We start from the raw sequence: 288,358 nt of genomic DNA, 5'->3' as shown, positions 1-288,358 counted from the left end.
TAACACCCTGCTGAAGGCCAGAAGGGAGGGAGCCATCCCCAAAAAACCTAACCCCAAAAATGAAAGGGATAGGGGCAAACAACTGAGAAAGGCCCCTCTGGCCTCTGCCCAAAACTTGTCTATAGTTATTGATCCCCCGGGTATCGCCCTTTAAACGAAGCAACCTCTAGTGTGAACACAGAAGGTTCGAACATCTTAGACAGGATCAGCGTTAGGGACGATGAGGTAAACATTTCACTCCTACCCAGGATTGCTGAACTTTTTAAACTTTACCTCACCCCCATCGAGATAAGATTAGCTCGTATTGAAAAACAGAAAGCTCACCTGTGCAATGCCCAAAAAAAAGTAAATCCAAGGGGGTCTAATAAAGTAGGGGGAACTAACTCAAGTACAAACCCAGTCAAACCGACTACCCCTGTTACCAAAAAATCATTAGCAACTGTGACTAACATAAAATCTAAGTCTGATTCCCTCACCACAAAGCTAACAGTACCTAAAACAAGAACCTGTGCCACCCCGTTGAAAGAGGGGCCCACTCTTCCTAGGGACCACACGTTGCAGCCAAATAAGATCAGTAATGGCAGCCGCCCACATAGAAGACGACCAGTGAACTTGCCTCCCGAGGCAAACCCCTATGTGGTGGTCATGACGGGGGTCCCTGAACTGAGTGAAGCTGAGGAGGAACCTAATTGGTCTCTGAAAAATAAAGTCCAGTATTGGCTAAATACAAACAGGCCCCTACCCCTGAACCTTACTAGTCAGATCCTGACAGTGCGTAGGATAGCATGGGTGGGATGTGAAAGAAAAACGGTACATGGTGATTGCATATTATTAATTTTGCGGACCCCCATACTGTTGACTATATATGCACCTGGAACATTTAGGATAGATATGAGAGGATCGCAACACAACGCCTCTCCTTCTTCTATCCCCCAGGATCGGATTAACACGCAACTGGAATAATGACAGTACCTGGCACACAGTAGGGCGTCCCTCTAGGAAGGAAAATTGGGGCACTCGGGGTGTACAGGGCTTCAGGGAACAAGTACACTGGGGCAATTGGGGCGGCCTCCTGACCGCCAATAGGTATAGTTGCCTGGAGATGGTGGAGATTCTAGTAATTCCTCAGTGGGGTGGGAGGTGGATCATGAAGCCATCAGGGAGGCAGCAGAGGGGCACTGTGAGCTCATCATTCCCAGGTTGAGCAAGAAATTTTGCCCCCATACTAATAAAACAAGTCCCACCCCACGCAACCAGAATATTCTGCAGCCTATGTCTTGCTTGGGTGATTCAGTTGTAAATGGGATGATTAACCGTCCTAATGCAGACTATTGCGATAGGGGCTTCATTTTCCTCCTTTCATGGAACTTGGCTGGTTTGGTTAATAAACTGGACTCCCCTGACTGGGGGGCATTTATAGATTTACAGGATGTATGCCTCTTTCAAGAGACATGGGCAAGAGAGGACAATCGGCGTGCAGGATTTGATACATTCGCAATTGGGGCGAATAGGAAGGGGAAGGGTCGCCCATCAGGTGGACTACTTATTTGGGTGGCTTCCCACCTGGGCTGTAAAGCAAGGGTTTTACTAACTAATTCCTTAGATGTTCAATGCGTACTCTTGGAATGGTCTGATCTACCTAAATTGGCATTGATAAATGTCTATTCAAGACCAGTGGGCATAACAAAAGCTTTTAGTACTATCGAGGAACTAGCGCTGTTCATGAGCACACTCCCCAAGGGCATTTCGTACGTGGTTGGGGGAGACTTTAATTGCCAATTTGAGCCCCTTCCATCATTCTTAGAAGGTACATCCAATGAGGAAGAAGAACAATGGGGAATCCCGAAACTGGCTGGCCCTTCTGTGAAGTCCTGGTCGCCATTAGCAATGCAAATTACTTGCCTAACCGTAGCGAATTCTTTAAGGGCTTGCAATGGTCGGATGAGCGGTGATATTCCACCTAAACCAACTTTCAACAAACTGGGGCATAATTCCAGATTGGATTACATATTCGTGGAAATCTCCGAATGGGACAGAATTGTGGACTTTAATGTAATACCTCGAGCCAACAGCGATCACAATGAGCTGATTTTAAAAATTCTAACCCCGGGCGTCACTACTCAAAAACAGGGTGGTGGTGACTGTGCAGACCCGAGATTGATTCTATCTACAAACCGGCGTAGAGTTCGCTGGTCCAAAATTGTATGAAATCCAGAGGCTATACGCAAAGGTTGTTCCTGTCCTGCAAAAAGTTGACAACCTTATGTTCCACCCTCTCTCGCCTGAGGAGACTTACAGAGAACTCGGTGTACTCCACCTAGAGATGTGCACCACTTTAGCTGATGTTCTGAACCCGGAGCAGAAGTAACGTAAAGGCAAAGGAAGGGGGACTTGTGCCCATGGTTTAATGCCGCCTGTAGAAAGGCTAAAACTGATCTACTAGCGGCGATGACGAGCAGCATAATATCTCCTTGGTAAGAACTAAGAGAAGGGAGTATAAATGCCTCATTGCCAATGCTAAGACTGAATGGGACTACGGTAATTGGGCAGACATGACTGATGCGCTCAAACTCCAAGATGCCAGGAAATTTTGGCAGATTGTTAAAAATGGTTCGGCTGACCCTACCCCGGCAGTGGAGGCCAATATCGCACCCAGTAAGTGGGAGGATCCTTTCAGATCTCTATACACTGAGGCTGACATGGACCCTAACCAGGCTCAAGTAGATCCGATGACGAGTTTGACCCCTACGCCACTTCTGGACATGGACAAAATTAGTCTAGAAGAAGTAGGCGCAGCTATTGCTAGACTTGCCACCGAAAAAGCTCCGGGTTGGACAAACTCCCTGGCGACCTATTTAAAAGTGAACCCACGATCTGGGCCCCCTATTTAATGCAATCCTGGAGGGGATGCCGGTGCCTGCTACTTGGCTGGGGGCAGAGATTGTACCCATCTTCAAGAAAGGCTCTTCTCTGCTCCTAGCCAACTACAGGCCTATTAGTTTAATAGACGTCCCACAAAAGATTTTTGCTAGGCTGATCTTGGACCGTTTATTAGAATGGACCGAAGATCACTCAGTCCTGAGCCCATACCAGGCGGGTTTCAGGAATAAAGTGTCCACTGTAGACCAAGTCTTTCGACTTTCCATGATATTTTGGAAAACGGTACAGATGGAGGGTGGCAGCATCTACATTGTATTCGTTGACCTAAGCGCGGCCTTCGATCTGGTACCACGCAGGAAACTCTGGTCCGTGCTCCCTGGCTTGGGGGTCCCACAACACCTATTAACTATGATTATCAGATTACACACTGATAATTACGCCCAGGTAAGATGTGGCCGGGAAGGGACATTGTCCAACAAATTCCCCGTTGACAGGGGGGTTAGGCAGGGCTATGTGCTTGCACCGACCCTGTTCTGCCTCTTTGTCAACGGGGTAATAGCGCATTTGAATGGGGTTGAGAATACTGATGCTACCAAACTTGGAGGCACCAAGGTGCCCGCAATTATGTTTGCGGATGACACCCTGCTGCTCTCCAAGTCCCCAATGGGGATTCAGCGAGTTCTCAATGGCTTCAAGGCATTTTGTAAAGATCATGGCCTAGAGATCAATGCTTTGAAGACCAAATATATGGTCTTCAACCCTCCATCTCGAGCTCGCTCCAATCATTCCATTGGATCTAATATGCTAGAGAGGGTCCGAACCTTTGACTACCTAGGGATCACCCTAAATGAAAAAATGCCATGGGTACACCAACGGGAGAAAGCGCAATTAAAGTTGGCCCAAATAGCAGGCGGAATTACTAAACTAATCGCCAAGAATAAATCCACTTTCAAGCCGGTGGGTCCCGCCCTAGAGATTTACAGAGCACAAGCCAGGGGAGCGGTTATGTATGGAAGTGAACTCTGGGGCCACACGTGCAACCGCGATCTGGTAGTAACCGAGAACAATTTTATCAGACAGCTCCTATCACTTCCTTCTAGCACACCCATGCTGCCTATTAGACTTGGCTTGGCCCTGAGACCTCTGGACGAAGACATGGGCCTGTGGCCCCTGTTATTTTGGCGCAGGATCTGGTCAGTTCCTGAGTTAGCTAATTATAGGTTAGAACTGCAAGAAATCCTTACTCTCCCAAACATTGGGAAAATTCCATGGCTAAATTTTATTAGGAAAGAATTAAGGAAATTAGGGATTCCCACCCTATGGTCTGACCCGCTTACATCTTGTCCCGGGGTTACACGGAGGCAGCTTATTATCCAATATCAGGAAAGTAAATTTGCTACCCATATGCAAGGACCTTTCCCCAGCACCCTAACGTCATCATTTTTAATAATCAAGGACAGCTATAGGTTCGAAATTGCCCTAGACATCATAGCCCCAACATTTATCAGGAAACTGTATCTCCAATGGAGGTATGGTAGTTTACCGTTACGCGCCCTTACTAGTAAATGGGCCGACCCATCCCCGTCTCATTGCCCCGGATGCAAATCCGAACAAGAAACTGATTTGTACATATTGTTTTTCTGTAATGCGTATGTGCAGGTGCGGAGAAAATGGATTATCCCACTATGTAAAAACGTGGGCTTCTCCCATTGCCTGCAAGCATACAGGGTTTTAAAGACGGATCTATCTGGTCATATTGTCTTTGCTTTAGCCAAATATCTGGGGTCTGTCTGGCACAAGAGGAGAAATCTTCTAAATGGGGATCTATGAAAAATTGTTATAATGGAAAACCCTGAGTCAGATAGTCTGAGAATGTCATAAGGCGGGTTCTTGTATTTGTATAACGTTTTTACATGTTTTTATGCTTGTATATATCTGAATATTTACTGTTTTACATTCAATCTTATCTGTACCATTTATGGCACATGATGCCGAAATAAAGAAGATAATGATGATTGGTGGCAGATTTGGTATTGTGCTTACAACTATGCCCCAATCTACCATGTGTCCTAATTCAAATATAGGTGATCATATCATTTTGGGAACTACTCAGCTCCTGCACAAGAGTATAAATGTAATTATGTAGGTATGCTATATCAACTTAGATCAGTTGGATGTATGTTATACACCAATCTTCATCTCTGACTTGTCCCTTAAAACTAAAAAAAATAAATAAACCCTTCCTTGTCTTAGAAGTGCTATTTGGACTCCTTTGAGGTGTAAGATATCTTGTGTTGTTTGGGAAAATATCTTGGATGGCATAACAAATATAAAAAACACATCAGCTTTATATTTTGTGTTGAAATTACGGAATGGTGATTGTCTAACGCTTGAATTTTTATCATTCGAATGTGGGCAGCAATTCCCGACGTTCATTTTTGATCGTTAGGTAGGCAGTTACCCTGCATTCCGTTAATACTACCCCAGGATGGCGGTGTGCACGGTAGTCCTCCATCTATGTCTACCCTTCCGATTCGGAAGAAGTCCCAGTTACGAGGAGGGACCGGCACGTCACTAACACAGGTGCGGCGTGTAAAGAGGTACTCCGCCTGATATTTAAAGAGGTGGTTGGTTACCGACCTTATATCTTGGAGTTAACTGCGGTCGGAGGCGGAGGCTACTTGTGACGGGGATTAGGAAACTTCCTTCTATCAAAAACGTAAGTAGAATGCAGTAAACTGTGAGTTATCAGACAGCTTATGTCCTTGGAGGCGCCTCATTTGCGCCTAGGGCGGCCACAATGATGTGATTTATGTAGAGGGACGAGAAGGAATGGGTGCGGTCAGGTTGAGGTACTTCTAGGCTTGAGTGTGCTGTTTTCCGTTATGGTAGGCTTGCTCGTACCGCTACACTAACGTTACATCCCCGCTTATATAAAACATTATACTTACCATTAGAATATATGTATCTATGTTGTAGGCATGTGGTACACGCGGGTTAACGCTATTTTCACTCAGATCAGGAGCCACTATTTCTGAACAGCTGCCCCCTTTTACATTGTGAGGATGTTCTCTAAAAGTTACATAGAACCAAGGTGGTGAACAGGACATACAAATTATATCGATAAAGATTATCAAAAAGTAAGTAGATCTATCTGTACTACCCGGAATAGTTTTTACATCTCTTTGGAGAAGTGATACATGATAGATTCCTGTTTATCTATAGATGTGGCGTCCCCTCCACATGACATATGAAGAGTAAGCCCAACTTAAAGATTTGGAATAAGTCGGCCTCTGCCCCGATCTGCTTTCTGTGCAATAGTTGCAGGTAAAGGGTTTTCTTTTGGGTCACTAGCTATCGCATGTATTAAATATCAATTAGGGCTAAACAGCATTTTGTCATTGTTGTACTTTTTTCAGCAAAACCCTGCTTTGCACTTTGATAAGAAGAGTTTGAATACGGTTTCCCTCGACATTTGGTACATTCAGTAAATTGTTCAGGTAATCCAAGCTGGCTTTGCATCCCCATTAAGTATTTTTTCTCTTTATGAGACATCTGTTAATTTTGATGGTCACTGGAATTCTGTGTATCCTTCCCACCACTAGATCATTGCTGTGATGGGTTTTAACCCAATAGAACTATGAATTTCTTTATGAGATATTTACAGCAGGGTGACAGATATTACGTTTACTAAAAAGGTACTTATTTTACAAGCCTTAGAGCTTGTGAGTTGGTGTGAGAAATATTATGTGAATAGAAATACTTTTTCCCTTTGAGACATTGGGATAATACACGCTGTTTTTGGATTATAAGGTAACACAATGTGGTGTTAGGTTGTGTGAATCTGAGTGTGTCTGGTGGTCTATTTTGCTGTTTCAAATGAAAACAAATAAATTATTACAGGGCATACCAATAAATTGCTTTTTTTATACATATCTTTTCAGATTCGAATTCCAGGTTTAGAGATCCTATACTGAATTGTTTCTGGCTGGTCCTGATGAAGGTGGTCCCTACTGCTGCTTTTCCACCGAAACGCGTCAACCAATTCTCTTAATCTTTAAATCTAATGACTTTGGTCGCATATTGGACAACAGATACAATGTGGTAGGATGTTTAATGTTTGTTTTTGATGGCATGTATGTTTAGGAAGTATGCATGAGTATGTGTGTGTGGCTCTCTACCTGGTTTAGTATAATTGATTTTGTTTTTAGAATATATTAATTTGTGTAACTAATGATATATATCGATGGCTCCAGTGTGTTGAAAGAATTTCTCCTGGAGTTTCTTTGAATAATGCACATCGTATAACCTTTGTATTAAGGAAAAAAATGATATAAAGAAATGAAAAGAAGTTTTTTACAGAAAAATGAAATAAAATGAGTAAAATACAAAAATAAGTGTAGATATGGTTTGTGTATGCCCTGTGGTTGAGAGGTAACTCCCATGATAAAAGTATCTATAGGTCAAGAGGGAGTTTTTCAGATGTTTTGGAGGTGGCCGCACTGGCCTTCTTTGTACAGTGCCACCTCCCGAAGACCGTCGCGGCTGGCGGCAGGCGGCAGGCCCAGTACCCGGTACGGGCTCCGGGAGCGTCGCCAGCTATTTGGGTAAGGTATGACGGTACACCAAGTGGGTTGCTGAACTGTTCCTTGGGAAAGGGGAATTAAGTATGTCTGGTGTGACCGGAGGTGTAGATGAAACACCTTTGGGCATCCATTTTGTTGGATGTATTTGCCTCACACACCCATATGGGTGTCATGCTTCATCATAGGCGTTGCTCCTCGTCGGGGAGGCGGTGCAATCCCCGACGGGCTCACCTCTGAGAGGGGCTCTTTGACAAAGATCTTTTGTATCCAACTGCCTTATTTTGAAGTGCGGGTGTGTGGGTGGAGTAGCAAGATGCCTAGGGGAGTGATTTAAAATGTAGTAGGGGGTACCGGAAACCACTTTATTCTGGGGGTCCCCCACTGCAATTAAAATGTGGATCTCACTCGCTAGGTGCCAATCAATTAGGTATAGTGGCCCTAGATGAGATTAGGGAAGGATTTGGTCGACATGTTTCTCGCGTGTGGCGGTTGGCCCGCGATTCATCAGGACCTATAAATGATAAAAACTACATTCAATCAACAACATGCTAGTGTCATGGGTGTGGTGTGGGTGTAGTTTACCTCTGTGGCTTTATCCTATGCCTAATGGTCAGGGATTAAATGCCGCATGAACGTTCGGCGGGTTGGTACATCGGGGTTGAACCTTCAAGCATGGCTCAAACTTCCCGTGTCCTCGCGGATTCACCTACCCATCGCCGCCAAGCTCGGATTGATAAGGTAAGGTATGACGGGCCATATATCGGGAGTCTGGGGTCTGGTGCACCTACAACCAGGCGACGCACTGGTGGTCCGACATCCTGTACCGGGAACAAGACCTGCTCGACCTGCTTGGTGTCGCGATCCCTGTGCTTGGTGAATACTAGTAGCTATTTAATCCCTACTTTGTTTTCTCCTGCTCTGTGTTATGATATTTCAACTATATGTGTTTTCCAGAGAGCAAGAATGCTGCCGATTACATTGCAGGTAAATTATGTTTCAATAGCTTCTGTGATTGCAGGTGCTCACCTGCTCACTAGCGGTGCTACTATGCTTACTGGTTTTCAATTTTGTGCTCATTTGGCCTGAGTGATTATGTATGAGTCTACTTTACAGAACTGCGTAATGCTAGACACTAAAGAATACATTGCGGGTAAATTATGTTTCAAAAGCTTCTGTGATTGCAGGTGCTCGCCTGCTCACTGGCGGTGCTACTATGCTTACTTGTTTTCAATTTTGTGCTCATTTCAAATCAAACTAGGCAGCAAAAACGCCTCCTGGTTCAACGATGACCTTAAGAAATCTAAGAAACTCTGTCGCTCCCTCGAGAAGGCCTGGAAAAAAGACCCAAACACCAGCACCAGGGACGCCTTCAAAAACGCCACTCGCATACATCACCAACTAATCCGGTCTGCCAAGAAAGCCGCATTCAAAGACGACTAGATAACAACGCCCACAACAGCAAGGAATTATTCAACATCGTCAAAGAATTTACCAACCCCTCAGCCAACTCCAACGACATCACCCCCTCTCAAGCCCTCTGCGACTCCCTAGCTTCATTCTTCCACAACAAAATCGCAGACATCCACAACAGCTTCGACAACCGACCCGGACACCAACCCACCCAACCTTCTGCAGGACCTTCACCCCCCTTGAACATCCTTAATGACTGGAAACCTATCTCCACTGAGGACACCATCCGCCTGATGAACTCCACCCACTCAGGATCCCCCACAGACCCATGCCCTCACCACATCTTCAACAAAGCAGACGCCATCATAGCACCACACCTCCGAGACGTCATCAACTGCTCCCTCAACTCCGCCACCTTCCCGGAAAGTTGGAAACACGCAGAACTCAGCGCCCTTCTGAAAAAACCCACAGCTGACCCCACCGAACTCAAAAACTACCGCCCCATCTCGCTCCTTCCATTCCCGGCCAAAGTCATTGAGAAAGCTGTCAACAACCAGCTCGCTGCCTTCCTCGAAACCAACAAATCCCTCGACTCCTCACAGTCCGGCTTCCGAGCCAAACACAGCACTGAGACCGCCCTCATCGCAGCAACAGACGACAATTCCAACTCTACTGGACAATGGAGACACAGTCGCCCTCATCCTCCTCGACCTCTCCGCAGCCTTCGACACAGTCTGTCACAGCACCCTGATACAACGCCTCAGAAACATCGGAATCCAAGGAAAAGCACTGGAATGGATCACGTCATTCCTTACCGGAAGAACCCAGAGAGTCCGCCTCCCGCCATTCAAGTCAGAAGCCACTTAAGTCATCTGCGGCGTACCACAAGGATCCTCACTCAGCCCCACCCTCTTCAACGTATACATGAGCCCCCTCGCGGCCATCGCACGCCAACACAACCTCAACATCATCTCCTACGCTGATGACACTCAACTGATCCTATCACTCACCAGAGACCCTAACACTGCCAAAACCAACCTACATGAAGGAATGAAAGAAGTAGCCGAGTGGATGAAGCATAGCCGTCTGAAACTGAACTCAGACAAAACAGAAGTCCTTATCTTAGGCACCTCCCCCTCCGCCTGGGATGACTCTTGGTGGCCAGAGGCCCTTGGAAAAGCACCCATCCCGACGGACCACGCACGGAACCTGGGCGTCATCCTGGACTCCACACTCTCTATGAACAGACAAGCCAACGCCGTTTCATCATCTTGCTTCAACATTCTTCGCATGCTCAAAAAAAACATTTCGCTGGATCCCCACCGAAACTAGAAAAACGGTCACCCACGCACTGGTCACGAGCCGCCTGGACTACGGAAACACCCTATACGCCGGTACCACCGCAAAACTCCAGAAAAAACTCCAACGCATCCAGAACGCTTCAGCCAGACTCATACTAGACATCCCGCGTAAAGACCACATCTCTGGTCACCTGAAAAACCTCCACTGGCTCCCCGTCAATAAGAGGATTACTTTCCGCCTCCTAACCCACGCACACAAAGCACTTTACGAACTCGGACCCGAATGCCTCAACACACGACTTTCCTTCTACACCCCCTCCCGCCAACTACGATCCTTCAACCAAGCCCTTGCTACTGAACCTCGCATCAACAAAACCACCATGGGAGGTAGATCCTTCTCCTACCTGGCAGCTAAAACCTAGAACTCACTTCCCACTCACCTTCGCCTCACTCAGAACCACCTAGCATTCAGAAAGCAACTTAAAACTTGGATATTCGACAAGTAATTCCCCACCCTTTTTTAAGCGCCTTGAGACCCTCTGGGTATGTAGCGCGCTATATAAATCATTTGACTTTGACTTAGACACTAGAGATTACATTGCAGGTAAATTATGTTTCAAAAGCTTCTGTGATTGCAGGTGCTCGCCTGCTCACTGGCGGTGCTACTATGCTTATTTATTTTCAATTTTGTGCTCATTTGGCCTGAGTGATTATGTATGAGTGTACTTTACAGAACTGTGTAATTCTAGACACTAGAGATTACATTGCAGGTAAATTATGTTTTAAAAGCTTCTGTGATTGCAGGTGCTCGCCTGCTCATTGGCGGTGCTACTATGCTTACTATTTTTCAATTTTGTGCTCATTTTGCCTGAGTGATTATGTGTGAGTGTACTTTACAGAACTGCGTAATGCTAGACACTAGATACTCAAGTCCAGTCCTTCCTTTGTACTCCTGCCACTAAGAAGAGATAGTGGTGGTGGATTGATAGTTTGAGTATTTTATGACTGCTTATTTCGTAGGAAACTTTTTAGTGGTCTGCAATCATGATGGACTGTGTCTGTCACTTCGCGTGCTGCGGAGTGCTGCCTGCCAGTGCTAGTAGAACCTTTTTGTAGTTGGTTTAGTGAGTTACATAACTTTCAAAGTAGACGGTCCGCGAATCCAGCAATACTAATATCCTAGTAGGACACATCAGACAGGTCAATAAATTTAGTGCAGTGGTTTTCTATTTCCCCGAAAAAATTTGTTATTGTTTTTTGAAATGTTTGATTTGGCTGACAACAATCATCCATGTTTGTGTCTTCCTTTCATGTACATCAGCTCCTCCCAGGGGCAAGAGGACAGAGGAGGAAATAGCGGCACCGGCGGAGCAGGAAGGCCTTGATCGGTCCGCGGAGGGCTCCTCTAATGTCTCCAGTAAGTTTTCCTGTAAATATTAATAATTATACTTTCTTATCTTTTACAGCACCTATTTATTCCAAACGTTCATCATAATTCTATTTTTTCCTAAATCGTCTTTGATCTTCTTGTAGACTGTTTCTAAATTCTTATCCTGCCTCTACTATGACTCTCCGTGCTACTACTAGATTATTATTAGTCTGTCTGTGTAGCTATCTAAGCTGGCACACACAAAAGGTGTTAAACAAAACTCCTATTCAGCAATAGCTCTAGGCACTAAGTGCAGTCATCTGGGTTGTCCATAATGTCTAGTGAAGTCTTCTTAATGTTTATGCTTTGACAATTCCCAACAATAAAATGTCAATGGCCACCAAGAATAAGATACTTGTTTACTTTTGTATTGTATAGGAGGACTATCCAATCATTTGCAGGGACTGTTCTGCACATACAGAACTATGGACAAGAAATAGGGCATTGGTGGCAATAGGCACAGTTAGACTTTCCACATACCTCAGTTTGAACCCCCATTCTCCTTACTTACTAGCGAGTGTGTCAGAGTCATTATTTAGCTCCCGAATGCAGCGATGATCCCCAATGATGAATAAACCCAGAACATAAGACTACAGAGTCAGAGTCCTGACCTCTCAGAGTCTTGGACTCATGCTTGCAAATTGCACACCCTTTCGCTCACTCACTCATGACCAAAAACCACAGAGTCTATGTACATTTTAAAAGCTTTCTTAAAAGTAAAACAACTAGCTCTGTGTGTACTCTGTATATTAAATTTCAATTGTTGCATTATATAAAAACATTTATTAAAATCAACTTCATATAATATAAATGGTGAACGCCTAAAAACTGAAAAGTTGCTGATTTCACACATTAATTGTAGGAGAGCCCTCACCTCGTTGGAACTTAAAGTCTTGGTGGTGATGATGACGACTCCGACTAACATCTTGATCTTTTTCGTAGAAGGGAAACTTCTGTCTGTTCTGAGAAAAATGATGTGTGTTAAAAAGCAAGCATTCATCAGTTGTGCCAAAAAGTGTAGCATATTATGGCTAAGCATCAATAAAGAACACCATTCTCTTACGAAAGGGGAATTTTTAGTTTAGACTGGAGAGTCACAAATAATTACATTTGTTTATGTAGTACTGGTAACATATTTTTGTATTCCTAGACAAAATAGGGAGTACTGTATATGGCAACAAAAAATATTACATTTATTTTCTAGGCGTAACACCATCGGCACAGCCCACCACCAGTGCCAGGGCCAGAGTGAAGGTGGTTACTCAAGGGGCGGATGCAGTGCCAGCAGGAACTGCTGTGGGGGATGCCACGGTAGTGGCGGGCAATGGTAAGATATTATATTCCTTACTTATTGAGATTGCAGAGTAGGCTGGCTACAGGGGTGTATATGTTGTACAGTACAAGTACACTTTACTGTTGAGAAGACTTACAAATTTAGAACTAAGTTTTTGTCAACCAGGTAGAAGACAGTCACCCTTGACTACGGATTAGCAATAGCATTAGAGGAGGGAGTTGACAAGTACCCAATGGCCTCCTCTAAATTTGACTTCAACTCAGCTGTGAAAGTTTTATCGAGAAGCCAAGTCAGATCAGAGATGAACTTGATGGATGGGATGAATGAAAAGGGAAAGAAGGGTGTAAGGAAGGATGAGCAAGTTAAATTAATGACTGCCAAAGAAAGATACGTGTTTTTGAATTTTGCCACAGGTGGCTGGGAATCTAATGCATGGCTGGTTGAAAGCTGAAGCAAGGATGGGTGGAAGGAGAAAGAAAAGAGGACTGCCTGTGGGGGTGAAACAGAAACTGTATGTGTGCGCCATATATCCTTTGGTTCAAATTCAAATGCAAGCACGGATGCATGGCTGGTGGTTTACAAAATAAAATAAAAAGGTTGTTTTTCTGTGAGTAAAAGTAAGGTTTGTCCAGTTGAGACATTAAGAAGAACGATTGACATTTACTTTGAATGGATGGATGCCTGGATGGTATCTTCCTCATAGATAGCATACGTGTTTGTAGACAGGGTAGACAGTCACTGGATGAAGAGTGTTACTTTGAAGAGCATGTAACACCGCACGTCCGTGCCAGAATAGCAAAGCCGAGGAAAGTAGAAGTTGTACTTTTTCAGAATACTACCTTGACTAACAGTAGTTTGCAAGCACAGCATATATTGTGTATCCGGGTAGGTCGCAACCCCATCGCTGCAGCTAGATCCACCTGTGCCTCCTGGTTCCTGCCGCATTGCCTTCTGTCGCTGCCCCCCGTTATTTTCCCGCCGCCACCCTCACCGCACTCAACACCGGTCGACCTGCCGCCTGCCACCGACCCACCCCGAGGTGCACCCACGGGACCCTTCACCTGCCAAGCCTGCAAATTCACCTGCCTCCTAACCTGCACCCCGCCCACGGAACACAGCAGTGACAACAACAACCACCACAAGTGCATCCTGCTCAACACCCTCTATGTCCACAAACACGCCGTCGAACTCTGGGAACTCCTTGATACCACAGCACCAGACGTCGCCTTCCTCACGGAAACCTGGTTAAACACCTCCTCTGCCCCGACATCACCATAGCCATCCCAGACGGCTACAAGATCACCCGGAAGGACCGCGTCAACCAAAACCGGAGGAAGAATCGCCCTCATCTACAGGAACACCATCAGCGTCACGATCAACGCAGAAGACACACTCACCACCGCCGAACACCTACACTTCCAGATCCACACTGACCCCCCTCCGAGGAACACTCATCTACAGACCCCCGGGCCCACGGACACAATTCAGTGAAACCATCGCCGACTTCATCAGCCCGCACGCCCTTGCCTCATCAGAGTACATCCTCCTAGGGGACCTGAACTTCCACCTGGAGAAAAACAACGACAACAACACCACCACCCTGCTCGACAACCTTGCCAACCTCGGACTCAAGCAACTGGCGGACACACCCACCCACCTCACCGGCCACACGCTCAACCCCATCTTCTCCGCCAGCAGCCACGTCTCCTTCAGCCACTCCACAGGACTACACTGGACCGACCACAGCTGCATCCACTTCACCTTCAAGAAGACCACCTCCCATCACCAGACGCTACAGATCCCCCACAGATGCTGGAGCAAAATCACTACAGACCAACTGACCACATCACTGAGCCAGAACCCACCTGTCGACACCCCCGATGCCAACGACGCAGCACACAATCCCGCACAGTGAATCACCAACTGCGCCGATGACCTCGCTCCTCTAAAGAAACCCCCAGGCAAGACTAGCAACAGAAAAACCGCATGGTTCACAGGCGCCCTCAAAATCGCAAAGAAATCATGCCGAACCCTCGAAAAAACCTGGTGCAACAAACAAACAGCAGAAAACATGACAGCCCTCAAGAGCGCCACCCGCGAATACCACCAGATGATCCGCACCACAAAAAGGACATAGTTCAAAGAGCGTCTGGACAACAATGCCCACAACAGCAAGGAACTCTTCAGCATCGTCAAAGAACTCTCCAACCCCAGTGCCATCAACAACGACGTAACACCGTCGCAAGACCTCTGCAACTCCCTCGCCACATTCTTCCATCGCAAGATCGCAGATATACACGAATGCTTCGGACCCAAAATCCACCTCCAGCCACCAAACCAACGACCCCCACCACCAGCCTCAGCGCATGGACCCCCATCAGCACTGAAGACACCACTGCGTCATGAACACCATCCACTCCGGCTCCCCCTCCGACCCATGCCCTCATCATATCTTCAACAAAACCGACACCATCATTGCGCCCTACCTCCGGAACATCATTAACAGCTCCTTCACATCAGCCACCTTCCCGGGAAGCTGAAAACACGCAGAAATCAACGCCCTGTTGAAGAAACCAACAGCCGTCCCCAAAGACCTCAAGAACTTCCGCCCCATCTCTCTTCTGCCCTTCCCGGCTAAAGTCATGGAGAAGACCGTCAATAAACAGCTGACTGCATTCCTCGAAGAAAACAACTCGCTCGGACCATCCCAGTCCGGATTTCGAGCCAACCACCGCACCAAGACCGCCCTCATCGCAGCCACCAATGACATCAGGACCTTGATGGACAACGGAGAGACAGCCGCTCTCATCCTCCTTGGCCTCTCGGCAGCCTTTGACACCGTCTGCCACCGTACCCTAATAGCCCGCCTCTACAACACTGGGATCGAAGGAAAGGCCCTGGACTGGATCATATCGTTCCTCTCCGACAGAACCCAGAGTGTCCGCTTCCCTCTCTTCCACTCCGAGGCCACCAAGATCATCTGCGGCGTACCCCAGGGCTCCTCACTCAGCCAAACTCTCTTCAATATCTACATGAGCCCCCTCACCACCATCACACGCAAACACAACATCAACATCATCTCCTACGCTGACGATACCCAACTGATACTCTCTCTCGCCAAAGACCCTCTCACCGCCAAAGCCAACTTACAGGACCGAATGAAAGATGTCGCAGAATGGATGATTTTGCAAACAAAACAGGTGATGGACAGAATGTGGATCAATGTCACACATTCACCCCAGTCCAAAGATCTGGGCCCAAATCCATCGTTTTTTTGCACTCCACACCACCCTGGGTTAGACAATGGCGATATGCAAATCAGCTCTGACCCTGTGCCCCATGGGAACAGTCCAGTCCGAACTACAAAAGCCATGTCCTTCCCAGAACGGAATCAAGCATCCGAGGACCAGACCGGTTTCGAGGTAACACCTCTCATCAGCCCGGCTAGCTTGACTCCAGTGGTGTGGAGTGCCTGGGACCCACGTCTGAGCATCCCCAGCACACTTAGGGCGGAATTTGCAAACAAAACAGGTGATGGACAGAATGTGGATCAATGTCACACATTCACCCCAGTCCAAAGATCTGGGCCCAAATCCATAGTTTTTTTGCACTCCACACCACCCTGGGTTAGACAATGGCGATATGCAAATCAGCTCTGACCCTGTGCCCCATGGGAACAGTCCAGTCCGAACTACAAAAGCCATGTCCTTCCCAGAACGGAATCAAGCATCCGAGGACCGGACCGGTTTCGAGGTAACACCTCTCATCAGCCCGGCTAGCTTGACTCCAGTGGTGTGGAGTGCCTGAGACCCACGTCTGAGCATCCCCAGCGCACTTGGGGCGGAATTTGCAAACAAAACAGGTGATGGACAGAATGTGGATCAATGTCACACATTCACCCCAGTCCAAAGATCTGGGCCCAAATCAATCGTTTTTTTGCACTCCACACCACCCTGGGTTAGACAATGGCGATGTGCAAATCAGCTCTGACCCTGTGCCCCATGGGAACAGTCCAGTCCGAACTACAAAAGCCATGTCCTTCCCAGAACGGAATCAAGCATCCGAGGACCGGACCGGTATCGAGGTAACACCTCTCATCAGCCCGGCTAGCTTGACTCCAGTGGTGTGGAGTGCCTGGGACCCACGTCTGAGCATCCCCAGCGCACTTAGGGCGGAATTTGCAAACAAAACAGGTGATGGACAGAATTTGGATCAATGTCACACATTCACCCCAGTCCAAAGATCTGGGCCCAAATCCATCGTTTTTTTGCACTCCTTACCACCCTGGGTTAGACAATGGCGATATGCAAATCAGCTCTGACCCTGTGCCCCATGGGAACAGTCCAGTCCGAACTACAAAAGCCACGTCCTTCCCAGAACGGAATCAAGCATCCGAGGACCGGACCGGTTTTGAGGTAACACCTCTCATCAGCCCGGCTAGCTTGACTCCAGTGGGGTGGAGTGCCTGGGACCCACGTCTGAGCATCCCCAGCGCTCTTAGGGCGGACTTTGCAAACAAAACAGGTGATGGACAGAATGTGGATCAATGTCACACATTCACCCCAGTCCAAAGATCTGGGCCCAAATCCATCGTTTTTTTGCACTCCACACCACCCTGGGTTAGACAATGGCGATATGCAAATCAGCTCTGACCCTGTGCCCCATGGGAACAGTCCAGTCCGAACTACAAAAGCCATGTCCTTCCCAGAACGGAATCAAGCATCCGAGGACCGGACCGGTTCGAGGTAACACCTCTCATCAGCCCGGCTAGCTTGACTCCAGTGGTGTGGAGTGCCTGGGACCCACGTCTGAGCATCCCCAGCGCACTTAGGGCGGAATTTGCAAACAAAACAGGTGATGGACAGAATGTGGATCAATGTCACACATTCAACCCAGTCCAAAGATCTGGGCCCAAATCCATCGTTTTTTTGCACTCCACACCACCCTGGGTTAGACAATGGCGATATGCAAATCAGCTCTGACCCTGTGCCCCATGGGAACAGTCCAGTCCGAACTACAAAAGCCATGTCCTTCCCAGAACGGAATCAAGCATCCGAGGACCAGACTGGTTTCGAGGTAACACCTCTCATCAGCCCGGCTAGCTTGACTCCAGTGGTGTGGAGTGCCTGGGACCCACGTCTGAGCATCCCCAGCGCTCTTAGGGCGGAATTTGCAAACAAAACAGGTGATGGACAGAATGTGGATCAATGTCGCACATTCAACCCAGTCCAAAGATATGGGCCCAAATCCATCGTTTTTTTGCACTCCACACCACCCTGGGTTAGACAATGGCGATATGCAAATCAGCTCTGACCCTGTGCCCCATGGGAACAGTCCAGTCCGAACTACAAAAGCCATGTCCTTCCCAGAACGGAATCAAGCATCCGAGGACCGGATCGGTTTCGAGGTAACACCTCTCATCAGCCCGGCTAGCTTGACTCCAGTGGTGTGGAGTGCCTGGGACCCACGTCTGAGCATCCCCAGCGCACTTAGGGCGGAATTTGCAAACAAAACAGGTGATGGACAGAATGTGGATCAATGTCACACATTCAACCCAGTCCAAAGATCTGGCCCCAAATCCATCGTTTTTTTGCACTCCACACCACCCTGGGTTAGACAATGGCGATATGCAAATCAGCTCAGACCCTGTGCCCCATGGGAACAGTCCAGTCCGAACTACAAAAGCCATGTCCTTCCCAGAACGGAATCAAGCATCCTAGGACCGGACCGGTTTCGAGGTAACACCTCTCATCAGCCCGGCTAGCTTGACTCCAGTGGTGTGGAGTGCCTGGGACTCACGTCTGAGCATCCCCAGCGCACTTAGGGCGGAAATTGCAAACAAAACAGGTGATGGACAGAATGTGGATCAATGTCACACATTCAACCCAGTCCAAAGATCTGGGCCCAAAACCATCGTTTTTTTGCACTCCACACCACCCTGGGTTAGACAATGGCGATATGCAAATCAGCTCTTACCCTGTGTCCCATGGAAACAGTCGAGTCCGAACTACAAAAGCCATGTCCTTCCCAGAATGGAATCAAGCATCCGAGGACCGGACCGGTTTCGAGGTAACACCTCTCATCAGCCCGGCTAGCTTGACTCCAGTGGTGTGGAGTGCCTGGGACCCACGTCTGAGCATCCCCAGCGCACTTAGGGCGGAATTTGCAAACAAAACAGGTGATGGACAAAATGTGGATCAATGTCACACATTCACCCCAGTCCAAAGATCTGGGCCCAAATCCATCGTTTTTTTGCACTCCACACCACCCTGGGTTAGACAATGGCGATATGCAAATCAGCTCTGACCCTCTGCCCCATGGGAACAGTCCAGTCCGAACTACAAAAGCCATGTCCTTCCCAGAACGGAATCAAGCATCCGAGGACCGGACCGGTTTCGAGGTAACACCTCTCATCAGCCCGGCTAGCTTGACTCCAGTGGTGTGGAGTGCTTGGGACCCACGTCTGAGCATCCCCAGCGCACTTAGGGCGGAATTTGCAAACAAAACAGGTGATGGACAGAATGTGGATCAATGTCACACATTCAACCCAGTCCAAAGATCTGGGCCCAAATCCATCAATTTTTTGCACTCCACACCACCCTGGGTTAGACAATGGCGATATGCAAATCAGCTCTGACCCTGTGCCCCATGGGAACAGTCCAGTCCTAACTACAAAAGCCATGTCCTTCCCAGAACGGAATCAAGCATCCGAGGACCGGACCGGTTTCGAGGTAACACCTCTCATCAGCCCGGCTAGCTTGACTCCAGTGGTGTGGAGTGCCTGGGACCCATGTCTGAGCATCCCCAGCGCACTTAGGGCGGAATTTGCAAACAAAACAGGTGATGGACAGAATGTGGATCAATGTCGCACATTCAACCCAGTCCAAAGATATGGGCCCAAATCCATCGTTTTTTTGCACTCCACACCACCCTGGGTTAGACAATGGCGATATGCAAATCAGCTCTGACCCTGTGCCCCATGGGAACAGTCCAGTCCGAACTACAAAAGCCATGTCCTTCCCAGAACGGAATCAAGCATCCGAGGACCGGATCGGTTTCGAGGTAACACCTCTCATCAGCCCGGCTAGCTTGACTCCAGTGGTGTGGAGTGCCTGGGACCCACGTCTGAGCATCCCCAGCGCACTTAGGGCGGAATTTGCAAACAAAACAGGTGATGGACAGAATGTGGATCAATGTCACACATTCAACCCAGTCCAAAGATCTGGGCCCAAATCCATCGTTTTTTTGCACTCCACACCACCCTGGGTTAGACAATGGCGATATGCAAATCAGCTCTGACCCTGTGCCCCATGGGAACAGTCCAGTCCGAACTACAAAAGCCATCTCCTTCCCAGAACGGAATCAAGCATCCGAGGACCGGACGGGTTTCGAGGTAACACCTCTCATCAGCCCGGCTAGCTTGACTCCAGTGGTGTGGAGTGCCTGGGACCCACGTCTGAGCATCCCCAGCGCACTTAGGGCGGAATTTGCAAACAAAACAGGTGATGGACAGAATGTGGATCAATGTCACACATTCAACCCAGTCCAAAGATCTGGGCCCAAATCCATCGTTTTTTTGCACTCCACACCACCCTGGGTTAGACAATGGCGATATGCAAATCAGCTCTTACCCTGTGTCCCATGGAAACAGTCGAGTCCGAACTACAAAAGCCATGTCCTTCCCAGAATGGAATCAAGCATCCGAGGACCGGACCGGTTTCGAGGTAACACCTCTCATCAGCCCGGCTAGCTTGACTCCAGTGGTGTGGAGTGCCTGGGACCCACGTCTGAGCATCCCCAGCGCACTTAGGGCGGAATTTGGAAACAAAACAGGTGATGGACAGAATGTGGATCAATGTCACACATTCACCCCAGTCCAAAGATCTGGGCCCAAATCCATCGTTTTTTTGCACTCCACACCACCCTGGGTTAGACAATGGCGATATGCAAATCAGCTCCGACCCTGTGCCCCATGGGAACAGTCCAGTCCGAACTACAAAAGCCATGTCCTTCTCAGAACGGAATCAAGCATCCGAGGACCGGACCGGTTTCGAGGTAACACCTCTCATCAGCCCGGCTAGCTTGACTCCAGTGGTGTGGAGTGCCTGGGACCCACGTCTGAGCATCACCAGTGCACTTAGGGCGGAATTTGCAAACAAAACAGGTGATGGACAGAATGTTGATCAATGTCACACATGCAACCCAGTCCAAAGATCTGGGCCCAAATCCATTGTTTTTTTGCACTCCACACCACCCTGGGTTAGACAATGGCGATATGCAAATCAGCTCTGACCCTGTGCCTCATGGGAACAGTCCAGTCCGAACTACAAAAGCCATGTCCTTCCCAGAACGGAATCAAGCATCCGAGGACCGGACCGGTTTCGAGGTAACACCTCTCATCAGCCCGGCCAGCTTGACTCCAGTGGTGTGGAGTGCCTGGGACCCACGTCTGAGCATCCCCAGCGCACTTAGGGCGGAATTTGCAAACAAAACAGGTGATGGACAGAATGTGGATCAATGTCACACATTCAACCCAGTCCAAAGATCTGGGCCCAAATCCATAGTTTTTTTGCACTCCACACCACCCTGGGTCAGACAATGGCGATATGCAAATCAGCTCTGACCATGTGCCCCATGGGAACAGTCCAGTCCGAACTACAAAAGCCATGTCCTTCCCAGAACGGAATCAAGCATCCGAGGACCGGACCGGTTTCGAGGTAACACCTCTCATCAGCCCGGCCAGCTTGACTCCAGTGGTGTGGAGTGCCTGGGACCCACGTCTGAGCATCCCCAGCGCACTTAGGGCGGAATTTGCAAACAAACAGGTGATGGACAGAATGTGGATCAATGTCACACATTCAACCCAGTCCAAAGATCTGGGCCCAAATCCATTGTTTTTTTGCACTCCACACCACCCTGGGTTAGACAATGGCGATATGCAAATCAGCTCTGACCCTGTGCCCCATGGGAACAGTCCAGTCCGAACTACAAAAGCCATGTCCTTCCCAGAACGGAATCAAGCATCAGAGGACCGGACCGGTTTCGAGGTAACACTTCTCATCAGCCCGGCTAGCTTGACTCCAGTGGTGTGGAGTGCCTGGGACCCACGTCTGAGCATCCCCAGCGCACTTAGGGCGGAATTTGCAAACAAAACAGGTGATGGACAGAATGTGGATCAATGTCACACATTCAACCCAGTCCAAAGATCTGGGCCCAAATCCATCGTTTTTTTGGACTCCACACCACCCTGGTTTAGACAATGGCGATATGCAAATCAGCTCTGACCCTGTGCCACATGGGAACAGTCCAGTCCGAACTACAAAAACCATGTCCTTCCCAGAACGGAATCAAGCATCCGAGGACCGGACCGGTTTCAAGGTAACACCTCTCATCAGCCCGGCTAGCTTGACTCCAGTGGTGTGGAGTGCTTGGGACCCACGTCTGAGCATCCCCAGCGCACTTAGGGCGGAATTTGCAAACAAAATAGGTGATGGACAGAATGTGGATCAATGTCACACATTCAACCCAGTCCAAAGATCTGGGCCCAAATCCATCGTTTTTTTGCACTCCACACCACCCTGGGTTAGACAATGTCGACATGCAAATCAGCTCTGACCCTGTGCCCCATGGGAACAGTCGAGTACAAACTACAAAAGCCATGTCCTTCCCAGAACGGAATCAAGCATCCGAGGACCGGACCGGTTTCGAGGTAACACCTCTCATCAGCCCGGCTAGCTTGACTCCAGTGGTGTGGAGTGCCTGGGACCCACGTCTAAGCATCCCCAGCGCACTTAGGGCGGAAATTGCAAACAAAACAGGTGATGGACAGAATGTGGATCAATGTCACACATTCACCCCTGTCCAAAGATCTGGGCCCAAATCCATTGTTTTTTTGCACTCCACTCCACCCTGGGTTAGACAATGGCGATATGCAAATCAGCTCTGACCCTGTGCCCCATGGGAACAGTCCAGTCCGAACTACAAAAGCCATGTCCTTCCCAGAACGGAATCAAGCATCCGAGGACCGGACCGGTTCGAGGTAACACCTCTCATCAGCCCGGCTAGCTTGACTCCAGTGGTGTGGAGTGCCTGGGACCCACGTCTGAGCATCCCCAGTGCACTTAGGGCGGTATTTGCAAACAAAACAGGTGATGGACAGAATGTGGATCAATGTCACACATTCAACCCAGTCCAAAGATCTGGGCCCAAATCCATCGTTTTTTTGCACTCCACACCACCCTGGGTTAGACAATGGCGATATGCAAATCATCTCTGACCCTGTGCCCCATGGGAACAGTCCAGTCCGAACTACAAAAGCCATGTCCTTCCCAGGACGGAATCAAGCATCCGAGGACCGGACCGGTTTCGAGGTAACACCTCTCATCAGCCCGGCTAGCTTGACTCCAGTGGTGTGGAGTGCCTGGGACCCACGTCTGAGCATCCCCAGCGCACTTAGGGCGGAATTTGCAAACAAAACAGGTGATGGACAGAATGTGGATCAATGTCACACATTCAACCCAGTCCAAAGATCTGGGCCCAAATCCATCGTTTTTTTGCACTCCACACCACCCTGGGTTAGACAATGGCGATATGCAAATCAGCTCTGACCCTGTGCCCCATGGGAACAGTCCAGTCCGAACTACAAAAGCCATGTCCTTCCCAGAACGGAATCAAGCATCCGAGGACCGGACCGGTTTCGAGGTAACACCTCTCATCAGCCCGGCTAGCTTGACTCCAGTGGTGTGGAGTGCCTGGGACCCACGTCTGAGCATCCCCAGCGCACTTAGGGCGGAATTTGCAAACAAAACAGGTGATGGACAGAATGTGGATCAATGTCACACATTCAACCCAGTCCAAAGATCTGGGCCCAAATCCATCGTTTTTTTGCACTCCACACCACCCTGGGTTAGACAATGGCGATATGCAAATCAGCTCTGACCCTGTGCCCCATGGGAACAGTCCAGTCCGAACTACAAAAGCCATGTCCTTCCCAGAATGGAATCAAGCATCCGAGGACCGGACCGGTTTCGAGGTAACACCTCTCATCAGCCCGGCTAGCTTGACTCCAGTGGTGTGGAGTGCCTGGGACCCACGTCTGAGCATCCCTAGCGCTCTTAGGGCGGAATTTGCAAACAAAACAGGTGATGGACAGAATGTGGATCAATGTCGCACATTCAACCCAGTCCAAAGATATGGGCCCAAATCCATCGTTTTTTTGCACTCCACACCACCCTGGGTTAGACAATGGCGATATGCAAATCAGCTCTGACCCTGTGCCCCATGGGAACAGTCCAGTCCGAACTACAAAAGCCATGTCCTTCCCAGAACGGAATCAAGCATCCGAGGACCGGATCGGTTTCGAGGTAACACCTCTCATCAGCCCGGCTAGCTTGACTCCAGTGGTGTGGAGTGCCTGGGACCCACGTCTGAGCATCCCCAGCGCACTTAGGGCGGAATTTGCAAACAAAACAGGTGATGGACAGAATGTGGATCAATGTCACACATTCAACCCAGTCCAAAGATCTGGGCCCAAATCCATCGTTTTTTTGCACTCCACACCACCCTGGGTTAGACAATGGCGATATGCAAATCAGCTCTGACCCTGTGCCCCATGGGAACAGTCCAGTCCGAACTACAAAAGCCATGTCCTTCCCAGAACGGAATCAAGCATCCGAGGACCAGACCGGTTTCGAGGTAACACCTCTCATCAGCCCGGCTAGCTTGACTCCAGTGGTGTGGAGTGCCTGGGACCCACGTCTGAGCATCCCCAGCGCACTTAGGGCGGAAATTGCAAACAAAACAGGTGATGGACAGAATGTGGATCAATGTCACACATTCAACCCAGTCCAAAGATCTGGGCCCAAATCCATCGTTTTTTTGCACTCCACACCACCCTGGGTTAGACAATGGCGATATGCAAATCAGCTCTTACCCTGTGTCCCATGGAAACAGTCGAGTCCGAACTACAAAAGCCATGTCCTTCCCAGAATGGAATCAAGCATCCGAGGACCGGACCGGTTTCGAGGTAACACCTCTCATCAGCCCGGCTAGCTTGACTCCAGTGGTGTGGAGTGCCTGGGACCCACGTCTGAGCATCCCCAGCGCACTTAGGGTGGAATTTGCAAACAAAACAGGTGATGGACAGAATGTGGATCAATGTCACACATTCACCCCAGTCCAAAGATCTGGGCCCAAATCCATCATTTTTTTGCACTCCACACCACCCTGGGTTAGACAATGGCGATATGCAAATCAGCTCTGACCCTCTGCCCCATGGGAACAGTCCAGTTCGAACTACAAAAGCCATGTCCTTCCCAGAACGGAATCAAGCATCCGAGGACCGGACCGGTTTCGAGGTAACACCTCTCATCAGCCCGGCTAGCTTGACTCCAGTGGTGTGGAGTGCTTGGGACCCACGTCTGAGCATCCCCAGCGCACTTAGGGCGGAATTTGCAAACAAAACAGGTGATGGACAGAATGTGGATCAATGTCACACATTCAACCCAGTCCAAAGATCTGGGCCCAAATCCATCAATTTTTTGCACTCCACACCACCCTGGGTTAGACAATGGCGATATGCAAATCAGCTCTGACCCTGTGCCCCATGGGAACAGTCCAGTTCTAACTACAAAAGCCATGTCCTTCCCAGAACGGAATCAAGCATCCGAGGACCGGACCGGTTTCGAGGTAACACCTCTCATCAGCCCGGCTAGCTTGACTCCAGTGGTGTGGAGTGCCTGGGACCCACGTCTGAGCATCCCCAGCGCACTTAGGGCGGAATTTGCAAACAAAACAGGTGATGGACAGAATGTGGATCAATGTCGCACATTCAACCCAGTCCAAAGATATGGGCTCAAATCCATCGTTTTTTTGCACTCCACACCACCCTGGGTTAGACAATGGCGATATGCAAATCAGCTCTGACCCTGTGCCCCATGGGAACAGTCCAGTCCGAACTACAAAAGCCATGTTCTTCCCAGAACGGAATCAAGCATCCGAGGACCGGATCGGTTTCGAGGTAACACCTCTCATCAGCCCGGCTAGCTTGACTCCAGTGGTGTGGAGTGCCTGGGACCCACATCTGAGCATCCCCAGCGCACTTAGGGCGGAATTTGCAAACAAAACAGGTGATGGACGGAATGTGGATCAATGTCACACATTCAACCCAGTCCAAAGATCTGGGCCCAAATCCATCGTTTTTTTGCACTCCACACCACCCTGGGTTAGACAATGGCGATATGCAAATCAGCTCTGACCCTGTGCCCCATGGGAACAGTCCAGTCCGAACTACAAAAGCCATCTCCTTCCCAGAACGGAATCAAGCATCCGAGGACCGGACCGGTTTGGAGGTAACACCTCTCATCAGCCCGGCTAGCTTGACTCCAGTGGTGTGGAGTGCCTGGGACCCACGTCTGAGCATCCCCAGGGCACTTAGGGCGGAATTTGCAAACAAAACAGGTGATGGACAGAATGTGGATCAATGTCACACATTCAACCCAGTCCAAAGATCTGGGCCCAAATCCATCGTTTTTTTGCACTCCACACCACCCTGGGTTAGACAATGGCGATATGCAAATCAGCTCTGACCCTGTGCCCCATGGGAACAGTCCAGTCCGAACTACAAAAGCCATGTCCTTCCCAGAATGGAATCAAGCATCCGAGGACCGGACCGGTTTCGAGGTAACACCTCTCATCAGCCCGGCTAGCTTGACTCCAGTGGTGTGGAGTGCCTGGGACCCACGTCTGAGCATCCCCAGCGCACTTAGGGCGGAATTTGCAAACAAAACAGGTGATGGACAGAATGTGGATCAATGTCACACATTCACCCCAGTCCAAAGATCTGGGCCCAAATCCATCGTTTTTTTGCACTCCACACCACCCTGGGTTAGATAATGGCGATATGCAAATCAGCTCTGACCCTCTGCCCCATGGGAACAGTCCAGTCCGAACTACAAAAGCCATGTCCTTCCCAGAACGGAATCAAGCATCCGAGGACCGGACCGGTTTCGAGGTAACACCTCTCATCAGCCCGGCTAGCTTGACTCCAGTGGTGTGGAGTGCCTGGGACCCACGTCTGAGCATCCCCAGCGCACTTAGGGCGGAATTTGCAAACAAAACAGGTGATGGACAGAATGTGGATCAATGTCACATATTCAACCCAGTCCAAAGATCTGGGCCCAAATCCATCAATTTTTTGCACTCCACACCACCCTGGGTTAGACAATGGCGATATGCAAATCAGCTCTGACCCTGTGCCCCATGGGAACAGTCCAGTCCGAACTACAAAAGCCATGTCCTTCTCAGAACGGAATCAAGCATCCGAGGACCGGACCGGTTTCGAGGTAACACCTCTCATCAGCCCGGCTAGCTTGACTCCAGTGGTGTGGAGTGCCTGGGACCCACGTCTGAGCATCCCCAGTGCACTTAGGGCGGAATTTGCAAACAAAACAGGTGATGGACAGAATGTTGATCAATGTCACACATGCAACCCAGTCCAAAGATCTGGGCCCAAATCCATTGTTTTTTTGCACTCCACACCACCCTGGGTTAGACAATGGTGATATGCAAATCAGCTCTGACCCTGTGCCTCATGGGAACAGTCCAGTCCGAACTACAAAAGCCATGTCCTTCCCAGAACGGAATCAAGCATCCGAGGACCGGACCGGTTTCGAGGTAACACCTCTCATCAGCCCGGCCAGCTTGACTCCAGTGGTGTGGAGTGCCTGGGACCCACGTCTGAGCATCCCCAGCGCACTTAGGGCGGAATTTGCAAACAAAACAGGTGATGGACAGAATGTGGATCAATGTCACACATTCAACCCAGTCTAAAGATCTGGGCCCAAATCCATTGTTTTTTTGCACTCCACACCACCCTGGGTTAGACAATGGCTATATGCAAATCAGCTCTGACCCTGTGCCCCATGGGAACAGTCCAGTCCGAACTACAAAAGCCATGTCCTTCCCAGAACGGAATCAAGCATCCGAGGACCGGACCGGTTTCGAGGTAACACCTCTCATCAGCCCGGCAAGCTTGACTCCAGTGGTGTGGAGTGCCTGGGACCCACGTCTGAGCATCCCCAGCGCACTTAGGGCCGAATTTGCAAACAAAACAGGTGATGGACAGAATGTGGATCAATGTCACACATTCAACCCAGTCCAAAGATCTGGGCCCAAATCCATCGTTTTTTTGCACTCCACACCACCCTAGTTTAGACAATGGCGATATGCAAATCAGCTCTGACCCTGTGCCCCATGGGAACAGTCCAGTCCGAACTACAAAAGCCATGTCCTTCCCAGAACGGAATCAAGCATCCGAGGACCGGACCGGTTTCGAGGTAACACCTCTCATCAGCCCGGCCAGCTTGACTCCAGTGGTGTGGAGTGCCTGGGACCCACGTCTGAGCATCCCCAGCGCACTTAGGGCGGAATTTGCAAACAAACAGGTGATGGACAGAATGTGGATCAATGTCACACATTCAACCCAGTCCAAAGATCTGGGCCCAAATCCATTGTTTTTTTGCACTCCACACCACCCTGGGTTAGACAATGGCGATATGCAAATCAGCTCTGACCCTGTGCCCCATGGGAACAGTCCAGTCCGAACTACAAAAGCCATGTCCTTCCCAGAACGGAATCAAGCATCAGAGGACCGGACCGGTTTCGAGGTAACACCTCTCATCAGCCCGGCTAGCTTGACTGCAGTGGTGTGGAGTGCCTGGCACCCACGTCTGAGCATCCCCAGCGCACTTAGGGCGGAATTTGCAAACAAAACAGGTGATGGACAGAATGTGGATCAATGTCACACATTCAACCCAGTCCAAAGATCTGGGCCCAAATCCATCGTTTTTTTGCATTCCACACCACCCTAGTTTAGACAATGGCGATATGCAAATCAGCTCTGACCCTGTGCCCCATGGGAACAGTCCAGTCCGAACTACAAAAGCCATGTCCTTCCCAGAACGGAATCAAGCATCCGAGGACCGGACCGGTTTCGAGGTAACACCTCTCATCAGCCCGGCTAGCTTGACTCCAGTGGTGTGGAGTGCCTGGGACCCACGTCTGAGCATCCCCAGCGCACTTAGGGTGGAATTTGCAAACATAACAGGTGATGGACAGAATGTGGATCAATGTCACACATTCAACCCAGTCCAAAGATCTGGGCCCAAATCCATCGTTTTTTTGGACTCCACACCACCCTTGTTTAGACAATGGCGATATGCAAATCAGCTCTGACCCTGTGCCACATGGGAACAGTCCAGTCCGAACTACAAAAGCCATGTCCTTCCCAGAACGGAATCAAGCATCCGAGGAACGGACCGGTTTCAAGGTAACACCTCTCATCAGCCCGGCTAGCTTGACTCCAGTGGTGTGGAGTGCCTGGGACCCACGTCTGAGCATCCCCAGCGCACTTAGGGCGGAATTTGCAAACAAAATAGGTGATGGACAGAATGTGGATCAATGTCACACATTCAACCCAGTCCAAAGATCTGGGCCCAAATCCATCGTTTTTTTGCACTCCACACCACCCTGGGTTAGACAATGTCGACATGCAAATCAGCTCTGACCCTGTGCCCCATGGGAACAGTCGAGTCCGAACTACAAAAGCCATGTCCTTCCCAGAACGGAATCAAGCATCCGAGGACCGGACCGGTTTCGAGGTAACACCTCTCATCAGCCCGGCTAGCTTGACTCCAGTGGTGTGGAGTGCCTGGGACCCACGTCTGAGCATCCCCAGCGCACTTAGGGCGGAATTTGCAAACAAAACAGGTGATGGACAGAATGTGGATCAATGTCACAGATTCAACCCAGTCCAAAGACCTGGGCCCAAATCCATCGTTTTTTTGGACTCCACACCACCCTGGTTTAGACAATGGCGATATGCAAATCAGCTCTGACCCTGTGCCCCATGGGAACAGTCCAGTCCGAACTACAAAAGCCATGTCCTTCCCAGAACGGAATCAAACATCCGAGGACCGGACCGGTTTCGAGGTAACACCTCTCATCAGCCCGGCTAGCTTGACTCCAGTGGTGTGGAGTGCCTGGGACCCACGTCTGAGCATCCCCAGCGCACTTAGGGCGGAATTTGCAAACAAAACAGGTGATGGACAGAATGTGGATCAATGTCACACATTCAACCCAGTCCAAAGATCTGGGCCCAAATGCATCGTTTTTTTGCACTCCACACCACCCTGGGTGTGACATTGATCCACATTCTGTCCATCACCTGTTTTGTTTGCAAATTCCGTCCTAAGTGCGCTGGGGATGCTCAGACGTGGGTCCCAGGCACTCCACACCACTGGAGTCAAGCTAGCCGGGCTGATGAGAGTTGTTACTTTGAAACCCGTCCGGTCCTCGGATGCTTGATTCCGTTCTGGGAAGGACATGGCTTTTGTAGTTCGGACTGGACTGTTCCCATGGGGCACAGGGTCAGAGCTGATTTGCATATCGCCATTGTCTAACCCAGGGTGGTGTGGAGTGCAAAAAAACGATGGATTTGGGCCCAGCTCTTTGGACTGGGTTGAATGTCTGACATTGATCCACATTCTGTCCATCACCTGTTTTGTTTGCAGAATGGATGAAGCACAGCCGTCTGAAGCTCAACTCGGACAAGATGGAGGTCCTCATCCTCCGACAATCCCCATCTGCCTGAGACGACTCCTGGTGGCCCACAATGCTGGGCACCGCACTGACATCCACAGGCCATGCACGAAACCGGGGATTCGTCCTGGACTCCTCTCTCACGATGACCAAGCAAGTCAACGCAGTCTCATCCTCATGTTTCAACACCCTGCACATGCCTTGAAAGATCTTCCGGTGGATCCCCACCGAAACCAGAAAGACGGTCACCTAGGCCCTCATCACCAGCCGACTGGACTACGGAAATGCTCTATAGCAGGAACCACAGCCAAACTTCAGGAACGCCATCAACACATACAGAGCGACTCCGCATGACTCATCCTCGACATCCCTCACCACAGTAACACATCTGCCCACCTGAGAAACCTGCACTGGCTCCCCATCAAGCAAGAGCAAGAGGATCACCTTCAGGCTGCTCACCCACGCACACAAAGCACTCCACAACATGGGCCCCGAATACCTCAACAGCCGCCTCTCGTTCTGCTTTCCCACCCGCGAGCTTGCTCCACCAGCCTCGCTCTCGCCAGCGTCCCACAGAATCGCAGAGCCACCACCGGAGGAAGATTGTTCTCCTACCTGGCAGCCAAGACATAGAACTCCCTCCCCGCACACCTATGAATGACCCAAGACCATCTCACCTCCAGGAAAAACCTCAAGACCTGGTTATTCGAACTATAGTAGGCACCCCTGCTTCAGCTCCTTAAGACCTTCACGGGTGAGTAGCGTGCTTTACAAATGTATTGATTGATTGATTGATTGATCGATTGATATTGTATAGTTCACATTATCAAGTCAAGTAAGTCACAACTCACAAGTGCCTTCCTCCGGCGATTACGGGGACCACTCACTACTACCTCTGTTAATCATTTTTTTACAACTCTGTCATTCAGGTGTGGCCTATCAGTGTTCACTCAATCAAAAAAAAAGCACCTAATGTCATCCATTATATAAGCAAATATCCTGTGAAGGGATAGATGATCATATTATTTATCTTCTTCATTTTCCTTTTGTAGTAGTCAGGGGCAGGGCAGGGTGAAAGTTAAGTTAATTAAGCAGTAGCCCTTGTAACTGAGTATGGCCAGTGCCACCCGTAATAGAAAAATAAGAGCTTCACCACCTGCATGTACTGGACTGATAACAGTAGCGCAAGTCTGCGTCATCATGGCTTGCATCTGTTTTTCTTGGGTGCAAGTTGACTGCGCTGGCATTATGCCGGCTTTCACAAGTTTACGTACTAATTTCGCTAAACAAGAGAGTAGAAGAAGACTGGTGTACTGTCTGAGTCTAATGTAGTGAGTCCATATAGTGCTAGTAGAATTCCTGAAACTCCCACTAATGTTAGAGCAGAGGCTGACGAAGTGGGAGGTTAGATAGATACATGCCTCAAATGTTATGTACTGTGCTTGCAAGTTGCTAGTGCTACTCTGACACAACTTTCTGCTGAATTATTTTGTGTTAATCTTAAAGAACATTGGTTACAGTATGTTTTTCTTTCTTCAAATATAGATACTCCTTCTGAACTAACAAGGAAGGATTTGGCTATCCGGGCCCGGCAAGCTGGAGGCACTTGTGGTGGCTCAGGAGGAGGAGGATGACACGCAGTCAACAATATCCACAAAAGCTGCATCATCCTCCGCTGCCCCTGGGTCATACAGCCTGCGCAATACCCCAGAGGTACAGCGCCGTGGTCCGGCAGCCACTCGCCACCGCCGAGCAGCGAAAACAACAGCTGCCCCCCACAGTACCTGCAAGTGCAAGGCTCGTGTGCACAGATTGACCCTCCGAGTGGCCTACCTTGAGTAGGAGGTGGCGAGGCATAAAGCCCTGCTCAAGGACCTCCGGAGAGAGCAGAGTGACTACCTGGCCAAAGGACACCGCTGACGGAAGTAGTGAGATACTGTCCCTTGCCCCTTTTTTAAAGACTTTTGGGGGGGGGGGAATTGGGCGTTAGGGTTTTTGGACTTTTGGGGAAATTATTTCATGAACATTGTTTGGGGCTAGGGAGGCTGTGGGGCGGGTCTTGTGGGATATTATTTTTTGTTAGGGTCTAAATAATAATTTATTTCAACTTAAACAAAGCATACGCTTTTTTACTGTTGTGTGGGGGAGGCAGGGGGGTTAACTGTACGTTTGTTTTCCTGAAACTTAACCGGCTGGTTGATTCAAATTGTCTAATTGCCCAAATTTGTACAAAAGTTCCACTGACAGAGTTAGTGAATTCAATTGTCCTACTACTTTACTATAACTACCGTCTGTCTATCCTCTCCTCCTACTCCATTATTCTTCCTCCCCCAAAATGCTTATCTTACCTGTGATTCATATTTGAGAATAGGGCTAGGCACAAGGCTGGCTGCATGGCAAATGGCGATTAAGGTTGGCTATGGAATCCTGGACGGATGAAATGTCATCGTTGAGGTGATAGTAGTAGTAGTACACACTGGCAGTAGCAGCATATGAAAAAAAACTAAATGAAACATTGACTGGCCTGCGAGGAGCATTAGAACAGTACGATAGATAGTGCAGTCACAAGAACAGTACCATAAATTGTAGCCTAAGCAATGCTAAAGTTATCAAAATATAACTGCTAGTTTCGTGGAGTATGGCTACTACAAGAAATAGTACTGAAGGACACAGCAGCGTAAGCATTCGTCACGTGTAGGAGGAGAATGCGCACCTGAAATTCTGATTTGATTTGCAAATACTCATGGGTTTGTGTCAAGCAGAATAAGAATATATCCTTGGATTCCTTAACCTGTCTTGAAATTGATTTTCTGTTGCTTTGACCTTATCCTCCCAGCAAGTGTGTGGAATTATTGTTGTCATTTATTCACACCTCAATGAAAACCACACAACCCGGGGGAAGAGGGTTAGAGTTTGAAAATTGGATGGGAATGGGGTTTTTTGGGAAGGTTTTGTGGAGAGAGGGAAATAAACACAGCATGTACAAACAACAAATGAAGAAAAACAAATCTTTGGATACGAAGATGTCCATAAATCTTTTAAGGGACATAAAGGAAGTGCATGCATGAAGTTATTTGCTAAATGGATGGTTAGGTTACTGAAAAGTAGTACTTACTACAACTTACTAACTATGAATAAACAATTTGACAGTACAGGGCTGCAGTAATTACACAATTACACAATTTCACTTGCCTATCTGTCCTGTTAATGTTAATGTTAATGTTAAAAATTTGTTAAAGCGCAAAACAGCTGCTCTGCAACGGAGCGTCCCGGCGCTGAACCTAAACAGTACCTGAGGGGAGGGGGAAGACCGCAGGAGAGTTAGATTACGGAGAACAGATGAGTTTTAAGTTCCTTTCGAAAGGTAGTCAGGTTGGTCAGGGTACGGATATGCAGAGGCAAGGAGTTCCAAAGTTTTGCCCCTAAAACTTTGAAAGAACGGCCGCCCATTCTGCAGAGCTTGGTTCGAGGAACCGCCACCAGATGCTGTCCTAGCGAGCGCAGGGTGCGCTGAGGAGTGTAGGGTGCTAGGAGCGGACGTAGGAGTTCAGGACCGTCTGACTTAAGAATTTTAAATGCAGTGGTGAGAGTTTTCAATTGAATTCGAGACTCAATTGGCAGCCAATGTAGTTTCCGGATGGTGGCTCTGGCAGAGCACCTGCGCGGAAGGCCCACCACAGCCCTGGCGGCCGAGTTCTGAACCCCTTGCAGCCGTGCTAATTCTGTTTTGTTAGCCCCTAAGAATAGAACATTGGCATAGTCCAGCCGAGCAAGGATAATAGATTGGATGATTAGTTGGCGAGTTCTGGAGTCGAAGAAGCCGAGTATCGGACTGAGACTCCTCAACAGACCCACACACGTAGCTGCCACTTTCTTTGTGTGGGACTGAAAGTTAAGCGTGGAGTCCAGCCAGACACCCAGATTCTTCACCACAGTTTTTGGCACGGGAGTGGGGCCAAGCAAAGAGGGCCACCAATGATCGCTCCAATGGCCGGGGTTTTTTCCGAGGAGAAGCACCTCAGTTTTCCCAGCATTCAGTTGAAGGCAGTTGCGCGTCATCCATTGCGCAACTGCGGCTAGGCTATCCCTGAATTTAGCAGCCGAAGTTGATGGGCGCTCAGAAAGAGTGATGACCAGCTCCGTGTCGTCGGCGTACGACACCAGCGTGAGGTCCCACTCTTTTGCCACTACTGAAAGAGGCTGAACGTAAAGGTTAAAAAGGGATGGACTTAGCGCCGAACCCTGGGGGACTCCCTGTCCGATGGAGTGGGGTTGGGAGACGTATGGTGGGGCTGAAACTCAGAAGGACCTGTCCTTCAGGAAGGACCGAAACCACTCGAGGGCAAGATCACAGATCCCTATGGCCTCGAGTCGTTTCAGCAGGATATTATGTGAGACCATATCAAAGGCTGCGCTGAGATCCAACAGGATCAGCGCAGCGCTTTGACCGGCATCCAGAATGCCCCGGAGGTGTTCGGTGGTAGTCAACAGGGCCGACTCAGTGCTGTGTCTTGGCCTGAAGCCATTTTGGGATGGGTCCAGGACGTGATTTTGCACCATGTGATGGGATAGTACTTTATTCACATGGGCTTCTGCCAGTTTGGACGCCCATGGGAGCAGCGAAATAGGTCTGAAGTTTTCTGGCTTTGTGGGGTCCAGTGTGGGCTTTTTAATGATAGGGGAGACCCATGCTAGTTTCCAGCAGGTGGGAACCACAGCCGAGGAGAAAGAAAGATTAAGTAGGGTGGCAAGGGGGGGGGGAGAAAGAAATCTAGGGAGTCCAGAAATTTGGCTGGTCTCATGGGATCTGTGGGGGAGCCGGACTTAACCTGTCTGCACAGTGTAGCTAGGTCGTCGAGGGATATATCAGGTATTATTGACAGTCTAGACATACCAACCACAGGGTTGAGAGGGTTTAATGAATCAGGATCATCTTGTGGAAAAGTGATGTAGATCTTCCTCACCTTTTCTATGAAGAAGGCGGCAAGGTCCTCACACTGTTTCGAGGAGGTAATACAGGAGACTGGGTTGGAGCTATTTTGGAGGTTTTGTACGAGTTTGAAGATCGTTTTGGTGGGGTTGGAGCTTAACTTGATTCCCTTTGCATAGAAGGAAGCGCGAGTGGTACGAATCGCTTTATGATACATTCGTAATTTTGACAAGTAAAGGGCTTTGTCACTGTCCAGATAGTTTTTTCTCCACCCGCGTTCAGCTTTTTTACACTCCTTTCGCACGGTTTCAAAAGTCTCATTGTACCATGGATTTGTAGGGGAACTGCGGGTTTTAGTCCATGTGGCCGGGATTATGGTGTCAAGCCCCGTAAAGATCCAGTCATGGAAGGCAGCATAGGCTGTATTAATGTGCTGTTCTTATCAGGGAGGTGGAACTCTCCCAGGTTTCTGATGAGGTCATCAGGTGAGAGTTTATGCCATGGCCTCTTATAGCAGGGATTAGAAGCAGTTTTAATGGGCGGTTTTTTCGCCGTTAGGATGAGTCTGATACGAAAATGGTCGGTCCAGACCATAGGTTTAGGGGGTTCAGCCGTAGCCGTATTCAGAGAGAATAAACACTTATAAGTACAGGGATGAATTTGAAGAAGAGAGCAAACGCACAGAGTCACACTCATAGAAGTTCACAACAATAACATTATTCAAAAGATAAGGAGAAGTGAAGAGGATACTGTAACTGTATGTTGTAGTTGTCCTGTTGAATTTGGGAAGTTGCATGCATCCAGCCATTCCTCTTTTTTGCGGTACTCCCCCATTCCATCTGATGCTCCTTCGATCAATCTTGGTGACCACACTGTCCACTGCCTGCCTGGCGGATGCGGAATTGTGGATTGCTATGGTAAGCCTGAGTTAATGTTTCTCCCATCGCACAGGGTAAAAGACGGCCTGTAATTGTCGATGGAAAAACAGGAAGGGATATTAAAACACCACGGAGAAAAAATATAAGGTATGGTGTGTAGTGCAAAAATAACACTTTCACTTTCAGAGGCGACAGTATTACATACAAGCATCATCTCTAAAGTGCGTACTCTGAGTCTCCTTTTCAAGGATAATAATTGGCACAGAGCAGGCCAGGGCAATGCAGACGGTCAAGGCAGGCACCACTGAGTGAACCAACCTCCATGTAGCATACCTCTTTGACACAGACAGACAAAGCAGATCTAATTTTATGTAGCAAGCCACATAGCCACAATTTTACATCAACTGCTGTCTGGACTCTGCCATAACAACACTGCACTGGCTCGACCACTCCATACCACGACTAGACAGACATGTAGTTCTGCTGTGGTTGTTGTTGACTTGTTTACCTGTTTGCCACTCGCGAAATGGCCATAGTTCTTCCGTAAACCGATGATGATGATCCATCCATCCCATTGAGTGACTGTAAAGATATTAATTATGTAACTTTGATCATCAAGACTCATCATCATGGTATTGGCAAACTCAATGTTGTTCATGCAGTCACAGTCTACACACAGTGAGTCCAAGGACATTTTCCATATTAAAAAATGCAACGTAGTGGCCCCTGCAGTAGAAGTACAATTTGCATAAAACAAGGTAAAACAGAGTAGACTTGAGTTACATTTAGTGTGTGAAAGATTAAATAATAACAGAACAGATTGGATTCATTTCATGCACAACAAACAAACAGCAATTGCTTTCATCAGAGCCAGACAGGCAGTGTTGTCCACTGCATGCCATCTCATCATTCATTACCTGTTCCACTTTTTGTCAGCATCTTATTCTTAAAGTGAAGAGCCACAGGGCAGCCTCTCGTGTCAATTTCAGAAGTAACCGTCAGCATATGGTTAGTAATTCCAGTCCCACTTCTTTTGAAGGGACTCGTCTACCAAGCAACAGTTTCTTGATTCTGCGTAATCCGGCCATCTGCCTTGAGGAAAATGGATAGGGGGAGTCTGGAGGAGGAGGATAGAGGAGCATGACTGAGTTGTAAACTTGTGAACTTCAGGATTGCAAACAGCGGCACCTTTAATAAGGAAATAAGATGAAGACAGTGCGGCTGATGGATCGGTTGTGATTAGAGTTTTGTTGTGCTAAAAGTTGCAAAACAAAGAAAGATACACAGGAATAAAAGTGAACAAGGAGCAAAAAAAAGAAAGTCAGTATTTCAGGCCTAGGTGTCAGGGAAGTAGAGCTCATCCTCAAACTGTGAGTTGAAACAGGAGTAGGTCAGCTAATATAGAAGAACGTCCGTCACCTAAGTCGATGTCCTCTTCTTCCTGCATGGATTCACGTATTTTGTAATCTGGTGGTATGAAGTGATGATTCATCTTGATCATTGTTAACCTCTCCACAATTTTGGGTAAGAGGCGGGTCCTTTTTGAAGTTACAATGGCACCAGCAGCACTGAAAACACGTTCAGAAGACACACTTGCGAGTGGGCAAGACAAATAATTTAGAGCCAGCTTGGTGATCAGTGGCCATTGAGCCCTTTTCCCATACCAATACAGCAATGAGCTCTGAACAAAGAAGACCTCTGTTGGGTCATCCAGATAGGTCTGCACCATCCACTCAAGGTCATCCAGGGGTGCTCCACTTTGCGTGCCATCTGTAGCATTTGCATCAACACTGGAACCAGCAAACCCTGGGTGAGTTATCCAATACGCTTCTGACTATATTATGGCTGGGCCTGGTGCAGGTGATGATGATGATACAGTTGCTGGTGTCGGTAATGGCTCTGAGGGAAAGTGACTGCCTTCGGCCACAGAAGAGGACCTTGACGCCGGATGGCCTGCTGATTCAGTAGTACTTGTGGCGGTTCCTTCAATTTCCTGCCGCTCTTTTTCGAACCGAGTGGCTGACAGAGCTAGCCAATGTTTGTACTTTGAAACATCTGCTTCAGTAAAAGGAATGAATTTTTGCTGGCCAGTGCCTTTTTGTACCGTGGATCCAGATTAGTGGCACAAATGTAATGGTGTTCACAATGTATTCCTTTAAGGACTGCATTGTCAAGTAGGCGGGTTAATAAGCTATCCGCCAACTGATATGCATCTTGCTTTTCAGCATCATCTTGGAACGTTGAAGACACCGCCTTCAGTTGGTGCTCTAGCAGGCACAACAATGGGATAGCTTTGCCCAAAGTACAGTCCTCCCTGCTGACTTCACGTGTGAAGACCTCAAAAGGACAAAGCATGTCTGTCAGGCTTTTAACTAGGTCCCATTCCTCCACCTCTAGCCTCATGTCTTTCATAGAAGCACCCCGTGCGTTAAAGAAATACTCATTGATTACCAAGTACTGCTCAAACAGACACTCAAGCACGTCGAAGGTTGAGTTCCAATGTGTTGCCACCTCCTGGATGAGTCCTCTGACCGGCACACTACGGACACGTTGAATGATCCTCAGCTGCTTCTGGGCCTTAAAGAATGGCTGAAATGTGTGCAGATTCTTCGGCAAGTGGTCCGTAACTTGCTGACTTTGGGTTTTTTTTCTTCAAGAAATATAGAACAACAATGTTAATACTGTGCGCCAAACACGGCACTCTGAAATAGCCACCATCAGACATGGCCCTATCTATATTACTGCCATTATCTTTGGAAACATAACCAATTAAGCGCTTTCTTGGATGCCGCCATTTAAAGAACTTACTGTTAAACTAAATGTGTACTAGAGTATGAGATTTCATCTTGGCGAACATGGCTGCTGTTGCATGTTTCTGAGTAGCTTGAAACATTGTGACACTGTTAACACCTGCAGCTATCTTGTCTCTAAACCCAGCAAAAGAGACCCAGTGGGCAGTGATGCACCTGTTCTCAACGGCTTGGCAACTGGTCCACATGTCTGTTGTCAGGTGGATAGTGTGAACAGCACTCTTCTGCAATGCTGCCCCAATCATGTCCAGCACATCTTGATGTAGTGCTGGAACCACAACTCGGCAAAATAGGACCGGCTAGGAACCTTCCATTTAGGGCAGACTGTTGCCACAAATTCTAGAAAACCCACCCATTTCACAAAAGAAAATGGAAGAAGGTCCAGCGCTAACATTTTAGCCAGCATTACATTATAAAGACGTGCCGTTGGGTGGTTGTGTTCAAATGGCGCCTCCGACCAAAACATGCTTTTAATGGTGGTCTTAACCGTTTTCATATGTGATGAGGATCCAGACTTCTTTAACCCAGTTAGGCTCATTGAGGTACTTTTTCGCATTGGTGTCTCTACCTCCTTGATGTTGCTGGGGTAGAGGAGGGTGTGGGCGCTACCACTGCAGTGCTTCTGCCAGGGGTTATGTGTGTACCAGAAAAAATGTCTCTGGGTTCTTCACCTCCCCCCTGCACAATCAGCTCCTCCTTGTCATCAGATGCAATATCAATGTCTACATTTGAATTTCTACTTTTGGCTTTACAGATGTTACTTAGGTGTGCCTCCCACTGTATAATGTGGTGTTTTTTGACATGACCTCTCTGGCCTTCGGTACCATAGTTGGTAACAAGCTTACCCCGACTAACTACTTGTTTACAAATCGAACAATTGACTAGGTTTTCCGCCTTTTTAATAATACTAAAGAAGTCCCAAACTGGGGAGTTCAAATTTCTGGTGTTGGTGGAGGTGCTACTTTCAATGCCAAATGAAGTGGAGGATGAGCGTGGCGGAATTCGACTCTGTTGTGCACTTACAGCACCATTATTTGAGGTAATGGAGGTCGAGCTGGATGGAGGTTTCTGCCGGCCTTTCTGGTGAGAAAATATGGAAGCTGTAGGTCGTGTTGGTGTAGTAGTTACCTGTGTTGGTGGTGGTACCACCAGTGGTGCCACGCCGCACACATCTTGCACAGCAGCATTTTTGGGTAGGGTAATAATGTCTGTCTGCTGCATGGGGGTGGAGTGACGACTGTGATGACTGGGTCGTCATCGTCAGACTGTTCTTCAGCAGCAGAATACACCACTTATATTTCTTGTTTGTCATCACCCATAACTAAAAGCCTTGCGGGAACCTTCTTTTTACCTAGCTTTGTCGGCTCATGGCGTGCCTCCCTCTCAGACTGCATTGGTGGGTGCCAATCAAGATCTAGATTATCAGAAGGAAGGGGGCTTGAAGAAGAACTTCTACTAGCCCTCCTTGTCCTTTTCCTTGCTGGGGATCTGGAAGACAATGGATCATCAGGAGGAGTGGCTTGCTCTGCTGATACCTCCGCTTGAATCTCGATTTCCTGATGTGCCCCTACTTCTGGAGGAACAAGCATTGTGGGCAGTTGTACCTCTCAATGCGCCTCTCCTTGCGCCACTCCTTGCTCCACTCCTTGCACCACTCCTTGTGCCACTCCTTGTGCCTCTCCTTGTGCCTCTCCTTGTGCCTCTCCTTGCGCCTCTCCTTGCGCCTCTCCTTGTTGCACCTGTGGTTGTCGTTTGCGGCTGTGGTTAAACACTTGTCAGATGAGTTACACCCTGCGTTGATTGGATGCTACTTTGCGATGAGTCAACACCAACATCACTGGTCGATGGTGAAAGAGCAATTAAAGTGGCTGCCTCTGCGGCCCTCATGGGCTTGGGCCTAACTTGTCATGGTGGCACTGAGACCAATGAAGCGGAGGTGCTACTCCCCGCTTGGTTTCCGATGGACACCGCTGCTGCAGGCGTAGTTTTTTTTCCCCAAAAAAGTGTCTGTTGGCACACCAGTCTCCTTGGTAAGTGGAGACACTTGCTTCTTCTGCTCCTTCTTACTGCCAGTGGCACTGTCAACTTTCTTGGTAGAGGAGCTACGGCCACTTTTCTTTGGGACCATCTTCTTCAGATGTCAGAACAGCAGGACACAGTTGCACGAGTTGCAGAGTTGTCTGTGGCCACACATGACTTCACGTGACATTGTGCACACACTGCAGCAGGACTTCTTCCTGGCACTACAACAAGTGATGATGATGAGGATGATTCCTGGTTGTCAGTCTTTGTGCACCGAAAAGCAAAGGAAGCCAGAGGAACATATAGTTAAATAAATGTTGCATATGTCGTGCTTCAATTAATATGTGCAACTAGGGATTTATTATTATTAACACAACACACCCAAAAACGGAAAGACCCAGAATAAAAATTGCAATTCTAATCCAAAATAGATGTTTAAATTAATAGAAGAGAGACCACACAGAGAGAGTTGTTTCATGCACCACTGAGTTTCCCTGGGTATAATGGATGAAAGCATGGCAGACTGGGTGCAGGCCTATGTCACAAAGCACACTGCCTGGCTTCAATATGGCCCCTAGACCCCAACCAACAGGGCCAGGCCCTGGACCAGGCCTCAAAATGGCCCCCACACACATGGCCAGCCCTGAACCAGGCCCCGACAATACCCAAAAAAATCAAAATACAAACAAAAATCACCCCGTTCCAATGGCATCCATGCCCTAAATTATGTGTAAATTCAAGAGACCCCACAGAAAGACTTGGCCCATGCACCACTGACTACCCCTGGGGCTACTGGCTAATGTGGCTTTAATACGCACCCCAAAATTACAAAAAACTTCCATATAGATATAACTGTGAGCTATTCATTTCCATGCCATTCATGCCGTAAATTATATTTAAGTTCAACCCTCGGCCTACTAGATACTGTGGCTACCCACAATATATTTCTTTTAAAGTTGGGAAAAGGTTTATGAATTGTAGATGCAGCAACTGCAATGCACCAAACAAACAACACCAACTTACTTGTAAAATCTCTGATCCAAAAGTGATCCAATCAAAAAGTCCTCAAATACAAATATCCAGCAGCAGCCACAAAGAGTAATCCTTCCAGCTCCAGATCCAAATGAAAAGTGACCAAGACATGAACAAAGCACTGGGAGGAGCATGCTGGACAGGAACAGGAAGTCATTCTGATCCAAATCATCATTTTCAGAAGGTTTATGCTGCCAGCAATAGATTTCTTGTGCAGAATTGCAATTTTTGGGATTTCGGGAAAGCGAGATGTTCAAATCTCCCGCCAGATGCCAGCTGCGCGGCGCATCTACGTGTTCGCAATTGTTTACTCTTGCAATGCGAGATCGCCGGCCCTTATAACGTATTTACGTTCTGAAAGTCTCGCAGTGCTAGATGGCGGGACGCTATGACGTACACGCGGTCGAAAAGCCTTGCGTGATCACGCAGCCAGATCCAAATTGGCGCAGTGGACGCAAACCGGGAGGAAAACAACTGGGCGAACTCAGGATCATGGTAAGTCAATGCCGTGCGTGCGAGATTGTATTTTTGAAGCATGACCAAGCAAAATAAATCCGCCAACTCGCGAATTGTGAATACTTTGACAATTTTGCGCGATTCGTGGACCGGGAAATTGCCAAAAATTCACAAATTCCGAGAGCAGAACGGATTTTCAGCCCATGCTTAGTTTTAATATAGAATCTGTTTTGCCACTTGAAGTAGGAGTGATAGAGGGTAAACTGTAAGAGTTCCTTTAGAAATATTTTAAGTGAATGATCCTTTTCACTGGTAATTAAGAATAATTCAACAGCTGTACTCCCACAGTTGTGCGGAATAGATGTATATAAAAATGTCACATCGATGGTGCAGAGAACTGTTTGGCCTGTAATCAATTCTTTAGAATTCGTCTGAAAGGAGGTAATGACGCATGTTTGTGTATCTTTGCAATCATGTACAGGTAGGGGACTGCAGGATTCTTTCTGTAAAGGTATTCTCTGAATGGTAGATAATGTACTCTGAAATTCCCGAGTTGGATCCCCGTCCACTGGTGAATATGTGTTCATATCACTCACGTGTTCGTTGACATTTTTGAGATAATAGTCAGGGTCCAAAATAACCTTGGCTCCTCCCTTATCGGCTTGACAAACTGTGATTTGATGATTGGCTGCTATTTGTTTTAAGGCTTGTCTTTCTATTGATGTCAAATTTGTTGTTTTTAATCTGGATTTTGTCGATTTGTAAATGGTCTGTATTTCTTTTTTTATTATGGTCTCAAAAGCGTTGATGACTTTATGGCTGATAGGTGCTAAATATGTGCTCTTGATTCTGAGACCCAACAGGGTATTGGCCTTGGGAGTATGAGGTTCTTGGACAACATTGTGGAAAAAATTGCGAAGTCGGATAATTCTCATGAATCTGAAGATGAGGAACAAGGCAACAGATTTGATCCCCTTATTGCAATCAACTCCCTTGCACCCCATGGGATATGTGTCTCCTACATGCAAACAATATTGGGGGCAAATGACCTAACAAACTCAGCAACCCTTGACCTTCTCATCCTTTCATTCAACCCGCCCACATTTACTGAGCATATGGTGATGTTGCCCATCTAATCTATACTTGAACAACCCCTTACTGTTTTTAATTGCAACTTTACCAAGTACATAACTATATAAATAAATTAATTGTGTTGATTTAATTCCAGCTCTAGGTAAGATTTTGTTTTGCTCACCCCACACCTACACTAACCCCCTGAGCACCTCCGCTGCCACAGTTTCACCCACCCAACCCCGCCTCCCAAGAACTCTCTGCCCCCTCCCAACTCTCCCCTCTTCACCTGACCTGAGAAGCTAACAGACCACAATGCAGTCTGAGAGGAGATGGATGCAGCACGTGTTACCTGGGGATGATACATACATTTCTTAATAGTGGTAAAATTGTAAAAGAGAAAAAAACACCAAATACACAAAAAATAATAAGAAAAATAGAGGGCCCTAATTCTGAACCTAGTTCTAACCGCAGAAACCTGATCACAGACATGAATTGCCTCTGCGCTTAGCCCTAGTCTTACACTTCAATCTAAGTTCTTACAGCTTAGATCCATCTAGAAACTCGTTTGCCTTATCCTCAGAATTAAAGAATCTACTTTGCCCCGACCACTTTTACATGTTCATGGTTAACTAGATAAGCCTGTTTATTTTTGCTTTGGAAAGGCTTAATCTGCTGCTACAACAGCCATTGTCTCTCAACCGTGGCATGGCAAAAGTCTGGTCAGACCAAGAACAGGACAGCTTCAAAAGAGGGCTTTGCTTCAGGACCTCCTTTCTTAAAAATAGCCTGTCTTAGGAGAAAGTTTACAAGGCAGATGAGAACCCTTCCTAGGTGGTTGCCTTAGCGCAAACGGTACTCAGTGAGCCCGTTCCACTTCTTGTGACCAGTTCCAGCCTGATAGCTCGGAGAGGGCTACACATAAGAGTTCCACCACATAGACCCAAGTATCCGAGCCAACTAACCCTTCTGGGAGCCATAACAAGCAGAGATTGTTGCGCCTCTGGTGATTTTATTGATCTTTCAGTTTCCATTGTCTATCCACCAATTTGGATGTATACACCTCAGTTTGTGCCAGAGTAGCAGCATGATTCTTTCCAGTCATGGAAGTTCTAGTTTAAAGGCCTGTAGGTGTTCCCAGATGGTATTGCGACCCTTAGTAAGTTTTCTGACCACCCCTTGGACTTTCCTTGGAGCAGTTTGAGGCTTATGGCTATCTTGGTGCGTTTCTTCACCATGCATTAAAATTGCCTAATAAACAGCGTCTAGTGTAGGAGAATCAGAGTAACCCATGCTCTGTAGGGTCTTAGGAGGGGAGCCGGTCAGGCATTCTGTGGGTGTATAGTCCCAGCCAAGATAGTTGCCCACTGAAGCCAGCTGGCCAGGCGCCTTGGCCATCCTGTGGGCTGTCATAGCACAGCCCCTTTTGCCGTCTTCTGGCTCGCTGTTATTCTTGCTAAAAATGGAGGAAGTGTCAGACCCATCAACCGACCACTTGGCCCCATCTGACAACGAGAAAAAGCAGTTGCTAGGCTCCTTTACTGGCTCACATTTGCCAGTCTCTACCCCCCTCCCACTGTAGCCCTAGCAGTAAGGAGCTTGAAGCCTGGTCATTAACCTGGTCGTTAGTTACATATATTGCCAAGTCGGGGAATTATGGTTTCATACGTCAGTTGGCGGTAAACTCTGTGGAGTGAGACTCAAAGCAGTTTGTGAATGCATCTTAACAACATGACCACCCAGACGTGAACTGACAGCAACCCTGCCTCGCCCCTCCTTTCTGGCTCCATATCCTAGGTAGATGGGACGGGTCATCCGCCTAGTCGCGGAGTCTGTCCTCCTAAATTGTTGTCCCCCTGCCACACAAGGCTCGATGCTGCCTGCGTTTGAGGGTAGGCAGTCTTCCCCTTCCGTACTCTGCTGATGTTCTTAGGTCCCATTGCTGTTATCAATACTGCAGCTTGGCAGAAATCATAGTCCGAGTGATTCAGCATGGCCACAGCTAGGCACCTGAAGGCTGAGAGACTTCCCAAAATCAACGCCACTCGTGAACAGTGCCTAGTGATGCCGGTGCAACTGGAAAGGGCCATTCAGCAACTTTTCAGGTTAGTCCATTTATTAGACTAAAACCACAGGTCAGCGTGCTGCTGCTATCAGCGACCTATGCAACTGCAATAGTTATCAAGATTACAAAACCTTGACATCATTCAGCCTATTAATTGCTCTGAGTGGGTCGCCTGGTTGTTATCGCTAAGAAGGCTCATGGGGAAGACATTAGGTTATGTATTGATCTTCGAGATCTTAATGACAATGTTCTCATTTAAAGACACCCATTGCCTCACATTCATTAAATCCTAACTACCATGGGTAAGGCAACTTACTTTCAACATCCTAGACCTTTAGATGGCATACCATCAGGTGGAATTACACTCAGACTCCAGGGTGACTACCTTCACTACACCCCTGGGGTTATTCATGTTCTATAGAATGCCTTTTGGGTTAGCTTCAGAGGCTGCTGTATTTAAAAAAAAATATACAGCATTTTTTGGAGGGCATGACATTATGCTTCCAAGATGATATTTTAATATACGATGCCACCACTGAGGAGCATGATGCCTCTCAAAAACTAGTTTTCTAGAAATTTCAAGAGGCGGCCTAAACTTAAAAAGGGAAAGATGCCAGATAGGGGAGGGGGCAGTGGTTTACCTTGGCCACACCATCTATAAGGACGGCTTCACACCCAAGATGAGCCTGCTTGAAGAGGTAGAGAAAACTCCTGCACTAACTTTCGAACACAAACTCCTGTTCTTCTTAGGCCTCACAGAAAACATGGCTAAATATGGGAAGAACTTTACTGACTTAACAAAAATTCTCAGGGAACGTACGAAAAACCATGCACCATGTAGATGGCAAAAGGAGCGCCAATTGTCTTTAAAGAAAATAAAGAGTGCCATTCTCTCTGTGCCGTACTTATGCAATTTCAACCCATGCAGAAAAACTATCTTTACCACCGATGCCAGCATCAAAGGTCTCAGAGCCACGCTTTCTCAAGTCATCGGTGGTAAAGAACACACTGCAGCCTGTGCCTCATTCACCCATAATTACTCAGTGGTGGAGAAAGAAGCACTAGCTTGCTTCTGAGTTCTCAAGCATTTTAAGTTCTAATTATGGGGGATCAAATTCACCATGCGTACTGGCCACACGCCACTAATTTGCATGTTCAGTCCCAAAGGTACTTTCAATAGCATCCCTAAGGAGACCAAACAAGTATTGGGGTTTGAAAGTTTCTGCTTTAAACTAGAGTTTGTGGCTGGTGATCTCAATTCAGCTGCTGGCTTCCTATCCAGAGCACCTTTAGGCATTTAGGAGCTTAATGAAACTCCTGAATACCCCATTTGGGAAATCTACTCTTCAACCATAATCCCTACAAATTGGGCTGAAAGCTTGAGTCAAGATGCCATCCTGACTCAACTCAAAACTTACACCTGATTGGATTGGCCTAAAGCAAGAAACAAAGTCAGCCAGGAAATAAGTAAATTTTGGGAAGTCCGGCATAAAATCAATCTACACCAGGACAGCATTTGGAGGAACAACAAATAATACCTCCAGTAGGTTGAAAGAAAAAGTTATAGGTCTTGTACATGAAGGTCACCTAGGAAGAAGTTTGACTAAATCTAGACTCAGGGAACATTATTGGTTTCCTGACATGGATTCATTGGTAGAATCTAAGGTGAAGAACCGCAATGTGTGTGCCAATAGCGACAAAACCAAACACACCCAGAAAGCTCCATAATCCCCGATTTCTATCCTGATAAACCACGGTAAAAACTAGCACTAGATATTATTGAGTCAATCAACAGAAAGGGTGTCATGAAAAGATTTAAGGGACACGTTTGTCTTGGAAGGCATTCCATAGAACATTGTTACTGACAATGGGGTACAGTTCACTTCTTCAGCATTAACAAACCTTCTTATCTAACCTATCCCTTACTCATCTCAAAACTGCTCTTTACTGTCCTCTGGCTAACAGCTTAGTCGAAAGATTGAACAGGATGATCAAAGAGAATATCCAACTTGCTTGCTTCAACCATTTGCCAGTAGAACTGGCACTACAAGATGTGTTTTGGGCCTACTATACTACTCCCAACCAAGGCACAGGTATCTGCCTGTTCTCATCTCTTAAAAGAAAGAAACCCAGGACCAAATTCTTCCCTAACTGGATTTGCGGGGGAGAAGAAGTGGAGCATGATTCTAGTCCGGCGAGAGACAAGATTACTTCTCATCAAGCCAAGCACAAACTTTACTATGATCGCAAGCATGGGACCAATTCTCAGAAATGGGCCGTAGGTGACTGAGTATCCATAGAAAGACCCACACATGGTGGGGAAAATGAATCCAAATTCTATGATCCCTAGAAGATTGTAGAATTTGGAGCATGGACAGGCCAGCGAGATGCCCAGGTTGGGTCGACACACTGTCTAGAAGCACCTCTCACACAAGTGATCTACGAGATTCCTCAGTCAACCGATGAGATACAACAAAGAGACTGATTACTACATCTAAATGACACAAAGACTTTGTAATGAAATTATACTATTGTAGTACTTTTCCTTCCTCAGGCTGTTTGGGAAGAAGATGTGTTATATTCTATTGGTGAATTCTGTTTCCTACCTGTTTTACTTCTTCCATATTATATTTTAGAATCAATCATTTTTAATATGCGGGTCGGATAACTTAGTACACAGCCCAGCTGCCTACATCAACTTGCCGGCAGGGCGGATTTGCACAATAAAGACACAGCGTCTTGGCCTATACCCCGGAGGGCTGACCCGCGTAAGTGAAGAGGCTCTGTCGCCCCACCTGAGCTGCAACCACTGCTTTTATAAGGAGATAACTAGAAAAAGAATGTGAGAAATCCCCCTCCCTACCCCAACACCCTCCTGATACACCCTCCCACTTCCACCCTGCTCCGCATCAGCTTCTACCAACACCGCTCGTCCCTAAGGATCCACCAACTCTGTCTGACTGCAATCAAATGACTTTCAAGCAACAGGCGTGGCACCTACAGGCTCCAAAGGGATAAGTTGTAAGATGTGTACGTATTTCGGGCATGTCACTTCTCGAAGATCTTTAGACAAGAGATGCAAAAACAGACCCCAGAGCTTAGCATACTCAGAGCCCTTTCCGTTTATACCAAATGAGAGGAGCTCCATAGCTAGGGTGTGCCACAATCGCTGGATCCAATCTCGGGGGTCAGGTATTGCCGGGGAAACCCACTGTGCCAAAAGAACATGCCTCACAGCCAACAAAGCCAATGCAATCTGTCTGCCCCTGAGCGAGCGCAAAGGAAAGAACGTAGGATGGGATAGCCCCCGCTGCATATGTTCAGGCAACCGTGGGAGTGTAATCTGAAATGCAGTATCTAGCTCGTCAAGGATTGTGGTCCAGTAATGTTCCAACTTTGGGCAGCGCCATATCAAGTGTATCAGGGCCCCTGAAAGCCCACATTCCAGCCAGCAGAGGCCAGACTTTGCAGTGTCCCAAGCCTTGACGCGCGCAGGGGTATAATACCAACATGTCGCTGCTTTGTTGGCTGATTCGGTCCCTGCAGTGTTAGAGGTCGTATGGTGCGCCCGATAGAAAACATGCTCCCATTCTTTGACCGTCAGGGGACACCCTAACTCTGTTTCCCAACGGACTTGCGCTTTCGTACACTGCTTCCGCGAGTGGCGCATGATCATCGTGTAAAGCTCCAGTATGAGTCTCCGGTCATCTTTTTTGCATACCAACCATCGTTCAAAGGTCGTTAACAGTCGCAACATGAGATCCATGCTGGCCGGTTGTGTCACCCAGGGTGCCACTTGCGCATGATGAACCATATTATATTTTAATTATAGTATATGGAATGCACATTTCCCTGGTGCCCCTTTCTTCTCCTCTTTCCCTCCTCCTCCGTTTCCCTGTTGGTACTGCCCTCTAGTTGGTCGAGAGGCTGCCTCAGAATGTTGGCTGTTGAGCCTCAGATGAGAAGCTAGAAACTCAACCTGGCTTCAGTAGAATGAGGTAGGTCAAGGCTGACGCTTCTAAGAGGAGCTGACATCGCATTTCAGATGTCTAGATTTTGCTGTTGTTGATGTAGTACGACCGACAAAATAGTTAGGTTGTACAAGAAGGGAGACGAGAATCAATCCCGCACCATCATATAGTGATAGGTAGGACCCACCATACCACTTGTGCAGATAGTAACCATCATAGGTCTTGATGAATCGCCACTAGATCACTTTGACTAATCAAGGCGTGAAACATGTTGACCCTCTGGGAGTAGAGCGCCTCTTGATTCTTCGATACTTGACAGTCGCCTACCACTATTTTTTATTTTAATCAGAATGGGGTCCCACCAGAATAAAAAATTTCCCTGGACTCCCTTATCTGTTTTTAACACTCTCACATACATCTACACTCACGAGGCCCCTTACCTCCACTACACCTTTATGCTCGAACAAAAGATCTCCGATAAAGAGCCCCTTTATGGGAGCCGTCGGCTATTGCAGCGCCGACCTGACAAGGAGCAGGCCCAAATGATGAAGCATCACACCTAGCTTGTTGGGTATATGAGGGCCCTAGTTCCACAAGGAGGAATTTTCCTTCCTCCTTAGAACACCATCTACACCCTTTTTTCCACTCAGAACACTAAACAGATCCCGGCTTTTCTGTTCGGTGGCACACTGAGGTACTTCGTATTCTTTTGTTTTTATCAAGCCAGAGACTCAGACATCGTAATGTTGGGGAACATTCTGTGGCGAAGGACACCATGGCTGGCATTAAACGACCCAGAACGTTTTTGAGTTAAGCAGGACCTAAAGATACAGAAGGGTTGGATAAATATCTGAACAAAAGAGGCAGCATCAAGCCAGGGGTTGGCTACCTAACACTAAATGACAGTCACAGTAAAAGATCATTGAGACTGTCGTCATGAAGAAGAAAGAGAACTCGAGATGAGAGGACCGCAGGGAAACGGACATCGAGAGAAGACGTCCCACAGAGCCGTCCCAGTGAGAAGGCTCAGCATCTCCTGCTTTAAAGGTGAAAAAGCTTCACTGCAGCTAAGGTGCAGGAAGATAGAGAAGCTATAGGAAACCAGTGACAACACAAGCTGTCCTGCCATGTTACTGGAGAAGTGTGGCTCTCCCAGGTATGTGGGCGTCTTAGGGGTATGCTGGGGAGGAAAAGGGCAGATGCAGACAAAGTCTGAAACCGGGGAGAGGGGATATCTTTTTTATTTTGACTGACTTGAGTGTGTCATTGTACAGCGTCACGGGTGGAGGATTTTATAACTGAGTGATAAATTCCCCCACCCCTGTATCCAGTAAAATAATGATAGAAAGAAAAGAATAAAAAACGTACCTGGGCATATATCTTCTCTCCGAGGGATGGCCACTGCATGGGATCTGACGAAGAAGAGTCTCTAAAGAACCTAGGAGAAAAAAGATGTATTTACTGCCATAAGAGCCCCTAGCACTCAGCACTTTACCGGGGATCCCTGCCAGGACCTGAGGGGTGGGGCCACTTTGCTTGTTAACCCAGGAGCCTTAAATACTGAATGGGCTTCCAGGAGCTAGGGACACGCACGGGGCCTGCCTGGGCAAAGAGGGTCTTAGCCCATCATAGCCAATCAGACCGGGCCCCATCTCTTAGTTTTTCGGCTCCCCGCACTGGCAGCCACAGTCAGTGTTTGAACAGGCCTTCAAACTGCAACCTAGAAATAAGGGCATAAACTTGACTAACTATACGCACATGGCTACTGTGTCTATTATGTAGAGGGGGGCATTATTTGAACTTTTACATAAGTACATATTAACATCATCATCATAAAATCAAACGCTCATCCCAACCTGTTGCTAATTGAGGAACTCTCTGCAGTAAAAACTGTCATAACGCTCCCTATAGTTTCATGTGACTTGTCAACAATCCTGAAATAACAGGCAGGGCTCCTTCAAGACACTTACTTGTTACACACTGAAACGTTATACACAATATCCGGATTCCCAGCCAGTATGAAACATGGGAAAAAGAAATGCAGCAAGCAACCAAACCGTCTGTGACAATGTCTAAAACTGCAGGATCCCATTTGACACTCATGAACTATCTCACAGGGCAAATGGGGCAATTGAACAGCAGATCAAATCAGTGGAAAAGACCCTGAACCCTGAAAAACCGGGAGCAGTTGGGATGTCGAGTAATGGGCACACAGCAGGCAAGGTTGTTCACGCATGCCCACCAGAGATTACAAAGGTCCAACCAACTCCAAATGGCTGCATCCAAACTCTGTCCGACCATATATTGGTTAGTGACCAGGAATGACACAACCTCCATCGAAGCGCCCCAGAAACCCAGGCACAGTTCCTAAAGCAATTGAGGTCACTGATGAAGAAACTAGACAGATACCCACAAAAATACATAAAAAATTGTTTAAATTTGGTAAATCACTAACTCTCCCTGAGGCCGGCCCTAGGGGAAGATCCGTTCCTAACATCCAGTCCTATAATTCGCAGGACAACATCAGAAAGTTAACCACAAAGATGGACAATCTATATTATCTGATAGAGTGGCCTTAATTGAGGAGATCCTTAATAATTATTATTATTATTTTTTTTTAATAAATGCATTGAAAACTTGAGGTATCACAACACTAACAGTACAGCAAGTACAATGCTGGTCCAACAGCAACCACAGGTAAGGGGACAACACATAGAAGGCCCATACCATCAGCACCTCTAGTAGATTTACAATGTGTAGGGACTTACCATAAGGAGTGCATAAAAAAGATAGGATTAAAGCCCTTAATAGACCCCACAAGGACCTCAATCGATCCTACTACAGTAGACACAAACAGAGCTAATCCTACAAAAGATACAAATTCTCTGGCAAATTTTTCCACCCAGTCAAGTCATATCCATTCCACCACGCCCCATCCCAAAATAAGCAACAGATAGAGTTGGCTCATTTGGACTTACCACCAGCAGCCACCCCATACACTTTAATTCTGGCAAACGTCTCTAGACTTTCTGTACTGGTGCCAGAATCCTGGCAAACTTTGAGGAATAAATCCCTATTCTGGCTGGGCACAAAAACAGAAATGAGGCACTTTTTGCTGGATTTAAGATGGCTAGAAGAGTTAGCTGGAGTGGTAGAGAATTGGGGGTGAGTGTTTGATTTACTCAAACGCTCCGTCCATCATCCCCTTTTGTGTCGCTTTGTTCGCCCTAAGTTGGCAGGGTATGCTCAGACGTGAGTCCCTTGCTCACTTTGCCACTGGATTCAAGATAGCCTGGCTGCTGAGGATTATGAATCCGAAACTGGTCCGGGGTTGCTTCTTTCTGGACCAGGAAAGACATTGCTTGGCAGTTCGGGCCGGACTGTTCCCATGAGGCACAGGGTCAGACTGATTTGCATATGGCCATGTCTGAACTGGGGTGGCAGAGTGAGCTAAAGAAAGGTGATGGATTAAACCCAGATCAGTTGACTGGGGGTGAGTGTTTAATTTGCTCAAACGCTCCATCCATCATCCCCTTTTGTATCACTTTGTTCGCCCTAAGTTGGCAGGGTATGCTTTGACGTGAGGCCCTTGCTCACTTTGCCAATGGATTCAAGATAGCCTGACTGATGAGGATTTTGATTCCAAAACCGGTCCCAGGATGCTTGTTTCCAGCCCAGGGAAGACATGGCTTGGCAGTTCTATCTGGACTGTTCCCATGAGGCACAGGGTCAGACTGATTTGCATATGGCCATGTCTGAACTGGAGTGGCAGCGTGAGCTAAAGAATGGTGATAGATTAAACCCAGATCAGTTGACTGGGGTGAGTGTTTGATTTGCTCAAATTCTCCGTCCATCATCCCCTTTTGTATCGATTTGTTCGCCCTAAGTTGGCAGGGTATGCTCAGACGTGAGTCCCTAGCTCACTTTGCCACTGGATTCAAGATAGCGTGGCTGATGAGGATTATGAATCCGAAACCAGTCTTACGATGCTTGTTTGCGGTCCAGGGAAGACATGGCTTGGCAGTACGGGCTGGACTATTCCCATGAGGCACAGGGTCAGACTGATTTGCATATGGCCATGTCTAAACTGGGGTGGCAGCGTGAGCTAAAGAATGGTGATAGATTAAACCCAGATCAGTTGACTGGTGGTGAGTGTTTGATTTGCTCAAACGCTCTGTCAATCATCCCCTTTTGTATCGCTTTGTTTGCCCTAAGTTGGCAGAGTATGCTCAGACGTGAGTGCCTTGCTCACTTTGCCACTGAATTCAAGATAGCCTGGCTGATAAGGATTATGAATCTGAAACTGGTCCCACGATGCTTGTTTCCGGTCCAGGGAAGAGATGGCTTGGGAGTTTGGGCTGGACTGTTCCTATGTGGCACAGGGTCAGACTGATTTGCATATGACCATGTCTGAACTGGGGTGTCAGAGTGAACTAAAGAATGGTGATGGATTAAACCCAGATCCGTTGATTGGGGGTGAGTGTTTGATTTACTCAAACGCTCCGTCCATCATCCCCTTTTGTGTCGCTTTGTTCGTCCTAAGTTGGCAGGGTATGCTCAGACGTGAGTCCCTTGCTCACTTTGCCACTGGATTCAAGATAGCCTGGCTGATGAGGATTATGAATCCGAAACTGGTCCGGGATTGCTTCTTTCTGGACCAGGAAAGACATTGCTTGGCAGTTCGGGCTGGACTGCTCCCATGAGGCACAGGGTCAGACTGATTTGCATATGGCCATGTCTGGCCTGGGGTGGCAGAGTGAGCTAAAGAATGGTGATGGATTAAACCCAGATCAGTTGACTGGGGGTGAGTGTTTGATTTGCTCAACTTTCCGTCCATCATCCCCTTTTGTATCGCTTTGTTCACCCTAAGTTGGCAGGGTATGCTCAGACGTGAGTCCCTTGCTCACTTTGCTACTGGATTCAAGATAGCCTGGCTGATGAGGATTGTGAATCCGAAACCGGTCCCAGGATGCTTGTTTATGGTCCGGGGAAGACATGGCTTGGCAGTTCGGGCTGGACTGTTCTCATGAGGCACAGGGTCAGACTGATTTGCATATGGCCATGTCTGAACTGGGGTGGCAGGGTGAGCTAAAGAATGGTGATAGAGTAAACCCAGATCAGTTGACTGGGGGTGATTGTTTGATTTGCTCAAATGCTCCATCCATCATCCCCTTTTGTATCGCTTTGTTCACCCTAAGTTTGCAGGGTATGCTCAGACGTTAGTCCCTTGCTCACTTTGCCACTGGATTCAAGATAGCCTGGCTGATGGGGATTATGAATCCGAAACCGGTCCCACGATGCTTGTTTGCGGTCCAGGGAAGACATGGCTTGGCAGTTCTATCTGGACTGTTCCCATGAGGCACAGGGTCAGACTGATTTGCATATGGCCATGTCTGAACTGGGGTGGCAGCGTGAGCTAAAGAATGGTGATAGATTAAACCCAGATCAGTTGACTGGTGGTGAGTGTTTGATTTGCTCAAATGCTCCATCCATCGTCCCCTTTTGTATCGCTTTGTTCACCCTAAGTTTGCAGGGTATGCTCAGACGTTAGTCCCTTGCTCACTTTGCCACTGGATTCAAGATAGCCTGGCTGATGCGGATTATGAATCCGAAACCGGTCCGACGATGCTTATTTGCGGTCCAGGGAAGACATGGCTTGGCAGTACGAGCTGGACTGTTCCCAAGAGGCACAGGGTCAGACTGATTTGCATATGGCCATGTCTGAACTGGGGTGGCAGTGTGAGCTAAAGAATGGTGATAGATTAAACCCAGATCAGTTGACTGGTGGTGAGTGTTTGATTTGCTCAAACGCTCCGTCAATCATCCCCTTTTGATTCGCTTAGTTCGCCCTAAGTTGGCAGGGTATGCTCAGACGTGAGTGCCTTGCTCACTTTGCCACTGAATTCAAGATAGCCTGGCTGATAAGGATTATGAATCTGAAACCGGTCCCAGGATGCGTGTTCCCGGTCCAGGGAAGAGATGGCTTGACAGTTTGGGCTGGACTGTTCCCATGAGGCACAGGGTCAGACTGATTTGCATATGACAATGTCTGAACTGGGGTGACAGAGTAAGCTAAAGAATGGTGATGGATTAATCCCAGATCCGTTGATTGGGGGTGAGTGTTTGATTTACTCAAGCGCTCCGTCCATCATCCCCTTTTGTGTCGCTTTGTTCGCCCTAAGTTGGCAGGGTATGCTCAGACGTGAGTCCCTTGCTCACTTTGCCACTGGATTCAAGATAGCCTGGCTGATGAGGATTATGAATCCGAAACTGGTCCGGAGTTGCTTCTTTCTGGACTAGGAAAGACATTGCTTGGCAGTTCGGGCCGAACTGGTCCCATGAGGCACAGGGTCAGACTGATTTGCATATGGCCATGTCTGAACGGGGGTGGCAGAGTGAGCTAAAGAAAGGTGATGGATTAAAACCAGATCAGTTGACTAGGGTGAGTGTTTGATTTGCTCAAACACTCCATCCATCATCCCCTTTTGTATCACTTTGTTCGCCCTAAGTTGGCAGGGTATGCTTTGACGTGAGTCCCTTCCTCACTTTGCCACTGGATTCAAGATAGCCTGGCTGATGAGGATTATGAATCCAAAGGTCAAATTTACAAAAAGATTTCCCTATTTAGGTATTCTTTTTGATCAGAAGGGGACATGGTCTCAGGCAGTCCAAGCTAGGGAATTAATGTTTATGAAAGTCACTGCTGCTCTAGCCAATTTTTCTAGAAAGCTGGATGGATGGCCTCCCATAGAGTTCTTACACATCTACCAAGCAAAATGTATCTCTCTTGCTATGTGCAGTTTAGGGGCTATGCAGATTCACAGCCACTACAACTTCTCAAGAATGTCGTCTTTAAATTTCTGTTGGCAGTCCCAAGCAGTACATCTTCCTACATATGCCATTCTGAGCTAGGGATGCAGCATACATCCGACCCTATAAATATAGAACCCATTTTACTAGGGCACAGGGTCTGGATGACAATGAAAACAACGCCTAATAGGGACATTTTAAATGACAGTCTTAAGCTAGAGCGGGCCTCTACCATACCATGGCTAAAATACGTTAAAAACATTATGAATGACCTGGGGCATCCTGAATATTATAATGACTCCAGTACCATGAATGCTGTTACAAGAAAAGATCTTAAAGGAAACTGTTTGACACTATTGGACTCAGTCAGTCAGTCAGTCAGGATTCTTTATTCGATGATTAAATTGGACTCAGTTAGACTTTCCGCAGAAATAGTAAAGCCAGCTGTATTGGTGAATCAAATGATTCTAACCACTTATAGTAGCCAGCCGTATCTCAAAAACCTGACCAGTGGATACCACAGAATCCTATTGAACAGATTTAGACTAGGGATCATTCACAGATTAACACGCTTCCCTATTATGAACAATTGTTCCACAGACATGAGAAGGTGTCCATGTGATGATGTCTACCAACAATCAACTCTGCATGTCGTTTTATTTTGTACATTTAATTCTGTACGAAGATTAAGGTGGATTTTACCGATCTTAAAGTTACTCGGCCTTAGAAGATGTCGCCCCGCATTTATAGCACTGCAATTTTTATAGAACAAACATTTTACAAGGTCATTATATTTTTTTTAAAAAAATTAAGCAAATGTAGAAAAGCCATTTTAGTATGTTTTATAATATGCAACTTCTCGTTCATGTACATAGGAAGCCAGCTCAAATTTGTGATTATATTTTTAAAAAATGTTCTTAAAGCTGTATTGATTATAATAATGCGTAATATCATGTGCTCTTAAGATTATCTTGAAAGAAATCGAATAAAGCTTTGTTGAATGAATTGAATTGAATGAGAAGCTAGAGAGAGAAAGTTAGGCCTGTGTGAACCTGTAGCAGCATAGGCTGGTGGAACTGTGGAGACAGGAAATAAACATCTGAACCTATCTTCGTCTGGCGTCCTTCTTTGTAACAGTATAGAAGTGAGATAGTGAGAAAGGTGTATTCACAGAAAGAGAGAGGTGATGTATAGATAGAGAGACAAGTTGAGAAGTGGTATTGATGACTGATTGAGTAAAGAAAGTAGTGAAGCAAGCAGAAAAGTCAATCGATAAGGCTGAAAAGTAGAGAGAGAAAGAAGTGCGGTGTAACAGAAGAAGCGATTGGGAGAGAGATGGAAATGTGGGATAGACAGAGGTTAAAACAGAGGAGGTAGAGAGATGGATAAACAGAGAGAGAGAAATGAGAGATGTGATGTAACTTGCAGAGAGAAATGAGAGAGAAGGTGAGGTAGTGAGAGAGTTGTGAGATAGATACAAAGATAGAAACAAAGGTGAGATAGATGTGAGATAGAGATATGTACAAAAAGATCGGTGAAGAGATCTGAGGTAGACAGTGTGGAGATTAAACACTGTGAGAGAGACTGATAGAGGTAAGATGGAGAGAGAGATGTGAATTTTAGAAAGATAAACTAGACAAGGGAGTTTCGCTGGAGAATAGCGGGAGTAGAAGAATCCCATTAAGAAGAACCATGGCTGAGTACTGCCTTAAACATAGTATTGATTAGAGGCACAATCAATAAACCAGTATCAAGGTTGACCATCATGTCTACGGGCAAGTAGATTTAAGATTTCTATTGTGCACTCAATGTCGGTGCTGACTAAGCAAGAGGAACTAGGTCTAAATGTCCATTACATGGTAGCTCAATCTTTGAGATTTTCAGGTAGCTGGAATTCATCCAGCACTGAATGAGGAACTTTAAATAATGCTAACCTATTGAACTTCATACATTTCTGTCGCTGGATTAGTACAACGCACCAGATATAACACGCTTTGGCAAAGACTATAGGTCATGCCTTCAAGCAAAATATAAACCAGCCCTATTGACTATTCTAATGTTTGGTTAAGCATGGCATTATAAGCAATGTGATTATGCTAGATGGGTTTTCTTTTCTTTATACGAATGTGTGTGGTGGGTTTGCCTGTTCCTGTTTACTAGAGCATATACAAAAACATAGAATGCAAGGATGTAGGAATTCCCATATTAATAAAGGTAGAACAGGTTCTAATCACAGTCCTAAAATCACTCACAAATGAAAAAATCTATTTTCTGTAAAAAGTTTTTAGACCAGTAGCAAAACTTCTCTGATGGAAAGGCCATATAGGAGTACCAAACGGAGTGTTATTAGATATATTCTGTACCACTCCTGGACTTCTCATCATCCCTAGACAAAGCACAAGTATACACTAGTCTAGATGTTGGGGAAATTGAAAATGTGGGGTGGTAACTATGATTTAGTCTCTCACACATACTGAAAACTGCCACAGTCTGTAATGGCTATAATGTACAGTGGTGTGCCACACAAAGGTAAGCCATGACGTTCCTTGAGAGTACATGAAGAATACATCAGGATGTATGTCTTAAAGAGGTGCAGATTAACTGCACTGAGAAGGATCAGAAAATTACATCAATATATCAAAACTACCACACACACTCACCTAGGCATCCAGAAATTACGTCAAGATCCATGAATACCGCACCAGAACCGTACTGAAAATAGCTGCTCCAAAATGAATACAGAACACCATTACCCAGAGTAGGGAACAGGGGATGAGAAGAAAACAGAGCAGGAGAGAGGGTCTCTGGTACTGAATGCCAAGTCCCACAGGGGCATATTTACAAGGGCTTTACCTCCGCTTTTTTTGTCTTAAAAAGCCAAACAAGTGGAGATAAAACTATCGCCCTATTTGCAATCGATGCAAAGTGGGTGTCACATGGCGTACTCCAGATGAACAACCTTGCAAATATCGCTGATAATCACATTGCGATATTTACAATGCTTCCCCAGCATTTTAGCACACGTTCGTTTTTGGAGAAAACCACTGTTTTCTCCAAAATCGAACGTTTGCTAAAATGCAGACTTACCTATCCCTAACATTGTGGTGAATTATGCTGATACGACCCTGTGGGTCGTATCCGCAAGGTTATCACCATTTTGCAGGGAACATTGCTGGAAAACCAGCGATGTTCCCTGCAAAACAGCAATAACCTCGCTATCTCAGGCATTTTTATCGACCTGGAGTAACGCGTTGTTAATAACGTGCTACGAGGGCGATAAGGTCCAGAGATAGCCTGCGATAATAAAATTATCGCTAAGCACGGCCAGTGATAATTATCGATGGCCGTTGATAATATGTCTCCATTGTTCTTCACGGTCAGCCCCATCATTTGCAGGTTCTTAACTTTACTTTAATCGGATAATAACGTCTCTTTCCGACTTAAATAATGTGAATGAGTTTGTTTTAGCGCACAGTTTCATGCAGCCATCTAGTCTTACTAATGTATCTCCTAGCAGTTACAGTGCCTGTGTTTATTCTGAGATTAATACAGCAAACTCTCCCGTAAACTGAAAGTCGAGCTCTTCTAATTATACTAATTATCCTGAAAATGTGAAACACAACTTAAGTTATAAATTGAACTTCTTTCTTTGACTTTCCACCTTATTTAGTTCCACCTTATTCAGTTCAATGGCATACTACAATATTATTTCTAACCCTGGGCGAAGGACTTCGCTACGCCCACGGAGTGGGCGTAGTGTTGCCTACTTCGCCCTTTGCAAAGTAGGCGTAGCAGGTAACACTACGCCCACCCCATGGCCGTAGCGAAGTTGCCCGCCACCCGCCTCCCTCCCGCCCTCCCCTACACAGCTACTTTTTGTAAATTTTGAAATAAAAGTAAAAAAAAAGGCACTTACCTTGTCCGCTGCGTCCCGGGGCTCCCTCTGCTCGTTCGGGCCACCGTCGCTGCCATCTTGGATACCAATGCACATGCGCGGCCGCCCGCGCATGCGCATTTCTCGAAATTAAGAACATTAAGAACTAAGGGGCATTTGTATCAAAAATGTGATTCGTAAAGAATTTGCGATTCCTTAACAACTGCAAAATCAAATAGCGATTTCCAAAAGAGAAATTCCTTATTAGCATAATCGCTATTAAGAAATCGGAAAATTCAAAAATCTGCAATTCAGGTGCCACTTGATGACATCACACCCAGGAAGTGTGATTGTCCATACCTTTCCTGATTGCCTGAGGCTGTCAGAGGCTCGGAGGAGAAGCATACCACTCTGAACTGCAACACCACCAATACACAATGGATACACAGGAAAAGTATAATGAGTCATCTGGGAGGAAATGAAAGCACAAATTCAGTGAGAAGGAGCAGGAGGTACTCAATGAATAGCCATGCGCTGCTATTTGGCAAGCAATCCCTGCATGTCCCTGAGTCTCAAAAGCGCAAAATCTGGCTGGACATACAGGTGAAAGTGAATGCCATAGATGTAACACAGCACTCCATTGGTGACCTACGCAAGCGCTGGTATGACCTACGCTCAAGGTCTAAGGACAAAGTTGGCACCAGGCATGTGGATGCGAAGGAACCTGGTGGGAGGATGTCCACAGAGCCTGGATCCACACCACTTGAGGAGTTGGTGGAGTCCAACTTACAGCCTGAAAGCATCAGCGGGGTGGCAGATATTGATAACTCTGACATGCCCAACACCAGACAAGGTAAGTCGCATGCTAAATCAGCCCTGACACATTACCGACTTAATGACACACTCAGGAATGCCCCCATTACGAAATAACAATGCAACTCCATTCCCCATTTTAAAGCCCACCTAGCAATGCATCATGGAAGATATAGTCACACACTTAACACAGTTGAGCAATGACACACAGCAATGTATCAGTAGTTGACACAAAATAGTAAAGCCAAAAATGACTGCACTTAGGCATCAAAATGCAAAAACAAATTATTCAGTGAACAATGGAAAGCAGAACACACAATACCTAGTGCTTATGTATTTACAGTTAAACCTGAAACAAATGGCCAGGCACAGGAAGAGGACACAGAGCAGACAACACTACCAATACCTGTCCTACGAAGACACTGTCACATTGTGCCTCCACTCCCGGTGTTGGAGGGACAACGCGAAGCCTTCGAGGATGAGGCACATCCAGAGCAAGAACAGCATGCATGGCAGGAACATGATCAGACCCCGATGCAAAGTAGGGAAGAGAGTTGCAAGAGACACATGCCAAGGGCACAAACCAGCACAGACGCAGGAGAGGATCCTTCTGTATTAACCAGCCTGGAAGGCACAATGGTGATAGTCCTTTGACAGCAAGCTAAAAGCTTGAGATCAATCCATAGGCAGCTAGTGTCTGTTAATCACAACCTTACAGACATGAAAGAGGGCATCAGAGAGCTCAATCACAAAGTCGATGAGGGACATAAGGCCTATGCAGAAAACATTAGGAAAATGACTGGAGCAATCAAAGTACTCTGTGCCACAATGAAAAGAGATCATGCATCCAGACTCAGTCAAAAACAATGTCTGTTCACCCATCTGGATCTAAATAGCAAGGCTTTCAACTATTTGTCAAATGCCACATCAGTACTGTCACAATGCACAGTGACCATGCAGGTAGAAATAGAACACTGCAGACAGGGTTTTGCCAAGGGTTTGGTAGCCACAATCTTGCAGTAGGTCTCTGGGCCATATTGTAGAGCTCCTCCACTTTTATGCAGCCAGCAGAACCTGCTCCTCAGTATTATTATTATTATTATTATTATTATTATTATTATTATTATTATTATTATTATTATTTAATTTTATAGAGCGCGTAGTCACCCGTAAGTATCCCAGCGCTAAAATCAGTACAACTAGGAGTCAGCAAGGGAAGGGGAGAGACAGTTTAAGGGAAGAGGTGGGTTTTCAATTGCTTCCTGAACCGTAGGTAGTTGGATTCAGTTCTCAGGTAGTGCGGTAAGGCGTTTCAGAGACGTGCGGTGTGAACCGAGAAACGTCTTCCTCCTGTTCGGGCCTTCTTAATTCTGGGGGTGACAATGAGGTGTTCCTGGTCGGAGCGGAGGGATCTAGGGGCTTTGTATGGTTTGATAAATTTTTTTAGGCTTGGGGGACCATTGTTTTGGAGCAGTCTGTGTGCTAGGCAGAGGGCCTTGAACATCACACGTTCTCTAACCGGAAGCCAATGGAGACACTTCAGCGCTGGTTTGGCTGAGGCTCTGGCCGGGGTGTTGGTAATGATCCGGGCAGCTGCATTTTGGACCCTTTGTAGTTTAGATGGAATTACTAAAGTCGAGCCTAGAAAGAATCAGTCCTTGGATCAGCAGTTTTTGAGAGTTGCGGGGGAGTAGGGGCAGGATCTTTCGAGTTGACCTGAGCAGTCCAAAACACGTACCGGCTACCTTTTTTGCCTGTGTTGCAAAAGATAATTCCTTATCGAGCCAGACACCCAGGCTTTTTACCTCTGGTTTCGGATCTGGGATCAGGCCTAAACAGGGTGGCCAGATGTTATGAAGTGAAGTGGGTCCCTTCTGGCCAAGGAGGAGAATGTCAGTCTTTGAGCCGTTGAGTTTCAGAGACGATCTATTCATCCATCCTTGTATCTGCGTCAGACAGTTGTAAAGGTCCGCAGGTTGTTGTTTCGGATGAGAAAGGGACACCACTAACTGAGTGTAGTCGGCATAGCTGACGATGCTCACTCCGAACGGGATAACAACCTCCTCCAATGGGGACATGTAGATGTTAAATAATGTGGGGCTCAGGGAGGAGCCCTGAGGCACGCCACATTGGAGGGGAGTGTCGGAGGAGCAGGTGTTGTTCTCCCAGATTTGAAAGGAGCGTTGACTCAAAAAGGACGATATCCAGGACAGAGCAGTTCCTTCCACACCGACGCTCATGAGTCATTGGATGAGGAGCTGATGGTTGACGGTGTCGAAGGCCGCACTGTGGTCGAGGAGGATCACTGCCACTGATCCTCCTTCATCTAAGAGTGCTCTGGCCTCCTCCACCGCCATGAGAAGGGCAATGTCGGTGCCCTGCCCGGGGCGGAAACCCGTCTGCGAGTTTTTTAGACGGTTGTTCGTTCTCCAAAAATTGTGACAGCTTTCTGTTCACCATTTTTTCCGCGATCTTGCTGGTTCCCGGGAGGAGGGAGATTGGTCTATAGTTTGCCAGGTCGACAGGGTCAAGGGAGGGTTTTTTTAGAAGTGCCTTGACGACTGCCGCCTTCCAGCTAGGGAGGACGACTCCTTGTTGAAGGGAGGCGTTGATGAGGTGAGTGAGAGAAGGGGCGATCGAGGGTGCTACCTTTTTGAGAATACGTAAAGGGGCAGGGTCCCTGGGAGATCCGCTTTTAATAACTTGCAGCGTATCTTCAACTTCTTCTACTGTCACTTGTCCCCAGGAAGTGATGCATGGGAGGGTAGGAGAGTTGCTGGCTCCTCTCTCCTCGCTCGAACTAGTAGGTGGAATAGAGTCGAGGATTCTTTGGATTTTCTCCTTGAAGAAATTAGCCAGCTTGTGGCACTTTTCCTCATCAGCTTTGGGGTCTGGTGGGTCTCTCGGTCCCAAGTCAGGGACTTTGAGGAGTTCTTTTAAAATGGTAAAAGATTCTTTACTGGAGCTAGCGGAGTGTTCTATTCTCTCTTGGAAGAATAGACTTTTGGTTTTGCGGAGGGCGGTTTTGTAAATTTGTGAGGCGGTATACCAAATATCCGCTCAATTACAGCGTTGACCTGTAAATGTAAATGTACAGGAATTTATATAGCGCCAATCACCGAGCGGTTTCTAAGCGCTTGCTTAGGGAACCCGTCCTGGTATTCCCCTATGAGATAACCCCGGCAGGGTATCCGCAAGGTGAAAGCCAGGCATCCCGCCGCGAGGGGCCGTTGTGGAGATTAAGCAAGCTATTGCCCAGAGTTGCAGAGTGTGAACCCGTGAATTGAGTAGGCACCTGAGCGAGAATTGTCGAGTCCATGGACATTTTAGGACTTAAGACCCCGCCAAGCCGGGAATTGAACCCTGGTCCCGGGCTGACCTCTGCTTCCAGGTCTGCCTCCTCTAACCAGTGAGCCAAACTTCTCTGACTTGTGTGCACGATTGTATCTTCCCTGTCTTGGATTAGCCAGATTAAGGTACAGTGTGAGGTGAATTTGAACACAGCATATGCACTGTCACTTACAGGATGAAAGACATACGGTTAATCACTGACCTCTCACTTAAGCCCTTAACTGTATTTATGAGTGCTTGACATGCATTTACCTAGCAGGTAGCCCTAGCCAAATTCATTCCCACTGAGATGTGTGTATATCCCATTGTTTCTAAAAATGAAGGAATCATGTGTACTGCCAGGGTATTTTGCCACTATATCAGTTATGATATATTTTGCGTTGCAGATGACCTGTATGTTGAGTGAATGAAAAGATTTGCAGTTTCTGAATATGTACTAATTTTTTTGGGGGGGTGACAGGGTGTAGAGCATGAATATCGACAGAGAAATATCGTGGGACAATAATATCGCCGCAAAAATATTGTTTGGAAGAAATATCGACAACAAAAATATAGATGACAAGAATATCGACTGACAGGTAAGTAATATCGATTACAAAAATATTGTTGTAATAAATATCTTTTACAAAAATATAGTTCACTAAAATATCGATTTATTAATAATGTTATGTATTTTAGTGTTTTTAATAAGAATTGTTTGTCATTTTATTATATGTTTTAGAATTGTTCCATTTATTGATTTATTTTAGGTTTAATTTTGCATTATTAGTTCCATAGCGGGTTGTGAGTTTATAGGGGAATAGGGTGGGAAGTAATTTATTTATGTAAAATTAATTGATTACTTAATGTGTTAATTTATTAATAAATTATAGTTTAATACCTAGTTGTTAAATAATTTCAATTAGACAATTAATAATCAATTCTGTTAATTGTTTAATTTATTTTAGGTGTGTGCTGTGGTGTTTTCATATGTAAATGATGTGAAGGGTGGTAAGTGATTAATTTGTTATTGATTAGTTATTAAATAGTTTAAAATTAATTTATATTAATTATTTAGTAATTAGTAATTGTGCAATTAATTTTAGCTGTGTGTTGTTTAGATGTGTAAATGGGGTGAAAGTTGGTAAGTAATTAATTGTTTATTCATTATTTAATAAATAATAAAAACATTATTTTAATTAATTAATTAGTAAATATTAAATGTAATCGTGTAATTCATTTTAGGTGTTTGTTGTGGATTTTATAGTGCTAACTAATAATTTTTTTAATCTTTGTTAATAATAATATATTTATATTTATATATTAATCATGTTAACCCCTTCACTGCGGCGGCTATTCCGCCGCAGTGCTAAGGGGGAGGCGGCCGCATGCTGGTGACGGAACCGCTCCGTCACCAGCGTCGGTTGCGCTGTGCTTATGACGGAGCGGTTCCGTCATGGCCCCGCCCACTCAATGGAACGCTCAGCGCAGGCACGGAATTCGCGCCGCGCAGGAGCGGCGAGCGGGCCATGACGGAACCGCTCCGTCATCAGCACAGCGCCACCGCAGCTGATGACGGAGCGGTTCCGTCATCAGCAGGCAAGGGGTTAAAGTTAGAAATTAAATTTAATGAAAATGCTGATATTTTTACGTTTTATTGTTTTGGGATCCCGCACTTTCCCTACTGTTGCACTCACTGGAGTGGGAATAGTAAATGTTACCCCTCCGCTATCCAGTGCTTTCCCTACTGTTGCACTCACTGGAGTTGAAATAGTAATTTTTACCCCTATGCTATCCAGTGCTTTCCCTACTGTTGCACTCACTGGAGTGGGAAAAGTATTTTAACCCTCTAATCCGGGATTAGAGGGTTACCTGGGCATCATCTACGCAACCAATGACATGTGTATTGGGAAATCTGGTTGAAGTCCAGTTTGGTTTGCTGCAATGCCTGTTGTGTGGTTGGGAATGTGATGTGATGATATAACCTCTGTACCATTGCATCTAAGAATGCATGGAAGTAGCCTGACAGGCTACTCTGGGAGACCCCTCCTGCTGTCGATTTCACCCTCTAGAAGCTCCCGGATGCCAGCAAGTGCAGTAAACACTGGACCTGCACATGTTGTTGAATGGGTTAGGTCCTGCGGGTTGGGTGTTCAAGCATAGGTTTTAGCTCAGCAATTAAGTCCAGCATGGGAGCTGAGTCCAGCCTATACTTCTCATGTATCTCTTCCTCTGTGTGCTGGAACAGAGTGATGCGCACTCTGAAGACACGTTCCTGTCTCCTCCTTCTCTGTGCTGCTGCTTGAATCAGCATCCTCCTGGCTATAACATAGAGTGCTGCCATTGTGAAAGTCCCATTGTGGGCCTGTTTAAATAGATTGTACCAGCTGGTTTGAGTTGGTGATAAAAATCAGTTGCAAAATTGCGAATTTTGAAGATTCCCAATTTAAAAAATTTTGTTACATAAGTTTGCGAATTCGCTTTTTGCGACAAAGAGTTTTGCGCCAATTGCCAATTGCGCTATGGTATTTATGAATTCACAAATGATTATTCGCAGATTGTGGGACTCGCAAAATAGGTAGTCGCAATTTTAGCGAATACCTGTTTTGCGATGCAAAACTCTGTTATACTTTGGAAAAGGGTATTTTGCAATGGCAAACATTTTTGTTGTTTTGATTTTCAGCATTTGCAACCTCAAAATACCTTGATACATATGCCCCCAAATGTTTAAGGCATTTAGTTAAGCTAACTTAGTGAAGCAGTCAGTGTAGACTTTAAAAACATGATTATATATGAACCTACGGTAATAAAATATATTCAAACATTAATAAAATAATACATTAGTACATGAGAATGAAATTCCTGTAAAAGCAAAATAATTTGAAATGGCAAGTGTGAATGTGAACAAGAACTACAATTTGTAATATTGTAATGAAAATATTAAATCACACACCAATAGGCATGACTACTTTCTAAAGTGAACACACTCTAGTAGTATTTTTGATGCTTCACTTTACTTTAATAGGTTTAAGACACACAGTAGATAATTGTACTAATGCACATAAGTAATCCTCTTTAGGGACCTGTATGGGTGAGGCGTAAATTGTGCATCTCCAACCACTCCTCTGATATCGAATTTAGCCATCACAAACAAGATATAGATCTTATCAGATGGATCAGTTTAAACCATGTAGATGTAATCATTTTAATCTAGCATCCGCCAGACTTTTCATACCATCATATATTATCTACACCAACTCTCCTGTAAATCTACATCCACTCTCTTTCTTTTCACTCCCTGCCTTACTTTGATATACTTATATACCTTAAAGATCCCCACTAGGTATACCACAGAAATACTTTTTATGACAAGAGGTTTTAAGCAGGTGTCCAAATTCCTACTTTCCAGGTTTCCAACCACAGAAAGCCTTTTTATGACAAGAGGTTTTAAGCAGGTGCTCACTGAAGCAAACCCACTTCCAATTACTTCCCAAGCACCGGTTGCTTCCAACTACTTCAAATCTTTCTTTAGATCAGTGATATTCTTAATGTGTTTTCTAAAGTCCTTACTATTGTCAGGGATGTAGATGCAACATTGCTGGATTTTTAACATCCAACAGATTCCACGCTCATTCGCAAGAAGCATGCAGAACAAGTCTGTTCTGCAAAACAATGGATCTTTTGACTACCATTTTGGTATCCACAAGTAATAACGCTCATGCAGTACTAGTGGACAACTTGGCAACTACAGTAGGTAACTTTCTAATCTTCATATCATTCAGTATCACCCCTACAGATGGGATCATAGCACCAAATATATTTCCTAAAATGTCCTCACCTGGATCTGAAAATCTGTTTTCCCACCATATCATTGAAATGTACCACACAATAAATATTTACAAATACTACACCTAAATAGCATATACCATACCATTTATTAAGTAAATTTGAAATAGACATACTTTGTATGAATAAAATGAACTCCAGGAATCACAGGATAATTTCCATCTAAAAAATAGGTCCCAATTTCCTCTATATTCAAATGTGTGGTTGCATTTACTCTTTCCTGTAAATAGAATGTCATATTTGTTCTTGTGAGTCTGCACACACAATTTCACTTTATATTGCCATTCTATAGCTAATGGGGCTTAATTTTCTACTGCTTGAGTCCACTTAGGTACCTTTGTTAAGTTTGGTGCTTTAACCTTTTCCTCCCTCCTCTCATCTTCCACAAGGTTTAAAAATGTTTTCTCAACATCTGTCAACTTGCAAGTTAAATTATGTCCATTAGCATAGGCCATATCTAGTGTCATAGTAGGTGTAAAATACCTTTTAGTATTATCAACGATTTTGGGATAGGAACGTCAATTCAAATGTTTAAACAAGGGAACTTCTCAAAGGACCATTTCATAATTTGAAAAATAATCTCAAAAGTAACCCGATCCATATAGATGGCTCAGTAAAAAAACAAAAAAAGGTATGTGGTAATAGGAGATACCGTATGCAACAGATGGGTACAGATGCATGTAGACATGACAGTCCCTCTCATTCATAGTGTCAACTGGTTGGGAATAACGCCACTCTGTGGAGCGAGCACTGGTGGCCGTCGTCTCTAGGAGATATGCCTACGCCCAAGACAATGGTTAAAAATCTCGGAGTCTGGATGGATTCATCTCTTAGTTTTCACACCCACACAAGGAGAGTAGCCGCCATGTGTGTCGGTTTGCTGGGAGGACTTAAGCCTCTTCTGAAGCTTTTTGATCCGTCATTGCGACAGCTAATCGTTCAGCCGGCCATATTATCGCGCCTGGACTATGCTAGCTCCCTTCTTTTGGGGGTAAATAAGGCGGAAATACTCTGGCTGCAACGTGTCCAAAATTCTGGAGCTAGAATTTTGGTGGGTCTCCCGCGTTTTTGCCCTGTGGGTGCCACTATTCAAGGTCTGCATTGGCTTCCTAAGGAGAATCGGATCCATTTTAAATATTTATGTTTATCCTTTAAGATAGTGAAAACTGCCAGCCCATAGCTACTGAGTGACCTTCCCACTCCCTATGTCCCCCCCCTGCCAGCTTCACTCGGTGGGGCAACACTTAGTTGTTGTCCCACGGGTCAAACTCTGTCATGCAGGTGGGTGCTCTTTCCGCTGTCTGGCTGCCAGGTTATGGAACTCTCTGCCTGTACATATTCGGGGCTTGGACGGTTTGATCACCTTCAAGAAAGCTATTAAAACCTTTCTTTTTCCCTCAGTGTAGTCTACTGGTCCTGTGGCGGCTGTTGCGACCTAAACTGCTGTGTGTGTTACTCAACCTATTTCCAGAGCCGGGATGCCCCTTTGCTGGGGCAGCTGTGCGCTAAATAAAACTTTTTAATATAACATAACATAAAGCAATTTAGAATAAGCATTTAAAGAGTAATCTCCTCTAGATAAATCTACATGTAGTTCTTTGTCATCAAGCAAATACAGACTATTATCAGTAGAGTGTGAGGTTTTGAAGTTAACGTTGGGCTTATCCTCCACTGAACTAGATGTAGGTTGGTAGGTTTCTCCAAGAAAAACAATTAGTACTACAACCGCTATCATCAATGTGCCTGCTAACATGTATCTATGTCTACTGGAGTTAGGGTTAATTTCCATTACTTCTCTAAAATCAGAGCCTTAGTCAAATATAGCAGTAGCAGAATCTTTTCTTTTAAGAAATGTACAATTCAAATTCACTGATAATCACATCCAGATTGAAATGTCTAAGTCTGTTTGATGGTAAAGCAAATTCAAAATGTACTTTGTGCAAAAAAGTTCAATTCAAGGAGGTTCATTTGGATCTGCACTCTTCTCCTAAAATTCCCAGAACTCTCTCTCTCTATTATTGGCAGCAAAGTACGGATCTGTGCCTGTAAGAGTGCACTCTAGCTCTTTTGATCTCTTTATTGAAAGTCCTTCACCTCCTCCGTCGCTCAAAACAAATCCTCAGTATCCTCCGGTATGGGTTGGAGCCCACATTTATCTGGAGGCTTCAGACTCCCTATCTCTTGCTTGCTCGGCCAAAGTTCTCGTGCTGCAAATAGTTGTTCTACAGCATTAGGCACTTTATCACGGTCTGGATCTGGCTCAATTATTGTCACAGGCCAAGTCTTTCCTGCTTCAGCTCCAACTTTTAACTTATCAAGATCCCCTCTCAGGCTAAACAAGGGCTGTTTCAGAATCTTACTGGTCCCCTACAGCTTGACTAACCTTCTCCCATGGTCTCTCAACCAGCACTGGCACTTCTGGGAGAGGTGCTGTTACATCATTAAGGGGACAGTGAACTCTGCCAGTGTGAGCAGCATGCACCAAGGTGGGGCGATAACTACAGTTGTGGTGACTAGGATCACCTGGTGAGGGTTACGCCAGCGGGGCTCCAGTCAACTCCTCCTTGCATGTTTCTTCACCAACACCCAGTTGCTGGGACTGAGGTCATGTCACTGCTTCTGGGAAGACGGGCTGTGGCTGCTTCCACCTGGTGAGACACAAAAAGCACCACATTAGCCAAGCATTTATAGTACTCAAGAATCATGTAATTGGTAATATTGACCAGCACATTTGCAGGTGAAGCTGCGAGTCTCATTGCGCTCCCCATGATAATTTCATGGGGGAGAATACTGTCCTCTGCTCGGGAATTCTGCGATGACTCATCAACAATAGAGGCAAAGCATTAGGCCACTTCAAGGACATGGAAGCACACACTTTTGCTGATCTGTATTTCAGTGCGCCATTTCTCTGCTCAGGGCAATAGCTGCATTGCAGTCTCTGTTCCACTTGTAAAGCTGCTCACAACATTCTCAGGACCTCATTGTTCAAATGTGTTCCTTGGGCTGACTCTAGAGAAGTCGGGAACCTGAAACAAGATATTAACTCACTCAATATCTGTTTAGCTATTTTGAGACCGTCATTTTTCCTGTTCGAGTAATCATCGAGTCTGAATCTGGGGTTAAACCAAGTCTGTCTAAACAGTCACACCATGTAATAGCTCCCCACATGAGAAGAACCATACAAATGGCTAGCAATTGGTGGCAAAAGACTATTTGGAAACACAGGTCTTCCATCTCTTGAAGCCCAAATGTCATCATCTCTTTTGACACAATCTGCTCTGATCCAACCTTTCTGTTCTGCCTCAGACACTTTTTCCTGGTGTATCTTTAGTTCCTCCCATGTATCACCAGGTGTGAACAAAACATTGTAATTGGCCTCCTACTTTCCTTCATTTGCATTCTCTCCATTAAAGTTACAAACATTATGGGCACAATACATTGTAACCTCATCAGCCTACCAATTGCCCAATGTTAAATAGTTATCTCCACTGCAGTGTGTATAGCATTTAATTACCGCAACTTGGGCAGGCATTTGTAATGCGAAAAGATGTTTTCTCACTTGCTCACCATTTCTTATAGGGGGCACTGAAGAAGTAATAAATCCACTTTGGAGACAATACTGTCCAAAGCCATGCACAACACAAACAACATACTGGCTATCAGTAAAAATTGTCACCTTCAGCTGGTCTGAAAAACAGCAGGCTCTAGTAGGAGAAATCAACTCAGCCACTTTTGCAAAGAATATTCCTTGAAGACAGGAAGCTTCAACTACTTCTGAAACTGTACAAACTGTGTAGACAGTTCTCAAATGTCCTCCATGGATTCACAAACATGAGCTATCCATAAACAATGCAAAACCATATTCAGGTAGTGTCTCATCTTGTATATCGGGACTGGCTTGGTGCACAGTTCAGTGACATCAAGACAGTCATGCTCCACTTCACCATCATCACTGTCATTGTCGGGAAAGGGCAATAAAGTAGCAGGATACAAAACAGCACAAAACTTCAGTGTGACATTCTCTGCTGCAAGTATGATTTGCTCATAGTTAGTGAGCCAGCTGTTAGTTAAGTGCTGTGTTCGAATTCTGGTTAAGAATATGTTTACAAAGGAGTGGGCAATAAAGACAGTCAATGGATGACCCCTTAAAATGCTTTCACATTTTCAAATTCACTGAGATTTTTTCCTTTGACACTTTCCTTGCTCTTTTCTCAATGTGATGTCAAAGAGACAGAACTTCTTTCAAATAGCACTACAACTTATTGGAGTACACTTTATGTCCATTCTCGGCCAAGTAGTTCAAAAGGGCAATAGTATAAATCTTACAAGCTTCTTTTGTATTTGACGCGACTAACAGGTTGTCAATATATTGTGCCCGGACAAAGTTACAAGACATGATCAGGGTCTCTGAAATATTTTTAAGGATCTGGTTGAAAATGGATATACTCGTGTATACCTTGGTGGGATTGGAAAAAATCCAAAACATGGTTGCTGAACCAAAAAGCGATAAAAGCGTAGCAAAGGACAATGACAGTGAAACACTCAGCCTCACATGGAATCTGAAGTAAACTCATATCCTTATTCAGTACCATGAGACAACAGAGAACTAAAATAGTTTTTATCTTTTAAAGATCCTAAACTATGCAATACCTACCACTAGGCAGTAGTAGGCCCCTTATGGGTGAGTTACATGGGCTCCTCCTATTCTTCCTTAAAATGACTTGTTGGATCATTGGCTTAATCATTGCTTGAGTAAGTCCAGCAATAGTTTCAGGGTTCAAATTATATTGTGGGGTTTGAGGAGTCCAATATCCTTTCCTGAAAAATCTCAAACTTCCGGCTTTACCGTGTGTGAGATCTGGGGGTAATCTTTCACTTGTCATCATAGGCAACAGTTCAGTTGTTGAACTTTGATTGGCCAATTTAAAAGCAACGTCCTAAACATGTGTCTGGAACTCCACACCCTTTTGTGTGCAACAAATGGTACAATTCAACTTGCACAACAAATCGTATCCCAACAGATTCACAGGACTCGAATCACATACCACAAATTTGTGATTCTCTTCAAATGAACCCATCTTTACCGGTACTTCCTCTGTTAAGGGCCTTGTCATTTGCTTATTTGGGACTCCGGTAACTTGGATTCTCTTTCTTAAGAGGGGTAGGTTTGCAACTTCCACTGTTGTAACAGTAGAGGGAAAAGCACCAGGGTCAATGGTTCACCATCAACAAATGGAACACTCTGGCCTACCTCAAAGACTGCGCAGAACATGCAATCTTCACTCCCCCACAGGCATCGTCAGTCAAACTGCTCTGAGCCATAGTAAATAAAAAAATTTAAAATCTGTATTTGTAAAGCGCAAATTACTCACCCTTATGGGTCTCAAAGCGCTGGGCATCATCATGGAAATTAAGTGAGCTATTTGCCCAGTGTCACATGGTGCTGAGCTGAGCTGCAACCAGAGCCAGAGATCGAACCGTGAACCGTGTGCGCAGAAGTCAGCTGCCCTGGCCACTGCACCTCACCTCTCCAGTGTATCAAATTTATGAAACACTGGATACTGTTTTAACAGGTTATTGTTCTAAAAAGCATTCTGATCCATATGTGGAACATGGTTAGAATTAAATCTGGGGCTATTCACTTTTAGCTGAGGTAAAGGGGGTTGTGACACTCGCATCTCTGGAGCTTAAGGCACATTAAAATTCTGCACTCTTCTTCACTGCATATTCTGTCTCTGCACTGGGTAATTATTTTGGGACAGTGCAAACTCTGAATTTTGAACATGATTAGCAAGATTAAGATGACATTCCCACTTCCAGTGCTACAACTTATTGCAATAGTGACAGGGGCCGTTTTTCTTCAAAGTAACTACATCAATCCCATCACTTGGATCTACCGGAACACCATGACCTCTACCTCCTGGTAAGAATCCACCTCCACCTTACATCACAGTAGCACCCTGCTAATACACTTCTTGAATGGGAACAACATTCCTGACAAAAGGCTGATTCTGACTGCCGCGCTGAGAAGCTTTATGTGTGCAAACATCAATTGATCTTTCAATTTCTTTTGCTTCATTTCTATTACATCAATACAATTCTTTGCAAACCTTAGGATCTCGTCAACCAACTTATTCTGCCAACAAATCAAATGCTGCTGAATCATCATGCTAACTTGAGGTCCCCATCCTGTAATAAACCTTAACACAAAATGTCCCATATCTTTGAGCTGAAGAGTCTTCATTTCACGTTACTGCTTAAACTGCTGCAAAAAACTCTCATAATGTGCATGAATTGACTCTTTATGTTCTTGGGTCGTCCTATCAATCTTGATCCAATCAATGTCTTTGAGCGATACCTTTGCTTTCAGAAATGGCATTTCCTGCTCATACTTTTTCATCATCAGACCTTTTGTCAGTGGGGTTCTCATTGGCTCTTTTTTGGGCTATTCTGTGACTATTTTGCATTTTGCCCACAAATCCCTTGGGACCACAAATCAAACAAAGTATTCAGATCAACGCACAAGACCTTTGAGATTTTGACAAACTACTCAAGCTGCTTGTACCACTCCACTGGTTTTTCTCTCAATTTTGAAAAATCATATGTAAATGACACAAGATCACTTCTGCTACTAGGCACTTGAACGTAAACCTCTGAAGCTTCTATTCCCTGGTCAGGCCATACATAAAAGTACAACACTGCTACACAATATACAGTCAGACGTAATATGGAGCGTTAATTAGGAAGGCAGATACAAACAGGTTTTCAAAGAGCAGCTATTGACAATCACCAATTGCAATCAATCAATCAATCAATCAAGGCATTTATAGAGTGCACTACTCACCCGGAGGGTCCCAAGGCACTTGGGGAGGGGTGGGATACCGCTACTGCTCGAACAGCCAGGTCTTGAGATTCTTCCTGAAGGAGAGGTGGTCTTGGGTCAGGCGAAGGTCGGTCGGGAGGGTGTTCCAGGTCTTGGCGGCCAGGTAGGAGAAGGACCTTCCTCCTGTTCTCGCTCTTCGGATGCGGGGGACGGCGGCGAGGGCGTGGTTGGTCGATCGGAGGTGGCGTTTGGGAGCGTAGAAGTTGAGGCGGTTGTTGAGGTAGCTCGGGCCTTGGTCGTGTAGGGCTTTGTGTGCGTGGGTGAGGAGACGGAAGGTGATTCTCTTGTTGACGGGGAGCCAGTGCAGGTCTCTCAGATGTCCGGAGATGTGGCTGCGTCGGGGGATGTCGAGGATGAGTCTGGCCGAGGCGCTCTGGATCCGCTGGAGTCTCTTCTGGAGCTTGGCGGTGGTTCCGGCGTAGAGGGCGTTGCCATAGTCCAGTCGGCTGGTGACGAGGGCCTGGGTGACCGTCTTCCTGGTCTCGGTGGGGATCCACCGGAAGATCTTCCGTAGCATGCGCAGGATGTTGAAACAGGACGCGGAGACGGCGTTGACTTGTCTGGTCATGGAGAGGGAGGAGTGCATGGTCTGTCGGTTTGGGTGCGGTGCCCAGGGCGGGGAGCCTTCCAGGAGTCGTCCCAGGCGGAGGGCAAGGAACCCAGGATGAGGACTTCCATCTTGTCTGAGTTCAGTTTCAGGCGGCTGGTCGTCATCCACTCGGCTACGTCTTTCATCCCTTCGTGGAGGTTGGTTCTGGCGGCGGCAGGGTCGTTGGTCAGGGAGAGGATCATCTGGGTGTCGTCGGCGTAGGAGATGATGTTAAGGTTGTGCTGGCGTGCGATGGCCGCAAGGGGGCTCATGTAGATGTTGAAGAGGGTGGGGCTGAGCGAGGAGCCCTGAGGAACGCCGCAGATGACTTCCGTGGCTGCAGATCTGAACGGTGGTAGGCGGACTCTCTGTGTCCTTCCAGCGAGGAAGGAGATGATCCACTCCAGTGCCTTCTCCTGGATTCCGATGTTGCTGAGGCACTGCACTAGGGTGCAGTGGCAGACAGTGTCGAACGCCGCGGAGAGGTCTAGGAGGATGAGGGCCGCTGTTTCACCGTTGTCCAGCAGGGCTCGGATGTCATCGGTGGCAGCGATGAGGGCAGTCTCGGTGCTGTGGTTGGCTCGGAAGCCAGACTGTGAGGGGTCGAGGGATTCATTCGTCTCGAGGAAGGCGGCCAGCTGCTTGTTGACGGTCTTCTCGATGACTTTGGCAGGGAACGGGAGGAACGAGATGGGGCGGTAATTCTTGAGTTCGGTGGGGTCCGCTGTTGGTTTCTTTAGTAGAGCGCTGAGTTCGGCGTGCTTCCAGCTCTCAGGGAAGGTGGCGGTGTCGAAGGAGGTGTTGATGATGTCCCGCAGGTGGGGTGCGATGACAGCGTTGGCCTTGTTGAAGACGTGGTGGGGGCAGGGGTCGGTCGGAGATCCGGAGTGGATAGAGTTCATCGTGCAGATGGTGTCTTCTGTGTTGATCTGGGTCCAGGCGCTGAGGGTGGTAGTGGGGGGCGTTGGTGCGGTCGTGGGGAGCGTTGTTTGTGGGCTGAAGCTGTTGTGTATGTCAGCGATCTTGTTGTGGAAGTAGGAGGCGAGGGAGTTGCAGAGGTCTTGCGATGGGGTGATGTTGTTGTTTCCGGCGTTGGGGTTGGAGAGCTCTTTCACGATGTTGAAGAGTTCCTTACAGTTGTGTGCGTTGTTGTCCAGCCGGTCCTTGAATGCTGTTTTCTTGGTGGCGCGGATCAGTTGATGGTTGTTTCCGGGTAGCGAGCTTGAGGGTGGTCATGTTGTCCGGTGTTGGCTCCCTTCTCCAGGCTTTCTCGAGGGCTCGGCAGTTCTTCTTGGAGCTCTTGAGTTCGTTGGTGAACCATGGGACCTTCTTGCTGCCGGGTCTGCTAGGCGGGGTCCTCAGTGGGGCGAGGTTGTCTGCGCAGTTGCTGATCCACTTCGTGAGGTTGTCGGCGGCCTGGCTGGGGTTCGCTGAGCTGGCGGGAGGGTGCTGGCTCAGGGAAGCGGCGAGCTGGTCTGCTGTGATCTTGTTCCAGTTTCTTCGAGCAACCTGTTGCTGGTGGTGGTGGATCGTGGATCTTCTGAAGGTGAAGTGGACGCAGCTGTGGTCCGTCCAGGGGAGTCCGGTGGCGTGGCTGAAGGCGATGTCCTTGCTGAAAGAGAAGACAGCGTTGAGTGTGTGTCCGGCGAGGTGGGTGGGGGTGGTCACCAGCTGCTTGAGTCCGAGGTTGTCAAGCAGGGTGGTGGTGTTGCGGTCGTTGTTGTTCTCCAGGTGGAAGTAGATGTCCCCCAGGAGGATGTAGTCAGCGGAGGGGAGGGCGTGCGGGCTGATGAAGTCGGCGATGTCTTTGCTGAATTGTGTGCGTGGTCCCGGGGGTCGGTAGATGAGGGTGCCTCTGAGGGTGGTCTTGGGGTCCGTGTGGATCTGGAAGTGCAGGTGTTCGGCAGTTGTCAGGGTATCGTCGGTGTTGGTCGTGATGCGGATGGTGTCCCTGTAGATGATGGCGATGCCTCCTTCCGTCTGTTTGACGCAGTCTCTTCGGTTGATCTTGTAGCCCTCTGGGATGGCGATGGCGATGTCGAGCGCTGAGGAGTCGTTCATCCAGGTTTCCGTGAGGAAGGCGACGTCAGGAGTTGTAGTGTCGAGGAGGTTCCAGAGTTCGATGGTGTGTCTGTGGACGGAGCGGGTGTTGAGTAGGATGCACTTGAGGTGGTTACTGTTGGTGTTCGGCTTGGCGGGTGCTGGTGCGGGGCAGGTCCGGATGCAGGAGAACTTGCAGGCGTGACAGCTGAAGGGTCCGTGGGTTCATCTCGCGGTGGCTCGGTAGCATCCTGGGATTCGGCCGGTGTTGAGTGCGTTGAGGTGGCAGCGTCGTACGTCCTGCAGGCGGGCTGGGGTCTGCGGGGGCCAGGGGTCCTGGCACTGGGCGCGGTCCAGGCGTGGACGGGCGCAGACGGGCTTACCTTTGGCGCACCTTCGGCGCTCAATCGGTGCTCCCGCTGCGCGGGTCCGCTGCGCGGTCGCTCTGGGGGCGTCATAAGAAGGGAGCCGGGAGGGAGGGTCCGCTGGGAGGCGGGTAGTGCGGGGACCAATCGGCAGGCGGGGGGGCGGGTTCGGGTCTGATACGGCGGGAAAAAGCTGGGGGCTCGGCTGGCAGCCCTTCGGCGGCTGGGGCGCTGGGGCGGCCCTGCAGCGGCTGGGGCGTAGGCTCGGCTTCTGGCAGCAGGTAAGGAGGAGCAGGCAGGGGGCATGGGGGCGACCAGGCCGTGGTGGGTGCAGTGGTCGCTCCTGGACAGTGGTGTGGGTCCCCTTAAGAGGGGAGCCGGGAGGGAGGGTCCGCTGGGAGGCGCGTAGCACGGGGACCAATCGGCAGGCGGGGGCGGATAACATTGCAATAAGAATACATTACAATAAGAAAGTTGTGAAGACTCGAAAGAATACCTGTTTTTTGCTCACCAGAACCTGCACAAAGTGAGCAGGTTTGACCTCAGCGCTAGGCACTGCAACCCAGGCAGAGCACAGGGGTTGTGCTTACAATGCTTGTGAGTCTTGTTAAGCCAACTGAAGAGCTGTGAAGGCGGTCGGAACAGGAACATAGCAGTGGGTGACAACCTGAACAGTATCAGATATTTGAAATAGCGAAATGCTGCTTTTCCATTTTGAGGCAAAAACAGCGGCCGCCTTCTCAAAAGTTGTAAAAAATGATCCAGAGGCCAGCATGTCGCAAAGCCTTACAGTTGGATCACATGGACAGGTTCAAGATGAGCAGCTTAGGGAGCAGACAAGAGCTCCAACCTCAATATCAACCACTTTCTAGGAGTCGATGGGAGTAGCCGTGCTGTGCTTTGGACTGCATGGGCTATTACTGAATATGGATATGATTCTTATGCCTTTGTAAGGATATTATGGATTATAACCGCACAAGGGCATGAATCGGGAATATCGAATTAGGGTCCTAGATAGAAATACAACACCCACTCCACGGATTAATGTCCATCATTACTAAAAAACTAAGCAATAATAAACATATACCAATGCATGTGAGTTTTCCAACCCACCCCAAAATATATATTTCGCATTTGAAATGGTATATGGTAAATACAGGAAAATGAGTATTGGTACTGTACGCTTTTCCAAGCAGTGTCATCATTCATTAAAATGCATATATATATTAGCTGAATGATTTGCGAAAACTACACATGAAATGGCTCTGAATACAGAAAAGAAGGTCGAGACCATTCCATCACATATTTACACAAAATGCTGTATGTGCTAGAGGCTGAGGTAAAATATTGTCTCTAGTATCCTAAAAATAGAGGCTCTGTTCTCTAAGAATAGTTCTACTTTAAGCAGAGTACCCTGTGCCAAAAAAAAGGTAAATATTTAGGAAATGAAAAAATGGTTTTCAGTGGAAAAAATAGTTCAACATTTTTTCAGTAGCTTTGTTCATCAGAACTGAAGGCCGAATTCAGAGTTCATGGAACGCTGTGTGATCATTGTTTTTTAAGGATTATTCTCGTTGACTGGAGAGAACATAATATCAGACAGACTCACAAAAAAATGGTCTACAACATCAGGTGAAAGTTCGACCAAGTTCTAAAATGCTGCGACTGTGCAGTTTGGAGCGTGATTGCTGCTCACAGAAGATAGTACCTGTATGGTGCTGCTTTCCTCTCGTACCTCACCACCACCTACTCGTAGTGGTGAAGTCTCAACGAATGCCGTCTTCAGAATAGGTAGCCGCTGGGGACAACACAATGCATGAGTCGTTACCGGACCTAGCAAAGTATCGATATCCTTTGGTACTGCTGATGGTAGTGTAAGACAGATGTCTAACACGCATTCTTCTCCGCATAGCAGACATCGAAGCACAGGTAAGATGCAATCCTGCCAGATTGGTCTGAATGAAAGAAACCAGGTTGTACTTAGATCTCTTAGCCGGGCCAATCCGAGGAACTTAGTGATACAGTCTCGGTATCGTATTGCTAGGATCGTTACTTCCATCGTTGCTAGAGTCTTGTCTGTGGATTGGCTTGCCATATCGGAGCAGAAGGAACAAAAATAAAATTCCTGCCACGAGTCACAAGATTAATGGTAGGCGGCCAACGACAAAATGGACAAAATTCGGGAAGATGCCCAGAACTGTTTCTAAGGGTGCTAACAGTCCAGAAAAAACTGTCTTAAATACATGTGCAATGCCACTGGTATCACACATGTCTAAGATTTGGCTTAACATTTCTGCGAAATGCGCGGGGCAATTTGTCGATAAAAGAGAATGTATCTCTGCCGATGTCCTTGCCATCTGCAGATCATACGTTTCTTTGGATGACGTTAAAGGCACAGTTTTCTGCAAAAGAATAGACTTAATTCTGCTTAAAATATCAATTCGAATAGAAGAGATATTCAACGAAGGCCATAACGCAGCCCCCATATCTGGATTGCTGTGTGGATACCATACTTGCATACAGCAAACAACCCTGGAAGTTTACTGTCATGAGATAAGCTTTCCCTGGCACCATCCCACAACACCTGTGGTCACTTATTAAAATGTAACTCCCGTTACTAAGCTGTTTGAAAAATGGCTCTATCTGTTTTACAGGCGTGCCATGCAGGGGACATGAAAGGTTATTTGAAGACCCTTCGCATGCTCCATGCAAGTTAATACCTTGACACAGAAATGTACCGCTTAGTGATTTTTTACATTTGTTACCACTAAGGAATACATCCCTTTTCCCTTCACTATAACATCTGTGTGTATAGGGTAAATACCATGTTGATTTGATGTATTCTTTACCCAACTTTTCATACTGGCCTGCAGGTATATTCTCTTGGCAGTATTTGAACTGGAAAGTTGTTATCGGAATTGAAATTGTTCCGGGTATTATCCATTCAATGACAGGTCTCTCTGACATTGTCATTGGTAATCTCTCAAGTTTTTCAATGCTCAGAATCGTATAATCTGCTCCTTTTTGTGCCAAACTGATTTGTTTATCAGTAAGGTTAAAGATACCGAGTAATGACGTTGTGTTGATTAAACGCCATGGTACGTAGCCTGAACGCAGATTTTGCAACGTCCAACCAAGCTGTACAATAGAACGTAATTGAGACTGTCCACATTGTACCATTAGTAAGTCCTGTTCTATTATATCAATAGCAGATGATACAATGCTGTCCACTGAATATATTCTGGAGGACAGAGTCGTTAACCCTATGTCCACTACAGAAAGTGATTTTTCCAAATTAATACGATCCAAGTTTCCTTGTACGCAGCGTATATACCGGCCGCTATGAAACATTTTTGACGCTGTTTGAGTGGTCCCCTTATGAAATCACGCAAGTCAGCACCGTCTTTAAGTAAAGTCAAGTGTTGCTTAATTTCAGCCAGTGTGGATTTCTGTAGCCACTCAAGGCATAGCTTCCCTACACTGTATGTTGTAACTATCCCTGGATGTTGTCTCTGGGAGTATCTTGGGTCTGACCTGGTCATTTTTTGTAAAAACCTTTATTTCAATAAAAGAAGCACATTTACAGGCCTACAACCACAGGGGCCGGCCGTCACAAAAACAAAACGGAAACTCAAAATTATATTGTTACACAGCTCTTCAGCCGACAGCCCGGGGGCCCGGCGGCGATTCAACATAGTATTCTTAAGAGTCCTGTGGTGGTAAGCAGGAGAAGTTCAAGGTTTCACATTTTAATATATAAAAATAAACAATAAAATTAAACTGAAAAAACAAATGAGGCAAGAGACTATACAGTGAGTGTCCATCCCAAGGGGAGGGGGGGAGGGGAAACGTGTCAGAAGATGATATATGCGATGTAGGTAAATGAGATCTTGGGAAGGGGGGACCGGGAGCGAGTGGTAGCAGCATCAGCAAAAATATACATTTAAACAAGGAATGCTCGGCTACGGGGACAGTGGTATTTCCAGGGCCTCTACAAGAGGAGGAGTGCAGACCTCCCCGTGGTATAGATTCCATTGATACCGAATTCTCCCCCACTTCTTGGGTCTACCTCGTGCAACATATATGGTTTTCTCCCTGAACATGCACCAGTCCATGTTTATTTTCCATGCTGAAATCGTAGGCGCCCTTTGGGACCCCCACAATTGAGCTATATCTCTTTTAGCTACCATGTTTTCAAGGGTAGCCCATTGCACCTGTGCCACATTGTAATCATTTGGCTCCCACACATTCAGTAAACAGCGTCGGGCCTCCGGCAACAACAAAACTCCCGTAACTTCCCCATCACAGCATGGACATGATTCCAAAAAACCACCACATCAGGACACTCCCATATAGTATGAAAGAAGGTAGCAACCAAACCACACCCACGCTTGCACAACCCATCCACAGAATAACCCATACGCAACAGCGGGGGACCTGTTATATAGATACGATATAGGATTTTTAATTGCACCAGCCGGAGACGGGCCGGAATCGCGACCTCCTTAGGAAAAGATATCGCAGCCTGCCAGTCCTCATCATCCAACTCCAATCCATCGCCGGTCCAAGCACCCCGAAGCTGCAAAAGCAAATCCGATCGATCGTTAATATGTTTTTTGTATATTAGGGAAATAGTGCTATCCGGGACGTGTCCGTCGAGTACCCTGTCCTCGAGAGGAGAAGATTCCGGGATAACGGTCCCGGCCGGGAAAACCGAGCCAAGCGCGTGGCGAATCTGCATATAACGAAAATGCTCCGTATCACTGAGCGCATATTCCGACTTAAGCTCGTCAAAATTCTTGACCCTGTTCTTGACCCAGAGATCCCCGACCCTACTAATACCGCTGAGGTCCAACTTCTCGAAGCCCTTCGTAGTCCAAAGACTACCCAATCTTTCCGCAGCGTAAAGCGGGGTAGCTCTAGTCAATCTGTCCGACCACCCCATAGCTGTGTTTGCGCTACACCACACCCGCACCGCGACCCCGGTGGGTCCAGTCAATTTCCTACCGGTCGATTTAGAATACAACGCCCTGTTATAGTTCCCTCCCGGCAGTTGCCATTTGTCCATTTCGAATGCAGGATTTGGAACAGGGCTGTACATGGCATGATTAATTGCACTCAGTTGGGATGCCCAGTAATAACGTTTAATGTCCGGCAGCGCGATGCCTCCATCGTACCAGGGCAAAGTCAACTTCGCTAGGGCAATGCGGGGGCGCCCGCCCCATATCAACTTCCTCTGTAGGCTCTCTCTCCCACGAAAGTAACTAGCCGGTACAAGATCAAGCGTATTATGAAGGGCATATAGAAATCAGGGTAGGGACATCATCTTGAAAAGAGCTGCTCTCCCGACCGGGGACAGCGGCAGGCCACACCGTAACGTCGGATTTAAGCCGGAGAAGCGGAGGAAGCAGGTTCCGTTTGTACCGAACCACGGGGTCTAGTGATATAAAGATCCCCAGATAATTAAAACCGGCCTGTGAGATCCGTATCGGGCAGATACGTGGCAAGGGGGGTACTTCCCCGGTGAGTGAATAAATGCTAGATTTAGTCCAATTGATGACTAGACCAGAGTTCTTCCCAAATGAACTAAGTACATCAAACAGCACCCCCAGTGACTTCCGAGGGGAAGTAAGATATACCAGAATGTTGTCTGCGTATAGCGATATGCGGTCTTCAAAGTCAGGGGACCACCTAATGCCTTTAAGCGACGGTTCCCATCGCAGCCAAGCAGCAAGGGGTTCTAAAGCAAGCGCAAAGAGCAATGGCAAGAAAGGGCACCCCTGTTGCATACCCCTCCCAAGAACAAAGGATTCCGAGACCCTGCCGTTAACCACCACCTGGGCCAACGGTTCCTCGTACAGGAGTTTAACCCAACCGATAAACCCGGGGCGAAAACTGAATTTCAGGAGGGCCGCCCTCCCATTTGGCCATTCCACAGTATCGAAGGCCATCGTGGCATCCAAAGAGACCAAGATGGTCGGCTCACGCAACGACTCTGCTCTTGCCAGGACGCCATAAAGACGACGCAGTGTTGTGATGGGGAATGAGCCCGGACTGGTCCGGGTGTATCAGGTCGCTGATCACCTTGACCAGCCGGTTTGCCAGAATTTTTGCCAAGATCTTAGGTGCGGCATTCTAGAGTGATATAGGTCTGTAAGACGCACATAGGTCCCGGGGTTTCCCTTCTTTATGAAGAACAACAATGGACGCCAGTCTCTGGTCTCGGGGAAGAGACCCGACATCTCGCGATTCTAGAAACATCTGACGGAGGTACGTCGCCATTTTTTCAGGGCATAAATTATACAATTCGATGGGGATGCCATTTGGGCCCGTAGCTTTTCCCGAGCGGATGGAGCGGATAGCGAGTGCTATTTCATCAATAGAAAGTCCGCCTCCATAAGCTCTTTGTCAGAAGCAGACAAGCAAAGCAATGCGAGATCTCTGAGCAACAAGTGCGAGTCCTCCTCCGGCCTGTCTGAGACTGGCGCATACACCTTTTGAAAATGGTGCACAAAACCCTCCACTATCTCAACAGGATCCACAACTCGCACGCCATCCGCACTCTCAATGACAGGCACAACACGATTCAATCTTTCCTTTTTATCCAACCAAGCAATCAGTTTCCCCGCTTTATCCCCTACATCAAACAGTCGTCCCTGTTGCTCACGACTCATGGCCTTGGCCGCATCAGTCACCAAAGCTCTGTAATCAAACTGTTTGAGGGATAAAGCGTGTAGTTTATCCTGTGTGGCACCAGACTGCAGCTCTTCTTCCAAGTCGGTAAGTTCAGTCTCCAATTGTACAACCTCCTCATTCTTACTTTTCTTTGCACAAGCAATCAACGACAGAGTTTGGCCACGGATTACTGTCTTAAAGGCCTCCCATAGTGAAATAGAGGAAGACACCGACCCCACATTTTCAGCGAAATAGTGATCAATAGACTTAACCACGCCCGCCCTGGTTCTGGGATTACGAAGATGCCAGGGATTAGTCGGAGCCACTCGACCCTCCACTCCCAGCTGTATGTCAATAGAGAGCCACAGTGGGGAGTGGTCCGAAATACCCCTGGCCAGGTGTCTAACTTCTCTCAACGAAATGGCCTGCACCGCCGGCACAAGAACGTAATCAAGCCTAGCAAGGCTCCTGTGTGCTCCGGAGTGAAAGGTGTATTGTGCCTGTCCGGGGTGCATCAGCCTCCAACAATCCAACAGACCCAGTGTCTCCAGGAAGTTACCCAGCCAAGATTGTGATCTCGCAAGATCCCTGGGGGGCTGCGGTCCTCTCTACCACAGACGACAGAATTAAAGTCTCCACCCACAACCAAAATACCTTAGGGGAACCCCAGCACCACCCCTCCCAAATCAGAAAACGTCGAAGTTTGTAAACCTGGCTGGACATACACCGAGAGTATGGAAATCATCTTCCTCTCCCACCTGCCGATGATAGCAGCATATCGTCCCCTACCATCTAGTATAGTATCATCTATTTCCAGGTGGAGGGAGTTCCTGACAAGAAAGCCAGCCCCCCTCGACCCAGTAGTGAATCCCGAGTGTGCTACCAGACGATAACCTCGCCTATTCATGGCATGGCATGTGCTCCCTATCAAATGCGTTTCCTGTAGCAACACTACACCAGGGGAAAGACGTTTCAAGAACTGCAATACTATCCCCAGTTTTATCCTGTCCCCCAGACCGTTAACATTCCAACTTAGTACCCTCAGCCCCCTACCCCCATCCCAGAAATGAAGACAGAGTCCCTCCCACAACCAAACGGCCACTGAAGACAAAATATGCAATAATACGCAGCCTCGAAACAAACCAGTACAAAACAAATTTCCTCCCACCACCCCCAAAGAAATTTCCTGAACACCCCCCCACCCTGCACCCCTGCGTTAGCCCAAAAAGCCATTCCAACTTGCAGTGTGCCTGTCGCCCTAACATGAAACTAGTCTACAGAAAGAGAAAATAAACGCTGAAAGAGGAAGAGTCCCGATTCCCCTACCACCCCAGGGTATTTATGAATATTTGTACAAATTCAAAAAGTTATCAAACCACTGCTGTGAAGTACATATGTCGCTCATGCCAGTCGTCACTCACTCCTCCTGCTCCAATGGGCCACCGTCAGCGCCCCCGATTGCTCCGGGCGGTCTCGATGTGTTGGTAAAGTGTCAAGCCAGTCGCTAACAACCGCTGGCCGATCAAAAGAAGAGCGCCCGTTCATTGTATTCGATGCGTAGTCGAGCAGAGACGAGCATAGCGTATTTGAAGCCCATGTCTCTAAGTCTCCATTTCACTCCCTTGAATCCCATTCTCTGCTTTTGCACAGACTGTGTGAAGTCCGGGTAGAAACCAATAGTCACATTCTCAAATTTCGTGGGGCCGTTGGCCTGCGATGCCTGCAGGATAGCGTCCCTGTTCCTGAAGTTAAAAATCCTGGCTATTATAGGCCGTGGAGGGGCGCCCAGTTTATGTTTCCCACCCGGGACTCTGTGGGCACGCTCGACTGCAAAAAAGTTGCTGAGGCCCTTAGGGGCCAGGTGGTTCAATATCAGGTCCTCGACAAGGAGATCCATTGTTAATTCAGTGGACTGCTCCAGAACCCCGATGATAGGCACATTGTTGCGCCTAGCTAGACTTTCGAAGTCATCCAGCCGACGGGCAAACAAGTCATTAGAGGATCGTAGATTACGAACTTCTGTCTGGAGATCGGACATGTCAGTCGTGAGACTGACGGTCTTGATATCCAAAGGCTTGACCCGTTCATTGGTCTTCGCCAGGTCAGTCCTGATCTAGTTGACATCAATAGCCACCGTGTCAAGCTTTAAAGCCAATGTTTCGTATTGCTGGCCCATGGACGTCTTCATGCTTGCAATGGCGCCCATTATGTCTCGTAGGGTCAATTCTTCCGTCGCTGAGGAGCGATCTCCGGTCTCTTCCAAAACTTTACCAACACCACTGGGGGATCCTTATGGACGAGTGTAGCGATCCATGATATTGGATTGGATGGCACCCCCTCGGTGCGTGATTTTGGTGGTCCGCTTCTCGCTTTCCGGCTTGCTTGCCGTATTGAGTGACGCGCCCTGGAGGGGCCTTTGGGACCTGGTTTGAATGGCTCCTCAAAGTTCTGAATTGCGAAGTCTAGAGACGAGGTGCAGTGGGCAAGCACTCACCCAAAGTTAAGCCATGGGCCGACAGAGGCAAATGGCGTCAGGTTGCAACGGAAGAGGACCAAAAACGAAACCGAAAGTACTTCAGGGGCACCAGCCGACTGCCACTGGCTGTTGTTGTTCAATTGCCACCTGGGTATCTCGGGGACTCGAGTCCCGAGCTGCTCCTCGGTGTAGGCCGCAAACTTTCGGAGTAGAGTAAGTCCGGTTCCCGGCAGTCAAATCGATTTTTGAAAAGAGCTTCTTTGTCAGCAGGGTCTTGTCCATAAGAACCCGTCGTCTATATCAGGATCCGTGACAGGATAGATGCGGGAGGCAGTGAGGGTCTCGGGAGCCCTTTGCTCATGCGACCATCTTGGATGCGCGCTAAGCTCCTCCCAGGCCTGGTCAATTTTAACCCCTGCGTTTTGTTCAGGAATCTATTTTGACAGCTATTCGTGTCTGTTGGCCAGATCAACCACTTTTTTCAATCAGGATGTGTTCTGCTTTGGTGAAAAATATGGGTTATGTCTATCTCCACATCTGTAGTGCTATCACTATCAGTTATGGATTTCGGAATAGACGGTGTATTTAAGTCTTTTATCTTAGCTAAGCCAAGACAAGTAGTTTGTTGAATTGTGTCATTCAAAAATATAATTTGTTCTGCGATCATGCAGGCCCTAAATAATGCTTCTTGGCCTTGTACTTGCCATTCTTTGGTACCCCAGATCGTTTTTGTTTCAATGTTGTTTTTCCAAAATTCAAAACCAAATGTAGACATTTTGTCATAAACATTTTCAGAATAAAGCTATTTGGTATTTGTCAGCATTGTTTTCATTCCTGTAATATTTAACATTTTAAAATAAAACGTTTTTGGATCACTGTTGTTAAACCCTGAGAAGTACTGGAATTTCTCATAAAATGTTTTCGAGCTGCCTTTTGGCGGTGTTGGACAGTGTTCCCATTGGTTATAAGATAAAACATTTCTAGGCTGTAGTAGGGGAAACATCACTTACAACGCATTCATTACAACGCACTACCATTACAACGCAACCATTACAACGCAAACCATTACAACGCATTGCGCTGGGGGGCGCTCTAGGATAGGGAATATATTTAATTTGCTATCCAACACCTTCCCTACTATCCACGGGGACTGGAGTTGGAATAGTAAATTAAATAATTCACTATCCAGCGCTTAAAAGCACTATGCGTTGTAATGGTATGCAATGTAAAAACCACGTTGTAACACCAGGCGTTGTAATAGCCTGCGTTGTAACGTCACCAATCCTGTAGTAGTAATCATGTTCAGTAAATTTGGCTGACATTACTAAATCTGACATCATATTATTAATGTTTTCAAAGTCCCAATCTTCAGAGAAAGTACTTGGTGTCACAAAGTCACTTAATGAAACCTTGAACTGGTGTGGATACTTCAAGAGCTCAACCGGGCCAAAAATGTCATAATCAGTTCCGTCCCATGCTACCCCACCGGGTATTGGTTTGGCGGAGATGTTTACTGGTGACAGTTTTCTTTTCTCGATGTGGGAGGATGTGTAAGGCTTTAGGACCAAGTTGATGTTTTGACTTGCTGTGTCCATTGTACTATATTTTCCATCAATGAATTTTCCCAAACATAGAACCATGATGAGCCAAAGTAGGAGAGTAAGTATACCTAACACAATCCAAAATTCAATCCATGGTGAAATCAAATATGTTTCTTTTAGTTGGAGAGAAAGTTCAATTATTTTGTCTTTGAAAGTTTTTGATACAGGCGTTTCTTCATGCTCACTTGGATCTCTGAGAAGTCGTCGAGGTTGATGAAGTAGCCAGATGCAGTTCTGTCAATTGTTGGGATTATTTCCGGATTTTCATTTGCTTTTGCATTTTTCTTTGTTTCATTAGAATAGTCAAAGGCTACATCATTGTAGATTGGTGTTTCTTGACCAACTGTTGCAATTTGGGTTTCGAGAGGCACAAGTTTGATGGCATTATTGCATGGTCCTTTTTTATTCAATGCAGGTTTATCAAATTTGATTAGTCTCTCAGCATGAGCCTCTTGAATTGTAGCAAATTTCGGTATTCTGCTATTTCTTGGGAGTCCACTGGGCCTACTACTTATTATTGGCCACATGATTGTGGTTTTACCAGGTCGATGGATACAACTCGGTTCTCCTTTTTACCAGCAAGGGGCGGTAGTACAACTGATCTCGTTCCGCTGATGGCTACGCCAGGTACAGCTCTTCTGCTTCTTCACCGCAATCCTCGGACCAGATCCCCAATCTTTGGAATCCAGACAGGTCTTGCTGGGGCAAGTGTTTTTTCTTCAGTGGTTGTCGGCTGTTGTTTCAATTTTATGTTACTCAGGCTTTTTCTTGTTTCATTTAGATCCTGTAAAACAGCCAAACGATCTTTGATATCAAAGCATTTTTCTTCTACCACTGAAGTGTGACAGTCAAGATCCTGAATTAGCATTCTAGTACCGAACAATAGTTCGTATGGAGTGAGACCCTTTAGAGAATTTCTTGGCAGAATATTAAGACTACGTTGGACACTTGTCAAATGTTTGACCCACCCATCACCCGAACCTAATACCCTCGCCGTTATAGATTGCTTTATATCCCGTTTTTTTCTTTCCACTACCGCATTTTCCTCAGGATGGAAGGGAGAAGAGTACCGCAATGCAATGCCCATGCTGTTCATGGCCTCTTTGTAAGCTCGAGAGCTAAACGCAGGAATCTGATCACAATGTAGCATGCCAATTGCATATATGCCAATAAAGACTCGCAAATCTTTTTATAACAGTTCTGGCGTCAGCCGAATGCTGCTGGTCTACATATTCAAGTTAATTTGTCTTAATAATTATTGGGACGCATTTCTCTGGTTGGATTTCTGTATCATAGATAGCCTGAAGTTTTCTAACAAAGATGTCCGGGCAGTAGTCTGGTCCGGTTCACAGCTGCGATCTCTGTTGCAGTCTGGACAATCCATTGCAAATTTGTGAATTTGCATGCTCATTCCCGGCCACCAGTACTCTGATTGTAATTCTACTAAAGATTTCAAGATCTCTTGGTGCCTCGGACCCAGTCCCATGTGTGCACTTTCAATCAAGAAAACTCTCTGGTTCGTGTTTGGAATGACTCTATCCCCCACTCCAGGGATTTGAGCAAACGGAACGGAGTTTGCATCAATTATGTATGTATTACTGAGTGGATAGTTGAGAGGTTATGCTGCATAATTGCCTGTTAATGAGGCTTTTACCGCCAGCATGATTTCCCCATCTATGTGTTTTTCTGAACGTTTTTCAGTGGCTACGAAAGCCGGTTGAACCGCTTCCGCTATGGCTGTGTTAGCCAATAAATTCCCTGCAACGTGAACGCCATCATGTTGATGATTCAGTGCGTGTATCACGTGAGTCTTCTGTAGTTCTTTTTTTAAAAGAACAACTTGTTCCCAAAGCGTTTTATGCTTTATTGTGGCACCTGTGTCATCTTTGTAACCGTTTTTGCTCCATGTCTGCATGTCACTGTTGTAAGACTTCGATACAGAAAAGGGGGATGGTGATGAACAGAGTGTCTGAATTAAGCAGACCACTCTTACCCAGTCCAAAGATCAGGGCTTGATCCATCACCATTATTTATCTCACTGCACCATCCCAGCTCAGAACCTGGCTATATGCAAATCAGTCTGTCCCCGGCCCAGTGCATCATGGGAACAGGGCAGACTAAACTACCAAGCCAATTCTTCACCAGAAAGGAGACAAGCTACCGGGGACCGGTTTCTGGCATTTCAGCCGTCTTCGGCCCGGCTTGCTTGAATCCTGATGGTGCAGTGAGAAAGGGACTTATGTCTGAGTATACCCTGCCACACCTATAGTGGCCAAAATCGATACAGAAAAGGGGGTGGTGATGAACAGAGTGTCTGAATTAAGCAGACCACTCTTACCCAGTCCAAAGATCAGGGCTTGATCCATCACCGTTATTTATCTCACTGCACCATCCCAGTTCAGAACCTGGCTATATGCAAATCAGTCTGTCCCTGGCCCAGTGCATCATGGCTACAGGGCAGACTAAACTACCAAGCCAATTCTTCACCAGAAAGGAGACAAGCTACCGGGGACCGGTTTCTGGCATTTCAGCCGTCTTCGGCCCGGCTTGCTTGAATCCTGATGGTGCAGTGAGAAAGGGACTCATGTCTGAGTATACCCTGCCACACCTATAGTGGCCAAAATCATCGATACAGAAAAGGGGGTGGTGATGAACAGAGGGTCTGAATTAAGCAGACCACTCTTACCCAGTCCAAAGATCAGGGCTTGATCCATCACCGTTATTTATCTCACTGCACCATCCCAGCTCAGAACCTGGCTATATGCAAATCAGTCTGTCCCTGGCCCAGTGCATCATGGGAACAGGGCAGACTAAACTACCAAGCCAATTCTTCACCAGAAAGGAGACAAGCTACCGGGGACCGGTTTCTGGCATTTCAGCCGTCTTCGGCCCGGCTTGCTTGAATCCTGATGGTGCAGTGAGAAAGGGACTCATGTCTGAGTATACCCTGCCACACCTATAGTGGCCAAAAACAATACAGAAAAGGGGGTGGTGATGAACAGAGTGTCTGAATTAAGCAGACCACTCTTACCCAGTCCAAAGATCAGGGCTTGATCCATCACCGTTATTTATCTCACTGCACCATCCCAGCTCAGAACCTGGCTATATGCAAATCAGTCTGTCCCTGGCCCAGTGCATCATGGGAACAGGGCAGACTAAACTACCAAGCCAATTCTTCACCAGAAAGGAGACAAGCTAACGGGGACCGGTTTCTGGCATTTCAGCCGTCTTCGGCCGGGCTTGCTTGAATCCTGATGGTGCAGTGAGAAAGGGACTCATGTCTGAGTATACCCTGCCACACCTATAGTGGCCAAAATCGATACAGAAAAGGGGGTGGTGATGAACAGAGTGTCTGAACTAAGCAGACCACTCTTACCCAGTCCAAAGATCAGGGCTTGATCCATCACCGTTATTTATCTCACTGCACCATCCCAGCTCAGAACCTGGCTATATGCAAATCAGCCTGTCCCTGGCCCAGTGCATCATGGGAACAGGGCAGACTAAACTACCAAGCCAATTCTTCACCAGAAAGGAGACAAGCTACCGGGGACCGGTTTCTGGTATTTCAGCCGTCTTCGGCCCGGCTTGCTTGAATCCTGATAGTGCAGTGAGAAAGGGACTCATGTCTGAGTATACCCTGCCAAACCTATAGTGGCCAAAATCGATACAGAAAAGGGGGTGGTGATGAACAGAGTGTCTGAATTAAGCAGACCACTCTTACCCAGTCCAAAGATCAGGGCTTGATCCATCACCGTTATTTATCTCACTGCACCATCCCAGCTCAGAACCTGGCTATATGCAAATCAGTCTGTCCCTGGCCCAGTGCATCATGGGAACAGGGCAGACTAAACTACCAAGCCAATTCTTCACCAGAAAGGAGACAAGCTACCGGGGACCGGTTTCTGGCATTTCAGCCGTCTTCGGCCCGGCTTGCTTGAATCCTGATGGTGTAGTGAGAAAGGGACTCATGTCTGAGTATACCCTGCCACACCTATAGTGGCCAAAATCGATACAAAAAAGGCGGTGGTGATGAACAGAGGGTCTGAATTAAGCAGACCACTCTTACCCAGTCCAAAGATCAGGGCTTGATCCATCACCGCTATTTATCTCACTGCACCATCCCAGCTTAGAACCTGGCTATATGCAAATCAGTCTGTCCCTGGCCCAGTGCATCATGGGAACAGGGCAGACTAAACTACCAAGCCAATTCTTCACCAGAAAGGAGACAAGCTACCGGGGACCAGTTTCTGGCATTTCAGCCGTCTTCGGCCCGGCTTGCTTGAATCCTGATGGTGCAGTGAGAATGGGACTCATGTCTGAGTATACCCTGCCACACCTATAGTGGCCAAAATCGATACAGAAAAGGGGGTGGTGATGAACAGAGTGTCTGAATTAAGCAGACCACTCTTACCCAGTCCAAAGATCAGGGCTTGATCCATCACCGTTATTTATCTCACTGCACCATCCCAGCTCAGAACCTGGCTATATGCAAATCAGTCTGTCCCTGGCCCAGTGCATCATGGGAACAGGGCAGACTAAACTACCAAGCCAATTCTTCACCAGAAAGGAGACAAGCTACCGGGGACCGGTTTCTGGCATTTCAGCCATCTTCGGCCCGGCTTGCTTGAATCCTGATGGTGCAGTGAGAAAGGGACTCATGTCTGAGTATACCCTGCCACACCTATAGTGGCCAAAATCGATACAGAAAAGGGGGTGGTGATGAACAGAGTGTCTGAATTAAGCAGACCACTCTTACCCAGTCCAAAGATCAGGGCTTGATCCATCACCGTTATTTATCTCACTGCACCATCCGAGCTCAGAACCTGGCTATATGCAAATCAGTCTGTCCCTGGCCCAGTGCATCATGGGAACAGGGCAGACTAAACTACCAAGCCAATTCTTCACCAGAAAGGAGACAAGCTACCGGGGACCGGTTTCTGGCATTTCAGCCGTCTTCGGCCCGGCTTGCTTGAATCCTGATGGTGCAGTGAGAAAGGGACTCATGTCTGAGTATACCCTGCCACACCTATAGTGGCCAACATCGATACAGAAAAGGGGGTGGTGATGAATAGAGTGTCTGAATTAAGCAGACCACTCTTACCCAATCCAAAGATCAGGGCTTGATCCATCACCGTTATTTATCTCACTGCACCATCCCAGCTCAGAACCTGGCTATATGCAAATCAGTCTGTCCCTGGCCCAGTGCATCATGGGAACAGGGCAGACTAAACTACCAAGCCAATTCTTCACCAGAAAGGAGACAAGCTACCGGGGACCGGTTTCTGGCATTTCAGCCGTCTTCGGCCCGGCTTGCTTGAATCCTGATGGTGCAGTGAGAAAGGGACTCATGTCTGAGTATACCCTGCACACCTATAGTGGCCAAAATCGATACTGAAAAGGGGGTGGTGATGAACAGAGTGTCTGAACTAAGCAGACCACTCTTACCCAGTCCAAAGATCAGGGCTTGATCCATCACCGTTATTTATCTCACTGCACCATCCCAGCTCAGAACCTGGCTATATGCAAATCAGTCTGTCCCTGGCCCAGTGCATCATGGGAACAGGGCAGACTAAACTACCAAGCCAATTCTTCACCAGAAAGGAGACAAGCTACCGGGGACCGGTTTCTGGCATTTCAGCCGTCTTCGGCCCGGTTTGCTTGAATCCTGATGGTGCAGTGAGAAAGGGACTCATGTCTGAGTATACCCTGCCACACCTATAGTGGCCAAAATCGATACAGAAAAGGGGGTGGTGATGAACAGAGTGTCTGAATTAAGCAGACCACTCTTACCCAGTCCAAAGATCAGGGCTTGATCCATCACCGTTATTTATCTCACTGCACCATCCCAGCTCAGAACCTGGCTATATGCAAATCAGTCTGTCCCTGGCCCAGTGCATCATGGGAACAGGGCAGACTAAACTACCAAGCCAATTCTTCACCAGAAAGGAGACAAGCTACCGGGGACCGGTTTCTGGCATTTCAGCCGTCTTCGGCCCGGCTTGCTTGAATCCTGATGGTGCAGTGAGAAAGGGCCAGGGTCAGACTAATTTGCATATAGCCAAGTTCTGAGCTGGGATGGTGCAGTGAGCTAAAAAAACGGTGATGGATCAAGCCCTGATCTTTGGACTGGGTAAGAGTGGTCTGCTTAATTCAGACACTCTGTTCATCACCACCCCCTTTTCTGAATCATTTTTGTCCACCATAAGCGTGGAAGGGTATACTCAGATGTGAGTCCCTTGCTCATTGCACCATCAGGATTCAAGCAAGCCGGCCGAAGACGGCTGAAATGCCAGAAACCGGTCCCCGGAAGCTTGTTTCCTTCCCAGTATAAGAATTGGCTTGGTAGTTTGGTCTGCCCTGTTCCCATGATGCACTGGGCCAGGGTCAGACTAATTTGCATATAGCCAAGTTCTGAGCGGGGATGGTGCAGTGAGCTAAAAAAACGGTGATGGATCAAGCCTTGATCTTTGGACTGGGTAAGAGTGGTCTGCTTAATTCAGACACTCTGTTCATCACCACCCCCTTTTCTGAATCACTGTTGTAAGACTTGACGCAGAAATGCGAATCACACACTATTAGTGTCGGGAATTCATGATCGGCATTTTCAAGCGCCATCTTTAAAGATCTTATTTCAGCTCGCTGAGCTGAACAGTTTCTGATTGATTCAGTTTTGGTAATCATCGGTCTGAATTTACCATAGCGCCTGCGACCTTTAACAATCGCGCACGCTGCTTTGTAAGATTTTTCTACTACATCGTAGTGTTGTGCAAATCTGCCCATGTAGATTACACATGTGTAATGTTCTAGAGGCAGAATTTCGATTGGCAGAGGATATTCTTGTTCGTACTCTAGATCATCTAGTTTCTTCAGTTTTGGGTCAAAATAGTATTTCACGTCTTCTGCAGCAAGAGAAATTTCCCATTGTATCTATTTTGGATCTAATGCCACAGCATTTAAATTGCGTGTCCACATTAATGCCTCAAGGGCTGATTCTGCTGTAAAAACAGTTCTCCTTCTGCCTTCGGCTTGTGCTCTTTCTTTTGCTACAGCAGTTTGAACAGCTATCAGAATTATTTCTGTAGCACTGGATTTCATTTCAGCTTTAGTGTACAAATGTGATTTGTAAGCTATAGGTACCGTTTCTCTCTCATTAGAGGTCAGGTATGTGAATCCGCATCTTCCTGGGATGACTCGGATTACAAGATTGCGTGTGTTTTCACGAGTTTGCAATTTTGTATTAGTTAACATGTCTGTTTGTAGCGATCTTAAAATTTCTGTGTGTTTCTGAGTCCAATTTATTTGTTTGAAATCCGGTCTTATTAATTCATAGAGAGGTTTAACTCTCTCTGCATAATTTAGTATGTATGCTCTTCCGAAATTCAGGAAACCTAGTATTGTAAATTCTTCAGCGTTTTTGGTGCTTGGAGTACAGCACATTTCTCTAAGAAATTGTCTGCTAGGCTCTTGCCTTTACATGATAATTCATATCCTAAAAATAGGACAGTTAGATGGGCAATTCGTGACTTTTTAAAGGTGAATTTGTAACCCTCTGAAGCAAACCCAAGTATTATGGTGTTCACTCTTTTTAAGTGAGTCTCCAGGTCATCATCTGTGAGATAGATGTCATCGACATAGGATAATGCCCTATCGTCGTATATTTGTAGTAACTCTGTTACCCTTGCTGAGAATAATCCTGGGCTATTCTTGAATCCCTGTGGGAGTCGACAGAAGTGTTTTTGTGACCCCATTATTGAGAAAACGGTCAAGTACCTGCTTTCAGGTGCAATGTCTTGACAAAAGAATCCATTAGAGATATCTAATGTTGTTTTATATTTTTTTCGTACAATGTTATTCATCAGTGCAGCACTGTGTGAGTTTTGTACTGCAAATATTTTGCGACATGAGTTAAGGTGTCTGTAGTCCAAAACTAGACGATATGAATCGTCTGGTTTGGAGACAGGAAACAAAGGATTGTTTATTTGTGAGGTGCATGTTTCAATCACCCCTTGATATTCAAGTTGATCTAATATCTCCTTGACTTGCTTTTTAGCTTCTTGTTTAACTGGGTACTGCCTCTGTGCAGTGGGTTGATTTTTTAACTGGATTTTGTGGTGAGGTGAATCCTCATCCCATCCTACATGGTTTTTATATAAGGCTGGAGCTTGGGCTACTGCCCATTTTCTTGCAAGTGTATATTTTTTTTATGAATTGGTATGTGATTAGAGAAGGCAGGCATAATTATTTCTTCGCCATGAGGGCACTCCCTGACAAACTCTATTGGCCAGTCTTTTTCAGCTAACAGGATGTCATAGCCTTTCGAAAGATTATCCCAAAAGAAACCTCTTACTTTCCTCGTCTTGCCACCTCTATACGTAATGTTATTTTGTATATTTTATGGGGTTTACTAACCCTGGTATCTGCAGTTTCCACCTGAATGTATTCATTCATGTCCACTGTCTCCAAATGATTCATCAGGATCTTGCAAGCTATGGTCACTTTTGCTGCGCTGTCTAGCATTGTCTGGGCCCACTCTCCGTTTTTCAGCTGTGTCCTCAGAATCCTCGGCATGTTTAATCTTAATACTTGCTACCTTCTTTCTGGGATATTGTGATTTATTACTTTGATGAGCAGATTCCTTGTCTTTGGACTTGACGTGCTCTTCTCTGTGTTCTGATCGTCCTCTCCTTTCCAATTTCTGTGAGGAAGATCAAGAAAGATTGAGTGAGAGTGATCGAGAGGGACGTGTATCAATATCTTGATATCTATCAGGTTTTCTCAATTTATCCCTATGTCTAAGGTTGTATCTTTTTTCAGAGGGTTCCCTTTGGGGAGACTTGTTTCCTCAGTCTGGAGATGTTTCTCTCCGTCGAGGAGACCTTCCTCCGGACTGGAATCGTTTTTCCCTGGGAGTGGACTGCTTATTACCCTCCCAGCTCCTTTTTGGAGTATTCAGATTATTTTTAATAAAGGTTTTTTCAGGATTTTCAGTTAGTTGGGGTTTTAACGGTTTCCCACCCAAACTATCTCTTCCTAGTTCTTCATAGGATTTTTCTATGATTCTGGAAAGTTCAAATGGTTGTTCTGCTATATCTGTCTCCTTCAATTTCTGGCGGATCGCCACAGATTTTGGCTAATAATATAGCCGAGACCTGCTTGAAGTCTTTCAATAATTTCATACCCAGAGTTAAAGAAGGTTCTGGACTGTATTCATTTTGAATCTGTCTAAGTAAATCTGGTATAACCGCCATAGACGGAACCCCATGTGTTTTTGTGTATATTGAAGCAAAGACTGTGCCCCAAGTGTCACAGTCTTCCACATGTGGTGCAATCCTCATTGGAAGACAGATAGTCAGAATTCTGTGTTTTTCAGTAGGAGTAGTATCTGGAAATACTGCCTCTATTTGAGTAATTTTCTGTGCCAACCAGAATGGAATTTGTTCCCGTTTTGTGGGTACTTTACCAAGACATGATTGTATGTTCTGTGGTGTAATTTTTTTTATGTTCCCCTGATGAGAGGTCAGCTGTGGAATGTTAACTATTGGTTGGGCTGTTGAAGCCTGCATGACATATTGGACCAATTGTCTATGTATTTTAATTAGTAGTTTTAGTTGAACTAAAAGTTCCTGGGCTTGCATTTGATCAATGTCTAGATGTGGTGTGTAGCTGGCTAGAACCGGCCACGTTGCTCCCGGTCTACCTAGTGGACCGTGCCTGGTGATGTGATTATTATGTTTTAGGGTGCCATTAAACCAGAGCAGGTGCTCTTGGTAATTTAGTGGGATTTCAACGTCATCGAAAGGAGTGTATATATCCGGAGGTTCCTCTATTTTGTAATAGTGGAATTCTTTTGTTATTGAGTTTGCTGCTGGAAAGTGTTTCCATGAATAGAATACCTCTGTCTGCCGATATTCATGGGCCTCTACCACGAATATGACTGTACCACCACGTGATGTTAGTCCATTTTTTATGAGTTTAAGAGTTATAGTTCTCCTTACATTGACCGGAATGAGTATAATACTCGGGTCATTTTCTTGGATGGCTGTGTCATCCTCTAGGAGTAGAGCTGCTATTCTAGCTTGCTCCATTTCTTCTTCACTTTCTGACATTTGTACTGACAAAAAGTTTTTTGTTGCAGATCAAGTTCCAAAGAAACAAAGATTAGGTTCACAATATTTTTGGAACACTGTATCCTTCAACGTTGAATAAACCAAAAACTAATACATGAGAATCTCTTCCTACTAAGTTCCGGCGGATTATAACCTTTCACCCACTCCAGACGTCTTTTGAAGTTTTTACGGAAAAAGGGTTCTGTGTGAAAAAGCACGACTGAGTTACTCTAGTGCCTTGCGTTAGATTATCGCCTTACCAAACATTGGGCGCCATGTATTGTGGTTCCGATATTCCCAATAGGCTCTGCGCATTGGAATAATATAAACAGCAGTGTAGACGTAGGACTGAGGTCGACTAGGTCTCTACTGACTATATTTGACTTAAATAGTTTCGCCAGCTAGCTCAGAGGTCACTAGAAACTTTCTTTTTTATTTTTTTTTTATTTTTGGAAAACCTTTATTGGACAATATAGGCAAACAAATACGGGCCTACAACCCACCGGCCGGCCTCGAAATCGTTTAAAGCACATCAGCAAGCAATTGGGCAACTCAGCAGCATATCAAAGCAGAACACGATTAATCCAAGTTACACTGTAATTAGGTGCGCTGCCGAGAGGTAGGAGAAGTGAAGGTTTAATTTTAAAGTTTTTAAAGGTCCAGAGTAATAGGAGCCAAGAAGGATCAGAGTCCAAACAATCCGTACCAGGACCGAAATGGACAACAGTATGCAGGAACATCAGCGAACATTATCTATTAAACAAGAGGCTGGTGGCGAGTAACACAGGAGAGAAGGCAATCAAACATTATATTACACCCCAGCCACTACCCACATCGCGCCAATCCACCCCTTGACCCAAAGAAATAAGAAGAAGAAAGAGTAGAAGAAGAGGAAGAAAAATAAGGCCCATAGTAACTAAACGAACGAAGAAAGAATACCCCCCACCCTACACGTATGCAAAGGCTACGGCCTACCCCCCCCCCCCCGAGCAGTGTGTCTGTCGCCCCAAGAGTACCCGAAATTTAGGAGCAAGAGAAAGAAGGAAAAGAAATCACATAAGACCGGAGGAGGGCCAAATAGATGTCCAAAACAATCAGCATTGTTACCCTCGGCCACCCATCCCCCGGACCCCGACCCAGTACCTGACCAACATTTAACTCCCAAAATTGTCCATTACAGTCCCAGCAAAGCACACAACCGGATGCAGCCAAAAGGGAGAAACATCCTCAACCTTGTCCCCTTCGATCCAGCATGCCGACGGAGTCCAGTTCTAAAACAGCCATCTTGGACGGAGAAAGCAAAAGTGAGGTCCACTGCAGCGCACGATGCCAGCCACCAAAGTCACTCCACCTCAGAGCCAAACGGTAAATGTCCGACCAAAAAGGGGCAACGCACAACCGCAATGCTTGAAGGGCAGCCGACCAAAACAGCAGTTGCAACTTCAGGATGGGCCGGTGGGACCCGCGAGGAAGCCCCGAAACAGTCGTGTGGCGAGGCACCCAGACACAAATCTCCAGTCTCCGCCAAGGACCAAGATCTCCACACGTCCCTGCAGCAATACTGGGTATCCCGGCAGCAACGACATCCCTCTTATCCAGCACCATCAAGTCCGTCTGAGCAGGCTGGTAGTCGCAGACAAACACAGGGTGTGGCGAGGTGCACAGCACATGGGGTTCAACATGTCCATCCGAGGGCTCTGTATAAACAGAGATATCCAGTCGGCATTCCAGGACCAGGGCCATGTCACGCACAGCCACATGGAGATCTCTCAGGGCATACATAATATCCGCAAGTCTGAGGGATGCCGCAGGATGAGAGGGAGCTGCCGACTCATGCACCCTGGGCGCAGGATCACACCGTATCCCTCGAGACTGGTCGCCGTCGCCCATCGCTTCAGCAGCCCACCAGTAGCCGGTCCTCAAATCACTGCCACTCCAGGGAGCACAGTAGCGGGACGGTCCCCTTCGCTTGGCCCCCAGCTTCAGTGCAGCACAATCCGCTAGGAACACGCCAAATGGCCGCCGGGGGTAGAGAGTCCCAAACGTCGAGCGCCCAGATCAAAATGGCTCCCGGCGCAGCGCTGGAAAACAAGAAGATGTCCCAAGCCGTCCACAGGCTGAAGAGAGGGTAGAGTCTATCGTCCACGGCGGTGACACGAGTCTGGCACGAAGGCGTGCAGGACAGGGCGGCTCGCTGCAGCAGGGAAAACAGTGCGGCGATAGCTCTCCGTCAGCCGACCCCGTCCTGCTACAATGTCGGCCGTTGTTGCAACTTGGGACGGCAGCCTCCGGAGAACAAAGACCCGGCCTCAGCACTGCAACACTGTAACAGAGACCGGGACACCTCGCTGTCTCTGCCACCAGGATCGCGCCGGGGAGCACACCGCTGGACTCAGGAGCGCCTCACGGTTCCAGGACGCCGACAAGTGGGCAGGATATCGTGCAGGATCAGCGGCGTTTCGGGAGAAGAACGAGAGGGTCGGTGGAGCCGAGGGATCAGGCGGCCATCATGGTCACGGGCTAGGCTCCTCCCTTACTAGAAACTTTCTTGAATGTTCAGGAAAGAGTTAACTCTCCGGATTAGACAAGAAGGGATTCGCTTCTGACAACCGTACAAACATGACAACTTTGCTCCCTCAGAATAGAGTGTATCTCTAGAGTTGTGTGAAAACAATAGGCAGCTATTTCACTCAAATAGACAAAAAGGAGCTTAGAGGGAAAAAACGGTCATTGGTCACCCTCCACTCAATTATATATTTCCAAAACAGGACCTAGACCGGCCAGGCATAGAAAATTCAATACATCGGTGGTGCACCATCAACTGCAAAGACTTTTTGCACAATACTCCTCTCTTTTAATTGTTGAGGTAGGAGGTACATCCAAAATATGCCATCATATAAAAACAACTGCCCAAACCCTTGAGGAACAATAAACAGTTGTGAGACAACAGATAACACACACCTATGTGCCTAAATAGATAAATGAAGGAAGTTAGAAAAAGTGTGTGTGAGCGAGATGGCGCCTCACGGGCGAACCACCACCCGGGAACCTGGCAGGTACTCACCAGGATTGCCCTGATCTCATCATTGACGCCATAAAGCTCAAAAGAAAGATAAGTGTCCACAAAACAAACAAAACAGTGTTTGTGAGGGAATGCAGTGTGTGGGACAAAACAAATAACCACAAAACATGTGAACGAACACGTACGTAAAAGACCACAAGCAACACAGAACTTATCTTTATTCTGTTTCTTTCGTGTTGGTCATGGGATATAAAAAAGTGAGAATTGCTAATCCCTATCTAGCCATACTCCACTTGCCGACATGTTTCATTGCCACTTCCATCTCGGGCAATTTTTTCAGGGCGTCACAAATTTTCGAGCCACTGCATGAGGACACACATTGTATTCACAACCTCAAAGGACCACCTGGGATCGTACCAGTCGCGAGGTCCAAACAAAGTTGGTATCAAGATGACTCCAGATGTAAGTCACTCTTCTTTCCGCAATTTTGCGGTGATACGAGGGAAAGCAGCGCTCTCTCAGCTTCCTTCATTTATCTATTTAGGCACATAGGTGTGTGTTATCTGTTGTCTCACAGACCTGGTCGGTCTAGGTCTTGTTTTGAAAATATAGCTATATATAGCTATTCCACTCAGTCAATTGTGCATACTTAGTTTCACCAGAGTGCAGAGAAATAGATAGATGGGCGTTTTCAATAAAAAAGATGTTAATTTATTGAGCAGTCTTCTTTCTCATGCAAGAGAAATGAATTGCCACAATTGCAATACTTATTATGAAGTAAAGTGCGTACAGTAAAAGTAGTATTACGAAATAATACTGTAAAAGCATAGATATGGTTTCTTAGCCATATGATACTTTAAAATAGATAAAATATATATACATACATAAAACCATTGACTAAAGTACTCAACTGGTGCTTCTAACTACGCCTACCCCGATGTACCTGACCTAAGCCTAACACTTGGGAAGGAGTAAGTAAGTAGCAGTTTAAGTTAAGTTGGTTAAGATTGTTTTTGCCAAGGATCTGATTCAAGAATTCTCTTTAAGGGTTTAGTCAGCTCCGTACCTTAGTAATAGAATGTGGGAGGGCTGGTATCTCTTTCTTCAGGACTCGATCTCCCAGCAACCCGCAAGGGTGACTCGGGAACACCAGAGCTGGATTTTCCTGGCGTGAGAACAAGTAGCTTCTCCAGCGCGTCAAAGGGAGGGGCGGCTTTCGTGGGCTCTTGCATCCGCTGGGCTCTTGGGCAAGTAGATAGCAGCTCTGCTCCAAACCACCGTGTGTTTGCTTAAGGCAACTGTTAGTATTTTATACCTGAAAGGGCCGGGTTTGACGTAAGGTTGGACATAAGACGTCACTAAGAACTAACAGTTCTTGCTGGACTTCAGGAGTTCTTGTTCAAATCAAAACAAAAGCAGGGGGGGAATTTCCCGGGCTGCTGGAGGCTTGGTTTGTTTAAAGAATGTGTTGTGTTTTGTAGGAGTCGATGGGAGTAGCCGTGCTGTGCTTTGGACTGCCAGGGCTATTACTGAATATGGATATGATTCTTATGCCTTTGTAAGGATATTAGTGATTATAACCGCACAAGGGCATGAATCGGGAATATCGAATTAGGGTCCTAGATAGAAATACAACAATTTGATGATTTCATCCATTCACTTCAACTGGTAACAAAAAGCTTATCAGGTATCTGAACTATCTTGCTGAAATGGTGGAAAAAAAGTCATAAAGAAAATGCACCAAACTGGTGAAGAAGTCACATATCATAAGATTAAAGATGTGTTGAATTTCAAATTAATACAATGCCAAATGTTGATTATGGATGATACATCTTTGACAAGAACACCAGAAAATTGATGACACTCGCGTAACTTTTTCTGCCCTTCAGTGGTGTTCGTCCTATTTCTGCCCGCCCTCCTGGTTCGCTGCAACAATCCTTTTTGCCGCCATTCTCGCTACATCTGAGGATGGGGACTACAAACCCCAGCATCCTCCTGTGGTACCCAACAACACCTCATCAGAGCCAAGTGCCAGGAGGCGTTATATAAAGACTCGAGGGCTCCCGCAGCGCGGGTCCCTTGCATAACTTTTGCTTCCCTTCAGTGGTGTTCATCCTATTGCTGGTTCGCTGCCTAATCAGTCCAAGGGGGACTGCAACAATCTTTTCTGGGGACTACAAACCCCAGCCTCCTCCTGTGGCGCCCAACACCGCATAAGAGCCAAGTGCCAGGAGGCACTATATAGCCACTTGAGGGCTCCCGCAGCGCGGATTCCTCGCATAACTTTTGCTGCCATTCATTGTTCCCTGGAATGAACATACAGTGAGAAGAGCCAATCGTGGCACACATCTCTCCTTCCATTGCTGTCAGCAAGTCCAATACAACAAGATGTTGTATCACCATTATTCTCATTGCCCCAGATTCTTCTCCGACCGCACTGAAACCATCATCTGTGCCATTCACTAATAACATAAGTTCATATCTCGTTTACTCCAGCCATCTGCAATTAGCAACTGCTTGGAACACTGGAAACAGTCCTCTGGGTGAAGTGCTTCCTCCCCATACATCACTTTCAGACAACAACTGAAAATCTCTTGGCACACCTTTGACATGTAGGGCAAAGAGCTTCTTCTTCTCCATGTGTGTCTTAGAGCATGCCTTCCACTCTTGTACATGTGTAGAAATGTCACCAACTGTAACATTTTCATGCAATGGTACCGCCAGCATCTGGGACATTAGCGCAATAAGGGAACAAATACCTAGCCAACTTTTGGGCAATTGATAATGTGCTTGTGTACCACATACCCAGAAGGTATCCATCAATGCTGCTGTTCCTTTCTGTACATTTTGAGGTCTAATATTCTCTTGCAATTTCTGTTTCTTCCTATGGGCTCTGTACCATTCCCTCAAAAACATGTAGTGTAATTGAGGGGTGGTAAAATATGTATTGGGGCTGGTAATGGGTCAAAATGTGACATTGCCATAAAGTTTTGGTTCCATGTAGGGCTACATATATTGCTTGGTGTAACGTATCTATCGCGGGCATTGAATGATTTTTTCTTTATGCTGGAAAGTGCCCGTTTGTGCATGGTTACTCCTACCTTTTTGCTAGATACCTGATGCCAACTTGGCTAAGTGTATGCCAGGCCTTGCTAACCAGCCCCAGGACTGTGTTCCTTTCCCAAAACTGTAACTTTGTACCCACAATTGGCAAATTTCTGGCTACAGGTAAGCTCCTTGTAAAAGGTACCCTGGGTACCAAGAGCACTGTGAGCAGGGAAGGCCTCTAAGGGCTGCAGCACATAGTGTGCCATCCTTATAGGTCCTGCACCTTAACTCCCATAAATGGCCATTACAGGCTGCGTGTCTTGGTGAAGACAAAAGTGATTAGTCGACATGGCCCACATCCCTGTGTGCCATGCCTGCAATCCATTGCCTGTGGTCTATGTAAGCCACCTCTCTAGCAGGGGGTACTAGACGATGGGTGAGGGTACAAGTTCATCAGCACTGTACCCATACAGTGTCTAAGTCAATTCTTAGACACTGTAAGTGCAGTAAAGTCATGAAGAGTATATGTATGGGAGTTAGTCATTACGTACTCCACAGCTCCATAATGGCTTAACTAAAACCTAGAAAGAGTGGTAGCAACCTTCTCAGCACATTATACCCATACTGATGCCAGTGTTGTGTTCAATTGAAAATGCACTCAGAGGGCATATGAGAGATGTCCCCTAAAAAATCACCAGCCCTGGTGTGGTTCATGAATGGCCACCCACCATTTGCCATTAACGGACAGGTTTCTGGAACCCTGGGTAGAGGGACTCTGCTCTCTGGGTCCAGAAACAAAACCCATCCTGGTCAGAAGTGTCATGTGTCCTCTCCCGGGATGTGTTTGATCCATAAATGGGATGCTTCAATGGACTGCCACCTTTGCTAGCTGACCCTACCTGGTTATGGCCCTGAGCAACTGACTCTCACTTGTTCTGTCCCCTACTTTGGGCCAGAGAATCGGCAGGAAAACCAAGTTAGGAGGAGAGGTTTGCCCCCCTTTGCCAACTCCACTCCTCAGGTGGGGGAGGCGAGTTGAAGCACACAACTCTGTCCCCTCCATCTTGATGATAAGGGGACATAGGCAACCAGAAAGAGGCTCAAGACATCTTCCCACTGGAGGGTGGCATAACAGAGGTTGTACTCACCACAAAGGAGGGACCCATTGGCTCTAAACTGCACACCCCTGTAACACCGCTAAATTTAGTTTTTAGGGGCGACCCTGAACCTTGCCTACTCAGATTAGAGAAGAAGAAGAAAGAAGGATTGAAGTGCCAAGAAGAAGGTGAAGAGGACACCAACTGCTTTGGCCTTAGCCCTAGCAGCTGCCCCAACTTCGTCTCCAGCAGCTAGCATCAATCCAGAGCCCAGAGGACCTGCCCTGCCTTCACGAAAATGACTCTGTCTCCCGTGAGCTCTGGATTTGTCAACCCAAGTCTCCAACACAGAACCCGGATCCTGGCGGCTCTGGTGTTCTGCACCACTCTGCACCCGATGCCACATACCAAGTTGAGTGGCCCAACAACATGAGGAGGTCTCCCCAGTGAGACCAACCTGGGGTTTGGTGATCCCTGACCTACCTCAAGCTTCAGACCGATCCCGGCAGCCTCAACCTAAGGGGCCCCCCTGACCATGACTGGAGCTTGTAAAAAGATCCGACTGCCTTGGGTTGCCCAACCAAAGATGTCCAGCCATAAGCCATGATTCCAACTTACCTTACCTGCCGGTGGATACCCTTAGGAAACCTCCTTGCCAGAGCCTGCAGCTTTGTCCCTTCCAAACTGAAGATCTCCATTGAAAACCACAGGGCTCTCAATGTCCGGTTGGCACTCTTCTTCTGGCTACCTCTGTGCCACTGATTGTGCAGCTCTTGTGCTCCCACAACTGGGTGGTCTGTTTGTAAGCAGCCCCTGATGACGGCCCCCCACCATTGGCTAACGTTAGGCCCCTGTAGTCTGCATTAGGACGTCCCAGTGCTGCTGATGGTGCAATTTGAGTGCCTGCTTGAACCTTGGGAAACCCTGCTTCTATGCCCAAAAAGCTATTCTTGCAGGTTGTTTACTTACCTGCAAACCAATGAGAATATTTCCTTCCACATTAACACATGTTAGGATTTTCCTCCCAAAAGTGTTTTAAGTCTTGAACTGACTCGTGTATTGGAATTAAAGTAACTTTCTTTTGAGCCAATAACTGTTGTACTTACCTTGGTTTGGTAAGGTCCCAGGTGTGATATCTAGGCTTATCACCTTGAGTGTTCAAAGTAACTGAAAAGTTTGCTAGAAGTAATTTCAATGTAGTTTTGAACTGTTTGAAAAGCAAATAAAAACCTGTAGTGATTCCCATTTCAACCACAATTGCAATTTCTTGTAAAGGTTTGCATTTAAAAGTGTATTCTACTTGCCTGTGCCAAGTCTTGTTTGCTTTAAGAAATAAAATATAAGTATACTTGTACCTACTTGGTCTGGATTCAGTCTCTGAGTGTGTGCCATTAGTTCTTGTCTGGGTGAATACAATACATGCCTCTGCTATACCCCTGGGTATCCACTGGACTCTGTGCACACTATACCTTACTCTGGTATAGTTTATACAAAGCCAAGTTCTCACATTTTAGTACTCTGGTGGTACATATTTCAACAGTGTTATAAACCCAGCGTCCCTTACAGTGGTTGGCTCCATAAAAGGTGTAGGCCATCCTTCACACTCATGTGCCGTGCTATTGACATCTATTTTCCTGCCATTGGAGCAATGTTTTTGAACTTTTCATTCTAAAACTCCTGTGGTGTTCATTTAATTTTATCTGTACTAAAATTGTACGTTGAATACAGTATCCGGCCCTGAAAGTGGCAAGGCATTAATGCTAAAAGACTTGTTGGATCTGTTCTTTCTTTCACTCTCATTATTTTTGTGGTATCTGCAGAATGTCGTATTAGTGAGCAAACAAAGCATGGCATGTTGGAGTGTTTTCTACATAAGTGGTGTGTATACTACTATATCAAGCATTCTCCATCCATAATAAACGTAACGAGTGTGCTGTATCGTCTCGTGTTGTACCTAGGTGCTTGTGGCGTTACATTTGCTGAACTATTTAGCAGATTGTTATATCATAAGGAGGGGATCAGCAACTCTTTGTTATTTCCTGGCAAACCCTTATCTCATAAGGAGGGGATCAGCGACATCTGAAAGTGACTATCTAGCAGGCTCTCACCCTTTATTAGTGTGAAAGACAGCAACATGGATCCAGTGCATCAGTTCATTGACCTTCACAGCTGTTAGTGTAACTTGAATCAATTCGTAGGGCCCAACGAAATGTTTTTCTGTTAATTGTGGCACACAGTTTTTAACAAAGACTTGACAACCCGGATAGATGTTCTTCTGTGGAACTAATGATAGGAAAATGGAGCTCGCTTGCAGCTGAACTTATTTGGAGTAAACTTGCACAGTACGTGTTAGTGCCTTCATTTTTGCTAGCATTTCTTGCCACTTTAAATCATTTTTTTGTGCATCACTATTTTTCCTCTGAGGTACATAACTCATAGGCACCCATCTGCCTGTAACAAATTGATATGGTATAAATGATGGTCCGAAGAGGAAGTATTCCTTAGAGACGAGCAAAGCCAATGGTAAACAGTATCGCCAATTTGTATTTAGTATAACTGATAGTTTATGTACTTTGTCCTTTGAGTCACCATTAGGGTGCTCAATTATTCTGTTACTTTGTGGGTGATAGAATGGAACTAAAGTGTGTTATATGCCCAGTTATTTAGCCATGTGTTCAAATATATGGTTGGCGAAATGTTTTCCTTTGTTTGAATGTAGGCCTTTTAGAATTCCCCATCGTATGGTAACTTCTTTTACTAGGAATTTAACTGTACTTTTGGGATCTGCACTGTGGCAAGGCCCAGCTACTACCCATCTAGAGAATAGACAGACAGCTACAAACAAATATCTCATGTTCTGGCATCTTTGAATCATGTCCACACAATCTATGTGTTACTATTTAAAGGGGCCTTCGTGTCATGGAATTGATGTTACTGGTGTCACTTGTGCTCTTGTTGTACTATACAGTTTAAATAGAAGAAATTGATGTACAAAGATGTCTACTAACTTGGAAAGATTCGAGACAAACGACATAAGCTGGATTTGAATAGACAGTAACATCTTCTGGTTACACTATTCTCAAAGCTTGTATCAAGGTTTTCAGTTCAGCAGCTTGGCTGAAAAGTGTGATTACAACTGTAATACCGAATACATTAAATTTGGTGCTCCTCATGTTTGTTCTACTTCTGCTGCACCTGTGTGTCTTATTCCTGTTTGCTGTTGTATTAGGGATGATCCATCAATGTATAGTGTTCTGCTTTAAAGTGAAGGTATTTTTGAATCACATACTTCTATTTTTTTTGGGGTGTTGCACAATCATGGTCAAAAAAATAACAACACACACTTCTCCCTAATTAATACTTCACAATAAGGTGATACATCCAAGGGTACACATGTCCAATAGACCAGTAATTTTTAAATTTATTATCAAAAAGTAGAGCCTCCTTGTTTTTGCCGCATTTCTGACCCGCATAGGAACTTGGTAACTCACCTTCTGGCACCGCATTTGACCCGAACAGGACCCAGAGCAACTGGGGAGCATTTGGGGAGTGTCTGCAATCGGGCGCTTGGTCCCCCCCAGCGCCGCGCTTCCTACCGCGGCCGCAGAGCGGGGGGACTACAGCCCCCACAACCCCCTGAAGCCACGCCCACTGACAGCAGTGCCGGTGCCCGGAGGCGCAGAAAAGGAGCAGCGTGTCGCTAAGGGAGTGGGAGCCTCCTTGTTTTTGCCGCATTTCCGACCCGCATAGGAACTTGGTAACTCACCTTCTGGCACCGCATTTGACCCGAACAGGACCCAGAGCAACTGGGGAGCATTTGGGGAGTGTCTGCAATCGGGGGCTTGGTCCCCAATGCCGCCGCGCTTCCTACCGCAGCCGCAGAGCGGGGGGACTACAGCCCCCACAACCCCCTGAAGCCACGCCCACTGACAGCAGCGCCCGCCCGGAGGCGCAGAAAAGGAACAGCGTTTCTCCCGCGACGCGGGACGTGCGCCGGGAGTAGCCCGGGTGAAGCCTGGGTCAAGGGCGGGCCGTTTTGTGGCCAAGGGAGGCTGGGCTGGGGCACCCCCCTTGGTTCCATGTTAGAACATTCCTGGATCAGTCTGCTGTATTAAGTAAGGACTATTGTTGGATATTATTATTTATTTTGTGACTGTGAATAGAAGTTATTGGCTATTGTAGTCTTCATTTAGGGGAATACCTTGATCACATATTGGCTGTTGAAATGCCTGCTCCACCTACTAAGAAGCAGAAACAATCTAAGTCAACCTTACCTAGTTTAACAGCGATAGATCGCATGCTTCAAAAGACTATAGGGGTGGTGGTAAATGCCATTGAGCATACTGAGAGATGCCTCTCACTTCCGCTTGGGTCCCTACCCCTTTTGTCAACAGTGGATACATCGGCAATCAACAACAACTCTCAGGACTCATTCCTTGCCCCATCTTTCATATCTCTCCCAGGTATACATCATGCCATGAGCACGTATAACGGACAAATCACCACAGATAACGTTACCCAGGAGCCGCATCCTTTGCTTACTGCATTAGCTGTGACTTCCCCTATGTATTTTAAATGCTCTTTTATGGGAATGATTAAACTCGCCAATAGTCCATTAGAGCTGAGTAAGGGGGGGAATAATGAAGGTGACATCAGTATCCCATTTCAGTTAAGGGATCACGACAAGTCACCTGATATTAATAAAGATGTTTCAAATATGGACTTGTTACTAGAAATCTCATCTGCTGACGAGAAATCCTCTGCTGATCTAGTAGCGGACAACCCTCTAAAAATGAAACAGGCCCGACAAACCTGCCAAAAAAGAGGAAACGTAGGGGTGGTATTCGCCAAGGTAGAAGTGCCAAATCCCTAAAATTAGCTCACAATCCATCAAGGATGGAGGGAACGGCTTGTGCCCCGACGAGTAGTAAGGAGATTGAGCACCAACCTTCGGACCCTCCAGTTACAAAGGAACTACTAGGGAATATAGAGCAATTAGTTAAGTCTCTAATACTCCCATTAATACATAGGGTAAAAATTATATCAGGAAAATTGGGGGAGATAGAAACCATGATACAGAGGAACGCTAAACAGACCAGGGAGCTTATAACAAATACTTATAAAAACCATAATTGTAAATTGGCTTTATCATCGCTCCCAAAAGGTAATAAGAATAGCAAGGAAGCGTAGCCTCTACCAGCGAAGGGAACCAAGATCATTAGTAATACAGCAACGGAACAAACAAATGCTGGAGGAAAAAAAGGGGAAGGACAGGTCCAAAAACCAAGAAATAACTAAACTAGCACAACCTGGTCACAAGAAAATAAGAGTAAATCTCGTCATAGCCCATCCAGAGTGTTTAAGAGGAATGTAGATCTTCCACCTCAGGCAGCGCCCTTTGTAGTAATTATGACGGGGGTACCTGAACTAGAAGAAGGAAAAAGAGAAGACTTCCAAACCCTGAAGAACAAGGTGATACATTGGTTGGCAAATAATAGGCCAATGCCACCAAACTTAAATGGGGAAATATTGAATGTTAGAAGAGGTGGATGGTTGGGCCGTAGTCCCAAGGACCAGACAGGGGATGTGATCATTGTAAACTTCAAAGATCACAGAGTCCCTAAATACATCGGGGAATGGTTCGATGGGAGAGGTAGGGAGGGAATTACAACACGAGATCTGACCTACTTTTATCCCCAGTCCCTGTTTGAGAGACCACCCTGTCCACCACCAACACGTGGCTGTAATCTTTACACCCGTAGCTTCAATGTTCCCACATTTAATCGTTATTCCATGTTTGCAGGGATGGAAGGAATTGACTGACTGTGTGGTTGGGCTCGGGGGGTCACTCGGGTTAACACCAACTGTTCTAAAACTAAACCTTACACCAACGTAGTGAGGGGTATTCCACCATAAGCACAAGAATAGGCCAAATGACAAAGATAAAATTGGAAGTAGATCTGATAACTTAATTAAAGACAGGGATCTATCATGAAAACCTTTGGGACCACAGAAAGTGATGTAACAGCAATACTGACGCAGGAAAGTGAAGTTAACGCAGAGGTAGTTCCCAGGTATGACCCTATACCTGGTGTGCTGGATCCTTATGAAAGTGATGACCCTCAAACATCAGGTAAAGAGGCTAGGGCGGTTAATGACGAGGTAACCCTATTAATCAGGGAGGGAAGTCTTGGGATAGTGCCGATAGTCGATAAGCCCCCAATTACAGACATAGGAGGAAAAGTACCAGATGTAATTATTAACAAGGTTAATCCAAATACAGGAATAATCAGGTTAATTTCTTGGAACATAGCAGGGCTCTCGAAAAATATGTCAAAACCAGAATGGAGTGAATTTATAGATGGGTTTGATATCTGTATGTTTCAAGAAACATGGAGTATATCTCCCCAATATAAATGTGGTTACTCCACCTACTTTATCCCAGCTATTAGTACAGGGCGGGGTCGACCTTCTGGGGGCTTACATATTGGGATTAAAATAGTGCTTAACTTGGCTATTACCCTTCGCTCATTGTCATCACAGGATATACTGTATATTTCTGCCAAAGGCCACAAGTTTACAAGCTCTTTCGAGCTGTTTAATGTGTATGCACGTGGGACTCCGGGAGGCCAAATTACACCCACCATAGCTCTACTAGAGGGGGCGCTGGAAGGTATTCCCCCACTATCTAGTTTTGTCATTGGGGGAGACTTTAATTGTACATACGAACCTTTGACCACAGATGACATCATGTGTATGAATGAGGACAATTGTAAAAAGTCAATCCCGCTGCTGACTTTAGCACCAATAAAAAAGTGGACCCCAAGAGTGATTCAACTAAATGCCCTAAAAGTAGAACACAATCTACGTGCCCTGAACGGGAGAACAATATCTGACCCAAATGGGCGATGACCTATAATAAACTCAGTTGCTCCTCCCGTATTGATTATATCTTGCTTGATACTAGCTCCTGGAGCAGATTAGTGGATATGGAAGTTGTACAATCACAGGACAGCGACCATAATCCACTATGCTTGGAAATAAAATGGGGAGGGAGAGGGAATTAGTAGAGATGCCGTTAATGACTACAAAAGAACTAATCCCGTCTGATGGCAACCGTAAGCTTAAGTGGAACAAGATACTGGGTCAAGAAGATAGTCTGCTTTGTATTAGAGGATTGGCGGAATCACAAACTAGGGAACTTGTTTCTGAAATCATGGCCCCCTACAATGAAAATAAAAATTTTAGTCATGTAGAGTCTCAAAATACCCTAGTGAGGAAAATTGGCTCCTTTTTTGTAGTAAAAGGCAGCGGAGGATCAAAAAGGAAGTACCTTATAAAAGCTAGCACCCCCTGGTATACGACGCAATGTAGGGAGAAGAGAAGGGAAATAGGAAGTGCCATTAGGAGAAAGGATAGTACAGCTGTACGGCTGGCTAGAAGGGAATATAATACCTGCATAAAAAATGCTAAAAGGGATTGGGAGGAGGAGTACTGGCAGGAACTAAAGGTGGCTGCCAGCCTAAAAAATTTAATATTGTTCTGGAAATTGATAAATAAGTTAGACAGAAGAGGAGTGGACCCGCTTGCCAACCATATAACTGAACAACAATGGCACACACACTTTACCAAACTGTAGTGTTGTGAGGAAGAGGCGGTTCCATCTTGCTGTGGACAAACTGACCCCTGCAACAATGGGACTATATCCACTGAGCCCTTCACAGCCCAGGATGAAGTTGCAGCTATAAGGAATATAATCCCTGCAAAAGCGGCTGGCCCGGACGGGATACCGGGTGACTTGTATATATATGAACCCAAGTTGTGGGCTAACCTCATTGCCCCCTTGATGAACTTAATCCTTGGTGGTCACCCTGTTCCCGACTCTTGGAAGGGAGCAGAAGTGGTCACAATTCAGAAGAAAGGGGACAGGGAGGACCCCGCCAACTACAGGCCGATTAGTTTAATCGATGCTATGCAGAAAGTGGTTGGCAGGGTGATTGTGAACAGAATAGATAGATGGCTAGAGGAGGGAAATATACTCTCCAACTTCCAGGCGGGATTTCGCAAAAATGTGGGCACAATGGATCAGGTCTTCAGGTTTTGGGCAATCTATTGAAAAATAGTAACCGTTATGAAGGAGAAACTCTACCTGGCCTTTGTAGACCTTAAAAGTGCGTTTGACTTGGTACCCCTTGAAAAACTTTGGAGGGTCTTACAGGACATGGGGTTCCCACGCTACCTTCTGGAACTGATTGTTAAGCTCCACGTGGATAGTTACGCTAGGATTAGGTGGGGGAGCCAGGGGCAGCTAACAGGGAGGGTGTCTGTGAACAGAGGCGTACGACAGGGCTGTGTGATGGCCCGACACTGTTCTCCCTCTTTGTTAATGGGGTTGTGGACCATTTGAGGGAGGACAGTGCCTATGCCCTGGTCCTAGCCGGGGAGAAAACACCCACCCTCCTCTTCGCGGATGATACCCTGCTGGCCAAATCCCGAACGGGCCTGCAAGAATTATTGGATAAATTCAGCCTGTTTTGCCATGAACGTGGACTCACCATCAACACGACTAAAACAAAGCTGATGGTGTTACCCCCCTCCCCCCCCCCCCCGAAAAGGGAAGGAAACTTCAGATCTCTCCTAATGGATCCCCTCTCGAGGTGGTCGAGGAATTTGACTATCTGGGAATCAGGATCAATAGTAAAATGAGGTGGGATTCCCATATAGCCAAAATGTTGCTAAACTTCAAGAGAGTTTCGGGTGCCATCTTAAGGAGCCAGCGATTGTCAGTTAGTAGACCCATTGCCCTGGCTCTTGCTGTGTATGAAGGAAGGGCACTGCCTTCTGCGACATATGGGGCACAACTATGGGGTGGTGAAAATGTCCAAGACTTGGTCAGAGCTGAGAATAATTTATAAGGGAGTTAGTTGCCTTACCGACCTCAACCCCGCTGAAACCACTGTATTTAGATATGGGCAAACGCTCTATCTCAGATGTAGTCCATCTGCACCCGTTGCTGTTCTGGGTGCCCCTAAGGAGGACCCCAGAGCCAGCAAACTATGCCCTGGTGATGGACGAACTGATTGCTTTGAACACCGGGAGTAAAATACATTGGGTAAACAAACTTAAACAGATGGTTTTGAAGTTAGGTCTGGCTGAATCCTGGTCCACCCAGTCCCCACCCCCAAAGCAAGTAATAAAGAAAATTTATTGGGGGTGGGTGGAGGCAGAAGAACAGAGGAATCCGAGCTGGGGCCCTTTAACCTCGCAGTTTTTAGAACTCAAGCCAATTAGGAAGTTGGAACCATTTCTAGACCTCATCTGAATACCTAGAGACAGATTGATCTTTTTAAAGATGAGGTACGGGACATTACCACTCAACAATTTCACCAAAGGTTGGAAAGGCTCAAGGGCCCCAAACGGTGCATGCCCTTGTTGTCCTTGCAAAATAGAATCCCTTCCACACTTTCTGTTTGGTTGTAAAGCTTATAAGATGGCAAGACATAGATGGCTGAGACCGGTTTGCAGGGTGCTGGGGGTTAGAGACTTCCAGGTTGCCCTCCGCATCATTACAACTAACACGTCTTCCCTCTTTATTGTTTGTGGTGTGGCAAAATATTTATCAAGTGCTTGGCTCATTCGCACGAGGATGTCTAATGCTACTAAAGCTTAGATTCTTTGGACATGGTCATTAACTCATAATGTTTTTAAATACCGCTGTACTTTAGTATTGTCATGTAATTATGTTTTAAATGTATATAGCATTTTAGCAATTTTTTATATGAAATGTACATTTTTAGTTCCAATGTTTTTTCTATGAATGTGTGTACTTTTATGATATGACAATATCGAATAAAGTATTGAATTGAATTGAAAAAGAAATCATTTGTTTTTATTTATTGTATTTTCCCTGCCTTCTTCCCCTCATTATGTTCATAACCAGGGACTCTCTTGTGTTTTTCATGCACAATCATGGTCATCCTTAATTCAGGGCTCTATGAGAAATTCACACTGTGAACGTGAATTATCTTCATAACAGATGTATTTGAAAGTGTTACTTCATATTCAGATGCCCTCCGAGTAGTCAATGTACTTTTTGCTTTTTGTAGAATCTCAAAGTGTGCATGTTCTACATACAGTGTTGTAGGATTTCCTGCTGTTATCATGGCTGCTTTTTTAACTGCGAATTCAGCAGCTGCCTTTCATTAATGTATTTAGCTGTCCACTAAAATAAGTAATTGATTAGTGAACCAAGGGATATTTTTGTTTTAGTACTGCTGACATAGCATTTCTATTGGTGTGGTAAATCATAAAAACAGATCTGTTATAATCTGGAGTTTCTAGTACTGGGGCAGTAGCTATACACCCTTTTAATTCTTGGAAGGTTTGCTGTAATTCTGGTGTCCAATATAACAAAGTGGTGCCTGAGGGGGTGCCCATGACCAACTGGTACAAGGGTGCAGTTTTGGAACTGTAATCAAAAATCGATTGTACCAAAAAAGCACCAATTTTTGCTTTTGTAATTCTCTTCAGAGGTTATTGCCTATTGAGCCATATTGAGAACCTGAGCGTGGACTGATCTGACTACTAAGTATAGACCCAATGAACAGGAATTTGGTCCATAATAACATTAGGGTGAGGATACTCATTTTTTTCCTCTTGTGTTTTTTGTTGATATTTGGTATTTGGTATTTCATTTGGGTACCCTGGCTTTGCTTTAGTTAGATCGAACATGTAACCATCTTTGTGCTAGAATAAAATTCCTCTCACTGTGGAATCAGGATATTGTTCATTATATATGGGGGCTACATAGAATGTCGTCTCTTTGGACCTTTATTGTGTATATACAATTGGCTCCTATAACATATTCTATTGTTCTCTCTATAACTTGGATTGGACTGGGCGCAGCTCATATATTCTTTTGAAGGCCCACTAGTTGGATCCCTCTGAGGTCCACAAATTAAATTCTCTGGTGAGGAGCAACCTATGATCATAATGTATTACCTTTGCGAATGAATGAGGCTACTTCTCCTACCCCCGATTCCCTTGTCCAATTTCTGGTCCGCTTGCTTAAGTATTACTTTCATGTACTAACTTTTTTTGAATATTGTCAAATTCTGGTCCTTTTGGTCAAATTATTATTTTCATGTACTCAATTATCTTGTCTATTGCTTTTCTCAATCTCCCGTTTCTCTTCCGCCTTTTGGTGAATTACTCTTATAAGTGATCAATGTTTTAATTGAAAATGTATCTTCACGTATTGGGTCTTTGTGTATTTATATAAGTGTATGTACAAGGTTTCTTTATATATTGAGAATTTGTGTGATTGTCTCTTATTAGTGCCATTTTTTCTGCATATTTGTCTGTATATTTTGATTATATATATTGGTTTTGTAAATAGTGTATATATATATATATATATATATGTGTGTGTATTTATATGTTGTTTTACATTGCTTGCAGCCTTGACGAAGTTCCTTCAAAGGGAACAAAACGCGTTGGCTGTTCCAATTTTTACTGAGAAGAATAAAGACATATTGATAAAGTTTATCCCCGTCTCTGCCTTGACTGCTTATCTGGTGCTGCCTCCACGCTTCTCACACAGTCCTAAAAACATCAGTAATGCTTTCACTGTCTGAGGTAGTTATTGGTTTCTAACCGTTTTCACTCTTTCTTGGGTAATGTGGCGTCCTTCAGCTGACACTATCTGTCGAAAATATTGTACTTGCTGTTGTGCAACTGTAGTTTCTGTTTTTCAACTTTGTAAACCTTATGTGCAAGAATAATCAGTTGTTCTACAGGGAGTGTCCTCAGTGCACTGTTCCTGTGTGTAGCTACAGATCAACAGATCATCAACATACTGTAATACTGCACTATATCATTGAAAATTCATCATATCATTTATCAGAACCCTGTTAAGCACTGATGGTGATTCACAATATCATTTGCATTGGCTGCTGTGGAGCCATTTGTGGCACAGTGTACACAAAACCTTGTGGGTGTTGCTGGTACTGTCCTGCAGGAGAAACAGGCCCTCCTTGTCCCAATTGTGCTCCTCTAAAGCAATAATCTGCTATTAAGTGCCCGTGCCCTTTTCTGTTGGAATAATAGCACGTCATATTTTTTTTATTTCATCTACCTCCCCCCTGTTGCTGCTTTTGCTTGAATCCTTACATCATATGTTGGGGAATTCACAGCCGCCATTTGAGACCGATGTTGTTGGGGTAGTGGCTGTGGCATTTGTAATTGAATGGTAGGCGCTTGTGTTACTACGATTGGGCCCATTGTGTTTTCCTTGTTGGCACTGTTTCTAACTTCTGAGTAGCCAATTTTGCTGTAATGCGGTCCATGTGTTCTTTTGCCGTTCTTTTTTTTTCTAGCCTCTTCTTCGTGCAATGGAATGCTATTCCTTGTATTTCTACCCATGGTTTACTGTTAACTGCTACCACAGTGTCTAGGGCCTGCTGTTAATCCTCAGGTAGGATATTTTTCTATCAGCTATCTCTTTATTAACAGTGTACATATCAATAAACAACAAAATGAATAAGCACTGTTCTCTAGATACATCAAACTTACAATATTCCATTATATTGCACCACTAAGATCACCCATCACAATATAGCTGTTTTACATTCCCATTATTATTGCAGGATCACCAAGGGCCTCAAGGACCTTGCCAACAATCAAGCTAATATGGGAAGTGGAAAAAACCATTCAACAATACAAAGTAAAAAGTAAACAAGAACGTACATAGAAAGCCAAAGTTAGCTTGTAGGTTAAAGGCAGCCGTCTGTTGCAATTAGAAATCCCATGAGGACCTATAAGGGGAGAGCTCATGGTAGGCGGGAGAGACAAGCTATTATAGAGGCTCAGTCAAAAAGCTGAATGACCTTGAGCCTAGATGGAATGAAGCATGAGTGTTCCAATTTCAAAGAATAAAGTATGTGAGGTTGCTAAATGTGTGGGAATTTCCCTGTCGTGTAGGTGATTCTATGAGATAGAATTTCCATAGCCAAGACCTGGTACATGTGTGTAAACCATTGAGCCATTGGAGGGGCATGGGTTTCTTTCCAGGTCAGAGCTATTAGTTGCTTGGCAGTCCATAACATGTGACCAATTAGGTACCATTCTGTCATTCTTGGCTTGCAAGAGTGGGGGTCAGACACCTTGGATGATGGTCGAATCTGGAAGTGGGAACCTAACAGTCTCCTTTATATGACTAAGAATTTCTTTCCAAAAAATTAAGATAATGGGGCAGGACAACCATATCTGTGTTAAATCTCCCAGAGCTATTGTACAACACCAGCAGAGTGGTGAGGAGTCATGAAAAAAAGTGTAGATTATTGGATGTGACATACCAGTATGTCATTACCGTGTATGCTGATTCACAGTGTGTTATGCGTTTGTGAATACAAGGGATTTCTCACCAAAGTTGTTCCCATTGTTTCGTGGTTATATATCCTCACCAACCTCTTCATTCCATATGTTTGATAATAATATGAGTGGGAGGTGCGAAGTGATGAAAAACCTGATGTGTGCGAGAGTTTAAAGCATGAATTCCGTCAATCGACCGGACTAGGATCTCAAAGACAGTGAACTGGTGTGTGGCTTCCTTTGTGTTGGGTGGGGAGAGGGCCCAATGGCAAAGTTGAATATACTGTAGCTTAGTGGATACAGGAAGGCAAAACTCTTGCCAATATTTGTCGAAGGTTTTAAAGGATTCGCCCTCAAACAAATCACTGGGGGGGAGGTGTGGCTAGCAGCCAAGCGTAATGGCCGCTGCTTAGAGAGACTCCAGTATCAACTCGGCATCCCCAACGATCCGAGCAATAATCTGCTCCAGCAACAGTGATGAGTGGCCTGGATTTCAATGCCGGACGCACAGGGGCTCCTTTTGATACCTTGCGGAGGTCGGGGAGGTGCACCGCGAGGACCCTGCATTGTGTGTTGGGGACACGACCTGAGTCAGCAGGTGAGACTGGGACCTCGAATGGAATTGAGCGCTGGTGCAGGAGGGTGCAGGGGGGCAGCACCAGCGAAGCAGCAGAGGGGCACCTGTGTGCTGAATGCACTACAGAGCATACAGGGCTGACAAGCTTGGCACTCCACAGCTTGGCATTATTTGAATACAACCCCCAGGATCCAAGGGAAAGAAAGAGACTGGTGGAGGGCAGCGGTGCTGGGCTCACGCCATGCCTTATCTCGTCCTGGTGCTTCAAGCAACATCGGTGCTGCGGGGCTCCTGCATCGAGTGTCCTCCTGCCATGAAAATTGAGGTGAGATGCAGTCCTGGCAGTGACTGCGCACAGGCATTGCCATACAACCACAAAAGCACACTGGGAGTGTGCCCAGCGACGCAGCAGCAGTGTGGGTGCAGCCACGCTGGCCCCATCACGACTGAAAAGCACCTCCAGCCCCAGAGATACCTTAAAACATTGGTGCAATGTGGTTTCGCATAAACTGACACACCGCATGCACTTCCTTGGGCCAGAGACTATAAAGGCGTACGAGAGTGCACAACGTGGACAGTTGACAAGCACGACTGGTGCACAAAGTAGCTTGACTGAGGTAGCCTTTGAAAGCCCTGCTGAACAGCTGGGATCAACAACAGGAATCCAGAAAGGCAGCGCGTGGTGAACATTCACAAGGCAGGCAGCGGCGACTACTGCCTCATAATTCCCTCACATTTTCGTGAACCAATCACAATGGGGGACCAGGGCCAATACACAGCACAATAATTTAAGCTGGACAAATATGCCTACTCTAAAGATCCACCAGACCTGACAGAAAGGAACACAGTGCAGGAGAAGAATCCAGCACCTGAGGTCGAGACAGAGGTCTTGCTACAAGATATAATGTTTGCCCTTGGTAAGGTCCAAGCTACTGTGGGGTCAATATCTACGGACATCTCATTTTCGAGGGCTCATTTCCAGATAATGGATGCAAGAGTGACAGAAGTTGAAACCATTACAACAACTCTCTCCGCTGATGCTGCTGACCTGCAGCAACAAATGCGCCACCTTGAAACAGAGAACAAGATAATAATGGCTAAACTTGATGATCAAGAAGGCAGCTCCCGACGCAATAATGTCCGCATTATAGGCATGCTGGAAGGTAAAGGGGACCTTGCACTCGATTTATTTGTGGAAGATCTTATTAAAACCCAACTCCAGCCGCAAGGACCCTCCAGTTTCTTCTCGGTGGAATGTGCCCACCAAGTACCGGGAGGTAGACCCAAGCTGGGGGCCCCCCATACCCATCCTGGCCCCCATCTTTAATTTTCTTGACCGTGATGCAATACTGCAAATGGCAAGGGTGGCTTCCTTGTTGCGCCTAGAGACTCAGCCATTTCCTTCTTCCCGGACTTTATAGCAACCGTCACCAAAAAACAGCATATTTTTCTGGAAGTGACAAATTAACTCCGGCACGGGAATTCACCTAAGCAATGCTTTTCCCAGTAAAACTGCAGGTGGGGGCAGATGGTAAAACATGGTTCTTTGAGACGCCGGTAGAGGCCCACAACTGGTTGGATGGGTGGCGACAGGCCTAGGGCCTCGACGAACAGGCAAGACTCAACAGCGACGTCTGCAGGAAGGGGCATCACAGGGCTCAAGAGCTGCAACTCGGCGGACGACTAGACGTGTACAGCAGCCTAACACTGAAAACACTTTTGGCATTCAAAATCCAGAGTTGTACCACTGCTGGGGGCCACCAAGAGAAGGGTATGCAGACGCAGCATTTCAGCAACATATCTTTGGCATTACTACCCTGACTTGGTGTGCTCCTGATTGCAGCCCCAATGGGCGTCCTGGTATTGTTACATCGCTCTTCCAAAACAGACGGCACTGAACGCTCAGATATGGATATGGATGGGGGATGTTTCGGGGTGATCGTTGGACTACTCTCCCCCTTCACGCAAGTACAAGTTAATGAGAATTAAGCACTCTGAGAAGTTGGGGTGGTGGTTAGTTTTATGTTCGTCTTGCAGGGAGGCAGGGTGAGGGTGGAGGAGGGGAACAGTTCAATCAATCAATCAATCAATCAATCAATCAATCAATCAATCAATCGGTCACTTGTAAAGCACACTACTTATCCTTGAGGGTCTCAAGGCGCTGAGGGGAGGGGTGGTGCTGCTACTACTCAAAGAGCCAGGTCTTGAGGAGTTTTCTGAAGGTGAGTAGGTCTTGGGTCTGTCGCAGGTGGGTAGGGAGGGTGTTCCAGGTCTTGGTGGCGAGGAAGGAGAAGGATCTGCTGCCCAGGTTGTTCGTTGGATGCAGGGGACGGCTGAGAGGGCGATGCTGGCGGAGTGGAGCTGGCGGGTTAGGGAGTAGAAGCTGAGTCTGCTGTGCAGGTAGGCTGGTTCGGTGTTGTGGAGGTCTTTGTGTGCGTCGGTGAGGAGCTTGAAGGTAATCCTCTTGTTGATGGGGAGCCAGTGCAGGTGTCTCAGTTGGGAGGTGATGTGGCTTCGGCGAGGGATGTTGAAGATCAGTTGGGTGGAGGCATTTTGGATGTGTTGCAGTCGTCATAGGTGTTTGACAGGGATTGCTGAGTAGAGTACGTTGACGTAGTCCAGTCTGCTGCTGAGGAGGGCTTGGGTCACCGTTCTTCTTGTTTCGGTCGGGATCCATTTGTAGATCCTGGGGAGGGTGTTGTAGCAGGCAGAGGAGATGGCGTTGACCTACTTCGACATGTAGAGGGATGAGTCGAGGTTGAATCCTAGGTTGCGTGCGTGGTCCGTGGGTGTCGGTGCTGTTCCCAGTGTGGTCGGCCACCAGGAGTCGTCCCAGGCAGAGTGGGTGGGGCCGAGGATGAGGATCTCTGTCTTGTCCGAGTTAAGTGTCAGAAGGCTGCTCCTCATCCACACTGCGACGGCCTGCATTCCCTCGTGGAGGTTGGTTTTGTGCGGGTCCTTGGTGAGGGAGAGGATGAGCTGAGTGTCATCGGCATAGGAGATAATGTTGAGGTCGTGCTGGCGGACCATTTGTGTGAGGGGGGCCATGTAGACGTTGAACAAGGGCTGGGACGATCTGACCAACTTTATGCAAACACAATCCGAGACCCCACATAAATTAGGACCCCCTTTGGCAAATATATCATGGAATGTAAACAGCCTCAGTGACAAGATAAACAGGGGGCTGCCATTGCAATATCTTAAGTGACAAGCCCCAGCAGTAGCACTAATCCAGGAGTCGCACTTAGTAGGTTCGGCCTGTAAGGCCTTGGATAGGTGAGGATTTAAAATGGCAGCGCACTCTGAGTTCATGTCGGGCTCAAGGGAAGTGGGGATTCTAGTGTGTACAAATTTTCCACTGGTTATAAATTGGTCCTGGACGGACAATCAGGAATAGTTTGCGGAAATCTCATGCCAATTGGAGGGATGGGTGTACAATCTAGACTCCGTGTACATCCTTCCTACTCTACATAATCCCGCCTTCCCGGCCCTTGGTAAATTGCTACTTGCACTCCCACAGGGTGAATTAATTATAGGGGGCGACTTTAATGCCACGCTAGATCCAAAAATGGACAGACACCCACCTAGGAAACAGTGCGAGCCCACCTTCACCAGGCTGACTTCCTTGATGCCTTCAGTCTGATAGACATTTGACGTTTGCGTTTCCCCAGGAACAATACACCTTCCACTCTGGCGCACAGAACACATTAACCATGATTGACTATGGCCTTACACTCTCATCTAGCTTGGAGAGAGTCTCGGAGGTTCTTTACCTCCCTAGAGGTATCTCTGATCACTCTCCCCGGTTAAGATACAATATACATCTCACCTCGAGTGAGGCGACGCACGTATCCCATATATCCTGGTTTTATGAATGACCCTGGGATTTGGAAAGGCCTACACAATACCACGAGGCACTATTTAACAGAAAACGAACAATCAGTAGCTTCCCCAATAATACTACGGGAAGCCTATAAGGCCGTCCTGCGCAGCCAGGCAATGTCCTTAATTACCACACATAAACACAACACAATGCATCAGGTTCATACTCTTGAAAAAGCTGTGAGCCACACCAAAGCTGTACACTCCTGTGACCCTAACGAAACTACATTGCATAAGCTTGGCCTCGCAAAACAAGAGTACAGGGACTACATACGGGAAGAAGCTAAGGCCAAGGTCACCAAAACACAACACACTATCTACAAAGTAGGAGACAAGGCTTGTAAGCTTTTAGCTTGACTGGACAGGAGGGAGCGTGCAAATCGCTGTGTGGCATAACTCAACTTGGACGATAGGGCCACACTTATAGATCCAGGGGACATAGTAAATGCGTTCGCAAAGCACTACAAAACAATATACACTCAAGCCACGTTCACACTAATAGAGAACCTTGCATTTCTTCATGACATTCAGATGTCAAAACTTGCACCTCACGAAGTGCAGGCCTTGGAGAAAGACGTCACTCCTGACGAACTAACTCGAGCCATAGGTGGACTCCAATAAGGTAAAGCTCTAGGACTCAATGGCATCCCCATTGAACTTTATAAAAAAGCTGCATGTAAACTCGTGCCAAACCTGATTAAAATATATGAGTCTAGCCTTGAGACGGGTGCACTCCCCAAAGATCAGTGCATAGCAACAATTGCAGCAATTCTGAAACCCGGTAAGACCCCACAGAACTGTTCAGCATAAAGACTAATTTTGCTGCTTAATTCAGAGACCAAAATATTAGCAAAGGAGCTTGCTACTCGACTCTAACCCTACCTCACAACCCTAGTGCACCTGGACCAATCAGGTTTTATGCCGGACCTCAATACGGAACTCAATCTGAGATGACTGCATGGTGTAAAGGCCTGCAGGCCCACCATCCAAAAAGAGGCTCTCCTTGGAAGCACATATGGCCTTTGATCTAGTGGAATGGCCCTTTCTTTTTACGGTACTACAACAACTAGGCTTTGGACCCAGGTGTAGCGCCTGGATCCAACTGCTGTACACACAACCTCTGGCACAGGTATGGTAAATGGGCGAGTTTCCGCCGCCATTCCTCTCCATCGCGGAACGCGACAAGGCTGTTCACTGTCTCCCCTTCTGTTTGCCTTAGCGGCATGTATAAGGGGGGACCCAATGATATGAGTTCTGAAAAGGACAGAGGGATGGGAAGATTGCATCTCCCTATATGCTGATGACATCTTACTATATATGGCATTCCCCAACGATCGATAATCGTGTTATTGGACATCTGTGCCTCTTATGGGGGGGTCTCCGGCTACACTATAAACTGGGATAAATATCTTCTCTATGTGCTCAGTGGCTCGTCTCCACGGGTGCTGCAAGACTGCCCGATACAAGTCGCAGACTGGTGTTTAAATACCTTGGCATATATATCACTTCCCAACCCCTACTTTATATTGAAAACAACCTCTTGGAGCCCTTGAAAAGACTCCGCTGTGATGTCAAGCACTGGCACTCCCTACCACTAACACTCCTGGGTCGTGCCACCCTCTTCGAATGTATAGTGTAAATAGATTTAAATTTAATGGTTGTATATATTGTAAATAAGTGTGTATTTTGTATATGTTTTGTAGCCCTGAAGAGGTCCCAGGTGGACGAAAGGCATTGGCTACCACTCGCATTCTGTGACTTTAGGAGAAGAAAAAAATGGATGAATACATTTCTTTTTCGAGATGACTCATATTTGTCATTTCTATATGAGTACAGTGGCAAAAATGCTGATATATAGATAATTGACCTACAAGCTCAGTGCTGAACCACCTCTGTGGATTAAGGTATATAAATATGTTTCCCTTGATTTTTTTCAAAACCTGCAGTGAGTCACATATTTATTACTTCCTCCAATATATTTATTTTTGGGATTCTTCGTTGGCTGGAATTAAGGTATTTGAAATACTACAGGAATAATTTTATTTAATGATGGATTTCTGTGTGAAAAGAGTAAAGTGTGGTCTTTGATGATGTTTAGGGTGCATTATTAGTACACTGTTTTTTTTTACCTTAATTTAGAATGTTACACAATTCAATGAAGAGTTGACTTGGAGTGGGGGGGTATGGCTATAAATCCCTTGGCCATTATATGGGGAGGAGACTTTAACACAGTTCTTGACACCGTTGGATGCATGATCAACTGGGCTGTGACGTATAACTTCAGCAGTTAAAACGCTGGCTAAAATTATGAGCCAGCATGGGCTAGTTGATTTGTGCTGACTGAGATATGCCAAGGAAAGAGAAAGCATTTTCCATTTTACAGTGCATGATTATCCAAATGCCACAGTTGCTACAACACAAAGTCATCCCATTCAGAATTTTTTATCAGAAACCTTGAAGCAGTGGTTGTAAACAATAGATATTGTCCAATGTTGTATGCATGATTTTGGTATTTTGTTACTTTAGTTGGTTTGTTTGATTTTGATTTTTTTAAACCATTGTTACTATGCATATGTACAATAATGCCAGTACTGTTCACTTTAAAATAAATGAAAGCACAACAAACCTCTTTGAACACACCAGATTTGGAAGTGCCGCAGTAGAGCTCCACAGAGTGTTGAGCCGCTGCTAACCATCACTGCTGCCGAGAGCCAGAGCGACAAGAGCCAGAGGAGAGAGGGAGGACATAGAGAAAACAGATATCTGGCTAGTGGGCACCGTGGGACTGTGCTGGCGGGTGTGTCGGAGCTCATCGTTCACCACCTTGGTTCCGGCCTTTCCAGCTTCTCTGGCTCCTCTGACCCCCGCACAGCGGACGTGGCATGCGGCATGAGTGCGGTGGCTTTAGCAAGCTGCTGCAGAGTGCGTGCTTCAAGGTCTACATGAAAGTAACCCATTTATGATTGGGTGTAGCTTGTGGAGTCTTGGAGTGCCCCCCCCCATCCCCGCAGCAGCAGCGACTCTGACCCTCTTCTTTGGTAAAAAGCTGTCATGGCTTGTGGGGTAGTGGGGGTGGTGAAGGCAGGCACAGTCCATTTCAACCTATGCCTTCCCTACTACAGTAGTAGCAGCTGTCAAAGAGCAGCAGAAGAACCTGTTAGTTTGGAAGCTACACTAGACTCTGGGTTTCCTCAGCACATTGATCACAGTAAGTGCACAAGCCTGTGCAGTGGCTACAGCTGGCCTCAATGGAGACCTAGCCTCAGACCATGCAGAAGCGGTTTAGCTAGGCTGAGTATGAGTTGTGGTGCCCATGAGCACCCCACTTGCAGCACCATTGTTGGAGTTAGTGCAATAAGACTTGCCACCTAGAACTCTTAGTTTAAAGGACAGGCCAGAGGTCCACAGGAACAAGTTCTAGCAACCCCAAAGTCACAAAAAAACAACATGTGGCATTAGCAATATCCAAGAGGGCCTCAATTGGCAAGCAAGCACCATCCACTGCCCCCATTATTGACTGTATTAAACACCCTCAGCAGCTCCCATAAAGAGCCTTTGTTACAGTATGATGGCACCTTATAAGAGACCTGCCCTTCGCTCAAATATAGACCCTGAGGAGAAAGACATCTCACCCCCAATAACCAAAGGGGTCACACAGAGAACTGTTCAGTTGCAGTTACCAATGAAATATCCTACTAAATCCCCTCAAACAGGCCTCTTCATTTTGTTTAAAAAATATTTCCAAGATCCTCTACCGCTAGGGAAGCTGAAGGATCAGAAGCACCCACCTCTGTGGCTGGTCCAAGCCTGAGCATGACTAATGTTCTCAATCCTAAAAACCTCTATTTGAAGCGCAGATCGCATTCTTCCTCTAGGTAGAGGGTTGTGTCTGAGTTTGGCACTATTAAGGTTCATTAACATCCTAAAGATATCAACATCTGTCTCATAAGTCAAGGTAGGGAGCCTGTGACATCAATTTATATGATTGCACACAACTTAGTGAGTGCCAAGGAGGCCTAAAAAAGACGTGGGTGGCATTCAAGTCATTTACCCCCTAAATCCTTATCACCATGCACCTGGATCAGAAGATTAAAAGCGGGCAATCCTCTCATCCACTGCAGGCCCCACGCCAACCGTAACTGGCCTGATGGCCAATTCCATCGACATGGGTGATATCACAGCCTCCCTCCTACAAAACTTGGAGTCAAAAATAGAAAGAACACTAGAACTGACTCCAAAGCTGTTCAGAATCCTGGACGGGGCAAGGGAATCACCCCCTGAGACACAAGTCTCCAAATGCAAGGAAGACCTACATTAGCCAGTTATAAGTAAGGCACAAAACACTATAGCAAGTGCCTTAATATGGCAGTCCTCAAAAATGGAGGTCCAAATAGATCTTCTACATCGATCGCACAGCACCTAGTAAACCTATGTTCCAGGATTGAAGTAATAAAAGAGAAAATTCTTAGTAATCTGGCCATAATGTCTTGCTCCTGTTTATGTGCAGCAATTATTGATAGGTGGGCCACTCGCCCACGATTCTCAGGGAAATCGTAGTGACACTTAAGGGGCAGAAGGAAACACAAGCAACCACCAAACCAACAGCTCTAACAGCTGCAGATTGAGACTCCCTAATCCAAATAACAAATTCAAGCAACAGCCACAAGCCTTTCCCAAAGTCAATTGATTCCAGTGTCATAGACCGAATCCCGAACCATTGAACTGGGGGCCAGCCCAAGTGACGTGGTTTAACTCAAAAGCCTAGTGCAGCTAGATGCCCACTATGTAGGAGAGCCAAGAAAAAGTTGAGCAAGCGGCAAAAAAAGCCAAAAGAAGGACGATATTGCCCCCTACCTTGAACAGACACACCCCAGGAAACAATGAAAAGTCACTCTATCCAATTTTCACTCTCAAACAAGGGGCTAAACTAGGGGCAACAAAAGAGGGAGAGATTCAAGGGAATACGATCTTATTTCATCCCAGTAACACACGGGATATTGAGGCTCTCAGCTTGGCAAAACCAAACCCCGAGCGTAAAGAAGGTCTGGTGCCAAACCTTATGAAGGCGGACAGCAGTACTCAGGGCTTTGCAGCTAACGCCTTAAGTGCTGTGGTGTCAATATGCCCGGTAAGGTCTCCCATATTTTCACAGCTGAACCCCATCATGCCAGAAAGGCTGGCCCCTATTTCAGGAATGATAGCAGGTTGTCAAACTGGAAATGTTCTGAGGGGCCCATTCGGTCCTGGCTCCCCAATTACAACCAAGGAAATGGCCTAGGAACAGCAGAACCACCAGCCCCCAATGAAAACTCCTGCATCCATGAAATTGGGCTTTCTCCCAGATATCATAGCGAAGGCCCTCATGATGTCCGAAAGAAGTAACAATCTTCGTCTATTTAAACATGTAACTTCTCTTGCTCATATCCATTCAAATGTCTTGGAGCAGGTAAGATTCCTGAAACTTCTTGGGAACACTCATGGTAACTCAACTCGTGGGATTCAGCGACTTCAACTTGCAGTACTTATGGAAATGCCACAGCTGGGCGATTGGGGTATAGATGTCCAATCTCCTTGACCGGAGAAATATTTGTATGTCCTTAACCCCATTAATGAGGCGAAGTGGGTCTCCTCAACTCTGCGAGGCACTAACACCAACAGCAACAATGGCAGAATCAGTCAAATATAATCAAGAACTCCCATTGACATCAGGATCACTTGCTGTAATAACCAACGGGCAGCACACCTTTGTCTACCTCCGGTTGCCCTAACAGAAGTTCAAAGACACAGAGGCAGTATTCCTAACAACAGGCACAGACAGACAACTAGGGACGAGGAAACAACAACTGTCAATTATCTCCTGGAACATAGCAGAGATTATGAACATCTTCAAGGATGAGTCTATTCAGGACTATCCATCTAACGGGGACATAGTGTGCCTGTGGGAAGCTGTGTTCTGTTGCAGTAATCCCCCCTCCCCTTACTTTTTTGCCAGATTTCTGATGCACTTTGACTTGGTGTGCCCTGGGTCCCTGCCAATCAGGTTCCCAGGGCCTGTGTTCTTTCCCAAAATGGTACCTGTGTACCCCCAATTGGCACCACTCTGGCCACATGTAAGTCCCTTGCATAAGGTACCATGGGTACCAAGTGCACTGTGACCAGGAAAGGCTTCTTAGGGCTGCAGCACATATTGTGCCACCCTTAGAGATCCTGTAGCTTAGGACCCACACACCTGTGTGCCATGCTTGCAACCCACTGCCTATGGCATATGTAGGACACTCCTCTAGCTGGGTGCACTATTCCATTGGTGAGGGAACAGTTGCATGAGCACTGTACCCCTACCATGTCTAAGACCATTCTTAGACATTGTAAGTGCAGAAAAGCCATAAAAGAGTATATGGTTTCGGAGTTTGTCATTACGAACTCCACAGCACCATAATAGATGTACTGTATTCTAAGAAGTTTGGTAGCAAACTTTTCAGCATAATAAACCCCCACTGATGGCAGTGTGGGATTTATTAGACAATGCACTCAGAGGGCATCTTAGAGATGCCCCCTGAGAAACGACCAGCCTCTGGTGGGTTCCCTGACTGGTAAAAACCAGCCTGCCATCACAAGCAAAGTTTCTGGACCCCTGGTGTGGGGGCAATCACTCCCCGAGGTCAGAAACAAAGCCTTTCCTGGGAAGAGGTGTTCACACATCCCCCAGGTGAGGAAGATCCATCTCTGGCAGGGGAGCTTATAAGGATTTTCTGCCTTTGTAACGCACCCCACAGCCTCTCCTGCTATCAGGAGCAGGCCCCCTTTCTGTCTCCCCTCCTTTTCGTTGGGAAGACAGGCAAAATAAAAAAATTGAAACAGCCCACTTCTGACAACCCCACCCCTCAGGTGGGGGAGGTGAGGTGAAGCTCTCAGCTTAGCTTAGCTCACTCTTTAGTGCCTGCCATCTTGCAGATGACAGGCACTCTCTAATCAGGGTTAGGGAGTTTGCCCACTCCTTCACCTGGGGTGAGCACACCAAGGGTGTAGTCACCCTAAGGTAGGACCCATTGCTACTGACCTCGAGACCCCTAAAACACCCCCTAAATACAGTATTTTGGAGGTAGCCCTGAACCAGGAAGGAGTTTCTCTCAACCTACGAAGAAGAAGGATGAAAGAATACGCCCAGCCAAGGAGGCTGCAGAGAAGAACTTACTTGGCCCCACCCTACCAGACTGTTTCCAGTTTCCAGAGATCAAGCGCCAAAAGTCACCTTGTTCTGCAGCCAGCGACTTCCAGAACCCCAGGGGGGACTGACTACTTCCACAAACACCGAATCTCCTGTGAACTGCAGCTCTGTTCAAAAGAATCTCCAAAACAAGACTTAGAGTCTGCTGAGGACAAAGAAACCCAACACCTGGAACCACCACTGCACCTGTCGCCTACGGCTCGATTTAGAGTCGACCCATCAGTCCCAGCAAGGTCCCCCAGAACTCCAGAGTTTGAGTCAACTATGGGTTGACTTCTCCAGGACTCTCCGACGTCACCTGCACCCTCAGCACAGCAACCCCCCCAACCATGAGTGGCCAGGTAGGGTGAAATCCGACCTCAAAAGACACCCCTGCATCCAGCCGCTCTGCGTCCTGGAGAAGAGAACACGAGGTGCACCTATGTACCTGAGATCTCCAACTTACCTGCCCAGCTGTTGGTTCCTCTCTGAGGTCTTTCTGGACTGAGCCTGCAGCCAAATTCCTAAACCGCATTGAAAACAACGGGGTCCCCAATGCCAAATCAGCACTCTGCACCCAGCCACTACTGTGCCGCTGTGTGCTAACTCAGATCCCCCTTTGCTCAGAGCCTAAGTCCATGAGCTTTGCTCCCACAACCTTGTGGCCTGCTCGTGAGCAGCCATTAACTGGTAGCCCCCTATTCCCCTTTGAATAACATTGGGCTTCAGCACTCTGTACCCGGATGCCCTAGTTCCGCTGAGGGTCCTTTGAGAGTGCATCCTTTGCACTTTTTCTGCTGCTAATTAACTGCTATTTCAATTCTACTCAGCCTCAAAAGAAAGATACTTTGAATTACCTAACAAGAACAATTGATGATTTACTGATTAAATATAACTCCTATCAAGCAGTTATAGTGAAGGACTTCAATATGAGGGACCTGGACAAGACACCTAACCTCCTCAGACAAACAGGTGGGGCTGCTCCTCATCATGCCTTACTCTACAAGCTTAGTTTGACCCATTTATTAAAAGGAGACCACTTACCTTCCTGGAGCCTGAATCCCACTTTTGGAATGTTGTGCTGTTGCCCTAAACTGGTTGATAATCAACGCTGCCTGCTTTGCCTTATCTTTCGTGCAAGGAAAATCAGGACTTCCAGGATGGCCTTGGACTTGTGCTTCGTGGAAAACGTTTTAAGCCCTGGCAAGACTGGGAAAGTTCACAAATTCCATCAGGTTTGCACTCACTGAGTTGCCAAAGATTAATATCAGTCCCTGACTGGCCAGTACACTGCACTTTATCTTTTTCCTACCGCAAACCTGAAAGTCATTGAAAACCGTAATGAGCCACTCCAGCAACTGTGAGTGATAAATGCAATACTAGGAAGCTAACAGGACAGCACTTCACACTTTACTCCTTCTACCTTATAATACAGCACGCTCCCTCTCCTACTAGAAGGAGCTTGTAGTAAGGGCCTGGATTGACAATTTATTATAAATGGTCTTGGACCTCAAGTGTTTACTTATTTATTAGTTTTAGAACGTGATATGCTCCTATTCATTTCATACAACTGATTGTATCTGAGAACATGCCCATAATAACAAAGATTAGGCATTCCCATTTATTGCCTTTAACAGCTGCAGGTGTAATTCACACCATCTTATGAGCACGCTTGAGACAGGGCAGGTGCCCTAGGTTGAGGCAAAAATGGCAAGTGTAAATTTACGACTGCGGTACTGAAATTGTGAGGAAATTATTATTCCTTAATAGAGATGATGACAATGGGTACGAGTGACAACTGGAAAACCCCCTAGGGCGCCATAGAAAGCAAAGTGCAATAACAGGCTCTGTGCAATACTTATTGAAAGCTCAATTTTGTGGATCTGTTTGTATTTTATATTTTTTGCATGCGAATGAAGGTGGGGGGTGCATAGTTGTATATATTTTACTGTAAGAACTTTAACAAATCAAACAGGGTATAAATAGATTCGGTACATATATTTATATATTTGCGGTATTATTACATTGTTTTTTTAAAGCAAAACAACTATTTTGTCTGGGTATCTCGTCTTTATTGTACTGCATTTAAACTGAAACTTCATGTCACCTCGTGAAGACAACACCTTGCCTGCTCAACAATGCACCACATAATCAAGAAGGCTTGAGGGGCCATCTCTACATTCCAGGCGAGTACCCAGTTTTGATGTTGCCAAATTCTACCCCTGCTCTACGTTACTATAGGCAATTGGGAAAAGTTTGACATTAGAATGATTGTTTCAAATACATCTCTTGACCGATTTTTCTAATATTATTAGGGCTTTTACCAATATGTGTGTCCACTGTACAAAGTAAGCTTTCCTTGGACATTTGTACATGTGCACCTAAAACATGTCCTTCAGCCGCCTAGCCATGTTCTCGGGAATCAGGGAGCAAAGCATAGTCTGCAGCCATGGAATGCATCCAAGCCCAAGAATCCACTGCTGAAAGAGATTGAACTTGAGGGTGATCCTAAGTATTTTTAGCACTTTCAGAGTTCTTCATCATGGAAACACACACAGTGTCCTTGCACATTATCCTTTGCCCATCACAGCTGTCGCTGACAGAGATAAGAACACTTTTGAATGTGATGTAAATGTCATGGCTATTGTGGTGTCATAGACCAGGCCCACAACAGACCCCCACAAAGGGACTGCATGTACAAATGGTTCTGGTGGTGGTCCCTGACTGCCGCCTTGCCGGTTGTCCCCGGGCTATTTATTATCTTATGGTTGTGTACCCCAGCCATCTCCACTTCCGTTACGCACACTGGGTTTTACCAATATCCCACGGTGTCCGGATCACTCTATGGTGTGGCCCATAACTCTCCAACACTACCTTCCTCCTTTACCAGGAGACACAAAACATATCAATGGTTGAACAGGAAAACATCAAACAATAATAATGCTTCGCCACAGTCCATTTACTGACATACATTTCACATCATACTCTCACTTTGTGTTGTGGTACAAAGCACCTACTCACAAACGTAACACCGCCATCATTCTCTGGTTAGCTGGAGACAAAGTCTTTGTACTTCAGATGACGTCCTTTGTCACCCCTGAATGAGAGTTCTGGTGAAGATTCTCTTTGGCTTGGAGTGTCTGAGGCTCTTGGGCTCCTGCTGAGTGCCACCGAGAGTGTTCTGTCTGTGTTTTGAGACGGGCTTTGCGGTAGTGCTGAGAACAGTTGCTCTGAGAATGTTCCTGGCTCTTGATCCTTATCGTACTCGCTGTTGGATGTCTGGGGATCTGCTTGTCGTGGCATCTCCTTGCGGGGCAGTTAACATGGGCATGCTGGCAGCTCTCCCTGGGACTTTCTGGAACTGAAAGATGTTCCACATAACGCACTTGTGGCCCCTTTTGGCCGTCACTAAAGTACCTTTAATGTCAATGACAACTCATGGATCCAGTTCGAAGGGTAGTCTTATCTCTGCGCCTTGGTGGCGGTCTTTCACAAGTACTTGGACGTCAAACTTGCTGTATCTCTCCCGAGCCCGTCATTTTTGGGAGGCGTACTCATTGGTCTCGGGTTCTCTGTAAGTCCAATTGGTTAGGGGAATTTGGTATTTCCTACCGCGCAGGGTGACGGGGAATGGTATACCTCACAGAACAGCCAAAACCTAGCTTGCTTGGGGAGATAATAATAATAATATTAATAATAATAATAATAATAATAATAATAATACATTTGTTAGGCATGCACATCATCCCCAGGGGATCTTTCAGCTCCAAAGCTGTCAGATGCAGTTTACAGTTCCATTAGGTAATTAAGCAACCATGGGCCAGATGTAGGTAGACATTTACCGACCGGTAAAGGCTGATTCGGCCATTAACGACCAGTAAATGGCTATTCTAGATGTAGATGGCCTATTTTACCGATTCAGTAAATTTACCAAATCGGTAAAATACTGAATCGGTATTTTAACGAATCGGAAATTTTGAAATGTAGGTGGGACTCTTTTGAGTCCCACAGGCCTTACCGTATCAGTATTTTACCACCCAATCCAATTGGGTGGTAAAATACCGATTCCAGGTGTGCATGCACATGTTTGCATGCACACCTATGGCATGTGACAGACGGACATGCCCTTAGGGCATGTCTGTGTGCCACATGTCACACATGCCTAAAATCGGGGTGCTAGAGGGTGTCAAAGTGACACCCCCTGCACCCTTGCAGAATTCGGTATTTACCGAATCGGTAAATACCGATTCGGTAATGCCCATTGATTCCTATGGGCTTCAATGCCCATAGGAATCAATGGGCATTACCGAATCGGTATTTACCAATTCGGTAAATACCGATTCCTACAGAATCGGTAATTCAATTACCGATTTTCCCTACATCTCCCCCCTTCTATTTTACCGATTCATAAATACCGAATCGGTAAAATTCGGTATTTATGAATCGGTAAAATATACTTACCTACATCTGGCCCCTAGTTTTCAGGGGTTTCTAAAATGGATTAGGTTTAAGAATGAGCAAAGGGGCAAGGGTAGCTTGGTCCTGTATTGGGGGTTAAAAAAGAAATGGAGCAGCCAACATATCTGGCTCTATGGATACGTTTAGGGCATCGTAGTAGAAGCTCGATGGATCTGAGCTGAAGTACCGGGATATAGGGCTCAGGTTTTTTTTCAAAGATACCATGGTCTCCTCCCATGTAGTGATTTAAAAATCAAACACATAAGTTTGAATAGCACACTTTTTTATAGGAAGCCAATGAAGGGAGCATTACACAGGTTCATATGGAGATCGTGGAAAAAGATTTCAAACAAGACGGGCAGCTATGTTCTGAACCACCTGAAATCTGGAGAATAAACCTTCATTCATGCCAACCATCAGGGAATTCCCATAGTCCAGGAAGTTCACTATTAATGTCTGGAGTAGGGTTTTCCTAGCATTCAGAGAGCCCATTGAAAAGTCTTCCTAAACATGCGCAGCAGACCAAAACAAGTTCCAGAAATGGATTTGACATGTTTCTTCATAGAGAGATTGTCATCCAAAAAGAAACCCACATTTTTAACCAATTTTCTAGGTATCCGCTTGGTCCCAGTTTGGTTGGCCACCAGTCTGTGGATCAGATTGAATGAGTCTTCCCAAGGAGTAGAACCTCTGGCTTACTGGAGTTGAGCTGAAGGAGGTTAGTCAACATCCATGATGCAATTTGTAACACACAGTGTTGAATTTAACTTTGGTAAGTTCCAGATTTGGATCCATGGTGATGATCAGTTGACTGCCATCAGCATTTGAGATTGTGTCAAAGCTGCAAGACCTGATCAGCCTGGCAAGGGGAGTCACTTATATGTCCAAAAGAGCAGGGCTCAAAATAGATCCCTCTGGAAGCCCTTTATCCAGGGCCATGGATTTAGAGTGATAAAATTCCATATGTACACTATGAGTTCTTTCTAATTAAAGAAGAAATCTACCCATTTCAGAGCTTTGCCACTGACACCAATCTTCTTCAATCTTTGACTTAGAATTGGGTGGGAGATAGTATCAAATGCAACTGATAGATCAAGGAGAATAAGCATAGCTGAATTCCCCTTGTCAAACTTAAGTCTGATTGTGTCAGTGACATCCATTAGCACTTACTACGTGCAATGAGATCCAAAGAAGCCTGACTGGGAGGGTTCCACAGAGAGTTGGATTCCAAAAAAGACACTAATTGGTGGCTTACCAGTGAATCTGATACTTTGGCAATGAGATGGAGCAGTGATATAGACCTATACTTTTGTATATCCATAGGATCTGCCAAAGGTTTTGTAAGAATGGGTCTAATCCATACATTTTTTCATTTTGATAAAAGTGTTACCAACTTAAGCGCAAGATTTCATAGATCTGTGATGGGGGCAAAAATGATTAGAACCAGAGTGATAATGATGTAAGGGGGGGCAGGATCCTATGTGGACCCAGATTTGATCCTATGTAGCCTATCCAAAACTTGATCAGGGGTGGCGGGATTGAAAGACTCCAGGGTGGAGGATTGGGAGTTAACATGAATTTCAGAAGAGGCTAGTTTTGTCAATGCCACATTATTTGAAAGAGATAAATAGATATTATTCATCTTTTGTTCACAATGAGCTGCCAGGACATCGCAAAGCATCTGCAATGCTGGCATAGTTGAGATCCAGGTGGTTGGAAAAGTGAATTATTTAAAACATTTTAAAAACTCTTTATAGGATTTTTTTGCAGAATTGATTCTGTCCACTAAGTGAGTCCTTCTTGCAGTATTGCATATTTTTAGATATTTTCTTAATGCCATTTTAAAGATGAGTCTATCCAAATTTAGACTTTCTCCATTTGCAGTCATGATTCCTACATATGGATTTTTCCTTTTTATGGATTCAGTATAGCAAGGAGCGGGAGAGTTTTTTGTTTTTGTTTTGCTCAATTGCAGGGGAGCAATAATATCTACAGCCTGTGTTATGGAATCCTCAAAAACGTGTAAAGCAAGATCCATATCTTCATAGTCCCTCAGAGGAGGGGGAGTAAACATAGAGGAAAAAGTGGAAGGAACTACGGGGCATATTTACAAGGGCTTTATCTCCACTTTTTTGGCTTAAAAAAACAAAAAAGCAGAGATAAAAACTATCGCCCTATTTACAGGAGAGTGCTAACATGCCAATTTGCACGTTAGCACCCTTTTCCCAACTCTTCCCCTTGCATCTCTAATGAGATTCAAAGTGGGCTTCACTGGGCGTACCACAGATGGACTACCTTGCAAATATTGCTGATGTTCACATCGCAGAATTTACAAGGCTTCCCACAGGATTATAGCACATGTTAGTTTTTGGAGAAAACCGCTGTTTTCTCCATAAACTAACGTCTGCTAAAATGCAAACTTACGTATCCCTAACATTGCGGTGGATTATGCTGATACGACCCTCTGGGTCGTATCAGCAAAGTTATTGCCGATTTGCAGGGAACATCGCTGGAAAACCAGTGATGTTCCCTGCAAAACAGTGATTTCCCCGCTATCTCTGTTATTTTTATCGCCCTGGAGTAACGCGTTGTTAATAACGCATTACCATTGCGAGAAATTCCAGAGATAGGCGGCGATAAAGAACAAAGCGCTAAAATTGCTTTGTGTTTATTTATCGCCATCCTTGTAGATATGCCCCTACCTTCCTCCAGGATCTGGTATGCTTTGAGCCATTAGAATAGCCAGCGCTGGGTTTCCGAAATGCTAAAGAAAAATTTTGAGAGAAGTGCATACCAGAGCAGTCGGGGGATCAACCACCATGTTGGGGGAATTGGTACACACGATGTCCAAGGTATGTCCAGTGATACAGGTGGGACTAATTACCTCTTGATAAAGACCGAAGGGATTCCAGATCTTCAAGAAGACGGATAGAATCAGAATCAGATTTAATGTCTACATGATGGTTGTAGCCCCTAAGAACAGAAACTGATCTGCTGCTAATATATGGGGTGCTAACCATTCCATAAGCATAGCACTGAAATTCTTCTTTTCGCCAGGACTGCGGCACACCAGTGCCCCCTTCCAGGGAAAATCTGAGGTGATTTTAAGTTGACAGATGATCATTTCCAACTAGGTAGGGGAACAGGAGCCCAAGGATTTTATCTGTAATGGGCTACATACAGCAATGGCCGCTCCACCCAACATTTTTAACTGCCTTTCCAATCTAGTCAATTTATAATCATCAGGGAATGCTACTGCAATAGATGAGGAGGCAGTTGAGTGAAGCCATGTTTCAGTATAAAGCATGTCAGGTTTGCTAATATCTAAAAGATACCAAAGCTCCAAAGCATGCTTAGAATTGAATGTGCATTGAGATATAAGCCGTGTAGTTAAGAGGGGGTACACCTAGAAGTACCTGAGGAAATCCTATTTTTACTGATTGAAGGGTTATGTCCTGTGGTGCAAGGTGATTCTAGCTTGATCTGAAAGTGGTAAGAAGCTCAGGAGAAGTTGCATATGTTACAGTGCCATGTACCTTCCTCATCCAAAGGAAATAATATCCCTGAACAAGGGGTGCTAAAATTTAAGGGCCAGATGTAGGTGTCAAAATACTGGTCGGTATCGTCCGAAAATACCCATTTTCTCGCTGTTTCCGACCGTTATTTGGACATACTTACTATACTCATAATTTGTTTATGATTCTTATGCTCACCAAACCACCTCGGCTTCACTTTTTTGCGGTTTGCGTTTTTTCTACTAAAACAAAACACAAGGTTTACACCATTCACGGTTTTGCATGCAGCAGGCATATATGGTACTTTGACCTTTACACATGTATATTGCATTGAATAGTTTAAACTTATCAGTTATAGGGGATATCTTGTTTATTTTTGCTCGCAGTGCTCCTGGACAAAGGGCTATGGAGCCCGAAATGCATCGGAGCGTCTAAAAATGAATCTCTAAATATGAACATAAAAGGAAATGTTTAAGAAAATATGAACTAACCAGATATAAATTGAATATCTAAGCATATATGTTGAAATAAATGAACATTGTTTATCAACCAACTTGGAGTCTTGAATTAAGAACCTAATGCAGTGCCCACATACAGGGATGCGCTCACAGTGAATGTGCGCAGTACTTCTAGTTCACTAATAACACAGTAGGACGGCTGGGTTACCTGTTGGAGCACCCGACCCACTTATAAAAATTACAAAACAAGGAAAAATACCTACTTTGATTCTTTTGGGCTGTGCACCCCTCCCTATACTAACACAGTGTCGTCGACCAATCACACAATTGACCCTACAAAAGGACGGGATATACAAAGTGATCCAGTGGTGGTCTCTGACTGGAACCATGCCACGGCACACCAGGCTTTTTTATTTTCTTATGCTGGCTTACACCAGCCATCACCACTGCTCTTACATGCAAGGGGTTTTTACCAATATCCCCCTGTGCACGGAACACTCTATTGTGTGGCCCATGACCAGGCAACACTACAGGCATTATTATTATTGTTGTGTGTGGTAGGTATCTTCATGCTCTCTGCAAGGTAAACAATCTCATGGGTCTCATCTGTGAGTGGCAGATGGTAAATGGTGATTTGCTGTGGGCTTCCTCCACTGGTCTGGGGACAGTGATAAAAAGCCTTTTCGGTATCAGACACATATTATATGTGAGACAGTCTCTATGCAAGTCTCTATGCAAGTCACTGTCAGGTTTTGGGTGGCTGGCTTCAGTGGTGCCTGCCTCTAGTAAGACAATCATAGCAGGTCTGTTTGAGGAAGAGAATGCAGAAGCCAGAGTGTACATGGCACCACATACACATATCCTCTCTCCTTGTTAGATCAGAAGCATTACACTTCCGTTTATGGACGGTGCTTAGCACTGATTGGCTGACTTGGTCCAATCAGACACTATACGGGAGGAGCCAGTTGTTGCCCACGGGCTATTTGATGCATGCCACATCACAAACGCGCTGCTGGTGTGCCAAAAGTGCGCCAAAGGCAGGCCCTTCTGCCACTGTCCACGCCTGGATGGCACCAGGTGCTAGGCACTCTGCCTGAGGAAATAGGCATAAGCTCTCATACTCGCCTAACAACCTCTTGTCCATCAAGGCACAATGCTCTACTTGTGTTAATCATGCCTGATCCCACTGGGGGTCACCTTAATTGCAAATAATGTGCGTTCCTCCCCACACCTCTGTGTTCAGATTTCTCAGCTGGAATTGTAGGTCCCTGGCCAAGCATTATGCCAAGGTGTTTGACCTGTTACTAGAGGAATTCACGGATAAGTGGTCCTTAAGGGAAACCTAGCTGACACCGGACTCCATTGTCGAATCATGGTTAGCATTACCCCTGGGCTACGCTATGAAGCAATTAAATAGAGTCCGTAACAGAGGGGGGGGGCATTGCAATAATATTTAAAGAGTTCTACTACTGCTGCTTCACTTTTTAAAACAACCCTAAACCACAATATCTGGCTTGCTCATTTATCTTCCTCCAGGGCCATCTAAAGTCTTAAGGGAAGAGCTGGTTAACAAAGTCACCATATTGGCCAGTAAATCTATAAATTGTACTATTCTGGGAGACCTCAACCTACATCTTGAAGATGACTTTAAGAAGGAAATTGCCAGTTTCTTAGCAGATTTAGAGACTTGCCAGCCATTGCAATGCGGTGTTAGCGTCACGCATTTCTGGCCACCGGAGAGGTTTTCCCTCCTCTTCCCATGGGTTGGTTGGATAATTTCCTTGTCTCTATTTCCCTGCAATGTCAAGGACATCCACTACAGATTTGTCTGCAGCCTGCTTTTAAACAACCCTGGCACCAAATTCGACGTTAACAACTTCTCTGATCTGCTGCTAAGTCATAAACCCCAGCTACCCTCTAACATATATGCAGCAAATGTCCTTTTTCAGGACTGGTTTACACATGCCCTTGACAGCCATATTCCTGCTAAACTGAGCTATAAAAAAAGAGCTCAGTCTAACCCTTGGCTCAATGAGTCTTTGACCCATGCAAAAATAAATGCAAGCAACTTGAGGGTGCTTGGAGAAGCTCACATGGCCTAGAAGCGAAAAAACAGTATCGCGCATCCATCAAGGTTTACCACAAGCCACGGCTGAGTATATTGCCTCTAAAATTAAAGAGAATAATAATCCTTCAAAAATTATCTATACCCTTCTTAAGGTTATGAAGAGTTCAAATTCAGAAACAGAATCGCCCATCACCTCGACTAATCAGTGTGACGAGTTGGCCAGATATATTTTTAACAAGGTGAAGAAGATTTACAATAATTTTCCAACCGTAAATGCCAACATAGATTGTATGGGAGGGCAAAGGCACAACTGAAACAATGTTGGAAGGACATTGTTCTACTTCCCTCTACTATACTTCTCTGAGGTTTAGTCTCTCTAAACTCAAATTAAAACAGGCTCCCCAGCTGATCCTATGAAACCAGATCAACTCTGAAAATTTCAAAAACTTATTCTACCAGTATGTTGGGAGCTGATTGATTTTTTCCTGACTCTGGCATCCGTACCACTCGCATGGAAGCATGCTAAAGTAATACCACTTGATTTTTTCCTGACTCTGGCATCCGTACCACTCGCATGGAAGCATGCTAAAGTAATACCACTATTAAAAAAAAAAAGTCTTTGAAGCCATCCAAGCGGAAAAACTATTTCGCTATACCTCAGCCCCCTTTCCTGGCCAAAGCTACTGAATGTGAATGCCATCCTCACAGAGTTTGTAGAGCTCAATGAGATACTGGACTCATCACCAAACGGTTTCAGATCACGCCACAGTACCGAACCCACTTTGCTGGCAGTGATGGAGCAAATTCGAAGCAGTTTAGATGAAGGAAACTCTGCGGCTCTAATTATTCTTGACTTAAGTGCCGCATTTGATACAGTATCCCATAAGATCCTATTGCGCACATGCTGGGCATATGTATAGGGGTGCGGCCTTGGCCTTGTTCGGATCTTTTCCTCAAGGCAGAACATTCCAGTTCACTGTTCCATCCCACTGTTAGCAGGAGTATGCCATCCATAACTGTGTGCTGCAGGAATCAATATTGAGTCCCATGCTCTTTAAAATCTACCTGCAGCCCCTCGTGATGGTAGCAAAAAGCAAAGGTTTGTCATTAGTATCTTACAATGATGACACCAAACTGGTCATCTCCTATTCCAAGAACAAACATAACCTCTTTAAATTTAAGGAGGGCATGCTGGTTATTGCTGACTGGATGACAGCAAACTGCCTGCAGTTAAATGCCAGCAAATCCGAAATACTACTGTTTGGGAGAGACAATAAATTGTGGTGGAACAATGATGGCCAGATGAGTTGAAACCTGTACCCCTTCCTAAGGAGGCAGTGAAAGATTTTGAATATGGGTTGACAGTGGGCTATCCTTAGAAACCCAAACAAAAGAAGTTGCAGGGCTTGATTTGGGGTTTTGCGAGGACTTAAGCCCTTTTTAGGTTTCTTTGACTCACAAACCCGCAAAACCATTAACCAAGCCATGATTTTATCCAGGCTGGTCTACGGTAATTACCTTTACCTTGGCGCTGATAAATCTGGGATCCAGCGCCTACACAGGGTACAAAATGCGGTAACACGCACTCTTTTTGCTCTGCCAGAATTTTGCTCAGTGTCAAAGCTTTCACCTAAGCTACACTGGCTGCCTGTTGATAATTGAGACATTGTGCTTTGCTCACAACATTCTGACCCAACAGGCTCCCCCTGTCTTAGCAGATATGCAAGCACCGTACTTACCGCAATGTATATTGCGCTCAGCCGATCCAGTTTTAGCCTTTACCTTCCGATTCCTAGGAGCAAGAGCTGGGACCACTCTTTGATGGCTTTGGCGGTTGGACTCTGGAATTCTCCTGTATCTATAAGAGGTATTCAGAACTATCTACACTTTCTAAAGACCATAAAATTCCGGTTATTCCCAGCTTAACCTCTCTCCCTCTGCTTGTCTTCCTGCAATGTGTACCTGGATAGCGCTGGGAAGCCCCGTCGCTGGGGCAGCCATGCACTTTATAAATCCTTTAACTTAACTTGTTACTGAAAACACAAGCCCGGAGGAGGACATGCAGAGTTTGACTGTAGGCACTCAGTGAGAATTGTGTGACACTACCGTCCTGTGATTTGAATCCCTAAGGCACAAAGTCTTACCCCTACATCTGCATGCTGGTGTTGAGCTGGGGCAGGTAAGAAATATGGGAGACTTTGTTGGTTTTGTTGATGACCAGGCGGAAGAATTATTCTGCATACTGTCTGAAACTGCGTTTCATCTTGTTGCTGGATTTATACATTTAGAAGGCTTGAGACCATGACGGGTGAGTAGTTGTTCTATACAAGCCGATTGATTGATTGATTGGGTGATGGTTATTTGATTTTTCCCTTCATCTATTGATCTTTTCTGCTTTGTGGAATTCCTCCATGGTTTGGAAAAACATATATTTATTTTAATATGTGTATTGGACCTTTCTTTCCCCCTGTAAATTAACAGTTTTACTTTTTCAAGGTAAATTTCATTGGTTCACGCTTTGACATTAATAATGACTTCTCCAAGCTCCTGGTAGCCAGGAGAGGAAAGAAGCCTCAGTTGTTGCAGGGTTCCTACAGGATCCTAGCCCGCTCTCACATGGTAACTATGTGGTAAAGTGAAGAAATTCTAAGAAAGCGTACAACATATATTCATGAAGATAGAAAACAAAACAACTTTTGTTTTCAGTTTGTGCTATGATTTTATTTTGAATTCAATTTCCAATACCTCCAGCCTCTAGTTATATACTGACATGTGATAATTAAAAGTAAGGATTTATCATTTCTAATAATTAAAATATTGCAGTGTAGCCCTTCTGGCAAAATCTGGTATGGTGCTTATCCTAGAAAATCAAGGATGTCATTTGATTTGCAGACAAATGCCAAGGGTGTGTCGCATTTCTCGTCATTCCATCTTCCAGGTCCTGTGGAAGATACAAAAGACATAATATATATCATTTTTTTTCCAGGATGCCATATATCTGATGACAAAATGTAAGTTTAAACATCAAACGACATTGGCTCCAGAAATTGACGAATCTTCTTGTTGATGTTTGTATAAGATGTTGGCATTACCTACCCTGTACTTCCTCTCACATTGTTTTTATCATGACTTTTTGATATCATTAACACATAGTCTAAAGTTCTATATGTTCCTGTATGAGTGCCCAGGCACTAATTATGCTTCCAGCCCTTGAGCTGATCTGCTGTCATTGGTTAACTGGTGGTCTAGGGGTAGCCTGGCATAGGACAGGCTACTCACCTGATTCTAGGGCCTATCAAATGGTACCCACTAAACCACTACTTCATAAGCAAATTATGATGCTTCTTTCTACAGTTTGCACCTTCACAATATTTGCTGTCACAGAAATAGTCCATGTTGCTAAAACCTTGTACAAAAAGTTTGACCTTGACTTAAAACTTCCCATTATTGCCTCTCCTTTATCTTTGAATGAACTTCTGATTACTTTCCATCCTCTGCATGTCTCCTCTTTTTAATACAGCCAAATGTAAGTCATATGCATGTGTGTATTAGCCTCTAGTATTGTATTACTTTAAATTGCGCCCTACCTCATCTAAAAAACGAATTTGGTCCTTTTTGAAAGTCATATCCTGCTACCTAGCAATACCTAATCCCCTGTAGCTCATCTGCTAATTCCACCAGCCATCTGCATGAACTCACATACCTCACACTAATGCACTAATGTTCACACCTAATTCCTACTAATTTAATGCACCAAAAAGACACTGGAGTAAATGCCCATAATGGCCTCATTGAGAGCACAAGACTGATCCCAATGACACCAATAACCACGAGCCTTGGGTTCCAGAGCGGCTTGCTCCTGACGTTCAGCAGTTCTGTTACTCTTGAGGAGTAGTAAGCACTATAGAACTGCAATTAAAATACTATAAATGTGTAAATTGCTCAATAGATTAATATATTTGCAAATTTAGGAGAAGTATGCCTAAAGTAATCTGTAAGATCAAGGGTAAAAATACCAAGATGCAAATTACCCTTGCTCCCTAAGTGCTTGACATAGTTTTGCATTGAATTTACAGATGATAGCAAAATATGTCGAACAACTAATATACTAGTATTCATTAGGTCTGGGAGGGACTAGTTGAGTTTTGCTCTGCTGAATTCTGCAGAACTACATGAAAACTCTGCAGGATTCCACAGCCGGATGGAGTGGAGCATTTGGTGCTATGGAATGCTGATGGTACTTTCCACTAACTTTGGAAAAATGAAAGGCTTAAATTCCTAATAAGGATTTAAAATTCCAGTATTTTTCACAGTGTACAAATCAAAATTACAAATGCCCCTAGTACTGCCGCTCTGCACCATGGTGCGGTCCATCTTGATTCCAGAAGGATGTGAGTACAATTGAGTCCTGCTGTGTGCGATACCTTCGTGCCTCTCTGTGGTACCTCTTGAGGTACCTCCCTACGTCTCTGGGAGCACCTCCCTGCACCATCTCCTCGCCTCCTTCAGCTTCCACCCTCTCTTCCACCTTCTCTGCTCCACACACTCATCATCCCAGCACTCAGCTTTCTCTCTTTCCAACCATTACATTCTGCCCTCTGCCCTGCGCCTCCCTTCTTTCTTGCCCCCCTCTTCTCCTTCCTTTCAGTTCCCACTACCCACTTTCTTTTCATCCCTTTACTATCTCTATTTGCTTCCGTGGCCCTGACCACACCCTCTTTCTCTCCAATGTCTTCTGTGCACCCCATTCCATGACTATCCCTCTACCTATTTTTATCGTCCCCCCCAGTGCCTGTCCAGACATCTTTCTCATGCCTCCTGCCTTGTCGCAAAGACCCTTCTGACTGACATTTACCCTTGCATGCATCCCTCTCTTTTAGGCCCTGGATATTTGCTGTTTGTTTTTGCTATTTAGCGGCATTCATTTTTCCCCTTCCTTCAGGATCTCAGAGCAAGCCCTGTCAGCATCCATTTTATTCTGGTGTAATTAGGGGCCCAAATCGACTTTCTTTATTAGGGAAGAGTAGAATTGGCCTGGATGACAACATTGTCGCATCCCTGGAGCCCAGTCCTTCAAATAAAGAGCAGCTCTGGCCTGAGCAGGTTGTTGTCAGGTGCCACTCTGACATGATCCTCCCTTAGACCTGATTGACTTTGCCTGATACCTGTCTGGAAGGAAGCCTTCGGCATGCAGAAGAGGCCAAACTGTGGATCGTAAAGCCGGGTGAGAACCAACCTTGTGGGGGACCTTCCTGAGCCTAGGAGTGTTGGATATCATCGCCCAATGTGCTCCTCACAGACAGTCGGTGCCCTCAAGGGGCTGAGGAATGCCCATGAGTAATAATAATATAATAATAATAATCTTTATTCGGTTTTTAGCGATGCAAAACCATAAAAGTTATCACAACATACAAAATACATGAATATTTATATAAAAGAAATTATTACACACATTTTTTAAAACATATGACCAGGTTCTGTGCAAATTGAGTAAATGATAGGACAATAGTAACTCTCTGAGTTTCTTCTTCTATTTCAAAGGTTATTCCTATGTCTCATAATACACTTTAGGAAGTTGAGTACGTGATAACAGGTACATTCAGAATCCAACATCTGTAGTGCTAACATGGCTGGACGACACTGTCTATAACCCCATCTTTTTAATAAAGGGATTATCCAGATTTTTCCATGGGTGTGAAAAAATTTACAAAACAAAATTGTATGAATGGTTGACTGTTGGGACAAATCGTCACCTGGACAAGGGGCCAAGTTTGAGTTCCAATTGTTTTTTTCAGGAAAAGTCACTAGTCTGTAAAAAAGATTCAGTCTGAACCTTGTTAGGAGCATCTTATCGTATGTTGTAAATTCTAGAGTCAGATAGAGCTGGATTTCTGGGGAGTGCTGTATCATATTCGCATGGGTCACAGATTTTTTGGTCGACAGCAAGGTCAGTCTCAAAGACTCTAGATGGCTCAGCGCAGTTTGTTTCAGATCTTTCTTAGATATTTCATTTAGTTTTTCTGGGGTGAAGTAATACTTTTGTAGTCCCAGATCGGAAAAGAAGTGTCTGATATAGGAGAGCCATGCTATTTTATGTACATGATCCAATTCCATGGAGTCCTGTAAGATGTTTTTGGTCAGCAGGTTTTTGTCCGACAACCAGACGCGCCTCCAAAGTAATAGTGGCTGGATCTTTATTAAATCTTCAATATATGGGATTCCCAATTCCATATGCGAGGCATAGATGGAAGAGCCTTTTGGCGTGGACAAGAGGAATCTCATGAAAAAGTTTTCTTCTTTTTGCAGTGAACCCGTAGCTGTGTGTCCCCAAATCCCTGCCCCGTAAAGGGCGATGGCTTGGCATTTTGCAGCATAAATCTGTAACAGTTCTGCTGATGTTTTTTTTCCAAGTCTTTTTGAGAAGTTCATCAGTACTAGAATTGCTCGTTTGAACAGATGTCTCCTGGCCTCAACAGCAGCCTTCCAATTTAGGCTGTCATCAATCATGATGCCCAAGTAAGGATACTGAGAGGTCTTTTCGATTTTTTGGTCTTTTAAATAGATGGTCTTTGTGGCTTTTCGTTGTCCACCCGCTACCATGACAAATGTTTTTTTTACATTAATATGTAAGTCCAGGGCACCCATGAAGTCAGCATACTTGGATAAAGATTTCTGAAGCTCGATAGGAGTGCGTTCTAAAATAACTGCGTCATCCGCATAGATCAGTGCGGGGAACAGGCGGTGTTTCAGTCTGGGCAGGTCCTGCCCCCCCCTCAACATGGTCTCCTCCAGTCCGTTGGTATACAGGGAGAAGAGGAAGGGGGCTAGGACGCATCCTTGCCTTACTCCTCGCTCTACCCTAAACCGTGCAGTTAGCTCTCCTTTTGTTCCATATCTCACTCTTGCAGAGGCTTCACCGTATAGCTCCCTTAGAAAATCCAGGAGGGGAGGATCAACCCCTAGTGTACCCAGCAGAGACCAGAGCTTCGCATGTGACACGCAGTCAAACACGGAGGACAAATCCACGTAGACCATGTAAATTGTCCCTGGATTTGCGTGAATGTATTTCGAAACTAGCATACTTAAGTTAAGGGCCTGTTCCACTGTTCCAAAGCCTTCCCTAAATCCCGACTGGAGATCCGAAAGGATATTTTTATCTTTTGCCCATTGCTGAAGTTTTTCCAGGACAACTCTGCTGACTACTTTGCCTAGGGAGTCAAGCAGCGAAATAGGTCGGTAACATTTCGTATCTTGGCGGTCCCCCTTTTTAAAGATAGGGACCATGATGGAACATGACCATGACTCCAACAGTCCTAGTTTCGCTGCTGCTATGCAGACGCTTGTGAGTATTGGTGTCCAAAGATCAGGAAGATGTTTAAATATGTCCACTGGGACCCCGTCGGGCCGGGTGCTTTGCCACTCTTACTCATCAATAGTGCCATTTCGACGTCTTGTAGTTCAAAGTCTATCGGTATTGGGAATACTACCGGGGGAAGATTGAGATGGCGTTCTTCTATTAACGATGTTAGTTCAAAGATTTTTGAGAAATGGTTCACCCAGGTTTCCTCATCGATAGCAACGTCGATCTAAGGAATATTAGAGTCGAGGGGAGACTTAACTATTCGCCAAAAGGACTGACTATCTTTCATGAGTGCGCTTTTATGCAGAGCGTTCCACAAAGGCAGTTTCAGCTCTTTTTTCCTTGACTTTCTGGCGTTATTATACTCTCGTCGGAGGTGTTGGATCTCTAAATGGTCTCTGTTTGATTTTCCAAGTGCCTTTCTTAAGTTGGTCTGCGCCTTAGTACAATCATGATTAAACCAACCTGTAGTACTTGGATTGTTTTGTTTGGGTAATCTGGTCAACGGTGTTTTTACTTGTTCTAGTATCATCTTAAAATTTTCCAGGATTAGCTTGGCATCTGCTTGAGGATCCAGGTATATCATTATATTGTTATAAGCAGTCTTTATTAATGTGTCAGTGAGCTTGTCAGGATCCACTTTTTCCCATTTTATCTTGTATCCGTTTTTTTTGCCCAGTTCAAGCCTATTTTGTGATAAGGTGTTTGCTTTTGTTGCCATAAAAGATCTTGGTTGGTTCAGCTGTAAATTCAACCTTAGAGCGGAGTGGTCGCTTAGGATGTTTTCCAAAATTTTAAAGTTCTTACTTAGATCTTTTAGACCTTCTGTGATGATTATATAGTCAACTGTGGCATCGTGCCCCCTTCCTCGATAGGTAGGTTCTAGTTGATTCTTTAGTGGTAGAATTGGATTTATTATTAGCAGTTCCAGATCTGCGAGGATATTGTTCATAGCTAACCCCGTTCGTGAATGGAGGAAGTGCACGAGGGGGTTCTCGTGTTCGTCCACCAATCCGCAGGTCTGGTTGTTCGTCAAAGGGCAGGGGTGTAAGTTGAAGTCCCCTCCCCATATTATATGGACGTTACCCTTTCTCTCATAAAGGTGTCTATGATGGGTGATTTTTTTTTGAATTATGGAGAGGATGTTTAAGAAATTGTCATCCTCTAAATTATTGTATAAGTTGATTAGTATAATAATATGTTTTTTCCCTATTATGAGTGTAAACAATTGAAAGTTTGGAAAAGAATCTGTCTCTAATACCTTCAAGTCAGTTATTGTGTTGGCTATGTAAGTTACCAGCCCCCCCCCCTGGGTCTACCTGAACTGCTTGAAAGGGTGGGGGATGAGTATGTCTTATATCCTACAAGATGTAGGGGCGTCGTGGCCCATGTCTCCTGTAAGCATATAATTTTACCTTCCTCCAAAAATCGGGCAGCAGAACCATCCTCTATTTTTGGTCGGAGGCCTGCAATGTTCCAGAAAATCACCGAGAGCTGTAAGGTTTCCTTCTCTGGATCTGCCGTTTTAGATTCTGGTGGATCTGGGGGATCTTCAGATAGGACCGGGCTGGCCTGTAGGGGCTTCGGAGTTTCGACTCGTGGTCAGTCGACCATTTCCAGGCTGATAAACCGATTCATGGTCGGTATTCCTGGCCAATTTAGCCAATGTGGGGTATCTCTAAAGATAGGTCTATATGATCGGTAGCGTGGTCTGTCCCACTGTTCCCAGTTTCTGCCTCTGTTCTGTGGTCCCACAGTCTGCCACCGGCCCTCTTGCTGTTGATAATTCTGGTTTACTGTCCACCAAGAATTGTCAGGATCACTATGTCGCTGAAATGTTATAGGCCCAGCGCAGTCTAGTTCCCATGGTTGAGGGACTGCTTTTCGCCAGATATTATCAGATTCATTCGAATAGTTATTATGATATCTTTTTGGGTAAAAGAAGGAAAGGGATCTTGTAGCGATCCCTCCAGTTGTATTATTATAGTCCCAGGAACATATATACTCGACTATGCTAGGGTCCTCGAAGGTGATCACTATACAATCTCCCTGTATACTTTTTTTCCTGTGTCCCACCCAAGGGGTCCTACAAACTGACGTTATCCTGCTTGTCCAGGTTGGCGGAACAGGTCGATTTGTGTTCAACCAATACTGTACTTTGTTTTTCAACGACCAGTTGGGTTCCGTCCCCTCTCCCGTTAGTTCAGGAACCCCCGTCATCACTACCACATATGGGCATGCCTCAGGTGGCATGTTTAGCGGGAGCTTGTTATCAGTGGTCCCTCTCATACCTCCTTTGTTGTTTGGGAGATTTGTTTTGTTTGTGGCAGGAGTTTTAGGGGCCGGTGTGTTTATGGTTGGCGTGTTTGCTTTAGGTGTATTTGGTGCGACATTGCTCTGCGGGGGAATTGTAAGGACCTTGGGCGTGGGTTTCTGTGCAGCGGGAGCCTTTGGTGCTGTAGGGGCCTTTACTGTGGGTTGCTGTTTAGGCGACGGGCGGGCTAGAGTTGTAACTTTCTATTGTGGAAGCAATGTAGCCGAGGTGTTTATACCCGTTTTTGGCGGTCCCTGTATGGGTAATGCCTTAGGACAGCTAGCAAGTTTTGTCAATTGAGACTCGATGTTAAGCAGTCTAGTTTCTATTGGGCGAATATAGGAATCTAGAAGGGAAGCTATCTCCTTTATTAGCCTTGATGCTTCTCTTTCCTTGCCCGTTGTTAGTGGGGGGGGGATCTAAGGTGATGGTATCTTGGATGTTCTGTGGTGGATGATGGATCATTATCAAATTATTGGCTGGGTCAGCAATTTGGTGAGATAAACCTGCCGGATTTGTGGTGTCGATCAGATCTATATGATCGACCACTTTGTTGTTTGCAGTATTATCTACCTTTTCCCTATCCTTCCTTTTCTTTATGGCTCCCTCCCTCCTCCCTCTAGCTTGCCTTACGTCTTCCGGGGTGTGGTCAGGGAAAATTTTGGGTGTTTTTTCTAACTCGTTTTCTGAGAATGTTACAGAGAGTTGAGTGGCAGAAAGGTCTACATTATTTGGGAGACTAAGTCTGTTTGTGCCCGCTGTGATTTGGGTTGGGGCAGACTGTATTTCTGGGGTTCTTGCGGTTGCTAGTAGACCCATTGAGGATCGCCTTGCGATTGCGAGTTCAGTTGATACTCTACCCTCAATCAGACTGATACTTTGATCAATGAATGTGTTTGCTTTAGAAATAAAGTCATCCATTGGTCCTAACAGTTTTTCTCCTACCCTGGTTTTTTTGAGTTTTTTTTGCTTACTTCCCCTCGTGTTCATTTTCAGTAGATGGAATATGCTAAGTCTTTAGTTAATAATGATGGATCGTCGCTGGCTTCAGAGAGGTGGTAGGTACCTGTAAAAGGAGTCCGAAGATGTAATGCTTAGAGCAGGGGCCCGGACCGGACTCTCACGTTCTCGAACGGCCTCAAACGGCCCGCTCTTTGCCCGGTCTTTGTCCCGTGCTCCGCCCCGCGCGCGTCCCGCGTCGCGGGTGAAGTGATGGTAAATATGTACTTGTCGGCGGTGGGTGTGTCCGTGGGCGTGGCCGCCGGGGGAAGAGGAACCAGCTGAGCAACGTGGAGATTGCTGGTCCTCGCAGTCCCCCGGCTTGCTGATGGTGTTTGCCCAAGCCTCTACCCTGGGGACTCTAGCTGGGAGCGCTAGGCTTGCCCTGCCGATTGCAGGGCTCGCTCACACCAGCGAGTCCTCGTCAAGGGGAGGCGGCAGCCAGATAAGCAAATTTCTATGTTGCGCGGACCTTCGCTCCGTCCTGGACACAACAGGCAGCAGAGTTCAGCAAAGCAAAGTGAGTGGCACCCGCGAAGCGGGTGTCACGAAAGGTTTTGAATTGGTCAGCGGTGGGCATGTCCGTGGGCGTGGCCGCCGGGGGAAGAGGAACCAGCTGAGCCACGTGGAGATTGCTGGTCCTCGCAGTCCCCCGGCTTGCTGATGGTGTTTGCCCAAGCCTCTACGCTGGGGACTCTAGCTGGGAGCGCTAGGCTTGCCCTGCCGATTGCAGGGCTCGCTCACACCAGCGAGTCCTCGTCAAGGGGAGGCGGCAGCCAGATAAGCAAATTTCTATGTTGCGCGGACCTTCGCTCCGTCCTGGACACAACAGGCAGCAGAGTTCAGCAAAGCAAAGTGAGTGGCACCCGCGAAGCGGGTGTCACGAAAGGTTTTGAATCGGTCGGCGGTGGGCGTGTCCGTGGGATTGGCCGCCGGGGGAAGAGGAACTAGCTGAGCAACGTGGAGATTGCTGGTCCTCGCAGTCCCCCGGCATGCTGATGGTGTTTGCCCAAGCCTCTACCCTGGGGACTCTAACTGGGAGCGCTAGGCTTGCCCTGCCGATTGCAGGGCTCGCTCACACCAGCGAGTCCTCGTCAAGGGGAGGCGGCAGCCAGATAAGCAAATTTCTATGTTGCGCGGACCTTCGCTCCGTCCTGGACACAACAGGCAGCAGAGTTCAGCAAAGCAAAGTGAGTGGCACCCGCAAAGCGGGTGTCACGAAAGGTTTTGAATCGGTTGGCAGTGGGTGTGTCCGTGGGCGTGGCCGCCGGGGGAAGAGGAACCAGCTGAGCAACGTGGAGATTGCTGGTCCTCGCAGTCCCCTGGCTTGCTGATGGTGTTTGCCCAAGCCTCTACCCTGGGGACTCTAGCTGGGAGCGTTAGGCTTGCCCTGCCGATTGCAGGGCTCACTCACACCAGCGATTCCTCATCAAGGGGAGGCGGCAGCCAGATAAGCAAATTTCTATGTTGCACGGACCTTCGCTCCGTTCTGGACACAACAGGCAGCAGAGTTCAGCAAAGCAAAGTGAGTGGCACCCCTAGTGGCACGCCTAGGAGTGTTGGATATCATCGCCCAATGTGCTCCTCACAGACAGTCGGTGCCCTCAAGGGGCTGAGGAATGCCCATGAGTAGCTAGTGTATTTAGGGTGGGCATGCACCGACTGACAGCATCGTAGTGATTTGGCAGTAAAATAAACTGGTTGGCGCCCCCAGGGGCCTCCCCTCCCTCTAGGGGCACTGGGTGTGGTATCTGCACCTTCGGTGTTCATGTGCTTCAGATCTAAGTACTGGCTCATGAGAAGCCCTGTAAGTGACATTCACTGCATTGGTTGCCATGACAACTATTTGGCAGCAACCGTCCCCGTCATTACACTTATGGCCATGTATGATCTGGGAACCTTCTCTGAAGGAGGATCGCCAGTCCTTTGAAAAAACCTGTCTCTGATCGCCATCTTGATGTCCCAAGCTCTCCCAGACCCACCTGTGAAGCATCCTCCCTGGCAGCACCAACAGCTCACATACTGGGTAGGAGGCGATGGACAGCAAGGGGCACACTTAATGGGTGAAGCCGGCATCTACCTCACACTAGATAGCGCTTGCCTCATCTTAACTACTTCTAGCTAGCACCAGACTTGTCCAAGGTAACATCTGCCTTATCCTAGCTAGCATTATACTTATCCTAGCCAGCACCTGCCACAATGAAATGTATGTAATGACACCCAACAACTGCACACAAAGGTGTGTTGTTTTAAAGGGACCAGAACCCCCTCTCCACCATGGATGTGATTACCTTCAAACACTGCAACTACCCATGGGGGAATTCCTTTCCACTCCTCAAGTAAGAAGAGACTTAGAGGAAATGGAAAGAGAGAGAAAGAGAAAACGTAAAAGAGAGTATGTGGGAGGACAGGAGAAAAAGAGTTCTAGAGACTGGAAAGCAAAGAAAGAGAGAGAGGCTGGATTGAGAGAGCATGTGACAAAGACTTGCAGTGCTGCATAACTTTCCTGGAGGAGTGGCATAATTTAATTATTTGTTAGTAGTTAAAAGAGTAATGTGGAATTACTAAATTCCTCCAATTTCATCAGTGAAATTAAAAATTCCACCAACTTCTATTATTGATGTACATTTTGCATGTGTTATTGGTGCATGTGTGCTATTTTGAACATGCATCAGTTGTTTGATGTTGTCATTACAGCTTCATTCTGGAATAAACCTGGTTTGGTCTGGGTCAATGCATCCCTGTATGTAGGGATTGAGGTGTGCAGCCAGTAGACTTGGGAAGAGAAGAGCTTGGCATATATGTTAAGCAAGGATATCGGGCGGTAGGAAAGACATATTGCCTGATACTCACAGGCTTCGCAATCACTGTGATTAGACCATCTTGCATCCAACTCCCTAAATAAGTTGCCTAAGGGCTCCAGCAGTGGGGATAGTTGTGTGCCAACGTCTGTGTAACAATCTGCTGGGAACCCATCTATGCTGGGCACAATACCCATCTGTGGTCACAGAATTGTGGCAAGTACCTCATTCACCCGTATTTCTGCCTTTTCGGAGTGTGCTTCTGATGTAGGGAGATGTACAGTGTGCGCGGAGAAGAGATATGAGTATGTGACAACGAATCAAATATACTGTATTTATACAATTAAGTCCATTAAAGTGCAAAGTGTCATAAAAAGATTAAAAGAAGGATCAATACATAATATAAGTATGTGGCCCGTGGGTCCATTGATTCTGTGCTCCAGAGGTCAGTATAAAAATGTTTGAATGCTTGTTCTATGTCGTGGTCAGTGAGTGCTACCGAGCCTGTTTGAGTATATATATTCCCTGAACTCTATGTTTGTGTGCCTCAGCTTGGAGCTTACGTGCAAAGAGTTGTCCTGCCTTATTACCACTGATGCTAAATCCCCGTTTAGTGTGAGGAGGGCTAACTTAGCTCAGTCCATGTCAAGAGCCCTGAATTGCTTACGGGCCACGGTCAAATGGAGGCGCACTCTATGGTGCTGGTTCGATTATGTGCCTCCTCGAGTTCTTGCACATGGTTTTACGGGGCAGTCCTCTTGTCCTTCCTAGTCCCGGTCCGCTTAGTCGATATGGCCAAGAAGGAACCTTGCTACACTGCCTTTGAGATGTGCCATAGTATTGTGATTGGAGTGTCATTGGAGTTGCACATCTGAAAGTGGTGGCAAATCATCTCGTTCATTTCTTTGATTTTAGATGCATAAGAAAGGAGGGTGTGGTTGATGTGCCATGTTTTATAGGCAGTTGGGCCCCATGAGTGTGTTACAGCAGCATAATGGGAGCATGGTCTAGAAGGGCAGAGACCCTCATATCAATGACAACATTTGCTGCCCCAAGGCGGGAGGATAGCAAAGAGTAGTCTATGCAGGGGACCTATAACATAGGTGGGATGCAGAAAAGAAAGAGTACTCTCTCGGTGTGGGGTGGTGAACCTGCCGAGGCATCTATGAGGCCCACCTAATAAAATGCCACCTTGTCCAAGTTCATAACTATCCCAATCTTTGGGTCAATCTCTCAAGGTCAGCATTAAAGACCAGCTTAATGTCTCTCCATATTGTAATGTCTGCATCTGTGGATGGCGTGACTTGATTAAGGGACTGATAGAGGAAGTGTTCCTGTTGTTCATTAGGTGTGTAAATAATAGCAATCATAAAGGTGTATGTTAAGAGGGTAAGTCGTAACACCTGGAGTCTGCCCGTAACTTCGGCTTGGGTCTTCAGCATCTGTCCCTGGAACCTGGAATCGAGGAATATAGCCACACCTGCTTTCTTACAGGGGCCTGATGAAAATTATTGTTGGTCAAACAAGCATGATTTTAGCTGTCTCCAATCCTTCAGTAGAGGTGCATTTCTTCTAGTAGCCATATTTCGCAGCCCATTTGTTTTGTTTGTGGCAGGAGTTTTAGGGGCCGGTGTGTTTATGGTTGGCGTGTTTGCTTTAGGTGTATTTGGTGCGACATTGCTCTGCGGGGGAATTGTAAGGACCTTGGGCGTGGGTTTCTGTGCAGCGGGAGCCTTTGGTGCTGTAGGGGCCTTTACTGTGGGTTGCTGTTTAGGCGACGGGCGGGCTAGAGTTGTAACTTTCTATTGTGGAAGCAATGTAGCCGAGGTGTTTATACCCGTTTTTGGCGGTCCCTGTATGGGTAATGCCTTAGGACAGCTAGCAAGTTTTGTCAATTGAGACTCGATGTTAAGCAGTCTAGTTTCTATTGGGCGAATATAGGAATCTAGAAGGGAAGCTATCTCCTTTATTAGCCTTGATGCTTCTCTTTCCTTGCCCGTTGTTAGTGGGGGGGGGATCTAAGGTGATGGTATCTTGGATGTTCTGTGGTGGATGATGGATCGTTATCAAATTATTGGCTGGGTCAGCAATTTGGTGAGATAAACCTGCCGGATTTGTGGTGTCGATCAGATCTATATGATCGACCACTTTGTTGTTTGCAGTATTATCTACCTTTTCCCTATCCTTCCTTTTCTTTATGGCTCCCTCCCTCCTCCCTCTAGCTTGCCTTACGTCTTCCGGGGTGTGGTCAGGGAAAATTTTGGGTGTTTTTTCTAACTCGTTTTCTGAGAATGTTACAGAGAGTTGAGTGGCAGAAAGGTCTACATTATTTGGGAGACTAAGTCTGTTTGTGCCCGCTGTGATTTGGGTTGGGGCAGACTGTATTTCTGGGGTTCTTGCGGTTGCTAGTAGACCCATTGAGGATCGCCTTGCGATTGCGAGTTCAGTTGATACTCTACCCTCAATCAGACTGATACTTTGATCAATGAATGTGTTTGCTTTAGAAATAAAGTCATCCATTGGTCCTAACAGTTTTTCTCCTACCCTGGTTTTTTTGAGTTTTTTTTGCTTACTTCCCCTCGTGTTCATTTTCAGTAGATGGAATATGCTAAGTCTTTAGTTAATAATGATGGATCGTCGCTGGCTTCAGAGAGGTGGTAGGTACCTGTAAAAGGAGTCCGAAGATGTAATGCTTAGAGCAGGGGCCCGGACCGGACTCTCACGTTCTCGAACGGCCTCAAACGGCCCGCTCTTTGCCCGGTCTTTGTCCCGTGCTCCGCCCCGCGCGCGTCCCGCGTCGCGGGTGAAGTGATGGTAAATATGTACTTGTCGGCGGTGGGTGTGTCCGTGGGCGTGGCCGCCGGGGGAAGAGGAACCAGCTGAGCAACGTGGAGATTGCTGGTCCTCGCAGTCCCCCGGCTTGCTGATGGTGTTTGCCCAAGCCTCTACCCTGGGGACTCTAGCTGGGAGCGCTAGGCTTGCCCTGCCGATTGCAGGGCTCGCTCACACCAGCGAGTCCTCGTCAAGGGGAGGCGGCAGCCAGATAAGCAAATTTCTATGTTGCGCGGACCTTCGCTCCGTCCTGGACACAACAGGCAGCAGAGTTCAGCAAAGCAAAGTGAGTGGCACCCGCGAAGCGGGTGTCACGAAAGGTTTTGAATTGGTCAGCGGTGGGCGTGTCCGTGGGCGTGGCCGCCGGGGGAAGAGGAACCAGCTGAGCCACGTGGAGATTGCTGGTCCTCGCAGTCCCCCGGCTTGCTGATGGTGTTTGCCCAAGCCTCTACGCTGGGGACTCTAGCTGGGAGCGCTAGGCTTGCCCTGCCGATTGCAGGGCTCGCTCACACCAGCGAGTCCTCGTCAAGGGGAGGCGGCAGCCAGATAAGCAAATTTCTATGTTGCGCGGACCTTCGCTCCGTCCTGGACACAACAGGCAGCAGAGTTCAGCAAAGCAAAGTGAGTGGCACCCGCGAAGCGGGTGTCACGAAAGGTTTTGAATCGGTCGGCGGTGGGCGTGTCCGTGGGATTGGCCGCCGGGGGAAGAGGAACTAGCTGAGCAACGTGGAGATTGCTGGTCCTCGCAGTCCCCCGGCATGCTGATGGTGTTTGCCCAAGCCTCTACCCTGGGGACTCTAACTGGGAGCGCTAGGCTTGCCCTGCCGATTGCAGGGCTCGCTCACACCAGCGAGTCCTCGTCAAGGGGAGGCGGCAGCCAGATAAGCAAATTTCTATGTTGCGCGGACCTTCGCTCCGTCCTGGACACAACAGGCAGCAGAGTTCAGCAAAGCAAAGTGAGTGGCACCCGCGAAGCGGGTGTCACGAAAGGTTTTGAATCGGTTGGCAGTGGGTGTGTCCGTGGGCGTGGCCGCCGCTGGAAGAGGAACCAGCTGAGCAACGTGGAGATTGCTGGTCCTCGCAGTCCCCTGGCTTGCTGATGGTGTTTGCCCAAGCCTCTACCCTGGGGACTCTAGCTGGGAGCGTTAGGCTTGCCCTGCCGATTGCAGGGCTCGCTCACACCAGCGATTCCTCGTCAAGGGGAGGCGGCAGCCAGATAAGCAAATTTCTATGTTGCACGGACCTTCGCTCCGTTCTGGACACAACAGGCAGCAGAGTTCAGCAAAGCAAAGTGAGTGGCACCCCTAGTGGCACGCCTAGGAGTGTTGGATATCATCGCCCAATGTGCTCCTCACAGACAGTCGGTGCCCTCAAGGGGCTGAGGAATGCCCATGAGTAGCTAGTGTATTTAGGGTGGGCATGCACCGACTGACAGCATCGTAGTGATTTGGCAGTAAAATAAACTGGTTGGCGCCCCCAGGGGCCTCCCCTCCCTCTAGGGGCACTGGGTGTGGTATCTGCACCTTCGGTGTTCATGTGCTTCAGATCTAAGTACTGGCTCATGAGAAGCCCTGTAAGTGACATTCACTGCATTGGTTGCCATGACAACTATTTGGCAGCAACCGTCCCCGTCATTACACTTATGGCCATGTATGATCTGGGAACCTTCTCTGAAGGAGGATCGCCAGTCCTTTGAAAAAACCTGTCTCTGATCGCCATCTTGATGTCCCAAGCTCTCCCAGACCCACCTGTGAAGCATCCTCCCTGGCAGCACCAACAGCTCACATACTGGGTAGGAGGCGATGGACAGCAAGGGGCACACTTAATGGGTGAAGCCGGCATCTACCTCACACTAGATAGCGCTTGCCTCATCTTAACTACTTCTAGCTAGCACCAGACTTGTCCAAGGTAACATCTGCCTTATCCTAGCTAGCATTATACTTATCCTAGCCAGCACCTGCCACAATGAAATGTATGTAATGACACCCAACAACTGCACACAAAGGTGTGTTGTTTTAAAGGGACCAGAACCCCCTCTCCACCATGGATGTGATTACCTTCAAACACTGCAACTACCCATGGGGGAATTCCTTTCCACTCCTCAAGTAAGAAGAGACTTAGAGGAAATGGAAAGAGAGAGAAAGAGAAAACGTAAAAGAGAGTATGTGGGAGGACAGGAGAAAAAGAGTTCTAGAGACTGGAAAGCAAAGAAAGAGAGAGAGGCTGGATTGAGAGAGCATGTGACAAAGACTTGCAGTGCTGCATAACTTTCCTGGAGGAGTGGCATAATTTAATTATTTGTTAGTAGTTAAAAGAGTAATGTGGAATTACTAAATTCCTCCAATTTCATCAGTGAAATTAAAAATTCCACCAACTTCTATTATTGATGTACATTTTGCATGTGTTATTGGTGCATGTGTGCTATTTTGAACATGCATCAGTTGTTTGATGTTGTCATTACAGCTTCATTCTGGAATAAACCTGGTTTGGTCTGGGTCAATGCATCCCTGTATGTAGGGATTGAGGTGTGCAGCCAGTAGACTTGGGAAGAGAAGAGCTTGGCATATATGTTAAGCAAGGATATCGGGCGGTAGGAAAGACATATTGCCTGATACTCACAGGCTTCGCAATCACTGTGATTAGACCATCTTGCATCCAACTCCCTAAATAAGTTGCCTAAGGGCTCCAGCAGTGGGGATAGTTGTGTGCCAACGTCTGTGTAACAATCTGCTGGGAACCCATCTATGCTGGGCACAATACCCATCTGTGGTCACAGAATTGTGGCAAGTACCTCATTCACCCGTATTTCTGCCTTTTCGGAGTGTGCTTCTGATGTAGGGAGATGTACAGTGTGCGCGGAGAAGAGATATGAGTATGTGACAACGAATCAAATATACTGTATTTATACAATTAAGTCCATTAAAGTGCAAAGTGTCATAAAAAGATTAAAAGAAGGATCAATACATAATATAAGTATGTGGCCCGTGGGTCCATTGATTCTGTGCTCCAGAGGTCAGTATAAAAATGTTTGAATGCTTGTTCTATGTCGTGGTCAGTGAGTGCTACCGAGCCTGTTTGAGTATATATATTCCCTGAACTCTATGTTTGTGTGCCTCAGCTTGGAGCTTACGTGCAAAGAGTTGTCCTGCCTTATTACCACTGATGCTAAATCCCCGTTTAGTGTGAGGAGGGCTAACTTAGCTCAGTCCATGTCAAGAGCCCTGAATTGCTTACGGGCCACGGTCAAATGGAGGCGCACTCTATGGTGCTGGTTCGATTATGTGCCTCCTCGAGTTCTTGCACATGGTTTTACGGGGCAGTCCTCTTGTCCTTCCTAGTCCCGGTCCGCTTAGTCGATATGGCCAAGAAGGAACCTTGCTACACTGCCTTTGAGATGTGCCATAGTATTGTGATTGGAGTGTCATTGGAGTTGCACATCTGAAAGTGGTGGCAAATCATCTCGTTCATTTCTTTGATTTTAGATGCATAAGAAAGGAGGGTGTGGTTGATGTGCCATGTTTTATAGGCAGTTGGGCCCCATGAGTGTGTTACAGCAGCATAATGGGAGCATGGTCTAGAAGGGCAGAGACCCTCATATCAATGACAACATTTGCTGCCCCAAGGCGGGAGGATAGCAAAGAGTAGTCTATGCAGGGGACCTATAACATAGGTGGGATGCAGAAAAGAAAGAGTACTCTCTCGGTGTGGGGTGGTGAACCTGCCGAGGCATCTATGAGGCCCACCTAATAAAATGCCACCTTGTCCAAGTTCATAACTATCCCAATCTTTGGGTCAATCTCTCAAGGTCAGCATTAAAGACCAGCTTAATGTCTCTCCATATTGTAATGTCTGCATCTGTGGATGGCGTGACTTGATTAAGGGACTGATAGAGGAAGTGTTCCTGTTGTTCATTAGGTGTGTAAATAATAGCAATCATAAAGGTGTATGTTAAGAGGGTAAGTCGTAACACCTGGAGTCTGCCCGTAACTTCGGCTTGGGTCTTCAGCATCTGTCCCTGGAACCTGGAATCGAGGAATATAGCCACACCTGCTTTCTTACAGGGGCCTGATGAAAATTATTGTTGGTCAAACAAGCATGATTTTAGCTGTCTCCAATCCTTCAGTAGAGGTGCATTTCTTCTAGTAGCCATATTTCGCAGCCCATTTGTTTTGTTTGTGGCAGGAGTTTTAGGGGCCGGTGTGTTTATGGTTGGCGTGTTTGCTTTAGGTGTATTTGGTGCGACATTGCTCTGCGGGGGAATTGTAAGGACCTTGGGCGTGGGTTTCTGTGCAGCGGGAGCCTTTGGTGCTGTAGGGGCCTTTACTGTGGGTTGCTGTTTAGGCGACGGGCGGGCTAGAGTTGTAACTTTCTATTGTGGAAGCAATGTAGCCGAGGTGTTTATACCCGTTTTTGGCGGTCCCTGTATGGGTAATGCCTTAGGACAGCTAGCAAGTTTTGTCAATTGAGACTCGATGTTAAGCAGTCTAGTTTCTATTGGGCGAATATAGGAATCTAGAAGGGAAGCTATCTCCTTTATTATCCTTGATGCTTCTCTTTCCTTGCCCGTTGTTAGTGGGGGGGGGATCTAAGGTGATGGTATCTTGGATGTTCTGTGGTGGATGATGGATCGTTATCAAATTATTGGCTGGGTCAGCAATTTGGTGAGATAAACCTGCCGGATTTGTGGTGTCGATCAGATCTATATGATCGACCACTTTGTTGTTTGCAGTATTATCTACCTTTTCCCTATCCTTCCTTTTCTTTATGGCTCCCTCCCTCCTCCCTCTAGCTTGCCTTACGTCTTCCGGGGTGTGGTCAGGGAAAATTTTGGGTGTTTTTTCTAACTCGTTTTCTGAGAATGTTACAGAGAGTTGAGTGGCAGAAAGGTCTACATTATTTGGGAGACTAAGTCTGTTTGTGCCCGCTGTGATTTGGGTTGGGGCAGACTGTATTTCTGGGGTTCTTGCGGTTGCTAGTAGACCCATTGAGGATCGCCTTGCGATTGCGAGTTCAGTTGATACTCTACCCTCAATCAGACTGATACTTTGATCAATGAATGTGTTTGCTTTAGAAATAAAGTCATCCATTGGTCCTAACAGTTTTTCTCCTACCCTGGTTTTTTTGAGTTTTTTTTGCTTACTTCCCCTCGTGTTCATTTTCAGTAGATGGAATATGCTAAGTCTTTAGTTAATAATGATGGATCGTCGCTGGCTTCAGAGAGGTGGTAGGTACCTGTAAAAGGAGTCCGAAGATGTAATGCTTAGAGCAGGGGCCCGGACCGGACTCTCACGTTCTCGAACGGCCTCAAACGGCCCGCTCTTTGCCCGGTCTTTGTCCCGTGCTCCGCCCCGCGCGCGTCCCGCGTCGCGGGTGAAGTGATGGTAAATATGTACTTGTCGGCGGTGGGTGTGTCCGTGGGCGTGGCCGCCGGGGGAAGAGGAACCAGCTGAGCAACGTGGAGATTGCTGGTCCTCGCAGTCCCCCGGCTTGCTGATGGTGTTTGCCCAAGCCTCTACCCTGGGGACTCTAGCTGGGAGCGCTAGGCTTGCCCTGCCGATTGCAGGGCTCGCTCACACCAGCGAGTCCTCGTCAAGGGGAGGCGGCAGCCAGATAAGCAAATTTCTATGTTGCGCGGACCTTCGCTCCGTCCTGGACACAACAGGCAGCAGAGTTCAGCAAAGCAAAGTGAGTGGCACCCGCGAAGCGGGTGTCACGAAAGGTTTTGAATTGGTCAGCGGTGGGCGTGTCCGTGGGCGTGGCCGCCGGGGGAAGAGGAACCAGCTGAGCCACGTGGAGATTGCTGGTCCTCGCAGTCCCCCGGCTTGCTGATGGTGTTTGCCCAAGCCTCTACGCTGGGGACTCTAGCTGGGAGCGCTAGGCTTGCCCTGCCGATTGCAGGGCTCGCTCACACCAGCGAGTCCTCGTCAAGGGGAGGCGGCAGCCAGATAAGCAAATTTCTATGTTGCGCGGACCTTCGCTCCGTCCTGGACACAACAGGCAGCAGAGTTCAGCAAAGCAAAGTGAGTGGCACCCGCGAAGCGGGTGTCACGAAAGGTTTTGAATCGGTCGGCGGTGGGCGTGTCCGTGGGATTGGCCGCCGGGGGAAGAGGAACTAGCTGAGCAACGTGGAGATTGCTGGTCCTCGCAGTCCCCCGGCATGCTGATGGTGTTTGCCCAAGCCTCTACCCTGGGGACTCTAACTGGGAGCGCTAGGCTTGCCCTGCCGATTGCAGGGCTCGCTCACACCAGCGAGTCCTCGTCAAGGGGAGGCGGCAGCCAGATAAGCAAATTTCTATGTTGCGCGGACCTTCGCTCCGTCCTGGACACAACAGGCAGCAGAGTTCAGCAAAGCAAAGTGAGTGGCACCCGCGAAGCGGGTGTCACGAAAGGTTTTGAATCGGTTGGCAGTGGGTGTGTCCGTGGGCGTGGCCGCCGGGGGAAGAGGAACCAGCTGAGCAACGTGGAGATTGCTGGTCCTCGCAGTCCCCTGGCTTGCTGATGGTGTTTGCCCAAGCCTCTACCCTGGGGACTCTAGCTGGGAGCGTTAGGCTTGCCCTGCCGATTGCAGGGCTCGCTCACACCAGCGATTCCTCGTCAAGGGGAGGCGGCAGCCAGATAAGCAAATTTCTATGTTGCACGGACCTTCGCTCCGTTCTGGACACAACAGGCAGCAGAGTTCAGCAAAGCAAAGTGAGTGGCACCCCTAGTGGCACGCCTAGGAGTGTTGGATATCATCGCCCAATGTGCTCCTCACAGACAGTCGGTGCCCTCAAGGGGCTGAGGAATGCCCATGAGTAGCTAGTGTATTTAGGGTGGGCATGCACCGACTGACAGCATCGTAGTGATTTGGCAGTAAAATAAACTGGTTGGCGCCCCCAGGGGCCTCCCCTCCCTCTAGGGGCACTGGGTGTGGTATCTGCACCTTCGGTGTTCATGTGCTTCAGATCTAAGTACTGGCTCATGAGAAGCCCTGTAAGTGACATTCACTGCATTGGTTGCCATGACAACTATTTGGCAGCAACCGTCCCCGTCATTACACTTATGGCCATGTATGATCTGGGAACCTTCTCTGAAGGAGGATCGCCAGTCCTTTGAAAAAACCTGTCTCTGATCGCCATCTTGATGTCCCAAGCTCTCCCAGACCCACCTGTGAAGCATCCTCCCTGGCAGCACCAACAGCTCACATACTGGGTAGGAGGCGATGGACAGCAAGGGGCACACTTAATGGGTGAAGCCGGCATCTACCTCACACTAGATAGCGCTTGCCTCATCTTAACTACTTCTAGCTAGCACCAGACTTGTCCAAGGTAACATCTGCCTTATCCTAGCTAGCATTATACTTATCCTAGCCAGCACCTGCCACAATGAAATGTATGTAATGACACCCAACAACTGCACACAAAGGTGTGTTGTTTTAAAGGGACCAGAACCCCCTCTCCACCATGGATGTGATTACCTTCAAACACTGCAACTACCCATGGGGGAATTCCTTTCCACTCCTCAAGTAAGAAGAGACTTAGAGGAAATGGAAAGAGAGAGAAAGAGAAAACGTAAAAGAGAGTATGTGGGAGGACAGGAGAAAAAGAGTTCTAGAGACTGGAAAGCAAAGAAAGAGAGAGAGGCTGGATTGAGAGAGCATGTGACAAAGACTTGCAGTGCTGCATAACTTTCCTGGAGGAGTGGCATAATTTAATTATTTGTTAGTAGTTAAAAGAGTAATGTGGAATTACTAAATTCCTCCAATTTCATCAGTGAAATTAAAAATTCCACCAACTTCTATTATTGATGTACATTTTGCATGTGTTATTGGTGCATGTGTGCTATTTTGAACATGCATCAGTTGTTTGATGTTGTCATTACAGCTTCATTCTGGAATAAACCTGGTTTGGTCTGGGTCAATGCATCCCTGTATGTAGGGATTGAGGTGTGCAGCCAGTAGACTTGGGAAGAGAAGAGCTTGGCATATATGTTAAGCAAGGATATCGGGCGGTAGGAAAGACATATTGCCTGATACTCACAGGCTTCGCAATCACTGTGATTAGACCATCTTGCATCCAACTCCCTAAATAAGTTGCCTAAGGGCTCCAGCAGTGGGGATAGTTGTGTGCCAACGTCTGTGTAACAATCTGCTGGGAACCCATCTATGCTGGGCACAATACCCATCTGTGGTCACAGAATTGTGGCAAGTACCTCATTCACCCGTATTTCTGCCTTTTCGGAGTGTGCTTCTGATGTAGGGAGATGTACAGTGTGCGCGGAGAAGAGATATGAGTATGTGACAACGAATCAAATATACTGTATTTATACAATTAAGTCCATTAAAGTGCAAAGTGTCATAAAAAGATTAAAAGAAGGATCAATACATAATATAAGTATGTGGCCCGTGGGTCCATTGATTCTGTGCTCCAGAGGTCAGTATAAAAATGTTTGAATGCTTGTTCTATGTCGTGGTCAGTGAGTGCTACCGAGCCTGTTTGAGTATATATATTCCCTGAACTCTATGTTTGTGTGCCTCAGCTTGGAGCTTACGTGCAAAGAGTTGTCCTGCCTTATTACCACTGATGCTAAATCCCCGTTTAGTGTGAGGAGGGCTAACTTAGCTCAGTCCATGTCAAGAGCCCTGAATTGCTTACGGGCCACGGTCAAATGGAGGCGCACTCTATGGTGCTGGTTCGATTATGTGCCTCCTCGAGTTCTTGCACATGGTTTTACGGGGCAGTCCTCTTGTCCTTCCTAGTCCCGGTCCGCTTAGTCGATATGGCCAAGAAGGAACCTTGCTACACTGCCTTTGAGATGTGCCATAGTATTGTGATTGGAGTGTCATTGGAGTTGCACATCTGAAAGTGGTGGCAAATCATCTCGTTCATTTCTTTGATTTTAGATGCATAAGAAAGGAGGGTGTGGTTGATGTGCCATGTTTTATAGGCAGTTGGGCCCCATGAGTGTGTTACAGCAGCATAATGGGAGCATGGTCTAGAAGGGCAGAGACCCTCATATCAATGACAACATTTGCTGCCCCAAGGCGGGAGGATAGCAAAGAGTAGTCTATGCAGGGGACCTATAACATAGGTGGGATGCAGAAAAGAAAGAGTACTCTCTCGGTGTGGGGTGGTGAACCTGCCGAGGCATCTATGAGGCCCACCTAATAAAATGCCACCTTGTCCAAGTTCATAACTATCCCAATCTTTGGGTCAATCTCTCAAGGTCAGCATTAAAGACCAGCTTAATGTCTCTCCATATTGTAATGTCTGCATCTGTGGATGGCGTGACTTGATTAAGGGACTGATAGAGGAAGTGTTCCTGTTGTTCATTAGGTGTGTAAATAATAGCAATCATAAAGGTGTATGTTAAGAGGGTAAGTCGTAACACCTGGAGTCTGCCCGTAACTTCGGCTTGGGTCTTCAGCATCTGTCCCTGGAACCTGGAATCGAGGAATATAGCCACACCTGCTTTCTTACAGGGGCCTGATGAAAATTATTGTTGGTCAAACAAGCATGATTTTAGCTGTCTCCAATCCTTCAGTAGAGGTGCATTTCTTCTAGTAGCCATATTTCGCAGCCCATTTGTTTTGTTTGTGGCAGGAGTTTTAGGGGCCGGTGTGTTTATGGTTGGCGTGTTTGCTTTAGGTGTATTTGGTGCGACATTGCTCTGCGGGGGAATTGTAAGGACCTTGGGCGTGGGTTTCTGTGCAGCGGGAGCCTTTGGTGCTGTAGGGGCCTTTACTGTGGGTTGCTGTTTAGGCGACGGGCGGGCTAGAGTTGTAACTTTCTATTGTGGAAGCAATGTAGCCGAGGTGTTTATACCCGTTTTTGGCGGTCCCTGTATGGGTAATGCCTTAGGACAGCTAGCAAGTTTTGTCAATTGAGACTCGATGTTAAGCAGTCTAGTTTCTATTGGGCGAATATAGGAATCTAGAAGGGAAGCTATCTCCTTTATTAGCCTTGATGCTTCTCTTTCCTTGCCCGTTGTTAGTGGGGGGGGGATCTAAGGTGATGGTATCTTGGATGTTCTGTGGTGGATGATGGATCGTTATCAAATTATTGGCTGGGTCAGCAATTTGGTGAGATAAACCTGCCGGATTTGTGGTGTCGATCAGATCTATATGATCGACCACTTTGTTGTTTGCAGTATTATCTACCGTTTCCCTATCCTTCCTTTTCTTTATGGCTCCCTCCCTCCTCCCTCTAGCTTGCCTTACGTCTTCCGGGGTGTGGTCAGGGAAAATTTTGGGTGTTTTTTCTAACTCGTTTTCTGAGAATGTTACAGAGAGTTGAGTGGCAGAAAGGTCTACATTATTTGGGAGACTAAGTCTGTTTGTGCCCGCTGTGATTTGGGTTGGGGCAGACTGTATTTCTGGGGTTCTTGCGGTTGCTAGTAGACCCATTGAGGATCGCCTTGCGATTGCGAGTTCAGTTGATACTCTACCCTCAATCAGACTGATACTTTGATCAATGAATGTGTTTGCTTTAGAAATAAAGTCATCCATTGGTCCTAACAGTTTTTCTCCTACCCTGGTTTTTTTGAGTTTTTTTTGCTTACTTCCCCTCGTGTTCATTTTCAGTAGATGGAATATGCTAAGTCTTTAGTTAATAATGATGGATCGTCGCTGGCTTCAGAGAGGTGGTAGGTACCTGTAAAAGGAGTCCGAAGATGTAATGCTTAGAGCAGGGGCGCGGACCGGACTCTCACGTTCTCGAACGGCCTCAAACGGCCCGCTCTTTGCCCGGTCTTTGTCCCGTGCTCCGCCCCGCGCGCGTCCCGCGTCGCGGGTGAAGTGATGGTAAATATGTACTTGTCGGCGGTGGGTGTGTCCGTGGGCGTGGCCGCCGGGGGAAGAGGAACCAGCTGAGCAACGTGGAGATTGCTGGTCCTCGCAGTCCCCCGGCTTGCTGATGGTGTTTGCCCAAGCCTCTACCCTGGGGACTCTAGCTGGGAGCGCTAGGCTTGCCCTGCCGATTGCAGGGCTCGCTCACACCAGCGAGTCCTCGTCAAGGGGAGGCGGCAGCCAGATAAGCAAATTTCTATGTTGCGCGGACCTTCGCTCCGTCCTGGACACAACAGGCAGCAGAGTTCAGCAAAGCAAAGTGAGTGGCACCCGCGAAGCGGGTGTCACGAAAGGTTTTGAATTGGTCAGCGGTGGGCGTGTCCGTGGGCGTGGCCGCCGGGGGAAGAGGAACCAGCTGAGCCACGTGGAGATTGCTGGTCCTCGCAGTCCCCCGGCTTGCTGATGGTGTTTGCCCAAGCCTCTACGCTGGGGACTCTAGCTGGGAGCGCTAGGCTTGCCCTGCCGATTGCAGGGCTCGCTCACACCAGCGAGTCCTCGTCAAGGGGAGGCGGCAGCCAGATAAGCAAATTTCTATGTTGCGCGGACCTTCGCTCCGTCCTGGACACAACAGGCAGCAGAGTTCAGCAAAGCAAAGTGAGTGGCACCCGCGAAGCGGGTGTCACGAAAGGTTTTGAATCGGTCGGCGGTGGGCGTGTCCGTGGGATTGGCCGCCGGGGGAAGAGGAACTAGCTGAGCAACGTGGAGATTGCTGGTCCTCGCAGTCCCCCGGCATGCTGATGGTGTTTGCCCAAGCCTCTACCCTGGGGACTCTAACTGGGAGCGCTAGGCTTGCCCTGCCGATTGCAGGGCTCGCTCACACCAGCGAGTCCTCGTCAAGGGGAGGCGGCAGCCAGATAAGCAAATTTCTATGTTGCGCGGACCTTCGCTCCGTCCTGGACACAACAGGCAGCAGAGTTCAGCAAAGCAAAGTGAGTGGCACCCGCGAAGCGGGTGTCACGAAAGGTTTTGAATCGGTTGGCAGTGGGTGTGTCCGTGGGCGTGGCCGCCGGGGGAAGAGGAACCAGCTGAGCAACGTGGAGATTGCTGGTCCTCGCAGTCCCCTGGCTTGCTGATGGTGTTTGCCCAAGCCTCTACCCTGGGGACTCTAGCTGGGAGCGTTAGGCTTGCCCTGCCGATTGCAGGGCTCGCTCACACCAGCGATTCCTCGTCAAGGGGAGGCGGCAGCCAGATAAGCAAATTTCTATGTTGCACGGACCTTCGCTCCGTTCGGGACACAACAGGCAGCAGAGTTCAGCAAAGCAAAGTGAGTGGCACCCCTAGTGGCACGCCTAGGAGTGTTGGATATCATCGCCCAATGTGCTCCTCACAGACAGTCGGTGCCCTCAAGGGGCTGAGGAATGCCCATGAGTAGCTAGTGTATTTAGGGTGGGCATGCACCGACTGACAGCATCGTAGTGATTTGGCAGTAAAATAAACTGGTTGGCGCCCCCAGGGGCCTCCCCTCCCTCTAGGGGCACTGGGTGTGGTATCTGCACCTTCGGTGTTCATGTGCTTCAGATCTAAGTACTGGCTCATGAGAAGCCCTGTAAGTGACATTCACTGCATTGGTTGCCATGACAACTATTTGGCAGCAACCGTCCCCGTCATTACACTTATGGCCATGTATGATCTGGGAACCTTCTCTGAAGGAGGATCGCCAGTCCTTTGAAAAAACCTGTCTCTGATCGCCATCTTGATGTCCCAAGCTCTCCCAGACCCACCTGTGAAGCATCCTCCCTGGCAGCACCAACAGCTCACATACTGGGTAGGAGGCGATGGACAGCAAGGGGCACACTTAATGGGTGAAGCCGGCATCTACCTCACACTAGATAGCGCTTGCCTCATCTTAACTACTTCTAGCTAGCACCAGACTTGTCCAAGGTAACATCTGCCTTATCCTAGCTAGCATTATACTTATCCTAGCCAGCACCTGCCACAATGAAATGTATGTAATGACACCCAACAACTGCACACAAAGGTGTGTTGTTTTAAAGGGACCAGAACCCCCTCTCCACCATGGATGTGATTACCTTCAAACACTGCAACTACCCATGGGGGAATTCCTTTCCACTCCTCAAGTAAGAAGAGACTTAGAGGAAATGGAAAGAGAGAGAAAGAGAAAACGTAAAAGAGAGTATGTGGGAGGACAGGAGAAAAAGAGTTCTAGAGACTGGAAAGCAAAGAAAGAGAGAGAGGCTGGATTGAGAGAGCATGTGACAAAGACTTGCAGTGCTGCATAACTTTCCTGGAGGAGTGGCATAATTTAATTATTTGTTAGTAGTTAAAAGAGTAATGTGGAATTACTAAATTCCTCCAATTTCATCAGTGAAATTAAAAATTCCACCAACTTCTATTATTGATGTACATTTTGCATGTGTTATTGGTGCATGTGTGCTATTTTGAACATGCATCAGTTGTTTGATGTTGTCATTACAGCTTCATTCTGGAATAAACCTGGTTTGGTCTGGGTCAATGCATCCCTGTATGTAGGGATTGAGGTGTGCAGCCAGTAGACTTGGGAAGAGAAGAGCTTGGCATATATGTTAAGCAAGGATATCGGGCGGTAGGAAAGACATATTGCCTGATACTCACAGGCTTCGCAATCACTGTGATTAGACCATCTTGCATCCAACTCCCTAAATAAGTTGCCTAAGGGCTCCAGCAGTGGGGATAGTTGTGTGCCAACGTCTGTGTAACAATCTGCTGGGAACCCATCTATGCTGGGCACAATACCCATCTGTGGTCACAGAATTGTGGCAAGTACCTCATTCACCCGTATTTCTGCCTTTTCGGAGTGTGCTTCTGATGTAGGGAGATGTACAGTGTGCGCGGAGAAGAGATATGAGTATGTGACAACGAATCAAATATACTGTATTTATACAATTAAGTCCATTAAAGTGCAAAGTGTCATAAAAAGATTAAAAGAAGGATCAATACATAATATAAGTATGTGGCCCGTGGGTCCATTGATTCTGTGCTCCAGAGGTCAGTATAAAAATGTTTGAATGCTTGTTCTATGTCGTGGTCAGTGAGTGCTACCGAGCCTGTTTGAGTATATATATTCCCTGAACTCTATGTTTGTGTGCCTCAGCTTGGAGCTTACGTGCAAAGAGTTGTCCTGCCTTATTACCACTGATGCTAAATCCCCGTTTAGTGTGAGGAGGGCTAACTTAGCTCAGTCCATGTCAAGAGCCCTGAATTGCTTACGGGCCACGGTCAAATGGAGGCGCACTCTATGGTGCTGGTTCGATTATGTGCCTCCTCGAGTTCTTGCACATGGTTTTACGGGGCAGTCCTCTTGTCCTTCCTAGTCCCGGTCCGCTTAGTCGATATGGCCAAGAAGGAACCTTGCTACACTGCCTTTGAGATGTGCCATAGTATTGTGATTGGAGTGTCATTGGAGTTGCACATCTGAAAGTGGTGGCAAATCATCTCGTTCATTTCTTTGATTTTAGATGCATAAGAAAGGAGGGTGTGGTTGATGTGCCATGTTTTATAGGCAGTTGGGCCCCATGAGTGTGTTACAGCAGCATAATGGGAGCATGGTCTAGAAGGGCAGAGACCCTCATATCAATGACAACATTTGCTGCCCCAAGGCGGGAGGATAGCAAAGAGTAGTCTATGCAGGGGACCTATAACATAGGTGGGATGCAGAAAAGAAAGAGTACTCTCTCGGTGTGGGGTGGTGAACCTGCCGAGGCATCTATGAGGCCCACCTAATAAAATGCCACCTCGTCCAAGTTCATAACTATCCCAATCTTTGGGTCAATCTCTCAAGGTCAGCATTAAAGACCAGCTTAATGTCTCTCCATATTGTAATGTCTGCATCTGTGGATGGCGTGACTTGATTAAGGGACTGATAGAGGAAGTGTTCCTGTTGTTCATTAGGTGTGTAAATAATAGCAATCATAAAGGTGTATGTTAAGAGGGTAAGTCGTAACACCTGGAGTCTACCCGTAACTTCGGCTTGGGTCTTCAGCATCTGTCCCTGGAACCTGGAATCGAGGAATATAGCCACACCTGCTTTCTTACAGGGGCCTGATGAAAATTATTGTTGGTCAAACAAGCATGATTTTAGCTGTCTCCAATCCTTCAGTAGAGGTGCATTTCTTCTAGTAGCCATATTTCGCAGCCCATTTCCCTAAGCATCGACAACGGTTCTTGTCATTTGTTGGGGCATTAAGACTCCTGACATATGAAACTGAGTATTTAAAGCATAGAGGGTGGCATTTAGGGTTGGCTGTGTGGAACTGGCATGGGTAGGGAATGACACTGGCTGGTATGGTGAGGGACTGATAGCGCAGCAGACTGTCAAGTAACTGTGCAGATCATCAATCGGTAGGAAAGGTTGGGGTAACTAACAGAATAGTACCCCTGATAGGGGCCTGTGACATGGTGTAAGGGGGGTTTGTGTCTGAGAATATTAGAGGTCCGTATGCCTAAGCTGAGGGAAGGGCTTTCCTTACCTGTCTGTGTGTTTTGCGAAAAAGACTGCGGTCCCCAAGTGCAAGTCATATTGGGAGGAGAGAGACCGTGTACTCAGCATTGCATGCATCCAATTTGCAAAGATTCATTAGCAAATCCTCGATTCTTAATATCATCACAATTAGTACATCACACATCAATTATTAAAAACATCATTCCAGATTTAAAAAAAATAATTAATACAAAAATCTAATTCTTGAAAAATTCTATTATAAGTCCAAAATATTTTCATTTTTAGTTAAGAATTACAATTTATTAATCAGCAGTGAGCCTCGGCAAATAGGACATGCATTAAGGAGTGGAATTATTTAATACACTAAGGGCCAGATGTAGGTGCCCAAATACCGGTCGGAAACGGCCGAAAATACCGATTTTCGGCCGTTTCCGACCGGTATTTGGGCATTGTTATGTAGGGGTGTTGAAAACATACATATTCGGTAATTTTACCGATTAGGTAATTACCGAATCGGTTTTTGCTATTGATTCCTATGGGCTTTAAGGCCCATAGGAATCAATGGCAAATACCGATTCGGTATTTACCGAATCGGTAAATACCGAATCTTACCGATTCGGTAAAAATTACCGATTTTTTATCTACATCTAATTTACCGATTCATAAATACCGAATCAGTAAAATTCGGTATTTATGAATCGGTAAATTAGATTTACCTACATCTAGCCCTAAGAGTCCAGGCTGTTTATGTAGGTTTTTATGAATGTTCAAATGTATGTCCATGTATTTATATTTTGTAAACCATATTCAATATTAATTAGAATACATTTTTTTTAATAAGAATAGAAGACAGGTGTTAACTGGTAACATTGACCAATGTGGCCAATATTATAAGTTTTCAGTGCATACTTATAATATTACAATTGGACATTTACAGGTTGCTAGCATGAAAGGGAATTTGTTTTTCTTAAATGTTTTACCTTCCGTGTCCCTTTTGGCTAAAGAGAGGGACTCTCTTTTATTTAGAATTATCAAAAAGAAGAAATGTTTTCTCCAAAACAGAAAGAACATGAAATACTTCATAGATTCAGTTAGATGTAATAGAAACGTAAAATAAATCAATGGATGTTGAGGAGACTCAGAGAGCAAGGGGTTAGATCAAAATAAAAAGCAGGAGAAGTCACAGGGGAGAATGGTGACTGTGATTGAAGGGCAGATGTAAGTAACTGAAGACAATTAGTGTAAATGAGAAGAGAATCATTAAAGTAGGCTCTGTGGGTGAGAAGAAATGTGGACGAGCCAGAGTGCCCAATAGACCATTCAAACATTGAACCGAGTTACATACCAGGTGCAGCACTTTTTGTGATGCACCGGTGGCATAACATATGCATCACACTGCGGCATATTTACAAAGTGATGCTTCTAAGCAGATGCGTCACTTTCTAAACCCCTAGGGCCTCATTTATAAAAGCCCTGCGCCACAGGTGCATCTCTTTTTCCCATGTTAAAAGTGACACACCGATGGTGCAAGGCCCCTACTCTATATTATATCTGAATCAGGTATAATGTATGCAAGGTGGGAATTCCTTTGCTAAATTGGCTTGTAGAAGGGTTTCAGTGAAATCTATAAGATTTCACTGTGATGCTCCTAGGACGCTAGTGCATCAAATCCTTGTGCCTGCCTCACAGCAGGCGTAAGACTAATAGAGGCCCTTTAGGACACATTGCTGGAGTTGCGTCTGTTTTCAGACACACCCTAGCAATGTGCCATGTTTGCACCTACAGATACGTCAGGAATACTGCTGTATCTATAAATCATTGTGACAGTTCGATCCCCGGCTCCGGCGGTAGGGGTCTGCCCTGAACCATGTGACTCTGGGCTATAGCTCACTTAATCTTCCCGACGGCCCCCAGCGCCTTGACACCTTCGGGACAAAAATACTGGACAGTTACATGGAGCGCTGTACAGTAAATACGGAGCATCCAAGGTGTCGCAAGGAAGGCATGCTGAAAAGTGTTGCATCCCTATTTTCATGCAGCGATGCAGCACTTTTCATAACTGAGGCCCTAAATGAAATATTGTCCATGAAATTGGCTCCTGCAGGCCTGGGTGGGGGAGCGTCTATTTATAAGTGGGAGGTGGCTGCATATTAGAGCAGCTGCTATTTGGTGTAAATAATAATGAGCGAATCACACTTAGATGGCTATATAACATTCTTAATTGGACAAAATAAGCTGTTTTGTATGTGAATGAAACATGATCATGTGTTGTTATAACATATTGACCCTGATTATAAATAGCCCATTGAATTGCAACCCTTGCGCAAACACCTGTTTGTACACGGATATCAATTACGATGCTTATCACTGGATGCAAAAAAGATTGCACCCTTTGTTACACTGCAGCAGTTCAACCTGTCAGAATATGACAATGGGCAAAGGTCAAATATGTACTGGGACATGCAATGGGCACAATTAATTTGCATGTTACTCTCCGAAAACGGAGACTATGCATTAACTATTGCAGCCAATAAATGCCCAACACCTAGGTTCGGACTTTTATCAAATTCAATAATTGTCACAACTGACAGACCCTACTCGTGAAACCTGGATTTGAGCTTGGATAATGCGGTGATGGGATTAGGCAACACAGTCTTCCAGACTTGAGCAAACTCTCGACTGTGCCGCGTTCTGAATGGAAACAGCTGCTTAAAAGGACCTTTCTGCAATGGCTCTGTTCAGTCTGCTCCACTAAGTTTTGCCAGGTGGCCAGCAGGGCTCATCAAAGTGCCAAATGAGTGTCAATGGTAAACGTGAAGGTGTACATATGGATTCATGTGAGCATTAGATACACCAGTTGAGTAGGACCTGTGTAGAGGCGGCCTCGCTGCATAGTGATAAGGGGACCAAGGTGGCATTGACAATACTTCTGTGGAGCGCTATTTTTGCTTGTATTATTGCTGACATCCAGCATTGTTTCAATCCATATCTGGAGCTCCAGTTAGGTGCACAGCTGACAGACACCAAATGGTTAGGGGTCAGGTGACACTCATCACACACCCATTCTTTTGCATTTCTTCGCCTTCTCCACTTCTGTAAATAAATCTTGACCAGCACTTTCTGAGGGTTGTGAGGGAGCTGTGAGGAGGTAGTCATTGAGATAACAGTCACAGTGTGTTGATAAATCCAGAAGGAAGGAAACCTGACCAGGCAAGGGAGGCCTTAGTTAGGGCTTTTGGAAATAACAAATGAAGCGCAAACATCCAGCTTGTGAGGCTTGACGAGGCACTAAATAGTAGGTAAACAGTATACAGAACCATAATCTGGGTAGTTACCGAGTGCTAATCTATAGGAGTTCTCACTTACTTTCATAGTTGAAATACACGCAGGGCTGCCGCCCACCTAGGTTGTCGGGTTGTTTGGTATACCATGCCTGGAAGTTAAACGGAGAGCCATCCGTCCACATGAAGGTCCTATCCTGCAGACAAAGGAGATTGAAAACACACATTTACTGGAATCAGATATGTATTTCTACTTATTTAGGTTGTCCTTCTTTGAAATCTCCCTAAAGCAGACATGTTTGCAGTTACAATATCAGAAGATAATGAAGCAACATGAGCCTATTGGCTGTTTATAAAAAGTTCCCTGTTCAAGGCTCAATCATTGCACCAAATTAAGGGAATATGGTTCTATTTAGCAGTCAATTCAGAACCTGCAATCTATTCTAGCAAACCCCATGCTGCAGTCAGAGCGAGCGGTAAATATTTATCTGTTACATATAAAGGGCTTCAACACAAAGCACCTCTAACAATATCTCTTCATAAGTGAGTATGTTGGAGGGAAATGGAAGATGGGGATGGGATTTGGAGAGAAGGCATTAGAAATAAAATAGAGACAAGGGCTGGAAAGGCAAAAGCTAGGATTTTCTACCGCTAAGTGCAAATAACTGGAACAAATCCCAAGCAAAAATAAATAAAAGAAGAAAGTTCTAGACATGACAAGTCTGCAAGACTTCCAGCAATATGTTTCTGAGAATCACCTGACTATAATGGTCACCACTTCGGGGAATTGTTATTAAACAGTTGTGTTGCCCTTGCGCCACTCAACGGGGTTCAAGAGCGATGCAACTCTAAGTTAGATTTATCCAGTCAGACATGGCCACCTTGCGTGGCCATGGGTGGCTTGATAAATCTGGAGTAAAGCAATGGTCAGTTTTGCTCAGACGCGTAAACGCCGAGCCTGGAAGCAGATGAGGTTTGGTCCATAAATCTGCTTCAAGTCTGCTGTTTGCAGTCTGCTAGAAGGCTGCCACCTGGCAACCACTTAGTCCAGTGCAGTTCAAGGGTGGAATGGCGTCCCCTTGCCCTGAATTTGCAATTAAACATGTCAGACGTTCAGCTTAAAATGGTCTAAACGTGGTATGGTTTTTAATCATGAGTGAGGGCACCACAAATTAAAGACGGATGTAGTGTGCCTCTCCATAACTCATTTTTAATCTTTCTATGTGTTAGAAATGGGGTTTCTGGTTAGCTAGGGTATGCACCTAAGCCAGGCAGAATCCACCAATCTAGTCGGTTAAGGGAGTTGCACACCAAATATAACCCCTGCTCATCCCATTGGTAGCATGTCAAAGCAGTCAGGATTATCCCAGAGGCAATGTGTAAAGCGTTTGCGCAACACACACATGCGCACACATCAGTGACACACTAGGCACGGGGAACATCCTTTACAACACAACTTTTGCAACGCACTACCATTACGACGCAACTTTTACAACGCAAGTTATTACAACGCATTGCGCTGGAGGGTGCTCTAGGATAGGGAATAGTTTAATTACTATCCAACACCTTCCCTACTATCCACGGGGACTGGAGTTGGATTAGTAAATTAAACTAGTCACTATCCAGCGCCCCCCAACGTAAGTCGTTGTAACGACTTGCGTTGTAAAACCTGCGTCGTAATGTCATGCGTTGTAAAAGCATGCGTTGTAACGTCATACATCCCTAGGCACACCACAAAAAGGGACTCCACACAAGGTTATATAAAAATATCACATATATTGTATATAAAATATATCAGACCACAATCACATGAATCACTTTGCCGCTACGCATTTGTCATAATAACTCATAGATCATGAATCTCTTTGCCATAAAGCGATTGTCATAACAGGCAGTGCACTTGGTGATTCATTATAAGTTGCATTTGGCATGACGACCAGCATGAAAACATTATGTCTTATATCACAGTTTGTGCAAAAGCTAAATACCTGTAATGTTTCCCCTGTCATAGAAAATATCATTGATGCCTAGTACCACCTTACACCCTCACTGTGCAAATGTAAGCAGTTCCTGAAGTAAGAACACATTTTTAAGTGGCATTACATCTAGGGCATCAAACAAAAATCCAGTAGGTCTGATTAAACCCCAGTGAGGTACTCCCACATCCCCATACTGGGGCTGGTAACGCTGCAATACATAATAAGGCCCAGGAATCACTTACTAGCACTGTGAACCCAGAGGAAGCAGCTTCCCTGCCCTTCTACTACCCTTCGTAGGGAACATTAACGTGGGCCACCCAGGCACCAGCACTCCTGCATGTCTTACGGTGGTTTCTAGCTTATGCACTGAAGTCACTTGGTGATCCTATTACGCTGTTCTTAGCGTTAGGGGTGCAGTGCATTCCTATGTTATACTTCCCCCACCTGCGCTTGATGTAGCTGGGGTCGACAGCCAAAGCCGCACAGACCCCATAGGCACAGTTCCTGCCTCTCAGGGCAACAACGGCACGTAGCGTTTCAATCCCGCTTTAAGTTGACGGTACTTCTGGCTTCCATTGGCATCAAATGGCCTTGTGGAGGTGTGCACCCAGTTCAAATCTGTGGTTGAGGCACTGGGAATTGAGCACAGCAGGCTGAGCATGGCACATAAGGTCTACTCCTGACTCTCGACCACCTGACATGTCCCGGGACTCCTCCAGATATCTGAGCTGTGTCCTCAGTGGCCCAGCAATGCTTCAGCAGGGCAGTCGGCTCTCGGGTGCATCGCACTTGGGTGGGGAACATGGGTCCCAGCTACAGGCCTGCTACTCTTCTTCTTGGCAGGATAAAATACGCCCACCTTGCTCTCAGCTCAGATAGTGCCCTGCGGCTGGGCCAGACTGCCTTTGCCGCACAGTTCCTCTCCAGCTGGCGGAGGTAACGTGAGGGAGCAGGGACTCACTTGAGAATCTAGTCATGGTCCTGGGCTAGAGATCAGCACTCACTACGCACTCCCGACAAGGGGCCCAGGTAGCATTTTCCACATGTACACAAAGGGGATTGGCCACACACTGATCCCTTAGGTACATATAGCACTTACCATGCACTAGCAGACAAAGGCATAACAAGCTCCCTAAGAACTACGTCTGCATAAGAAGGATTTTCACTTTTAAGCACAAAACATTACAGAGACGCACCCTAAAGCGCTCCATGCGCTCTTTTTTGAATAAACAGGGGGCAAGAACAATCCAGTTCTCCTCCTGCTCCAGACAGGAGCAGCAACTGCAGGCCTTTCCACCCCAAAAATATCAGGGGTAGTGCTCCTCATGCAGTTCTGTAGTTTTCCTTTCAGGCAAGTTTCCCTTGAGATTCATCCAGGATCTTCTCGTGAGGTCTTTGATTTCCCTGATACATCCAACAGGAGGCAAGCATACACAGCCCTTGGAGATTTTTTCACAAGCAGGATACCACAGCAGGCTAAAAGAGTCTGTCCTTTTCTGCCACCACAGAGAGAAGCATCAACCGCAGGCTAACCCACTCCTCACAGAGAAAAGGCGGCACTCTTCGCACAGTTCTTCTGCTCTTCTTATTGGTAGGATCCTCTTGTTTCTAGAAGTAATATAAAGTCCTGGGGTTTAAGGTGTTCATACTTATAACTCATGTTGTCATTTTTCTGTTTGTGGCAAGGGTCTCTGGCTCAGTCCAAACCAGTCTTGTCCTCCTTGGTGCAGCATGACCACAGGGGGTGGGACAGCATTGTGCAAAGGAGACACAGCCTATTTAGGTGCAAGTGAAACTCCTTCCACCACTCTAAAAGCAGACCAGGTCTATTCAGCCCAGCAATGAGTCACCCAGGCAAGGCAGGATACAACTCAACCCCCTTATGACTGTCTATAGTGAATGCACACCTGAGGCTCAGCCGGGAACGCGTGCTAGGCTAGCTAATACATTTGCGATTGAGTCTGTTTATTTTTTAAACAATTTGTGATAGTGTGTCATTGCTGTGACTTTTAAAAATATTTCTTTTAAAAACATTTCTGGTGGCAGTGGGATTCTGTAGCTACTGTTTCACCTTTTGCTGCTCTGCGCTGACATTTGAAGTGATTCTTTTTACATCTTTGCCCTACCTGATTTGGCACTCCGGCTAAAAACACTGTTTACAGCGCAGCCGCCATCTTCGGAGAATCAGCGGTCAGCACGCTAGTCTTTTGCGGCCTGTGAGCATAAAACACCCCCTTTCTAGCGCCGCCTTAGATCTGTTCCTGAGGCTCAGACGGGAACGCGCGCTAGGCTAGCTAATACATTTGCGATTGAGGCTGTGTATTTTTTAAACAATTTGTGATAGTGTGTCATTGCTGTGACTTATTAAAACATTTCTTTTAAAAACATTTCTGGTGACAGTGGGATTCTGTAGCTACTGTTTCACCTGTTGCTGCACTGCGCTGTGCTGACATTTGAAGTGATTCTTCTTACATCTTTGTTTTTGGAAAAGAATGGGTTTTGAGTTTAGGGAGCAAGAAGTAATGGCTCTCTGTGCAGTTTGATCTTGTTTCGTAAATGTTTGTGCAGAAGGCACCCGGTGCAGAACAGGTCAGGGGAACACAAACCCAAAGGAAAAAACAACCCCTGTGAAAGTGTAGGGAGGTCTACACCAAATGTTTGAAGAACAGATCCTGTGCACACATAAGTGTAGTTTGTAGTCCTGGAGTCAGGACCTGCGGAAATGCTGAAAGGGTTTTCGTAACGGTTTAAAAGATGCCAAGTACAAAGGTTCAGGGGGTTGAAATGTTTATAAATCAAATGTTGGTCAGTACAGTAATAGTAGCCAGCCGACACGTGTTTCGTCACACCGTGAAGGAGATGTGACTCATCAGGGCTAAGAGGGACAAAAGGAAGGACAAAAAAGGGGAAAGAAAAAAAGGGGGGGTTTCAAAATTGAGAAAAACAAGATTGAATATAAATCGAGGATTAGGAACTAAACATCTCATAAAGATTGTTCTTACAGAATGTGAAAGGTAATAGGTTGTGAGAGTAAAACTAGGTGACTGTGGAAACCCTATGGTGCGTAAAGTCATGTAGTGATATGGCGTAAAAAAGAACAGCGGTACCCAACATAAGTGAAGTGCAGAGTAATGCATTTGAAATCACGGATAAAAGGTATTGAATGGTGCGAGAGAAAAGAGCTCAGGTCTGTTAGTGAGAACCGTCCTGAATGGAGTATCCGGATGACCTAAAAGAAGACAAAAGGGGAGACAAAGACACCTTCCGATAGTCACTGATGTTTACAGCATGGCGCTGGATAATGTGGACAGGTATCAAAAGAAAGTCTGAGTAATGGAGACTCAGAAGATATGCTCTCTCTCGATGTCCTAAAAGAAAGCATGGGAAAAAAAACAGAACATCGGCGTAGGTAAAAGGCAAGTGAAGTGACAGTACGTGATAAAATTGGTGTCCAAGTGTCTGTCATGCTATAGGATAAAGATAGGCACGATATTGCTTGCATTGGTAGCTAGAAATTACATACATATGAAAGCGACTGTTGGAAGCATAAGAAACAAATTGTCTTAAAACATGGTTGATGCCATCAAAACTGTGCTATGTCAGGGAATAGGAGGAACAAAATGGTATCACTTCATGCCATTTGTTGTCAGTCCCTCAGTACTGCTCGGGTTCCGGACTGTTGGAAGCTGGCCGTGGTATTGCCGATTTTGAAAAAGGATACATTGGATCCTACCGGCTCAGCGAACTACAGGCCTATTTCACTGATTCCTTTCCCCATTAAGATCTTGGAGAAGCTGGCTACTAAACATCTGTCCAGCTTTATATAGACTAACATCTGTCTGGACGTAGCTCAGTTTGGCTTTAGGCCAACCCACGGTGCTGAGTCTGCATTGGTGACCGCTTTGGATGACCTTCGTTCGAGTGTCGACCTTGGCCGAGCAGCCTTTTTAGTGCTGCTCGACATGTCGGCCGCGTTCGACACGGTCAACCATGCCATTCTGGTCAGGAGACTAGAGGAAGTTGGGGTGTCTGGTCTGGCCCTGGACTGGTTGGTCTCTTATCTTGGTAACAGAGGCCAGGTGGTAGCCCTGCCGCCCTATCGATCTGACATCAAAAAGGTGGGGCAGGGCGTACCCCAAGGGTCGGCCATTAGCCCCATTTTATTTAATCTATACCTCCGTCCCCTGGTCAGGCTGTTTAAGTCCTTTGGCATTGCGGTCATCAATTATGCAGATGACACGCAGCTTATCTTCTCTTTTGAGGGTAGGGATGCTGTGTCGTAGGAGACTTTCCATTGCTGCATGACAGCTACCGCGGAGTCTAAACTCCCTGCAATTCAACAGCTCTAAAACTGAGGTACTGCACTGTTCGTTGGATCGCATTCCCCGAGCTCTGCCACCGGATTTTTGGCCTTCTTCCTCCCAGGGCTCTGGGTTGGCGGCAGACTCAGTTCGTAATCTGGGGGAAATGTTCGAATCCAACTTACAGTTAGACACGTTTGTTAACAAATCTGTGGCTACGTGCATGATGCTAATCCGCACACTGCGGAAGATTCTATCTTTGCTCCCGGCTCACGCCCGACCAGAAGTAGTGCGTAGTATCATTTTAAGCAGGCTCGATAACTGCAACACGCTACTTCTGGGTGCGCCAGCCACCTTAGTGGGTAAATTGCAGCGAATACAGAACATGGCGGCTAAGCTGGCCCTTTCTAGACGGCGCTCTGATTCCTCTTCCTTGGCGCTCATGGACCTTCACTGGTTGCCAATCGTCCAGCGCATTGATTTTAAAGCACTATGTCTAGTATTTAGGGCCCTTCATGGTCAGGGGTCGTCTCCGCTGCAGGCGATGTTTTCTTGGTATACACCTTCTAGATCTCTTCGCTCTTCGTCAGCTTGTCTGGTGGTAATAGTCATGAGCCCAGGAAGTATTGTAGCTCATGGTCCATGTTGAGCCCGTGCTTGACTGCTTGGAGTCTCATTATCCAGGTGGCTTCAAGCCTTCTTAGTTTGAGTTCTCGGTTTCCACCCCTGGCACAAGGTTCCGTGACGTCTATGCCATAGTAGCTGAGACTCTTGTTTGGTCCTTGCGTGGTGCAGCTGTTGATGTGAATCGCCATGGGATATCTGGCATCTTCATTGTACATTGCCCTACATGCTCCATGATGCGTTCTTTCAAGGATCTAATGGTGCTTCCTACATAGTACTTTTTACAGGTGCACTCGATAATGAAAACAACGTAACGCGTGTTGCAATTGATGTTTCTGTTAATCATGAATTTACGGTTCCTCCAATCCGAGAACTCCTTAATCTTATTGCGAGCCCATTTGCATGCTCCGCAGGAGCCACATTTGCGGAAGCCCTTCGAGTAAGTGTTAAGCCAGGAGAGGGGAGCAATGTTCTTAGGGTCCGTCGGGCTCAGCCTGTTTCTCAATGTTTTGCCCTTTCTGAAGGTGAATTGAGGTCTTGTGGGAATGAGACCCTTGAGTGATGCATCGTTGAGTAGTATTTTCCATTGTTTGTTGCAGCTTTGTCTCATAATTACACTGGTGTGATTATAGTCTGTGATGACCCTTGCTGGTTGTTTAGTAGGGGTGGCCCTGGGTCTGGTGGCGAGTGTTTGTTCTCTCTTAATGGATTTGACTTTGATCGCCGCTCTTTCTATAGTGGCCTGTTTATACCCTCGTTTTTTTAATCTTCCTTCACCGTGTGACGAAACATGTGTCGGCTTGCTGGCTATTTTACTGTACTGACCAACATTTGATTTATAAACATTTCAACCACCTGAACCTTTGTACTTGGCATCTTTTAAACCGTGACTCCAGGACTACAAACTACACTTACGTGTGCACAGGATCTGTTCTTCCTACATCTTTGCCCTACCTGATTTGGCACTCCGGCTAAAACACTGTTTACAGCGTGGCCGCCATTTTGGGAGAATCGGCGGTCAGCGCGCTAGTCTTTAGCGGCCTGTTACTTACTTCCTCTCCTTTTTATCTTACGCATGCCTCTGTGGAAGTGCAGCGGGCGCACCTGATGCGCGCCAAAGGTGCGCCAAAGGTGAGCCCGTCTGCACCCGTCAGCGTCCCGGAGGTGTCGGGTGGCGGGCAGACGGCTGGGTCTCCGGCTACCATTTCCGGTATGGTACTCAAGTACGAGTCAGATTATTTAAAAACTTTAAAGAATAACACCAGCTGCTGCCGTCCTGTGTCCCCCAATAACTTAAAGGGCGACTTCCACTGTCTTAGATGTGGATGGACTCCTCTTCTTGGACTTTCATGTAGGGAATCTCAGTGCTTCCTCAATCCGGTCATTCCGGATTTGTCTGGGGAAAATGTTCCTAAGAATTATCCATGTATGCTACTCAACATGCGGTCCTTGGCAAGCATGCCTTTGATCTCTTTAATTTACTAACTGAGACCAATCCCGCATGTTTGTTCTTGACTGAGACCTGGCTTGGTGATTCCTCTAGCCCTGACTTATCCAATGCTCTTCCTCAAAACTACTACATCCTGAGAAAGGACCAGGTGTTGGGTAAGGGTGGGGAAGTTGCAATGGTAGTGGATAGACGCTACTCCTGCTCAATTGTTCCAACGGATTATATCCAAGGGGTAGAGTCTTTGGGCTTTTGTCTATCTTTCTCGCCCCACCATTCATGTTCTGGGCTATTGGTGTATCGGCCTCAAGGCTTTGTCGGATCTTTCTGTGATTAACTGCATATGGAGGATTGGCTATTATTTATAAGGACTTTTACAGCTGTCGTGTTACTCCCTCGACCACGTTAACATGTGAAAGTTTATACTTTTCTCTGTATTTTTCCCCCACTAGCACTTTCTCTGGAATTTTGGTCTATCGACCACCGGGCTCTCCCGGCGACTTCATTGCCGATATAACAGACTTGGTTGCTAATTCAGTGCTTACCTCAGCCAATTTCACTCTGTTAGGTGATCTAAATTTGCATTTAGACGATCCCCTTGATGTTGCTGCTAATAACCTTCGCCTAAATCTTCAGGCTATTGACCTGACCCAAAAGGGGTTTCAGGCGGCACATAACAGGGGTCATCTCTTGGATCATGTTTTTAGCAATTTAGACAAGCTTTCAGTGGAAACGCCGGTGCTACTGCCTTGGTCGGACCATTTTTTAATCCCCCTCACATGGTCTATTAACACTCCTATTACCGCTCAAACCCACGACAGGCATTGGGGTAGGAAATGGAATGCTCTTCCGCTTCCTACATGGGAACAGGCCCTCTCTGAACAGCCGCCCCGAAAAACTAAGAATCCTGACCTAGCAGTTCTTAATTTTCACAACTGGATTTCCAGCACACTTGATTTAGTCCTCCCGAAGTGTTCTTTGCAAACAATAAAAAGACCAGAAGTTGCTCCATGGTACTCTCCTGCCGTTAGGATGTTGAAACAAGCCTGCCGGAAAGCAGAGAGAGCATGGAGGAAAGACCTCTCTCAACTTAAGAGTTCAGAGTATAGATCAGCGATAAGGCACTATAAGAGCAAGATAAAACTTGCCCAAGCTGAGTTTTATGAAATTAAAATTAATATGGCAGCCAACTCCCCTAGGGAAATTTTTAAAATTGCAAAATCTCTGATATCCCCTCCATCCGAGAGACTACCATCAGAGGGCGCCCAGGCCCGCTGTGAGGATCTTGCCAGTTTCTTCTCTCAGAAGATTCAGGCCATCTATTCCCAACTAGCGATAAATGGCGATGGCCTATTCTCCCCCTCTACTTTAGACTCAGATTTGCATGTATCATGCTCTTTAGTCACTTTCCCACACCTGGATTCCAATACTCTAGATACTTTGGTCCAGAAGGTCACCTCAGGATCCCCAAATGACCCAGCCCCGCCCCAGACCTTAGTAAAAGCAATTGACGCTATTCGCCCGTCTATGCTGGAGGTTCCCAATACCTCCATTACCTCCAACTCTGTCCCATCCACTAGGAAGTGTGCGTTGGTAAGGGCTTTGCTGAAAAATCCGAACTTGGATTCTAACAATCTATCCAATTTCCGCCCTATCTCGCTGCTTCCGTGGATGAGTAAGCTGTTGGAGAGACATATTAACAAAACATTAGGGGACTATTTGGAGTCCAATAAACTTCTACAGGTCTCCCAAACAGGGTTTCGTCCTCAGCATGGCACTGAGACCGCCCTCCTGGCGGTCACAGAGGCAGCCAGAGCTATAATGGACCGAGGTGGAAAAACTGCTATTATACTTCCAGACCTCAGTGCCGCGTTCGACACTGTTAACCATGCCACACTATTACATCGTTTGAAGGGCATGGGGGTGTCGGGCGCGGCCCTGATGTGGCTGACCTCTTTTTTAGAGGAACGCTTTTTCCAGGTATTTGAAGGCGAGGTGGTATCATCAAAGCATCCGCTCAGCTGTGGGGTTCCGCAGGGCTCCTCCCTGAGCCCCACATTATTCAATGTTTATATGCAGCCTCTAGAGAAGATAGTCCTCCCTTTTGGTGTGCGGATTGTCACCTACGCAGACGACACCCAGCTTGTGGTCTCTTTGGACCACAAGGAGGGCTCGTCTAACACCTTGGGCCCGTGTTTAGAGGCTGTTGCTGGGTGGATGCAACTCTCCCACCTCAAACTCAACGGGGAGAAGACCGAGATTATGTTACTAGGTAACTCTTCTCCTACCTCCCTGATGTCGAACTGGCCTTCATGTCTCGGTGCTCCCCCTCCCCCTAAAGACCAGATAAAGAGCTTAGGAATCTGGCTGGATAGAGCACTGGATTTCTCGGTCCAAGCTACTAAAACTGCCTCTGTATGTGTGGGGCTAATGAAAATGCTCAGGAAAGTGCTCCCCTTACTTCCATTCCAGGCGAGAAGGGTCATGGTATCGGCCCTGATACTCTCTCGCCTGGATTATGGAAATGTTTTATATCTAGGGGCCCCGGCAACAGTGACAAAAAAACTTCAATTCACTCAAAACTGTGGCCCGGCAGTGCTGTACCCCTTAGTGTTGCCTCATGCGCCGCCTAGAACCCTTCGTTCGGCTTCATTGCATTTGGCAACCAAGGCAAAAATTAAGAAAGCCCGTTGGGGTGGCCGTTCTTTCACTCACTCAGCGGCGAAGGCATGGAACTCCTTGCCTTTACCCCTCAGACAAAACGACAACCTGATGTCATTTAGGAGAGATTTAAAAGCCTAACTGTTTTCAAAAGCGTACTAATTTCCCCCTATAGCCGGACACAGTAATCAGTCAACAGCGCTGCGAGGCCTCCGGGTGGTTATGCGCTAAATAAGTGGAATTTTTCCTTTCATTTCATCTCTATTTCCCCTATAATTATGAAGTTTAAGCACTGGCTGCTTCTGGGGGACTTCAACATCCATATGGATGTGATAGACGCGGTTGATACCATTAAGCTCCGTGATGTCACAAATCCCTTTGGCTTAACTCCCTATCTTACCACAGCCACGCACAACAAAGGCCACAGTTTGGATCACATTTTCTCCACTATCCCAATTTTACCTTCCCCTCCTTTACCTTTGGAATGGTCAGATCACTATTTAGTGAATTTTGACACCTTGCGCATGACTAAGTCGACCATCAGCGGCCCCAATTTACAGTCCACTGCTACTCGTTCATATCATCGCGTATCGCCTGACATACTAGCTCAGTCTTTGGCCCCACATCCTTGCCAGCTGAAAGGTGATTTGGAATATGACTTAGATTTTTTCAGACCTGGCTACACAACGCCTGGATGAGCTGGCACCCCGCTCGACATGTCACAAGCACAACTCTCGCACCTCTGCCCCCTGGTTTACTCCGGCGCTTCATGAAAGCAGAAGACTCTGTAAGAAAGCTGAGAGAGCCGGGCGCAAGAATTATGAGGTGCTATTTAAAGATACCTATAAGGAGTGTATTAAAATCTACCATAAAGATATCATCTCAGAGAAAAAGTCTCATTAAGCTAAAAGAATTGATGCGGCAGCCAATACTAGTAAGGATATTTTAACCATTGTTAAGGAATTCACTTCAACTTCAATCTCCAAATTTTCTCCTGCAGAGTCTTGGATTAAACAACTGGCCAATTTTTTTGTTAGTAAAATAAAGGATATTCAGGCATCATTTATGCCGACGGATCCACCCAGCGATCCTGGTCTTACTCCACATTTCCCTTTCTTTGCTTCTGAGCGCCATTTGCTTACGAATTTTCCTCCCCTTTCTCCACAAACATCATTGGAGCTCTTATCCAAACTTAAATCGGGTTCACCTTCAGATCCTTGCCCTGCAAAGTTCCTTGCTAAGATAGCGCATGTCATCAATCCCATAATTAATCCAGTCCTTAACCATTCTCTTAACACTGGCACTGTTCCTCGCATCTGGAAAAAGGCTCTTATCCTTCCATTATTAAAAAAACCCAACCTTGATCCCCTTACCCATTCCAATTACAAACCAATTTCGCTGCTGCCGACCTTGGCCAAAGTTGTAGAAAAGCATGTCCATTCCTCCCTCTCCAATTGCCTCGAGGCTCACGATATTCTCCATCATACCCAGTCCGGGTTTCACTCAAATATGAGCACGGAAACGGTGTTGCTGGAGATTACTGAATCTATTAAGGAGGTTCTGGACAATGGTGGTAAGGCAATGCTGGTTCTGCTAGATTTGTCGGCGACTTTCGATATCGTCCCTCACAACCGTCTCTTTTTAAGACTCCAGGAGATTGGTTTGAGAGGGCCGGTATTTAGTTGGTTTGAGTCTTTTCTATCTGACCGCCAACAATCAATCTGGGCCCCTCCACTTTCAGCCCCTATTCCATCTTCGGAGGTAGGAGTCCCACAGGGATCAATTTTAAGCCCTACTCTCTTTAATATATATATGTCCCCCTTGGCTGCTTTGGTGGAGTCTTTTGGAGCCCGGATAGTGTCTTATGCCGATGACACGCAGCTGCTTTTTACCTGCGACAAGAACACTGAGTTTAACAGTGTTAACATCAAGACCTGCCTTGAGACTGTTTTTTCATGGTTCCAATTGAACCAATTAAAATGCAATTCTGACAAATCTGAGGTTCTCTTTTTTGGCTGCCCCCCAGATATCAATTGGAAATCCTGGTGGCCGGCTGATATGTTTCCTCCTTCAGCTGGGACCCCCATGGCGAAAAATCTGGGCGTAAAAGTGGACACTGGATTGACTCTTAAACCCCAGATTCTTGGTGTAGTGGGCAATGCTTTGGCCTCTTAAAAATCCTCAGGAAATGTCTTCCCTTTCTGTCGCATGTCCACAGGAGGATCACGGTTCAGGCCTTGATTGGATCACGATTGGATTATGCTAACATACTCTATCTTGGCCTCCCGGAGTATCTCCTTGCGCGCCTTCAATCTGTTCAAAACTCAGCCGCAAGAGCAATTTTTGGCCTTAGTCATAGGTCCAACACCTTGTCTCTTCTAAATACGCTCCATTGGCTACCGGTGCGCAAACGTATTCTTTTTAAAACTCTTACTATGGCGTTCAAATCTCTTCACGGCACTGGTGCCTTCTACTTAAGGAATAGAGTACATTTCTACCATCCTTCCAGAGCCCTACGGTCATCCTCCCAAGTGCTGGCTATTATTCCAAAAATCAAACGAGCCCGCATTTGGGGACGCTCCTACAGACTTTTGGCACTTCAACTATGGAATAAGCTGCCTCTGTCCATCGGGAAGCTAGACAGTCTGCTCTCTTTTAGGAAAGAGCTTAAGACATGGCGGTTTGGACAGTAGCCTTCTGCGTTCTTCTTGGTTTTGGCCCTGCAGATCTCATAGCGCTGGGACACTCTGCCCGAGCAGCTGAGCGCTTTACAAGACAACCATTAACATAACATAACATAACATAACATAACATAAAATAACATAACATCCCCAGCTATGTCACTCCATAACTAGACTCTATGCACAAATAGTCAGAGGAACAAAGAATGGTAAAGCAAGAAAATGCCTATTTTCTAAAAGTGGCATTTTCAAACACACAATTTCAAAACAACCTTTACCAAAAGGTGTGTTATTAAATTCTGAGTTCAGAGAGCCTAAACTCCATTTCTCAATTTTGTCCCAGTTGAAAGTTGCACATGTAAAATGTTACAGTGTAGCCCCAATGATAGCCTATGAGACAGACTGCCTTTCCACAGTGAAAAACGACATACACAGTATTTCATTATCTGGACATACACTGCACCTTGCCCATGGGGGTACCTTAGGCCTACCTTAGGGTTGCCCTACATGTAAGAAAAGGGAAGGTTAAGGCCTGGAAAGGGGGTGCACTTGCCAGAGAAACATGGCATTGTGAAACTGCATGTGCAGACACTACAGTGGTAGGTCTGAGACACATTTATAGGGCAACTCGTGTGGGTGGCACAACCAGGGCTGCAGGCCCACTAGTAACATTTGATTTACAGGCCCTGGCATACTCAGTGCACTTTACTAGGGACTTACCAGTAAATCAGATATGCCAATCACCAATCACGGCTAACCAATCATAATGACAATTTTATACAGAGGGCATCAACACTGATCAGCAGTGGTTAAGTGTCCAGACTCCCATAGCCAACAAAAAACAGGGTCAGAAAAATAGGAGCGAAAAGAAAAAAAAGATTTGGGATAAACCTGCAAAAAGGGCCCGGTCTAACACTATGCTTACGTGGAAGAAGTTCTCCTTTTATGGGGATCCATATGGAGTATTTATTCTCAGAAGTGAACCATACCAAATAGTAGTTTTTAAGATACACACATACAATTTTCTTCCACACATGTTTTGGGTGTTGGTTCTGTTCCCTATCATAGGAAAGCATCGATGATGAGACAGTGAGCAAGTTGGTGAGAACCTGCGAATCGCTCCTTGGTGGCTGCTTACGTGAGGTGTGGATTCTATATATACAATTTTTTTTTCAATCATTTTCCTGGCATTTGTAGGATTCACCATGATGCATGTGACCTGTTTTAATCTTTTGTAATAAAAACATACATAGTGGGCTGGTTCATATGTAGATATTAGAGCTTCCCTCGCCTGAAAGTGGTAAGTGGAAGACCCATAAAATATTCTGACTCGATGTGTGATACGTGTTAAGGGCTTCTATATGTGGTATTAACGTAAAGCAGCTCAAATAGCTACTTTGCATTACTCTGCCACAGGGAGGCATTCAATGGGTGGAGCGTGGGTGTTCAGTATTGACTGAACCTAGAAACAGTATTTTGAAAATTGATTTTGTGATGTAAAGCTCATGATATTCTCATACACAATTGCAAAGGTATTTCGCAGGGAAGTGAAAGGAAACTCACACGAGTAACTGGGAGCAGGGATCTACCCTTTTTTTGATGTGAGATTTTTTATTTAAATTGATCCCTGCTCCAATAGTACTTTGGAGTGTCCGAAGGGTGTTTCCTGTGCTGCTCTGGCAGTTTCTGTTCTCTATGGATTAATTTCCTCACTCCAAAAACTTCCAGTGCGTGCAAATGGGCAAATCCTGATGTTTTTTTCATGTGCTTGTTATCGGGTGCAGTATTTGTCACAAAAGGTAAATAACACATTCAATAAAAAATGATCATCGGTGTTTTTTAACACATGCATTATTTAATGAACACCATGGTATTGGTTTTTACCAGATGTTATAGTTTGGTGGGTTTTACCACCAAACTTGTAACCAAGCCCTGTGTGGATTAGTAACAGATGATGTCTGTGTCTCAGTCTGTGGAAGACTTTTGAACCAATCACTGAAAGAAGAAGGTCACATTTCTTGCTATATTCTTGTCAGCCCTCAAAGAACACATCACCAAGAAAACCAAGATGCATTGGTACCAGCTTTTTTTGCTAAAGAAAGTGAAACAGATCTTCCTTGAAAGTGACATCATAACCGCTGCCAAACACTCAAGCTATCACAGTTGCATGATAGCAAATCCGTGGTCCATGTCCTCCAAAACTCTCCATTGCCTCTCTTACAGTAATCCTACATGCTGCTGAAACTTATCAAGGGCCTGAAAATATGACCACCAAGCTTTAATCCTGCTGAAGACCCACTGTCTCCCCTGAAATCTATGACGTGGGGATGGTTCGCCATTTTGTGTCAAAGCTTGCGCTGTAATATATAACTCAGCCTCACATAAAAGTTAATTGCCTTTCTCTCAAGCATCTTCAGGAGGTGAACAATATTTGTCCCTCTCACCTATGGCTCTTTGTTTCCTGTGCTTGTCACCAGATGCCCAGTGATGTGTGACTGCTTCCAGGCCTTTCTTCTCCTCTACTTAGGAAGTAGACTGCTTATTCTGTGCTGTCATATGTGACTGTTGAGAGGCTCATTCATGTATTGAGGTTTCCATCAAGAATGTATCAATAGTGTCCAGAACATTTTCCAGTACATCTGGGTGCTTAAATTCCTTAGTCTGCTGTAGTAAAGAGAGTCCAATCAGTAGTAGAAGTAATAACTTTATTACTTTCCAGAATAAACAAACAGTGCCCCCGGCTTGCCAGATCTCACACAGGAGGTCGATATGCCAATGTTCTAACTCTGCCTTCACCGTCGGTCCAGGGGCATACCATGTGGGTGGTGAGGGTAGGGGTGACGGGGGATACCACTAGTTGCAATAAATTACAACACATCATCCTCCCTAGGGAGATCAGTAACAGGGGAGAGCATAGAGCAACTGGGAAGGAGGGAGAGAGAAAATAAGGGAATGAAGGGAGACTAAGGAAGGTGGTGAGGGGCAAGAGGGTGAAGATATGGGGAGGAGAAATTGTGAATCACAGCATGACCAGGTCTTACGCAGAAGACCCCAATACATTTAGCAATGGTAACTGAGAATAGTGGAACACTCTCAATTCATACTATATTGTCTGTGCCAGTGCGGAGAGCATCTTTGTCTATAACTTTTCCTACAATGCCCCTCGTTCTCCCTGCTGTCGCCCTCCACTGTCCTGCCAACCTCTACTGTGTAATCCCTTCCTCTGACAGGAACCAACTGGTCCTGATCCACATCTTCCCATCTTCCATGACTACCACATTTCTTTTAACTTCCCTGATCTTACCCAGCGGAAAGAATTTGTCACCCTTCGTGGCAAGTTTTACGGGCTTCTTGATGTCCACACTCTGTCCTTTCCCAAAGTTCCTCTCCTTGGCTCCCCACTTCCTGTCGTACCATTCTTTGTATTTATTTTGTTTGTGTTCAATCTTCTTACTCGTCTCCTCCTGATCAATCTCCCCCTCTATTTTCTTCCCCATTCAGCTGGGAGGCAATTTCGAACCTGCTTTTTTTCTCCTCAAAAGCTCGAAAGGTGAATGTCCTGTAGTTGCATTTGGCGTGGTATGGTACGCCCATAACATGTCTCTGATTGCATCATCCACTTTTACTCCTGACTTGCTGGCCAGTTGTATGCATTCTTTCAGCATGCGGTTTGCCCTTTCTACTTTTCCGTTAGCTTTTGGGCAATATAGTGGGGTACGGACATGGGTAATGGAGTAGTCCTTTAAAAACTCCTTCATCTCCTCCGAGACCAGTTGAACTCCGTTGTCCATTGCCATCTTGGATGGAATACCCTCTCTTGAAAACACCTCCTTTAAGAAATTGATGAGCGACTTAGTGTTAATGTTATGTACCACCTTGTGGGTAATCCAGTTGGAGTAGTCGTCAATTAGCACCAACAAATACCAATCCTGAGGTCCCTTTCCTTGAATGGGACCCACAATATCGAAACCAAGTTTGTCCCATGGTACCTTTGGAACCTCCACTGGGCTCAGGTGTACATGTTTCGTCACTCTTGACTTGTCACTTAAGCTGCATGCCAAGCAGTCTCTTACTTTGTCCTCCATGTCCCGATCCATAGCTGGAAACCAATACTCCGAGCGTAGTCTTGCCTTGCTGAGGCTGCGGTCCAAATGGCCCTCATGGGCTAGATCAATCACCTGGCTTCTCAACCCTTCCGGTGGTACCAATCTTCCAGACTTAAGAATGAATTTCTCCTCCACTGAAAGATTGTCTCTTACGTTCCAACAGGGTTGGATTTCCGTATCAAGATCCTTGCATCTGTCCGGCCAACCTGACACGATGTACCTCTTCACTCTCTTTAAAATATTATCTTGCTCCACGTGTGCCTCCCATTCGTCCTTGGTCACCGCTGCTAGGTTCACCTGCAAGATAGTATCTTCGACCTTTTCCTCCTCAGTTTCACCATCGATGGGCGCCCTCGATAAGAAATCCGCCACCTTATTTTGTTGACCTGGAATATACGCCATTTTGAAATTGTAGCCTTGCAGCCCTAAAACCCATTTAGCAATGCGGGGGGGGGTCATATTCTCCATGTCTTTGTAAGTGAACATTGAAATCAATGGCTTGTGGTCTGTATGCACTTCGAATGGAACACCCCACACGTAAAATTTGAAATGCCTGATAGCCCAGAAGACGGCTAGAGCCTCTTTCTCCACTGTTGAATAGTTGATTTCCGGACTTGTGAGCGTCCTGGATGCAAATGTGATCACCTTAACTTTGTTATCAACCCTCTGTGCTAATGTCGCTCCAATCCCTTTGTTGCTGGCATCTGTTGAAATTATGGCGTCCTTTTCTGGATTGAATTTGCCAATGTAGGGTACCTGTATGATAGCTTCTTTTATGTTGGTAAAAGCTGTATCCTGATCTATCCCCAATTGAATTTGCTATCCTTCTTGATAAGTTCTCTTAGAGGATGTGACCTTGTGGCAAAGTCTTTGATGAACTTAGCCGTGTGTTCTTCTAATCCTAATAATGACATGACATCCTCTCTGTTTTTCGGAGTGGGAGCATCTCTCACTGCGTTGACCAGATCACACTTTGGCTTGATGCCCTCTTCAGAGATTGTGTGTCCCAGATAGTCCACAGAGCTGACACCTAGCTTGCACTTGCTCGCTCCCGTGGTGAACCCAACTTCCTTTAATCTCTCCAATACACCTTTTGTGTTGTCATTGTGCTCTTTTTCATTTGTTCCATAAATTAGGATATCGTCTTGAAAACACCTTGTTTTTATGCAGTCTTTTAGAATATATTGCATCACCCTTTGAAAGGCTGCAGCTGCGGACGCCAAGCCAAAAGGCATCCTCTGAAATTTATAATTTCCGAATGGGGTCGTGAAAGCTGTCAAGGACTGAGACTCCGGATGTAATTTGATCTGGTAATATGGCGAAGACAAATACAAGACACTAAAAAACTTCGCGCCCTGGATGGTGCTTAACATTTTGCTTATCCTCGGCAGGGGATATCTATCCACCTGGATGTTGGCATTTAAGTCTCTCAAATCGACACAGAGCCTTATGCTACTTCCCCCATCCTTGGTCGTGATCACGATTGGGGCCAACAATGCCGAGCTTTCGATTTCCGTGATGACACCTTGGCTGACAAGCTTCTCCAATTCTTTTTTTTAATGACTCCCTCATGCGCAATGGAATTGATCGGGTCTTGTGTACAACAGGTACCGCCCCCTCTTTAAGGACAATTTTGTGTCGTTTTTGAGCACGCCCAGCCGTTTGCTAAACACATCCTTGAATTCTGAGATTAGATTTTCTGCAATTTTAGGAGGTTCCACCAGGAATACCTGCTCTCTATTGTTGGGATCTAATTTAATCCCTAACTCTTTTTGATGCTTCCACCTCAGAAGACTGGAACCCCTTGCGGTTACATAAACCTTGCCTACTGTGTGCCTGTCCTTGAAGGAGATCCTCATTCTCGCCATGCCTCTAAGGGGATACGTTCCCTACTGTAACCCGCTGGGCAAATATCAGCTTTCTCTAGTTTTACCTGGTGCCTAGCAATTTTCTCATCGAAAATACTTTTGTCAACAGGAGTAAAAGGAGAGCCTGAGTCAGCATAAACTTGGAACTTTTCTCCATCTAGGGTAATTTCACACGTAGGGTGAATGTTAACATCATTGACATTTTCATCATCTACCTAAAAAATGTATGTTTTCTCACACTCATCCTCTCTTTCAACATTTTCTATTGCATTTACTTTTTGACCAATGGTTTTACATACTTATGAAAAGTGCCCCCTCCGATTACATCTTCTACACACAACATTTCTAGCTGGGCACTTCCAATTGTTCGCCAAATGATTAGGGCTTCCACATTTGAAACAATGAAATCCTTCATTTTTTCCACGTTGGTTACCTTTGTATTTTTCACCCACCTTACAAACTGTTTCTCCTACTTCAGTAGCCGTTCTCTCATTCATTTCACTGTTTGCTCCGTCCCTTATTTTCATCTCTTTCATGCATAACGCTGTGTGTTCCAAACCCTTTGCTATACTAAGAGCCTCATCTAGGTCAGGATTTCTAGTGAGCAGTTCTTCTTGAATTTTAGGGTCATTGGTACACCTCACTATTTGGTCTCTAATCATAGAATCAGTAAGTGCCCCAAACTCACATGTGGCTGATAAACCCCTCAAGATTGCTACATACGATGTTACTTTTTCTTCTTTCTTTTGCACCCTCTTGTAAAATTTGTGTCTCTCCAACACTACATTCAACTTAACTTTGAAATGCTCTTCTAATTTCCTTAGGGTATATTCATATACATTAGTACCTTCCACCTCTTCCTCCTGTTCATCATCCACCATTCTGCCTGTTATGTCCTCAAAATTTTTCCTTCCTTGAATGCCTAAATTATGGAGCAATATATGCTGTTTCCTTACGTTGTTATAATTGCTCCCCCCAATCGCTATGAGGTAAGACTTAAAAATACCTTCCCATCTCTTCCATGGGATATCAGGCTCACCTAGCTCATTTAGAAATGGTGGCGGTTGACTCATACCTGCTCCCACCATTGCCAGGTGGGGAAGAGCACCAAATACTGAAACTTCTTCCCCGCTAAATACCAAGCAGTGGATGAGTGAAAAATACCTCACATAGATTCTCCAAACTAGTTATGTTGGGAAAATTACAAAATAGTGATGGCCCAAAAACAAAGAATGGCTCATCAAGTTCCCACCTAGATTTTATTTAGCCCAACTAACTTTGAAATTTAACGTTTTTTTTCTCTCGACAATGAGGAATTGCTACTAAATGCTATATTTCAATTTTAAAACCTCCAGCTCAACCCCTACAGTGAAAAAATATGTAGTCCACCTTCAACCTCGTACTACATTCAGTTCATTGCCCTCTTTCCTTCAGCATAGAATGATTAGTCCTATTTTTATTGCTGGTTTTATTATTTTCACGAACTAATCAGTACTGCCTTTCGCCTGTAGTCGGCAACTTCCTGAGGAAAATGGTTCCCGTCACGACCGTGGGAAACAGCGCTCTCTTCAATGGCGTCAACGTTTTTCTTTTCCTTCTGACACTTTGCTTGGACGGATGCGCAGGAACTGACCACCACCTTTCAGAAAACTCTTCCTCACGCGGATATCTCGAAGTTGCTGACACAGACCTTTGATTTCCTCACATCGACAAAACACTGACTGGAGGCCCCCCTCCAACTCATCCTGAGCGGTGCTGCTGAGGGTAAATCCTCGTTAAAAAAAAAGATCAGCCCACAAGCGTCTGAACCGTGCTAACAAGGACTACAGCCCCATTTCCCTCGGGTTGTGTGTCGCTGCGGAGGTGAAATCTCATCGCTCCTGCCTCAGACCAGTGCTTCCCTCAAAACGGGACACCTCACACACTTGGTCCGTTATGCTCTCCTTTTAGATATGGCTTGAGGTGCGCTGATGAGTGAATAACTTTGCCAAAGAGAAAAGCCCCCTGGTTCCTTTATCGGTGCTGACAGGGACTTTGGCACAATACTCTCTGCTAATGTCAGATCGATGTTATGCGATTATCGCCACCACTGCCACTTCGCATCCCCCGGTAGGACAGTAGCGGATTCGCTGTCGAACAGATAGTTCACCTCTCAACTGTAAGTTATACTTATTATTTTTTCTTTCCAATTGCTTCTCGCACCAGTCTGTTCTTTATTTAACTTGCTTCTGTGACCCCAGCTGCGCTCCAGCACTCACCAGGCAATCCAGATCCCTTTCTCTCTCATGTAATCAGTCTTTATAAGGACTTTTCCTTCATCCTCCGGTCAAGCATCACTTAACTTCAGGGAAGGGCACTCCTCATGTTGACTGTCCCTGACACAGCCTCCAGACCTCGTCGCCACCAAAATGTAGTAAAGAGAGTCCAATCAGTAGTAGAAGTAATAACTTTATTACTTTCCAGAACAAACAAACGGTGCCCCCGGCTTGCCAGATCTCACACAGGAGGTCGATATGCCAACGTTCTAACTTTGCCTTCACAGTCGGTCCAGGGGCATACCATGTGGGTGGTGAGGGTAGGGGTGACAGGAGATACCACTAGTTGCAGTAAATGATAACATCTACCTATCAATCTTAATTAGCATCATAGCATGCCCAAGCAGACTGTGTCCTATGTCCCATTTAAAGTCTTAATCTCAGTGCTAGGAATTTTATTCTTTTCTGATTGGTTTCCTAGGAAAACTCTTGAGCAATGTAGATCTTATTTTCTCCATACAGAAAGGGACCAGTTTCTTCCCTGCCAGGAAAACTTGATGTGCTTGCTAATGCCTGATGGGAGCAGGCAACCACTTGCTTTGGATGCACTTTCTTATTGCTGTTGCGTTTTGGATCCTATGTGCTCTCTGTTTTATTTTGGTGAGTTCCAGAATGAAGTGGGTGAGGAAATCCATCATACTATCTTTCTTAAGGATGTGGGATCCCTGAAAAGCGAGGTTACTGGACTATTTCTGTCACAGAGTGTAAATGTAAATGTGTTTCGATTTATATAGCGCACTATAACCCAGGGGTCTCTAGGCGCTTGCTTAGGGAACCCGTCCTGGTATTCCCCTGTGAGATACCCCGGCCGGGTGTCCACAAGGTGAAAGCCAGGCATCCCGCCGCGAGGGGCTGTAGTGGAGATTAAGCACGCTATTGCCCAGAGTCGCAGAGTGTGATCCCGTGAGTCGAGTAGGCACCAGAGCGAGAATTGTCGACTCTGTGGAATTTTTGAGCCCGAGACCCACCGAGGCGGGGAATCGAACCCTGGTCCACGGCCAATCTCAGCTTCCGGGTCTGCCGCCTCTAACCCCTGAGCCACACTTCTCCACTAGTTCAGAGTTCAGTTATCTTTCTGTACATATTACAGGGATCTTTTTTCCGTCTGTCTATTCCGCCACTTTTTGTTCAATAGTTGATATTTTGTCTGCTGCTCAGAGATTCAAGCTGAATTCCATTATATTTTCCATATATAGTGGACATTGTTTGAGGTTTTGGCATGGTAGTTTTAATCATAGTCAGCTCCTTCAGTATTGTTTTCAGAGTAATTTCTTGTATAATTGATGAGGTCCATTGTCAGTCTTCTAAAACGTGCCTGTGACGGCATCTTTGAAAAAAAATTGTTGTGCTGGTTTCCATTGAAATATTAGCGTCTTAGACCCTTTTCCTCATTGCAGGTCTTTAAAAATATGTACAGACAATCTTCTTGTATGATGAGTTTTATCATCCTTCTTTGGTTATGTCTCACCGAGCTCCTCCAGAAAGACTTCCCTTTCCTCCATAGGATTAATGTTGATCTTCAACTTGAAGTTCTGCCTCTAGTTTGTTACCCTTATCATCTCCTTTTGCACTCATGATTCTCTTCCTTGCTGTAGAGTGAATATGGCCTTTATTCACTGGCCCATTGCTGTTGCCTTCTCCTCCTCAGGGTACCCAGCCAAAAATCTAATCAGGCTTTTTATCGACTCTTTTCTAGTGGAGGCTCTTTCCTAATCGTCCCCTCCCCCGCCCCTCTTCTGTTCCTCGTCATTACATCTTTACTTATGTTCCTAAGAAGAAGGCGCTCTTATCCTCGTATTGTTGGGGTTTCTTTTTCCATGTTAATCATTAGCTGTAAACGTGAATAATTTCCTTCATGTGTCTTTTTTTTCTTCTTTGTTGTTACCTTCATTGCTGGTTTTCTCATATAAGGTTTCCTGTGCCTTGTTATTGCCAAGTACCATTTATGGATGCTGTTCATGGGTGACCATAGTCCTCATACTATTTCTATTTCTTTGTCTCTGGGCTGATAATGTGCTTAAACACTTTTTTTCTGTCCTCAAGGGGCTTATCCTCCTCCCCTCTTGGCATTGTTCTCACCACTTGTGCTTTTCCTTGTACCTGCGATGGATGACAAGGTTTGTTCTCCGGGATGCCTGTCCGTAGGCCCTTAGATGGACGATTGACTTTGCAGCCTCGGGTGGCGAAACCTGTTGTCTCGCCTTTAGTTGATCTCCTGCTGTGGAGGTTCTGGCAAGTGACAATTTTTAACCATCCACTTTGCAGCCTGATCCTGGTACAAGGCAGCTGTGGTTCTGTGACTATTGCTGTGCGTGTCATACTCAGATGTGTGGCTGATTCTCATTGGTCACTCCTCAATATTCGGTCCATTTTAGGTGACTCTGGTGAGTGGGCCCTGACTGAGCTTCAGAGAAATAATGTCATACTCATCAGCTAATGACCCTGCCACTTGCTGGAGCCTTATGTGTTTTTTGGGTATCGCAGTGATTTTCCTCACAAGGTTAATTTCCAATGTCGCTAAGGGAAGATTGTCCATGTGTAGCAGGCTAGCTGCTCTCAGCTAAGTGGAAAACTAGTATATCCAAAAGGAGTTGAACACTTGGTAAAAGTGAAAATTACATGTATATCTTAACGTGCTATTATAAAAGTGTTATAGCTAAGGTTTTTATCTTACATCTTCCCTGTTTCTCTGCCTCTGCTGTTCAGCCAGTGTGAGTGGAATGTTAGTGTGAATGTGATGTCATTGGAATGTTTGGTATGCTGTGAGTGGACTGTCAGTTGGATCCTGGGCTGAGCAGCAGAGAAGATGCTCCTGGTGAGGTTTTGATTATATACACTGGTGATGTGTTTTATCTAGGACCCCGATCAATATTGTAACCTTATGCCCCTATACGGCTATAATCAATATATATCCCTATAACGGCAACATTAATTAGAGCCATATTTCTGTAACTCGCCTCTGCAGTCCATGACAGTCCATGACACAGCAGAAGCCACTTCCTTAGATTCCTAGATAGCACCGAGTTCTTTTGACATACCAAACCCCCAGCAACCTGGGAAAGCCCCGCTTGCTTTGTTTTGATTAGTAATAGAACTCCTGCGAGCACTGCAAGAACGACCAGTTCTTAGTGACATCTTTATTGACGTCTTATGTCCAAAAACTTACGTCAAACTCGGCACCTTTCAGGTATAAATAATACCAACGTTGCCTTAAGCAAACGCACGGTGGTGGTGAATACTGGAGCAGATCAGCTGTCCCCTTGCAGAGAGCCCAGCAGATGCGAGAAGCCCACGGACGCTGCCCCTCCTCTTTGACCCGCTGAGAAAGACGCTGTCTGTTCTCCTGCCGAGAAAATCCAGCTCCGGCGTTTCCAGCACACCCTTGAGGGTGACTGGGATATCGGGTCCTGAGAGGAGATACCAGACCTCCTACATTCTATTCCAGAGGTATGGTGCTGACTAAACCCTTAGAGAGAATTCTTGAAGCAAACTCTTGGCAAAACCAACTTAACTTAAACTCTTACTTACTCCCTCCCACGTGTTAGGCTTGGGTCAGGTACACTGGGGTAGGCGTGGTTAGAAGCACCAGTTGAGAACGTTTGCCAATGTATATATGAATGTATATATTTTATTCATTTTAACCATCTTATGGCTAAGAAACCATATCAATGCTTTTACAGTATTATTTCGTACTACTACTTTTACTGTACACACTTTTTATGATAACAAGTCTTGCAATTGTGGTAATTCATTTCTCTTGCATGAGAAGGAAGACTGTTCAATAAATAATACCTTTTATTGAAAATGCCCCTCTCTCTATTCTCTGCATCCTGGTGAAAGTAAATCTGCACAACTGACTGAGTGAAATAGCTGTCTATTGTTTCACACAACTCTAGAGATTGACTCTTATTCTGAGGAGCAAAGTTGTCATGTTTACGCGGTTGTTGGAAAACTGAATCCCTTCTAGTCTGAGCCAGGGAAGCTGATCACTTCCTATTCAGTCAAGAAAGTTTCCAGTGACCTCTGAGCTAGCTGGTACAAACCCAATTAAGTCTAACATAGTCAGTAGAGACCTAGAAGACTGCAGTCCTACGTCTACACTGCTGTTTATGTTATTCCAATGCGCAGGGACTATAGGGAAAATAGGAACTACACTACATGGCGCCCAACATTTGGTAAGGCGATAAAACTAACGCAAGACGTTAGAGTAACTCAGTCGTGCTTTTTCACACAGACCCTTTCTCCCGTAAATACTCCAATAGACGTCTGGAGTGGGTGAAAGGTTAAAAATCCGCCGGAACTTAGTAGGAAGAGATTCCTATGTAGAGTTTCTGGTTTAGTCAACGTTGAAGGATACAGTGTTCCAAAATATTGTGCACCGAATCTTTGTTTCCTTGAAACCTGATCTGCAACAAAAAACCTTTCTGACAGAAAATGTCAGAAAGTGAAGACGAAAGGGAAGCAGCTAAATTAGCAGCTCAACTAATAGAGGAAGACACAAGTCTCCTACAGACTGACCGAAATGCTATCATCATTCCGGTCAACATAAGAAAAACTATAACTTTAAAACTTATAGAAAACGGACTGACATCACGAGGTGGTACAGTCATTTTCGTGATAGAGGCACACGAATATCGGCAGACATAGGTATTCTATTCATGGATAAACTTTCCAGCGGCAAACGCTACAACACACGAGTTTCACTATTACAAAATAGAGGAACCATCGGAAGAGTACGCTCCTTTCGAGGAGATTGAAATCCCATTAAAATACCAAGAGCACCTGCTCTGGTTTAAAGGCGCCCTAAGAACATAATGATCACATCACCAGGCTCGGTCCACTAGGTAGACCAGGAGCAACGTGGTCGGTTCTAGCCAGCTACACACCTCATCCAGACATTGATAAAATGTCAAGAGAAGAACTTTTAGCACAGCTAAAATTATTATTTAAAATACACAGACAGTTAGTCCAATATGTAATGCGGACTGCAACAGTCCAAACAGCTGTTAATATTCCACAGCCAACCCCCCCACCAGGGGAATACAAATAAAATTACACCACAAAACATACAATCATGTCTTGGGAAAACTCCCGCAAAATGGGAACGAATTCCCTTCTGGTTAGCACAGAAAATTACTCAAATAGAGGCAGTGTTCCCGAATACTACCCCTATTGAGAAACACAGAATTCTGACTGTCTGCCTTCCAATGGGGATCACACCACATGTGGAGGACTGTGACACTTGGGGTACAGTCTTTGCTTCCATTTACACAAAAACAAATGGCGTTCCGTCCATGGCTGTAATACCAGATGTGCTAAAACAAATTCAGAATGAATACGGTCCTGAACCTACTTTAACTCTTGGTATGAAATTACTGAAAGACTTTAAGCAGGTCTCGGCTATATTACTAACCAACATAAAAGGAGAAGCAGCATCTGTGGCGATCCGCCATAAATTGAAAGAAACAGATATAACAGATCAACCAATTGAGCTTGCCAGAATCATAGAAAAATGTTATGAAGAATTAGGTAGAGATAGTTTGGGTGGGAAACCAGTAAAACCTCAACTGCTCGAAAATCCTGAAAAATTATTTATTAAAAATAATCTAAACACTCCTAAAAAGAGCTGGGATCCAAATAAACAATCCACTCCCAAAGAAAAAATTTCCAGTCCAGAGGAAGGTCTCCTCGGAGGAGGGAAAGAACTCCTAATCGAGAACACCAGTCTCCCCAGAGGGAGCACTCTGAAAAAAGATACAACCTTAGAAATAGGGATAACTTGAAAATACCTGATAGATATCAAAGTATTGATACACGTCCCTCTCGATCTTTTTCGCAGAAATCGGAAAGAAGAGGACGGTCAGACCCAGGAGAGCACACCAAGTCCGAAGACAAGGAACCTGCTCAAAGTAAAAAATTACAATTTCCATGAAAGAGGGTAGCCAGTATTAGAGTAATCGAACATGCCGAGAATACTGAGGACACAGCTGAAAAGCGGAGAGTGGGCACAGACAATGCTAGACAGTGCAGCAGAAATCAGCATAGCTCGCAAGATCCTGATGAGTCATCTGGAGACAGTGGACACGAATAAATACATTCAAGTAGAAACTGCAGACACCAGAGTTAGCGAACCTCATAAGATATAGGAAATAACACTGCGTATAGAGGGAGATAAGACTAGGAAAATAAGGGATCTATTTTGGGATAACCTCTCAAAAGGCTAAGACATCCTGTTAGCAGAGAAAGATTGCCCCCCGGAGTTTGTCAGGGAGTGCCCTCATGGCGAAGAAATGATTATGCCTGCCTTCTCAAATCACATTCCAATTCACACTAAATATATATATGCAAGAAAATGGGCAGTAGCCCAGGCACCAGCATTATATAAAAATCATGTAGGATGGGATGAGGACTCTCCTCCTCACAAAATCCAGTTAAAATGTCAACCAACTGCACAAAGGCAGTACCCAATTAAGCAAGAAGCTAAAAAACAGGTCAGGGAGATTTTAGATCAACTTGAATACCAGGGGGTGATTGAAACATGCACCTCTCAAATGAACAATCCTTTGTTTCCTGTCTCCAAACCAGACAATTCGTATCGTCTAGTCTTGGACTACAGACACCTTAACTCATGTTGCAAAACATTTGCAGTACAAAATTCGCATAGTGCTGCACTACTGAATAACATAGTACGCAAAAAATTAAGACAACATTAGACATATCTAATGGGTTCTTTTGTCAAAATATTGCGACAGAAAGCAGGTACTTGACCGCTTTCTCAATAATGGGGTCACAGAAAAATTTCTGTAGGCTCCCACAGGGGTTCAAGAATAGCCCAGGATTATTCTCCGCCAGAGTAACAGAGTTACTACAAATGTATGATGATGAGGCATTATCTTATGTCGATGAAATCTATCTCACAGACGACGACTTGGATACTCACTTGAAAAGAGTGAACACCATAATACTTGGGTTCGCAGCAGAGGGTTACAAATTCAACTTTAAATAGTCATGAATTGCCCATCTGACGGTCCTGTTTTTAGGATACGAATTATCAAGTGAAGGAAAAAGCCTAGCGGACAACTTCTTAGAGAAGTGCGCTGTACTCCAAGCACCAAAAACGCTGAAGAACTTACAATCGATTCTAGGCTTTCTGAATTTCGGAAGAACTTACATATTAAACTATGCAGAGAGGGTTAAACCTCTCTACGAATTAATAAAACCTGATTTTAAACCAATCAACTGGACTCAAAAACACACAGAAATTTTGAGATCACTGCAAACAAACATGTTAGCTAAAACAAAATTAGAAACACGTGACAATACATGCAACCTTGTAATCCGGGTCATCCCAGGAAGATGCGGATTCACATACCTGACCTCTAATGAGGGAGAAACGGTACCAATAGCTTCCAAATCACATTTGTACACACAAGCAGAGAAAACATTCAGTCTCACAGGAAATACTGTAAAGGCAGTGCAAACTGCTGTAGCAAGAGAACGAGCACTGGCTCAAGAAAAAAGAATAACTGTTTATACAGCAGAATCAGCCTTCGAGGCACTATTCAGCCTAATCAACCTGCCAACAGTGGCATTAGATCCCAAATGGATCCAGTGGGTAAATTCTCTTGATACAGAAAAAGTGACATACTATTATGGTCCGAACATGAAAAAACTGAATGAATTAAAATATGAAAGAGAATATCCTCTGCCAATCGAAATTCTGCCTCTTCAACAGTACTCCTGTATAATTTATACAGATAGATTTGTACAGCATTACAATGTAGAGGATAAATCCTACGATGCAGCCTGCGCGATTGTTAAAGGTCGCTGGCTCTGCGGTAAATTCAGACCGAAAATAACAAAAACTGAATCATTGAGAAAATGTTCGGCTCAGCGAGCTGAAATCAGATCTTTAAAGTTGGCGCTTGAAAATGCAGAACGTGAATTCCCGACACTAATCGTGTGTGATTCGCATTCTTGCGTCAATTCTTACAATAATGATTTGCAGAACTGGGTTCAAAATGATTACAAAGACGACACAGGTGCCACAATCAAGCATAAAATGCTTTGGAAACAAGTAGTTCTTTTACAGAAAGAACTACAAAAGACTCACGTGATACACACACTGAGTCATCAGCGTGATGGCGTTCACGTTGCAGGGAATTCATTGGCTAATACAGCCACAGCGGAAGCAACTAAAGCGGCATCCGTAGCCACTAAAAAGCGTTCAGAAAAATACATAGACGGGGAAACCATGCTGGCAGTAAAAACGTCTTTAAAAGGCGACTGTGCGGCACTACCTGTAAACTACCCACTCAATTATACATACGTAATTGATGCAAACTCCGTTCCTTTTGCTCGAATCCCTGGAGTGGGGGATAGAGTGATTCCAAACATGAATCTGAGAATACTATTAATAGCAGACGCACACATGGGTGAAGGTCCAAGGCACAAAAAGATCAAAGAATCCCTGACAGAATTACAATCAGAATACTGGTGGCCGGGGATGAGCGTGCAACATCATAAGTTTGCAAAAAACTGCCAAGACTGCAGCAGAGATCGCAGCGGAGAACTACCGTGCCCCTTGATGTAGTGAGCATAAGGCTATCTACACACGAAATCCAGCGTCCTATTAATCATTTCAGAGTACATTCACTTAAAAAATGTGGCCCCAGCGCTCGGCTGACGCCAGAACTGTTATAAAAGATTTGCGAGTCTTTATCGGCACATACGCAATTGCCATGCTTCATTCTGACCAGGGTCCTGCTTTTAGCTCTCGAGCTTATAAGGAGCCATGACCAGCATGGGCATTGGATTGCGGTTCTCTTGTCCCTTCCATCCTGAGGGAAACGGGGTAGTGGAAAGAAAAAAACGAGACATAAAGCAATCTATAACGGCAAAGGTATTAGGTTCGGGTGATGGGTGATGGGTGGGTCCAACATTTAACAAGTGTCCAACGTAGTCTTAATAACTTGCCAAGAAATTCTCTAAAAGGTTTCAGCCCGTACAAACTATTGTTCGGAACTAGAATGTATGTTCAGGACTTTAATTGTCGGGCTTCAGTGGTAAAAGATGAGAATAAAGACTTTGACATCAAAGATCGTTTGGCTGTTTTACAGGACTTAAATGAAACAAGAAAACCCCTGAGCAACATAAAAATAAAGCAACAGCCAACCACCACTGAAGACACACCACCTGTCCCAGCAATACCTGTCTGGATTCCTAAGATTGGGGATCTGGTCAGAGAGAAAATAGCGGCGAAGAAGGAATTTGGGCCTTCTTACAGAAAAGCAGTACCTGTCTTGGCAATCAACGGAACAAGATTAGTAGTACTACCGCCCCTTGCTGGTAAAAAGGAGAACCGAGTTGTATCCATCGACCTGGTGAAACCACAATCATGTGGCCTATAATAAATAGCAGGACCAGTGGACTCCCAAGAAGTAACAGAATACCCAAATTTGCTAGTATCCAAGAGGTTCAAACTGAAAGACTGATCACATTTGATAAACCTACAGTGAATAAAAAAGGACTATGCCGAAATGCAATGGAACTTGTGCCTCCTGAAACCCAAATTGAAACAGTTTGTCATGAAACACCAGTCTACAATGATGTGGCATCAGAATGTGCTAATGAAAATCAATTAGGAAATACTATTCCTACAATCGAAAGAACTGCCTCTGGCTACTTCATCAATTTCGATAACTTTTCTGAAGATCAAAACGACCCTGAAGTGACGCCAGAAACCAAGACTTTTAAAGAAAAAGCAACAGAACTCTTTCATCTACTCAAGGAAACTTATCTTATTTCTCCATGGTTAGAATTTTGGTTTGGACTGGGTGTATTTTTCCTGCTACTTTGGCTCATCATGGTACTTTGTTTGGGAAAATTCATTGAGGGAAAATACAGTTCAATGGACACAGCAAGTCAGAACATCAACTTAGTTTTAAAGCCACACAAATCATCTCACATCGAGAAAAGAGAACTATCATCAGTGAATGTCACAGCTATTCCAATACCCGGCGGGGTAGTTTGGGACAAGACAGACTACGAAATATATGGCCCGGTCGAGCTCTTGAAATATCCTCATCAATTTAAGGTTTCATTAAGTGACTTTGTAAAACCAAGTACATTCTCTGATGATTGGGATTTTGAAAGTATAAATAAAATGATGTCGGATTTAGTGTTGTCAGCAAAAATTACAGAACATGATTATTTACAATATTCATCTAATTATGAACAAATGTACTGTTTTACCCATTATGCAGACCACTATTTACATAAATCTGCTCAACCTAGAAATGTTTTTAAATATAATCAATGGGAACATTGTGCTACTTCACCTAAAAGCAGTTCGAGAACATTCTATGAGAAATTCCAATACTTCTCAGGGTTTAACACAAGTAATGCAGAAACATTTTATTATAAACTGTTGGATAAGACAGGGACAAAAACTATGCTGACAAATACTAAATTGATATATTCAGAAGCATTTTATGAAAAAATGATTACATTTGGTTATGATTTCTGGAAAAATAACATTGAAACGAAAACCATCTGGGGTACAAAAGATTGGCAGGTACAAGGCCTAGAAGCATTATTTCTAGCCTGCATGATCCCAGAACAAATAATATTCTTGAATGACACGATTCAACAAACAACCTGTCTTGGCCTAGCCAAGATTAAAGACCTTAACAAACCGTCTATTCCAAAGCCAATACCTGATAATACAACAACAGATATTGAAGTAGACGTATTTCAAATTTTAAATGAAAACAGAACACATTCCGATTGGAAAAAGTGGTTAATCTGGCCTACAGACACGAACAACTGTCAAGATAGATTCCTGAACAAACTACAGGGGTTAAAAATGACTAGACCAGACCCTAGATACTCCCAGAGACAACATCCAGGGATAGTAACAACATAAAGTGTAGGGAAACTCTGCCTCGAATGGCTACAAACATCCACACTGGCACAAATTAAGCAACATTTATCTTTACTTAAAGATGGTGCTGATTTGCGAGATTTCTTAATGGGACCACGCAAGCAGCGTCAGAAACGTTTCATAGCGGCCAGCATATATGCTGCATACAACGAGGCATGGAAATTAACTCAATTTGAAACTGCCAAGAAAATACGAGAAATTGATCGTATTAATTTGGAAAAATCACTTTCTGTTGTGGACAATGGGTTAATGACTCTGTCCTCCAGAATATATTCACTGGACAGTATTGTATCCTCTGCTATTGATATAATAGACCAGGACCTGCTAATGTTACAACATGGCCAGTCCCAATTACGTTCTATTGTACAGCTAGGCTGGACATTGCAAAACCTCCGTTCTGGCTATGTGCCACAGCGTTTAATGAACACAACGTCATTGTTTTCTATCTTTAACCTTACTGATAAACAAATCAGTTTGGCACAGAAAGGAGCAGACTATACAATCCTGAGCATCGTACTACTACTTTTACTGTACACACTTTTTATGATAAGTCTTGCAATTGTGGCAATTCATTTCTCTTGCATGAGAAGGAAGACTGTTCAATAAATTATACCTTTTATTGAAAACGCCCGTCTCTCTATTCTCTGCATCCTGGTGAAAGTAAATCTGCACAACTGACTGAGTGAAATAGCTGTCTATTGTTTCACACGACTCTAGAGATTGACTCTTATTCTGAGGAGCAAAGTTGTCATGTTTATGCGGTTGTTGGAAAACTGAATCCCTTCTAGTCTGAGCCAGGGAAGCTGATCACTTCCTATTCAGTCAAGAAAGTTTCCAGTGACCGCTGAGCTAGCTGGTACAAACCCAATTAAGTCTAACATAGTCAGTAAAGACCTAGAAGACCGCAGTCCTACGTTTACACTGCTGTTTATGATATTCCAATGCGCAGGGCCTATAGGGAAAATAGGAACTATACTACACTGGAAAACCAATCTTACCATCTAAGAAGAATAAACTTATCATCTGTAATCTATCCAAGTCTTCTGGAATTCATTACCAGGATGTAACATAAATTTGGCGACGAGGTGGAATAAAAACTACGCGTGAGGACCTTCTTCAAGCTTCTTCAAGGTACTTTTATTCAAGCTTTTACTCAAAATGAACCTACGTAAGGATTTTACGCCCTCTCGCCCCACCAGTGTCCATATTTCACCGGACAGCCCATTGACAAGGTGTAGATTTCCTGTAACCTGCTTCTTCCTGCCTACATCCTACTGCCTGCTTCAAACAAGACATAAGTTTCCTGCTACCTGCTTCTTTCTGCCTGATTCCTGCTGCCATTGACAGAGTATAAGCTTTCTGATTTTTTTACAGCCTGCTTATGACTGGGCGTGTTACTGCTGTCTGTTTACTGCTGCCATACATCTTGCTGCTGTTTCCTCCTGCCTGACTTTTTTCTGCCTTAGACATCTACTGCCTTAATTTTGACACCCTACTGCTTTTAAAGTGTGGCCCGGTGCTATCTACAAAGACTGGCACCACATCTAAGGACCCATTTACTGAGTAATGTTTTGATCTGAACTACAGTGTGCCAACTGCTTCATCACGCAAGTGTTACTATGTGGTGTACAATGACTGTTTGAATTTGCTGCTGACTGCTTCTAGTTTTATCTATTACGAGTCAGGAGTCAAAACTAGTAAGTGCATCTTCGTTTCTGCAGCTTTTCAGCAACTCATTCCGTGACTGACAGTGGTTGTCTGACGGTGTTTTCTGATAAACGGGCAGAGTGTTTGAGAGTGACTCTTCATGCTACATTTGCCATGTCGTTTGGATTGAGTCTTAAAACCTAAACTGTTTTTACATCTTGCGCAATAAACCTGCTTCTGCTTTTTAAACAGCCTTGAGCATTTTTGATGAACTTTCCTGTTTTATTATTTGCAACATCACCGAGGAAGCATTTTTGGTGTGCTGGGATACAGTAAACCTTGCCCTTACATTTCGTATCTGCGCCATAAATATCGAATAAACTGTCATCTACTTACAACGTCCATTGGTAGCAGCGCGAACTCCTACAATGTCCGTTGGTAGCTACGCGAGCTCTGTCCTCTCCTCGCGCAGCGCCCTGCTGCCTCTTTGATGTACTGCCAAGACGTGCCTGCAGCCACCCAGCATTGCGTCCCCTAGGTGACGCCATCTTGCGACTGCTAGCTTACTCTTCAATTTCTGTCATTGCCATCCACGCTGCACATTCTATAAAGTTCATTCTCATTTTGCATTGGATTCATTAATTACGGAAAATTATTAATCGGACCAACTTTGGCAGCACAAGAGGTGAACCATTACCGGCGGCGTTTCATTTTTATTTCCAAGTACTTCTAGCGCGGTGACGCGCACACCTTCTTCATAAACCTACAACCATAAGTTTTGTCTTTGGAACCATGCTGTTGAGGTATTTCAGGGGGCATTATTATTACATTGCCTATGCTCTCGAACTAAAGACACTTTGCTGTTTTCTTTGTTTCCTCAATTACAGAGATTATTTTCACGCTGTGCCGGCTCATTTTGCAACCTGTTTCACTCTTATTGTTAGCTCCTATATTTACTACCTTTTCTTATGTTTTTTAACACTGTTACAATTATACAAGGTGTTGATGCTCATCTTATTTTACTGTAGTATTGCTATTTTACTCTGAAGCATTTGTTAATTTATTTTGCTTGGCATGCAGGTTGTCTACATCTTCTATCTATACTTTGATGTGTAGCTTTTCTCTTTTTCTCTCGGTTCTGTACATGATGTTTACTTACAGTGCCTTTATTATAGTGTGCGCAGGTTTTCGTATGTGGTCTATTTTGAGGTGTGACTGAATTTTCTTTGCTATGTAGTTCAGTTCACGCAGATCGCATTTTTCCTGGAACAATTTTTCTTGTTCCTCTGATGTTTTTATAATGATACTTACAGTGCATTTTCCTTTTAGTGCGCAGGTTTTCTTACGTGGTCTAATTTGAGGCGTGACTGAATTTCTTTGCAGTATAGTTCAGTTTACCCAGATCGCATTTTCCTGCAGTTTCATACATGGTCTAACTTGAGGCGTGACTGAACTTCTTTGATGTGTAGTTCAGTTTACCCAGATCGCATTTTCCTGGTGCATTTTTTGTTCCTCTGATTCTTTACATGAGTACTTGATATTTACTGTTTAATTGCCATATTGCACGCAGGTTTACTTATGTGGTCTAATTTAAGGTGTTACTGAATTTTTTTTGCTGTCTAGTTCAGTTTTCCAGATCGCACTTTCCCTGCAAATTTTTCACTTGTGGTCTAATTTTAGGTGTGACTGTACTCTTATCTTCGGTGTGGGACAGTTTACGCAGACCGCAGACCTCTTCTACGTATCTTCCTTTTGGTTGATGTGTTAGGTGTTTGCCACCTGTTTTTGTTCTTTACTTTCATTTCTTCCTTGTTTCCTTCTTCCTGTTGCTGTGTTCAGTGGTTCCATACTTCTCGCTAGCCTAGCCAGTTGGTGTAGTTGTTGTGGTTACGAACGTGCATTACTTCTTGTTCATCTTCGTGGTATTATTACTTCTTGCTTATGTAATTTTCCCAATTTTGCTTTTCTGTTTTTACTTCTTCCTTTTGAAACTTCTTACTTCAATTTTCTCTGCTAAGGAAGGAGATGTGTGTGTGTCTTATTTGTCATACTGTTCTCATTTTGCACTTTATTAAGTTGTTCCTTCATTGCTTATTATTACGTCTCATTTCACCTTGCTTATTTTTAGTATGTTTTTTCATACTTATGTGCATTTGCAATCTTTCTACTGCAATTTTTATTGATTATACTGTGATGTTATTGCAATGTTGCTATTTACATTTTGCTTTCTCTTTGTTCATTTTATAAAGAGGAAAGGTGTGTTATATCTAAGGTTTTTACCTTACATCTTCCCTGTTTCTCTGCCTCTGCTGTTCAGCAGTGTGAGTGGAATGTTAGTGTGAATGTGATGTCATTGGAATGTTTGGTATGCTGTGAGTGGACTGTCAGTTGGATCCTGGGCTGAGCAGCAGAGAGAATGCTCCTGGTGAGGTTTTGATTATATATACTGGAAAACCAATCTTACCACCTAAGAAGAATACACTTATCATCTGTAACCTATCCAAGTCTTCTGGAATTCATTACCAGGATGTAACAAAAAGTATTGTTAAAATAGAGTTGTATTCAAGACCCACATGAACCAATGATAGCTTTGCTGGAAGCTTATACATGGAGCTATGTTGTGCAGTATCTGAGCTCCATCAAACTGGGGTGTTTTCCTCAGTGTTTCATCCTGACAAAAATCAGGGGGAAATCATTAAAGTACAGGTTGTGGATGGTGTCATCTCCTAAAGAATTTTTGTCTCCAACCACCGGAAGACTTCAAGTGATGCACTATAAGCCTACATGTTAATATTTTTCCACCACTATGGACAAGCCAGTGTGAGCTTTTCTTCCCATTTGTTATGATGACACCAGTGACTGTAGATGTGTACTTGAAAAGGGCTTTTTTTCAATCTCTTTTGATCACATTTTATCTAGGAAGCTGCAAGCCCCAGAGGAAGTCTTTCGAACAACTAAGCCATAATTTGACAAGCATAACAGAAATGTGGCATTATTCTTGATCATGGTAAACACTAACAGAAATGTGTAATTTTCCTTGATCATGGTAATCATTTTATAATGTGTAATTTTTAATTCTTGATGGTATAATTAAAAGGCCGACTAACATTGTATTAATGTGGGGAGGTTTACTGAGAAATCAAGGGGGTCATTAGGATGGCGGGCGGATTACCCCCGCCAGGCTTGTGGTAGCCATCGCCGGCCTGGTGGGGGCAATCCACCCGCCATCCTCAGCTAAATCACCCCGCCATATTAGTATGGCAGGAGGGACCGCAGCGGACATGAAGACCGTCTGCCGCTTTTCGGTCCCGGTCGCCTTGCAGCCGGGGCGGAAAAGGTTTAATATGGTGGCGGTATCTATTACCATGGGTTAATTTGAATGCCTTTCCATGGCAGCAATGCCGCCACAGAAAGGCATGCGGTCTTCCCTCTGGGGGTCCCCTGCGGGCCCTCAGAGTGAAGGAGAGGTGGGGGGTGCACACAGGGGGGTACCTGTGGTACCCCCCTGCATTTACATAAACAAAGCGGCAGGCACCGCGTGGTGCATGCCGCTTTGTTTATGTAAATGCATCACATGCATTTTTAGCATTGTGGCGGGCGGTGCTGAGAGCACCACCCGCCACAATGCTAAAAATGCAGGATGCACCCGCACAGTGGCGGGCGCATCCTAATTCCCCCCACGGGACCCCCACCGTTATGTTGGTCGGTCCCAGTCACCAATGGGATGGCGGGCGGACTAAGTCTGCCCGCCATCCTAATGACCCGCCTAGTCTTGAAATCGAGATGAAAACGAAAATGAGGCAAATCATGACAAATTGTTGGTCCAATCCACAGATCTCAAACTAGTGATCTAATTTACTTCATGGCACATTCAGTGTAATTCCTCCTATACCGGATTATTTATATACTGTTGGCTTGACATGTCCACAAATATAAGTACGAATGCTACAGTTCTTCTCATGCACAATTTTTAAATTGCACAAACTACTGAACTTAGTACTTTTTTAGTTTTATCATAACTATAATCTCTATCTATTACATGAGATTAATTGACTATTTACAGTTATTGAGTACCAATACTACCTCTAATAGTATTTCATAAGAAAGGCAAGGGTCTGGCCTTTATTGGTAAGAACTCCCCGAAATGCTCTAAGGCTAATTCTATTTGTGAAGCTTGATATGCGTTCATTGTAAAAAAGAGTAAAGACTCTGTTGGATCCTTTCATCTTCTGTGGTTAACTACAACTAGTTAGGTCATGTTTTTCATAGATAGGATTTCAGCTACTTAGGCTCTGTTGTTACATAAGCAACATATGAGGTGCTACACCCTGCAGACTCTACTTCAGATCAGAGGGAATTTTAGCCTAATATTGTTCCCCTGGAAGCTGAGGAACCATTTGTACTTCACAGTAATCCTCTGGCTCGCCGTGGGAACCACTTCCACCTAAGGTGCACATGAACTATCTACTGTAAGACTCTAGGACACCTTCCATGATTAGTGGGTTATCCACTGGCTCTGAACCAGAATCTTAGATATTGGCCTGTGTCGCTCCTTTATTGAAAATTCTTTGGACCCTACAAACGTGCCCAAATTTCCTAGGAGTATTCCCAAATACCACTGAAAAACCCTGGGTGGAGGAAATTTCTCTGTTGCCCTGACATTTTTCTTTAAGGGAAAGGATACCCTTTACTGGGTGAACGTTATGCTAGATAAAACACTAACCCAACCTAGGAGGGGAAGCTAGATTGTCTACTTTGTCTCTAGAGCACCTACAATTCCTCATTAACAAGATTGGCTCTCATAAATTCTTGCATCCATCCTCAAATTAATATATATTCATATTCTGCATAGGACTCTGTTTAAGAGTTAATGGAAATGCACCTGCCTGTTTTTAAAAAAAAACACATTTTTTGTTGTCCTAAAATTATGCTTAAACTTTGCTAAGTGCCATATACTAGGCAAGAGCCAAGCAAAGCCAAAGAAGAGTAGACGACTGCAAGTGTCAACCAGAAAGTCCATATTAGATATTGCAAGAAAAACTAAAATGAAATCTAGGATGAAAAGCGCATCAAATATTTTATCATAATAGATAAAGAAATACAATCCCAGTGTAGGTTTAGGTTAAATAATGATGTAATGGCTGTGAGAACTGCCTCTAAAGCATTTGAATGGAAATAATCAAATGAAAATACTAATCAAATCTAGTTTTATAACCAAGCTTCTCTGGGGATTCTCCAAAGGCAGCGAGGATAAGCGGCGAGGAAATACTGGTGAAAGAGGAGTGCAACTCAGATATTGCATGACACAAGTAATTACACACTAGGGGCTCCTTGATCAAGAACAGGGGTTCTGGCCCCTCAACCCAGCTGGATGCGGACAGGCGCAGACGGGCTTGCACATTTGCATGTGCTTAAGTAGGGGTGCGAGGGATAACTGGAGAGCTGACCGCCTGAGGATGTCATAGGGCGGAAATGAAATTCACAATGTGACCTCTGCCATCAGCTCAATCGGCACTACAGCCATGGTGGACCAGGTCAAGAGGCAGAGGAAAAGCAAAAAACAGCATTGGGGAGAATGGGAAAAAACCGTGATTTAAAATTGTGTGCAGTAAAATTGTTTAAAACAGTGGAAAGTCCCACTGGGAAGGAAAGTGAGTTCATGCGGCATCAGCAGCCCTGTGTTAGTATTAGGAATCTGGGTTACTAGGTCGGCAGAGAGGTTTATAGAACTAAATCTAAATCCGCAGCTGGAGAGATTACCAAAGATGTGAAAAACTGGCAGAAGCTACCAGTCTCACTTAAGGGAAGGATTGTCTTGTTTAAAATAATGGCCCTCCCACTTTTACTATATGTACTCCAGAATACTCCATATCAAATCCCGACCGCAGTATTTCGAACAATTCATGCAGAAATATGCATCCTGTTGTGGGCGGGGGAAAGCCCCCGAATTGCTCTGCGAAAGCTGCAAAGGGCAGTATATGAGGGGGGACTCGCGTTGCCTGACATTCGGTGTTACTGGTGACCCACTTGTGGGACACCCCCGCGCCGCACGGCCACCAGCTGCTGCGTGTGCCCCTTGCCTGCCCTCTGCCTCGCTGCTGCCTCGTTTGCCGGCTACCGCCGCTGCGGTTGTTTTTGCCCTTGTTTTGACGCAAATTTGTGCCTGCTTGGTTTAACTCGCATTTTTCCCTTGTTTTATCGTTTATTTGTGCCTGTTTTTTTGTAATTTCATTTTCCCCGTGTTTGCTCTCCTTCCTTGTTGTCCGCCTACCTCGCCACCCTCCGCCCTCCCTTCCCGCCACCGCCGCTTGTCCCCGCCCCTTTTTTGTCTTCTGTAACCCTCCCCGCTCCCGCCTCCCAGCTGCTCCGCCCACCCGCGCACTTCGCCTTAAATGGCGACCGTGCGAACGCGCAGCGGTCACGCGCAGCGGGTGCGCCGATTGTGCGCCGAAGGCGCACCAAAGGTAAGCCCGTCTGCGCCCGTCCGCGACTGGACCGCGCCCAGCGCCAGGACCCCTGGACCTCGAAGATCCCGACCTACCCGCCTGACGTACTCAGCCGCCACCCTCATCACTCTCAACACCGGCCGACTCCCAGATTGCCACCAAGCCACCCCTAGACGTACCCACGGACCTTTCAGCTGCCATGCCTGCAAGTTCTCCTGCATCCGGACCAGCCCCGCTCCAGCACCCGCCAAGTCGAACACCAGCAACACCCACCTCAAGTGCATCCTGCTCAACACCCGCTCCGTCCACAGACACGCCATCGAACTCTGGAACCTCCTAGACGCCACAGCCCCTGACGTTGCCTTCCTCACGGAGACCTGGATGAACGCCTCTTCAGCTCCCGACATCGCCATCGCTATCCCAGAGGGCTACAAGATCGTCCGGAGGGACCGAAACGCCAACCAGATGGGAGGAGGCATCGCCATCATCCACAGGAACTCCATCCGTCTCACAACCAGCACCGACAACACCCTGGCCAGCGCCGAACACCTGCATTTCCAGATCCACACCAACCCGAACACCACCCTCAGAGGCACCCTGATCTACCGACCCCCTGGACCACGCACGCAATTCAGCGAGGACATCGCCGACTTCGTCAGCCCGCATGCCCTCCCCTCCGCTGACTACATCCTCCTGGGAGACCTCAACTTCCATCTGGAGAACAACAACGACCACAACACCAGCACCCTGCTCGACAACCTCGCCAACCTGGGACTCAAGCAACTGGTGTCCACCCCCACCCACCTCGCCGGACACACACTCGACGCCGTCTTCTCATCCAGCACAGACATCGACTTCAGCCACGCCACAGAGCTTCAATGGACGGACCACAGCTGCGTCCACTTCACCTTCAAGAGAACGACGACCCACCATCACCAGCAACAGGCCGCCCGCAGAAGCTGGAACAAGATCACAGCAGACCAGCTCGCCACCTCCCTGATCCAGCACCCTCCTGCCAGCTCAGCGAACCCCAGCCAGGCCGCCGACAACCTCACGAAGTGGATCAGCAACTGCGCGGACGAACTCGCCCCGCTGAGGACCCCGCCTAGCAGACCCGGCAGCAAGAAGGCCCCATGGTTCACCGACGAACTCAAGAGCTCCAAGAAGAACTGCCGAGCCCTCGAGAAAGTCTGGAAAAGGGAACCGACACCGGACAACAGGACCTCCTACAAACTTGCCACCCGGAAACACCACCAGCTGATCCGCGCCGCCAAGAAAACAGCATTCAAGGACCGGTTGGACAACAACGCACACAACTGCAAGGAACTCTTCAACATCGTGAAAGAGCTTTCCAACTCCAGCGCAGGAAACAACGACATCACAAGACCTCTGCAACTCCCTCGCCTCATACTTCCACAACAAGATCACGGACATACACAGCAGCTTCAACAACCAACCGACGCACACCATGACCGACCAACCACCCTCCCCCACCACCACCCTCCACGCCTGGACCCCGATCAGCACCGAAGACACCATCCGCACGATGAACTCCATCCACTCCGGAACACCGACCGACCCCTGCCCTCACCACGTCTTCAACAAGGCCGACGCTGTCATCGCACCCCACCTGCGAGACATAATCAACACATCCTTCGACACCACCATCTTCCCTGAGAGCTGGAAACACGCCGAACTCAGCGCTCTACTCAAGAAACCAACAGCGGACCCCACCGACCTCAAGAATTACCGCCCCATCTCGCTTCTCCCGTTTCCAGCCAAAGTCATCGAGAAGACCGTCAACAAGCAGATGGCCGCCTTCCTCGAGACGAACGGATCCCTCGACCCCTCACAGTCCGGCTTCCGAGCCAAACACAGCACCGAGACCGCCCTCATCGCCGCCACCGATGACATCCGAGCCCTGATGGACAATGGAGAAACAGCGGCCCTCATCCTCCTAGACCTCTCCGCGGCATTCGACACGGTCTGCCACCGCACCCTAGTACGGCGCCTCAGCAACATCGGAATCCAGGACAAGGCGCTGGAATGGATCATCTCCTTCCTCGACGGAAGAACACAGAGAGTCCCCCTACCACCGTACAAGTCAGAGGCCTCCGAAGTCATCTGCGGCGTCCCCCAAGGATCATCTCTGAGCCCCACCCTCTTCAACGTCTACATGAGCCCCCTCGCGGCCATCGTATGCAAACACAACCTCAGCATAATCTCCTACGCCGACGACACCCAGCTGATCCTCTCCCTGACCAACGACCCCGCCGCCGCCAGAGCCAACCTGCACGAAGGGATGAAAGAGGTAGCCGAGTGGATGACGACCAGCCGCCTGAAACTGAACTCGGACAAGACGGAGGTCCTCATCCTGGGCTCCACACCCTCCGCCTGGGACGACTCCTGGTGGCCTCCCGCCCTGGGCACCGCACCCAAACCGACAGACCATGCAAGAAAACCTGGGCTTCATCCTGGACTCCTCCCTCTCCATGACCAGGCAAGTCAACAACGTCTCCTCGGCGTGCTTCAACATCCTACGCATGCTACGGAAGATCTTCTGGTGGATCCCCACAGAGACCAGGAAGACCGTCACCCAGGCCCTCGTCACCAGCCGACTGGACTACGGCAACGCCCTCTACGCCGGCACCACCGCCAAGCTCCAGAAGAGACTCCAGCGGATCCAAAACGCCTCAGCCAGACTCATCCTCGACATCCCACGATCCAGCCACATCTCCGGACATCTGAGAGACCTTCACTGGCTCCCCGTCAACAAGAGAATCACATTCCGCCTCCTCACCCACGCACACAAAGCCCTACACAACCAAGGCCCGAGCTACCTCAACAGCCGAGTCAACTTCTACGCTCCCAAACGCCACCTCCGATCAGCCAACCACGCCCTCGCCGCCGTCCCCCGCATCCGAAGAGCGACTACAGGAGGAAGGTCCTTCTCCTACCTGGCCGCCAAGACCTGGAACTCCCTCCCGACCGACCTGCGCCTGACCCAAGACCACCTCTCCTTCAGGAAGAAGCTGAAGACCTGGCTGTTCGAGCAGTAGCGGCACCCCCCCCCCCCCCCCCCCCCAGCGCCTTGAGACCCTACGGGTATGTAGCGCGCTTTATAAGTGTCACTGATTGATTGATTGATTGATTACTATCTGGCGGCTCACATTGTGAACGTGAACGATTGGGTATTTGCACCGTAAGAGGAACCAGCCTACAGGGTAGACCATCACACATTGGGACCTGGGGGATATCCTGCTGCAATGTAGAAGGGTGGAGGTGAGACGCATCTGCCGGCGTATAATATGACGGTCATTCAGTCATGGTGAATAGCCACAAAACTGCTGGGGTGGGAATCCAGACTGACGTGCCAATACCCATTGTGGGATTGTGACCAGTTGGCAGAATTGGGATGCCTGAAGGGCTTCTGTAGGTGGAGCCTCATTGGAATTGACAAGCTCATGGATGTCTGGCGTCATTTGAGAATCTAAAATGAGAATATAAATTGGCAGAGGGAGAGAGACTCTGGTATTTACAGCTGAGACATGTCCTGAGGTGCCATGGGACGGAGGGAGTGCAGTTGCCTGACTTTTAACAAATGGAGGATAGCTTACTGATGGACCCGATTGTGGGCGAGGTGTAGCACTTATATATTGCAAGATCATGAACAATCTAGCGGATCCTCTAGGCCCCTTAAGGAAAGTGTAAGAAAGAGATGCGGGACTATTGGAATATGACAACTGGGCAGACAAGTGGGTGAGGCCATGCAGAGCCCTAGGGAAATTGCCATATGTGCCAGATTCAGGTTAGTCCAACTCAGGATTCTACACAGGTCCTACATGGCCCAAACAATACATCACAGACTGGGCCCATGTGAATCCAGAGGCTGAGGGGAGAAGGGCACCTTTTTTCACATCTTTTGGATCAGTCCCAAGATTTGGAGATACAGGGAAGGGGTATCTCCGGTGATGACTGCAGCAGTGGGTCTGCAGGTTCCTGTGGAGGCGAGATGGCACCTTATAGTCACAGGGGAGGCAGTCTGGCCCAAACATACAAAAATGTGTCTGGCACTGGCGTCCGATGGGACAAAGAGGAATATAGCGAGGGCATGTAATGCCGCAGAACTGCTAAAAGTGGGGGCTTGGATACGGGACCTAGACTGGTGTCAGCATGCCAAAAAAGTGGTCGACAAGAGTAGAGGATGCACTAAAAAACTGGAAGAGGGTCTGGTTCCTATGGGAAAAGTATAGAAGCTAATGAACACTGGAGCCGATAATTTGTGAATCCCGAGGGGGGTACTGCGTGGGTCCATTAGATATGGAAGGGACAAGGTCATAGTTTATAATGTGTACTGTTGTAGTAGATACCACAATGCCCTGTTTTGGTCAGTATTGACAAAGAATAGCAATGTGTACTGAGCAACTGGTCAATAAAAAGATTTTTTTACAAAAAAAAAGATGTGTATTTGGTAGTTGATTACTTCCTAGTAATTTGTAAAAGAATAATTGTTGGGTCCCAAAGTGTCACTCAGAAGCCCACGGCTTATGCTAATAAACATAAGAGATACTGAATACCAAGGCTGTGTAGTCGTGATCTCACCTCATGATTTCTCTTTCCTCCAGCACAGGACATTCCCTGCTCTTTTATTTTATAGCACTCTTTCAAATTCTTCTGCATCCCTCCTTTCTCTTTGTAATAGTTTTTCTGTCTTTCTCCTCCTCTCCATCCTTGTTTTTCTCACTCTGGCTCTGGGTCAAAGCTTGATAAGTAAAGATATGTGACTGTCGGCTTCACCTGCAACCACCAGCTAAAATTAAATACTGTATGTGTCACATTTGCTCACAGCTAATAACATAAACTAGACACTTTTTATGTTAGCAAATATTTCAGGCCTCATTTATAAGAACAATGCTGCAAGTCATTTTGCTGCAGCGAGTTACGTCATTTTAAATGCACTGGTACGTGGAGGAGTGTGGCTCAATGGTTAGAGCGGCAGACCCTGATGCAGAGTTCTGGCCAGGGACCAGGGTTCGATTCCTGCCTCGGCCGGGTCTCGGGCTCAATTTCCTCGGACCGGGTAATTCTCGCCTCAGTGCCTATTCTAATCACGGGCCCCACGCTGCAACCCTGGGCAATAGCTTGCTTAGCCTCCATACTGGCCCCAACAGCGCTAAGAATGCCTGGCTTCGCCCTGGGGGTGCCCAGGAGTGGACACTTCACAGGGAAAGCCAGGAGGGGTTCCACAGCGGTATGAGTATCAGCGCCAGGAAGCCGAATAGGCGACACCGCAAGGTAACTGTCTGGTGACAGTGTGCTCTATAAGTCCCATGACATTTACAGTTTACATTTACATTAGCCACAAGACGACTCATCATTGTGCTTTCCCCTGCTCTGTTGCACAATTGGCTGCCATGCGCCAATGCAGGCACCCTTGCATCATGTTGTAAGGGTGCCTGCATTTCAGGGTGATTGTTTCAGGGCAGGAAGGCACACCCTCCTGCACAAAAACAATACCTGATGGCATTTATCTCTTTCTATGTGTGGTGCAGAATGCGGCATGCATAGAAAGAGACCATTAGGAGAAAAAAGAAGTATTTCTCCTTGTTAAGCCACTCTTACACCTCCCCTGAGGAGTCGTGAGATTATTTTTTTTGTGATTTTATATGCATATAGCAAAAAAAAATTCTTATATGGGTTTCCAGCCCCTGAGGATTCAAGGTATGACATTAATAGTGTACATTTTGGACAGGGTCCTCTTGTGCTGGTTATAGGTTGATGGTAGGATAAAGAATAGAGGAGAGGAGGAAAAGAAAAGTAGGACTAAGGGTAGGAGAATGATAGGACAGGAGTGATTCTGATGCATTTCCAGCATTACAAAACTTTGTAAAGCTGGGAATGTTTCAGGTTCCATGAATGTTGCGTGGGAATACCAACAGCAACACACATGGAACGCCCCTTTCACACAGAGTAGGGCCCATATTTACAAGGCCATGAAAGGACAAGGAGGGTGAGTTTACGTGGCCTTGTAAATATGGGCAGGCACACTGCGCAGCTGGTGCGTCACACTGGCAGTGCAATGGCCTTGTAAATGAGGCCCTTCAATTTTAACATAGCATAAGTATATGGACCACACACTTTCATGCACTGCCTACTGCACTTACCTTATAGGAATCACTGGCACCAATCCAGGCATAAGGGTCGCCAATTACATTGTCGTATATCAGCTCCTGAATAAAATGGTTTTCTTCCGGGGAGTGCACAGAAGCAAGATGGGCACCAGGTGTAAGGCTCTGGCAATAGATCTGAGGGAACAGATGTTACTCACAGCATGTGGAAGAGGTACAACAAGCAATCTTGAAAAGTGTTTTTCGACCATAAGAGTCGCAGACTACAGTCATGGCAAGTATTTCAATTAAAGAGGGACACAGAGTGTAAACCAGCCAGGTGAAACCCACTGTGATATGTGGAGGCTCAGTGAGTGAGGGATTGGAAACCTGCAGGCTAGAATACTGTGAGCAGAGCAGAATTCAAGTATACAAAGTAACTCTCATTGAAAGTGGTAGACTGATCAGAACAACAAAGTACCAATCGTGAAGCCCAGTCTACAACAATTATAGGAACATCAGACAAGACACAACAGTCTATAGCATAGCCAATATATGAGGTTAAACAGACCAAGGGTGGTATCGTTGAGTGCTGAGCGGTGAGAAGGCAAATGAGGACAAAAAAAAAAGACACAACAGCAACATCTTTGAGGCAGTTTGGCATGTTAAACTAACCAAGGTATGATGGCCCCCAAAATATTTCTGGTCTAGGGCCACATAAATCCTCAATATGACACTATTTCTTACCTCTCATATATCAATAAGCATGAGACACAGAGAGGAGGAAAATTGAAAGCAAGATCATGCCTGAAAGCTAGGCTATTCAGAAGTAGCACGAGTGACTTATAGTGGCTTGCAGTAACGTGGAGGCGGGTTTAGTTGTGAGCTGGGCAGAAGAAACCTCAACCAGAGAAAAAGCACTAGGAAGGTTCTGCCAAGTGCACATGGCAAAAGACCTGCATTAGGAGGCAGGAGAAAGAAATATTCATGAAGAAACTCCAAACTTTCCAGCTCCAGAGGCTTACTTGTGATGCTTAAATTTGTACTTCATGTAAGTCTAAAGGCGGACTTCCAAAATACAGGCCTCTGTTGTGCTTGACTTCTGATTTCTGACCTCTCTATTGTTTTTATTGTTTTTCATTGATCAAAATGTTTAACCCTGTTCCTCGCTGGTCAATTGTGTGCTGGATTGGTTTCATTTTTAATACTATTGAGGGTGTTTGCTTCTACAATACTGAAAGACAAACCAATCACTGCTTCTCAATCCTTCAGCAAACTCCTAATAATCGTGGGTTCTCTGGCACAGTTGTTCATATCTGACAGAACTCAGGCCGTTGCTGTGCCGCCTTTTATTTCCAAGAGCAGGAGATTAAGAAATGGTGTGCCATAAGGCTACAAGCTTTTGCCTTCATTGTGTATTCTGTTAACAGGGCATTTGGCTTCCTTACTTTGCTAGGTTGGAGTACGTTTATCTGTGTATGATGATGACTCGGTTACTTACCAGTAATCTTCATTATTCCTAGTCATAGTCTTCCTCAAACTAGTTCTTACCAATGAGCACTTCATGTCTCACCCATAGAATTCACGCGTAACAAAAATAAACAAACTTTGCCTCAAGCAATATGGTTCTAGAGAAAGTGGATAATCTATTACCTATAAAGGAGAAGCTAAATGACATAAATTCCTGACATGCCAAGCAATAATATATATCACAACTTTTATTGCTCTTTCTTCCAGGGAGGAAGGGAGGGAACCAGAGATTCGGATGATGAAGACCATGACTCGAGGTAATCAAGATTACTGGTAAGTAGCCGAGTCATTACCTACCTCATCCGTCTTCCTCATCCCAGTCCATTTCAGTGATTGTATACCAAAGCTGCAAAAACAGAAATGACACCATGCCACTAGAAATAATGCAGCACCCAAGTGACCCAAATTCCAAAGAAAACACCACCCCACTCTCAATCTGAAGTGAGTAATAAAGTTGTAAAGGTAAGTCCAATCTGTAGCAGCACAAATATCTTTTAAAGAGGCGACCCTGAAAGATGCCCAAGAGAAGGACATACATTGAGTGTAGCATCCCTCTATGTTGGGAGGAAGTCCTACTTCAGAATTCTAGAAAATTACCATCTGTATCCATTGATTTAAATTCGAAGTAGTAGGGCGGTGTTACTTGCTGGATAAGCCTTAAGTAACAAAGTTCACCTTTCTAAATGAGGATGTACTTTCAATATAGACAGGAAAGGCTCTATAAAGCCCTAAACTATGTAAAAGACTCTCTTGCTCAGTAGAGGTACATGGGAAATGGATGGTAGCACCCAATCATGGGACAAATAAAAAGCAGAAGGTGCCTTGGGAAAAAAGTAAGGATCTGAGTAAACCACCACATTTTCATGAAAGAACCTTAAAAATGTAATGTGACAAAACAAATATCCAATTTCTCCTAATCTGCTGACAGATGTAATGGCTGCCAGGAAAATGAGCTGAAGAGTTTCGAATTTTAGAGAATCAGTAAACAACAGTTCAAATAGAGGAGACTGTAGGCTCCTCAGAACGATAGGCAAATTCCAAGACGGGACCGGAAAATAGATAATCGGTTTCCTTAAATGAAAACTCCACTGCAAACAAAAAGCCAAAGGGTTGAAGTAGGAAACAGAAGGACCTCTAATGCACGTAATCACTATCCAATGGCTACATAACGATGAGACAGACAACCCCAACAGAAAACCAACCCTGGGAAATTCTTATATCTTACCCCCTCACAAAAAAATCTGGAAGATACCCCCTTGGACAACACCTTTTGTAAAAGAATACTTTCTTTTCTGGAGTCCTGGGTCGAAAGAGCAATTTCTGAGGAACTGACTAATTCCTCCAATCTCCTCCTCTCAATCTTGACCCCTATGGAGAGACAGATTTGAGATTTCATTGGAGAATGAGATAATCTGAAAGGAGAATGTACAACTGGAAATAACCGGGTAGGGAGAATCAATAGATGATGCTATAAGCGGAATCAGGGTTGGCAGGTCCAGAAGTGAACAACCAGCCGCAGAAACTTGCTGATCAGAGAAAAAGGCAGAAAGGTGAAGAAAAGACTTTGGGTCGCCTGAAGCTCATTGTGCCCACCCCTCATACTGGCTGGTTTGGCAGAAGGAAGCAAAAGCTGTGAAGAAGAGCATCTAGGGGAGATGCAAACAGGTCATGCCATAGGGCACCAAATTATTATTATTATAATCTCATGAAATATCTTGGGGCAGAGAGAAATCGATACTGAGGAGGGGAATAACCAACTCAGCTGATCTGCCCACCCATACTCCCTCCCCAACAGAAAAATTGCTGTCAGAGACAAAGGATTGTTCTCTGCCCAAATACAGATCTGTTCTGCCAGAAATGCTAGTGAAGGAACACTGGTTCTCCCGAAACGGTTCACATGGCCCTTGTGAAATGATTCTCTGTTCTGATCTGGACTACTGTGCCCCTGATCCAAAAACTTAGGAGGGCTTTGAAGACAGCTGAAAACTCTTTCCAATTAGATGTCATGGACTCCGCTGAGGTTCAAAGACCCTGGGCGAATTATTCCTGCAGTATTGCTTCTCAACCGAGAGCACTTACATCAATTGTGATTGTCTGCGGAAGGGGACGTTCCAACAGTACATCTTTCAATAGATTTGATGGATTGGGCCACCATTGCAGTTTCAGAGAAATTGGACCAAGGATAGGGACCAAAAAGTCATAGTTCTGAGACATTAAGTTCCAAACTGAAAGAAAGTGATAACAAAGGTTTTATAGGTGTCTGTCCGCAAGCCCAGAGACCTAGACAAAGAGCAGCCGCCATGTCACCCATTATTCTCACCAATTCACTTGTTGCAGCACTTTGAAGGACTAGGGGCATATTACCAAGCAATAGCGATAATTATCGCTATTGCTTGGTTAGAGACAAAAATGTACCGCTAAGTTTTTTTATCGCATTTAAACCTTGGTATTACCAAGGTTTATCGCAAATGCGATAAAAATCGGCCGCAATGCATGAATATCACTGAAAAGTCAGCGATATTCATGCATTACCGAGCTAATGCTCTTAGCCATGTTATCCACCTCCCATTGGATAACATTGCTAAGAACTGCTCAGGGCAGGTGTTAGCTATTGGAGATATTCGCGCTTAGCCCGAATATCTCCAAAAGTTGGTAATAGGAGATAGCGATGTTAGCGACTGTTTCCAGTCGCTAACATCTTGGCACACCTACTTTGCATGTCATTAGTGATAAATATCACTGACATGCATAGTGGGGCCCAAGATGGTCGCTATCTCCTACTAGCTGTTGCTAACTGGTGTTAGCGACAGCTAGGTAATAGGGAGATAATTTTATCTCCGCTTTCTTGGCTTTTATAGCCAAAAAAGTGGAGATAAACCCCGTTGATAATATGCCCCACGGAGATTCCTCAAAGTTCCTGCAATCTTCTGTTGCCATAGGAGATGAAGAAATATTTTTCCCAATTTTGTGTGGAAAAGAGCCACAATGAACTGCAGCTCTTGAGAAAGAATCAAGTGTCATTTTTTTCACATTTTTGTTGATTGTTCAGGCATTGGCAAACAAACTTGATGGATTCTTGACCCTTAAGAAAAGAGGAAGCAGAAATCAGCAATTTTCGAGCAGGAAATGTGGTTATTAGTTCTGCAGGATTTGAGACCTGCTCAAATAATGGGTCCACAATTTCCCCTTATTGGGAACCAAGCACCGCATTGTAGCACTGGACTCTCTCAGGGTAGCAAAGCAGTGCAGTTTAAGCCCTACTCGGGGGAGGTGGTGTGGGCTAGTAATCACTATTCACTGCCCTGCAATAATAGTAATAACACTCAATAAATAATTGTCCAGTCAGGGCTTTTTCTTTTCAAAAAGGAAAAGTACATGTTTTTACACACACACTACTAAATACAGCACATTAAAATACAAAAATATACATAAGGCAGATCAAAAATACCTTAGATTAAATTATGAAATCACTTTTGACCTCAGATGATCTTGATACTCAAATCACAGTGCCCTCCCTCCTATACCAAACAACACATCAATATATAGGTATCACTTTAGATAAAACAGGTCTATTGGCAATATTAAGGATTCATCATATTACAGGAACAACAAACATCATGTTAAAAGCCCCATCATTTTGTGTGTAAATGCAATGAACAATAATAACCATTGGTAAATACAAATGTTAATGTCAATGAAGCATATAAGCCTTCATCAGTACTCACTGTCAGCATTATTATTTCAATGAAACAGTTTACCATGAACATAAAATGTGATTCTATGCTTTTGAAATTCTTTCAGGCCACATAAAATGCAATCATAAAACAGCCCCTAAAAGGCACCACTTTCAAGCCGCAGAAAGTGCAACCAAAGAACCCGCACATATAGAGCATTCCATTAGTCTTTTTGTACATCTTCAGAACACATAAAATGTATCCATGCAACCAGCCCCAAGAGTGCTGCACTTCCAGCAGTGAAACATATGTGAAAATCCCAGTGGCATGGATTCTTTGACCCTGCAAACGTAGGGTCATTTTACAAAGATTACTTCTGGGGCAGGTGTAACTCCTGCTGCTCCTCACAACACTGTCCAGAAACGTTGGTGGTGCCCCAGTCATCCTAGGGCCACCACAAGGCAGGAGAAATATGCAGATTAGGTAGCTCTGCAGGATATCCTGGGGCCATCCCAACAGGAGTAGTGAATATTTTAGTAGCGGGTCTCTCGCTGAGCTGGGAGAGCCACATAGCTTTACTTGTGTTCATTTTTCACCGAGGGTTGCCCAGACCGACCCGAGACAATTTTAAGGTAGGTGCTGCAGTACAGACTGCAGGGGGAGCCCTAGGGCCCCTGTGACCCCGGCAAGGTCCCTTGCACTCTCCGTTAGAGTGGAACCCAGTTTGTACTCTCTCCCCTGCTCACGCTTCATTTGGGCAGAAGATAGTCTGCTGGTTGCCCTCTGCCCCCCAGACATCGGCAGGGGGCTAGAGTGCTGCTCCCAGCTGTGTTTTGTGCTTAGGGTACCAGTGTTGGGGTCTCGTGCTCGAGATCAGCTTTGCCTCAGTACCTGTGAAGATGGGACCGCTGGGGACAGGAGCTAAAAGTAGGAGGAGACCTTACGCACATCCCCTCCCAGGAAATAATAAATGAATTCTCGTGCCAGCTTTTAGACACTTGTCCATAACAGGAGTAGAATCCAGTAGGGTGGCACAGCACCACATGTGCTGCTGCTCGAAAAAAAGTCAGCGGTTGCTGACCTTAAAAAAATGCCATAACATGGACCCCATTGGCCCAATCCTGGGCTCAATTTAACCCAGGTGGTGAGCTCTAGCTTCCAGGAGCAGTTATAGGAGACCTCCTCACTTCCAAGGTAGTGTATTATGCTAGGAATTAGTTCCCCTGGCTCCCTGCACCTGCTCTCCTCCTGGTCTTTGTCTCTGTGTGTAGAAGTTCTGATCTTCCCCCCAACTGGTCTTTATGGCCTATAGGGGTGCCAGCCTCACTAGACCTTGGAGGGACACACTGGTCCTAGAGTCAAATGAGGGATGACTCCTTAGTCCTTTTAGAAACCAGGGGTTTGTCCTTCAAGTTGTCCGTGGCTACCCCAGTCCCAGGGTCCCGAAGCGAAAAGCACAAAAGCACCTACTGCTTTTTCTCTCTCTTGTGCAAGGTTTTCGAAATGGGACTAGTAGGTTTATGAAGTTATGCACCACTGGTCGATCACCTCTCCACCCCTGACCTAACTCTCCTGCACAGGACATTTGAAGATGGCATCATCCCTGAGTCACTGGGCACATCTACTCTTGGGGCCTCCGCTTCACTCCTCACTGACATCACTGTTAGGGCCTTTCTCACAAAACGTCAAAGAGGAGCTCCTTCCTGTGTTGGTTCCAGTTGCCTAGCCCTGTTACAGTGTCATAGGTAATCAAAAGATGCAGATTTTTATCCTAACCTCTTCCTCCTCAAGAGCTGAGGAAGCACTGTTAATTACTCATTTTGTGTGAGGTATGGCCTTTGGTCTCTCTGCTGGGGAGAAATGTAATTAACTTGGCACTGCAGGTTGCCAAAAATCCTGCGCTCTGATACTGAGCTGAGCCAGAGAAATATTACAACTCTGGATGACCCATATGATGAATTGGGCGTACCTTTTACACCGCAGTTTCATATGTCACAGTACTTTGTAGGCCTAAGGGAAGTGAAACTGCACTCTTATGGCAGATTTTCCCAAATGTACACAATAAAGTGTCACTGCAAACACAACGGTATATCACACTGACTTTACCTATACGTGTCCATTAACATTATGTGGCCTATCCCAGGTCAATATCTGAACCTGTAGAATCCACTATGCACCAGGCTACCTGTGCACAGTTACTGGGCTGCGCACAACAGTAGTCTCACATGCACAGCCTGGAAACATGTGCACACATGTGTGCACATATGTTAACATTTAACCAACCAAGTTTACCTTACCCAACCTGTGTCGCAGCGGCAGTATCCTAAAAGGCAGACATTGGTGGTAAAAATAAGCAGTCCATTTTGCCAAGTGATTACTGAGGGTGTCACACAGGTAGTAAGACTTGCCGACAATAAAAAGTCCATACCTGGGTTATCCAAAAAGCCAAGAACTAATTTTGCAACAGGTAAATCTAACCAACCCAAGGAATGAAGTTCCCCACCAAAGGTGTAAGAGTCTTAGTAGACACCCTCAGAGTAGAACATTGAAACACAGGTTTGAAAGTGCTGACACAGTGCAAAGAATGTTAGATACTTGTGGGAAATAGGATGAACCAGGATGTGTGAGAAAGCATCAAGAAGTTCAATAGATGCTAAAGAAATGCCATATGAAATCAGAGGCTAAATGTGTTGCACCATCTTGGGTCTCTAGTCAGGAATACAGAAATTCACAGCTTGTAAGTCCAGAACTGGATGACACTCCAAGAGCTCCTTTGAACTACAAACATTTGGAGAAAGGAAAACACAATATGGTAACCTTCCCGAAACAGTTAAGGGACCTAGGTATCTGAAACATCTTATCCTGATAGTCATTCTTCAGGGTTGGCTGGAGGAGCTGGAGAACCTGCAGGTTGTTGCTGGGACATTTTGTTGAAGGGAGTGCCACAGCCTCATTCCTGTCTCTATAAGGATGTTTAGCACCTTTAGAAGTGGATGCCTGATCAAATGCTCAATTGAAGCCAAAGGCTCATCCTCTGAAATGAGGTTTTACTTCGGCAAGTAGCTTGCTATGTTCAGCTGACTTCCTTACAAGTTCTTCAAGTTGAGGACCAAAGAGTTTAGAGCCACTGAAGGAAAGATAAGTCAGAAGAGACTTCAGTGAGTTTTTTTTGCCTTCCACGACCATATCTCTGATATGGTGTCTAATTGAGATGATGGAGTCAGATGCTGTCACAGCAGCGGACAAGGAATCAAAAGTTATGTCAGATAAAAATCAGACCTGTTCCTCCATAATTGACATTCTCATCTTCCCCCGGCAAATCACCAGCTATGACCAGGAACGCGGAAAGGATTGACTGAACTATATAGGCAGCATCAGCCCCTGCACTAACTAGCAACTTAGTGTGCCCTCTTAATTGCTCTGTCCATCATTTTGTCAACCTGTTCTAAAGAAGAGGAACCCTCCAAAATTATTTTAACACTCAAAGCCAAGCCAGCCATGAGAGAATCCACCTTAACATTGGCAGGGAATTTATATTGAAAACATTGAAGAGGTTATGTTTTTGCAAGGAATCTCTGAAAGTTAGATTTCTCTTTTTCCTTTATTCTCACGATAACAACCCTCTGATTGCCTTGTGGATGGGCAGGTCCTTGTTTTTTTTTCTTCTATACTGGGAGAAAAAGTCTTTCTCAGCATGCAGGGGGGGCGCAGTATAAAATTGTAAAGCATCCTTTAAATGGGATAGAACTCCCTGCAGTTCAGAACTCCTAATGTAGCTTCCCCTGCTCTGTTCATCATCAGAGATATTCCAATCTGGGTCTGTTTGAGGAGAGTTCTTAGGGACCATTGCTTTAGGCTGGCTCCCTCTAACCACAAAGGCTACCTCTACAGCCTTATTGATCAAGTGGTTTGAGAGATTGGGCAGAATGCCCTACCCTCTAAGACTTTTCGGGCAGGTGGTAGGGTCCAGGGACTTGGGGGCTCCAGAATTGGTTTTGGGGCTCGGGCGGAGTTTTCTTGACATTTTAGTGGTAGGTCAATTAGGTTAGGGTGCCATTTTTGAATTGGGTACATTTGGCTGGTAGAGACCATCCTTAGAGTTTTTTCAGCTTTGTTAGGTAGGTGAGCTGTTCTGAATTGATATCATAGTTTATCTGAGAGTGTAAAACAAGCATTGCAGGTGTTGCGGCATGTCAGCAGGGATGATTTGTTGGTGCAGGGGGCCCTGCAGGCGTCATGCAGCCCCCCATGGAGCACCTGAAGAGGAGATCACTGGAGGAGTGGCAGCAGCTGTTATGGTCTGTTTGCCTCAGTCGTACAGGTGAACTAAGAGCTCTGTAGGAGGTGGTCGGGGGCAATGCAGTGGCATGGCTGTCTATAGCCGGTTTGCCCTGCTGGGCCTGCATTGGCAAGAAAGACAAGTTACTGGCGAAGGGGGTGAGAGGCGTTCACAGCACCTCGGTTGCGGAGATTTGTACAGGGTGGATAAAGATGCAAGTAGAGCGCGGATCGGGCCGCTCTGGTATCTTGCACTGCAGCGGCCTACTTTGGTCGAGGATGCATGTCGTGTGGAAGTGCACAACTTTGTAATGTAAAATTACCTAGGCCCCTGGTAACTGCTGCATGGGAACAGTGGCTGGTTGGCCATGTATTCCCCTTGACAGTGACACTGCATGTGGATGCAGGAAAGCAGGGACAGCTCCAGAGTGTGGTACCGCCTGGTGCTTCCCAACCAGGTGATGCTGGTGGGCAGGGATAGTGTTTCCCTGGCTTGCCACAGGACCTTTTGAGTCCTCGTAGGCAGGCCCTGTCGCAGATTGTAGGGAGGGAGGTGGCAGGAGTGAGGAGAGAGGGTGAATTTAACTCCTCCAGGCTCCAGGTGCATTCTTGGCAGATTTTCTGTTTGTTTTTTGTTTGGGCTACAATGGTTCCGGGTGAGGCAGTCAGTAGACAAATGGCATCCAGTGAAGAGGGAAAGAGGAGTTGGTGTGGAAAAAGCTTTTGAATGAGGTGAAGGAATGGAAGATGGAATGACCGTTTTCAGACTGACCTTTGGAGAATTTGAGGGTCTTCCCAATTGGGTGGCTCCTAAGAAGGAGGCTGGGGAGTTTCATTTGATTCACCATCTGTCCTGGTCAGAAGACACATCAGTGCACGATTACATTCTGGGGGAGTGAGGTAGAGTGCACTATGCATCAGTGGATTCTGGGGTGCCTTTAGTGTATCTTGTGAGTTATATTGCACTGATGGCAAAATGTGAAGTCAGATCTGCTTTCAGCTTACTGCCGGTCAACCCTGAGGATTATTGAGCTGTTGGGACACAGTTGGGGTGACATTTTGAGTAAAAACCTATCCCTATGCGTTTAATGTTTCATGTTCTTTGTTTGAGGCATTTAGTAAATTTACAAAACGCTTTACACATATGGAAGGAGAGAAATGACCCACTATGTGGATGAAGTGTTCAAGGTAGGAGCAGCGCAGACCAGGGAAAGTCAGGAAAGTTTGTTTATGATATGATGACGGATCACGGGTTCCTTTGGCACCAGGAAAATAATATTTGGACCAGCCAGGTAATTATTTTTTGGGGTATGGAATCGGTTTCCGACAAGATGGAGATTAGACTGCTGGAAGAAAAGAAGGTGTGTTGTATAGAGTGGTTGGTCAAGATATTAGACAAAGGGAAAGTACAGGTAAAGATATTCACGTTTTGTTGGATCATTTGAATTTTGTGTGTAAGGCTGTGAGAGGACTTTCTGCAGGAGATTGTTTTGGGCTTTGGGAGGAACAATCTTCCCACACCACCATGTGCACCTCAAAGTGGGAGTTAGGAAGGATCTGTGCCTTTTAGGAACATTTGTCTATGAATGCAATGGTATTCCCGTGGCGGGACTGGGGGAGCAGATGGAATGGGCAGCCAAGCTATTTTCTGATGCAGCAGGTGGCCATGTATTCAGCATCTTTTGGAAGGAATGGTGGGGTACAGAGGAATGGCCAGATGCATGACAGAAAGCGGGCGGTGAGTGTGTGATGCAGCTCATCTTTGGTCGTTGTTGGTGTCTACCCCTAAGGTGTATGGCCCTGCATAGGATGAGTGTTGTGCAGTCTGGATCAGTGCGGCAAAGCGGCCCAGAGGCCGTGTGCTCTGTTTCAGGCTTGTGGACGATTCACTTTTACAGGATACACAGTTGTTCCATGTTGTTTTTTTACAAAAGCATTGGCATCCTTTGGTTACTGGGCTGAGGAATTGTTGATTCATTCTTTCAGGGTTGGGATGGTGATGGAGGCAGAATGCTAGGGTTTGGCTGTGGCGGACATCAAGCCCGCAGGGCGGTGGCAGTCAAATTGCTATCAGCACTATTTGTGACTGAGGTTTTTCATGATTTGCATTGACAAGAATTATTTTCTCCTAGGTTGCATTGCAGGCCCGGGGAGAGGGCAAATTAAGTTTTGAATCTGGGGGCACTCTTTTATGAAGTGGGCAGTTAGACATGCCATCAACAGGAGATAATGTCGTCGATTTGGGCTGCCTGATACGGTGGTCCATTTAAAATGGTTTGGAAAAGGTGTCATGAAAAATTCTTTGGTAAAGCATTGAGCCTTCCCCGACTTCCTGATTTTGCACCTGAGGGGAAATTATTTAGTTATGTTAAACGGATGGGCCTTAGTGAAGTTCATGAAACAGGATTTACTGTGTTTAAAGGGTCTTAGTCTGGCACAACAATGGTTTTGATTGAATAATGCCAGTAAGAGTTTAGAGAGGGGCAAAGAAACCTGGGGCAATGCACTGAGCTTGCAAGCAAGGTATAAAGATTTGAGAAAATTTTGCAAAGGGAAGCAAAGGGTATAGGTTTTTGGAACATTCCGAAATGAAGTATGAGATGTTGAAGTTTTTCAGAGATGATGGGGTTCATCTATCTATTTTGGTATTGAGTTGTATGTGACATAGATACTGGATGTTTTGGCAGGGATACTCCATTTACCAGTAAGTTCCTAATTGAACGGGGGGTGAGGGACAGAAACCTTTTTCTGGTGGTGGTCCCAGGGACCACTGCCTGCCCTTAAAAAATGAAACAAAAAGTTTCATTTTTTTTTCAAATGCATCCCGTTTTCCTTTACGGAAAACAGGCTGCATTTAAAAAAAAGCTATTTAAAAGCAGACCCAGACATGGTGGTCTTCTGAGCGCAGCAGGCCACCATCCCTGGGAGGGCCTGTCATTCCCAAAGGGCTTGCAAATTGCGAGAGGCTCATTAATGTTCATGAACCTCGCAATCTTCGACCCCCACTGGGAATCGCAAACTGTGTTAATCGCACTGTTGTACATGCCAAATAGTGCTTCACAACTTGCGAGTCGCAAATGCGATGCAATTTATGAGGCGCTATTTGGCAGCTCGTACATCTGGCTCTTGGAGTTTTATTTAACTCCAAGTCCCCATTGGTCCACACTAAAAATAATTCTGTCCCATATTGAAAAAAGCTGCCAGATCCCAGTGATAAATGCCTTAATGCAATGTAAACTGGACTATGACAACTTAATATACGTTATGATAATGGAAACTTGTAAAGGGCACCTATCACCACATAGGCCTCATTACACTATTGACTGGTAATGAGAAATGAGCCTGAAAACTCATTTTAACTGAATATAAAAATCTTAAGGATTTTTCCTAAAAAGACGATGGGGAGATGTGATTCTCAAATCAAGAATACTCCAGAGACGTGGTACCAGATTTGACAAGGCTTTATCTCCAAAAGAGGATTTCCTAGAAATTGTAACTGAACAGAGTCAGACCAAAGAGTCAAAGATGCCTTGTAGCAACTGACTTTACATTTTAGAATAAAAATCTTCACCATTTAGACATTTACGCATCAGGCACTGTGTCTTCAAGGAAATCATATTGTTGATCGGCATTTAGTGAATAACTTCAAGAAAAGGCTTGCCCATTGAAAAAAAAATGTGCACAATTAACTAATCTGGCTGCATTCTTCTGGATTGCGTGAAATATAGTCAGTAAATGTTTCTACATTCAGTGCTATAAAGAGTTACAATAATCTAGTCTAGACCTAACAAAGGCTGTTACATTTGTTGATGGAAAGGGGGGTATTATGGGTTTCGATTTCCAAAACCAGAGAGGGCAGGTTAAAATCACCTCCAATATTAGATTTTTCCATGGAGAGATTGCTATTCCATTTAATTCTAAATTATTTAACTGTCGTTTTAGGTAAGAGATGTTACCAAAGGATGCTGCCAAAACGGTGGTAGAATTACCTGAAAAATATCCATTGCTCTGTAACTGGTGCAGAACACTGCTGCTCTCATCAGCATTAAATCCCCCTTGCCTGGCTCACACACACCTGGTCCTGAAGCCACTCCTTAAATTGACCATGCACTCCAGAATTGCATTTCAGGACTAAACATTGTTCACAAATTTGTCTGTCACAGCAATCCTACATTACTAACATTACTATCTGGCAAGTTTCTATTCATTATCTCTCCAACACACGTCATTCATCATTGTAAAATCTCCTTATCCTCCCAAGGATTCAAACAGTCAGCTTCGGAATTAAAGCCTTTTCATTTCCCACAGCCAAATTGTGGAATTTTGTTTCTTTTTAGGGGCTGAATCAAACCTTCTTTATTTGAAAAATCTTCGTAAACCGTGAAAATTCAAGAACTAATCCGGACCTCCCCACTCCTCTGAGAACGTTTAGTTTACCAAAGCTAAGTGTAACGAAACAGGGATGAAAATAGTGAAGGTTCGGTTCACACAACGATTTTAAAAATGTGTATGAAATTAAGGTATTAGTTGCAGGGGGGAGAACCCACCCCAGATTATAACCACAACCCTTATCAGGGTGATTCCTTAAAGTCTTCCCTGTAACATGGTGGAGCCCACCCCGACTTTTAGCAGTCGAGGTGAGCCCTATGATGAAGCATGTCACTATTAAAGTGAGAGAGGGCTATTTAAAGAAACGGGTCTCTTTCCTTTCCCACCGGTAGCAATGGGTTGGACATATTTAATTAGTTTCTCTTGTGAACTTTGTTCAGGAGAGGATCACCACTATACCCTTAGTAACCCCCACCCAATTTTGATCACTCTTTCGTTGCTTGTAGGTGAGTAGCCCAGAAAAGAAAAAATAGAAAATACAAAGATTGCAGAGAGCACTCCAAGATGCTTAAAACCTATCCACTGTAAGAGATGTGCCTGTCTGTGGATAGGCGCATACACGATATTGATACCACATTGGTCAAATGGTATATCGCAAATCTGCAATACAATAGTCTGTCTTTCTTAAGAGTGCATAAGGAAGAAATGATGACGGAATGCTGAACAATGCATGCATTCACACCCAGTCACAAAGATCTGGGTTTAATTTATTGTTCTGTGGCTCACCACAACCACCCCAGTTTGGACTCAGCCATATGCAAATCAGTCTTGACCCTGTTTCTTATGGGAACAGTCCAGCCCAAACTGTCAAGCCAGGTCCTCCCTGGAACAGAAACAACCATCCTGGGACTGGTTTCTGGTCACCAACCCTGATCAGCCAGGCTAGCTTTAATCAAGAGGAGCAGTGACCACGGGACCCACATCTGGACATACCCTTCCCACTTAGGATGACGAATGCAAAAGAAATACATGATGAACGGAATGCTGAACAATGCACGCATTTACCCCAAGTTATAAAGATATGGGTTTAATCCATAGGTCTTTTGCTCGCCAGGCCACCCCAGTTTGGACCCAACCATAAGCAAATCAATCTTGACCCTATTCCTGTAAGCTTGTGTCTGGTCCAGGAGAGACCTGGCCTTGGCAGTTCGGGCTGGACTATTCCCATAAGGAACAGGGTCAAGACTGATTTCCATATGGCTGGGTCTGAACTGGGGTGGCGAAGTGAGATAAAGAATGATAATGGAATGTAATGTAAAAATGTAATGTAATGTAAAAATTACTTATAAAGCGCTGCATACACCGGACGGTTTCTTGGCGCTGTTCACCTTATTCGGTAAGAGGCAGAGGGCAAGGAGAGGAAAGCTTATGTGTAGATGCTACGGAAGAGGTGAGTTTTAAGGAGAGACCTAAAGTGAGGATAGGAGGGAGAGAGTCTCAATTCCAACGGAAGAGAGTTCCAGAATGAGGGTGCCAAAAAGGAGAATCTGAGACCTCCGTGTTTTTTGCGCCTGAAACGAGGTGTCTGGAGGAGCGCAAGATGAGAAGAACGGAGGTGCCTAGAAGGAGCGTAAGGGTGCAGGAGAGAGGAGATAAAGGAGGGACCGATGCCGGCCAAAGATTTATGAGTCAGGCAGCCCAGTTTGAACTTGCAGCGCTCTGAAACGGGGAGCCAGTGAAGGGCCTTGAGGAGAGGGCGGACGTGGTGATGTTTTGGTTGGTGATAGATCAGGCGAGCTGCCTGATTCTGTATCAGCTGCAATCTGTTAATTTGGTATTGTGGGATGCCAGCGTACAGAGCGTTGGCATAGTCAATCCGAGAGATGACTAATGCCAACAGTACCAGGGTGAGGGCTTCAGTGGTCAGAAAGTGAGCTATTTTCCGAATCTTCCTAAGCTGGAAAAAGCAGGAGGACACAGTATCACTGACCTGGTGCTTCATTGAGAGGTCCTGGGAGATGTAAACCCCCAGGCTTTTCACTTTGTCAGCAGGGCGGGGGGGGGCCGAGAGAAAGGGGCCAGAAGGTGGAATTCCAGGGATTGGATGGGCCTCCGACAAGAACGAGCTCCGTCTTGTCGGGATTAAGTTTAAGATGGTGAACGCCCATCCAATTACTGATATGGCAGAGGGTGGACTGGAAATCTTGAACCGCTTCATCCGAGGAGTCGAGATTGAAGACGAGCTGAATGTCATCTGCATAATTAAATGCAGTGACATTCCTGCCACGGAGGGAGCGGATCAAGGGGGTGAGGTACAGGTTAAAAAGAAGGGGTGACAAGGATGAACCCTGCGGAATCAACCCAGATCTGTGACTGGGGGTGAGGGTCTGATAATCAGCACTCCTTCCATCATCTCCTTGTGTTTGCTATGTTCAGGATACTCCAGGGTTTGCTAGGCAGCTGGTGAAATTGATGCTGCAGAAGTGGCATTGTGTGGGTTACAGACCTCACGTCTCCTGGTGCAGGCCTGGCTACTAGATAATGACATGTCTCATACAACAGCAAGAAAATATATGGTTTTTCAACCTGAGGTCACTAGGCCATGTGACAAATGGGATTTATTCAGGCATCATCTTAATATACAGAGGTAGGTACTTGATTTACCATCGCGGAAGTGGATGGCTAGAGGGGTGCAGATTCATGAACATATTACAAGACATCCCTGAGCCATGGGTTCATACAGATTAGTGCATATTACAGTATGGACCCCTATCACTACACTGCAGAGATGCATATGGCTGTGTCTAGTTCATTGCTATGATACATGTTAACATAATGCTCAAATATGCTTAAACAAAGTCCAATACTGATGTTAACTGCACCGTTAGTTTCTGTGGTACAGTAGCATGCATTGGTTGTTACTCTTAACTCGAAACACAATAAAAAGGATAATTATTAGGAGACAAAATTAGTAATAAACATAAGTGATTAAGATAGTAAAAGTTTAATCAAGAAAGATACTAAAGGAAAGAAAACATCAGGGGGTGATTTAAAAAGAAGAAATTAGAGATGCATGGATAAGTGAGGAAAATTAGGAAACAGATAAGGCAAGAGGGAAGTTTGAAAAATTAAAAAAAAAAGGCAAATTGAAAAAGGAGAAGACCAAGCGAGCATGATGAAGGTAAAAAAACGATTACAACTATTGCAGAAAGGCAGGCGTGCATTCTTTCCCCGGCCAGAGAAATTTGTGTCTTACCTCTGCTTCCACCCAAGTTTTTTTATTGGGAATATACTTGTAGTAGACAGAGGATCTCACCGACCATTCACCTGGGAAGCTGGCTTGTCCTGTTAGAAGAATTGATATGATTCAAAGCATGTTTTTCTGACACAAATTGACTTTCAATTTATTCTAAAAACTGCACAGTCTTTAGTGTAAAAAATGTGGATAACACTGTTAGTTGGATTAAGAGGAGGTACTTTCATACAATCAAACAACATTTTAGAAAGTAGTTACTATATGTAGTTTACAAGCTTCATTCACTGACTGTCGTAGCCTCACTGCACTTGTGGGTTTCTCGGTATGCAGACAGACGTCTGCTCATTGCGGGTTCCATAAAGAAGTGGGTTTTGTCCCTTTTTCACCAAGCCCATGAGAGTGTGCTCCATCGGTTTGTATTTTAATTACAGTTTGTGGCGTGTGTGTGTGTTTGTGTGTGTGTGTTTGTGTGTCATTATCTCCCTCACTCAGTGAACAAGTCAAGTGTTTATTCTTTTCTTAGTCCCAGTGTACTCCTTATCCTAGCAATAATGGGACAGACGTATAAAGCCATTTTGTGCTTGCAAACCCTGCGTTTCTCAAAGTCGCATTGTTTGCTATTAAACTCATTTTGCAAGTTGGAAAAGTATTTTTGACTTTCACACTGGTTTACTGACAGATACCGAATCGCCATTAGAAAGCGGCATGAAAGGGGAAGGTTCTCTCCTACTTGTGAATTGGTACGATATATAAGTAGTTTGATACTGCAATTGCGGTCGTGAACTACTGACCTCAAAGATGTTGTTAATTGATTTACACACTGGAAGGTATCCACTGGGACAGCTTAGCCTTTGTGGCTGGGGCTGCGAGCCTCTGAGGGAATATGCAATGGTCCAGAGCACCACTCTTTACTGCATCCTCAATAATTTCCCAAACAGGAAGCCATTTTTGTTTTTTAATAGAAAGCAGTAACAGTTTGTGGAACGGACCCTTCCCCTACCTCTATTGGGCGATGGCTCAGTACCGATTCTCTGGGCTCCGATGATGGTCCCACCGCGTCCCTGGCAACCCGGCATACTCCCCTTTCTCTTTCTATGCAGGAATCGAGTACGAGCAACGGCAACCCGGAAGTACCTGTCGCTGACCCCGGAAGTCCCGCCTACGATCCCGGACCGGAACACGGAAAAGGACGCCGCGGAGAAGGAGCAGAGTTCTTGACGGCGGACTCGTGGCAGGAGACAGCAAACCAAGAACTGGAGGAGGTGGACGGAGATAGCGGAGACCAAGGAGAAGCGAAGACCGGAGGCGAGGAGGAAGAGATCTGGAGCGAGGACTGGTGGAGTCCCCAGGAGGTGGCTGGAGAGCGGCCGCAACTCGGAGAAGAGTTGCGGCGGGGCATGTGAGTACCCTGTCTCCTGAACTGCAGGTCGACTTGTATCATAGTGTATATAAGCCATCCCCTCACTGTATAGCACTCCTAGGAGCACTGTATATACGCGCACTTCCCGAGCCACTGTACATAGAGAATTCCGCCACCGGACCCCTCACTACTTTCACCCTTTTCCTCTCCCGCTTGTATTCCCTTCCGTCTGCGACCCTTCCGACCCCTCCTCACTCTCTCCTCTATCCCCTCACAAACCGGGTGTTGCTGTCATCCGTCAGTACTCAACGTCGAGGACTAAACTGCCCTGTTTTGTCTCTCTTTAACTCCGAGGGCCACCGGATCCCCAAGTCGGAAAGAAGAAGACGTACCACGCCAGCTCATCGCGGATCACTCCTCCCTGACGACTGCCTTCCAGGACCTTCCCTCTCCAATCCTTTGTTTCCTCTACCTTTACAAACTCTATATCTGTCTGTGTTAATAAAAACAGCTAAAGACATAGCTCACTACATACGGCCTCCACGCCTGTTATTCCGGTCCGCCCATACCCAAAGCCCACAGGTGGTGTCAGAAGTGGGATACACCGGAGGCATGGAGGCTGCGGTAAAAAAGCTGGCCGAATCCCAGGAGCAGATGGGAAAGCTCATGGAACAATTCCTAAAAACTGCCGAAGAGGATCGTGGGCAATTACACGATGTCCTGAAGGGTCAAGGCACGGCCCAAGATCAAGCCCTAGGAAAACTAACTGACGTGTTGGGACAACAGAGGCCCGTTACCTCCCTTCCGTCGGTAGTACTACAAAAGTATGTTCCAGGCGAAGACCCGGACTTTTTCTTTACAAACTTTGAACGCTTGGCCCACGCTGCTGCTTGGCCAGCTGACCGCTGGGGTCACTATCTGGGCCCTTTGCTTACTGGAGAGTTACAGGCGGCCTACCAGCAGGCCAACGTCCAGGGGCAGACCCCGTATGCTGATATAAAGACATGCATTTTGGAGCGGCTAGGAATCGACGAGGAAACTTATAGGATACGCCTCAGACAAGTGAAGGAAGGGCCACAAGAAAACCCCAGGGCTCTTTCCTTCCGTATCCAGGATTTGGCTAATCGTTGGCTGAAACCCGCCACCTCCTCCAAAGACGATATTTTGGCTAAAATATATTTGGAGCAATTTTTGGCTTCCTTGCATCCCTCCACGCAGAAGTGGGTACGCCAGCACGCCCGCCTAACGTTAGACACGGCCGTGGAAATCGCCAGCGCTTTCAATCGTGCCCAGGAGACTCAGGGGATAAAGGATGAGCACCCAACCCGAGGTCATCACCCCAATCACATCCGAGCCCAAAGACCTCCAATGCCTAGAAAACCAGAACCAACTCCCCTTTTTCCTTACCCCGTCCTACCACGACCACCGAACCCCGGACCCCAGTGCTACCATTGTGGGGGTTATGGTCACATCGCCAGAGTCTGCCCCCAGAGAGAAGAACCCATGGAGGTGGGGCTGGTTAGAAATCTGGTATGTGGCACCCCGGAGATGGAACCCCCTCGTTTTCACTGTCCGGTGAGGATTGACGGTCAACCATTAAGCGCTCTGGCTGATTCCGGTTGCCGGCAAAGCGTATTGCGCCCTCAGGAACTACCCACTCGCATAGGACCAGTGACCGGTACAGTTGCCATCCAGTGCGTTCACGGCGACACCAAGACTTATCCCACTGCCAGGGTGCGGGTACAACATCATGCAGACCAAGGAAGCCTTCTGAACGTAGGCTTGGTACCCAATTTACCGGAACAAATAATACTGGGCAGTGACTATAGCGGACTTCTTCACCTCCTCCAGAAAACAACCGATTCACTTGAGAAATGGTGGGCAGAAGCACCATTTCCCCAAACCAGTAATAATACGAACATGCCGGACAAACCCTACAAAACCAAGAGCCAAAAGAAGAAGGAGAAGAGAAATCACGCTACCGCATATCCCGTTCAAGTGAACGACCATCCTTGGGAAACTGATAGGGAGTTCCGGGCGGCTCAGCAGGAAGATCCAATGCTACAGAATGCCTGGAACCGGGCTCTGGATAATGAAGACCCTCTTCAAGTAGATCCCTACTTCTATAAACGGAATGGGCTATTATACAGGAAGGGCAGCCCTCAGCAAGCCTCACAGTTGTTAATCCCTGGCCCCTTTCAGGAGAAAGTGTTGTTCCTAGCCCACAGCCACCTATTAGGGGGACATTTTGGTGATGTAAAAACGGGACAATCCATCCTCGACCGGTTCTATTGGCCGGGGTCTATCAGCAGATAAAACGATACTGTCAAGAATGTCCCGTCTGCCAGAAAAACAGCCGATATCGCCCTCCCCGAGTACCCCTCCAACCTATGCCCCTCATAGACGTTCCCTTTAGTCGGGTTGGCATGGATCTTATAGGTCCGCTGCTTCCTTCCAGAAGTGGGTGTCGATATGCCCTGGTTTTGGTGGACTATGCCACTCGTTTTCCAGAAGCAGTGGCCTTAAGACAGCCTACCACACAGAACATTGCAAAAGCACTTATTTCAATATTTTCACGAGTAGGTTTCCCCCGAGAGATCCTAACGGATCAAGGGACCCCCTTTGTCTCCTCCCTTATGAAACAGGTATGTTCACAGCTTGGTGTAAAACAGATAAGGACCTCGGCTTATCACCCCCAGACCGATGGCCTAGTCGAACGCTATAATGCCACCCTAAAGACTACGCTAAAGAAACTATTGGCCCTCGAAAGCAAAAGATGGGAAGAGATGTTACCCCTAGCCTTGTTTGCAATCCGATGCAAGGTCCAAAGTAGCACCGGTTTCTCCCCCTACGAATTGTTATATGGGAGGGCTCCCCGAACCCTGTTGGACATGGCAAAAGAAGCCTGGGAGGCCGAACCTGATCACACCAAACCCCTTCCAGAATATGTTGCTAACCTAAAAACACACTTGGGACAAATACGTGAAATTGTGCGTCAGAATCTGTTGACGGCCCAGGCCTCTCAAAAACGTCAATATGACAAGGGAACTAGGTCCCGTTCATTCAACCCAGGTGATCTGGTACTTCTCCTTCTGCCATCCTCAGACCATAAACTTCTGGGTCAGTGGCAGGGCCCTTTTGAAGTTCTATGTCAGGTAACCCCTGTGACCTATGAAATAGAGTTGGATCCTCAACGAGGGGTCACCCAGATTTACCATATAAATCTCCTAAAACGGTGGGAAGGACCCCGACCTGTTCTGTCCAGTCTTGCTAACCCAACAGTCCTCCCTTATGAGGTCTGTTTTGATCCCGACTTGCGGGAACCCCAAAGAGAAGACCTACGTACTGCCTTGACCTCCCTTCAACAGGTGTTTTCCTCCTTACCCGGCCATACCTCGGTTATAGAGCACTGTATTCGGACTGAACCTGGGAAAACCGTGAGACAACGGCCCTATCGAGTTCCAGAGGCTCGAAGGACGGTAATCAAGGAGGAGACCGACATGATGCTAAAAATGGGCATCATTGAACCGTCCATCAGTCACTGGAATTCCCCTATTGTTCTGGTACCGAAGCCGGATGGCTCGGTACGATTCTGCATAGACTTCCGGGAGGTCAACAAAATCTCCTGTTTTGATACGTACCTGTTACCCAGGGTAGATGAAATGGTAGAACGCATAGGCAAGGCTAAGTTCATCAGTAACCTTGACCTCTGTAAAGGCTATTGGCAAATCCCACTCCGCGCAGAGGACAAAAAGAAAACAGCCTTTTCAACCCCAGATGGCCTGTTTCAATTCAAGGTGATGCCCTTTGGCCTTCACGGTGCCCCCACCACCTTTCAGAGGGCCATGAATCAGGTCCTCCAACCTCATTCCCAATACGCCGGGGCATACCTGGATGACATTATCATCTATAGCGACACTTGGACCCAACACCTACATCACTTACAAGAAGTCATTTCCTCGCTGGGAAGCCATGGCTTTACCATCAATCCCTCCAAGACCACACTGGCCGCCCAAACCGTAAAATATCTGGGGTTCCTCCTGGGCGAGGGTGTCATCAGACCTCAAAACAAAAAAATAGATGCCATACAGTCTATCCCCTTCCCACAAACACGGAAAGAATTAAGGGCTTTTCTGGGCCTCCTGGGGTACTACAGGAGGTTCATTCCCCGCTTCTCCCAAACAGCTGCTCCCTTAACAGATCTCCTCAAAAAGTCCACAAAAGCCGAGGAGGCCCTCTGCCATCCTACCCCGGAGTTGCTTCATGCCTTCAGCCAACTGAAGCAGTCTCTGGTTTCCGAACCCGTTCTAGTTAGTCCCGACTACACCAAGGCCTTTATCCTTCAAACGGATGCTTCGGACCAAGGTATAGGGGCCGTGCTGTCCCAGAAAGACAGAGACGGTAATGAGAGACCAATCCTCTACCTAAGTCGGAAACTCTTTCCCCGGGAACGGAATTATGCAGTAATCGAAAAGGAGGCCTTGGCTATCAAATGGGCCGTAGAAAGCCTTCGTTATTACCTGGATGGTCGCGAATTCACCTTATATACGGACCATGCACCATTAGAATGGATGGCAAGAAACAAGGGACACAATGACCGTGTTCTACGATGGTTCCTTACTCTTCAGCCCTACAGATTTAAAACACTACACCGGAAAGGGGTGGAGCAGGGAAATGCCGACTACTTGTCTCGTTACCCACCCCCAACAAACTCTAGTAGAAAGATGGCTAGGGGAAAGGGATGTGGAACGGACCCTTCCCCTACCTCTATTGGGCGATGGCTCAGTACCGATTCTCTGGGCTCCGATGATGGTCCCACCGCGTCCCTGGCAACCCGGCATACTCCCCTTTCTCTTTCCATGCAGGAATCGAGTACGAGCAACGGCAACCCGGAAGTACCTGTCGCTGACCCCGGAAGTCCCGCCTACGATCCCGGACCGGAACACGGAAAAGGACGCCGCGGAGAAGGAGCAGAGTTCTTGACGGCGGACTCGTGGCAGGAGACAGCAAACCAAGAACTGGAGGAGGTGGACGGAGATAGCGGAGACCAAGGAGAAGCGAAGACCGGAGGCGAGGAGGAAGAGATCTGGAGCGAGGACTGGTGGAATCCCCAGGAGGTGGCTGGAGAGCGGCCGCAACTCGGAGAAGAGTTGCGGCGGGGCATGTGAGTACCCTGTCTCCTGAACTGCAGGTCGACTTGTATCATAGTGTATATAAGCCATCCCCTCACTGTATAGCACTCCTAGGAGCACTGTATATACGCGCACTTCCCGAGCCACTGTACATAGAGAATTCCGCCACCGGACCCCTCACTACTTTCACCCTTTTCCTCTCCCGCTTGTATTCCCTTCCGTCTGCGACCCTTCCGACCCCTCCTCACTCTCTCCTCTATCCCCTCACAAACCGGGTGTTGGTGTCATCCGTCAGTACTCAACGTCGAGGACTAAACTGCCCTGTTTTGTCTCTCTTTAACTCCGAGGGCCACCGGATCCCCAAGTCGGAAAGAAGAAGACGTACCACGCCAGCTCATCGCGGATCACTCCTCCCTGACGACTGCCTTCCAGGACCTTCCCTCTCCAATCCTTTGTTTCCTCTACCTTTACAAACTCTATATCTGTCTGTGTTAATAAAAACAGCTAAAGACATAGCTCACTACATACGGCCTCCACGCCTGTTATTCCGGTCCGACCATACCCAAAGCCCACACAGTTCCTTTGAGGAACAGATGCTGCTTTAGAAAGGGTTTCCCGTTTGAGAATGCAAACAATAGGTTGACAGTCTGCTCTGCACCTTGCATGCCACTAGCCTTGTGTTTGCAGCCAATCACACAGGGATACAAATAGTAATTTCAGTGTTGTTGTAATAGTTGTTATATAAGTAGTGTAGTTAATGCAGCGCATTAGCCCGAAATGGGCACATAATGAATAAAAAGGGGTTTGAAAAGAAATCTGTGATGTTGGCATTTAGGTGTTAGGGGGTTCCGATACTTTTCTTCAACTCTTAAGTCAGAGGCTCTGCCAAGGTGGCAGCCATAGTGAAATGAGAACTAACAGCAGCCTGTGTATGATCAAGAACCCCAACCCTATCACACCAGGGGCCTGTTTGGTATAACTTTGGCCAATTCCATTTCTGTGGGAGGCCGACTAGGAGACGTGGATTATGGGCCATTGCTTATATGTGACTGAGCTCAATCAATTAAGGACAGTTTCAATACATTAGGTGCTGTGAGAGTCCCTTCCTTGTGTTACAGATCAGTTTTGTGGGTCTGGATGTATTTAATAGCTTGTAGTGCGATGAATTGAGCTCCCCTTCTTCAGTATAAACTAGTGCATTAACAGAAAGTGGCCATTATACCTCTAGTCCCATTAAGTGGAATGAGTGTGCCATGATATGGACTAGGAATATTGGGTCTCCCTATGCACCTAAAAAATCTGGGGAATATAATGAGAGAGATCAATGCAAGCATACAGAAAATATGTTAACATTCAGTAGAGACCATATAAAGGTGGAGAAAGTGCACCGTTTTAATCAGTGATTCAAGCATACATTAAATGTTATTAGAAAAGAGGACTTAAAATATCAAGCAAATTTCATGATCAAATCTATGTATCAGGGGTTAATAGTACAAAATGTGTTACATATATACCAAGTTTTGTGGTGAGACAGTGCACAGGTGAGTAAAATGAGTAATTCCTATATATTATGATTGCAGTGAGCTGATCGTTGGCCAAATTCAATCATATCCGATAAATACTATGGGGCATATTTATAAAGATTTTACAATGCCCTTGCACAATACATGAGGGCGGAAGGGCTATGCAAATCCTAGGTCAGATATATCTTGCATGGCCATGCATGGCTTGATAAATGTAGAGTTACTCAAGGCAGCGCAATTCGCTGTCTTGCTTTACTCTGCCCTAAGGTGGAGTTTCATGGGTGTGGCGTGGGAATTCCCACTAATGTATGACATAACATGCATGCCATTACCACACATTCCTTTACCACATGTCCTTTACCACGTATATGCCTTTATCATGCATGCCTTCACCATGCAACGTTGTGCCACACATATACCTTTACACACATGCCTTCACAACGAAAATGTAAGTATTTTGCAGGTAAGTGCACCATCTTTATATAAACCTAGATAGATAGATAGATAGATAGATAGATAGATAGATAGATAGATAGATAGATAGATAGATAGATAGACAGACAGACAGACAGACAGACAGACAGACAGACAGACAGACAGATAGATAGAAAGATAGACAGATAGACAGATAGACAGATAGACAGATAGACAGATAGACAGATAGATAGATAGATAGATAGATAGATAGATAGATAGATAGATAGATAGATAGATAGATAGATAGATAGATAGATAGATAGATAGATAGATAGATAGATAGATAGATAGATAGATAGATAGATAGATAGATAGATAGATAGATTGTTTCACTGAAAAAACAAAGGCCACAGAGAAATTAAAGTTAGGCTCAGGTTTCACTTGCACACAACCAAAGGTTACACAGACCTTATACAGAGATGTTATAGTTAGGCTCAGATTTCACTCGTACAGAACCAGTTAAATTCAACAGTTATAGTTAGCTCAGATAACTATAATTCGCGCCCCCGCAATGCACTGCTTATAACCTTACATATTATGTCACTTATGACATGGTCAGTGACATTACTGATGACATCACTGTTAACATTGTGCGGTGACTGTTTTTGAAAGGTTTCTGAGTGTTAAATATATATACCAAGGCGTATTGGTGAATCTGAAGGTGTATGAGTGCCTGTATGGATGATTCAGTGGCTGCATGATTGACTGTATAAGTGAGTGATTAGGTGTCTCAGTGACCGTATGGGTGAGTGACTGGTTGTGTGAATATCTATATCAATCTGTCAGTTGGTGTCTAAGTGGCTGTATGGGTGTTTGAGTGGTATGCGAGTGGCTGTATTGGTGAGTGATTGTTTGTCTGAGTACCTGTATGGTTGTCTGACTGGGTGCGTGAGGGTGTGTGTGACTGCCAGAATGGGTGAGTGAGTAGGCGAGTTGGTGGCTGTATGGGTTAATGAGTATATGAAAGGTTGTGTGGGTGAGTGACTGGATGTGTCAGTGGTTTATAGGTGAGTAACTGGATCTGTGAAAAGCAGTATAGGTGAATGATGAGGGAATATGAGTGACTGTATGGGTGAGTAAGTGAATGTGAGAGTGGCTGGATGGGTGAGTGTGTCAGTGAATGTGTAGGTGAGTGAGCATGTGTTGGTATTAGTATTAGTAAGTGAATGGGTATATATGGAACTGTATGGGTGAGTAAGTGGCTGTGGGATTGACTGTAGGGGGAGTGAGTAGGTGTGTGAGGAGATCTATGGGTGCTTGACTCACTGTGGGAGTGGCTGTATTGGTGTATGAGTGGATATGTCAGTGACTGTATTAGTGAGTGAGTGGGTGTATAAGTGACTGTATAGGTGAGTGAGTGGATGTGTGTAGATCTATGAATCAGTGAGTGGGTGTTCAAGGACTGATATGGGTCTGTGAATGGGTATGTGAATGGTCAGGTGGAAGTGGGTGTATGAAAGGTTCTATGAGGTGTGACAGGATGCATTAGTAATTTTCTGGATGATGTAATCAGTGACGTCATTTGAGATATCATCGGTGATGTAATTAGCGATGTCATCAGTGATGCCACCAGTGATGTCACTGACCATGTCATGAGTGATGTATTATGTGAGGTCATAAGCAGTGTTGTAGTTAACTGAGCTAACTATAACTGCTAAATTTAACTATTTTTTCCTATAGAAACCTTAGCCTAACTATCTCTGTAACCTTTGTTTTTTCAGTGATTCTCTGAGGTTTTTTAAAATGCTACTTCCTAGCTATAACGTCTCAGTAACATTTGTTTTTTTGTGAGTTTCTATGTTTTTTTTAAATAGTAGTTGCGTTTGCAGAGTGGTGGAGAAAGGCGGCTGAGCCTCCGACCAGCTCTCAGGAAACCCCCTGTGGTGGACTTACAGGGGGTACTAGGAGAGCTTCTTGACCCCGAAGTCCCTCAGGAGTAAAGTGGACTTCATCCAACAAACCAGTAGCGCTTCAGCAGGGGTGTTTGCAGAGTGGTGGAGAAAAAGGGAGTCACCTCTGAAGACCTCTTAACGACCCCACTTTGTAGGACTTACTGAAGGTAGCAGGAGGGGAAGTTGGCCTCCAAGGACATGCTTGCCAGCCATGGGTGTTCAATTGTGTTGCGTGTTACAAGGAAATGTAATCCTGGAAATGCAACAAAACTGTACGCCTCCCTAGGGAAGATGGAACAAGGAGAAATATATTTATTTCTCCTTGTTTTTTTTCTTTCCTTGTGTGCTGCATTCTGCTTCCATTTTGTGTAGGAATGTGTCCCTATCGGCACAAAAACAATCCTGCCAACAACGCCTACACCCTTGCACCATGGGGCAAGGGTGCCTGCATTGGAGATAGATTTACAAAAGGGGGTGGTGATGAACAGAGTGTCTGAATTGAGCAGACCACTCTTACCCAGTCCAAAGATCAGGGCTTGATCCATCACCGTTATTTATCTCACTGCCCCATCCCAGCTCAGAACCTGGCTATATGCAAATCAGTCTGTCCCTGGCCCAGTGCATCATGGGAACAGGGCAGACTAAACTACCAAGCCAATTCTTTACCAGAAAGGAGACAAGCTACCGGGGACCGGTTTCTGGCATTTCAGCCTCTTCGGCCCGGCTTGCTTGAATCCTGATGGAGCAGTGAGAAAGGGACTCATGTCTGAGTATACCCTGCCACACCTATAGTGGCCAAAATCGATTTACAAAAGGGGGTGGTGATGAACAGAGTGTCTGAATTGAGCAGACCACTCTTACCCAGTCCAAAGATCAGGGCTTGATCCATCACCGTTATTTATCTCACTGCCCCATCCCAGCTCAGAACCTGGCTATATGCAAATCAGTCTGTCCCTGGCCCAGTGCATCATGGGAACAGGGCAGACTAAACTACCAAGCCAATTCTTTACCAGAAAGGAGACAAGCTACCGGGAACCGGTTTCTGGCATTTCAGCCTCTTCGGCCCGGCTTGCTTGAATCCTGATGGAGCAGTGAGAAAGGGACTCATGTCTGAGTATACCCTGCCACACCTATAGTGGCCAAAATCGATTTACAAAAGAAACCGGTCCCCGGGAGATTGTTTCCTTCCCAGTGTAAGAATTGGCTTTTGTAGTTTGGTTTGCCCTGTTCCCATCATGCACTGGGACAGGAACCGACTAATTTGCATACAGCCAGGTTCTGAAACTGGGATGGTGCAGTGAGCTAAAAAACGGTGTTGGATCTAGCCCTGATCTCTTGACTGGGTGAGAGCTTTCTGCTTAATTCAGAGACTCTGTCCCTCACCACCCCTTGTTGTAAATATTTTTGTCCACCCTAAGCGTGGAAGGGTATTCTCAGATGTGAGACCCTTGCTCATTGCACCATCAGGATTCAAGCAAACCGGGCCGAAGACGGCTGTAATGCCAGAAACCGGTCCCCGGGAGCTTGTTTCCTTCCCAGTGTAAGAATTGGCTTTTGTAGTTTGGTTTGCCCTGTTCCCATCATGCACTGGGACAGGAACAGACTAATTTGCATACAGCCAGGTTCTGAAACTGGGATGGTGCAGTGAGCTAAAAAACGGTGTTGGATCTAGCCCTGATCTCTTGACTGGGTGAGAGCTTTCTGCTTAATTCAGAGACTCTGTCCCTCACCACCCCTTGTTGTAAATATTTTTGTCCACCCTAAGCGTGGAAGGGTATTCTCAGATGTGAGACCCTTGCTCATTGCACCATCAGGATTCAAGCAAACCGGGCCGAAGACGGCTGTAATGCCAGAAACCGGTCCCCGGGAGCTTGTTTCCTTCCCAGTGTAAGAATTGGCTTTTGTAGTTTGGTTTGCCCTGTTCCCATCATGCACTGGGACAGGAACAGACTAATTTGCATACAGCCAGGTTCTGAAACTGGGATGGTGCAGTGAGCTAAAAAACGGTGTTGGATCTAGCCCTGATCTCTTGACTGGGTGAGAGCTTTCTGCTTAATTCAGAGACTCTGTCCCTCACCACCCCTTGTTGTAAATATTTTTGTCCACCCTAAGCGTGGAAGGGTATTCTCAGATATGAGACCCTTGCTCATTGCACCATCAGGATTCAAGCAAACCGGGCCGAAGACGGCTGTAATGCCAGAAACCGGTCCCCGGGAGCTTGTTTCCTTCCCAGTGTAAGAATTGGCTTTTGTAGTTTGGTTTGCCCTGTTCCCATCATGCACTGGGACAGGAACAGACTAATTTGCATACAGCCAGGTTCTGAAACTGGGATGGTGCAGTGAGCTAAAAAACGGTGTTGGATCTAGCCCTGATCTCTTGACTGGGTGAGAGCTTTCTGCTTAATTCAGAGACTCTGTCCCTCACCACCCCTTGTTGTAAATATTTTTGTCCACCCTAAGCGTGGAAGGGTATTCTCAGATGTGAGACCCTTGCTCATTGCACCATCAGGATTCAAGCAAACCGGGCCGAAGACGGCTGTAATGCCAGAAACCGGTCCCCGGGAGCTTGTTTCCTTCCCAGTGTAAGAATTGGCTTTTGTAGTTTGGTTTGCCCTGTTCCCATCATGCACTGGGACAGGAACAGACTAATTTGCATACAGCCAGGTTCTGAAACTGGGATGGTGCAGTGAGCTAAAAAACGGTGTTGGATCTAGCCCTGATCTCTTGACTGGGTGAGAGCTTTCTGCTTAATTCAGAGACTCTGTCCCTCACCACCCCTCGTTGTAAATATTTTTGTCCACCCTAAGCGTGGAAGGGTATTCTCAGATGTGAGACCCTTGCTCATTGCACCATCAGGATTCAAGCAAACCGGGCCGAAGACGGCTGTAACGCCAGAAACCGGTCCCCGGGAGCTTGTTTCCTTCCCAGTGTAAGAATTGGCTTTTGTAGTTTGGTTTGCCCTGTTCCCATCATGCACTGGGACAGGAACAGACTAATTTGCATACAGCCAGGTTCTGAAACTGGGATGGTGCAGTGAGCTAAAAAACGGTGTTGGATCTAGCCCTGATCTCTTGACTGGGTGAGAGCTTTCTGCTTAATTCAGAGACTCTGTCCCTCACCACCCCTTGTTGTAAATATTTTTGTCCACCCTAAGCGTGGAAGGGTATTCTCAGATGTGAGACCCTTGCTCATTGCACCATCAGGATTCAAGCAAACCGGGCCGAAGACGGCTGTAACGCCAGAAACCGGTCCCCGGGAGCTTGTTTCCTTCCCAGTGTAAGAATTGGCTTTTGTAGTTTGGTTTGCCCTGTTCCCATCATGCACTGGGACAGGAACAGACTAATTTGCATACAGCCAGGTTCTGAAACTGGGATGGTGCAGTGAGCTAAAAAACGGTGTTGGATCTAGCCCTGATCTCTTGACTGGGTGAGAGCTTTCTGCTTAATTCAGAGACTCTGTCCCTCACCACCCCTTGTTGTAAATATTTTTGTCCACCCTAAGCGTGGAAGGGTATTCTCAGATGTGAGACCCTTGCTCATTGCACCATCAGGATTCAAGCAAACCGGGCCGAAGACGGCTGTAATGCCAGAAACCGGTCCCCGGGAGCTTGTTTCCTTCCCAGTGTAAGAATTGGCTTTTGTAGTTTGGTTTGCCCTGTTCCCATCATGCACTGGGACAGGAACAGACTAATTTGCATACAGCCAGGTTCTGAAACTGGGATGGTGCAGTGAGCTAAAAAACGGTGTTGGATCTAGCCCTGATCTCTTGACTGGGTGAGAGCTTTCTGCTTAATTCAGAGACTCTGTCCCTCACCACCCCTTGTTGTAAATATTTTTGTCCACCCTAAGCGTGGAAGGGTATTCTCAGATGTGAGACCCTTGCTCATTGCACCATCAGGATTCAAGCAAACCGGGCCGAAGACGGCTGTAATGCCAGAAACCGGTCCCCGGGAGCTTGTTTCCTTCCCAGTGTAAGAATTGGCTTTTGTAGTTTGGTTTGCCCTGTTCCCATCATGCACTGGGACAGGAACAGACTAATTTGCATACAGCCAGGTTCTGAAACTGGGATGGTGCAGTGAGCTAAAAAACGGTGTTGGATCTAGCCCTGATCTCTTGACTGGGTGAGAGCTTTCTGCTTAATTCAGAGACTCTGTCCCTCACCACCCCTTGTTGTAAATATTTTTGTCCACCCTAAGCGTGGAAGGGTATTCTCAGATGTGAGACCCTTGCTCATTGCACCATCAGGATTCAAGCAAACCGGGCCGAAGACGGCTGTAATGCCAGAAACCGGTCCCCGGGAGCTTGTTTCCTTCCCAGTGTAAGAATTGGCTTTTGTAGTTTGGTTTGCCCTGTTCCCATCATGCACTGGGACAGGAACAGACTAATTTGCATACAGCCAGGTTCTGAAACTGGGATGGTGCAGTGAGCTAAAAAACGGTGTTGGATCTAGCCCTGATCTCTTGAATGGGTGAGAGCTTTCTGCTTAATTCAGAGACTCTGTCCCTCACCACCCCTTGTTGTAAATATTTTTGTCCACCCTAAGCGTGGAAGGGTATTCTCAGATGTGAGACCCTTGCTCATTGCACCATCAGGATTCAAGCAAACCGGGCCGAAGACGGCTGTAATGCCAGAAACCGGTCCCCGGGAGCTTGTTTCCTTCCCAGTGTAAGAATTGGCTTTTGTAGTTTGGTTTGCCCTGTTCCCATCATGCACTGGGACAGGAACAGACTAATTTGCATACAGCCAGGTTCTGAAACTGGGATGGTGCAGTGAGCTAAAAAACGGTGTTGGATCTAGCCCTGATCTCTTGACTGGGTGAGAGCTTTCTGCTTAATTCAGAGACTCTGTCCCTCACCACCCCTTGTTGTAAATGCATTGGAGATAGGCATCAAATTGTGCACCAGCTGAAAGGACAGGAATACCCTGTATCTCGTAAATACGGTGCGTTACTGCCCTTTTATTTTGGTATAGGGAAGCGCAGCAAAAAGCCTTGAGGGGCTGCCCTGCACCAAATCATACTACATGAGGACCGTAGTTGGTGTATACCAAAACAATGGTGAATTTACACAAAAGTGTACGCTCACCTATGTGACTCAGGTTTGGCATATTGTGTTCATCTGAAGACATGCAAGCAAACATATGAAAAACAAGCAACACCCTGACACATGAAAGTATGAAGCCGCAGATTGGAAGATTTAAAATGAGTAATGTCTGCTTTTTTGCTTCCAAGATTAAGTAACACTAGAAATGCTCCAAGTGCACATGCCTTGATGAAGCTTAACGTCTACCTTGCCACTTTGAGCGAAACATATACACATCTGTATAAAACTCACAGTCCTACCTCTACTCCAATTAAACTGGGCAGCTGCTTTTCAGTGCAGAGACAGACAGACAACTTCAATATTATCCTATATTAAAAGGCTTACATGGTAAAGTTATGTGTAAGCCAAAAAAAACTCAGAAATGTCGAGACTTATTAGTTTTATTTGTAAATATATCTCTAATAACGCTAAACATCTTAGTTTTAAGCAAACCCTGCTGTTGTACTGACACTCTTCGTAGGCTTGTCAGTCCATCACAGAGTGCCTATGGTAACTCCTGCAGCTTGTGATGCTCTATAGCTACCTTGATGCTAATTAAATTTTTATCTAAACCAAGTTTCTCTTTTCCTCTTCCCACCTCCTATTCATGAAGTCCTTGGGACTCTCTCAATAAGCTTTTTATGATGTCTCTGTACCTTAGGTCCGGTCCTCCTCATCCTCCACACATCCGTTTGTATTGTGCGCAATAGGGCATTCGATTCAAAGAATACCTTGCACTAAAAACGGATTTTATTACATCTAAAAAAGTAATGAAAATGCGGCTGCGTTAATAATAAATAAAACCTTACCTGCGCTGTATGAGAACATCGCACAGAGGAGAATTATTTTGCCAACAACTTCCTTCATGTTTGGTTATCTTCTGAAAAGAGGAGCAACACAGAGTCAAAACACATACTTTACTTATGGCCGCATCTCATATACAAAATAGTACTCATTGGTGTAAATGCTAAAACACTGGAAATGTTAAATGTCGGGAAAATATTGTAGATGTAAATTGGCTCACAATTCCATATTGCGCTGGTTTTAATGTTGATATTTCTCAATATGGGTGTGTAACAAAATGTGTCCAGGGAGAGAGAGGGAGCGTCGGAGCATAATATGTTAGCAGGGAGACCAGCTTTTGGGTGGGGTCACAGACTTGGCAGCAGGCGGGAAGGAGAACACGGCTACATTCTGAAGGGGGAGGGGAGGGGTTATACGGGAGGTGTGGGAGGGGTAGGAAGCAAAGTGAAGTAAAATACAAACCAGCCAGCATAGAGAAAGATTTACTGGGGCAGGGCCAGCCTTGAGGACGCTAAATGTCTTGTGACAGGGGAAAATGGGGAATATGATACGTGCATCAAAATGACAGGAAAGTTCAGGAAATATACAACGGACGATGGAAAGGGACCTTTGATTTGCCTCATAATAACAGTTTACATTCAATATGACGGAGCTCTTTGCCCATTCACAGCCTTTCCCTCAGGATACAATGTAAACAGATAATAATAACAGGTGCTTCTGCAATCACCAATACATTGCCTAGGCAGAACACATTACAGAAGACTGCCACCACACAAGTTTAAAGAGAAACATTGCAAATACATTTCCAAGGTAAAATGTTTATACCATCTCTAAAATATTTGCAAAATATGACAATTTTTCCCAATCGAATGATACGTCAGCAAATCAAAACATAAAAGCACTTCATACACAGTTTCCCAAATTATTCAGGTGAAGTTTTCTTCTCTTATCTCCGGATGAGGACCGATTTTTGAGGAGGCCCTAGAGTAAGAGATTTCGAGGGTCTTTGATGGACAAGAGGGTCACGATACAGCTTTCTCATGGGCTTAGGGAAGGAGGCCTGCAGCTGTGTATCTAAAATCAGGGGCGACAGAAACTGCAAAGTTGACAAATAGCTGGATGTCAGAGCTGTGTGGACATTCTGGCCAACACTAGGTCAGTATATAAGTCAGTATTCATCTTTGCAGAAGACCAAAAATAGAACATTAATGTGCAGAAATTATACTAGTTTATTTGAAATTCAATCACTTTGCCTCTGCTGGCTACAGCATAGGAATTCCGTGAAATGATCCATGAGAGGGAAGAGTTTTCTGTAAATGGTTAGTACAACAAACTTTTGCATGCGCAACTGTGTTTTAGACACGTTTGCTCATGCAAAAAACCTGTGGCCCATGTACTAACCCTACATTGCGAGTCGCGAATTAAATAGCCACTAGCAAAATAGGGTTAGGGACTCGCTATTATGAAAGGGTGTTCCTAGGGCGTCCCATCTTAATAGCGAGTCTGACCCGTATGTAAGAATGTTTTGCGACTGCAATTGCGATGGCAAAACACTTGCAGTTTAACACCCTCTTCAAGAGGGTGGTAAACTATTTGCAAACAGGAAGGGGTCCCCTTCTCCTTTGTGAATGGATCACAACCATTTTTCAGAGCAGACAGTGGTCACAGGGACCACTACCTGCCCTTAAACAAGCATTTACAGTGCAATTGGTTTCACCTGTGGGACCTTATATGAATTTAGCTTTGCAGCACATTAGCCTGGGTGCTGAAACATCTACTGTTCTTTAACATGGAGGGAAAGTAAGCACCAAACCGCGTGACACTCTAGGTGTGGGATCACATGGAGAGAAATATTGGCTTTCAACTGGAAATGGTATAGTGCAAAGCTCTGTTTTTAATATAAAATCAGGGCCTTCGGTGGTCATATCACTGAAAATGCAAGATTTGAAAAAAATATTATTGTCTACGGGTGCTCGTGGAAGACAATTTCTATGGACTGGAATCTAGAGAATGCTAAAGTGATTCTGGTATTTTACTGACCTCTGCTGGTCGTTTTCAATCAAGACACGTAAATAGAGGCAGTTCAGTAGAAAAAAAAGTGGAAGCAGACAAGTCCTAGAGACTGATCTCCAGAGCCCACAAAGTACATATACATAAAAGTATATAATAAGTATATACTAAAGTATATACACGAGGTCTCGAATGCTCGACCTAAAAATAAAACAAACACGTTTAAATTTTTTTAAAAATAAATTCCATTTTCCTTTAAGAAAAATGGGCTGCATTTCAATTTAATAAACTGCTTTATTTAAAAGGAGCCCCAGACATGGAGGTCAGCTGACCCCAGCAGGCCACCATCCCTGGGAGTGGCCACCATTCCCAATGGGGTCACAAATAGCGAAAGCCTCATTAATGTGCATGGGGCATTCAATTTGCAACCCCATTGGGAATTGCAAACAGTGTCTCAGACAGTTTACATTTGCAATTGTGACTCGCAATTTGCAACTCGCAATTTGGCGCAATTTGCGAGTCGCATTTGCCAATGGTCGTCATCTGGCCCTCTAGGCCTTATTTAAAGTTTGGCAAATGTATCACTCCCTCACAAAAGTGTTCCTTACTGCAAAGGCCATAGGATATAAAGCACTTGTAATAAGGTAGCAGGATATCCGTCACGTTTGTAATAGAATAACTCTTGTGCCACCCTCTAAATGACGCCCTTATTCTTATAACCATTCTTTTTCTTCCACAGCCATTGCAGCTTCTGTGACACAACACTCACAGGTCACCATAAAGCATTGTAGCGTTTTAGTTCCCCTCTTTTCTACAAAGCTCCAGTTACTGTCAATGAACAGGCATACTTTCCATTCCTAATCTCTCATCCTCTCAGTGCTATATTTTCTCTATTGTAGTGAACCCTTAGCCCCACCTCACTCAACCTCAGATCTCTTCACAGGTCCTGCCAAGCAGGGTCGGATTGGGATCACAATTCGGCCCGGGCACTGACGAAAAAAGTGGCCCACATTCAAGAGGCGTGGCCCATATTTAAGGGGCGTGGCCCACATTCAAGGGGCGTGCCCTTTCATGAAACACCATTTGCACAGAGAAGGAATGAAAGTGGGAGGATACTGTTCTTGCACAGGACACAGGGCCAAGGTGACAATGGCCTACATGCTGAGCAACTAAAAGCAAGGCCCCTTTTTGTCACAAAATTATTCCAGCCCTCCAGCACAGGATCACCTGAAAAGCAGCAAAGCCCCTGCTATTACTAACCTACTTAGCCCTCCCCAGACCTTCAGCTCAGGAGCACATGAACAGAGGTAAGGGACCAGGGTTCAATTCCCCGCCTCGGCGGGTCTTGGGCTCAAAATTCCACGGACCTGATAATTCTCGCCTCGGTGCCTATTCCAATCATGGAGTCCCACTCTGCAACTCTGGGCAGTAGCTTGCTTAATCTCCACAACCGCCCCCATAACGCTAAGGATGCCTGGCCTCCACCTTGTGGGTGCCCAGGAGTGGACGCCTCACAGGGAAAGCCAGGATGGGTTCCACAGTGGTATTCGTACAAGCGCCTTGAGACCCTTGTGGGTGAGTAGTGCGCTATACAAGTATTAATTTACATTTACATTTAGGAAAATGTCCTGGCTGGAGAGCACAACACACAGCTTTCTGGGTCATCCAAGGTAGCCAGGTAGCCAGGTAGCCAGGGGGGAGGCTGAGGTGAAGCTGGTGCATGGGAAGTGCCTTCCCAGTGTGTTCTGGCAGTTTGAGTATTTACCATTTACTGTAGTATTACCCTTGTACCTGTCTATGGTACCCTTTTGTAACTTGCACACGTCACTTTTCTCTTGTAACACACTGTTTGCTACCTCTCACTTTTGTTTGCTTTAGATACTTGCACAAGTGCCACCATTGCCTACGTAACGTTTGTTCTTGTGCTGGAGTGTCTGCCATTAATTGCAGTATTATACCTCTACTTGTATTTTGTACGCTTTTGTAACCTGCACACATATCACTTTTTCCTCCTGTAATGTATTGTTTGCTCCTCTTGTATTTTGGTTGCTCACTATTGTCACTTTTGATTCATGTAACTTAACGTTTGCTTTTGTAATTTGTCCACTTATAATTTTCTCCTCATGTATTATTGCTGTTCCTAGTGTGAAGCGCTCTGACACCTTCGGGTAAAGTCCGCGCTATATAAAATCGCATAAATAAATAAATAAAACAAAAAATTCCAAACATCACCAGGCCCCCACAGCAAGACCCATTCTTCCTCGCCCACTATGCTCTGAATGTGAAGGGCTGTGGGCGAGGTGTTAAGACTAACACCGTTTCTGGGCTGCATGGGCGCCAGGGGGCCGAGGTGCAAATGGCTCAAAGGCCTGAGAAACACCTGGCCCCCAGGGAGGCCGATTATTGCAAAGAATCACCCCTGCCCAGCCTCAGCCTGATTGCTTGGCAGGGCAGGGGTGAAGGAGAGGCCACACAGCTGACAATCGTCCGGCCGCACAGCGAGGCTGCTTTCATTTTCTGTGTCTCTGTCTCCATGCACTCTGTGGGCCGGTTTTTTTTCTCCCTTTTCCTAGTCCACTCTCTGTGGACTGGGACAGGGGAGAAAAAAACGGCCCACAGAGGGCACTGAGGCACAGGCCCTTCGGCCCATTCCCGAATGCCCGCCTTGCCAATCCGCCCCTGCTGCCAGGGCCCCTGTCCTCTCACTGAGCCCCATGAGGCTCACTTGGACTCTGCAGCTAGGGGGTCTTGGTGGAAGTCCAGTGCCCTTCTCTTCGACTCCCTGTAACTACGGTGGCACTTCTTCCTTGATACAGAAGGCGTGGGTCTGTAACAACAAGGCACTTCTTTGAACGAAATTTGCCTTTATGTGTGTTTATGGTTATTCTTCTTTCTACACACTGGTTAAATATGGAGGTTTAAAGGGTCATAAGGTAAGTAGTGAGGAATGGCACCGGGACATGAAGTGTAACAAGTCGGTAATGTGGTTCTCTGTTTATTATAATGCACGAGCACACTATCACCCTACTCCCCCTCTCACCTCTCTGAAATCTTTGGTCTCGTGCGGCCTCTGATTATAATCTACATGTTGGTGATTTGCAGCGTCGGCTGAGATCCGTGTCGAAACCTGAAAACGGCCTTTTTGCAAACATATTCACAGCACTTGGACATGTATCAATTTCAGATCTAGCTTCGTGACTTAGAAAGTGCGGTAACATAAATAAAGCCCTGCTTCCTTGCACCCACCGCCAGAAGCGCAATAAGTAAACAGTCCCTCTGGTAATAAACAGTCACTCTGGTACTGAATGGCAGCCCCATGGAACACAGAAGGAAAGAGGACTGAAGGCTCGTCATCCTGTCAGGTCTTTGACAGATGGGGTTTGCTTTGGGTGTTGTTTTTCACGCTGTCTGCTGGTTGTGTCTGCGGGCATTGTAAGGTCGCACCCGAATAATTATGGTGCTGATGACTCCCTTGTAACAGGCAAAGAGTGATGTGACCGCGGGTTTGTAAAAAGCAAAGATGATAAAAGTGTTGTACAAGGAGCACTAATATAGACTATATGAGTTAAAATAAGTGGAGGTGAATTCAGGCGAGGGAAACAAAACCAGAAAATCATATGAAAAAAACAGTCTGCGTCAATGCAAACCCGTTGTCTTACCTTGTAATTTGGAGCAAGAAAACGTTTGGAAGAGAAGATCCCGTCTGTTCTGAGCTTCATGGTCGAAGGGGTCTTATTAAGTGACATCAGCCACACCTCTGATTCACCTGCCAATCACTGAAAAGAATAATACTGAGCACTAAACTTGTCGCCCGAGGGGACACGAAGAGCATACCTTTGGCCTTGTGCCACCAAATATTTCTAGGCGTCTCCCTGCAAATATTCATGCGAATATTCTCATCTCTCGTTTCTTTTACTTCGACCTACTGACTGAACACAAGATAGCCCATGTTGTAGAAAACACCAGGCACTTTTGCTTTTTCTCATTTCCCTTTCTTATAGCTCAATCCTTTTTCCACGTCTCCTGCATGGAGCAACCTCTCACTGATGGTGTCAAATGTGATATCATGGATCAAATCATTGGTAGTGATACATATCATATCAGTGATTGTGTCATTTTATGTCCGTTATTATCTTATTTACAGGGTACTGTGTGCTATTATTTCTATTTTTCAAACCTTACATTTCTCACTTCGATCCAACTAGGTTTTCACAGATTAAACTCTAAAGAAACACATTTCAATTGATTTCCAATCATTTGTTGTCTACGTTTTGATCGCAGTGACGTGTTAAATCCATCAAACCTGGAGCGGCACAGCGAGCATCTTTGTCTAATATTTGGTGGACCACAGCCTTGTTTTCTAGAGATTATGTCATGAACACAACACATATAGAGATAAGGGCTTTGAGACTCCACCGCCATCCATTGGTTTCTAACGGGTCAGTCTGCTTCACGACTGCTTGTTTGAAGTGTCTGTCAAATTTTGGATCTGCCCGTGGAGTATCCCCTTTACTGGTCTCATGGGTCAGCTCGTTCATTAGAGCATAAGGTTCATCAATCCACCTATGCATTGTTCCAATTGTAATTCATGGGCTGAGAAGCGTCCCTACATTCCAATGAAATCTCACAGTTACTATTGTCTAGGCTGACTTCAGAGCAAGTGAGCAGTACCACCACACACAATCTATCTTTGTGACAAGCAAAATGAAATGCTTAGAGATACAGCAGTGGAAAACAATTATCATCATTTATACTTGTGGAAAGGCAGGTGAGAAGTGCCAGTGGTTGCACACATGAGCAACCGCCACTCTGACAGAGGACCGTGCACACTAGGGCTCAGCCTGAGTGATTTTACCTGCCCTGGCCTCTATTTTTTGTAAGGGGTAAAATGCAGTTCTTGAAGTTCCGCAGTTTTTGTTTTTTTACCAAAGCAGCCTTTACAGTGATTTAAATTTCTGCTCAGTTTTGCAATAAAGTATAAATATTTTCAGCAAAAATGTAAATGTAGTAAAATTAATATTGACAATATTTTGATGTCTATCTAAAATTCATCATTTGTCCTTCTTTTATCTCTATTCATTCTCTGGTCTGCTGCTGCTTTGAGCTTGTCTCTCAGCATCCAATTTTCCCTTTCTACATCTGAGCATGCCATCCAGCTCATGTTTGCTGGCTGGTGGCCAACGTGGTACAGCTTCACTCCTTGGACACCACAAATGCAGCACTACCTCCAAGTGTAGACAACAAGAGGCTCAGGGGCATATGTACAAGCCCCTATCGCCATGGGAACGTCCTGGCTGAAATCGGCCTTGTACAGAAGGCCCCCTTTCAAGCTATTGTTAGCGTGAAAGGGGCGTGCAGTTTGTGTTGCTGTGGGCATTCCACCGCAACACCAATTGTATTTGATGCCTTGCCCTATGTACAAGGGTGGCGTACATAGGAGGCCGCACCAAAATTAAGACCAGGAAAATCGAGGAGAAATGCATTATTTCTCCTAGTTTTTGCTTTTTCCATGTGTGCTGCCTTGTGCAGCACACACGGAAAAAGCAAATTGCCATGGTTTGTTTATGTACAGGAAGGTATCCCTTCCTGTACATAATGAAACCTTTTTAAAAAATTCAATTTTGTAACTTTCATGGGTGCTGCATGAAGCAGCACACATGAAAGTTACTAAATGGCATTTTAGGAGTGTTCATGTCCAGGAACGGACACCTTTCTACACATAACCAATCCTCCCCTGCACACAGACACCATTGCAGTCTGGTGCAAGGGTGCCTGCGTTAGCACTAAGTTGTTAAACTTAGTGCCATCGCAGGGGGGGGGGCACGCAAGGCTGTACCACATCCTTGTAAATATGGTGCAGCCTTGCGTTTCTGAAGTGGCGGAGCTTGTCGTTAAGCCAACGAGGCTAACGATTCACTCCTCCACATCATTGTACATATCCCCTGTGTTTTCCGACATTTCAAACCTTCAGCTTTGTCTACATGTTTTCAGTCTCACATGTGCTGGGATAAGGTCTCACAGGGGCATATGTACATGCCCCTGTCGCCACCACAACGTCACTTTTACAGACATTGTAGTGGTGATAGGGGCAGCTCCTTATCTACAAGGCAGCGTTAAGCTACTTAACGTGGCTTCACGCTGCCATGTACATAAGGCCCCCTTTCACGCCATGGTTAGCGTGAAAGAGGTGGGAAGTGGGTGTTGCGGTGGGCGTTGCACCGCAACACCCATTCATTTTGACGCTGCCTCCTATAGACAAGGGTGGCGTACATAGGAGGAAGCGCCAAAATTAAGACCAGGAAAACCCTGGTCTTAAGTTGGTGTAACAAGGAGAAATGCATGATTTCTCCTCGTTTTTGCTTTTTCCATGTGTGCTGTCTTGTGCAGCACACATGGAAAATGCAAAATGCCATGGTTTGTTTATGTGTAGGAAGGTTTTCGTTCCTTTACATAAACGAACCTTTAAAAAAATTCCATTTTGTCACTTTCAAGTGTGCTGCATGAAGCAGCACACATGAACGTGACAGACTTGCACTTTAGGATTGTTTATGTGCAGGAAGGGATACTGTCCTACACATAAACAATCCTCCTCTGCATGCAGACACCCTTGCACTCTGGTGCAAGTGTTCCTGCGTTGGCGCCTAGTTGTTAAACTTAGCGCCATCGCAGGGGGAAATGAAAGGCTGCACCACATTCTTGTAAATATGGTGCAGCCTTGCAGTTCCGAAGTGGCGTAGTGTGTCATTAAGCCAAAGAGGCTAATGCCATGCGCCGCCACTTCATTATGCATATTCTCCTTAGTGTCTTCTGGCTCTAGACAGGATATCACGGCCAGCCTGCATGTACGGATTCCTTTACTTCTGAATAGGGGCTCAAGGATGCGCCTCCTCCCTGTGGCCACCTCGGAGCAGATTCATGTTAAGTGCAGGAGATTCTCGTTGTTTGTCCCACATAAACGGCACCCTCTGTTTCCAGAGTATATCCATGCTGGTTTTTTCACTAGAGATTGAGGCAGCCCAGGCAGCACTGCATAGCTTAAATTTCAGGTGCAGCGGGTACGTGCAGGCTAAATACAGTGCTCGTGATCATTTAGATCAGCTATTAATGATATTCAGGCTTGGGCTCTTTTAGCAAACTTCTCCTTATTCTTTAAAAAAAGAGATTCAAGCCATTGCGGAGTTCACTAGTTTTTTCAAGAGATATCTATGAGAGTGCCAGCCCCCATCGGATTTCAAGGTGTACAGTTTTTAAGGACTGATCCAGGAATCCTGTAAGACTACTGCTGCTGCCCTCTTTGCTAATTGCTAACCACAAGATGCTGTTTCGGGTGTTAGTTTCAGCTTGTCTTAACTTGAAGCAAATCATCTATAGATCCCTGCCACTCAATTGACTACCTTTGGAGGCCAAACTCCAGCCGAATTTGGCCACTGGAAGTGTTCCTTGTTTGATTTAATACTTAACAGTAGATTTTCATTGGAGTTTGTCCAGTGCCGCCAAGGCACAGTCCAAGAGAGCCTCGCAACCCTATGTCAAAGTTGGCAGAATTTTTGCTACCAGGACCTTCAGCAGTGGATCGAATGATGAGCCTTTCAACTTCTTGCTCACAGTGTTAAAGGTGGCAATGAGGGAGTTGATCTTATTTGTAATGGCTCAAAGCTGTTTGTAGGCCGTTCCCCTATCACCCAGCAGAAACCCTAGGTACATGTACTCATTTACTGCATCTAAGATGTGTTCACCAAGAAGGCAGGTTACATTTTTCCAAGCGGCCTTGCTGAGCATCAGCACCTTGGTTTTGTTCCGATTGACAACCAGGCCATTTATTGCTGCATGCTGATAAAGCGTATTGATCAGTATCTGAAAGCCAATTTCTGTCAAGCTGCATAAGACTACATTTTGCGCATATAAAAGATGGTTCAAAGCTGCATAGGACTACATTCTGCATATAAAAGATGGTTCAAAACTGCATAGGACTACATTCTACGCATATAAAAGATGGTTCAAAACTGCATAGGACTACATTCTACGCATATAAAAGATGGTTCAAAGCTGCATAGGACTACATTGTATGCATATAAAAGATGGTTCAAAGCTGCTTAGGACTACATTGTACGCATATAAAACATGGTTCAAAGCTGCATAGGACTACATTCTACGCATATAAAAGATGGTTCAAAGCTGCTTAGGACTACATTGTATGCATATAAAAGATGGTTCAAAGCTGCTTAGGACTACATTGTATGCATATAAAAGATGGTTCAAAGCTACATAAGACTACATTGTACGCATATAAAAGATGGTTCAAAGCTACATAGGACTACATTCTGCATATAAAAGATGGTTCAAAGCTGCATAGGACTACATTCTACGCATATAAAAGATGGTTCAAAGCTGCATAGGACTACATTCTACGCATATAAAAGATGGTTCAAAGCTGCTTAGGACTACATTGTATGCATATAAAAGATGGTTCAAAGCTGCATAGGACTACATTCTACGCATATAAAAGATCGTTCAAAGCTGCATAAGACTACATTGTACGCATATGAAAGATGGTTCAAAGCTGCATGAGACTACATTGTACACATGTTAGGAATGGGATTTCTGATTGGCTGAGGCTTGCGCCAAAGCCAGGCAGAAACCACCACTCTAGTTAGGGCAAGGGAGTTACACTCCACAGATAACCCCTGCTCACCCCCTTGGCAACGTGACAGGAGCAGTAAGGCTTAACCCGGAGGCAATGTGTAAAGCATTTGTGCACACACCCACCATCCAGGCCTCCCACAAAAGGAACTCCACACAAGGTTATATCAAAAATAGTCTGTATTCTCAAAACACATCAGATAGTAATCACACAATATACATTGTGCCAACTGGCACGGGCAATATTTACAAGGGATTATTTACACCTGACAGGGCCACATGGACCACTGTCAGGATCATCACAAAGTGAACTTGGTAAAAGTGAGCTAAGTCATAAAAATACAAGTAAAATAGGTCATAGCCAGTAAACACTGATAATCACTGTACTTTTCAACAGTCTGTGACATGAAATCCATCATGCACAGTATCCCACAAGTCTAAATACATTAGACCCTAAGCACCTAAGTAAACATTACACTAGGGGCGTAAATCGCACCGGGAAGTATAACCTCCCTAACACAAACCTAAACAGGTAAAACAACCACCTATGCGTAAACCATATCTAGAGGTATCAATACAGGGTGCGCAAAACATACTATACACAATACATTTCCTAGCACCCATAAGTATTAGCACACAAATCACAATAGCACATAAAACACATTAGGGCCTGTGCCCTATAAATGTAACAATCCACCTTGGCCAACTGGCCATCTCAATTAAGGAGGCTCAAACGCCCTATGTCCAGAGAGTCAGGGCTGCTGCCTATGCAGCAAAGATCAAGGTTGCGCCACTGTTCCAAAACCTAAACGATGCAGCTGCCCACTACTTGCTGGGCAGCTGAGAATAATAAATGGAGGCCTAAACGCTGCAGCTGGCACTAAGTGCTGCTCAGCAGTGGAGGCCAAGGTAGGGCGAAGGGAGTGTGGCTCACTCCTGGGTTCACAAAGAACAAGTCCCCTGAAAAGAAATACCTAAACGGTGCAGCTGCCCACTACTTGCTGGGCAGCTGTGAATGCAAAACTGCGGCTTGGGACATACTGCGCGAAATGCTGGAGCCCTCTGGCTCTCAAAATACATACTGCGCACATTGGAGCCCTCTAGGCTCTTAAAACTAATGTGCCCCAAACACTGAGGCATCCCACGGGGATCCGCACAGGCTTCTCTGGCCACTTATGGGCTCTCTGAAACAATGGTTTCCCCTGGGCCATGCGGGACCCTTCAAGAAATAAATGCCACTAAGGACAGGGAGGCCAAAAGGAATAGGGAGGAGCACCGCTGGGGCTCCCAACTAAGCCCCCACTCAAACTTCACTCACTGGGCTGCTCTCTCGCTGGGGTGTCTCCACCTGGTGTCCTGCTGCAATCGTCGGGGTTGGCAAATCTCTGGTCTTCTTCCTGTGCTGCGGGACCAGCAGCACTTCTCTTGCGGCGCAGGGCTTCCCTTTCGCTCATGGGAACCCCGCGCTGCCATCGGCGGCCTCTGCTGCCTTCTTGCTTCACCCAGGCCCCCTCCTGGGAGCCCCGGGACTTCTTACTGGCACTCAAGGAGGCGGGGTGAGCTCCCACTCTCCTCTCTTGAAGACTTCCTTTGCTGCCGGGGCGTGCGCGGGACTTCCTCCGTGAAACCGGAAGTCCCGCCCGCCGCCAGGTAGATGGCTGCCTGGCTTCCTGTTTGTCGGCCCGGCCACAGCGGTGATTTTATCGGGGCACAATGAGATGTAGGCCCCCTCGAGCTCAGAAATAAAGTTAGTATGCGTGGTAGGCATCCGCTGGGACTCCAAAAAGCAGGGTGGGCACCCGCAGTAATTATAATATCGAAACGAAGACGCAAGGTAGGCACATGCACACAGAGCATACTCAAATAAAAGGCCAGCGGCCATAAGGCAGGGTGGGCACCTGCGTTAAAGTATCAAAATAAGCGGGCAAAAGGAGAAAAAGCTCCCCAGGTGCTAAAGGTACAGATATCCAGCCCTGACACTCAAAATAGCCCAAAAAGGGTCATAGGGCATAGCTGGGCCTGGCAGGAGGGTCCAAAGAGAAGTCCTCCAGGCATCCAGGGGCTGGGCAGGGACCAGGGAGGCAAGCCTTCCCCTGGGCCCCAGCACAGCACGCCCCTGGTAGATTCGAGTTGAGCACAAGAACATTTTCATGGGGTCACAGCGCCTCTTTTATACAGACATTTCCTTTGTCTCCAAAGGTACAGGCAAGGGGCGAACCAGATGCAACTGGTTCTGGAGCACTTTGTTTTGCTCACCCCCTCTGCCAATTCACAGGATGTGTCAGGGACATCCGACACACCACAGGGGGTGGAGCCAGCATTGTGGAGGAAAGGCCCAGCCTTATTCAGGTCCCAGGTGCACTCCTCCCTCCCATCATCATGCAGATCTCCCCATTCACCACCGGGCAGACCCATCGTGACTCCTGGAGCCAGGCACACCAGCCAGCTCCAGCCAATCAACAGCCAGACAATCACTGCACAGACATGCCAACTTCTAAAAGTGGAACTTCCCCACTAGATACATTAAATCGGCGCACATCATTGGGCAGCATTTAATCTCACGAGTTCGCACACACCAAACTCGCCCCTGCACTCCCCACACATCAGGAACTACCTTGGACATACATATTCCCCATGCATTCCTACAGGAGGGCAGGCCAATCTCACCACACGCACTCAGAGAGGGCACGCACTTTACACTGGGCCACAGTGCTAAAGTGCGCAAAGACTAGAAATCACTATAATTATGTCATATTAAACGGCAAAAAGTTCAGGGGTGAACCTGCCAAAAGGGCACATATAAAAGACTTTTCAAAGCTACATAGGACTACATTGTACACATATAAAAGATGGTTCAAAGCTGCATAGGACTACATTGTACGCATATAAAAGACAATTCAAAGCCGCCTAGGACTACATTGTACGTATATAAAAGACGATTCAAAGCAGCATAAGACTACATTGTATGCAAATGAAAGATGGCTCAAAGCGAAGATGCCCAATCTGGGGGCATGGCTGTTAGTTTCATCAAGAGCATGAGAGAGGTCAGCCATCAAAAGATGGAAAAGAAGTGGGGATAACACGAACCCCTGTTTTAGGCCATGATGGGTTTACATCTTCTTCACAGTAGGGAGCCATCACCGATTTTAACCCGCACCATATATGACTGTGATCGATGAATCCGAGCATGTGGGAGGGGATGTTCCAAGCCCTGAGCTTCCTCCAGAGCTTCACATGATTTACACAATCAAACATCTATTCATAAACAAAAAATCAAAGATAGGTAGTTCGATTCAGCTTTGCCATTTGACCCAAGATGGTTGGCAGCGCTAAGATGTTTGCAATGGTGCCAGAGCCCCATCGAAAGCAGGATTCAGTTATTGGAATTAATTGATTAGCGTCAGCCCAGACGGTTAGGTCATAAAGAATATGGGATGCACAATATTTTGCTTCATTGTCTAGGAGCATTATGAGGCAATCATTTTCTAGGCATGTTTTATACCCTCCCTTGTGTAGTAGGGAATAAAGAGGTGGTCGGGGAGAGGTGGTCAGCTTCATTGCCTAATACGGTGGGGCTTGCTTATAAATATATATTTTTTATCAAGAGGAGGGAAGAGGAATAGCTGTCCTATCAGTTCCCCAGAACAAGGTACAGTTTATCAAAAGGGATAGGACACTTGTGACCACTTATTCCAAGAGATAAATTGAAAAGCCCTCGTAAACGCTGCGTATCTCGAGAAGCGGTATATCTTATTCTCCGCCCCACGCAAGCGTTATGGCAACAGTCATTGGGCTTATTCAGTCAGTATCTTGCCAGCCTCACCCGAGGCAATCTCTGGTTTTTTCGTGGCAGTATCCAGAGAAAAAGGGGTTACCCCACTGAAGCTGAATGATAAGTAAAATAGTATGCAAGTGATTATAAGTTTTATTCGAATCACTTGACCACTAATTAAAAACTAATTGGTTTGCTCTGGGGATAGTTAGGAATCCTTAGCATAAGTCATTTGGACAAAAAAATAACATCAACATGTTTCTGCTCTATCGGCCCGAGGGTCTAAGAGCTTTCGTCAGGACATATAAACAGGAATACACACAGTGAATAAAAGATAATGTCACTATTTGTGACATAGAAGGGTCTCTATTATTTGATAGTCTTACCCATGAAGGTTTTCAATTTACACCTAAGGAATTAGAAAAAATGAATAAATGGGGGTAACTAATGGCCTTTTAACAATTTCATGTTAAAAACGTGGTCTAAATAACATGCATTGTGTTAATCAGCACTTTGCGCGCTTTTATTGAAACATTTTGTGCAATTTTTAAAGAAGCACACAACAGTAGTGACATCATGGTGAGTTAAAAGCAGGGAGGAAGGTGATATAAATAATATGCAGTGCACACTAAACTATGTGGTATGTTAAATCATACCGCTGAATTAGGAATTTACACGAAGAACCTCGCTGGAAAGAAGGGAGGTGGGAATGCAAAGTCGCTCTTTTACATGAGTTTGCGTTTTTCAATACCTCGTGACGAGGTCTTACCTTAACTAGCAATTTACCGGGTTTCAGCAGGAGGTCCCAGGCTGAAGAGACATCGAAACGAGATTGTTAGCACGATGTCTGCCGGTAACTGATCACGGCGTGTGGAGAGGGAAACACTCACCCGCTCTGGAAGCGTGTTCCGCGTCTTGTGCTGGCTCTGCCTCCTGGACGCTAGGAGCACGCTTCCGATGGCGTTTTCACCTTGCTCAGTCATAGAGATAGAAAGCAGACATATGTTTTCAACAATCGGGGCACATTAAAAGTCATGAAAATATGGTTTTAACTCCCTTTCTGTGTCATAATAACTAATTTAGGGTGATTAGCATGACTTGTATGTAATTATCAAAACGTTAGTAATGAAATCTTGTATTTAAGAAATTTCTGGAAAATCGGCGAAAAAGGTGCCAAACTAGGTGGCTCCATGCTATTTGACTATCACTATGGTATTATTAGTGATCTATGTCTTAAAAGTGCATTATCATATTGGGCTTCCACTTAGTTTGCAAGAACTCATGTATATCAGAAGGCTCCAGCTTTTTAGGCTTATAAGTTCAGCGTGCAAAGTGATGCCATGAGATTTCGTCATTTAAACCAAACTTATTGGTTTTAAGACGGTCCACCCAACGTTGTTCTTTCTCGTATAGTACTTTTTCTGCGTTGGGTGTCACTTCCGATATCTTCTCTATTACCGTCCATCTCAGGTCTTCAATGCTGTGATTTAGTTCAGTAAAATGGGAACAGAGTTTTGTTGTGTTCTTTTTGAGGCGAATATTACTTTTATGTTCCCCTATACGTAGTTTTACCTTCCTGCAAGTCATCCCGATATATTTCTTTTCACATGGGCAGGTGACCATATAGATCACATGGGATGAATTGCAGTTACTATGTTGTTTCTGTGTCCATTTAAGTGTAGGGGACAGTTGTAAAGTTTTCGTACTGGTAGTTGATTTGCAGGCCAAACAAGAACCACATGGGTAATGTCCTGTTACTGGAACCATGTGGGCATTTATTGTGGATTTTGCCATGATTGTTTGTCTTGGACGCGTATGTACCAGTAGATCACGTAAATTCTTTGTGCGTTTGTTTGCCATGCGTGGTTTTGGCCAATTGAATTTTCCAGTATTGACAATATGCCAGTTTTTATGGATGAGTTTGTTCACCTGGTATGATGCTGGGCCAAAGGTGGTTACGCATGTCATGAGATCCACAGTTTCCCTCTTTTCGAAATTTGTTAGGAGGTTGTCTCTTGGTTGATTCATTGCTCTTTTTTTACATTTCTCTATGGTTGATGTCTTGTACTCCCTTTGATGCAGTCTAATGCTGAGATCTTTTGATTGAGCCAAGTAGTCCATTTTTTGACTGCAGTTCCTTTTCAACCGTAAGAACTGACTATATGGTAAATTGTCTCTCAACGGTTGAGGATGGTAACTCTTGTATGACAATAAACTGTTCTTGGCAGTTGCTTTCCTGAATGATTTTGTTTCAATTTTGTTTTCCTTTGAATATATAGTCAGGTCTAAAAAGTCAATACTTTCTTTGTCAGCCGTGTATGTAAAGCGAAGCCATGGATCACGAGTATTAAGCCATTCCACAAATGTTTTTAGATTTTGGTTGTTGTAACATATCAGGAGAACGTCATCAATGTAACGTTTCCAGTAGAGTAATTACTCACGTAGAGCCCTGCCACCGAAGGGGCAAAAGCACTTCCCATTGAGGTTCCGTGGCTCTGTAAGAACAACTGATCTTCAAATTCAAAGTAATTTTCAATGAGTGCCATCCGGCAACATTGTAGGACAAAGTGTCTTGGTGTCCTGAAGTCCCAATTTTCCATGAATAAAACGTCTTCCAGCATTTCTAGCGTTTCTTTTTGGGGTAGGCTAGTATATAAAGACTCGACGTCCAGTCCTACTAGGAGCATCGTGGTGGGATCAAAAAATTGATCTTTGAATTGGTTTAACAGATCTCTGGTATCTTGTAAATAGGTGGGTGTTTTTTTTACCAGTTGTTGGAGAAACTGATCTGCAAATTTGGAGAGAGGTTCTAACACTGATCCTATGCCCGAAACTATTGGGCGGCCTGGTGGTGGGACTCTGTTTTTCAATTTATCTCTTGGAATAAGTGGTCACAAGTGTCCTATCCCTTGCTTATAAATAGCCTGGGTTATTCCTTTTGGCCTGGGGAAGCAGTACTTCCTGACTTTGTTAATAACCTGTTTAACCTCTTATTGTGGAAGTTGCACAGCTTCTGGGTTGACGGGACAGATCAGGTTCGAGCCTAAAGACAGTTGGCCAGGTGAGCAGTAGCCTAAACTATGACATAACCTCAGGTTGGCAGCTTGATCTGCTGGGGAGACATTTGTTAATTGTTCATTTACTGTCTGGTTTACCGCACGGAAGGACTTGTGAAGGGATGTGTTAGGACGCTGGGCAGTGGCAGGAGAAGCCTCTTTGTGTGTTGCTGGAGCCAGTGCCATTCCAGCCAAGAAGTGTTTCTTAAGAAATATAATCCAACAATCTTCCCTGATTGAGAATAATCCAAGGGGTCTCCTGCTTCCCGTTGAAATTATTCACAGTTTGCCAAAAAGATCTTGAGTTGGATTGCTTGCTATTATAGAGCAGCTTGGCCCAGAAGGCGTCCATATCTTTCTTTCTGTTGGACCAAACAGTCTTTTCATATTCGTTTTTTCCACCGCGAGTGCGTCTAAGTTATACATTTTAGTTATAAAGCCTTTCTTGTGAGTTAGCCTCAGAGCCTGGTTTAGCTTTTTCTTGGCCAGGCGACATGCCACTGATTTCTATTTAACATTTGGGCTGAGTTCTGGGTGTGCTAAAGCATTTTGCTGAGATGAGGCACTATTAGTAATCACAGCAATATATGAATCGACCATTTTAGATTTTTTATAGTTCACAGTAAACTGGGAGCTGAACATGTCTGGTCTACTCTCAATGCCCTCCCTATTGAGGTTCAACACCAGAGTTTGTGGAGGATGGTTTCTCTCACAGTGCTCCGAAGTGTGGAAGGAGCGAACAGCAGCGAATAAGGGAGGTGATTTGAAAATATAGTCAATGATGGATGCCAAGCGTAGGCTGATGTGTTAGATTTGCTTGGCAGTCGTCTGGAGGCCTGCCACTAAGTACTCTCATCCCTAAGTACTCAAAATTACGTACAACAATGTATAGTAGCCCAGACTATGTAATTCACACTATCTCTCATGCATTTCTAGACTATAAAGAGCTCAAAGGTTTAATATTTGACTAATATTTGAAACAACCGACCAATACAAAATGTTTCTTTTTTGCTGATTGGTCTAAGCAATTGTAATTTTCGCATGCGTCAGGTTGTGCAAATGTTGCTATCAATAGCACCAGTACAATCTGCGTAAACTTGAAAAGAGGGCGCCAAATTAGGCCCTGATTACAAGTGGGTGGAAGACATCAGGTTATCATTGGACCTCGTATATATCAAAACAATGGTGTAATATGATCATAAAGTACAGAAAGTATCTCCTATTTTAAGTTCAAACGTGGAAATCGGACTGCACATACATCATTTTAGAGCTTACTTTGGGCCTAAGCTATATAAGTAAATGTGTAGCTATGTTTACTAATAATAATTTCATCATTAGCTGCTGTTAAATTGTAAGTTTGATTTTTAAGAGTGCCCAAGCAAATTGCCCCTTTGAAAGAACATTTCCTTATGAAGTGAAACATTGTACACATGGGAAGTAATTCAGAAAGGTATTTTATACTATGAGTAGTAGTACTCCTGAAGTACTTTTTTATGCACTCACAAATGCAAATTCCTTTCCTATCCCTCATGTGTGGAGTTTGCCACTGATAATGATTAGAACTATGCACATATAGGGGCAGATTTACAACCCCCTTGCGCCACTTTTGTGTGACTTTTCCCATGTTAAAAGTGATGCAAAAGTGGGGCAAGGGGCTGGTAAATAAGCCCCATAGGTCTGCATTTCAGGTGCAACTGTGGGAGTGGCAAATGGAGAGGCTAGAGCAGGAATGTCTGTTAAAAAGTGGCAGGAGGAAAGATAAATTAAGAAGGAATACAAGGAGAGACACATGAGTACAAAAACACACTTACAAAATTGTAAATCAGTTGCAATTCACAAGTGCTGCACCCAGATCTACTCCAGCAGTACTAGAGCTCAAACAGGCTCAATTTACTACAGACAAGACTCGGAGAAACTCTTACACCACAGATGGCCACCCAGAGGTACAGCACGGGAATCACCCTCAAACAAACACAGAGAATGCCACTACTAGAACAAAAGACAACACACATAAGAACAAATGAAAGGCAAACATGTAAAATAACTTTCCACAAATACAGACAACTATAAAAAGGCACATTCATAATATTAATAATCTTTTTAAAAATATTTCATTCAATATCTTTACGGATTGTAGACACTAAAACAATGTACATTATAAAAATGTATAAATACTAGATGCACATACTTAAAGAAATACACATACACATCATGACACATTAGATGCACAAAACCTATACACTCACACAATAACACACAACACAAATAACCCACATTAAAACAATAAGCCATTTTAATCAACACCATATGCAACAGAACATTCAAAACCACAATAATCACAGTAGAAACTTTTACTATCTTTACCCGTCAACCCTGGAACTATACCATTCCGTCACCTACATGTGTTACCCTAAGACGCCAACCTGCACACCGTTTTAACGAATTGAATCTACTTGCTAAGATTGACTGTTGAGCAGTACTTATATTCACGCATTCTTCCCATCGTGTGCCAACTTATCGAGCAGTTTACAGCCTACCGTGTTTGGCACTTCATCGTTTGGATTTAAAAGCACCCGGACTCCCTAAAAGTATACATATACCTACACTCAATATAGGAATCAATTATTCTGCCTATCAGGGGTTTTCATTTTGACGACTTATGAGAACTACAGTCCATCTTGGACAACTACATAGATATTATTTTTGGCTTTTCCTGATGAAGGTGGAGTGTGCGCCGAAATGCACGTTGAAGAAGATCCATCTTATAGCCTCTGTTCAGTCATATCTGTCTTTGTAATCATGCCATCAAATGTATTCAATTTTTTGTCAGATTTATATGTGGGTTTTATGTAGTATGTTGTTTTGTATTATATTCATGCTGTCCATTATATAGTGTATGTTGTTTTCTCTATAGCATTGATATGTTATATATACATATATGTCCAAAAATGTTTTTAACATGAGATTAATTAAATAATGGAATCTATTTTTTAAAGTAATGTTGTAGTTGATACTGAGTTAATTACATCGTGTTTTTTCTTGATATGAGTCTTTGGGCCAGATGTAGGTAGGCATTTACCGGTCGGTAACGGCCGAATTTGGCCGTTACCGACCGGTAAATGCAATTTGAGATGTAGGGCCCTGTATTTTACAGAATCGGTAAATTTACCGATCGGTAAATTTACCGATTCTGTAAAATACCGAATCGGTATTTTTTCCGATTCGGTAAAATTGATATGTAGGTGGGACTCTTCTGAGTCCCACAAGCATTACAGAATCGGTATTTTACCATCAAATATTATTTGATGGTAAAATACCGATTCTGGTGTGCATGCACATGTGTGCATGCACACCTGTGCCATATGACAGGCAGACCTGCCCTTAGGGCAGGTATGCCTGCCACATGGCCCCGAAGCTTTTTTGGGGGTGCTAGAGGGTGTCAAAGTGACACCCCCTGCACCCTTGTCAGAATCGGTATTTACCGATTCGGTAAATACCGACCGGTAATGCCCCATTCATTCCTATGAGCTTCAAAGCCCATAGGAATGAATGGGGCATTACCGGTCGGTATTTACCGAATCGGTAAATACCGAATTTTACCGATTCGGTAAAAGGGAACATCTGGATTCCCTACATACCAACCCCTCACATTTACCGAATCTTAATTACCGAATCGGTAAAATTCGGTAATTTTCGGTAATTAAGATTCGGTAAATGTTACTTACCTACATCTGGCCCTTAGACTGTTCTTGACCACATGACTGCCTAGGTATTTACCCTTAAATATATTATTGCCCTGCCCTAGGAATCGCAAATTATTGCAGGGGGTCCAAGGTATTTGCAAGAAACCTTTCCTATCTGCATAAAAATAATCCCACACTGGTTACATTTGTAGATTTGCACTGCAAGTAGATAAACATGTAATATACCTGCACTTTTGAGGTGATCTTGGAGGGGGACCCCCCAGTATTATACTGAGGTTTATGGGGCCATATAGCCTGATGGTGAAGTGTGCACACCTACCATTAGCAAGGATATCGCGGATATTTCTAGGTTTTGCAGTTGAGCTTGCAACCTCTTGGTCCGGGACTGTCACAAGCATTGTGAGCCCACCAACATTGGGACCACAACAAAGTCTTGTAAGGTCAACCTAGCCCCACACCAGGTATTGCCAGTGGAACACACTGAAGAAAAGGGTCCTACAGGCTACCTACCCAGATCTCCATGATCAGATGGAATAACATCAGCAGAATGACAGTGGTCCCTGCAGGACTCCGTCTATTTATGGGAGAAGGGATGCATGCTTGTTTTCTCAAGCAGATAGAACCTAGTTATTACAAAAAAACGAAATTCAAGATCCTAAAAGCAGCATTTGGCGTATGGCAAAAAGTTCGGAAGCACCTGGGAATAACTAAATTGAACACCTACACACCTTTTGAAGGGTCCGGCTTATTACCTTCTGAAATTTTTTCCGACTTGCCGGCCATCAGGTGGAATGTAAAAGGGGTACGATATGTGGCGATCTCTTCTGTGAAGGCCATTTGGCCTCTTTTCAGGAGTTACATAGCAAGTACTCCTTAAGCAGAAATGATTTTTTTAAATTTCTACATATTCGTAGTTTTTTTCAAAATAGTCTGTCTATCTCAGTCAACAGCATGAATAGAGTCGTCCTCTTGGATCACTTGCAAAAAACGCATCAATTGGTATTTTATATTTAAGTTTGATACAGGAATTTGGGGATGATTTAGATGCTTGTCAGGTGAAGTGGGTAACCAAACTGGGGATTCCTGAAATTGATGTTCATGAGTCTGTTAAACTTGCCTCTGAATTTTTAATAACTGGGAAGATGACATCTCAACATTTTATGTGCATACACGATCTCTATTACACTCCCAGTAAAGTTGTTAAATGGAGCACGGCAGTAGGGACACAATGTAATCGATGTGGCTTGTTTGCAGCTGATGCTGTACACATGTTTTTCCAATGCCCTAAGCTTGGAGAGTTTTTTCAACAAATTGAGAATTTTTTTGGGCTGTAGTTGTTAAGTCTAAGTAACCGCAGAGCTGGTGTTAATTGGCATGGACTTAGGCACCCCAAGACCTAAATCTTTATTTTGCTTTCTTTTCATTTGTATGGCGGTAGCCCGAGCATGTATTACACCAGTTAGCGACAGCTAAAAAGGATATAGTGACCATCTTGGGCCCCACTATGCATGTCAGTGATATTTATCACTAATGACATGCAAAGTGGGCGGGCCAAGATGTTAGCGACTGAAAACAGTCGCTAACATAGCTATCTCCTATTACCAACTTTTAGAGATATTCGCGCTAAGCGCGAATATCTCCAAAAGCTAACACCTGCCCTGAGCAGTTCTTAGCCATGTTATCCAATGGGAGGTGGATAACATGGCTAAGAGCATTAGCTTGGTAATGCATGAATATCGGTGACTTTTCAGCGATATTCATGCATTGCGGCGATTTTTATCGCAATTGCGATAAACCATGGTAATACCAAGGTTTATTTGCGGTCAAAATCGCCGCAGCTCAGTGGTAAATTTTTGTCTCTAACCAAGCAATAGCGATAATTATCGCTATTGCTTGGTAATATGCCCCAAAGTCTCCACGGGCCAGTAGAGAGTTGGCCTCCTGTTATTGAAAACACAGGGCCATAACAGTTTCCACAACAATATTGTTTTAATTTTCTCTGTGCTTGCCCCTGCACACAGTCTGGGCCTTAGTGAAGCCTGCTGGGTCTGTGCGTGATTCACCCCTCGGATCGACTCAGGCGGCTTGTGTCTTGCTGGCTGCGGAGCTGTGTCAGATGGCCCAAATTTGCACCATATGTAGAGTGTGATAACGGGGCTGCCCTAGGGTCACCATTAAGTTGTGGAGCTCCTGGGCACTACGGGGTAATCAGTATCTATGCTTCCCTCCTGAGGTCATCGGAGTGGCACGAACCGGCACCACAGAAGAGATGCGGTACCAGGGGCCAAGGAGCTTATGTGCTTTTCACCATTTGGGGGGCATAGTGTGACAGCGCTGACCCTGGGATCATCCGATTAAGAAGCCCATCAGCATAGCCAGCCGGCCCTGAGGGAAATTGCACAGAGTTGGCGCTACTGTAGTTCAGCACACATGCACGAGACAGCGGGGCAGTGGTGAGAAGGGAGCACCAGTTGAAAAGGGAAGGAATCGTACCAGCAGTTACTGATTAGTCGAGTACCTTGTGGGGAAGTGATTTTCCCCATGCTGGCAACCTGAGTTTTGTAGTATCACAGCTCCCGTGTGCCTGTTCAGCCCAGGGTTTATTTGTGGCATCTGTTCCCCATGTTTGTGTTACTAAAGTAAATTGAACTGTGCGAGCACAAAGAGCATTGCTATGGGGAACTGGGTGAGCACAAGGAGCATTACTGAAGTGAGCCTTTCTTTTGGCTAGAAACATACCAAGGAACTAATTGAAGAGGCACAAGAATACTAAAAGAACATTGCCAAAGTGAAAGTTTTTCAAAAGACCATTTCTGAGGAAGGAGTAATTTATGTATGTACATTTTTGGGCTTTTCTGATTTGCCTAAGCTATATAAATATTTTTATATTTTTATAATCACTGGCGTAGTGTCCATTTGTGGTGTTCACTGGGTTACACATTGCCTTGGGGATAAGCCTGTCTGCTCATGCCAAGCTACCAAGGGGGTGAACAGTGGTTATCAACAGTGTGTTTATATCTCCCTTACCCTGACTAGAGTGGTGGTTTCTTCCTGGCTTTGGCGCAAGCCTCAGCCAACAAGAAATCCCATTTCTAACAAGAGTAAAAAAAAAATCTTATTTTTTATTTATTATGCTTTTATCCATGGTTAAGCACATGTATTTTGAGTGACATTTTGTGGTTCACCCTGCAAGTAATTGTGCTGTTGCTTGACCATGGCTCACACCCAGCCAACCACTAATCCTATTTCTCAAAACTGTCATCTGTTGCATCAGACAGACCTCTGATTAAGATCTACAGTCTATCGTACCATCCTAAGAGTATTTCAGCGTGATATGACGTGAAAATTGTGAATTGCGGTACATGGATATTGACGGAGGGGAACATTTGATACATTCTGCTCCTTTGTTGGCCAAAGTCAGCGACTAAAAAATTGTGTATATGAGAAATCCATCTTTGTAGGGGCAAAGGGAGTATAGGAAGGGCAAACAGGACTGCACAGTGTAGGAATTAAAGTGTGTGTGACAACATAAATTGCTCTCATGATTCTTCAAATAGTCACTCTTTCAATCACTCAAATGTCAGCTGCAAGGCAGCTATAGGAGAATACAACCAAGGAAAAGTAAGGTAGAGACTCCTCAAACGGAGAGCGTGTGTCCCTCCGAAAACAGGCACTGTTTCAAAGAGTTCTGGGAAGAGGCTTCAGCCACTGCTAAGGGGGTAGTCAGACTTGACCTCACATGCCAGAAAAAGTCTGATCACAGAGTTCCCCCAGGCCAGCAAGAAACTGTGTTATCTGAAGGGTTGATTCCTTCACCTTTTGGTTGTATTCCCGACCCAGGACCACCAACTAAGCCTAGGCACTGCTAGCACTTAAGCTTGAGGTTGCCTCTCCAGTCAACTCTTATCGGTTGGAAAAAGTCTCTCACTGAAGGGTCACCCTAAAAATGTTGACTTCCTCACCCATTTTTCTCACCTTCTTTTTGTTGACCTTTGTCACAACCTTCGTCCTGCTCTCTCTCTCCGTCGTAACCCCTCTTGCTTCTTCAATGTTGTGTTTTAGCGGCAGGGCTCATGTTACTTTACACTTTTGGCACACTATGCACAATATGACAACATAACTGATGCTTTCCTCACATCCTCATGACCTATGTTAGGGCTCATATTGCCCTAACTTTGAAGGGTATGCCCATACGTGGGTCCCTTGCTCACTTTGCTACTGGATTCAAGCTAGACTGGCTGATGAGGACTGTTAGCCCGAAACTGGTCCCAGGATGCTTGTTTCCAGTCTAGGGAAGACATGGCTTGGCAGTTCGGGCTGAACTGTTCCCATGAGGCACAAGGTTAAGATTGATTTGCATATAACTGTGTCTAAACTGGGGTGACAAAGTGAGCTAAAGAATGATGATGGATTCAACTTAGATCTGGTACTGGGGGTGAGTGTTTGAAAAGTTCCAGCACTCTGTCCATTGTCGCTTTGTGCTTGCTTTACCCCATTGGTACTCTATGCAGCTATGATATCATGAATGATGTTTCCCCAGCATCCCCCATGGCCGATATTCCCCCAGCACCCTCATGACTGAAGTTTTCTCAGCATTCCTCATGACAGATGTTCCCCAAGCACCCGCTTGACTGATGCACCCCCAGCATCCCTCATAACTGATGTTCCCACAGCTCTCACATGACTGATGCATCCCAGCATTCCTCATAACTGATATTCCCCCAACATCCTCATGACTGATGCTCCCAAAGCATCCCTCATAACTGATGTTCCCCTAGCATCCTCATGGCTGATGCTTCCTCAGTACTCTCGAGACCAATGCTTTGCTACCACTCGTAATTACATTGCGCTTGTATCCTTGGAAATGTTCCCGATATTCTGTTAACTAATGGATTAACTGTACCCGTACCCGATGTTACTAGAGCCTTGGTGTGGTTTTCCATTGAATACTTACAAGCTTTCCCCAGAATCCCATGAGCCAATGGCAAGCCTTGCTCTCGCTGTTACTGGGGATGGGTCTTGTTTTCTACTGTGCACCTTTGAGTGAAAATTATACATTTGTTTCCTGTTATTTGGTTCCAATCTACAAGTTGCATCTGGCCATTCTGTAAAGTCAATGAGAGTGCAGTAAAGTGTCTTTTACCCAAGGTTCAAGAACCTTCCACATGGCCATGTGCCACACGTGATTGAACTACATTCATTGAGCCTTCACGAAGGTATATAAACCTCACCCAAACATGGTTTTGGCCTCGGTCCCTGAAGAACAAGTTTCACCCTTCCCTTTCACCTGAAGTATCCAGCCGAAACTGAGAATCGCTTCAGTCTCCTTCAACTCCATTCAAACCAGTGGTTCCTGTGGCATCAGCTCCCTCAATGTCTTACTACTCCCTCCCTCCTGCACAGCCCCTCCAGACCCCCAGTACTCCCCGAGTCAAGGCTTTGAGATCTCCTTTGAATATCAGACAAGTTAAAGAACTAGGCTAAATATTTGACATCAGGTTAGTGCACGCGAAACCTCTGACAGTAGTAAACAGGACCAAGTTTCCTCATCTTCAGAGACTATAGACATTTCCTCCATGTCCTTTCTGTGAGTTACTCCAGCTCCTCTTGTGTGTTTATCCTCCAAAACCTTCCTACAACCTTGATGGTAGACTGTCACTGCACAATGATTCAAGACTTCAGTTCTGTGTTAGTTCATTGTTCACTTCAGAGTCTTTGATGAATCACTGACAGAATTTCGATATCTAAAAAATCGACCTACTATAACATCGAGTCTCTAATATCGATAGCACTAATATCGACACCCTATACTTAACATGTAAACTACAATAATATCGAGTAAACTATATCGATGCACAAAAATATTGTCTACAAAAATATCGTTAGCATTATTTTCGATTACAATAATATCGACACCCAATACTACATATAACACACTACAATAATATCGATTACTAAAATTTCGATAGCACTAATTTCGTCCATATAAAAATATCGATAGCTAAATAATACTCCTTTTTGTATATATAACACCAATAAATCTATAATCTAACTAATACACACATTTCAAATGACTTCACTAATGTATTTTCAAATTATTAAGTAACACTTAGTGTAAAAAAGAAAATTTCCGACAAATAACGAGATTTTTATATAAACTCATTGTAAACATACTTATTTAATACTTAGTACTCATTTTACATAATCTTAATTTATTACAAAAGTTTCTTTTAACATAAATATATCATTTCAATTCTTCAACATAAACTATTTAAGAAGATATATGTTAAATATTTAACGTAAAAAAATTCAAACTAACCAATAGTAACTCGTCTTTACATATCTGACCAATCAGATAGCAAACTTAATTACACATAGACTATATAAACCAATCACAAACAGCCATACACGTTGCAGGAAATATTCTTCGTGACCACATACTGCCAATTTTGGGAGCACCATCTCTATTCTTCTCTACAAGAAAATTCGTCCTGAAACTACAAGTAAGTAATCATATAGCTCTGTTACTAAATTCTAATGTTATTTTGCTATTACTTATAGACCAAAATTTGTAAACTGATTTGTTTTTTCTTTATGTACTTTACCTTTAAACAGACTCTACAAATAAATAAAGTTATACTTCAACTTCAAGATACAGGACACTTTACATTTAAAAAAGGTATCTACATATGTTTAACATTTACTTAACGTTATTTGCCAATTATTGGCCTAATTTAAAACCCTATACTTTGTTTCTTAGCCTGTAAATCTTAATACATAGTGTGAAACCAGAATGTTTTGAGGAAAAAACGTTACAATACTGTTTTACTCATAATACATATGTCATCCTCGGTTCTATTTTAACAAATAAGTAACAATGCTTTATAACAAATGTGCATTATTTATATAACATATAAACGCATTAGTAATTTTCATCAACTTTCTATCTAAACAGAACTCTAAAGTACAGAAACGAGAAAATTCACATCAAACAACAAACATTCTGATACTACTATAATTCCCTTGGTAAGTTCATAAATAAAACATAACTAGTCTTTATAAACTCTATATAATGTACTCGAAATAAAAGTGACTCTTTTTATGCATCTATTACTATAATCTTCCTGTTCTTAAATATGTTTTTTTGTGCTTTAACTCACAATACATGTATCATCCCCGGTTTTTTTTAGCAAATAAGTAACAATGCTTTAGAACAAATGTGTATTATTTATATCACATATAAACGCATTAGTAATTTTCATCAACTTTCTCTCTAAACAGAACTCACAAATACAGAAAAGAGATAATTCACATCAAAGAACAAACATTCTGCTACTACTATAATTATCTTGGTAAGTTGATAAATAAAACATAAGTAGTCTTTATAAACTCTATAGAATGTGCTACAAATCAAAATGACTCTTTTTATCAATCTGTTAGTATAATCTTGGAAATTTCTCAGTTTAAATCCAAATAAACTAAACTATTTTTAGAGACAATATAAAGTAAAAAAAATGTTACCAAAAAACAAATAGTAACCTATCCTATAACATACTTAATTATTTCTCTACAGACCGTGCCAATAGAAGAACAACATCAAACTGAACAAGCATCTACTTTCGATAAATATAACATTACTGCTGGTAAGTAAATTACTAGAAGAATACTAGCTTTATGTAAAATCTTTTATACATTTCTTAATATATTAATATTTATATATTAACTTTTCTAGATACCAGAACTCAAGAATGACTGATGATGCAACATTTATTACATCTCAGAAAGGCAAATTTTTGTTATGCTATATGGGCTACATTTATACTCAGGAGAAACAAAAAGACCTTAAAGTGAATTGGAAGTGTACAAAATATTACTCCAATAAATGCTATGGCCGTGCTACAACAAGGGAAACTAGTGTTATAAATACCACTGAACATAATCACCCACCAAACATCTCGGAAATAGAAGTGAGATCCACTCTTGAGAATATCAAGGAAAAAAGTACCAGATCAGAACTACCTACCAACGTAATTCTTAAAGAATTACTACCTAAAGTTCCCAAAGAAGCAAGAGGTCAGCTACCATCTATTGCTTCCATTAAAAGAACAATAGCAAGAACAAAAAAAGCAAGTAGACCCAATATACCAACTCCTAAAACTTTTGAAGAAGTCATAATTCCGCCAGAGCTTGTAATTACTCATAATGACGAGCCATTTATTTTTTATGATAATCACAGCAAGGATAAAAGAATTATAATGTTTGCAACTAATAACAATATAAAAAAATTAACTGAAAGTACTACTTGGCTAATGGATGGAACTTTTTCTATATGCCCAAAACCTTTCTACCAGTTATACACAATTCATGGGCAATATCATAATACCTGTATCCCCTTCATATATTGTTTATTACCAAACAAACAAGCCACAACTTACTCTGAAATCTTACAAAAAATAAAGGAACAAACTTCTGATTACTTCCCAATGAAAATCATCATAGACTTCGAGCAAGCTATGATTAATTCTATTTTGAAAACTTACCCACACACATCCATTCAAGGATGTTATTTTCATTTCAATCAATGTCTCTGGAGACATTTACAAAAATCAGCCCTTAGTGTTGAGTATGCAACAAATATAACTTTTGCATACCAAATAAAACATCTAATTGCTCTGGCATATGTACCAGTAACTGATGTGGCCGAACATTATAATTTGTTAATAGAAAGTCCTTTCTACACCCAAAATGAGCAAAGACTCGCCCCACTTTTAGATTACTTTGAGGACAACTGGGTAGGAAGACTACACAGGTCAGGCCACAGACGCCAGCCAAAATTTGCAATTCCCTGGTGGAATGTCTATCTACCAACACTCAACCAAGAGGCAAAAACGAACAATGCTGTTGAAGGTTGGCACAATGCCTTCCTCTCTTCTACTGGACGTACAACACCCACATTACACAAGCTAGTCACAGCTATACAAAAAGAGCAAAGCTTTCAGGAACTACGTATGCAGCAATCTGTCATACAACTGAAACCAAAACTCTCTAGACAAACTGCTCAAATGTATTTATATCTTCAACAGCAAGTCCAACTATATCCGACAACAAGAGGACTGGAATATTTAAAAATGATAGCCAAAACATTGAACTAATTGCAATAACTAAATTAATTAATAGAGATCAAACAATATCATAAATCTAATAAAACACATATTTTAATATAATATAAAAATATTTATTTAGTCTAATTATTATTTTTAGACTATTCTAAAAAGACTAAATAAATATATTATTATATCACAATATTTGTTTTTAAAAACTGCTTCCATCCAAATAAAATAACATAAATTTATAACTTACCTTTAAATAAAACATCATAAAGATAATCCTTTACCGACAATACAATGTGTAAATATCAAAGACTTAATCCAACAAATCATTATTTATGTTTTCTTTAACTCTACTAAAACTCTCCATCATCCAAATTAAACGACTATTTAAATGCCATTTAAAATAACGACTGTTATCTTAAAGTGTGAAAAATATTTCACAGAACGGAAAATATAAAGGAAGAATGTAAATCATCTCCGTTCTAACAACTGCAACACACTTCCTTTCCCCTAAAATAAAAAAATTCGGAAACGGAAATAGCTGTTTCAAAATACGAGAAAAAAAAACAGCTAAACAATCCCACCGACATAACATTAACGAGTATCCCATAATATATAAACATAAAAACCCTATTAATTTTTACTTTAATAAAATTATACCACATACTCATTAACTCCAATATTTTTAAATGGCTCAAAAAGTCGTGAACGAAAATACGTATTAATTCCACTCCATTATATGTAAATAGTAATACTTTAATTACCAACCCCAAATTAACAAAATATAACCTTTATTTTTAATTTACATTACTTTAAAAATATAAAAGTAGAATTGTACCTACTCAAAAGTGAACCTGATTCCAACCGCGACTTTCCCTTTACCAAAATAATGCAAAAAGACAAAGAGTGGTTAC

At 45.6% G+C, this 288,358-nt stretch overlaps 1 protein-coding gene across 1 annotated transcript; it reads right to left on the bottom strand.

Annotated features, from left to right (window-relative positions):
- Window positions 1-144,542: 144,542 nt before the first annotated feature.
- Window positions 144,543-257,230, bottom strand: LOC147724241 (lectin-like). The gene is made up of 5 exons (XM_086966978.1): window positions 257,158-257,230; window positions 240,886-240,974; window positions 223,876-224,016; window positions 176,777-176,888; window positions 144,543-144,782 (listed from the first exon to the last, which is right to left on the bottom strand). The coding sequence occupies exons 1-5, from the start codon at window positions 257,213-257,215 to the stop codon at window positions 144,697-144,699; spliced, it is 486 nt and encodes a 161-aa protein (XP_086823104.1). The 5' UTR covers window positions 257,216-257,230; the 3' UTR covers window positions 144,543-144,696.
- Window positions 257,231-288,358: the final 31,128 nt, after the last annotated feature.

The sequence above is a fragment of the Lissotriton vulgaris genome, chromosome 4_1, assembly GCF_964263255.1.
Source record: "Lissotriton vulgaris chromosome 4_1, aLisVul1.2, whole genome shotgun sequence".
Taxonomy (NCBI): Eukaryota; Metazoa; Chordata; class Amphibia; order Caudata; family Salamandridae; genus Lissotriton; species Lissotriton vulgaris.
The sequence above is the reverse complement of the archived record's forward strand: the minus strand, read 5'-3'. Positions and strand labels throughout refer to the sequence as shown.

Coding starts and splice junctions, on each gene's coding strand:
- LOC147724241 (XM_086966978.1), bottom strand. CDS start 257,215: ATGAAGGAAGTTGTTGGCAAAATAATTCTCCTCTGTGCGATGTTCTCA. Junction 240,975..257,157: donor GATGTTCTCATACAGCGCAG/GTAAGGTTTTAT, acceptor TTCTTCTAACAG/GACAAGCCAGCTTCCCAGGT. Junction 144,783..176,776: donor CGTGTATTTCAACTATGAAA/GTAAGTGAGAAC, acceptor TATCTTCCACAG/GACCTGGAAGATGGAATGAC.